Source organism: Grampus griseus (genome assembly GCF_964374135.1).
Source record: "Grampus griseus genome assembly, chromosome: 1".
NCBI classification, from domain to species: domain Eukaryota; kingdom Metazoa; phylum Chordata; class Mammalia; order Artiodactyla; family Delphinidae; genus Grampus; species Grampus griseus.
Window position 1 is genome coordinate 172,977,829 of NC_139017.1, and position 288,358 is coordinate 173,266,186.

The 288,358-nt window shown below is 44.3% G+C and overlaps 2 protein-coding genes across 4 annotated transcripts; both read right to left on the reverse strand.

Annotated features, from left to right (window-relative positions):
• Nucleotides 1–76,318: 76,318 nt before the first annotated feature.
• On the reverse strand, nt 76,319–194,680 carry PRDM2 (PR/SET domain 2). 2 transcript variants are annotated; one of them, XM_082648628.1, is made up of 10 exons: nt 194,610–194,680; nt 180,282–180,355; nt 165,576–165,690; nt 163,811–163,914; nt 151,749–151,901; nt 145,420–145,546; nt 120,818–120,928; nt 111,661–116,029; nt 83,642–83,785; nt 76,319–78,219 (listed from the first exon to the last, which is right to left on the reverse strand). In XM_082648628.1, the coding sequence occupies exons 2-9, from the start codon at nt 180,288–180,290 to the stop codon at nt 83,665–83,667; spliced, it is 5,109 nt and encodes a 1,702-aa protein (XP_082504754.1). In that variant the 5' UTR covers nt 180,291–180,355; nt 194,610–194,680; the 3' UTR covers nt 76,319–78,219; nt 83,642–83,664. The 2 variants fall into 2 exon arrangements, with proteins under 2 accessions (XP_082504754.1, XP_082504753.1); XM_082648627.1 differs by lacking the exons at nt 145,420–145,546; nt 151,749–151,901; nt 163,811–163,914; ... (1 more) ...; nt 180,282–180,355; nt 194,610–194,680 and adding an exon at nt 124,547–124,565.
• A 60,629-nt stretch (nt 194,681–255,309) lies between these two features.
• Nucleotides 255,310–282,333, reverse strand: PDPN (podoplanin). 2 transcript variants are annotated; one of them, XM_082664836.1, is made up of 6 exons: nt 282,056–282,333; nt 263,918–264,051; nt 261,934–262,063; nt 258,257–258,292; nt 257,599–257,710; nt 255,310–257,029 (listed from the first exon to the last, which is right to left on the reverse strand). In XM_082664836.1, exons 1-6 carry the CDS (start codon nt 282,117–282,119, stop codon nt 257,023–257,025), a joined length of 483 nt encoding a protein of 160 aa, XP_082520962.1. In that variant the 5' UTR covers nt 282,120–282,333; the 3' UTR covers nt 255,310–257,022. The 2 variants fall into 2 exon arrangements, with proteins under 2 accessions (XP_082520962.1, XP_082520963.1); XM_082664837.1 differs by having other exon boundaries at nt 257,605–257,710; nt 282,056–282,332.
• Between the last annotated feature and the right edge of the window lie 6,025 nt (nt 282,334–288,358).

The following is a 288,358-nucleotide window of genomic DNA, read 5'->3' on the forward strand; positions in this document are numbered from 1 at the left end:
TCATTACCCAATGTCACTACCCGTGTGTGCACACCTTTGCCCAAAGGGGAATAGAAAATAGGAAAAGTCTGGGGAAATGTAGAAGAAAGTTATTGGGAGACCCAGAAACACAACTGGGGATTGTACATTGTTTCATTCTTGTCCTAAACATTAAATGGGAGACTTCGGAGTGAGAATAGGAAGTACCTTCATGTCTGTAGGGAAGGATGCCACCAAACTAATGGTGAGTATCCCCTATGCTCCCAGTGGGGATGTACAGTGTTCACTGGTGGTCCCGGCCAGCACAGGGCAGAGGGTCAACCCTGGCCTGCCCATCTGTGCAATAACAGCACTGTAACAGCACTGTAAGCTCAGGCCATAAGGGAAGTACAAGCAGGTACCCTAAACCCAGTGTCAGGCAGAACTGGTGACATCTCCCAGGAGAAATGACTTGTAAGGAGAGACCAAACTAGCAATTGTAATACTACATAGACGCTGGGTCAGAACCATACTCTATGGAGAAGTGAAGGTTGAAAAACAACGTTATCAAAACCAAATCACTGGGACTTCCCTGGTGGTGCAGTGGTTAAGAATCCGCCTGCCAATGGAGAGGACACAGGTTCAAGCCCTGGTCCGGGAAGATCCCACATGCCACAGAGCAACTAAGCCCGTGAGCCACAACTACAGAGCCCTTGTGCCACAACTACTGAAGCCTGCACATCTAGAGCCCGTGCTTGGCAACAAGAGAAGCCACTGCAACGAGAAGCCCACGCTCTGCAACAAAGAGTAGCCCCCGCTCGCCGCAATTAGAGAAAGCCCACGCACAGCAACAAAGACCCAATGCAGCCAAAAATAAATAAATAAATAAATCTTTAAAAAAAAAATCACTGATCTTTCCCCTCAACCCTCACCTGCCTTTCTCAAGTCTCTACCATGTCAGACAATAGCCACTCCATTCTACCGGCCACTCAGAGAAGACTCTTAAAGCCAGTACCACCTCTTCTGTTGTTCTCATACCCCTACATTCGATCCATCAGCAAATCCTGTGAGTCCTGTCTCATCTCCCTGTGCTGGAATCCAAGCCACGGTCACACTCACTCTTTCCAAACTGGACTCCCTGCCTCTGCCCTCCAGTCCTTATGGTCCATCACCAACACTATGGCCAGAGGGGCCCCTGAACTTGAATGTCAGGAAAGCTGCTGCTCTGTTCAAAGCCTTCTCATGGCTTCCCATTTCACCCAGAAAACGCCAAATGCCTTCAACAGTCTACAAGGTCCTAAGTGATCTCCAGTCCCCACCCCACCCCAATACCTCTTCTCCTGTTCTCTCCCTCCCTCACTCCTCACTGCCTCCTTGACATTCCTTGAACCATCCAGACATGCCTCTATCTCAGGTCTTTACTCTGGATCACCTTCTCCTAGGTACTCACACCTTTTTCAGTCTTTGCCCTAAGAGCACCTCTACACTGAGACTGTCCCCTACCACCCAATTAACAACTGAACCTGATCCCTTGCACTCCTCGTGCCCCTCCCTGCAATATTTAGCTCCTGCAGGTAAGAAAATTCTTCCAATACAACCACAATAGAATATCTTGCCAGGTTGGGAAATTTCTTAACTACAGAAAAGCATAAAGAACTATCCCAGCCATAGAAAGAAATGAAGCACTGACATGGAACGACATGGATGAACCTTGAAAACATGGTGTTCAATGAAAGAAGCCAGATGCAAAGGACCATATATTATATGATTTCATTCATATGAAATGTCCAGAATATGTAAATATATGGAGACAGAAAGAAGATTAGCAGTTGACTTAGGGCTGGCAGGGGAGGAGGGGTGTGGAATGGGTGTGGGGAGGGGAGAGGGGAGTGATGTCTAGAGTGTACGGGGTTTCTGTGGGGTGATAAAAATGCTCCAAAACTGACTTTGGTGATGGTTGCACAAACCTGTGGATATACTAAAAACCACTGAATTGTACACTTTAAGTGGGTGAATTGTATAGATTTAAATCTCCATAAAGTTGTCTTTTGACAAAAAAGAATACAATATCACCCAGAATTAGTAAATGACCACTTTGCTATATTTGCTTCACAGTTATTTTTTTTAACAAGAGAATATATTATTGAAATTGAAGTCTCCTTCATACCCTCTCCCCAACTTAAATTCTGTTACTTTAAGGAAACTTATTTCTAAAGTTTTTAATTGCAGTTTTAATACAAAATTCCAAAATATTTTCAATCCCACCACCTCTGTTCACTTTGAAATTTTAGCCCCCATTTACGTGGATTTATTTTGAGGGGCCTTTTTCAGTTTCAGCCGGCTTTGGATGGCAGAGAGTAACTGAGATGGTGCATGCAGAGAGCGTGGCAGGGTCTGGGATGCTGTGGACACCAGGAAATTTAGCTACTGCCATTCCAGATGCTTTGTTCTCACTCCTCCAGGCTGTCCACCTGGCTAGCTCACCAACCACACTAGTTAGATCTGAAGTCTTTGAGCAACTACAAGGTGCTCACCAGTGTTCTAAGCACTAGAGAAATAAAATGGTACGGCTTTAAAAACACAACCAAAAGTGAAAGAAAACATTCCAAGGGAGCCCAATTTCTAACCCGAGCTGGGAAGTCCTGGAACGTGGTCCTGTTGCTGACTCTGAGGACGGAGAGCCAGCCCAGGCTGCCAGGTGTCCTTGTGCCAGAGGCCCCAAATGACCCCTGTCAGCCTCCGGGGCTGTGATCTGCTGAGTCACTTCTTCTCAGGGTGACCAGCGACTCTGTGCGTGAAGCTGTAAATCACGGAGAGAAGGTCACCGCAGGCTATGCCGAGTCAGGTTCTCTTCCTCCCCACTCAGGGTCAGATAACAGCAAAACTCAAATCGCAGAGGGCTGAAGCAGCTCCGCCAGGTGGTGCTGAAAGAGTGGCCCCCAATAAACCCTCCTCTTGGAAGCCGGGTGCAGAGTGCTGCCATTCTAAAAGAAACGTGATCCAAGAGGTGTTACCAAGGAATTTCCAGTGACAAACAGAAATAGCAGGTCCTTCTCCTTTGGTTGGTCCAGTCATTCATTCAAAGGCTCATGGATTCCATATATATGTGTTAGCACATGGTATTTATCTTTCTCTTTCTGACTTACTTCACTCTGTATGACAGACTCTAGGTCTATCCACCTCACCACAAATAACTCAATTTCGTTTCTTTTTATGGCTGAGTAATATTCCATGACAAAGTGAGAGAGTGGCATGGACATATATACATTACCAAACGTAAGGTAGATTGCTAGTGGGAAGCAGCCGCACAGCACAGGGAGATCAGCTCAGTGCTTTGTGACCACCTAGAGGGGTAGAATAGGGAGGGTGGAAGGGAGACGCACGAGGGAGGAGATATGAGGGCATATGTACATGTATAACCGATTCACTTTGTTGTAAAGCAGAAACTAACACACCATTGTAAAGCAATTATACTCCAATAAAGATGTAAAAAAAAAAAAAGAGGAGAATGGATAAAGGAATTGGGAGTACGTTCATACAATGGAATACTGCTCAGTAACAAAAAGGAACAGACTGATGATACAACAGCAGGGATGAACGGACGTATCTCAAAACCTGCATGTTGAATGAAGAAGCCAGACACACACACACACACACACACACAAAGGCTCATGGAGTGCCGTGTTAGGACCCAGGAGATCAATAAATGCAGGCTGGCTCTCTGGTGGCTCCAAATCTAATATATACACGTTCCTTCTGTATGCCCAAAGGACCTGAGTGCCAGACCTTGCGTAGAGCACCACGGGGGTAAAAGGAAATGGAAAAAACCTAGTCCCTGGTCTCAAATGGCTCATGAACCAATCAGAGACTCCAATAAAAATACGAACAATTGTTGCGCAAGGCAGGACAGAACTATGAGGAGGGGATTATAAGGTGTGGTTAAAGATAACAGGATATGGTTCCCAGACTTCCGGATTTCACAGAGCAAGAAGGTATGAAAGAACTTGGAGATGTTCATGGATTAGAACAAGAGTCAGCAAGCTGCAGCCTATGGCTAAATCTGGCTCACTGCCTCTTTTTATAAATAAAGTTTTATTGGAACACAGCTACACTCATTCATTTGTATATTATAGATCTATTTTTGCTCTTATTCTACAACAGCAGAATTGAGTAGTTTCAACAGACACTGTCTGTCCCACAAAGCCTATTTACTATCAGAATCTTTACAGAAAAAGTTCACCAAACCACTGCATTAAAAGATTCAATATGGAAAACATATCTATTCTCCTCAAACTGATCATAAATCAATAAAATGCCAATCAAACAACATCAGGGTTTCATTGTGAACATGGATGAACTGATTATAAAATGTATTATGGAATGCACAGGGCCAAGAACAACTACGGCAACTGAACTTTGAGGGAGCTTTTCCAACAGCAGCCATCCTTGGATGACAGAGACCTCAAAGGATAACTGACATGGTGCGTGTAGAGGACTCAGCACGAGTGTGCATGCAGGAGAGTTAGCTTTCACCATTTCAGACGCGTTATTCGCATTCCTGAGCTGTACCTCTTGACCTGTCCACCTGGCTTGCCCATCAAGCTCACTAGTCAGATTCCAAGCAAAGCTGGAGGATTCACACTCTTAGACAGTAAGACTCATATGCCGCAGTAACTAAGATGGAATGGTGTGACAGCAAGAATAGACAAACGGATGAATAAAACAGAATCGAGAGCCCAAAGCAGATCACACATATATGGATACTTGATTCATGGCAAAGAGAGCATTGCCGAGCATGGGGGAAAGGATGATCTTTTCAATAAATTGTACTGGATCAACAGGATACTCATATTGGAAAAGAAGAATCTTGACCCCTAACTCAACTAGACATTCTGCCTCTTCTGGATGCCCTGAAACACCTTGTCTTGGGGGAAAACTGAGATGTTTTTTAAAAAAAAATTACTGAACTACAGTTGATTTACGGCGTTGTGTTATTTCCACTGTACAGCAAAGTGATTCAGTTATAACACACGTATACATTCTTTTTAATATTCTTTTCCATTATGATTTATCACAGGATACAAATATAGTTCCCTGTGCTATACAGTAGGAGCTTGTTGTTTATCCATTCTAAATGTAACAGTTTGCATTTGCTAATCCCAAACTCCCAATCCATCCATCCTTCACCCCCCTCCCCCTTGGCAACCACAAGTCTGTCCTCTATGTCTGTGAGTCTGCTTCTGTTTCATAGATAAGTTTATTTGTGTCATATTTTAGATTCCACATGTAAGTGATATCATATGATATCTGTCTTTCCCTTTCTGACTTAACTTCACTTAGTATGATAATCTCTAGTTGCATCCATTTGCTGCTACAAATGCCATTATTTCATTCTTTTTTATGGTTGGGTAGTATTCCATTGTGTGTGTGTGTATGTATGTGTGTGTGTGTGTGTGTGTGTGTGTGTGTGTATACACCACATCTTCTTTATCCATTCATGGACAGATGACAGTTTTAGGCTGTTTCCATGTCTTGGCTATTGTGAATAGTGCTGTCATGAACATATGAGTGCATGTATCATTTTGAATTAGTGTTTTTTCCAGATCTATGCTCGGGATTGGGATTGCTGGATCATATGTCAACTCTATTTTTAAAAACTTAGGTGCTTAGTGAGTGCCTCTGACAGTTCCAATTATGGAAGTTTCCAGTACCCTCACCTCAGCCCCCCTATGAGTGGGATGGTAAGGGAGAGCTCCAATTCCATTTTAAGCCAACGCTTTCCAGACCTCTCTAAGAACACAACGCCTGGACCCAGCCAGGCTCTCCTTTGGTTTCTCTCTGTAAGGCACAGCCAGTAGGTAAATCTTGGATGGAATGATAGAATTTGTCTTGGACAGGATTTCATTGTCACAGGTGTGGAAACTCTCATCAGCCCTTCAACAATTTGATCATCTGATTTTTTTTTTTCAATGCATGTCTTCATTTCCCCCTTTAGACAAGAGACGATCCTGTGGCTGTTAACACCAGTCTCTTTCTCGGTCTCAGCCCCGCCCTCCAGACCTGAGAGGAGAAGGAGCTCAGCCCTGGCGCTGACCCTGGTCCTAGAAGTTGAAGTGTTGGGAAGATATTAAATGACATGTTTATCCTGTCAAGTCACAGTTTAAAGTAGCCTTTTAAAAGCGTGTGCTCCCATACAAATTGGGCAAACCACCAACTCTGCAGCCACCAAAGCGGCCCCAATAAATGAGAATTTCAATGAGGAACTGCAATGGGCTTCTTAGGCCTGGGAGGAAGAGTGGAATTCTCCTCCGACCTGAGAACTGAAGCACTAGGTGCTCATCAAAATTCAGACTCCATCTGTGTGCACTGGGCAGCGAGGGCCACGCAGAGAGAAGCCTGGCGCTCCAAGACCTCCACTCCAAGGCTGCCTTTGGTTGGCGACAGTGGTCTCTGCGCTACTCCAAGTTCATGGTCCTCTAACACTTTCCATCACGTTTATATATTCCTTGCTGTTGCTACCTTACGGAAATGCCATCACCATTTTACACAAAAAGCTGTGGTTTGGAGAGATTTAAAATAATAACAATGGGGGAGAAATAACTTGTCCGAAGTCACACCATCAATAAATAGCAGAGCACAGCTTGAACTCCGATCTGACACCAAACCCTTGCCTTTAATGTCCATGCTCTTGTGGAATCACCTAGAAAGGTTTCCTAAGGGTCCAAAACCAACCCCGACTCCTGGCAGATAACCATATTCATCCGTCACTTTTTCCCCTTTTGCAGACCAGTGTCACGCTTTGTAAACTTTTTGAGGACATAGCCTTCTACTCAAAATGCTTCTGCCTGGGCCTACAAGGTACTGGATGTCATGGGATGGATTTTTAAATGAGATTTTCAAAGTGGTAGAATTATTACAGCTCTTGGGAAAAGTGATGCTCTCCTTTGATATCAGAAAGTAAGAGAACTCCAACACTTATGAGTCAGCCAGGAAGGATTATAATCCTTTCTCATTATTGCAAAGCCCCCAGACATTGGATGGGAATTTGTGCCCATTTAAAGTGGCTGGACCAGTGTCCACCTTTCCCAACTCACAGGGATGAGGCTGACAACCATCATCGGGGTTTAAATGAGGACTCCATACACCTCAACATTTGAATTGACTCTCATGAAGCCAGCCCTGAAAACAGGACCCAGAGCCGCCTCTGCTCTCCCTTTGACATTCCCATCCCTGCAATTTCCACCCCCTGTTTTTCTCGCAGGGTTTAGCTCAGGCTGAATCTTTCAATAAGGCTGACAGAACTATTTTCCTCCCCTCATAAATGCTTAATTAGTCCCACTACATTTTCAAACCAGGCTTTAATCATACGAGGCCAAGAAAGACATTTTATCCTGAATAAGCCCAAGTACCGAATATTGATTTGTGATTCTCTGAAGAAAGTGTGGGCGGAGTAACAGGTGGGCAATAAAGCAGGGTGCGAGAAGACCATTTAGGGGGAAAGAACCTGACTGAGCTAGCACAGACCTAGGAAGATTCTCCCTCGTTCACAACCTTTCCATCCTCCAAGGCTAGACTAGGCTCTCTCCCTACTCACCTGGAAAGAGAGGGAAAACTACACCCCCCTCCTTATCCTCCTGCCCAGGAAAGCAGCACACAGCCTTTTGCAGATTTACAGACGTTTTTATGGTCAGGCATCCCAGGAGGAAGAGACACCCAAACAAAGAGTCATTACTTGAAATTACTCGCACGTTGCCTAGACTGTAATTTTCCTTGCAGATACATACTTTGTTGTCATCAAGGAACCAGTGCAATTAAATGGTGTGTCAACCAAACTCACGACTCAAGGCAGGATGCTAGGATTCTCGCTCACCGAGTGTTTGCATAAGAAACCTTTACGCCTACACTCCATCCAAGTGCCCATCTTTTCTTCCATAGAGAGATTTCGTAGAAGAAAGCACCTGCTGAATCGGTAGATTTCATCTGTCTACAGATCAGAAGAACCAGAAGTACAAGCTCAAGAAGGCATCCCAAGCAGTGGCCCTGTCCTTTCTCTCTTTGGTCTTGAAAAACAAGTGTTAATTTTATGTTCTGCTCACAGAAGTCCTTAGAGACTCTGTCATTATGCTGTTCGGGGCGAGCATAGGTCCTGCCACGACAGATTTCTGCAAACACAACAAATTCTATGGCTCAACATCCTGGGCTCTGGCCTGTTTCACCACTTGAGAAGTTTATGACTCTCGAAAGTGAAGTGCAGGCCTCACGATTCTTTAGTCAACCAGGAAACAAGATAAGAGCAAAGGTTCTTCTCATGTCATGCTGGGATCCTTTATCAGTGGCAAACCAAGAAACACTGCAAAGGCTCCCCCAGCTGCCTTGTGGCCTCCACATGGCTCCAAGGTTCTATTCCCAAGTGTCAGTGGCCACAAAGGAACTTTTGTTTAAATTGGGGACAACCAGGGTCATACCACCTGACAAACTGGATTTTTAATGAACACTTAGTACCCAGGGGAATGAGCTATTTCAGCGGGAGCTTTCTTAGCCAAAGAGCTACACTTGGGCCTACAGCAATGGGCTTTGTGCAAGAAAGCATGTCCTCCTTTGAAAACCTTCAACTTTCTCATGACCTTTCTCACTACCCTCAAAGGCAACTGGCTGGTCCTTCATGCTAGAGCAGGCAAAAGAGTCTTTCTAGGTCACAAGACAACATGATGATGGGGGCTGTATTTCACTAGCAGGCCAGTTTTCTGAGCTACCCACCTGACAGCCTCCCTGATGGGCCTAAAAATAAACTATGTCTCCATGTAAAACAAAGTCCAGAAATTCTGTTTCAAGCAGAAAAATTGACCAGCTGCTAAAATGTGCCTGGGGCTTTCTTTAATCTAAATTATTCAGTTTCTGCAGGTCAGCTGAGAATAAAAGCTCTTTGCCTGGCCCTCTACTCCTTCTGCTTCCACTACCGCAAATCTGTATTATAAATTTGCTTATGGGTATCAGATCCCAAAGATTCTTCTAGAGAATCAACTCGAGTTGAGGATGAGCACCATTTTTTTTTCTCTATGAACTACACAGTCCTGTAATCTCACCCAGCTTGGGCACTCGAATTGCCATCTAAGTCAAAAAATGTTACCATTGGAGAAGCGACTCCCAGCCCCATTCAGAAACTTCTCACCGGGAGACTGAGCTTCCCCCAGAATCCAACCTGAAGGCTGCCAGACCAACTCAGCCTTGTTTCTGGGAAAACATTATGAAACTGGATGAGGACAGCAAAAACTTGGATTGTTTTGCGAAAGGGCTGCTGGACGAGGAGATACCATCACCGGTTTTGGGGACTGGTTACCTTTAGCATCTCCTCTCAGCGAGGAGGGCCTGGACCTGAGGGCAGCAGGGACACAGGTGATGTCAGCATAGGTCATTCCAGGAACCCCTGACCCCCCCTCCCACCCCCCTGCAACACACACATATAGGCTCCTCGACACACACACCCTTTAGAAGGCTTGCCCCAAATCCTGCCACTGTTCTTGCCATGCCTGGGCCTGGAGCCCTGGGCAGGGGTCTTCTCTGCCAGTGCCTGCCAGTTAAACACTGAACTTAGGCCCTAGACCCCACCCTGCCAAACTCCTGGCACAGCTCCCAGGGGGGTTTCCTCAGGGGTCACTCAATTTCAATGCAGGGAGACATAGACAATTAACCCCTAATACTGGTGGAAGGCACAGACAGTACATCTCCAGTCTGGAGAGGGTGCCCTGTGGCCTATTTCATGATGGAGATGACCTCTCGGGAGGAACTCCAGCTGTAAAAACATTCTTCATCAAGGTTTAGCCACAAACTTAGGATAGGAACACAGCTTCAAGAGAGGTGGGAACAAAAGCCACCCACGCAGGCTATGTCTTCCCTCTGAGTGTATGGAGCCAGAAAGTTCACCATAACTACTCCATTCATTACCTAAGGGGACAGGGTGTTTCACTTTGCAGGTGCCTTCACACAAGCTGGTTAAGTCTTACTTTCCAAAGAGTCACAAGTAGCATGACATACACTTTCGGTAAGTTTGCCCGACTGTCCCTAGGAATGAAGATTTGCATCAGGAGAGAATTTTCAGGCATGATTCAGCTCTCTCCTGTGGGTGAGATACCTTGAGCTGCAGAGGAGGCATACTCTGAAATAATGCTCAGTTCTGGTCCCGCCTGGCTCTGGTTTTGGTGATGCCCAACTGACACAGAGTGAGTTCCCAAGACATTCCAGGGCACATGTCTGGTCCAGTCGCTAAAGCAAAGGGCATAACAAGGAACAGACTCAAGGTCTGTTACTGGCTGTCAGAATGGAGTACGCTAAGACTCAGGTGGGAGCAGAAACTGGGATCAGTTGCACACATATGAAAGCCAAGAGGCAAAGTCCGGACTGGGCCAAAGAGAACCGAAGACTGGGGAGAGGTGGGCCAGGGGAACTCGGGCCATGCTAGCCATTCCAGAGAGCAGCATCCTGTTAGCATGAGCTAAGCCCAGCCTTTTGCCCCACAGGGTTTCAGAAGTGCATCCCTAGCACAAGTGAGCACCTACACCTTAGCATCTTCATCCTCTGGCCCTCTGGGCAACTGCCCACCACAGTGGGTTGTGCATTTCTCTCTCCAGCCTTGAGGTTATTTGGTGTCTTTCTTTTCCAGGGAATACAGTGGACTAGAAAAAAAATGCTACAAAACATTTGGAAATATAATGAGCATCCTTATAAATACAAAGTTGAGGGACTTCCCTGGTGGTCCAGCGGTGGAGAGTCTGCCTTACAACGCAGGGGACGCGGGTTCGATCCTTGGTCAGGAAACCGAGATCCCACGGGCGGCGGGGCGGCTGAGCCCCCACACCACAGCTACTGAGCTCGCATGCCTCAACTAGAGCCCGTGTGCCACAAACTACAGAGCCCACGCGCCCTGGAGCCTGCACGCCACAACTGAAGAAGAGAAAACCCACGTGCCGCAACTAGAGAGAGGCCTGCGCACCGCAAATAAGACCCAACACAGCCAAAAATAAATTAAATAAATAAATCTTTTAAAAAATAAATAAATAAACACAAAGCTGAGCTCTCAAAGTTTGGGAAATCTACTGTGGAAGGCTGGAAATGGACCCCCAGAAGATCTCTGGAATTTGTAAATGTTATTTGGGAAAAAAAGCTCTCTGCAGACCTGTTACAGTTAAGGATCTTGAGATAAGAGAATATTCTGGATTACCCAGGCGGGCCCTAAATGCCACCGCAAGTGTCATTATAAGAGAAAGAGAGAGAGAGAGATCTCACACACAGAAAAGAAGGAGCAATGCACCCATGGGGGCAGATAGTGGAGTGATGTGGCCACAATTTCAAGGAATGTCAGCAGCCACAGGACCCTGGAAGAGACAAGGAACAGATTCTCCCCTAGAATCTGGAGAGAGTGCAGCCCTGTGACACCTTGATTTCAGCCCAGTGATACTGATTTCAGACTCCTGGCTTCCAGAACAGCGAGAGCATAAATTTGTGTTGTTTAAGCCGCCAAGCCTGTAGTAATTTGTCACAGCAGCCACAGGAAACTAATACATCCACAAACCAACAAGGAAATGTAAAACTGAAAACCAGAGTGATAGCATGCACTGGCACTTGGGCTGCTCAGAGGCATCTGCTGCTCTTGTAAAGTGGATGCTAGAGTTGTGCTGGCACATGGGGCAGGTCACACAGGCTCAGGTTATGCTGGGATAGAGGAGTCAGAACTGCAACACACATACATATACTCACAAGCCAGCCTTAGAGGGCTTCACCATCAGGGAATGAGGGGACTTGGATAAAGGTCCTGCACACAAGCAAAGGGAGACAGGGTCTGAGTCCTGGATTGAGACGGCTCAGAACGTGATCTCCTTAATAGCTCATTACCCCAAGCCTGCTCTCAAATGGGTTTGGGTTCAAATTTATACTGCCTGGGCTGGAGGGGATCGAGGAAGTCTCCAGCTCAAAAATTCACATTACCTGTGGTAATGGTATCTCACAGATAAAACCCCAAACGTGAGCTCAAAATCCAAATGTACAAAGTACATGAGGTAGCAAAGGGACCTCTTCTCAATACTCTGTAATGACCAATATGGGAAAAGAATTTTAAAAAGAGTGGATATATGTATATGGATAACTGATTCACTTCGCTGTACAGCAGAAACTAACACATTTTAAATCAACTATAATTCAATAAAAAATTTTTAAAATAAAATATTGTAGTTAAAAACAAATAAAGTACATGAGGTAATAAGCTATTCTGGACATGAGTCAAGAGAAAAACAGAAGAACTATACCCAAGAATGCCAGAAATGGATTATAAAATTCCTTTTCAGAAAAACATGATTTTAAATGGTTAAATTAATTAAATATAAAATCAAGAGCAAGCAAGACAAGAGATTAATTAAAAAAAAAGAAAAGAAAAGAGTACCTGGAAGATTTGAAAACTGCTCAAATAGAACATCTAGAAGTTTAAAAAAAAAAAGACATTAAATGAAACTGATTGCCTCAGTTAGGCTGAAGATTAGACACAGCTAGAAAGAAAATTAATGAACCAGAAGATAATTTTAAGTCATTATTCAGAATACAGCCAAAAGACAAAAATGGAAAATATGAAAAAGAGGTCAGATTGAGAAGTCCAATTCAGGTCTCCAAGGATTTTCTAAGGGGAGTGGGAGTGGGGCATAGAAAGAATGGGAGAGAATCAGTGTTCAAAGAAATAAGTGGCTTAACATTTTCCAGAACTGAGACATCAATCTTCAGATCTGAGAAGCACAAACCCCAAACAGGATGAATAAAATTAGATCCATCCCCAGACATGTTGTAGTAAAACTACATAGCTTCCAGGACTAATATTTTAAAAGCAAATTCACAGAGGGTAGGTCACCTACAGAGAAATGACCCAAAAATCAATAGAGGCTGACAGTAACAGTAGAAGCCAGAAGAATGTCATCCCCAAAATGCTGAGAGAAAAATAAGCCAACCTAGAAATTTATATCCAGCTGATCTCACTCAGTAACACTGGACACAATGAAACTAAAAAATGTGGAGATCCTTCTACAGAGTCCTTTCTGTAGACTGGTCCCAACCATTTCTGACCATCTCAGCTGTCACTGGCCTGGTCTCTAGAATCCAACTCTTCATACCCTGGTGCTCCCCCTTCAATATTCCCAACTTAACTGGCAGTGGAGGTGCTGACCATTGGAGGCTGGGAGGAGGTGTGAGGGTTCTCTTCCTAAGGTACTATTTCCTTTTTTCACCCATCTCCACGCTGTAGACTTCCTCTGTGCTGACAAAGGTGTGTGCTGGCACGCTAGATGTGCCTCTAGCATCCCAGGGCATGTCCCAGCTCTGTCTCCTGCTTGCCCAGCCTCTGCTCCTCTGGCTAGACCAAATCCTAATTCCTGCACGCAGCCCTCTGGAGGCTTCATTTGGAGCTCTGATCAGGTGGTAGACCCCGCCTCGTACCCAAACAGACCTTTCTGTTTTCCCTGGTAGAGTCTGGGTCTCCCACAGCCTTGACGGGTAGCCCACATGTCTCTTATGATCAAAGCCAGGGAGCTCTGACCACTTCCTGAAGTCCTGTCTCCCCTGGGGCTCCTGACCAGGGCTGCAGTCACTGCAGAAATTCAGAGGAACCCACCCACATAAATTCCTTCTTAGATTCACTTCTCACCTACGAATCAAGGCCAAGACACTCCCTCTCCCCAAAATTGGCTCTCTTCCCATGCCTCATCACCCCTCTTCTAGTTCCCTGGACCAGCAGGGATGGAAACAATCTCCTCCCTTCTTCCTTTACCTCTTGTTCTCTAACCAGTCTTCTAACTTGTCCTCACTATGGGTAACTGATAATGACTTCAGGAAGATCAAAGAGAAGATTTCAAGTTTCAGGAAGTCCTGAAATGCAAGTGGAGCCCAGCCTGGGCACTTGGCTGCTTTTGCAGTTTTGTCTTCTTCCTTAGATGGGAACCCGCTGGACTGATCTCCCCACTGGTGTGTGAGGCTGTGTCTCCCTCCTAATGGCACTGACACTAGACCCTGTAGATTAAAATAGAAGTAAATAGCTCTAGAGAGGATAGCTGATACAAAGCACCAATGAAAGCACATTGACCTTTCTGGAAAAAACCAAGACTATATCTGTTTCATCTAGTTTATTCCTTACATCCTTAGAAAAGCTGGTGAGATTGGAATTGGTCAAAGGAGCTGATGTCTAAAAGAAAGATGTGGTTTAAGGCTATAACAAAACCAGAAATGGGTTATCTGCCAAGGTCCAAATGTCACCACTATGAAAGGTGGGGGTGGGAATGGGAAGGTGAGAACCCTAGTACATCACTAATATATTATTTTGACATGTTCGCAGTCTTTTACAGCAGGACTTTTACAGTCTCTCCTACTCCAAACATCACAGCGTCAGTTTTAAGTCTTCAAGTAATCCTTACTGCTTTGAGGTTTTCCAGCATGGAAGCCCTCCTTACTTTTTGCTGTCTGGCAATTCTCACTGTGGCAGGGCTTCACTCACCCACCAGCCACATCAGAGGAGGACCATCACGGAAGACTGTTTTCCTTCAGGTATTTTATACCTAAAGCCACTCCATTTCATTTGGGGAGAGGCAGAGGAATATTGCCTGGTTAAGAGCTTTGCCCTCAACCTTTGTAGAAGGTTTGGGATCGCAGACGAGAAGAATCAACGCGTTAAGTTTTCCAGAAGCTGGAACAAGTAACCACATAGGACCTAATGAGAACATGTCCAAAAATGAGATCGAGTATGAAAGCTAATATGCCCTGGGCAAGAAAGAGCACCTTCACAGTCCCCCTGCTTGGTGGGCTCTTCCCACCTAAGTCACCTTCCAATGAGAAACCCACCAGTCATTTAATCCCAGCGCTTTCTGAAGGGCACACGGAGGGCACAGTGGGGTGTCTAATATATTCTACAAATGGGCCATTTCCCTTCTTACTCAGCTATGCCCACGAACTCACCAAATGTCAGATGCCCCCCTTTTCCTTCTGTACTACCATCAAGAGCAGAGAGCCAGCTCTGTTCCTGACCCCCCGGGCTGCTTGGGAACAGTGCATTAATGGTCTGCCTAAGAGCTTCCATTTCGTGGCGGCTCCCGCCTGCCCACTCTGGACGGGCACAACCTCACATCCAAAATTGGAACGTCTTGGAGCCTCCAGATTACGTTCCTTCTGTTTTTTTCTATTCTCTATCCGTAGCCAAGTCTTCTCCAGGTTCCCACGAGTAAGATGAGGGAGGAGACACCCATAGCTCAAGTAAAGCATATTTATCGAAGTGGAGGCTATCTCATGAACAAGTGGTCTGAAGCCCCTGGGCCTGGGGCACTCCTTGGCCCCAGCAAGACCACATTTGCTGTGCAATGGCATATGGACAAGAACCAGGGTGGGGACCTCAATATACAGCTCTTTTGTTACTCAAGGAAAGGTAGCGGATGGGACAGCAAACAGTAGGCCTACCACTCACGCCGGAAGGAGCCTACAAACTGGAATGAGAGCCCTGTTGACGAGAACAGATGGCTTGAACCAGAGACTGTAAACTGGTGGTCCAGGGTCAGGACAGGACACAGAGTCTGACCCTCCAGAATCCAGAATCATGCATTTGGTAATACACATTCAAGAACTGAGAGGTTTTATAGGAACATCGGGACTCTAGGTTGGAGAATAAGATCTGGTGACATCGGCAGCCCTCCTAGAACTGCTGAGAAGTGGCGCTCAGCTCACCTGACCTGTCTGGCCCCTGTTCCAAACCAAACATTCACTTCTTCCACTGACTGTCTTTTAACCTTGTATGGCTTCCTCCAAGATCAGATGCTCCACATTTCATTTAAGTAACGCTTGAATTTTATTTATTCAGATGGCCCTTATTAAGACTGACCATATAATTTACCATGCAAATGAGGACATGCTTGAGAATGAATGTAGGTGCTGTTAATAATTATAACAGGAAGAAAGACATGAACTGTCCCAGGTACACTGGGCCCATTGAGGACCTTCTGTAAACAAACACTGTTTGGTGATTGGTGGATGGAAGTTCTCATAGATCTGTTGATTCCTGACCTTGGGAGTCAAAGAAAGAACTATCATGGAGTGTGTGTTTTTTATAACTGTAATGACTAGCCAAGGGGGAAAAGTAGCAACTTTTCACTAGTCTGAAAGTCTGACCACAAAGAATGTTTTAATTTAATTTTAAACTTTGTCTCACTAAGCAAGATACAGCAGATGTGCTAACAAGAAATATCAATAATGATAGTGTTGTGAACTGTCTGTGTCCTCCCCAAATTCATATGTTGGTGATGGTATTAGGAGAGGGAGTCTTTGGGAGGTGATGAGGTCATGATGGTGGAGCCATCATGAATGGGATTAGCGCCTTTCTAAGAAGAGACAGGAGAGCCTGTTTCTCTCTCTGCTCTCAGCCATGTGAGGACACAGCAAGAAGACAGCTGTCTGCAAACCAGGAAGAGGACCCTCACCAGACACCACACATGCTGGCACCCTGATCTTGGACTCCTCAGCCTCCAGAACTGTAAGAAAAAAATGTTTTTTTGTTTAAGTCACTCCGTCAACGGCATTTTGTTATAACAGCCTGAGCCAACTAAGACAGGCAGCAGATGTTTATACATTATGCATTCTGTGCCAGGCGCTGTGATAGACACTTCAAACATATCAACTCATCATCAGACCCACACAACCCCATGAAGTAGGTAAACCATTATCTTCATTTTACAGATGAGGAAACCAGGGCACAGAGAGGTTAAGGTACTTGCCTAAGGTCACACAGTTAATAAACAGTAGAACCGGGTTCTGAACCCAAACAATTGAGCTCTTAAGTCTATACTAATAACAAGTCCCTGCTTATTCCAAGGCTGTAAGGATCCAGCTTGCTCCTGTTGCCTTCCCCTCAAACAAGCACCATCGGTGGGAACTTCTGAGGTCAAGGTATGGTCCAGGGATGTCGCTGATAGTACCTACATCCTAAGGAGATCACCAGGATGCTGAGAAAACCGTACCTTTGGACTGAGAATGGAAGATTAGGCAGAGAGGAGACACTGAACAGGACAATGAGCCGCAGGTGCTACCACTTGTCCCCTATGCCCAACAAGTAGACCACTTTCCCTTTAAGAGCCTGGAGTTAAAAGTACTCAGTTTGATCAGCCCAAGGGACTATTGGGATAAATGGTTTTCCCCACTGCCCTTGATTCTGCAAGCTAACTTGAGGGCTATGAAGAATTAGTCTTGAGAAAGAGAATGAACATAACCATAATTTTCTTTTGCCAGATTCCACAAACACCATTCTACTGTGCTAACAGCTTCTCATGGGGATGACAGCCATCTTGTAAAAGGACAAAGGATTTGGTTTAAAACAGACATGTCAACGTCTTACTGATGCAAACACCATCCGAGGTCTGGAGGACTCTAAGACAACCAAGACGACAGTTCCTGACCTCAGGAAGCTGAGAGCCTAATAAGGAAGCCACTGATGAACAGGAATCACAACACAACACATTATGAATAGTACTGTGAAAACACAGAAGACATAGGTCACTCCCACTTTAAGCTACAAACTCCTGGAGGATGGATAGTACCTTCAGTACCTCTAGTTACTGCAGATTCCACATTCGTTCAGCAAACGTTCATTTGCTGGCACAGATGTTCAACAAACATTTCTGGAGATGAATTCCTGGAGGAGATGGGAAATTTGACAGGGTCTGGATGGAGGAACAGGAATAAGTAGACACTTGGAATCCGGATGCCTGAATTCGAATCCTGGATCAACCGCTAACTAGTTAAGAGAAATACTTTCCTTTATGGGCCTTAGTTTCCTCATCTAAAAAATGGGGATGATTTTATTTGCCTTCTGAGGATGTGACAAGGATGTAACATGTCAGCACATAGCATAATGACCATCCCAGAATAAGCACCCAATCAGCGTCAGCTGTGGTTATACTCGATTGCCAGCAGTCACTATGGTAATTCCTTGTCTTGAATGTCAAAACGTACTGTTCCCACTGGAGAAACAGCCAGGCAGGTCCTAGGCGACCACTCCTTGGGGATCTAAAAGGAAACCTTAAAACCGTGTTCCCACTCCCATAGGTGAAAAGATAGGAAACAGAATTCTTTCCTCTTTGCTCAGTCATCTTTATCCGTTTAGCTTTTGCAAAACCACCAACATGTTCGCCTCATAGCAGAGGCAATAAAGCAGTTCTCTCCTCTCTTGCTTATAACTATGGCAAGTAGCTTCCAAATACATGCAAGTTACATATCCATATAGATTCCTCTATTGTTCGAAAGGCAGGAAAGGGGGCTCAGCTGACAGCCTTCAGAAGGAACAAGCTAATAAAGTCAAAAGATGACCAGACCCTGGCTCCAGGTACCGGCCTGACTTCATGAGACAGACAGACAGACATGACTTGCATTTGTTTGAGTTTCTACATGGTAAGGAGCTGAGGACTGATCCATAACTAATGATAAAAATGGAGAACATTGTGAGCAGCGTCTGAGCTGCAACCCAGAGGTAATGCAGAAGAGCAGCTGTCCAGGTGCTCAAGTCTTGTCACCCTCCTGTCCTCTCCTCCCTTCCACCCTCCCCCTAGAGCTGGGCCTGGACGCATGCAGCGTCAGCAGGACATACTGGCCAGAATGACTTTAATCCTTCTGGTCAAGCAAAGTAACCCTGTGGAAATGCTCTCTACCCAAATGGGGCAGGTCGGAAATCAACTAGGATGACACAGGGGCAACTTAGCAAGTCCCAGCAAGAGACGAAGTTGCCAGCAGCCATGGCCTGCCAGCTGGGGTCCCCCAAACAACAGACTGTCAGGCTGAGGGGTGAGTCAAGAGCCCTCGGCAGAGACACGACCAAACACCGGGTCAGAGTGGCACCCTGGTCAAACATGTTGGGGCCCAAGGAGGCTACATGGAGACGAAGAGTACACCAGCCTGAGTCTATACAGCTCATCCCCTCGGAGTTTCTTCCAACATCCTGAGTAAAATGCTAGAAACAGCTGGAAACCAGAGTGATGCAGGATACCGTGAGGGCAACCAGTGGCCTGCCTGGTAATGTGGCCTTAGGCTCTCACCTGAAGAAGGCGAGGTAGGAAGACTAGAGAATGGCAGCGACCAGCAGTCATGCTTTGCATAGACAGGCTACCACCTCACCTTCCATTCTGGGGCCAAAGGAAAGGGGAAGAAATTTGGGTTGGGGGGTTCAAAAGAGAAGAGAATTAATGCCACAGGACTACCCATTCTGAAGTGGGGCAAAGGACCGTGGAGAGGGACAAGGGTGGGCAACAGAATCAAAGCCAATGAAAGAGCTGAAACGTTGCTCTCTCCTCCGAATCCTTGATAAAGACAAGACACATTTCTTTAAAAACCCTTTGCAGAGGCCACAGGATTGCCTTTTTTGGGTACAGGCTTTGGGGTTGGCTGCCTAAGGTTTAAGTCCCACCTCTGCCAACATCTAAACTTCACCCATCAAGTAGGAAACTCACCATCTCCCTGCCAGGTGGCCATGAAAAGGAGGCAGGTGTGATCTTGCCCAGTTCAGGTGCTACAGATCTGGACACACAGTGGGAACTCTCTTCTTCCTCAGACTTTCAGATCTACTCTAAATGCTTCCTGAAGCAACCTCTACTATATGTGTGTATGGTGCAGTGAGGGAGGTTATGAAAAAACCAAGGCACCACGTAGCATCAAAAGTGACAGCAAGGAAGCATGTGTCAGAGCCTCATTCTCTGGCTTGAGCCCTTTTACCTTGTCCCCCACCCCAAATTCTGTCTACCCCGATCCTGTGCTACAGATGTTTGCCTCGAGCAGGGATCAGCACACTTCTTTCTGTAAAGGGTAAGGTAGTAAATATTTTCGGCTTTGCAGGCCACATGGTCTGGGTCAGAGCTACTCAACTCTACTGTAGTAGCACAAAAGTAGCCAGACAAAATGTACATGAATGGACATGGTTGTGTACCAATAAAACTTTATTTACCAAAGCAAGCTGTGGGCCAGATTTGGCCTCAGGGCTGTAGTTTGCCAACCCCTAGTCCAGGGCTTTGGGGTTTATCAGGTTCACACACCAGCAAAACAGCTGAATTGGGATTGAGTGGGAAAGAACGCCATACTCTTTCCACGGCCCCACTGTGGCCTTCACAATCCCATTACTGCTAACTGGGTCAGAGTTCTCGTTGGACCCACCCATGCCCAATCACACCCTTACTGCCAGGGGTCTACCCCTGCTGCCCTAAATTCAATGTGCCCTTTTATGCCCATTTCCCCCACCTCCACCCCACTAAGCATCTTGGACTGTTCCATCTCTCAGGAATCAAGTTCTCCTAAAACATGAGATACTTACAGATACAAAAGATTAATCCAAGTCATCACCCAGAGGGGACCACATGCTGTAGAAGTTAAAGGCACAGGGATGGGCATCAGACCAGGGTTCACCTTCCCCTTTGCTACCTTCCTGCTGCATGAACATGGGCATGCAGGCAACCCCTGAGCATTTCCTTTGCCTATGGAAATTGTTTAGGGGCTTTGAAAATTAAGTAAGAGAGTTTATATAAAATATATAGCAAGGGCTGTTCAGAAATGGAATCATTAAAAAGTCAAATCCTGCATAATTCTCTTTCCTTCAGTATGCTTTACATGTACGACCAACTAGAACATCTTCTCCTTGAGGAAAGGCTGACTTACTCTTTGGATTCTGCGGTTCCAGGCACCGTGCAGAGAAAGCACCTAGTAGGTGCTCAGTGAATACATGTGCCTCTCACTCGGGAACAGACATGATGAACACAGGCTGTGATCCCCTGAAGTCGTGGAATCGTTTTCACATTCATTTAAGATCTCATTTATGATACCAACCGGACTACAAATGCCTGGCTGGAGACATCTCAGTGTTTGCTCTCAATCCCCTTCACCTAACTGAGTGAAGGCTTTTGACGTAGAGGTTAATTATTCCTCTTTTCATTTCTTCAAGGAGAGAGTTCTCCCTTGAGACTGCTGGTCATTACTATTCTGTGTTGCACTGCTCTCCTGACATAAAGGATTTTTTTCAAAAGAGACAGAGGATTTCATGACCTGATTTAGGCTTGGGTACCTCCAAAAGCTTAGATATAAAGCCACAGGGGACAACACTCAGGGCACTTTAGAAATCCAATCTGCCTTCCCACAGTAACTCCAGAGAAGTAGAAAGGTGTGTGAAACTTCAGTCCAGGAAAACCCCGCAAGCCCTCCTCCTTATGCAGAAGTAGAGGCACTTAAGCTATTGTAGGTCAAATATTCCTCGTGTATACGCAGTGGGAGATTCTCAAACTTCTGGACAAACCAGAATCAAATTGTAGGTGGAGAGGGGTGTGATCAGTGCTTTGATCTTCTAGAACCACAGGCAGCTATGCTCTCTGCAAACAGAGATGCCTTGACCGGGCCCTGGAAGGATGCCTGCCCAATGTCCCCCACATCTCCTAGAAACACTAACAAACACTTGACACTAAAACAGTGCTGGCTAGGCACCAGGCACAGTTCTGAGGCTTTCCATGTATTAACATGTTGAATCTTTGCAATGACTCTGTGAGGTAGCGCCTGCTATCCCCATTTTAAAAGATGAGGAAGCTGAGGTACAGAGAAGTTAAGTAACTTGCCTGAGGTCACACAGCTTGTAACAGGTGAAGCTGGGACTCAAATCCAGGCAGTACGTCTCAGAGCCCTCATCCACTTAGTCCATGAGCCTCCACCTTGTGCAAACACATCCCATCCTTAAAAACTGCTCGAGCTTGTTTTCTCCATTGCACTAGGCTCCTCTAAGTTCACAGAATCTAAGGCCTGGATGAAACAGGCAGCCTCAAGTCCAGTTCTCTTGTTTTACAGCTAGAGACAGATTCCCAAGGGAAAGGGGTAGGGTCTTCAATTTCCAAGGTTATGCAAACACCACCTCAAGCCCCCAGACTCCTGAAGGCAGTGCTCTCTCCTCACCACCTTCCAGAGACTCACAGCCAAAATGCACAATTAACACTTTCATACCCAGGAAACCACTGGAGAAACACATGGCTCTTTTCCCAACGACAGGAATGAACCCTGAGAAAGTGGGGAAGCAGGCATCCTGTGTCTTGTGTGACGCCAGCATAATCGGAGATCAAGTCTGTGGGCTCTACCACAGTGACCATTTGCACCCAGCCATTCCCCCAACCTGGTTTTCTTTGTGACCAAATGCACATCGTAGCAAGATGGCTGGCACAGGGTAAGGCTGAAGCCCATGCCAAGTTTTCCACTTCGCATAAAGTGTGAGTTTTTTGGAAGCTCCAAGGCTAGTGAGGAATGCCCACAGCACAGCAAAGGGCTGGGAGACGCTGATCGGGGTGGACCCTTTCATGAGCATCTAAGTTACTCCAATGGTGACTGGAGTGGCACAGCTTAACCCCCACTCTTAGCAGAGAGGCAAGATGACAGAGAGGCAACTACATAGTCTAGGACTGGCTGTTGCCCCCAAAAGATGACCACATCCACCATGTCATCAGATCCCTCCTGACGCCCCTTCCCGCATCCTCTGGGGAACCACAGAGAAAAGGGGTGGCGAGACCAACAGGCGCCCTCACTTACCCAGCCCAGGTGGCACATTCAGTCCTGTGGCACATTCTAGAAACTTAAAAGTGAATGTGCTGGGCAAGCACGTCACTGGTTAGCTGAACCTCACGTTCCAAATCACATCGCGGCAGAGACGAGACAGACAGGCACACAGACACACAGGCCTCTGCCTCTGGGGACCCTGGAGCGCCCCACTTCCCACAGGACACACTTCCTACCTGCTTCCATAAGTTGGCACTGCTGACCGAAGACGTGGGAGAAGGTGACCGGGCCGGTGGCAGAACTGGATGTCGCCAGCGTAGACTCCATGGCTCTCCTGGGGTCTTTGGTGTTGGTCATGGAGCAGCGTCCAGATCCTTCAGAGTGTCTGAACGGGGGATGACGTCACTGGCCCAGGCACTGTAGGTCCGAGGCTACTTGTCGCTTCCAAGAAAATGTCCCCGCCCCCAAAGTTTATAAGGTTCTTCCTCTCACTCCAGGCCCTGCAGTTTTTCTCAAACACTAGTCAAGTGCAAGATGAAACCTTACAGGGTTCCGCAGAGCTTGCACAGCTACAGGAGTTAGGTGCAAAAGCAAAATCTAAGTTTTCTCCCACAGGCGTTGTTTCCTCTTAGCCGGGGTCGGGGTGACTGGGTCACCCGGAGGGGGCCGAGTCCAGGGAGCCGCTCAGCCCGGTGACCGCTGGGGAGAGCTCGGCCCCAGCCGCGTCCCAACGCCCGCTGCTGCAGGAAAAGCGCTGCCGGCTCCGCGGCGGCTCCTGCCGGGAGGGAGGACTAGAGCGAGGCTGCCTCAGGCTCCCCGGGGCGCTGGTCTCGCAGGCCCGCGGCTCCTGCGGCTCCGGCCCCGGTCTCTGTCCTCCGTGAGCTCAAGTGCCGCTGTCCGGGGTCCGCGGGCCCCCGGGCGGCCAGACGCAGGCGGGGAGCGCGCAGGAAGCGGACGCAGCGCGGGCACTCTGCAGCTCTAGACCACCGACGTGCCCGCGGTTCATCCTTCACTCCAGATGGACGCCTTTCCCTTCGGCCTCCCCCTCCTCGCCGGCCTCTGGGGAGGGGAGGGAGACGTGGTTAAAGAGCCTTTTCCGACCTACTGCAGCGGGCCTCCCCCCAGCACACCCCGCCACCCTTTTTCTGGATGCAGAGGGAAGTGCTAACTCAGCCCAGCAGGCACCCGGCTGCTGTAACCTCTTCATGCTCACAGCCCAGGAAGTATCAGACACAGGAGAGGAGAATGCCAGCAATAAAATCCAAAGATCAAGAAGAGAAGGGATGGAAAATGCCCTACATCCCCCATGGCGCTCCGGTGACAAAGAGATGGTCTGGGTGCTTCATCTTTGCCAAACCAGACCTATTCTGTGCATAGAACAACCAGTCCCCTGTTCCAACCCAAAAGGGCAGTTTCTCTGGAAAGGGAGGAAGGGAGAGATAAATACCCTTCCCAGGGTTACAACAGCTGTTTCAGTGGGTGCTGTGCCTTTACTCTGCTATCCCATGTGCTGATCACAAAACTGCCAACTTTAGAGAGAGACGCAGCAGCATCTCCAGCCACCATTTTGGGTACTTTCACTGGGGATCAGGCTGCAACCCGGGCAGGACCCTGGCAGCACCACCTCCTCCAGGAGAGAGAGAATGTGACAGCACAGCAGCAGCAAAGCACCCATGTCTGTTTCCCCAGGAGGACTTTGGTTGAAAAGTCATTTGTCTGTTCTGTATTTAAGACACAGAAGGTAAAGTTCCAATGGACTTGTGGGCCAGAAGGGCTCTCAAACAGGAGGCTTTCCCATCAGAGCTCTTTGCCACCAACGACGTACAGCTCAATGATGTTGGAAGGTTACCTGGAATGGTTAAGGCAAGGCAGAGGAAGCCTTGAAATAAACAGTTAAATGAGCCTACTTTGTGTTTATGGTTTAGGGTAGCTTGAACCATTGAGGATCCCTTTTCTCACACAGAAGAGGTTCTTCTCCAGGTCATGAAGTTAGAAGACATCAGAGCCCATGCTCTCTGACAACTGAGGTCTAAGACAACCAAGGGCTAAGGTCAGAAGACCAGAAAAAGACCAGAAACCACACACAGGATGGGAAATGGATCAGCTTCCCAAGTCTGGCAGCTATGTAAGTTTCAGCGCAGCCCAGCAATGCCCCCACTAGAAAAATATCCAAGCTGAGTTGTGGGGAGGGGAGAGGTGACCGGGAAGAGCACAGAGGATTTTTAGGCCAGTGAAAATTCTCTGTGTCATGCCATAGAGGTGCATACATGTCATTTCACATTTGTCCAAACCCACAGAACGTACACCACCAAGAGTGAACCTTAATGTAAACTATAAACTTTGGGTGATAATGATGTGTCAGTGTAGGTTCATCAGCTGTAACAAATGTACCATTCTGGTGGGGGATGTTGATTATGGGAGGAGGTTGTGCATGTGTGGCGGGAAGGGATATATGGGAAGTCTCTGTACGTTCCTCTTATTGTTGCTGTGAACCTAGAACTGCTCTAAAAAAAACAAAAACAAAAAAAACCCTGTCTTTAAAAAAAGAATCCAAGGTAAAACTTTATACACTTAATTCAACCTGCAGATGCCTCTTGTTTGGAAAACCATGTTTTTGCCCTCCCTTCTCTGTACGCCTACTCCATTCCTTCTCACTGCTACATGGCATTTCGTATCCTAAATCTACACACTTCCTCTGTCTGCTCCCTAACGACCAGGCACCTGAGTTGCCTCCTAAGCCCTGCTACTGTAAACCACACAGTAATGATGCCACCTAATGGTTAGTGGCAATAGGTCATCCAAGTCAGGACACTTTGAGCGTGCATGAATGGAACTACCATTGGTATTTACACCAGAGTAAGTGGCATAAACTGGGAGGGATGGATCTGTGCAAGAACTTCCCTGGCTTACATACCCACGAATGGACTTACTCAAAGATGCATGCGAATTTGATTTCATTCAATGCTGCCAAATACTACTTCAGAATGGCTCTGCCGGTTTACACTCTTTATAGATTCCCACTTCCCTACATCTTTGCCCATAACTGTTGTTCGCAAGAATTAGGAAGATGGGTGATCTAACGGGTATAAAGTTATAGTTCATTGGTTTGATTTGATGCCCTTAATTATTAGTAAGTTGACCACTTTATGAAAAGATTATTAACCAATGAGGTTTCCTCTTCAGGAAATTGCCTATTCATAGCCTTTGCCCATTTTTCTAGTTGTTTTTCTATTTCTGACTTTCTTATTGATTTGCACGACAGGTTCCTTCACTTTGCAAGGTATCTATTTAGACCTTGCCCATATCTTCTCTCAATCAACTGATAACTTTGCTCATGGTGTCTTTTCTTGAAAAGAAATTCTTCATTTTAATGTGGTCAAATCCATTGCTCTTCTGACTTATCATCTGTTTTGAGGGTCTTAAAATATTCTTCCTTACTCCTTGGCTATGAAGTCAGCCTCCTTCATAGTTTTACCTTTTACATTTAGTCCTTGTCTATCTAGGGCCTACTTTTATATTTAGTATAAGGTAGGGTCCAGCTTTCTTTTTTTTCAAGATTGTGAATCAGTTTCCCAAAAACATATTTTCCCACCCCATCCTTTCCCTGCTGTGGCACCACTATCATTATCTATCAAGTTTCCATATACATGAGTCTATTCTTGAGCTCTCTCCTGTTCTATTTATCCCCCCATACTATGCCGTCAATGTTAACATATTAGAGTTACCGGCCAACATTTTACAAAGTCTGGATTTCAAATGTTTCAAGACAGGCTTCCCTGGTGGCACAGTGGTTGAGAGTCCGCCTGCCGATGCAGGGGACACGGGTTCGTGCCCCGGTCCGGGAGGATCCCACATGCCGTGGAGCGGCTGGGCCCGTGAGCCGTGGCCGCTGAGCCTGCGCGTCCGGAGCCTGTGCTCCGCAACAGGAGGAGGCCACGACAGTGAGAGGCCCGCGTGCCACCAAAAAAACAAAACAAAAACAAATGTTTCAAGACAAGTCAGATTTGATGGTGTTGCGCCTGTATGTCTCATGCTGGCAATCAGCTTGAGCAGCCAATCCCCCTTTATATGGGATATATGCCTTCCTGCTGCATAAGCCTGGCTTGCATTCATTGACAATATAAGTCTATTCCTCATAGAGATGTGTTCAGGTATCAAAAACATCTCCAAAGATAAAAGGCAAAAGAAAGCCACACTAGAAAAGACATTAACTGACTTACAGGATTTTTGTTACCTCTGTGCCAATAAAGATGATTTATTCAATATCTCTTTGATACCTGACGCTATGCCAGCCACAGGTAGATGGAATAGGAGTGGGGCATGGAAAGTGGCGGAGGGGAGGGATGAGGAGACAGTGTGAGAAGCAACACAGAGTCTCCATGTATGTGATAAACACAAAGAATAATTAACCAAACAACTCGGAACACATACCACATTGCGAATTATGGATCATGAAAGGTCTTGCCATTACGTATAGGTGAGGGCTAGCACTTTCTGGGGGACCTTTATAGGAGGGAGTATTAGAGCAGGGATCTAAGGAGAGAAGTGGCATTTACAGCAGGAAAAGGAAAAGAATTGGGTTGGGGGAGGGGATTTTGGCACATACAAGTCATTTGGGCAAGACTATTTTATCTTATCTTATTTTATTTTATTTTATTTTTTGCCAAGACTATTTTAAATGCCATGTTATATTGGAAGGGTTTTAAAGTCCACTTAGGGCTCATTAGATTAGGAAAGGTATAAATTTACTCCACTTCAAATCAATGGGCCTATCTATATTTTTAAGATTTCCCCTGGTACCTTTTCAATTCTACATACTAAATTGTCCTCCCTCAGAGGACTCCCCAACTTTGTTCAGACTCATACTCCCAGAGGAGTTAAGAGCCAATTCTCTGACAGATCAGGCTCACCCCATCAGCTGTGATCACGCACAGCTCCCAAAAGGTGCAGAGTACCACACCAACCATTATAGAAAGGGAGGGGCACAGTGAAGGGCAATTTAGGAAAATGTGACACTGAGCTCAGAGCTACTTGTTTTATGATGCTTCTTGTCTCGTAGCAAAATACCACTAAGTAGAAGCTGCTACGTGCCATGAAACGTACCATGAGCTCCATAGACATTCTCATTTAATAACAGATACCAGCATGTCCCCATCCCAGAGGAGGAAACGTGGTCTTAGGGAAATTCAAGTGCTTTGCCCAAGATTACACATCCAGAAAAAATACAGCCATTAATAGGTAATCTACAAGATGAATAATTCTACTGGTTCTCTGCTTTGTAACTAACTACTACCCATTTCATTGAAAAGTTGTGCTGTTAGCTCATATTCCCAAAAGCTTCCATGTTGACTCAAGTTCCCAGCAAGTCACAATAAGTATCTTCCACTTTACAAAGTTTTTAAACTGTTTCATTGGAATATAATCCACATGCCATGTAATTCACACATCTAAAATGTTCAATTCACTGGCTTTAGTATATGCACAAATATGTACAACCATCAACACAGTCAAGATTAGAATATTTTCCTCACCTCAAAAAACCCCAGAAACTTTAGCTATTACTCCCTACACACCTCTTCCCCCCTCAACCTAAGCCTCCACTAATCTTTCTTTCCATCTCTATAAATTTTCCCATTCTGGACATAGGAATGCAATCGGAATATGCAGACTTTTGCGTCTAGCTTCTTTCACTTAACATATTGTTTCTAAGGTTTGTCCAACTTCTAACAAGTATCAGTACTTCATTCCTTTTTATGGCTGAATAATATTCCATCGTATAGATATACCACATTTATTTAACCCTTCATCCACTGAATTACATTTGAGTTGTTTCTACATTTTGGCTTTACAAAAATGCTGCTATAAACATTGTGTACAATTTTTTATATGGGCACTTGCTTTCATTCCTCTTGGATATGTATCTAAGAGTAGAATTGCTGAGTCATATGGTAACTCATGTTTAATCACTTGAGGAATTACCAGACTGTTTTCCAAAGTGGTTGTTAGGTGGCTACACCATTTTACATTCCCACCAACAGTGTATGAGGGTTCTCAGTTCTTCACAAAACCTGTTATACAATCATGTTTTGATGCAGTACTAGGTACTAAGTTATCCTAGTAACCTTAATGGTGGCAAAGGTTAAAATAGTAATTGGCTCAAAAGGGACTTAATTAAATTTCTAAACAGACTCATTCAGAAGGATAATCCTTTCTTTTGCTACAGAAGCCACTGATGAGTAAATCCAGGCCAGAAAGAGATAATATTTTCCCTTTATTCTGTCACAACAGAACTTGTAGAAGTAAATAATGTTTCTCTGGAGTAATACCATCATCACCATCAACCCTAGGTCTTATATTATTTCTATAATTCCATATATACTTTCAAGCACTGAATCAAAAATAACCAGGTATCTATTTTCCTTCCTTCCTTTCTGAATAATTCCATTCAATCCAAAAGATAGGAAGAAGGACTTCCCTGGTGGCGCAGTGGATAAGATTCTGTGCTCCCAACACAGGGGGCCCGGGTTTGATCCCTGGTCGGGAAACTAGATCCCACATGCATGCTGCAACTAAGAGTTTGCATGCCACAACTAAGGAGCCCGCCTGCCACAACTAAGGAACCAGCAAGCCACAACTAAGGAGCCCTGGAGCTGCAACTAAGGAGCCCTGGAGCCACAACAAAGACCCAGTGCAACCAAATAAATAAACACTTTCAAAAGATAGGACAAGACAGAGAGAAAGAAATCCATGCCAAGGTGTGAGTGGTAGAACTCAGTGCTGAGTCAGAACCCAAGCAAGATGAGGGGGCATTTGTAGGGTAAGGAGAGAGAGCAGGAGGGACAGAGGCCAAGTGAGGTGAGGAAGGCATCCACACACAGAGCAGCAGCAGCAACAAAAAACTGGTTACATGTGGGGCGGGGGGGGGCACGGGGGGAGGAGAGAGATTGAGCAAATAAACATATTTAAGATAATGGGAGTCAGATTTCTCACTGTTAGAGAAGAGAGAAAAGCTAGAATCAAATTTACGGTGTCAAATAGGAATTGTAAGTATTGGTGTGAACTCATGATTACAGATATATGTTTTATATATATATGTATAAACAGAAGTTACTCTGGATTTAGATGTGTGTATGTACGTAGTATGTCAGTTTATACGCACTATATTTCCTAATTCTGTCCACTGGGAGGGCCTGGGAGCAGTGACACTCCGTAGAAACCAAGATCTAGGCTCTAAATATCATTCTTCCCTAAAAGGAACCAGAGCTGGTTGATTCCAGGGCTGGGGCAAGGAAAACACAGGAAGAGTTTGACATCCTGTTCAGCCAGAAAGTAAGGAAATACTCAAGGACGGATGGAGACATTCCATAAAGAAATAGGAGTCAGCTTAAAGGGGCGTTCACTGTCCAAATCAAGGACAATTTGAACATAAAAACTGTTCATAATGAAGTTAACCCCACTGAACTGAAACCTATCAGTCCTATGGATAAATGGATGGATGGATAAATAAATACACACATACATGTATACATATATAAATACATGTATAGAGAGATGGTTAAGAGAGAAAGCTCTTCTTTACAGCAAAATACCGACCGATAAATGTATTCAAAATTATGTAATTGGAAAAGTGTCATTTGATAGCCATTCACAGTTACATCCAGGCAAGTAACATCAAAGACTGCTAAAATTAATGGATGAAAAACAGTAGACTTATAGTCTCAAACTATGTCCCCACAACATATTTATTAATTGCAAAGAGAAAAAAGGAGAGACCTTACATTGGGGAAAACTTGATTAAGACACCATCTTAATCAAGTGACCAAAGTTCACATCATTAGTAATAGGATAAATCAAAATCATGTACCATCAAATAGGATGCAACGGACAAACTCAGCATCACTTCTACAATAATACCAACAAAGATGCATTATGTGAATCTAAACATGAGGAAATTAGATAAACCCAGATTGAGGAACATTCTACAAAATAACTGTCCTGTAATTTTCAAAAGCGGCAAGGTCACAAAAGTTAAGGAAAACCTGATGAACTATTCCAGATCAAAAGCAACTAAAGAGGCAGGGCAACCAAATGCAACCTGTGATCCTGAATTGTTCTAATAAAACTTGAGTACAGTCTATGGATTATATGGTAATGATGGATCAATGTTAATTCCTTGAGTGTAATGGTTATACTGTGGTTCGATGGAGAATGTCCTTGATGTGTAGGAAGTGCACCCTAAAATACCTGGGAGTGATGGAGCATCGTGTCTGCAACATACTCCCAAATGGCGTGTGAGGGAAAAGTTCTTTGTACTATTCTTGCAGCTTTTCTGTAGGTTTGAGAAAAATAACCAGACATAACAAAGAAAACACGATCAAAAAGCACGGGAAAGAGATAACAGAGAACCACAGGTAATTCACATAACTCCAGTATTAGATACAGATCATAACAAGTTCGCTTAATACGGACAGAAATGGGGCAAGGTGAAGAATTTTGGCAAAGAAATGGAAACCATAAAAAGGTACCTGGGGCTTCCCTGGTGGCGCAGTGGTTGAGAGTTCGCCTGCCAATGCAGGGGATGCAGGTTTGTGCCCCGGTCCGGGAGGATCCCACATGCCACGGAGCAGCTGGGCCCGTGAGCCATGGCCGCTGGGCCTGCGCGTCCGGAGCCTGTGCTCCGCAACAGGAGAGGCCACAGCAGTGGGGGGCCCGCGTACAGCAAAAAAATAATAATAATAAGGTACCAAATTGAAAAAAGAAGTAACCGAATTGATATTAGAAACAGGTAGAAAGAATCAGTGAGCTGAAAAAACAGAAGAAAGTCAGAATGCTGTATAGAGGCAACAAAAGGATGGGAAAGATAGAGGAAAGAATGAGACATGAGGATTCAGTTGTTAAAACGTCTGACATGGGCTTAACTGTCATCCCAGAAAGAGAGAAAAGAGAAAATGGGAAAGAATTGCTATCAGAAGAAATCATTGATAATATCTGAAAAAACTGACTAAATTAAAATTTAAAAACCTCAAAGAACCCTGAGCAGGATAAATAAAAAGAAAACCACATGTAGGCATGTCACAGGAATGCACTGAAAACCAGTAACAGAGAAAGTCTTAAAAGCAGCTGGAAGTGGGGGTAAGGAGAGAACAGATAACCTTCAAAGATGTGGCAGAGGACAGCATCTGCCTTCAACACAAACTAGGGAAGCCAGGAGCTAATGGCGTGGTACCTCCAAAGTGCCGAAAGAAAATAATGGCCACATGGAATTCTACACCCATGGAAAATATCCTTCAAGAATGAAGGTGACATAAAGACACCTTCAGACTAAAGAAATCTAGGAAAATTTATCACCAGCAGACCTAGTCAAAAAAAAAAAAATACTAAAGGAAATTCCTTCAGGAAAAGGAAAAGTAAGGCAGGAACAAAGAGCAGTGAAAAGGTTAATTGTAGCTAAATCTAAATTACATAAAATTAATATTAACGTGTAATATTAATATACTATCATACAAATTTATCATTATTAATGATTAATAATTTATTGTATATTAATATATAAAAATGCACTATAGGGTTTACAGTATACACTGAAATAAAATACAGAGCAAAAATAGCTTAGAAATTGAGACAGGGTAAATGGAATCAGAAAGTTCTAAGATTCTTGCATTGTCCAGGAAAAAATAGGACTTATTTTCCATTAAAACTTGATAAGTCAAGAATATATGTTGTGATCTCTAGTGTAACCACTGAAAGTATGTATAGTAAAAGAGCAAACAATCAGACTAATAGAGGGAGAAAATGAGCATAAAAATAATCAACCCAAAAGATATCAGGAAAAAAAGGAACTAAAAAGAAGACTGGTGTATTTCTGTTACTATCAGACCAAATAGGCTTAAAGAACAAAAAAGCAGTTCTAACAACCACAAATATCTTTCATAATAATAAAATAAGCAATCCAATATGCCTCAAAACGTAAGGCAAAAAACTGATGAACTGTAAGGAAAAATTTTAAAACCCACAATGAGTGAAAAATAGAAAAACTGAATAAAAAGCAGAAAATACAGAAAAATTGAGCATAATTAACATATTTCCCAATGGACTTATATAGATCATCACGCCCAACAACTGCCAAATATATATTCTTTTAAAAAAAATACGTTAACATCACAAAAATTGTCCCTATGCCAGACTTTATTTCAATTCTCAAAAAAATGTCAAAGGAATAAAAAGAAACTTCCTTTACCTGATAAAGAGTATTAAAAAGCCTATAGAGAGGGATGAATAGTCAGAGCACAGAGGGTTTTCAGGGCAATGAAAATACTCTGTAAGACACTATAATTGTGAAAATATGTCATTATAAAGTTGTCCAAATCCATAGAATGTACAACACCAAGAGTGAACCTTAATGTAAACTATGGACCCTGGGTGATAATGATGTGTCAATGCAGGTTCATCGGTTGTAACAAACGTAAATGTACGGCTTTGGTGCAGGATGTTGATAATGGAGAGACTCTACGTGTAGGGGCCACAGGGCACAACGGAAATCTCTGTAACTTCCTCTCGATTTTTCTGTGAACCTAAAATTGCTCTAAAATATAGTCTATTTTTTAAAAAATCTAACCAGTCTCCTCACAGCCAGGATATGGACAGAAGTAGCCAAATAGAAAAAAAGGACACAAATTCAACTCAAAAAAAAAAGCCCATAGAAAACATTATTCATAATGGTAAAATACTGGTGACCAGGCATGAGCTAAGAATGGCTACTATCATCAATTCTATTCAACATTACACTGGAAGTAAAAAAAAAAGAGATTTGAGGTTTGAAATAGAAAAATAAAATTGTCCCTATTTGCACATGACATGATAGTTGTAGAAAATCCAAACACAAGTCTACAGAAAAATTACTAGAATAAATTCAGCAAGGTTGTTAGATTTAAGGTATATATAAAAGAATAAATTATATTTCTATACATGAAATAAAACAAATTTTTAAAATATAATAGCACTGAAACATATCAAATAACTAGGAATAAAATATAATGAAAAACACTCAAGACAACTCTATAGAAAATTATAAACAATGGAGAGAAAGTAAAGAAACCTAGCAAATGAAGAAATGCGTCCAACTGAGCCATGGATTTAATGATTTGATGTCGTAAAAGCTTCAGTTCTCCCCAAAATGATCTACAGATTTAATCTGATTAAAATGTGAACAGATTCTGTGAAAATTGACAAAATGACTCCAAGATTTAATTGGAATGGCAAAGGGCCAAAATCTCTTGAAGAAGACCACCAAAAATGAGAGGACTTGCTCTACCAGGTTATCCAAATGGATATTAAGCTTCAGTGATTAAGAAAGCATGATATTGGCCCAAGGTGTGTGTGTGTGTGTGATGATATAAGACCAATAGGTGAGAATAAAGGGTCCAAACGGTGATTCACTATGGCAGAGCAGTGGAGATGCTCAATGGTACTCAATCAATTAGAAAACTTTATGGGAAAGAAAAATAATTAAACTTGGCCCTGACCTCACACCATACAAAAAAGTCAGTTTCCAGATGGATGGTAGATTCCAATGTGAAATTAAAACAAAACTTCTTGACCATAATAGAGAGTACCCTTATGACATTGGGGTGCTCAACGACTTCTTAAACAGGACTAGCCATAAAGGAAAAGATGGATAATTAGACACCTATAGCCAAGAGAAGATTCCTACTCTCATTATAGAAAGAACTCCTTCAAATCAATAAGACAAAGAATTCAATTAAAACACAAACAAGAGGGAATTCCCTAGCGGTCCAGTGGTTAGGACTCCGGGCCCGGGTTTGATCCCTGGTCGGGGAATTAAGATCCTGCAAGCTGCACAGTGCAGCCAAAAAACAAACAAACAAACAAAAAACAAAATAGAAAAACAAAATAAGAGACTTCAACAAGCACTTCATTACTTCATTAAAGGGGGTACTTTAAATGGCCAGTATGAAAAGATGCTCATCCCCATTATTCATTGGGAACAGCAAATTAAAACCAAAATGAAACATTAATACATATCCACCGTAATAGCCAAAACTTAAGACTGATGATTCCAAGTGTTGGTAAAGGTACAGAGCAACAGGAACTCTCATACACCATTGGTGGAAGTATGAAGTGGTGCAAACACTTTGGAAAACTGCCGGGCATTATGTTAAACTTGAGCATCCGCCTGCTCTCTGACTCAACAACCCTACTCCTAGGTATACAACTAACAGAATGCATGCCCATATACATCAACATATTACCAGCATGTTCGCAGAAGCGTCCGTTACTCATAACAGCTCCAAACTGCGAACAGCCCCAATTTTCATCAACAGCAGTAGATGATAGATGAGGGTATTCATATAAGGGAATATACACAGGACTGAAAGTGAACAAACGACACGCAACATGGATGATTCTCAAGGCTGAAAGGCAAAGCCAGATATAAAGTACATGAATGACTCCATTTAATTTCATCTTGTGGGACTTCATACGGTTATTGGTCAGGACAGCGGTCAGCTTTAGGGAGGAGGGAGAAGGGGTGATTGGGAGAACCCCAGTGGGACTCTCAACACAGAAGCTCCATCTTAGAATCTGTGCTCTTCGTTATTGTTTTGTTGTTGTCGTTGTCCCACTTCAGTAAAAGTCGCTTTTGAAAGTGTGGCTGGATACACACCAAACTTTAAAAACTCTCACCCTACAGCACTAGGTCACCGGGAGGGACTGTCGTTTTAACTTCAGATTGTCTAGAACTAAGCTGTACAGTTGTAATTTCAAAATTAAACATTGAGTTGAAGCACTAAATTAGCTTTCACCAAGAATTTCTATTCCCCAACCACTGTTACTGGAAAAAGCTTCCCATTGGAGAAGTGAGCTGTTAAATGAAAGGGAACACTGCTTTATCTCAGCAATGTCCTTGTTTCCCCTTGTTCTACTTAAGTTTTTTCCTGAGTACAATACAAATTCCAATATCAGTTCCTAGGAAGTCTTTTTCCTGGTTTTTAGAACAGTACTGGCATGGACAGGCCCTCAAACATCAATGGACGAATGGACAGTCTGAGATTTGATGGATTTTTTTTTTTTTTTTTTTTTTTTTTTTTTTTTTTTGCCAGGGATGGATTTCTCTAAGGAGCTGGTGGGGAGCCCACCATCCAGTCCGGGCTTAGTTTTCTCAGTTCCACATCACTACAGTGATCACGTCATTTATAGTCTAAATGGGGGCACGTGCAGGTGAAAGGGGGTGCTAGTTACAACTATATCGGCAATCAGACATAAACCAGGACCATTTTAGGCAAACAGGGACGTAAGGTTACAAGCTGGCTTGGGACTGAGAATTCACTGGCTAGAGAAACCACAAAACGTAAAGCAAGGCTCCCCTGGGATCGGAGCTGTGCTGTCAGCCTTGTTATTAAAACGGGGTAATTGTGTTCTCTTACTTTCTACATAACGGCTAATGCTATTAGCTCTGAAACAGAAACCTATGCTAAATGCATCTTTTATGAGACAGTTTCTTTTGTGCTCTCCCTGCCTTATTTGCTGGGTGCCAGATACCATTTCTGGGCAAAGGACTGCCTGCGGCACGCCTCGACAACCTCCCTCAGGCCTGCCGAGACCTAACCTTTGTTCTAGTTGCCTCTCTCAGGCTCTTCCAAGTCAATATGCGGGTTGAAATTCTGGACTGTTCAAGGCCAGGAGCCCCCATGGCTTGCTGTAGGAGCTTAAGAAACATTTGTTAAGGGAGTCACATGGCGCAGCGGTCTTTCTGGTCCCTCTTACTTGCCTCCTCCGAACATCCCGCCTCTGCACCTGCTGCTCTCTCTGCCTGAGATGCCCTTGTTCCTTCTTCAATGAGTTAACTCCTTCTGGCCCCAGCTCTCAGTTCCAATAACACGGCCTCATGAAAGACATGTCTGATCCCCCCGAATAGGTCTGGTGTCTCTGTTACACAGAACCTGGTTCTTCTGTGGGGACTCAGCTCTTGATCTGAGATTGGATGGCCTTTGCTTTCTCCAGGGCCTACACTAGGGTGAAGCAAATGAGGTACTCACCTCAGTGCAGAAGTTAAGGTGGCACCAAAAATTCAACAGTCAAGACAAAAATGAAAATTTTTTAAAAAAATCAAAGTAATGCAAAAAAAGCCACCATGAACACGATACCAAAATCTTAAATAAAGGCAAGATCACAAGGCAAAGCTTGTTAAAGTACAGATTGCTGGATCCCATTCCCTGAGTTTCTGATTCAGGAGGTCTGAGGGAGCTGAGAATCTGCACTTCTAACAGGTTGCTACTGATCCAGGGAACACACTTTGAGAACCACTGATTTAGAGTCTATTCACCCTACTTCCCACTTCCACCCTACATCAAGATGCAGAAAAATTCCTTCTGTGCCATGAGCAGAACTGGGCAGAAAGGCAGCCACTGCATTCCAATAAAGATGTTTAAAAAAAAAATATCAGTAAACTTAATAAAACATGTTTTTAATTATAAGAAAAAAAAAGATCAATATTTGACCATCTAACCCTCCTGTGGTTGGCTGAATGACGCCCCCCACAAGGACTCCACGTCCTAATTCCCAAAACCTAGAAGCACATTACCTTATAGGGCATAAAGGATTTTGCAGATGTGATTAAGTTAAGGATCTTGAGGGGAGAAGACTATCATGTATTATCCACGTGGGTCCCCATATAACCACAAGGGTCTTGATAAAAGAAGGCAATATGATGACAGAAGCAGAGGTTGGAGTGATGCACTTTGAACGTGGAGCAAGGGGCCACAAGCCATGGAATACTGGGGCCACTAGAAGCTGAAAAAGGCAAGGCAATGGACCCTCCCCTAGAGCCTCCAGAAGCAATGCAGCCTTGCCGACACCTTGACTTTAGCCCAGTAAAACTATCTGGACTCTTGCCCTCCATAACTGTAAGAGAATAAATATGTGTTGCTCTAAGTCACTAAGTTTGTGGTAATTTGTTACACGAGCCATAGGAAACTAATACACTCCCATCATGTTATAAACAAAACACCTGTGGACACAGTGAAACACACCACTCTGAACTGGGCCACAAGGACAAGGAGGGTTTGACAACCATGGGGAGAGAGACTGGTATCCCCAGAAGGTGTCAGTACTATTTTGTTTCTTTTGTTTTCTTCAAACACCCTGAGCTCTTTCCTACCTCAGGACCACTGTGTATGCTGCTGCTCTGAGCTAGAACATTCGTGTGGGGCTCTAGTTCATGGGCCTACACATCAACATCTCCAACAGCCAGAAAACGGAACAGTACAGTTCTTCCTAGGACCTGCCAATGAGAAGGGAAGCCCATGACACCAGAGGTTAGAGCAGGACAGCTCTACTGAGATCGCTGCCAGCCATTTGGGTAAACTGCAGGTCATAATCACCAACTCAAGAGCCTTGAACAACAAGGGGACTTAAAATCACATTACTAGTCACAACACAGATGTTATGTCCCCCTCCGAAAGTTCGTATGTTGAAGTCCTAACCCCTAGAGCCTTAGAATGTGACCTTATTTGGAAACAGGTTCTTCAAAGAGGTAATTAAGTTTAAGATGAGTTCATTAGGAGAGCCCTAATCCAATATGACTTGTGTCCTTATTAAAAAGGGAAATTGGGGGAATTCCCTGGTGGTCCAGTGGTTAGGACTCAGTGCTTTCATTGCCAAGGGCCCAGGTTCAATCTCTGGTCAGGGAACTAAGACCCCACAAGCCACACAGCATGGTCATTAAAAAAAAAAAAAAAAAAAGGAAATTTGGATACAGATAAGCACACAGAACGCCATGTGAAAATGAAGGCAGAGCAAAGTTTGACTTATAGAAGCATCCTTGCTCCACGTAGAAAGAGTCAACCCTGCTGACACCTTGATCTTGGGTTTCTAGCCTCCAGAACTGTGAGACAATAAATTTCTGTAGTTTAAACCACCTATTTTGTGGTACTTTGTTATGGCAGCCCTAGCAGATCAATACAATAGGCTAACTCCAGGGATGGTTAACTCTGCAGCTCAACAACATCATCTGGAACCCAGGTCTCTTCCTCCATTCTATTCCCTCAGTGAGCCAGCTTTGCCTCATGATCACAAAATGGCTGCTGCAGACATGCATGAGAAGGTCCAGGAGAAGAAGGGCTGTTTCTGTTCATGTATATCATTAAGAGAAAAGAAACCCTTCCTAAAAGCTCCCTAGGGAACTTTCCCTCACATTTCAATGGCCAGATAACATCTCATGGCTAAGATCACCAGTAACAGGAATGGTTTCCTCCATTCAAGATTTCTCCATGGAGCTGGGTAGAAGGTCATCCTTCCCTAAAGAAAGTGGGTAAAGGTTGGACACAGGGTCGACTTATCCATTGAGCAGAGTAAACACAGAGCCTAGAGCCAGCAGTACTTTTAGGGGTCCACAAAAAATACTTTACTTCTCACAATAAGCATGATACATATTTCAACTGTCATTTATATGCATATGATTTTTTTAATTTTATTTTTTTAATTTCGATTTTTATGTATTTTTTGGCTGTATTGGGTCTTTGTTGCTGCACACAGGCTTTCTCTAGTTGTGGTGAGCAGGGGCTACTCTTCGTTGCTGTGCACGGGCTTCTCATTGCCGTGGCTTCTCTTGTTGCGGAGCACAGGTTCTAAGCAAGCGGGCTTCAGTAGTTGTGGCTCATGGGCTCTAGAAAGCAGGCTCAGTAGTTGTGGTGCACGGGCTTAGCTGCTCCGCAGCATGTGGGATCTTCCCGGACCAGGGCTCAAACCCGTGTCCCCTGCATTGGCAGGCGGGTTCTTAACCACTGTGCAACCAGGGAAGTCCTGAACTTAATATTTGTTATATCTGTTATAGAGGGAAGGTCCCTCAAAGGCAAAAGTGCCTAGGACTCACAAAAGTCACAATGCAGCCCTAGGTGGACACCTCTGCCAGCAAAGGAGGTGGGTGAAATGTGTTTGGGTGGGTAACTAGTTGGGTTTGCTACAACTCAACACACAGACGAGAAGACTCATGACCACCAGAAATAGGAGTGCATTCCGGCATGAATGTTTCAAGCAGGAATGGGGTGAGGGGTGATATTAGCTGGGAAGAGTCCTCTCTCATCACCCAACAATTGATACCCCTGCAGAGGGGACAACCACCTCCCCACCTTGTTGGTTTGCAACTTTCTCATTGTGATGGACTGAATTGTGCCCCCCCCCCATTACACATTGAACCCCTAACCCCCTCATGTGACTATATCTGAAGACAGGACCTTCAAGGAGGTATTAAGGTTAAACAATGTCATAAGGGAGGGCCCCTGCTTCGACAGGACTGGTGTCCTTAGGAGAAGAGGAAGAGACACCAGGAGTGCATGTACAGAGGACAGGCCACGAGAGGACACAGCGAGAAAGCAGCCACCTGCAAGCCGGGAGGAAAGGTCTCACCAGGAACCAACCCCGCTATCGTCCTGATCTTGGACTTCTGGCCTCCAAAACTGAGAAAATGAATTTCACCCTTTACGCTCCCCAGTCTACAGTGCTCTGTTATGGCGGCCCAGGCACTGACACGCTCATCTAGTTCAACCCTCTCGTTTTCGAGGGGCTACCATGTCTGAGGGAGCCAGGAACTTGTTGGGCTCTAGCAGAGCTCAGCCTAGGATCCTAGCCAAGCTGGGGTCTATCTGCCTCTTACATGCAGCCAGGGGACACAGTCGCCGTAGGTCGTGGGCACCATGGAACTCATCACCTGCAGGTGTCACCTGGGCTCCTGCCCACGCTGGAGCCTGTGCTGCAGCAGGCCTTGTTTTTATCCCTGCATTTGCTTCCTGAATTAGTACCATGAGGGAGTGGCCAGCTTCCCCGCTCCTCCCCACACCTCCCACGGTCATTAGCATGCAAGAAACAGCCTCATAATGATGGGGGGAGGAACAAACTCATCAGCTTAATCAGAGAAATATAGTTTGCAGGCCAAGTGCTAATTCATCAAAGCACAGCCAGCAGAGACACTGGCTCGGCTTTCATTAGCCCAGTGAACACAATACAGGAGCAATTGAGCGTAAGAGGCAAAGAACGATCATTCTTTCCAAGGAGCCCCTGGGTGACTGTGGCTTTTTCACATGAATAAAGAGGAGCTGATTAATCAAAGATGGTGAATAAAGGCTGCTCGCTACCTGCCGAGACACGGCAAGATCGAAACTGGAGAGTGCCTCTGCCCCTTTCCGAGTTTGGGCCCCCTCTCCCTTCAGGATAGTATGTGACAAGAGCAGGCTTTTAACGAGGCAGCTGCTCGGCCACCTCAGCTTCATCCCTTTTCCTAAATAATTGATACGTGTGGATCGCAGCTGCTATAAATGTCAGGCCACAATTTGTGGCGAACGCCGGCGCAAATCAGTTCAGGCAGCACATGACCAGAGGCCTCCCAGCTGCAGGCAGAGAAGAAGAATAAAAACACTCAAGGCTGCGGCGGCCTTTCTCTTCCTATCAGCTCTCAGCGCAGGAGCCTCAAGATTTTTTTTTTAAGTCCTGCAGACTCCCTGGGAAGGAGGGAATTATGGCCTGAGATTTTCTGTGAGGTACTGTTGACCTCGGGAAGCTGAAGGACTCCAAGAGGATGGGGAGAGCATGGACCCTGATCTTTCAAAGCTCAAGTCCTTGGGGAAAATGACCCATCACTCCTAGGGACCAACAGGGAAGAGCCATTATTTGGTAGAGGAGGTAACTGCCCCTGCCTCTGGGCCTTTGCACCTGCAATTCCCTTAGCTTGTGATGGTTTTCTTCCTCTCACCCTGTTGTTAACTTTACTTGTTATTCTGGTTTCAGCTTAACTGCTTCTTCCTTCGGGAAGTCTTCCCCGGCCTCCAGGACTGGGTTGGGCATTTTCCATTGTGCTCCATGGCACATAGGGACCCTGGTTTCCACTCGCCCAACAGCACTTACAATTTATTCCAATAGCAGAAACTCAGTGCCCTTTAGGAGGTCTCCTCCACCACTGCACACATCCTCTGTGGGCTGTCAATCAGAGTCCTGTCCAATTCCAGCCAAAGTAGTGGACAGAAGACCAAAGACAAGTCAAATTCTCATGCCAAGACAACCTGATATTGATCAAGGTAAGGAAAATGGTGAGAACCAATCTGTCCCAAAGGCATCGACTCTGGAAAAGACTGTCTCTATTTCCTGCTCTTTAGATCCCTGGAGGTGCTGCCCATTCCTGTCCTTTCCAAGCCTGGCTGTTCAGCTTCTTTTTCCAGGCTGTGAACCATCCCATAGCTGCCCAGTGCACTGTCTTTGGCTGAGGGTAGCCAGAGTTGGCTTCTGTTGCTTACAACCAAAAGCCCTGAGGTCCTCTAACATCCCATCCATCCCTCTGTAGCGACTACCTGAGAACAGTGGCTGTCACTCGTCCTCATACCCTCAGAGACTAACACAGGATCTGGTACCTGGCAACTGCTCACCAGGTTGCGTGGAAATTCCTTTTGCTAATCACTGAGTAATGCTGCTTTGATCGGCTGTGTCAAGAGCTGTCAATCTGACACGCAACACGCACTGATGAATCCGCTTAGGGACGCAAGCACTGGGAGACAAACGTGATAGAGCAGAAATACGTCAGGATTCAAGGCACATGGATCTGAATTTGGATGCCAACTCCAGAATTTGTTAGGTATTACTCAAGGGCACAGAGTTCACCTCTTTGTCTTTGCCTCCACAGGACTGTACCTGGCACCTGGGCAGGTGCTCAAGAAATAAGAAGCAGTGACTGAGTATGTCACTACTAAGTCAGTCTCACCTTCAGCATTGTTAGAGGAAGATAATGTCATGTCCCTCTCTAAACTCTTGAGGCTTAAACACTAGGTTAAACATGTAACATGGTCAGTGGTCAGTGTGTATCAATTCCCTCTCCACTCAGAGTGTGTGTCCAACCTTCAGAGTGTGTGTCCAACCTTCTACGTTTTCTGCTGTCCCCACTCCCTCCATCCAAGTTATCTAGTCTAGAGTCTGTAGGGGAGAAGAAACTTCTTCCCTCCACCCTCCAAGGTTCTCCAGATGGGGCCCTGCAAATTAGACTGACAAGAGACAGATTAACAAGAGGAAAACAAATAAAAATTGATTAACGTACACAGCACAGGCACACATGGGAGAAAGCCAGTGATGAGGAACTCAGAGGGGTGGTTAGAACTTGGGGCTTCTATAGCATCTTAACAGTGGACGATACACTTGTCAAGAAGTGACTAGACAAAGGAAACAGGATTTGGGGTGGCAAACTGTGGGGACATAAATATATAGGAGAAAAAATGGAGGATACGGGTTGTTTTAGTAAGGTTTCCTAGGTAGATTCCTCTGGTGCCATCTCTGGACCAAAAAGAGTCAAGAGTTGTCCCAAGTGATTAAGAATTGTAGAAAGGAGAGGGCAGAGGATTTTTCTTATGTCTACTTCTTCTCAACTGCTCATTTTAAGGCTGGATGTCTGGCTCACTGGGGTTCCAGGCTCCAATGACAGCTGTCCAGAACATGGACAGTCCTGAATGGGTCACCAGGACCCATGGGAGAGCAAGTACAGTGTGACTGCAAAGAACATTCCAGAACAAGGCAGATATGCCTTGTAAATATACGCATATATTTAATTCAAATGATCTGGATTTGTATCCAGCTGCCCTTTTCATCTGCTCTCTGAAAACTGTCATCTCCTCCCGCCTCCCAGAAGAGCTTAGGAAGTCGTGTTATCTGGGAGAGCAAACACTACTCTTCATCTAGATCAAGGGTCAGCAACGTTTTGTTTTTGTTTTTTTTTGCAAAGTCCCAGATGGTAAATATTTTAGGCTCTGCACGCCACACAGCCTCTGTCACAGCTACTCATCTCCGACACTGTAGTGTGAAAGCTACAACGGTTGTGACTGTGCTCCAATAAAACTTTTCTTTCATAGGCACTGGAATTTAAATTTTATATAACTGTCAGCTGTCACAAAGTATTCCTCCTCTGATTTTTTTTCAACAATTTAAAAACGGAAAAACGATTCCTAGTTCAGGAGCTGTGGGCTGCATTTGCCCTGCAAGCCAACGTTTGCCGGCCTCATCTAAATGGAGGCTTAGTTGCTCACCTTTGGCATAGAATGGCCATCATTAGCCGCTCACGCCACTTCCCAGCTACAGCACCCTCAGAGCCTGCACCACAGGAAGGAACTTGCAGGGAAAGCAGAGAGGAAGGCTATCCAGAATAAGGGGGACAGTGGCAGTGGTGAAAAGCTGTGGAATTAGACCCAGGACAGAAGTCAGTTACTCCTGCTTGCTAATTTGTCGAGCCCTGGGCAATTCAGTTACATTGTCTAAGCCTTAGCTTTCTCTTACACTAAATGCATATATCGCACCTCATGAGATGGTGAGTGTTATGTGAAATAACCTATTCAAAGCATTTAACACAGCCTGGCGCCCAGCAAGATCTTCATGGAGGCTGGTCCCCCACAGGGAAGGAACGGGACATTCCCACTTTGTCCAAAGCCAATTAGCCTGCAGAATGTCCACACATTTAAAGAATGTATGCACAGAATGTACGTACAGACAGAACAAGTTTGCCGAGCCCTGATAAAGGAGAATTGTGTTTGATCTCCTGGGTAAGAATGACTTCCTAAGCTATTCTAGAAGGTGGGAGGAAACAGGCCAGCTTTCAGAGGGCAGATCAACAGGGCAGCTAGACTGTACTTGGTGTGGGGGGGTGGGGGAGCCTGTTCACCTTCTACTTCAGCAGCAGAAACTCAGCCACGTTTTCCCCTGATGCCCCTTTTCTGTTCATTCTGCTAACTAGTAAGGCCTAGCTCTGCCTCTAAATTACAAACAATACCCTTCAAGTTGCCCTTATCGAGGGTCTTGATCTGCAACCTGCAACCCAGCCCTCTCTGCCACACAGAGCAGCGGGCCTCCAGCCTTTAGGAATAAATTCACCTGAGAGCCAGGAACAATATGGTTGGTTCATCCAGATTATCCTTAAAATGACTATCAGCTTTCCAGAACTCCAGCAGCTACCTACGATGGGCAAGATCCCACTTATAGATACGTTGTGGCAAGTTTCAGAATCACCCATGAAAAGAAAGAGAGTAGAAGGAGTGTAGCAACGGAGGTCCCAATCCCCCCTCTTCCAGGAAGGATCAGCTGCCCCTGCAGTTGCTGGTGGTACTTCAGGCCCTGCAGGTGCTGCAGAGAGGCCCAAGGTCACATCCTTCCAGGGATGACCACCTCCCATGACTGGTGACAGGCATATGAGGACCTGGCCATTCTGGCCCAACGTGGGTCACTCTGATGGCTCATTTCAGCTCCCACGTGTAGGGAAGGAAAATTATTCTTTTTATCATCTACCCATCTTAGGTTCATTGGCTGGGGTCCTGACAATTAGACTAAGAGAATTCAGATTAACAAGAGAAAAACAAACAGAAGTTTAACAATGCATTGATATTTTGCCTATATCAATACGTGGGAGCACTTATACATACAACATCTTAACAAAGGAACGATCCATGTTTAGGGAAGTGAGAAGACGAGGGAAAGGACTTTGAGTGTCTAGAGCAGCAAACTGTGAAGTTCTTTTGTTGTTTTTTTTTTTTGCGGTACGCAGGCTTCTCACAGTTGTGGCCTCTCCTGTTGCGGAGCACAGGCTCCGGACGCGCAGGCTCAGCGGCCATGGCTCACGGGCCCAGCCGCTCCGCGGCATGTGGGATCTTCCCGGACCGGGGCACGAACCCGCGTCCCCCGCATCGGCAGGCGGACCCTCAACCCCTGCGCCACCAGGGAAGCCCAACTGTGAAGTTTTAAAGTTTGTTGTGTAGATTCCTCTGGTGACGTCTCCAGGCTGACAGAAGCTTAGAGTTGTCTCCCGGTGACTAACTTCTGTCCTTCCCAGTGGAGAGGGCAAGCGGGGACAGCTTTCCAAATTTACATCCTGTTTTAGGCAAATAGGGGAGGGCGGAGGGCTTTTCTTATATCTGCTTCTTCTGGACTGTCTTCTCTGCCCAGGCTTCCATGCCACAGAGGCGGACCCCAGAGCACACCCTAACAAACTCCCGGAGTGAGTACTCTGGCTCGAGTCTGCTTCCCAGAGAACCCAGGCGGCGACAGCAGAGCAGTCAGCTCCACGGTCAAACTCCTTGGCCAGACCCAAGGGTCAGGCCACTCGTGGGAAACTCCTTCCAAGCCTCAACCTCTTACCTGGAAAACAGGCTGTGCCTTCCAATGGGGTACGCATAAAATAAACATGCAAGGTCCTTAGCACACCTTCTGGATTCACCCCTGAAAGATGAGACGTCTCATAGACATGCTAGGAGCCAAGCAGGACAAAACCTAAAACAGCTAGGAGGGGATCAGGATGTGCTACCCCCAAATATGTCGCTTTTGTGCAAGGATTGTTTTGAGGTGAAGACAACTGCGAAACATCAGCCGGAAAATACAGTTCTCTAGCCTCCCCCTATTTGCCTCAGCAGGGCTGAAATTCCCTTTGTAAAGGAGTTCCTCTCCCCCTTCTCATACCAGGAAGGGCAGAACCACTTCTTTTTTTTTTTTTTAAGTTTTTATTTTCTTTAGGTAAGAAGTAGATTTACTTGGAGAGGTACACATTCCATAGACAGAATGCAGTCATCTCAAAGGCACTTTTAACAATCTTTTTTTTTTTTTTTCTTTTGGCCACACGGCATCCAGGATCTTAGTTCCCCGACCAGGGATCAAACCCGTGCCCCCTGCAGTGGAAGCACGAAGCACGGAATCTTAATCACTGGCTGGCCAGGGAAGTCCCTCAAAAGGCACCTTTTGAGACAGAACCACTCCTGATCACCAGAGAGGACTCTAGACTCTTATCAGCCCAGAGGTGGCACCAGAGGAATATGCATAACAACTAGTAAAATAACACTTACCTTCCGCTAGTTTCCCACATCTATTTACCTTCCAACAATTTACTACCCTTTTCCTTTGTCTCGTCACTTTTCCGTTGAATGTATCATTTTTTGTTAAAATGATATATAAGCCTCCAGTTCTCAACATCTCTTTGGGGTTTTCAGTGCCACATGCATGTGAAATAAACCTTTTTCTCCTGTTCATCTGTCTTTTATCACCTTAATCTGCAGGGCCCCAGGTACAGAACCTAAGAGGGTAGAGGAAAATGTTTTCTCCTCTCCAACAACAGCATGGAAATATAGGCCACATGGGCCCATAGCAACAAGGCACATGTCGGCTTGCTCATTCTTTTCTACAGTTTGAGGTCTGCTTCTGGTCACAGGACATTGTATATAAAAAGGAAGAAACCCGTCATGACACACAAAGGAGGCTAGATTACACATTTATTTTCCCCAGTGCCTTGCACAAGGCCAGGCACACAGTGGACGCTCAAAAGCCAATGCATATGATATGGATGTAGCATAGTAAATAGCATTTACTTTTACAGATTTAGTGAAGGCACTGCATGCCATTAGGAAGGAAAATAGAAATAGAACCATAGACCCAGAAAAGCATAGACTGGGCTAAAAGAATAGCTATTTGTTCAGTGCTATTGAGGAAGAAAGCTCCTAATAGGGAATCAACTATATAAGCAGCCTGGGGTCAGAATGCAAATGGTTTTGAAAATCTAAGTGGTTTAGAATTCACTCTGTAGGAAATGAGGAGTCACTGGTGGCTTTTAAATAGAGGGGTGGCATGGTTAGAAGTAAGAGTGATGTTTAGGCTTAAGAGAAAAGAGAGAGAAGATGCAATGAGAGCAGGTAATCACAAAATTATTTAGCGGTAGAATAAAGAGAGGAGGGCAGTCTGAATGAGACAAGGCAGAACCTTTTGGAATAATTGTTTTGAACTTGTTATTTTCATTATGATTTTTTAAATTATGAAATAAAGTCCACAAGGGACATTATGAATGTTATCCCCAAAAAAAAAAAAAAAAAAGCCAATGGATGAATAATAAACTGAGGAGACGGGAGGGAGGGGAGGTGATGGCCAAGATCAATGCATGCCGATACTTGAGCCTTTACTCTTTGCCAGCCATTTGTCACAATACATGGGTTACAGCTGGGAGCAAGATGAACTAGGCCCTCGTGGAGCTCATAGTCTAAAAGGGTATATACGGATTAAACAGGCAATCACAAAAGTGTTAGGGGAACCACTGACCGAAAACCGCCTGCCCTGGCCAGGCCCGATAGTAACCACTTGCATGACTTATCTTACAGCAGGAGGTCCTGGTAACGAACACGGAACTAATAAGCTACCACCAACCAGAAGACTTCAGGAAAGGTCAAAAGGAGAGAGGAGACACCAGTCCATATGTCCTATCAACCTCCCAGAATCCTCCTCGCTGGAATCCATTTTGGCTGAGTGACGTGCACGCCACCAGGAAGGACCCTGAGTCAGAGTGACTGGCCAGAGACAACCCAGACACTAACCCCATCACCATAAAACCCGAGACTGCGAGCCACGCGGCAGAGCAGTTCCCCTGGGGTCCCTGACCGTGCTGCTCTCCCCCCGGGTGCCCCTTCCCCATAAAGTCTCTTGCTTTGTCAGCACGTGTTTCTCCTCAGACAGTTCATTTCTGAGTGTTAGACAAGAGCCTTCTCTCGGGCCCTGGAAGGGGTCCCCCTTCCTGCAACAAAAGCATAATAGCAAGGGACAAGTGCCGTACAGAAAAATAAAGGGTATGTTGAGATCAGTACGGGGACCCGATTAGACTAAGGGTCAGAGAAATGCCTAAGTCAGAAAGCAACATACAAGCAAACACCTAACTGATGGGTAGATGAGCCAGTAACGGCGTCGGGGTGGAGAGGGCAGTGAGGGGGAAGAACGGCAGGGCATGTGCTGAGGGAAGGTCATGGCAAGCGTGTTCTAGGAGAGGAAAGCCCACCACTGTGGCTGGAGCACGAGATGACGCTGGGATGGAGGTATCGGCCAGGCCACACAGAGGTTCATGGTCCACATGCTTCGGGGTTTCCTCTTATGCACAATGGGCAGGCATGGGAAGGGCACAGGCCAGGGAGTGTCCTGACTGAAGTCTCAAAGAGATACCCTGTCTGCAGAAGAGACGTTGGGCCACAGCAGGGCAAAAGGGGAAGCAGGAAGAGACGTTTGTAGTCGTTCAGAGGACAGGAGCTTAGACCACGGCAACTGGGAAGGAGAGAGAAAGGCAGGCATGGGTAGGATGCCTTCTACATAGAGATGACATGTGACATGCTACCACACACCGGACACTGTGCAAAGCAGCTGTTACTAAATGCCTGTCATTTCTGTGCCTTCTTTTTCAAGACATCTTCACTTATACGCTTAGCTTGGAATTACAAGGATGAGGTGTTTCCTTCTCTTTAAAGTAGCAGTTTAAACATGACAGATTAAACATGCACTTATATCCGTTCCTTCCCAAAACTCTAATAGAATTATAAATTTACTTATTTATTTTTAAAAGGAATTTTGCCTTTTTTATTTATTTATTTATTTATTTTTGGCTGTGTTGGGTCTTCGTTTCTGTGCGACGGCTTTCTCTAGTTGCGGCGAGCAGGGGCCACTCTTCCATGCCGTGCGCGGGCCTCTCACTATCGCGGCCTCTCCCGTTGCCGAGCACAGGCTCCAGACACGCAGGCTCAGTAATTGTGGCTCACGGGGCTAGCTGCTCCGCGGCATGTGTGATCTTCTCAGACCAGGGCTCGAACCCGTGTCCCCTGCACTGGCAGGCAGATTCTCAACCACTGCGCCACCAGGGAAGCCCTAAAGTAATTTATTTTTAATGTAGAAATCCACAGGGGCAGAGGAGGGACATGATAGAAGATGAAAATGTCAAGATGCTTTAGAAGCAGGAAGAGTGATGTCCAGTGATAACTAACTGTCTTAAGGCAGGGCAAGCTGAAAGTGGAGTGCCTGCAGTACAGGCAGCAGGCAGGAGTGGAAGCCTACAGTCCATGCCACGGAAATCCAGAAAGCCTCAGGTACTGGAGGTACAAGGTGTCTCTGAAGGTAGGGCTGGAAAACAGGAAGGTGGGTTGAAAGTCTGTAGGCTTAGATCGCCCCCAATTCCTTCCTGTTATGCGGCAGAAAGTGGCAAGTACATTCCAGGGAGCAGCTGAACCAGAAAGTCCCTGGTTTCCTGAATGCCAATCTCAGCTAAAGGCAAGAACAAGGGCTGTAATGAAAATAGGGAGATTAAGAAAAAATCTGAACACGACATTTCTCTACTCAGCTCTCAATGCTGGAGCCAGTCTTCGATCACCCTGACACATCCTCTTCCTGGGATTCTGCTTAGGAAACTAATCATCACAAAGGAAAAACCTATAGACGAAAACACTGAAAAGTCCTGGCTGAACCCCCTCCAAAACCCATGTGAAAGCCCAACAAGTAGACAGGCGTCCCCCATGCACGCAGAGCTTCCAGCCAGCTATAAAGCATCACCCAAGACAACTCAGAACCAGCTGATGCCTGAGGGAAGCATCTAGTCCCCAACCATAGTGGGCTATGGAGCGAAAGGCCTGGGTTCTAATCCCAGCCCTGCCTCTTGCCAGCTGTGAGACTCAGACAAATGACTTTAGGTCACTTCACAATAGCTACCTTCTGGGTGAAGGATTAAGTAAGAAAACACTTGTACAACTATTTAGAACAATGACTAATATGAAAGAACTACATAATGTCTAAATAAACTCCAGACAGCAGATCTGCAGAAACAGTGCATTATGCATGACTGCAAAAAAAAAGTAAATTAGAAATAATTTTGTACCCATGAAATGATGGGGTACTTAGGCAAAGGAATAGAAAAAGTGTATAGGGCTTCCCTGGTGGCACAGTGGTTGAGAGCCCGCCTGCCGATGCAGGGGATACGGGTTCGTGCCCCAGTCTGGGAAGATCCCACATGCCACGGAGTGGCTGGGCCCATGAGCCATGGCCGCTGAGCCTGCGCATCCGGAGCCTGCGCTCCGCAATGGGAGAGGCCACAACAGTGAGAGGCCCGTGTACCGCAAAAAAAAGAAAAAGTGTATAGCTCTTAAGAATTTAAAATGACTAAAGAAAAAAAAATATAGAAGGTACTTCCCTGGTGGTTCAGTGGTTAAGAATCCGCCTTCCAATGCAGGGGATGCAGGTTCGATCCCTGGTCAGGAAACTAAGATCCCACGTTCTGCAGGGCAACCAAGCCCCTGTGCCACAATTACTGAGCTCGTACGCTTCGATGGAGAGAGCCCAAGTGCCACAAACTACACAGCCCATGCGCCCTGGAGCCTGAGAGCCACAACTAGAGAAGAGAAAACCCTCAGGCCACAACTAGAGAGAAGCCCACGTGCCACATCAAAAGATCCCATGTGCCGCAATTAAGACACAACACAGCCAAAAAAAAAAAAAAATAGAAGAGCAGCAGTACTAATAAAGTCTCACAAAATATAAAACAAAAGAATTAAGATCAAAATTTTTATAAGAAGAAAACTAGACATTCAATGCAGGTGCTAAACATCGAAACAGAAGTTCTTGAAAGAGAAAAGAAATATTTTTTTAATTAATTTATTTTTTTATACAGCAAGTTCTTATTAGTTATCTATTTTATACATATTAGTGAATATATGTCAATCCCAATCTCCCAATTCATCACACCACCACCCTCACCCCGCTTTCCCCCCTTGGTGTCCATACGTTTGTTCTCTACATCTGTGTCTCTATTTCCACCCTGCAAACCTGTTCATCTCTACCATTTTTCTAGGTTCCACATATATGCGTTAATATACAATATTTGTTTTTCTCTTTCTGACTTACTTCACTCTGTATAACAGTCTCTAGATCCATCCACGTCTCTACAAATGACCCAATTTTGTTCTTTTAAGGGCTGAGTAATATTCCATTGTATATATGTGCCACATCTTCTTTATCCATTTGTCTGTCGATGGGCATTTAGGTTGTTTCCATGTCCTGGCTATTGTAAATAGTGCTGCAATGAACATTGGGGGGCATGTGTCTTTTTGAATTATGGTTTTCTCTGGGTATATGCCCAGTAGTGGGATTGCTGGGTCATATGGTAATTCTTTTTTTAGTTTTTTAAGGAACCTCCATACTGTTCTCCATAGTAGCTGTATCAATTTACATTCCCACCAACAGTGCAAGAGGGTTCCCTTTTCTCCACATCCTCTCCAGCATTTGTTGTTTGTAGATTTTCTGATGAAGCCCATTCTAACTGGGTGAGGTGATACCTCATTGTAGCTTTGATTTGCATTTCTCTAATAATTAGTGATGTTCAGCAGCTTTTCTTGTGCTTCTTGGCCATCTGTATGTCTTCTTTGGAGAAAAGTCTATTTAGGTCTTCTGCCCATTTTTGGATGGGGTTGTTTGTTTTTTTAATATTGAGCTGCATGAGCTGTTTATATATTTTGGAGATTAATCCTTTGTCCATTGATTCCTTTGCAAATATTTTCTCCCATTCTGAGGGTTGTCTTTTTGTCTTGTTTATGGTTTCCTTGGCTGTGCAAAAGCTTTTAAGTTTCATTAGGTCCCATTTGTTTATTTTTGTTTTTTATTTCCATTACTCTAGGAGGTGGATCAAAAAAGATCTTGCAAAGGATGAGGGGAAGATGGCGGAAGAGTAAGACGCGGAGATCACCTTCCTCCCCACAGATACACCAGAAATACATATACACGTGGAACAACTCCTACAGAACACCTACTGAACGCTGGCAGAAGACCTCAGACCTCCCAAAAGGCAAGAAACTCCCCATGTACCTGGGTAGAGCAAAAGGAAAAAAGAAAAAACAGAGACAAAAGAATAGGGATGGGACCTGCACCAGTGGGAGGGAGCTGTGAAGGAAGAAAGGTTTCCACACACTGGGAAGCCCCTTCGTGGGCGGAGACTGCGGGTGGCGGAGTGGGGGAGCTTCGAAGCCGCGGAAGAGAGCACAGGGGTGCGGAGGGCAAAGCGGAGAGATACCCGCACAGAAGATCAGGGCCGACCGGCACTCACCAGCCCGAGAGGCTTGTCTGCTCACCCGCCGGCACGAGCGGGGGCTAGGAGCTGAGGCTTGGGCTTCGGTCGGAGCGCAGGGAGAGGACTAGGGTTGGCGGCGTGAACACAGCCTGCAGGGGGTTAGTGAGCCACGGCTAGACGGGAGGGAGTCCGGGAAAAGATCTGGAGCTGCCGAAGAGACAAGAGACGTTTTCTTCTCTGTTTCCTGGTGCGCTAGGAGAGGGGATCAAGAGCGCCGCTTAAAGGAGCTCCAGAGACGGGCGCGAGCCGCAGCTAAAAGCGCGGACCCCAGAGACGGGCATGAGACGCTAAGGCTGCTGCTGCCGCCACCAAGAAGCCTGTGTGCGAGCACAGGTCACTCCCCACAACACCCTTCTGGGGAGCCTGTGCAGCCCGCCACTGCCAGGGTCCCGTGATCCAGGGACAACTTCCCCGGGAGAAAGCACAACGCGTCTCAGGCTGGTGCAACGTCACGCCGGCCTCTGCCGCCACAGATTCACCCCGAACTCCGTACCCCTCCCTCCTCCCGGCCTGAGTGAGCCAGAGCCCCCGAATCAGCGGCTCCTTTAACCCCGTCCTGTCCGAGCGAAAAACAGACACTCTCAGGAGACCTACATGCAGAGGCGGGGCCAAATCCAAAGCTGAGCCCCCGGGAGCTGTGAGAACAAAGAAGAGAAAGGGAAATCTCTCCCAGCAGCCTCAGAAGCAGCAGATTAAAGCTCCACAATCAACTTGATGTACCTGCATCTGTGGAATACCTGAATAGACAAGGAATGATCCCAAATTGAGGAGGTGGACTTTGAGAGCAAGATTTATGATTTTTTTCCCCTTTTCCTCTTTTTGTGAATGTGTATGTGTATGCTTCTGTGTGAGATTTTGTCTGTATAGCTTTGCTTCCACCATTTGTCCTAAGGTTCGATCCGTCCGTTTTTTTTTCTTAATAATTATTTTTTAATTTAATAACTTTATTATATTTTACTTTATTTTATTTTACTTTATCTTCTTTCTTTCCTTTTTCCTTCCTTCCCTCCTTCCTTCCTTCCTCCCACCGTCCCTCCCTCCCTTTCTTTCTTCTTTCCTTCTTTTCTTTTCTTTCTTCCTTCCTCCCTTCCTTCCTTCCTTCCTCTCTTTCTTTCTTGCTACTTCTACTAATTCTTTCTCTCTAATTTTTCTCCCTTTCATTCTGAGCCGTGTGGATGAAAGGCTCTTGGAGCTGCAGCCAGGAGTCAGTGCTGTGCCTCTGAGGTGGGAGAGCCAACTTCAGGAAACTAGTCAACAAGAGACCTCCCAGCTCCACATAATATCAAACGGCAAAAATCTCTCAGAGATCTCCATCTCAACGCCAGCACCCAGCTTCACTCAATGACCAGCAAGCTACAGTGCTGGACACCCTATGCCAAACAACTAGCAAAACAGGAACACAACCCCACCCATTAGCAGAGAGGCTGCCTAAAATCATAATAAGTCCACAGACACCCCAAAACACACCACCAGACGTGGACCTGCCCACCAGAGAGACAAGATCCAGCCTCATCCACCAGAACACAGGCACTAGTCCCCTCCACCAAGAAGCCTACACAACGCACTGAACCAACCTTAGCCACTGGGGACAGACACCAAAAACAATGGGAACTACGAACCTGCAGCCTGCGAAAAGGAGACCCCAAACACAGTAAGATAAGCAAAATGAGAAGACAGAAAAACACACCGCAGATGAAGGAGCAAGATAAAAACCCACCAGACCTAACAAAAGAAGAGGAAATAGGCAGCCTACCTGAAAAAGAATTCAGAATAATGATAGTAAAGATGATCCAAAATCTTGGAAATAGAATAGACAAAATGCAAGAAACATTTAACAAGGACCTAGAAGAACTAAAGATGAAACAAACAATGATGAACAACACAATAAATGAAATGAAAAATACTCTAGATGGGATCAATAGCAGAATAACTGAGGCAGAGGAATGGATAAGTGACCTGGAAGATAAAATAGTGGAAATAACTACTGCAGAGTAGAATAAAGAAAAAAGAATGAAAAGAACTGAGGACAGTCTCAGAGACCTCTGGGACAACATTAAACAAACCAACATTCGAATTATAGGGGTTCCAGAAGAAGAAGAGAAAAAGAAAGGGACTGAGAAAATATTTGAAGAGATTATAGTTGAAAACTTCCCTAATATGGGAAAGGAAATAGTTAATCAAGTCCAGGAAGCACAGAGAGTCCCATACAGGATAAATCCAAGGAGAAATATGCCAAGACACATATTAATCAAACTGTCAAAAATTAAATACAAAGAAAGCATATTAAAAGCAGCAAGGGAAAAACAACAAATAACACACAAGGGAATCCCCATAAGGTTAACAGCTGATCTTTCAGCAGAAACTCTGCAAGCCAGAAGGGACTGGCAGGACATACTTAAAGTGATGAAGGAGAAAAACCTGCAACCAAGATTACTCTACCCAGCAAGGATCTCATTCAGATTTGATGGAGAAATTAAAACATTTACAGACAAGCAAAAGCTGAGAGAGTTCAGCACCACCAAACCAGCTTTACAACAAATGCTAAAGGAACTTCTCTAGGCAAGAAACACAAGAGAAGGAAAAGACCTACAATAACGAACCCAAAACAATTTAGAAAATGGGAATAGGAACATACATATCGATAATTACCTTAAATGTAAATGGACTGAATGCTCCCACCAAAAGACACAGATTGGCTGAATGGATACAAAAACAAGACCCATATATTTGCTGTCTACAAGAGACCCACTTCAGACCTAGAGACACATACAGACTGAAAGTAAGGGGATGGAAAAAGATATAGCAATTCTCATATCAGACAAAATAGACTTTAAAATAAAGACTATTAGAAGAGACAAAGAAGGACACTACATAATGATCAAGGGATCGATCCAAGAAGAAGATATAACAATTGTAAATATTTATGCACCCAACATAGGAGCACCTCAATACATAAGGCAAATACTAACAACCATAAAAGGGGAAATCGACAGTAACACGTTCATAGTAGGGGACTTTAACACCCCACTATCACCAATGGACAGATCATCCAAAATGAAAATAAGGAAACACAAGCTTTAAATGATACATTAAACAAGATGGACTTAATTGATATTTATAGGACACTCCAACCAAAAACAACAGAATTCACATTTTTCTCAAGTGCTCATGGAACACTCGCCAGGATAGATCATATCTTGGGTCACAAATCAAGCCCTGGTAAATTTAAGAAAATTGAAATTGTTTCAAGTGTCTTTTCCCACCACAACACCATGAGACTAGATATCAATTACAGGAAAAGATCTGTAAAAAATACAAACACATGGAGGCTAAAGAATACACTACTTAATAAGGAAGTGATCACTGAAGAAATCAAAGAGGAAATTAAAAAATACCTAGAAACAGATGACAATGGAGACACGACAACCCAAAACGTATGGGATGCAGCAAAAGCAGTTCTAAGAGGGAAGTTTATAGGAATACAAGCCCACCTTAAGAAACAGGAAACATCTCGAATAAACAACCTAACCTTCCATCTAAAGCAATTAGAGAAAGAAGAACAAAAAAAACCCAAAGTTAGCAGAAGAAAAGAAATCATAAAAATCAGATCAGAAATAAATGAAAAAGAAATGAAGGAAACGAGAGCGAAGATCAATAAAACTAAAAGCTGGTTCTTTGAGAAGATAAACAAAATAGATAAACCATTAGCCAGACTCATCAAGAAAAAAAGGGAGAAGACTCAAATCAATAGAATTAGAAATGAAACAGGAGAAGTAACAACTGACACTGAAGAAATACAAAAGGTCATGAGAGATCACTACAAGCAACTCTATGCCAATAAAATGGACAACCTGGAAGAAATGGACAAATTCTTAGAAATGCACAACCTGCCAAGACTGAATCAGAAAGAAATAGAAAATATGAACAGACCAATCACAAGCACTGAAATTGAGACTGTGATTAAAAATCTTCCAACAAACAAAAGCCCAGGACCAGATGGCTTCACAGGCGAATTCTATCAAACATTTAGAGAAGAGCTAACACCTATCCTTCTCAAACTCTTCCAAAATATAGCAGAGGAGGAACACTCCCAAATTCATTCTACGAGGCCACCATCACCTTGATACCAAAACCAGACAAGGATGTCACAAAGAAAGAAAACTACAGGCCAATATCACTGATCAACATAGATGCAAAAATCCTCAACAAAATACTAGCAAACAGAATCCAACAGCACATTAAAAGGATCATACACCATGATCAAGTGGGGTTTATTCCAGGAATGCAAGGATTCTTCAATATACACAAATCAATCAATGTGATAAACCATATTAACAAATTGAAGGAGAAAAACCGTATGATCATCTCAATAGACGCAGAGAAAGCTTTTGACAAAATTCAACACCCATTTATGATAAAAACCCTGCAGAAAGTAGGCATAGAGGGAACTTTCCTCAACAAAATAAAGGCCATATATGACAAACCCACAGCCAACATCGTCCTCAATGGTGAAAAACTGAAAGCATTTCCACTAAGATCAGGAACAAGACAAGGTTGCCCACTCTCACCACTCTTATTTAACATAGTTTTGGAAGTTTTAGCCACAGCAATCAGAGAAGAAAAGGAAATAAAAGGAATCCAAATCGGAAAAGAAGAAGTAAAGCTGTCACTGTTTGCAGATGACATGATACTATACATAGAGAATCCTAAAGATGCTACCAGAAAACTACTAGAGATAATCAATGAATTTGGTAAAGTTGTAGGATACAAAATTAATGCACAGAAATCTCTGGCATTCCTATACACTAATGATGAAAAATCTGAAAGTGAAATCAAGAAAACACTCCCATTTACCATTGCAACAAAAAGAATAAAATATCTAGGAATAAACCTACCTAAGGAGACAAAAGACCTGTATGCAGAAAATTATAAGACAGTGATGAAAGAAATTAAAGATGATACAAATAGATGGAGAGATATACCATGTTCTTGGATTGGAAGAATCAATATTGTGAAAATGCCTATACTACCCAAAGCAATCTACAGATTCAATGCAATCCCTATCAAACCACCACTGGCATTTTTCACAGAACAAGAACAAAAAGTTTCACAATTTGTACGGAAAAACAAAAGACCCCGAATAGCCAAAGCAATCTTGAGAAAAAAAACCGAACTGGAGGAATCAGGCTCCCTGACTTCAGACTATACTACAAAGCTACAGTAATCAAGACAGTATGGTACTGGCACAAAAACAGAAAGATAGATCAATGGAACAGGATAGAAAGCCCAGAGGTAAACCCACGCACATATGGTCACCTTATCTTTTATAAAGGAGGCAGGAATGTACAGTGGAAAAAGGACAGCCTCTTCAATAAGTGGTGCTAGGAAAAGTGGACAGTTACACGTAGAAGTATGAGATTAGATCACTCCCTAACACCATACACAAAAATAAGCTCAAAATGGATTAAAGACCTAAATGTAAGGCCAGAAACTATCAAACTCTTAGAGGAAAACATAGGCAGAACACTCTATGACATCAATCACAGCAAGATCCTTTTGGACCCACCTCCTAGAGAAATGGAAATAAAAACAAAAATAAACAAATGGGACCTAATGAAACTTCAAAGCTTTTGCACCCAAAGGAAACCATAAACAAAACCAAAAAACAACCCTCAGAATTGGAGAAAATATTTGCGAATAAGGCAACTGACAAAGGATTCATTTCCAAAATTTCCAAGCAGCCCATGCAGCTCAATAACAAACAAACAAACAACCCAATCCAAAAAACAAACAACCCAATCCAAAAAAGACCTAAATTGACATTTCTCCAAAGAAGATATACAGACTGCCAACAAACACATGAAAGAATGCTCAACATCATTAATCATTAGAGAAATGCAAATCAAAACTACAATGAGATATCATCTCACACCAGTCAGAATGGCCATCATCAAAAAATCTAGAAACAATAAATGCCGGAGAGGGTGTGGAGAAAAGGGAACACTCTTGCACTGCTGGTGGGAATGTGAATTGGTACGGCCACTATGGAGAACAGTATGGAGGTTCCTTAAAATCTACAAATAGAACTACCATATGACCCAGCAATCCCGCTACTGGGCATATACCCTGAGAAAACCATAATTCAAAAAGAGTCATATACCAAAATGTTCATTGCAGCTCTATTTACAATAGCCCGGAGATGGAAACAACCTAAGTGCCCATCATCGGACGAATGGATAAAGAAGATGTGGCACATATATACAATGGAATATTACTCAGCCATAAAAAGAAACGAAATTGAGCTATTTGTAGTGAGGTGGATAGACCTAAAATCTGTCATACAGAGTGAAGTAAGTCAGAAAGAGAAAGACAAATACCGTATGCTAACACATATATATGGAATTTAAGAAAAAACAATGTCACGAAGAACCTAGGGTTAAGACAGGAATAAAGACACAGACCTACTAGAGAACGGACTTGAGGATATGGGGAGGGGGAAGGGTGAGCTGTGACAAAGCGAGAGAGAGGCATGGACATATATACACTACCAAACGTAAGGCAGACAGCTAGTGGGAAGCAGCCGCATAGCACAGGGAGATCAGCTCGGTGCTTTGTGACCGCCTGGAGGGGTGGGATAGGGAGGGTGGGAGGGAGGGAGACGCAAGAGGGAAGAGATATGGGAACATATGTATAACTGATTCACTTTGTTATAAAGCAGAAATTAACACACCATTGTAAAGCAATTATACCCCAATAAAGATGTTAAAAAAAGAAAAGATCTTGCTGTGATTTATGTCAAAGAGTGTTCTTCCTATGTTTTCCTCTAAGAGTTTTATAGTGTCTGGTCTTACATTTAGGTCTCTAATCCATTTTGAGTTTATTTTTGTGTATGGTGTTAGGGAGTGTTCTAATTTCATTCTTTCACATGTAGCTGCCCAGTTTTCCCAGCACCACTTATTGAAGAGACTGTCTTTTCTCCACTGTATATCCTTGCTCCTTTGTCATAGATTAGTTAACCATAGGTGCGTGGGTTTATCTCTGGGCTTTCTGTCTTGTTCCATTGATCTATATTTCTGTTTCTGTGCCAGTACCACATTGTCTTGATTACTGCAGCTTTGTAGTATAGTCTGAAGTCAGGGAGTCTGATTCCTCCAGCTCCGTTTTTTTCCCTGAAGACTGCTTTGGCTATTCGGGGTCTTTTGTATCTCCATATAAATTTTAAGATTTTTTGTTCTAGTTCTGTAAAAAATGCAATTGGTAATTTGATAGGGATTGCATTGAATCTGTAGATTGCTTTGGATAGTATAGGCATGTTCACAATATTGATTCTTCCAATCCAAGAACATAGTATATCTCTCCATCTGTTGGTATCAGCTTTAATTTCTTTCATCAATGTCTTACAGTTTTCTGCATACAGGTCTTTTGTCTCCCCAGGTAGGTTTATTCCTAGGTATTTTTTTCTTTTTGTTGCAGTGGTAAATGGGAGTGTTTTCTTAATTTCTCTTTCAGATTTTTCATCATTAGTGTATAGGAATGCTAGAGATTTCTGTGCATTAATTTTGTATCCTGCAACTTTACCGAATTCATTGATTAGCTCTAGTAGTTTTCTGGTGGCATCTTTAGGATTCTCTATGTATAGTATCATGTCATCTGCAAACAATGACATTTTTACTTGTTCTTTTCCAATTTGTATTCCTTGTATTTCTTTTTCTTCTCTGATTGTCATGGCTAGGACTCCAAAACTATGTTGAATAACAGTAGTGAGAGTGGACATCCTTGTCTTGTGTCTGATCTTAGAGGAAACGCTTTCAGTTTTTCACCATTGAGAATGATGTTTGCTGTGGGTTTGTCATATATGGCCTTTAATATGTTGAGGTAGGTTCCCTCTATGTCCACTTTCTAGAGAGTTTTTATCATAAATGGGTGTTGAATTCTGTCAAAAGGTTTTCTGCATCCTTTGAGATGATCATATGGTTTTTATTCTTCAACTTGTTAATATAGTGTATCACATTGATTTATTTGCATATATTGAAGAATCCTTGCATCCCTGGGATGAATCCTTGCATCCCTGGGATAAATCCCACTTGGTCATGGTGTATGATCCTTTTAATGTGTTGTTGGATTCTGTTTGCTAGTATTTTGTTAAGGATTTTTGCATCTATATTCATCAGTGATATTGGTCTGTAATTTTCTATTTTTGTAGTATCTTTCTCTGGTTTTGGTACCAGGGTGATGTTGATCTCATAGAAGGAGTTTTGGAGTGTTCCTTCCTCTGCAATTTTTTGGAAGAGTTTGGAAAGGATGGATGTTAGCTCTTCTCTAAATGTTTGATAGAATTCGCCTGTGAAGCCATCTGGTCCTGGACTTTTGTTTTTTGGAAGATTTTTAAACACAGTTTCAATTTCATTACTTGTGATTGGTCTGTTCATATTTTCTATATCTTCCTGGTTCAGTCTTGGAAGATTATACCTCTCTAAGAATTTGTCCATTTCTTCCAGATTGTCCATTTTATTGGCATAGAGTTGCTTGCAGTAGTCTCTTAGGATGCTTTGTATTTCTGCAGTGTCTGTTGCAACTTCTCCCTCTTCATTTCTAATTTAATTGATTTGAGTCCTCTCCCTCTTTTTCTTGATGAGTCTGGCTAATGGTTTATCAATTTTGTTTATCTTCTCAAAGAACCAGCTTTTAGTTTTATTGATCTTTGCTATTGTTTTCTTTGTTTCTATTTCATTTATTTCTGCTCTGATCTTTATGATTTCCTTCCTTCTGCTAACTTTGGGTTTTGTTTGTTATTCTTTCTATATAGTTCCTTTAGGTGTAAGGTTACATTGTTCACTTGATATTTTTCTTGTTTCTTGAGGTAGGCTTGTATAGCTATAAACTTCCCTCTTAGAACTGCTTTTGCTGCATCCCATAGGTTTTGGATTGTCGTGCTTTCATTGTCTTTTGTCTCTAGGTATTTTTTGATTTCCTCTTTACTTTCTTCAGTGATCTCTTGGTTATTTAGTAACATATTGTTTAGCCTCCATTTATGTTTTTTTCCCTGTAATTGATTTCTAATCTCATAGTGTTGTGGTCAGAAAAGGTCCTTGATATGATTTCAATTTTCTTAAATTTACTGAGGCTTGATTTGTGACCCAAGATGTGATCTATCCTGGAGAATGATCCGTGTGCATTTGAGAAGAAAGTGTCATCTGTTGATTTTGGATGGAATGTCCTATAAATATCAATTAAATCTATCTGGTCTATTGTGTCATTTAAAGCTTGTATTTCCTTATTTATTTTCTGTTTGGATGATCTGTCCATTGGTGTAAGTGAGGTGTTAAAGTCCCCCACTGTTATTTTGTTACTGTCGATTTCCTCTTTTAGAGCTGTTCGCAGTTGCCTTATGCATTGAGGTGCTCCTATGTTGGGTACATATATATTTATAATTGTTATATCTTCTTCTTGGATTGATCCCTTGATCATTATGTAGTGTCCTTCCTTGTCTCTTGTAACATTCTTTATTTTAAAGTCTATTTTATCTGATATGAGTATTGCTACTCCAGCTTTCTTTTGATTTCCATTTACATGGAATATCTTTTTCCATCCCCTCACTTTCAGTCTGTATGTGTCCCTATGTCTGAAATGGGTCTCTTGTAGACAGCATATATATGGGTCTTCTTTTTTTATCCATTCAGCAAGCCTGTGTCTTTTGGTTGGAGCATTTAATCCATTCACGTTTAAGGTAATTATTGATATGTATGTTCCTATGACTACTTTAAGAATTGTTTTGGGGTTTTTTTGTAGGTCCTTTTCTTCTCTTGTGTTTCCCACTTAGAGAACTTCCTTTAGCATTTGTTGTAGAGCTGGTTTGGTGGTGCTGAATTCTCTTAGTTTTTGCTTGTCTGTAAAGCTTTTGGTTTCTCCATTGAATCTGAATGAGATCCTTACTGGGTACAGTATCTTCGTTGTAGCTTCTTCCCTTTCATCACTTTAAGTATATCATGACACTCCCTTCTGGCTTGTAGAGTTTCTGCTGAGAAATCAGCTGTTAATCTTATGGGAATTCCCTTGTATGTTATTTGTCGTTTTTCCCTTGCTGCTTTCAATAATTTTTCTTTGTCTTTAATTTTTGCCAATTTGATTACTATGTGTCTCAGCATGTTTCTCCTTGGGTTTATCCTGTATGGGACTCTCTGCACTTCCTGGACTTTGGTGGCTATTTCTTTTCCCATGTTAGGGAAGTTTTCAACTATAATCGCTTCAAATATTTTCTCAGGTCCTTTCTCTCTCTCTTCTCCTTCTGGGACCCCTATAATGCGAATGTTGTTGTGTTTAATGTTGTCCCAGAGGTCTCTTAGGCTGTCTTCATTTCTTTTCATTCTTTTTTCTTTATTCTGTTCCGTGGCAGTGAATTCCACCATTCTGTCTTCCAGGTCACTTATCCATTCTTCTGCCTCAGTTATTCTGCTATTGATTCCTTCTATTGTAGTTTTCATTTCAGTTATTGTATTGTTCATCTCTGTTTGGTTGTTCTTTAATTCTTCTAGGTCTTTCTTGCATCTTCTCGATCTTTGCCTCCATTCTTTTTCCGAGGTCCTGGATCATCTTCACTATCATTATTCTGAATTCTTTTTCTGGAATGTTGCCTATCTCCACTGCATATTATTGTTTTTCTGGGGTTTTATCTTGTTCCTTCATCTGGTACAAAGCCCTCTGCCTTTTCATCTTGTCTGTCTTTCTGTGAATGTGGTTTTTGTTCCACAGGCTGCAGGATTGTAGTTCTTCTTGCTTCTGCTGTCTGCCCTCTGGTGGATGAGGCTATCTAAGAAGCTTGTGCAAGTTTCCTGATGGGAGGGACTGGTGGTGGGTAGAGCTGACTGTTGGTCTGGTGGGCAGAGCTCAGTAAAACTTTAATCCACTTGTTTGCTGATGGGTGGGGCTGGGTTCCCTCCCTGTTGGTTGTTTGGTCTGAGGCGATCCAACACTGGAGCCTACCTGAAATCTTTGGTGGGGCTAATGGTGGACTCTGGGAGGGCTCACGCCAAGGAGTAGTTCCCAGAACTTCTGCTGCCAGTGCCCTTGTCCTCACGGTGAGACACAGCCACCCCCTGCCTCTGTAGGAGACCCTCCAACACTAGCAGGTAGGCCTGATTCAGTCTCCTATGGGGTCACTGCTCCTTCCCCCTGGTCCCAATGTGCACACTACTTTGTGTGTGCCCTCCAAGAGTGGAGTCTGTTTCCCCCAGTCCTGTCGAGGTCCTGCAATCAAATCCTGCTAGCCTTCAAAGTCTGATTCTCTAGGAATTCCTCCTCCTGTTGCCGGACCCCCAGGTTGGGAAGCCTGACATGGGGCTCTGAACCTTCACTCCAGTGGGTGGACTTCTGTGGTATAAGTGTTCTCCTGTTTGTGAGTCACCCAACCAGCAGTTATGGGATTTGACTTTATTGTAATTGTGCCCCTCTTACCATCTCATTGTGGCTTCTCCTTTGTCTTTGCATGTGGGCTATCTTTTTTGGTGAGTTCCAGTGTCTTCCTGTCGATGATTGTTCAGCAGGTAGTTATGATTCTGGTGTTCTCACAAGAGGGAGTGAGAGCACGTCCTTCTACTCCGCTGTCTTGAACCAATCCCAAGAAATATTTTTATAATTTAAAAAATAATAGGAAAGTTTCAAGCTCCCAACAGAGTACCCAGCAAGTATAACAGACAAAAAAGGGAGCCAGGCCTATTAGCATTGTGAAGTTTCTGAATATTAGAGATAAAGATCTGATAAACTTCTGAAAACAAAAAACAGATATAAAAATCAGAATAGCATCAAGCAACATGATACATGATCAAGCATCAGGTACGTGAAAAGGTGCTCAAATCACTAATCATCAGGGAAATGAATATTGAAACCACAAGGAGATATCACCTCATGCCTGTTAGAATGACTATTACCAAAAAGACAAGAGACAACAAATGCTGGCAAAGATGTGGAGAAACGGGAACCCTTGTGCATTATTGGGAATATAAATTGGTCCAGATGCTATGGAAAATAGTATGGAGGTTCCTCTATAAATTAAAACCAGAACTACCATATGATCCAGCAATTCCACTTCTGGGCATATATCCAAAGGAAATAAAGTTACTATCTTGAAAAGATATCTGCACCCCCAAGTTCATTGCAAAATTATTCACATTAGCCAAAACATGGAAACAACCTAGGTATCCACTGGAGGGTGAATAAAGAAACTGTGGTATACATACACAATGAAATGTATTAGATACACAAATGCAATATATTTAGCCATAAAAAAAGAAGGAAACTCTGTCATTTGTGACAACATGGATGGACCCTGAAGACATTATGCTAAGTGAAACAAGTCAGACAAAGACAGACAAATACTGTATGATGTCACTTATATGTAGAATCTGAAAAAGCCAAACTCACAGATACAGAGAACAGATTGATGGTGCCAGAGGTGGGGGGTGATGGGTGAGCAAAATGGGTGAAGATGGTCAAAAGGTACAAACCTCCAGTTATAAGATAAATAAGTTCTGAGGATGTAATGTACAGCACGGTGACTACAGCTGATAATATTGTATCATATCTGAAAGCTGCTGAGAAAGGAAATCTTAAAAATTCTCATCACAAGAAAAAATTTTTTAGCATTATATGAGGTGATAATGTTAACTAAACTGATTGTGGTAATCATTTTGCAATATATATATTTGCCATATATATATATATATATATATATACACACACACACATACATATATGTGTGTGTGTATATAAAAAATCACATACATAGGGAATTCCCTGGTGCTCCAGTGGTTAGGACTCAGCGCTTTCACTGCTTGGGCCTGGGTTCAATCCCTGATCGAGGAACTAAGATCCTGCAAGCTATGCAGCACAGCCAGAAATAAATAAATAAATAAATATAACACACATATAATCATCATGCTGTACACCTGAAACTAATACAATGTTGTATGTCGATAAAACTGGGAAAAAAATAAACTTCCACACACGTAAAAGAACTGAAATCATATGGAGTGTATTCTCTGACCAAATGGATTCAAACTAGAAATCAGTAACAGGAGATAACAGGAGAATTCCAAGGACCTGGAAACTAAGCAACATATTTCTAAATAACTCATGGGTCAAGGAGGAAGTCTCAAGAGAAATCAAAAATACATTGAACTGAATGAAAATGAAAATACAGCACAGCAAAATTTCTGGGGCACAGCTATCACTGAGAGGGAAATGTATAGCACTAAATGCATACATTAGAAAAGAGGAAATGTCTCAAATCATTAATCTAAGGTCCCAGCTGAAGAAACTAGAAAAAGAAAAGCAAAATAAGCCAAGAGCAAAAGCAGAGGGAAGGAGATACCACAGACCAGAAATCCATGAAACTGAAAAGAGAAAACCGATGCAATGAAGAGCTGGTTCTTTGAAAAGACTGATAAACTTCCAGCAGGACAGACAAAGAAAAAACAGAAACAATAGCAGGAAAGAGATGGGGGATCAAAACGATAACAAGGGACCAGGAACAACTGTAAACCATAAACTTGACAACTTTAGGAAATCATTTCATCTAAAAACACAAATGACAACAAATCACCCAATATGGAATAGATAATTTGAATAACTCTGTAACTATTAAGGAAATTGAATTCATAATGCAAAAACCCCTGAAAAAAGAAATCTCCAGGTCCAGATGGTTTCACTTGAGAATTATACCAAGTACTTAAAGAAGAATGAATACCAACATTACACAAGGAATAAAAAGTATACAGATAAGAAAAGAAGAAATAAAATGCTCTGTACCTGCAGATGACGTGATTGTCTATATAGGAAATCCCAAGGAATCTACCAAAAACTCTTAGAACTAATAGTGAGTTTATCAATCACAAGATACAAGATCTACACACAAATCAATTATATTTCTTATACTTGCAAGGAACACATGAACATTAAAGTTAAAATATACAATACCATATACAATCATTCCAAACAAACATTTAGGGAAAATCTAACAATTCATGTACGCCGCTTTTATGCTGAAAACTACAAACACAGATGCAAGCATTCAAAGAATATCTAAATAAACGGAGAGACATACGTTCATGATTGGAAGATTCGACACAGTAAAAATGTCAATCCTCCCCAGATTGATATACAGGTTTAACACAAGCCCTATTAAAGTTCCAGCAAGACTTTTTGGTAGATATAGACAAGATTATTCTCAAATTCAAAAATTATATGAAAAGGCAAAGAAACTCTAACAGATAAACAATTTGAGGGAACAAAAATAAAGCTGGAGGAATTAGTCTACCTGATTTCAGGACTTACTGTATAGTTACAGTTAATCAAAACGGTAACTTTGCCACAGGAAGGCAGGAAAAAGATAACACATGGATCGATGGGACAGGATGGAGAATCCAGGAATAGGCTCACTCTCACAATATGCCCAACTGATTCTTGGTAAGATGCAAAAGTCATTCAATGGAGGAAATCATAGCCTTTTTTTTTTTTTTCGGTACGCGGGCCTCTCACTGCTGTGGCCTCTCCCGTTGCGGAGCACAGGCTCCGGACGCGCAGGCTCAGCGGCCATGGCTCACGGGCCCAACCGCTCCGCGGCACGTGGGACCTTCCCGGACCGGGGCACGAAGCCGTGTCCCCTGCATCGCCAGGCGGACTCTCAACCACTGCGCCACCAGGGAAGCCCGAAATCATAGCCTTTTTAACAAAGGTGCTGAGGTAAGTGGATATTCAAAGGAGAGGGAGGGGAAGACCCTTGACCTAAGTCTCACACATTATATAAAAATTAATTCAAAATGGATCACCAGCTTAAGTGTAAAACATGAAACTATGAAACTTTTAGTAAAGAAAATATAATAATGTTTTAATAGAGTCAATAATAATGTAACATCTTTGGTGACAGACGGTAACTAGGCTTATTGCGGTGATCAATTTGTAACGTACAGAAATATTGAGTCACCATGTTGTGCGCCAGAAAATAACATAGAGGTGTAGGTCAACTATACTTCAAAAACAAACAAACAAACTCATAGAAAAAGAGATCAGATTGGTGGTTACCAGCGGCAGGGGGTGAGGAGAGGAGGAATTGGGTGAAGGTGGTCCAAAGGTACAGAGTTTCAGTTATTAGATAAATAAGTCGTAGGGATGTAACATACAACATGATTAATATGATGAACACGGCTGTATGTTATGTATGAAAGTCGTTAAGAGAGTAGATCCAAAGAGTTCTCATCACAAGAAAATTTTTTTCCTCTCTCTTTAATTTTGCATCTATATGAGATGACAGATGTTTGCTAAACTTATTGTGGTGATCCCTTCATAATGTATGTAAGTCAAATCATTATGCTGTATACCTTAAACTTATACAGTGTTGTATTTTAATTTATCTCAATAAAACCGGAAGAAAAAATAAAAATTAAGAAAAAGAAAACATAGGAGAAATTCTTGGGGAGCTAGGGCAAAGAGCTGTTAGATTTGACACCAAAGACATGACTCATAAAAGGATAAATTGGTAAATTGGACTTCATCAAAATTAGAAACTTTTACTTTGTGAAAACCCCTGTTAAAGGGACAAAAAGGGGCTTCCCTGGTGGTGCAGTGGTCAAGAATCCGCCTGCCAATGCAGGGGACACAGGTTCGAGCCCTGGTCCAGGAAGATCCCACATGTCGCGGAGCAACTAAACTTGTGTGCCACAACTACTGAGGCTGTGCCCTAGAGCCCATGAGCCACAACTACTGAAGCCCGCACGCCTAGAGCCCGTGCTCCACAACAAGAGAAGCCACCGCAATGAGAAGCCTGCACACTGCAACCAAGAGTAGCCCCGGCTCTCCACAACTAGAGAAAAGCCCGCACGTAGCAACGAAGATCCAAAGCAGCCAAAAATAAATTAATTAAATAAATAAATAAAGGGACAAAAAGACAAGACAAGCTTCAGACTAGAAGAAAATATCTGCAAATACAAATTCAAATTCTAGAATTGAATTCAAATTCTAGAACTACAGTCTAGAATATATAAAGAACCCTCAAAACTCAATAGCAAAACCCAAACAATCCAATTAGAACCTGGGCCAAAGACACGAGCAGACATTTCACCAAAGAGGATATACACATGGTAAATAAGCACACGGAAAGATCTGCATCAAAAGCCATCAGGGAAATACAGATTAAAATCACAATGGCTAAAATAAATAGTGACAACACCAAATACTGTCAAGGAAGCAGGGAAAGTGGATCACTCATACGATGGAAAATGTAAGAGTCCAGCCACTTTGGAAAACAGTTTGCCAATTTCTTCAAAACAAAAGTAAGCCTGCAACTCTACAGTCACACTCCCAAGAATTTATCCCAGAGAAATGAAAACCACATTCACATAAATATCTGTACACAAGAGTTTCTAACAGCATGATTCGTCATAATCCAAAACTAGAAACAACCCAGATGCCTTGCAGTGTGATATATAGTGATACATCCATACCGTGGAACCCTACTCAGCAATAGAAAGGAGCAAAGTATTGAAACACCCAACAACCTGGATGAATCTCCAGAGAATTAGGCTGAGTGAAAAAAGCGAATCCCAAGTGGGTACATACTGTATGACTCCATTTACAGAACATTCTTGAAATGACAAAGATAGAGATGGAGAACAGATTAGTGGTCGTCAGGAGTTAAAGAGGAGGCACGGGGAGGGAGGGAGGTTGCAGTGGACAGAAAAGGGCCACGAGAGGGCTCTCTGTGGTGACGGAAATGCTCTGTGTCTTGACGGTATCCGCGTCAATCTCCGGGCCGTGTAACTGTTATACCGTAATTACCACTGGGGGAAATTGGACAAGGGATACCTGGGATCTTTGTATTATTTTCCTACAACTACACATGAACCTACAATTAACCTCAAAATGAAGTTAAAAGTTTAACTAAAAGTTTAACTCCAAAATACAAGGAAGTCATCATTATGAAAGTCAGCAGTTACTTTTGGAGGGAGAGAGGGCAGCTGGGATTGGGACTGGGTGACTGGCAAAGTTCCATTCCTGTCCTGGATGGTAGTTAGGAGGGAATTGATATAATTCACCAAGCTATACATAGGTTTTGTGTGATTTTTTTTTGGTTCTTTTTGCATCTGTGTTTTGTTTTACGGTAAGTTTAAAAAAATAATAAAAGATAACAGCTGCTCTGTCTGCCTCGTTACTGATCCAGGAGTTAGCAAATTTGGAAGCAGTCGCTAGCCAATCCCCAATCGACACGCAATGGCAACAAGAAATAAGCACTTATCAGCCACTAAGGGCTTGTTTGTTACCACAGCATAAACAGCCCTGACTGATGCATTCATTGTGGGAGAGCGCACAAGTAAAAGCTGCCTGGACTCCAGGACTTAGAAACGGGTTACAGTAAACCTGGCAAGGAACAAGTGATGCACCCTTGGGGAGAGCTGGGCGGGGCTGTTTGATGAGGTTAATAGAGCAAAGCCTCAGATCCTGCATATGCCCTGAGGCCCACACCTACTCTAGACTCAACTGTCTCTTCCACGGGCTACAATCATGTCTACTGTACAGAGGAAACTGAGACACAGAGAGGTTCAGTAAGGTTTCAAGGTCACACAGCAGGTTGGTGGCACAGCCGGTTAGCTAACATTTGTTTACATAAAAATCTGAAGGATTAGGGACTAAAAAAGTCCATTGGTGACTGGGGATTTCTTGGGACTTTCTCTATTTTTCTCAAGTTATTATAATGTACATTTTCTAGTTAAAAAATTAAAACTTCAGGACTTCCCTGGCAGTCCAATGGTTAAGACTCTGCACCTCCACTGTAGGGGGCATGGGTTTGATCCCTGGTTGGGGAACTAAGATCCTGTGCGCTGCTTGGTGCGGCCAAAAAAATAAAATAAAAATTCGTTGTTTAAGGAAACACACAAGCATTGGCGCCACGCCTCAGTGCCGAGGTAGCACACGCAGATTAAGCATTCACTAGCAGCTGGGCACAACCCAGGCCTAAGAAGTCCCAGAGGCATGGATGGCCCACAGTACAGGCTGCCCTTTCCTGGGCCCCAGCATGAGCATTTGTGAGCTCCACGCCCCTGCCTTCCCTCTCTCTGCACCTTAACCCTGCCAGCAGCACCTGAGAGCAGCACTTAGGTAAGATGGAGCTGATGTGGACCACGCAACAGCTGGTTCGGAAGGGCTCACCCAGCCTTGTCTGTGGAGGGGCAGGGGGGCCCACAGCTGTAGGAGCCCTTCCTTCCTTCCTTGCCCAAGAATGATGGCATTTGGCAACATCCTGCCAGCCGATGCCCAAACTGCTCCACTCGCTTGCCCCTCTGTCAAGGCATCTTTTGCATCAGATGGCAAGAAAGGTAAGGTGGCTTTAAACAACAAAAAAAACCTTACACATCAAGCAAAGGTCAGAGTCACAACCCCACGATGCAGGCAGGCGTCAAGAGCCACTTAAACAGTCCTCAGGGCCCCACTTGACATTGGGTGACCTTCGCGTCCAAGGCTCGAGCTGTAATTAAGAGCGGGGGCTGGGCTGAGGGCCACGGCTGGCTGACGAGTGTGCAGTGACCAGCTGGAACCCCTGGCAAGATGTCCCAGAAGAGAAGGGCATCGAGGAGGGCCTTAGCCCGACGAACAGGCTTGCCAGTTTTAGCAAATGTAAATAGAGGACGCTCAGTTCTACATTTTCATTTCAAATCAACAACAAATTTTTTTTTAGTATAAGTATGCCCCCTACTATATTTGGGACACAGTTATACTTTAAAAAGTCACTCCTTATTTATCTGAAATTCAAACTTAACCGGGCATGCTGGATCTTATCTGGCAACCCTACTTCTGAAGCAGTGACATTTAAAAGAAAACACCCCCTCATTTCCCCCTCTGGCCACAGAAGCAGCCCATGGTTGAGAATCGGGCAGAACGTTCCACCCAGCATGGAGGCTGCAGACCAGCATTTTCACACACCTGCATTAGATTCCCAGCTCATCAAGGGCTCCTCTTGATGAGGACACCTTACCCCAGGGATACCTCTCAACGGATCGCACAGTGAATCCTAAAGCCCTGTCTGGGTGTTGGACATCGTGGCCAACAAGAAGATGGACAGATAAGGTTCCTCTGCTCCCGTGGGGCTGACATGCTAGGGAAGCTGAGAAACTACAGCATCATAGGTCGTAGAAAACAGTCAACAAAACCAGGTGACTGAGTAGTCGGCAAAGGAAGCTAAGGAGACAACATTTAGGCTGAGAGCCATGTGGCTATTGGAGGGAAAATCATTGCAGGCAGAAGGATTTGTACATGCAAAGGCCCTGTGGCAGAAGAGAGCAGAAAGACAATTGCTATGGCTAGAATAGAGAGGGCAGGGAGGGAGAGAGTGGGAGCCTGGGGCCAGAGGGGCTTCTGAACCAGAAAAGGGAGTTGGTGCACAAAAAAATCCTTGGAGGGTTTTTAGAGTGACATGATGGGATTCGGAGATGTGCACACAGGACCACAGGCTGCCAGGACAGGGCTAGGAGGAGACAGGTAAGGCGTTTAGGGTACGAAATTTAAGGAGATCGTCATTCTTAGATTTGTGCAAGTGCTGACTCAGTGCCCACCAGCACCCTTCCCCCAGACCCTGCAAGGACCCCAGGAGGCACATGACCGGGAGTGACCGTCCCCTGCTTCACCCTACAGCAAACCTGCCCATTATCTGACCAGCAGCTGGAGTAGAGGGCAGATCAGGAAGAGAAGAGACAAACTTACTTTGCGCTCCATCCATCTGGGACAGGCTGCAGGGTCCATTTCCCACCTGGCTGGGCGCGTCCTGCCCCACCCCCACCAGCGGGGGGTAAATCGGGGCAGACAGGGGCCAGGGCGCCTGCTGGGGCACCGGTTACCGGGAGCTGGGGGGTCAGCGTCTCAGCTGTGCCGTGGGGAGGCAAAGCTTCTGGGGCATTCTGAAGCTCCTAGACCCCGGCCTAATGGACCTCCGCCCCCCAGGACCCAGCGGGTGAGACGGAGCTGGACATCCCACCCAGACCACTGCTTCTCTGCCTTCACCTCACACCAAGGAGGGTGCCAAGCTTCCCTGTTGGAGCAGGGAGCCCAAGAACCTGCCTTCCACACCCTCGACCGAGCAGCTCTGTGGCCTCGGGGCTCCTTTTGACCTTCATCAGCGGTAAGGAGGAGCACCTGGCTCCCCTCGGGGCCTTGGAGCCGCGGCGCGAGAAGGGCTCCCTCTGCTGGCGGCTGTCAGCATCGCAGCCTCGGGGGCGCTCGGGATCCCCCTCGCCGGCTCCCTCCTCTCGGCGCGCGCAGATCTTGGGTTTGGTGGGCAGTGACACCGCAACCTGGTTCCTGGGCCGACCCGCTTCCAGGCCTGCTCGCTCCGCGGCGGGCTGACTCCAGCCCCCGCCAGAGTCTCCATCGCCGTCCCCGCGGGGCTCGGTCAAACCCTCCCTGGGAATTCGAGACAGTTCTCATTCCTCGTGCGGCTGCCACAGGCGGCCGCGGGATTCCGTTTCCTGATCCCCGCCCCCAGCACCGCTCTGCTCACCGGACACAGGTGGCCTGCCAGTTCCAACAGGATCTGCGAAGCTCCTGGAAGGAGTCCATTTCTGGAGCGGCCTCCCCTCTCCCAGCAGTGACCAAGGGCCAGGCGCAGCCTGATGCTCAAAGAAATCACCAGAGATGCTGCTTAATGCGAACTCGAGACCCCAGGGCCGCCCCCTGACTCGGGGGTCCGGCTGAGGCTGGGGATGCTTATTTCCAGTCCCTGCCGTGACCATCGTTCTCAGCATCTGCGGCATTAAACCTGGTGGGACACGCAGAACTTGTTGCCAATGCAGGAGGTCCAGACCCCCTCTCCTCCGGGGATTCTGATTCAGCGGATGTGAGGGTGGAGGCAGAGTCTCTTGTTTAACCATCAGCCAGGTGATCTCGGAGGTGAGTATGTTAAATTACCTTAAGGAGACACAGTGGTAGCTGATTTATACCCATTAGAACACAGGAAGGCAAGTACAGTGATCGTACCCTCGTACAACAAATGAGGAACGAACCAAGCTGAGTTCAGTGACCAGCCCAAGGCCACATGGCCGGTACAGAACAGAGCTGAGATTTAACCCAGGCCTGGGGACCTCTGAGCCTGTGCTTCTAAACCCATACTTCCTATGGCCACGCACTGAGGGTGGAGCGAAAGTCCAACAGCTCATTGCTGTGTTCTCAGGCCTGGGGACTGACCTCTCTAGTGACTTTCCACCTGCAGGTGCCTCGAAGTGCTGGGAGAACAATAGGGCAGCGGTGGAAGGAGCACTGAAGGGCTGGGGTGGGAGACTGGGAAATAGTGAACATTGAGCCCGAAAGGCCTGCGTCCAGTTCCTGACCCACATCTGCCAGCTGTGTGACCCTGGACAAATAGCTTAACGTGTCTGAGCCTCCGTTTCTTCATCTGTGAACTGGCTGTCGAGGTACCATGTGGTTGAGCTGCTGTGACAGGAGAGGGATAGTGCAGGGCATGTGTGGCATGTGGCAGTGCTCAGTAAACGGTGACTGTGGGTGACAGCCCTGCGCTTGGATTCGGAGGCTGGCTCAGGTCCCAGCTGACACTGAACAGGTGTGACCTGGGTCAGTTGCCTGCTCTCAGAGCTCCACCTGGTAGAAGAGACAGTAGACCTGCCCAGTCTACCTCAAGGCTTATTAGAAGAATGAGATGGAATTATGTGTGTGAGGGTATCTGATGGAGCTGAAAAGTGGTCCATTAATGGACACTGTTATTTTAATTCCAGGCTACTTGCAATAACTAAGAAACCTCCATGAATCTTTCTAAAGCCCAATGTGGAGATCAGGTGAGGAGAACTGTCAGCATCAGCAACAGGCCTCCTCCTCCAGGAAGCCCTCCCTAATGCCCCAGGTTGGTGAGGGATCCCACCTCTATGCCGTCAAATCACCCAGGGCTGAGCTCTGTACCAGCCCCTTTCACTTCCTGAAACAGCCTCCTTTCTTCTCTACTTTCCCGCCCCTCCCCCACTACCACTCCCTCCATAGCCAGGCCTGTGGGAAATTCATCTCTGCAGGCCCAGACCAGGGGTCAGCCAAGGTGGAAGAGCCTGATGTTTGGATTTCACCTCACTGGGAGGTTCCACAATGTTTGCTTTCTAGGTAAGTTTTCTCCAGAGAGTGGAAAGTAAGGTGTGAGGGTTACTTTGTGTCAACTTGAGCACAGCATGGCAAGCCTGGATTAAACACTGTTTCTGGGTGTCTGTGAGGGTGTTTCCGGGTGAGATTAACATTAAGTAGGTCACCCTCCACGGTGTAAGTGGGTTTACGCAATCCATTGAGGGCCTGAACAGGACAAAAAGCAGAGGAAGGAGGAATTCACCCTTTTGTCCTGACACTGCCTGCACTGGGATATCTCATCCCCTGCCCTTGGACTGGGATTCACACCATCAGCTTCCCCTGGTTCTCAGGCTTTTGGACTCAGAAAAAATTACACCACCAGCTTTCCTGGGTCTCCTGCTTGCAGATGGCAGATCATGGGACTTCTCAGCCTCCCTAATCTTGTGAGCCAATTCCTATAATTAATTAATATATCTATATCTATATATCTCCTGTTTCTCTAGAGAATTCTAATATGACATCTTATCACGTTTTTAGAGAAAGTGTTTAAGTGAAAAGGCAAAACTTTGTGCTCTTCCTCCTGTCCCTCTGAAATATTTGGATATGGGCAAAGACCACTTGGGGACCTCCTACCATCTACCCACCCCAAACCCAAGAAAATGCTTCTCTCTCACCTTCCATCATAATTCACCTGTCCTCACCCCATCCTCTCAAGGGCCTTTATCTAACTCTGCTAGGATGTGTGATCAGAAGGACGGTTAGCTCTTCAAAAGAATTCATTTGTACTCACACCCACGAAGAGGGCAAAAATTAAATAGACAATGACAAGTGCTGGGGAGAATGTGGAGAAACTGGAATCCTCCGATACTGCTAGTGGGAATGTAAAATAGTGCAGCCACTTTGGAAAATTTTGGCAGTTCCTCAAAAGGTTAGCTATAGATTTACCACGTGACCCACCAATTCCCTCCCAGCAATATACTAAAAAAAAAAAAACTTATATCCACACAAAAACTTTTATAGGAATGTTCATGGCAGCATTCTTTTTAATATCCAAAAAGTGGAAAAAAACCAAAAATCCATCAACTGAAGAATGAATAAAATGTGGCATATGCAGTACAATGGGATATTTGGCCGTAAAAAGGAATGAAGTCCCGATACATGCCACAACCTGGATGAACCTTGAAAACATTATGCAAAGTGAGAGAAGCTAGTCACAAAAGACCACATTTTGTATGATTCTATTTATATGAAATATCCAGAATAGGTCAATCTGCAGGGAGAGAAAGCAGATTTGTGGTTGCCAAGGGCTAAGGGCTTGGGCAGAAATAAGAAGTGACTGCTAATGGGTTTGGAGTTTCTTTTGGGGGTGATTGAAAATGTTCTAAAATTGACTGCTGCGGTGACGGTTGCACAACTCTGTGAATATACTAAAAACCAATGATTTGTACACTTAAATGGGTAAATGGTACGGTATGTGAATTCCATCTCCAATGAAGCTGTTTAAAGCAAAGAATATGTTTGCAATCACAGGAGGCCTTTCTCGTCTCAGCCAAAGGGCTTAACTCACGGGCTGGCGGGTGAGGGAGGGGATGTGAAGGAAGGGTAAGTAAGCTTGCTCACCGGGTGGGGTACTTCCACAGGGGGCTTCCTGGGAACCTTAGGTTTCCCTCATCGCTGGAATGGAGCCGCCAAGGACCCCCAGCCCGCACACACAGAAGTCACCAAAACACAAGACACGAAACACAGGAGCCAAAATGATCACTCCCACGCCTGTTCCTCGCAATCGCGCGTCACACTTTTATTGTTAATTTTCTTTACATGTCCTCTTCTGCAATCCAGACCCACGCTCGGAGACCTTCACTGACCAGCAAACACAGCTTTTTTTTAAAAAAACACCCCCCCCCCCATTTTCATGATTAGAACATTCGTGACAGTTTTCCTCACGGTCTGAGTGCTGGAGGCTGACCAGCACGTTCACACGTGCAAAACATGAATGTTCCCCAGGCCTCACAACGTTTTCCAGAACTCGCCACTGGCTGAAGGTGACTTTCCAAGCTTGGGGTTCGTGGACCTCCCTCGCTGCTGAAAGGAAAAACACCCTCAAGAACTGAGAGGCCGGGGTACGGTTCACGAGTGTCAACACTGAGGGGACAAAAATCGTCTTGTTAGGTTAAGGAACAGCCCCAGATTTTCATGCTTGTGGAGGGTTAATTTTAGGAGTGGGCCAAAGGATTCCAGTTTGTGAGAATTTAAAACCAACCACGGTTTGTAGCTGGGTGGGAAACAGGAAAACTGTGACGTAGGGCAACGATCAGCGTTTTTCTGCCCGTGTGAGGCTCTCGTGAGACCTTCCTCCTGGACGGTTATCAAATCGCACACTGCAGCCAGTCGACCGATTCATTAAATAACACAAGTTATAAAACTTTAAAAATGGGGCATTTACAGTCAGGGACATAAATACATGCTTTTTAAAAGTGTCTACATACATATTTACAGAGTTGCAAGATCAACCATAGTAGCCCTGAAAAAAAGTCCCTTTTTTTTTTTTTTTTTTTTTTGCACGACCACTCTGAGGAGTTCCCTCCTTCCGCTTTGGGTTTGACGTATCACCATCCAAACTGGGGCTGAGAACACAGCGCCAAAGTGGTCTCAGACATCCTTGTCTGAGAGTCTGCCCCAAAGGCACAAAACCCAAGACCCTCACTGAACTGGGTCCAAACTCCTAGCTCAGCTCACCCGTTTCTCCGAGACATGGACTGTTCCATCAGAGATGGAGCCAGGTCCATCGTTCCCTGGCAGGCGATAGACGGCCTCCGGAAATCTCTTTTTCTCCCCCCTAGGCTTTTTAATCCTCCAGCTTACTTTTCATTTCCCAATTTCTGCTTGTTTGTTTCCCTTTTCAGCCAATTGGAGAAGCTCAGACCCTAAGGGTGTTGATGGTCCCACCAAGGGAGGCAAAGAAGAGCACACACGGGAGAGCTCCCCGCACCGCCCTCACAGCATCCTGTCCCCTGCCTCTCCCACGGGAGGAGCCGATCTATAAACGGAGATGAGGACTTTCTCCTGGACGCACAGGGCCTGACTGATGAGAAAGACAAATCTGGAAACGACTCGAGAGCCAGCGGCTCAGATTGCTCAGGCAAAGAAGGAAGTCTTCCAAGTGCAAGGGCCAAGGGGGATGATCACCAAGGCTCCGAAGTGTCTACACACCACGGATTCTCAGAGACACTGGGGGCGAGGGAAGGCAGGGGCGGGGCTGCCTGGAAGGGGAACTTGGCCTCTTCCTGAAGGCCTTCCCCGGACGGGGCTGGAGCTGACCCCTGGGCCAGACCCAAGTCCCCGCCGTGGCAAAAGACAACTGGAGAAGCAAAAAGCAGGATCAAGGAGCTCTTGGAAAATTGCATAGTAGGAGGGGCCCCAACCCAACAGGAAGGCTGAGCTGCAGAACATGGGCCAGGGGCTGCACCCAGGTGTCATCCACGGCGTGCAATCAGCTGCCTTCCTGCCTCCCTGGGGTTCGGGACCCTCATCTGAAGACCACAGGCGCACGCACACGCGCGCGCGCGCACACACACACGCACTCTCTCTCTCTTGCAGGCTCATGGATCTGGAATAGGTCGGTACTCCCTGGAGGCCAGAAGGCCAGTCCCTTTGGCTTCACTGATTCCAGGTCACTTCAGGTGCTGAGGAGAAAAAGAAAAGAAAAATAATAATGACGGCTACATATTCAGGGCCTACCCTGGGCTCTTCAACCATGATCCCTCTACTTCATTTTTCTAGTTAAACTATTTTTGGAAGTATACCACACGTATGGAAGAGTACGGCTTGACGAACTGTTAGTGAACACACCTGTGTAACCAACACCCAGATGGAGAAACAATTCGACCAATTGTCAGCCCCACCCAGGCCCCCTTCTAGGATACCCACCAACCCTCACCGCGCCCCCCTGCCAGGACAACCACTCTGCCAACCTCTATCACCATAGATTGATTTTACCCATTTTTTGACTTAAATAAATGGAACCAATCAATACATATCCTTTTGTGTTTGGCTTCTTCTGCATAACGTGTTTGTGAGATGCACCCATTTCGAGCACGTGGTTGTACTTCTTTCCCTTTCTCTGTTATAGGATTCTAGTGCAGGGTCAGGCCACTTCCATCTGCCTAGTCCCCTGCCCGTGCACAATTGGGTAGTTTCTAGTTTGGGGCCATCATGAGTAATGCCGCCAGAATGTTCTTATGTATGTCTAGAAGACGCATACAGTGCCCACGTGTACGTGTTTATGCCGAGTGGAAGGAAACTCTAGGCAGTAGGGTGTGCATATATAATATAGGAACATGTGGTGCACACGTGTATGCATTTCTGCTGAGTGTACCCCTAGCACTGTAACTGTTGGGCCCTGGGGAATGCATAGGGGCAGCTTCAGTAGACACTGCCAGACAGTTTTCCAAAGTAATTACACTGTCACTTCATTTCATGCTAATACTCAAAATGACCCTTGTGGCAGGTGACACACATCCCCATTTCAAATGGAAGAGACAGAGGCCCAGAGAGGAGAAGTAACTTTTACAAGGTCAGGCTGATGACCAGCAGTAGAGGTGGGACTTGAACCCAGGTCAAGCCCCCTCCAGAGCCTGTGTGTGCTCTCTGTTCCGAGGGAGCGGCTTAGCTCACATGCTTCCAACAAGGAAACCCCAGTCACGGTAGCTGGCACACAGCCAGGCACATGAGTGACTGTTTCATGACATTTGCTGCACTGGGTTGAATATGAGCCTGGAATTGCGCTGGGCCAAGTTCAGGGGCTCAGTTCTCTCACCCAGTGGACCTGGTCATCATTACTATTACTATTCTACTACTACTATCTACTATTATTATTACTACAACTACTACTAATATAATCATTCAGTGAGAACAATAATAATAGCAGAGCTGATCTATGGAAGAGTTATTCAATACTACATACCAGGCACTTTCCTATGTGCTTCTCATGTACACTAAGTCCCCTACATACAAACGAGTGCCATTCCAAGAGCGAGTTCGTAAGTCCAATTTGTTCCTAAGTCCGACAAAGTTAGCCTGGGTACCCAACTAACACAATCGGCTATATAGTACTGTACTGTAATGGGTTGATAATACTCTTCACACAAATAATACATAAAAAACAAACACACACAAAAACTAAAACATTTTTCGTCTCACAGTACAGTACCTTGGAAAGTACAATAGTACAGTGTAACAGCTGGCATTGCAGGGGCTGGCATCAAGTGAACAGGCAAGAGTTACTGATTGGAGGAGGGAGAAGAGGTGGGAGATGGTAGAGCTGAAGGATGGTCAGCAATAGGGGTACTACTGTACTCTATACAGTCTGTACAGTAAAGTTCACAAAAGCACAGCCACTTGCAGAGGATGCACGCACGTGACAATGTACGCCAGACACGTGAACTAACTTATGTGATTGGACATGCGAACGCACGTTCCCATCTTTGAAAGTTCGAAACTTGAAGGTTCACATGTAGGGGACTTACTGCACTAACCTACGCAATCTTGACAATATTCCCGTGAGAGAGGTACAGTCATCCCTCACTATCCACAGGGGGATTGGTTTCAGGACCCTCATGGATACCAAAATCCACAGATGCTCAAGTCCTTTATATAAAATGGTATAGTGTGATATTATTATTATTAACCCACTTTACAGACGGACGAATTGAAACACAGAGAAGTGAAGTACCTGCCAGGATTACTGGAGCCGGGATTCAACTCTAGAAAGTGTGCTCTTAACCACTACACTATGTCAGTTCCAACTCCCCAAGACCTCTTGATGGGGCTGGAAAGAGCTGCTTGCAGCGGAGCAGGGTGCCTTTGAGAGAGGGAGCCTCATGCCCGGTGGAGGCCTGCATGTGCCCCGCCCATCGAAGCAGAAGCAGCAGCAGGAGAAGGACACAGAGACGGGCCAGCGTGGAGCGCTCTGCATTCCCCTGGTTTGGTGTGGCTAGTATATGTGAGTCCCCTGTGGGTCATGGGGTGAGATCCAAAAAAGAAGCCATCTTGCCAGCCCCCCACCTGAGAGGCAGCCCTCCAGGAAGGAGACCCCAGCAGCAGGTGCTGTGGCTGGACCACTGGGACTGGAGCTGAGGGGAGGTCGGCAGAGGCTGAGCCAGAGGGGCGCTCTCCTATCTCGGAGACCCTCCACACACCCCACTCCTGCGACCCTGTGGGAGGGCCAGCACCGGGAAGTCTGCCCCAAGGCCGGCCAGTCTTAGCCAAAGGAACAGTGACAGCCAAGAGGAGGATCATGGCAGCAGCCAGACCAGTGAGAGGTGCCAGTCCCTGCCCTGGACCTCCCCTCCTAGACCCTAGGGCAGAAGTCCGGCTGGCCCCTTAGGATGGGAAAGAGACAGAGGCAAAATAGGATGTGCAATGGGAGTGTCAGGCTGGACGAGGCAACGTGGCACTTTGTTATACCTAAAAGTGAGCAGAGAGCTCTGGGCTTTGCCCGAGACGTCATGAGAGCGCAGAAAAGGGAGGCAGTGGAAGGCAGGTGCTGGAGAAAAGCCAAGCTCCTCTGTGTTGGTCCCCCCCTTGGGTCAGACTGTCCAGTAAGCTGGCCACAGAGCCTCTACCCCGGCAAGGGCAGCAGGATGAACGGCAGTCCTGGGTGCTTTGAGGATGTCATCCTTTCCTCAGAACAAACCCCAGAGCCTGTACAGTGGGCACAGACCACTTAAAATCCATCATCCATCTGGGCATCAGAAAGCTGATCCCAGGGCTGTCACTTGCCCCTCTGTGTCTCAGTTTCCTTCTCTGTAAAGTGAGGGTATCTGCCTACACATCCCTTCCGGTGCTAAAATCCTTTGCCGTGACATCTCAAAACATCATTTTGGAACTGTGTTAAACAGTGCTGTGGACTGAATTGTGTTCCCCACCACAATTGTACTCTAATCCCAAAAATGATAGTGTTTGGAGATGGGGCCTTTGGGAAGTGATTGGGCTTAAATGAGGTCATGTGGGTGGGGCCCTCATGATGGGATTAGTGCCCTTATAAGAAAAGACACCAGAGCCTCCTCACTTTGCCATGTGAGGACACAGCTAGAAGGCAGCATCTGCAAGCCAGAGAGCTCTCACCAGAACCCCACAATGCTGGCACCCCAATCTTGGCCTTCCAGCCTCCAGACCATAAGAAGTAAATGTCTGTTGCTTAAACCCCCCAGTCTGTGGTATTTTACTATGGCAGCCCAAGCAGACTAAGACAAATAGTATAAGGTGTTTAAAAAAAAAAAAGTCATTTTTTGAAATAATAAGTAGCACATACTTATTATACATACAAATTTAAAAATTAGGGAAAAAGTTAAATAAGATTTTAAGGAGCAATTTTCAGTCACTTTGAAAGTAAACTGTTGAGTTCTGAACATTCACTGTTGGTGAGTGAACAGGAGCTGTGAGCTGCAGATACAAATGAAATTGGACCTCTATTCATCCGAGCACCCAGCTTGGGAAGCTGCGCACATTTGAAACTAAGGGAAGAGAATCCATCTAGGGTTGAGCACGGGCCCCAGGGGAGGGCCTGAATCTGCAAGGCACGCTTACGGCTGAGACTGCAGTGGCCGACAGAAACACCCGGGTCTGGGCAGGAATCAGTCCAGCTGCACCCGCCTCTCCCTCAGGCTGCAAAGAACACCTGCTCTGAGCTGGAAGCCACACCCTGCCAGCCCATCATCATGAACGTCCACGCAGCTGCCAAAAGGATGATCCCAGGACACGCACGGGACCCAGAGTGGGGAACTGCACATCCTGGCTCTGCCTGCCGCTCTCCAGAAGACTCTAGCTGAGCCTCCTCTCCGGGGCCCAACCCTTCCAACTGTAAAGTGGGAGGGGGGATGGTCTCCTGGGCCGTCCAGTCCTGAGCACTGCAGCATCCACGCAACGTTGCTCCACTGCGCTCCGGACTTGGGCTCACCTCCCCTTTCAGGAGCTGGTGCCCAGGAGGTGGGCTCAGTGCCAGCTGCGCAGCACAAACTCTCTAGGGAAAGTGGGTTTTATTTCCACTCCCTTCCTGAGTGAACCCCCGGAGAAATAAGGCCAATCCCAGAAACTCCACCTGCTGTGGGAGAGAGGAGTGAGCGAGCTATCAAGGAGAGGAGAGGCGTGAGGGAGGAAGGCACGGCACAAAAGACCCCAGAGCTTCGGAATTCAGCCTATCTTGCCTTAAACAGCCGCGGTCTCATTCCAAGTGACCTTGGCCATGTTAAGCAGGGATCCATCCCCGAATCTGAGTGTGTCCCAGAGCCACGGGGCCACCTGCGAATGCAGATTCTCAGGCCCTGCTCACCAGCATGCTCGTTTAGTGAATTGGAGTGGGATCCTGGGGTCTGTATTTTTAACCGGTGCCCCAATCATGCTTGAGATGCTGGTCTCGGGGACACAACGAAAAAAGACATTCCATGTCACCAGCAGGGAAACCCAAGCCTGCTCAAGGTCACTGGCAAAGCCCGGCCCCCCAAGAGGAAAAGTCCAGCATCCACGAATGAATTCAGGTTTCACCATCAGAAAATCTGGAAGGAGACTTCTAGTCCCACATAAATCCAAGTTTTTATACTTTATGAATTAGTATTACTTCCACTTTCAAATACACTGTGGGAATAGGGACTCCATAGACCTTTTCTGGCCATAAAGCCGCTGAAGGTCTCAATTAAGTGCTGAGTATTATTGTCATTATTATTATTACAATAACGATCGCTAATACTGAGGCTTACCCGGTGCTTATCTGTGCGAAGCACTGTTCTAAGTGCTTTCATACATTTGACACTTGTAATTCTCACAGTCCTATGAAGTAGATACTACTGTCATCCCCATTTTATAGATGGGAAAACTGAGACTCAGAGAGACAGAGTAACTTGCTGAGGTCCCCCAGCCCGTAAGAGGCAGAGGTGGGATTTGAACCAGATGGTCCAGGGTCTACACTCTCAGCCACTATATACCCTCCCTGCAGGAAGGCCCCCTGCCCCACCTAGCACACCCCCTTCTCTCCTGCACAGCCCACCCCCAAATCCAAGCCCTGCCCCTCGGCCCCCAGAGCCACCGGAAGCTGCTCCACCCTCCGCGTACCTGTCAAGGAGCAGGCGAAGCATCTACTCTTTGAAGAGGGATCCCTGGAACTGGGCTGCAGCTGTGGCCTTGACATTCCTACACTGCCTGGTGATGTACGGGGCAGCTGGCGGAGGACATCGAGATGCCAGGCGGAGACTGTAGCTGTGTGGGGAGAGGAATAACACACAGCATCACCAGGAGCCCAGCCCGGTGGGTACCCAGACAGCACCCGGGAGGTCTCGTGCTGGCACCGCCTCTCCAGGCACCTTGAACAACCGGAGTGAGCGCCACCATGCTCTGCCCACCCCCTTCCCTCCACTCGGAGGCGATGGGCCGGCAGAAGCGTCCACAAGCGGGGTTCTGAGACACTGCACCGGGCAGGCCCGCCCTCAGGACCCCCACTGGATGGGCAGGCGAGCCAGGAATGGACACTGCTGTGCAGAGGGCAGCTTCACCGTTTCCCCGCCTGCCTCCCCGGGCACTATGCTCCCCGCAAAAGCATCTGGGGGGGGGGGTTCTGGTACCAAGTTACCACCGTCACCTACAGAAGGAAGAGGAAGTAGGTCCGGCTCCCCTCCAGGCTGGAACTCTGCACCTGGCACCTGTTCCGGCCTCACTGTGCGGAGAACTTTTGTGTCAGGGATCTCAGAGGGGGTATAAACCTGGATCCCTTGACCTGGTTTGGTCCTATTTGCTACTACAGCCCATTAAACTGGATTTCTTTTTCAGGAAAGCATTAATTTTTTTTTAAAGATAGACAATCCAGACCATTATTCCTCCCCTTCCTGCATCCAGCTAAGTCGTACTCACCTTCCAGATCCTAGCTGGAATATCACCTCCTCCAGGAAGACTTCCTTCTCTAACTCCTGGATGAGGTGTCCCTCCTGTGGGCTCCCACAGCCCCCCATGCTTGCCCATCACAGCCCTTGTTATATTGAATCACAATCACAGAATCGTGCATCTGCCTCCCTCAGGAGCTGTGAGATCTCAAGGTCAGGGCCCTTGTCCTGTTCGCTGCTGCAGCCCCGGCTTAGCATCACAAAAATAAATATTTGTTGAATAAGAACAACACATGTGGTGCCCAGCACTGTGCTAAATATTTTATGTATATCAACTATCTTACTCTTCCTACGAGATGGGTTCTCTGTTAGCCCTAATTTACAGACGGGGAAACAGAGGCACAGAGTGGTCAAGTAACTTGTCCCGGGTCCCAAGTCGGCCTCTCTAGATAGAAGAATGGAAGTGAGTGGGCGGGAAGGCAGGAAGGGCGACCCCTTCTGGGAACCTCGCCTGCTCCAGGGAGGGAGAAAGAGCTGGGAATGGGGTCCGTCTCAAAGCTGAAACATCAGGGTTTCAATTAGTGGTTCTCAACCAGGGCGTGGATTTGGCAATATCTGGAGACATTTGGGGTTGTCACATCTGAGGGGAGGGATGCTGCTACCCGGCATCTGGTGGACAGGGCCAGGGATGCTACTAAACATCTTTAAATGCACACAGGACGCCCCCATGACGACTGATCCGCCCAGATGTGAACGGTGCCACAGCTGACAAGGTAGCTCTCACACATACCTACAAGAATAGACGAATGTATAAACAGAACAACAAGGAAGGTGCCAGAGGGAAGATTTCTGTTCTCTCCACAGATGAGATCCCCTCTGAGGTCCTGGCTCTCAGTCATGGCTCCGGACTGCCCCTGCTTGAATTCCTCCCCGACACTGTGCGATCAGTCCCGAGCGAGATTCAAGGCGGAAAACTGAGACCCAAGGCTCGGTGGCAAGCTTGCGCCCCGGATGGACCAGAAGACCCATGAGGTGTGGCCTGCAGGGGGCACCTCAGGGTGAGCACGACGACGACCCCTCGGCCAGCCCACCCAACGCTGGGAGGGGACAGTCAGCTAGCTGCCAGGCTGCCCGGAAACACGGACGACCTGCACACCTTGTCCGGCTGAGGAATAAGGGACAGTCCTGGCACGTGGCAGGTCCCCCTACACTGTCCCCTCTCTGGGGCAACGTCTCCAGCAGGATGTAGCAGCTTTGGGGACGAACGGGCTGGCACCCTCAATTTCCATTTCATTCGTCTCACCATCATCACACATCTATGAAACATTCAAAAACCTAATCAGTCAAACAAAGACAACACCGTGGACCTCCCAGCCCTCTGCAGCTGCCGGGCATCTCCGCTCCCCTCTGCTCCGTTCCACCCTCCAGCTCCTGTGGCCGCACAGTCATCTCTACTCGGGAGCAGGCTTTCTCCCCAGTCTTAGTCGTCCACCTGGGTAGAGTGCTAATGGTCAGGGGCAAGGCCCCCGAAGGCAGGTGCCTCTCGCCACCCCTCACACACTGCCTGGCCCCATGCTGGACAACACAACAGCCGCTGTGATTCCCAAGTGCTGTGCCTGCTGTTATCTCCGGAGTCTACCAGCAGTCCAGGAGGTAGGAGGAACAAGTGATTTTATACCCATTTCACGGATGAGGAAACGGGGGCTCAGATAGATGGAGACTTTCCTGGGGGAGCAGAGCCCAGGTCTTTCAGCTCTATGGGCCACAATTTTGGAGGAGACCCCAAGTCACCACCTGGGTGTTTCCTTTAGGGACTGGGGTGGTGACGCCCAGCAGGACAGTCTCCTTCCTGATTGTGAAACCCTTTCTGTGGTCGGAGGACTTTGAGAGCCCAGCAGCTGTCTGAGGCTGAGAGGTGAGGTGCTAAGAAACCAGATATTCTCCAATCCTCAGCACAGTTACGCTTAACCCACAAGCACCTTGTGGTTCATGGTTCCCACTCACTGGCTGTATGACCTTGGCAAGCCATGGACCCTCTCTGAGCTACAGTTTCACCATCCACAAAACGGGAAGAGCAATTTTATTTCATAGGGTTATTATGACAATCAAGTCCAACATCAACTCGCATGGGGTTTTGACTGTGGCCGCTGTGGGGGTGGGCAGCAGTCATAAGCCCCGAGGAGGCAGCACAGCCGTCGGAGACCTGAGTGCGAGCTCCCATCCTCATACTCACTGGCTGTGTGACCCCGGGAAGGGCCTCCCTGCCTCCCGGCCTCCCAACCTCAGCTTCCTCATCTGTAAAATGGAGACAATCCCTGCAGCCTGCTGATGCAGAGCGGGGCTAGGAAGAGCCCCGGGGGACCAGGATACGGGGGCCCTTTGCCTTCTGAGAAGAATTCGGCACAAGGGGGATATTTCTGGAGGTGTGAGGGCAGGGGTCACCAGCACAGGGGATCCACCAGGGCCCTGCCAGCTCTGTCCGCCTTCCTCCCTCTCTTCTGCCACCCGGTCTGGTCTCCAGCAAGGCCCCCTCCCCACCCCCCCGCTGGCTCCCCTCCCATCTGTTCCCCCTCCCTAAGGTACAGCGGGGTGTGACATGTCCCTGCCGAAACTCAACCCCAGGCTCCTGGTGGGGACCGAGCTCTTCCACACACAGCCCGGCCCCGCCGACCTCCCATCCATCTTGCTCCTTCAGCTCCTGTCTCCCCGGCTCCGCAGGGCTTCCTTCGGCACATGCACGCGGAGCCCTCCTCCCCGTGGCCTCACTAGAGGCCCCGGCTACTCACTAGAGTCCGCTGGGGAGGCCTGGGCTGCTGCCGGACCTGTGACGTCAGAACCTCTGGGGTGGCATCGGGCATCAGCATCTTTAAGCTCCGCAGCGGTTCCAGTGTGGGACCAGGGCTGGGAACCAGTGCTCTGCAGATGCTCCCGGGCCCCGCCCCACTGACCTCTCAGCACACACCCCCGCCCCCTCCACGGGCCGTTCCACGTCATCTACGTGATTGCACGGTGCATGTGAGGCCAAGGAACCGAGCTGGGTCTGCTCGTCACAGCAGCCTTAACACCTCATTTTGAAGGCGTGGACAGCAAACCCCCAAAATGTAATGAATGAAGAGGTGATGATCCTAGATTCCAGACATCCCCGCTGCACAGGCTTCTCAGTCACGGAAATCTGAGCCCGTTCAGTGCGGGGGCCAGAACATGGGCTGAGTGGGGCCCCTTGAGCATCCTTCCTCACAGCCTGGTAAAATGGATAACACTCATGATCCTGAATCCAGGGCATCGAGAAAGGGCTGGACAGTCACTTCTTCACTGTCAGAAACCCTCCAGAGTCTGAAGGCACTGAAAGGCAGGGCTGTTCCATTCCTGACCCTCGAGGGTGTCATTTAGGCTTCCTCGGTCCATTCCTGCAGACCCTGCCCTGAAGGCTCCCCAACATAGTCACGCCCCCCCCCCCCCCCGCTCCAAGTCCTTGCTCAAGGGCCTCCTCCTCAGCAAGCCTCCCTCCCAGCTGCCCTATTTGAAATTGCAAACACCCTACCCTGCAACTCCAGCCTCGAGTCCATTTCTCTGTCTTTCTTGTATTTACTGCACCAACACACTCGGTGTCTACCTGGCTGTTCGTTTTCTGGCTCCACTGGAGGTGTTTTGTCCCACGTCCCCCGCACCTAGACCCGCGGCTGGCACACAGTAGGGAGCCTTTCATTATTTGCTGTATGGATGGCGTGTCCACTACCTGCCAGGTGCTTTGCCAAGGAAGCTTTGGTGAATGACACAGAGGTCGTTACCTTTCACAGTCTGCGTGTGACTCAGCGATGCCTAGAGGGAAAAACTCTCATTTTCAGATGCCGGTGCGAGGCTGAGACTGGGGCCTCTGGGCCTCCAGTTCTTGCTCAGCCCCCAGTGGTTTCTGGTAAAGGAGGCATCCGATACACTGGACTACACACGACAAACAAAACTGAAGCAGCAGGAGGGAAGGCCAGGGTCGGGGAGAAGATGGGGAAAAAGGGGATGTGGGGGAGGTCCCAGTGTGGGGCCCGAGCAGAGAGAGGGATGCAAGGACCTGGCGAGGATCTAACAGGGTTGGTTTGTCTGCGAGGGGTGTCTGCACGAGGTAATGAGTCACAGGGGAAGGAGGTCAGCACCTCAACTGGAGCTCGCCCTCACTGGGCCCTGGGGAGCTGGGGACAAGGTGACGTCACGGATCAGGGCCCACACCTGGCCTCTCATCTCGGGGTCGTCCCGGGGGCAGGGGATGCTGGGGCCAGGGAGATGAAGTAGTGACAACACAAACTAAGGAGTGCCTAAGAAAAATGAGCAAAGGCTGCCGATCACTGAATAGATCATTTAATGACACGAAAAGGCAATTCACAGAGAAACCCAAAGCTGAGGCATATGCAGAGACGCCTGGCCGCCCTGCGACTGTCCAAGAAGAGCAGTTCACACGAGAGGCCGCTTTCACAGGGCAGACGGGGGACAGGTGCCGTACGGGTGTTACCCGCAGGTGAGGGAACGTGAGTGGGATGAGGACACCCCCGGTTCCCCGACACTTGGGCAGGCCGTGCCCACCTGCCCCCACCTCCTGAGAGCATCTTCTCACTTGCCTGGAACGTCAGGGACGTAAGAGTGGGCAGAGGGGAGGGTCGCATCCTTCTGGGCAGCAAGGTGACGTGACCCGATGCGGCCGCTGTGCTGGGCACGGATTGCAGGATAGCAAAGAACGGAAATGGGGAGACCAGTTGGTCAAGCAAGAGATGATGGAGGCGGAGGATGCAGAGGAGTGAGAAGTGGAATCAGGACACATTTTGGAACTGGGTGTCAGGGTCAGGGCAGCACTGAGGCAGTCTAGATGGAGTCCAGGGTGGGATGGTTTGTTTGACCGAGAAGGGGACGATGGCAGGAGAAGACTTTGTGGGGAGAACCGTTTTGAAAAGATTACATTTGAAACGTTCATTACACACCCAAGGGAGAAATCAAGAGGGCGGGTTAAATGAAACTGATGAATTTGGGACGGGTCAGCATTTAGGGGGGCTGGACAGGCTCACCCAGGGGAGGGGAGATGGGGGCGGGTCCAGGGACTGAGGATGGGATGCAGAGGGGCAGGGGGTGATGTGAGAGCGGTGTCCACGGTGACACATATTTCAAGGAAGAGGGAGAATTAACAGTGTCTGACGCTGCCGACACGTTCAGGAAGACAGAGAGAACCAGCCACGGTATTTAGCTGCCTAGAGGCTGCTGGTAACCTTAGTAACAGCAGCTTCCAGGACATGGTGGAGACAAATGCCTGAGAGAAGTGAGTTCAAGAGAGACGGGGAGGAGAGGAACTGCAGCAGGGGCTCAGAGAACCCCACCGAGGAGTTTTTAGGTCAAGGGGAGGGGCTGCCAGCTCCGGGATACACTCTCCAGGGCGCGCGCTCCGGGGTGCCTCCCCACCATGCTCCCTGCCAGGCTGCCTGGGCGCTCTGAGCGGAGACCCTGCCTGTGTCCCCGCCTTCCACCTCTTCCCCTGCATATGAGTCAGGAGGGGCCTCGTGGAATGCAACGCCCAGAGCTGGTTAGGCCACACGGCCGCCGCGGCGTCTTACATAACTCTCCACAAATTCTGAGAGAGCAAATCATTTGAAGTTGGCGTCTGAGGTTCAGGACTTTTGCAGGAGGCAAGGGAGAGGCAAAGGGCGTGTGAGCCGACGTCAAAGGCGAGACAAGCTGAGATGATACTGACGCTCCCTGGAGGTGGGTGAAGCCCCAGGTGGGAGCTCGCGGGAGCCACCTCCTGCTTCCTGGCACCTGCCACTGCCAGGAACGGTCGTCGGCATCCAAGCAGGCTCCACCCTCTGCTCCAGGAAGGCCCCTTGCACTCAAATGGGTCTCCCAGGCTGGGAGTCGGGGGTGGGAGTAGTGACACAGCCCTGGGATGCAGGAGCCCGAACTTCAGCCCTTGAACCACCGATAACGTGCTGTGTGGCCTCTGGAAAATGCCACCACCTCTCTGAGCCAGGGTAGTCTTGCTTGCAAAATGAGGATGTCAAACAAGGAAAAAAAGGTAATAGCGTCATTTACACAGGTGCCTACTGTACACCGGGAGTTACTGCAGGTGCTTCACTCCCGGAAGCAGGACAGTGATGACCTGCATCTCACAGAGGAGGAGACGGAAGCCTAGAGAGGTGAGGAGGCCCATGTCCACACTCTATCAGCCAACAGGGTGCGGCCAAGACCTGAATCCAAGACCACCTGACACCAAAGCCTGGGCCCCCTCCCAGACACAGTCCCTGTAGTGATGGGGATCAAAAAGCTCTTTTCCATATTCCAAAAAGCCTGATGGGGTGGCTGTCTGCCCACAGAAGAGTCACACAAGCCGCCCACGAAGCCAGGAAGCAGTTCTGGGTGGAACTGGGGGTCTGGGGGTCTCACTGGCATCACCTCGAGACATGAGAACAATCCCTGTGCCCGCTCCACTCCTCAGACTTGCCGGTTCTGATTTAGCTGGTTTGGAGTCCAGGCACTGGGAGTTTTAAAAGCCAACTCTGAGAGCAGCCACTGGTCTGGACCCATCTACTCAAAGTGTGGTCCGCGGACCAGCATCGGCAGTCCCTGGGGGCTGGTCAGCAATACACTACTCAGCCCCCACCTGACCTCCCGAGTCACAATCTGCATTTTAACAAGATCCCTGGAGAGGCACCTGTGCACTGAAACCGGGGGAGCGTGGGGCTGGGAGAAACCTTCAGCAGTCAGGTGCAGGCGGCGTGCTATAGGTGGTGGCCTGGTTCTTAAGTCTGGGGCAGGACCCCGTCCGTGCCTAGTGAAGTTTTATAGGGAAAGCCTTGGCAGTGTGCGGGCTGAGAAGAGGGAAATGAATGTGGTCCTTGAGGGATGGGGCAGAGGTTCGAAACCACTGGCCTGGGCAGTCGCCGTGGTCCCTCAGCTAACGCATGAAGGGTCGGCATCGCGGGCCCTCGTAGCTTAGGTGGTTTTTCCATTTAATGTTCCCTTAACCACGTGAGATGGCTTATTGTGCCCTCTTATGGCCGAGGGGACAGTTGCACAGGGAGGTGAAGTAACTCCTTTTAGGTCACAGAGAGCCGTGAATAGAAAGGAAAGAGAGAGAGGAAGAAAGGAAGGCAGGATTCACAGGAATCTGACCCCAGAGCTGAAGTCCGCTCCGCAGATAGTCTGCTCCTCTCATCAGCCCTGAGGGAGGCTGCTGGTTGGCCTCCGTGCATCCAAAAAACCAATCACATACCTTCCTCCTGGGGCTTTAACGCCAGGTTCCTAGGTCTTCATGAGTCCCCCAAACCTGTTTGGCTTGAACTCCAAACACCAAGCATGTGACAGCTCGTGACACAAGCCGGTCAACAGGAAGGCTGGCCTGGCCCGCGATGACCTTGGCCAAAGGAAGTTTCCCAGCAGGGAGATCCCAGCCGGGGCTGCTTCCAGCCCTGCCAGGACAAGCAAGGGGCAGGGGACCCCAGAGGCCAAGCAAGCAGCCCTTCACTCTCAGATGAGGCCAATGAACCAGAGCGAGGTGGTCACCTGCTCAAGGTCACACAGCAAGTTGTTCTTGGGAAGGAGTGGGGCGGGGGGGGGGACATGCCTGGTCGCACTGCTTTTTGGGGGACACTGATGATGGAGAGGAAGGGCAGTGAGGGGCCCCTGTGGACTTGGGCAAAAGCAATCCTGGGAGGCAGTTGCCCTTCTCAGCATGGCCCAGGCGAGGGTACTTCCAGCTCTGTCCCTGCCTCCCACTGGGGACTCGACCCTGGAGAGTACAGGGTGACTCTATTCACTTCTCACCCACCTGCCCACCTGCCACCAGGCCTGGCACCAGGAGGTGCTCAGAGAAGGTTCCCTGAACAATAAGTGGCAAACCAGGAGCCGGGCTCCCAATGAAGCCCAAGCCCAACTGTGCCCGGCTGTGTCTCTCCAAGACCAAATCATCCAAGGCAGCAGCTTCCCGGAAGGTTACTCTCACCACCAAGGCCCCACTCAAACCAGGGTCCTCAACAGACCCTCCCCGCTCCACTTGGTGCAGTGGGTCACGTCTGGAGGACGTCACACCTGCAGGAGAAGTCACACAGCCTGTGAGGTACAAACTGGGGGTGAGGAGTCCTGACTGGAGGGAGGAGTGAGCCCCTCGGGCAGACCCAGCTCTGCCCCTGGCTGTGTCTCTGCCCCTGACTGCCCTTCTCCCCGGGAACCACTTGGTTCTAGCCCAGATGCCGGCCCTTCTCTTTCCCTCCAACTGAGCCGAAACGGTCTGCTTTCTTCAAAAGGAAACTTCTAAGAACGGGGGGGGGGGGGAAGCCAAAAAGAAAACAGAAACAAATACAAGCGTGACAAGACCGATGGATGCAGAGCAAACAGATTCCAACTCGGGACAGAAGGGACTGATGGGTCTCCCACGAAGTCCAGACGGGAAAGCTCTTTTAAATAACAAGATTCTATAAGAACACTAAGATTTAATGATTACGAACACTTCATCTTTTAAAGCTGTCTTAGGCCAAAGAAGTTAAACTCCAGGGACAAACCCTTGCACGGTTTGGAGCTGCTGGGACTGAGAGTCTCAGAAGCCCTATGAGGCATCTGCCCTGATCACAGGATTTCTAAAACTTGATGTCTGGTGCCCCTCCAAGGATGCCAGCGAGAAGAGGTGGCTGCCTTGATGGAAAGCCTTGTGGGAGCTCAGGGGGCTCTGTGCTACCCAAGGCGTCTAGACCAGTCTGTCCTGGGAGGCCTGGGCATGCTGGCTGGCAGGGCATCCCAGACGCAGGGCTGGCACAGCTACACGGAAGACACACTTGCTACGCGCCTGAACCAGATGTGAGTCAGCGGGTGGCAAGGCTGACCAAAGGGCAGGGGCGCCGTGCGCTGTGGGCCTGGAGGCCTCTTCCTCGAGGTGCAGGGGGTTGGATACAGAGGCTGCCCCTGCACCTTCTCCCCATCCCTGCCCCGAGAACCCCAAAGCCCTCACCCCGAATCCCAGCTGACCTCAAACAGGTTGTCAGGTAGTCATGGCTGGGACAGTTCACCCTTTTATTTTTTACAGAGCGGGAGACAGAGGCAGCCTGTAGATGCTAAATGACTTGGACCCGGGTCGCCTGATTCCACCCTGGGCTGCTCGGGCCTCGCCAGGATCTCGCAGTCCTTTAGGTTTGGAAACCGCTCAGTTGCAGGGGCCTCTCAAACAGGCTCCCTCCCTGCAGGGGACAGACACCGCCCAGCCAGACACTCCTGGGAAACCCACCAACTCACAGCCAGGCGGTGGCAGACGTGGAATGAAACCCCTCCTGATTTTCCTTCCTTGTTACCAGCATTTCCCAAGCCAGGTTTGGTGGAAGGTTTGCCCAGATGTTGCACAGGTCGTCCTCATTACCGTGCGCATCACAGCAGCTAGCGTTTCCGTGCTGCCTACATGTGGAGCACAGTGCCCACCGCCTGACATGGAATAACAAATGGAGTCTCCACGAGACCTCTATGAGATGGGTACTGCTGCAGTTGACACATGAGGAACAAAGGCACAGAGAGGTTCGGCAGCTTGTGCAACAACACACAGCTGGCAAGCAGCAGTGGGAGGACGGAAGCCAGAGCCATTTGTTTACTCCAGAGCACGGGCTCATGCAGTGAGACATGTCTCTGCAGGATTTCTGAGAGTTTCATGTGCCCACAGGCAGTGTAAATTCCCAGGAAGAGGACACAGGCTGTCATTTACCCCATGTATCTGATAACAGTGTATTGACCGACTGCTCTGTGCCAGGTACCGTGGGGTACAGCGGCGTGCCGACAGACGTGATCTCTGAAGGCACAATGACAATTCTGCAAGGGGATGGCGTGGGCTGTGCTGAGCCTCAGGGGGGGCCCTTTAAGCACCCAGAAGCTTTTGTTTTTGTAATTTAGTCTTTTTGGACAGAAAAGTTCTAAGATCAGCCATATGAAGCAACGTGTCCTGAATCTGATTTAGCGAGAATGCTCATCAGATTGGGAGCCAGATTTCCAACTCTGTACACATACACGTGGCGTCATGTGCCGACAGGGAGAGGTGTCCTCCGGCCTATTAAGGTGAGTCAGCCTTCCTGTCCACATGCTAAACAAGACCGGGCATTCCCGTGATTATCAGTACACCAAGCACCTGTTATACACCTGACCCCGTGCTAGGCACTGGGGATATAGCAGTGAAGCAAACAGATCTGGTCTCTAGAACACTGGGGCGTGTGTTCTAGAAGGGGAAGGCAGCTACCTGCATAATACATAAATAAATACAAAATTACAAAGTGTGATTAGCAGGAAGGAAGAAAAACAGGCTACCAGAGCTCAGAATAAGGGACTTGCCCGCAGAAACACCGTGTAAACAGTGTGTGTGTGTGTGTGTGTGTGTGTGTGTGTGTGTGTGTGCGCGCGCGCGCGTTCGTGTTCTGTGGAACATATGGAACACATTTTGGGATTGGCTTCACTTTACCATGTTGTCCTTTGCTTTACTTATTTGGGGGTGGGAGGGACGGGAAGGAAAAGAAAGCACAGAACGTGTAACTTACTTTACCCCCAGAAAGAAAAGAGACAGGATTTCTAGAAGGGGTCATTTCTGTCTCTGAAGGCCACTCCTCGGGGATGGAGAAGGCATTGTTACCACCTACCCTCACCCCCAAATCTCTCCCGCCCTCTTTGCTGTGCCTGAGTCTCAAGGCAAGTTATACACAAGGGGATTTGGGGAGTTTGCAAGTGGGAACAGGACTGGGGTAAGAGTTCATCGAGTCTCTGCCTCAGGCCTTTATCTGAACCGTGAACAACAGATCTGGTTACACGGGGTCTCTTACTTGTTCCAGGAAGCTGGTCTGAGAGTTTGGGAACAGCTGAGGAACAGCCTTGCATTTTCATGGGGTCTCCTTGGCTTGCCGCAGATGGTTTTTCAGGTGGAAACAGCCCACCACCTGGAGGAGTGGAAGCAAAGTCGGGGATGATTGTGATGTGTCTACCTGGACAAGTCAAGGGGGCCATTTCCAGCAGCGCTACAGACCCCAAAATGGTGAAGAGGAAAGCTACTTAGAACTGCAAAGCACAGAGTGCCTACTCAAGTCCAGGGGAGGAGCCTTCAGCCCACGAAGGTCTCCTCCATCCCATGTCACAGCTGTGCCATTCACACCTCAGCCCAGGACACTGCCAAGGCTCTTCCAAATCTCTCCAGCCTCTCACACTAGAGCTCCCCCAGCCTCAATTCTTGGGCTGCTTCTCTTCAGCTGCACTCACTCCCTTGGGGAGGCCAACCTCATGGTTTTCAGTATCATGTGTACTCTGAGGACTCCCAAATTTACATTTCCCCCTGGGTCCCTTCCTCTGAAACTCAAACCTGTGTATTCAACTACCCTCCCCATGAGTGTCTAATGGCAGCTCAAGCGTAACACGCCCCCAAACTGAATTCAGCACACACGTACCCCACAAACTGGTTCCATCACCTCATCACTGAATGGCAACTCCATCCATCTGGGCGAGGAGGCAGAAACATGTCATCATCCTCGATTTCTCTCTTTCATCCAGTCCTCAGCAAATCTTGTGGCTCTGCCCTCAAAACACATCCAGAGTTCCGCTGCTGCTCACCAGCCCCACTGCTACGCTCCAGTCCAACCACCATCATTTCTCACCTGGTTTACTGTGCTCACCTCCTAGTCTGTATTTCTATTCTTGGGCCCGTTCAGCCTATTCTTAACACATCAGCCAGAGTGATTCTTTTAAAAGGCAAGTCATACCGTATTACTCCGCCCCTCAAAACCCTGCAATGAATCGCACTCACTCAGGATAAAAGCCAAGTCTTCCCAAGGGCTGCAAGTGCCAATATAAATTGGCCCCTCGTCACCTCCCTGACCTCATCTCCTAGTTCTCTCCCCGGCCTGGCTCCCCTGAGCACACCACGGATGTGTCGACCTCAGGACCTTTGCACTTGCCATTCCCTCTAAGTGTTTTCATCCCCTGTGTCCACAGGGTTGCTTCCCCTCTCCCTTCCCCACCACCCCCATTTCTCTCTCTCTCTCTATATATAGCCCCTTTACAGTCAGGCTACATTTACATGGTAGCCCCCATTTTCACGTTCGTAGTCTCTACTCCCCCTTCCCTGTTTTACTTCTCTCCACAGCATTCACCATCTGACATTCCATATAGCTACTTGCTTGTTCATTGTCAGTCTCCCCCCACTAGGATGTGAGGTCCATGAGGGTGGGGAATCGTGTCGGTTTTGCTCACTTGCTACATCCTCCCGGAACAGTGCCTGGCACGTGACGGCAGGCGCTGGTCCCACGGTGAGTGTACGGATGAATAAATGAAGGAAGGAAGGGTCAAGGTCTACAGTCTTTCTTGACTAAATCACACCCAGAATGCATCATCTAGTTATTGTTTTCCACTTATTGTTTCAAGTGGGGCAAGAACTTAAATTTTTAAGAGCGATGTAAATGCAAAATGCTCCTATGTCTTTATGTGAATTTTTCATTGTTTCTCACCCCCACCTAACTGGACAGCAGTTTTTAAGTAAATTACTGTAAGCCTTTCTACACATTCAACTTGTTCTTCGTAAACAACTCTGTTCACATTTCATCAGTTTGGATATTTAATGAACTCATACACGTACAATAATAAATACTGGCATATTTGTTATTATGTTTATTATAAACATGGTTACGTTAACATTATTATTCAACGTTATTAAAACAGTGTCATAAACAGGTTTGGGAACAAATACAGCTGACTTTTGGCTGCATTTCACTTTACTACAGGGCACCGAAGGGCACGGGTATTCCCTGTGTCACTGGGGGAGTGAGGGGCATCCATGAACATGGCAGGTTGGTTAAACGAAAATCAACTGAGCCTCGACTGTATTTCATTTTATCCACAGTTGGTATTCTAACAACAGTTCAGAAAGATTTCTGGTACCACCCCACCCTCCCAGGCCCCGTCCTCTGCAAAACGCTCTCACGCCAATTACTCCTTAGGCCATGGTGAACACGCGGACTTGATGGTTGGGTGAATGTGTAAATGGGAGACCTCTGTTTCCTTCATCAAATGCTTGCATGTGGCCCTTTGACTCCGTCGGCTGGATCCCATTACGCAGCGGCTCTGACTCATGGGCGCGATGGAGAAACCGCCCAGGTGAGTGAGATGCGCCATGAGTCCAGTTTGGGCAACAGCCTTGTTCGGCACAGCCCAGTCAAGTGCGTGTGGCATCGTGAAATCAATCAGCATTTAGGCTCTAAGGGGGAGGCGTTCCTCATTTTGAGCAAAAATTAAAAAAACACGGAAGGGAAGCCATCCACGGCCATGTATGTGGGAGGCTCTACGAGAGAGGACTCCTTAGTAGATGTCAGGAAGTAAAGCTAGAGACAGAGGATGACCCCTATTTTCAGAGCCAAAAACTGGGGGAAAGGATTTAAAAATGTGAAGGAGTATCTGGATTGTCCTACCTCACGAAATTCAGGATGCTCGGTTATAATCGCAGACAGGCTGTGTGTGCACCGGTGTAGACCGGGCAGGGGGCGGGAGGTGTGGGGATATAATTTCACCAATACCTTTGGTTAACGAGCTGTAGCGCACAATTCCCTTTGACGGGCTTTCACTACACATTCTTAACCTTGAGGACCGTGCCCCCAGGCAGCAACCCTTTAAGACCAATTGTAATTAACTATCCACCAAATAACCGAGTCTTTTCTTTCAACCTGATCTTAATTGATCATTTACTTATCCAAGTGATGCTCTCTATTCAGCTGCTAACAGTTAATTGCTCCCCAAATACACATTTTAAGCCCTAAAGTCGTAAGGTGGGATCAGATGAGAGGTCACTGAAGTGGAGTGGTGGCTTTGGCTCCATTATTCCCAGAGGTTTCTTCCTTTCTTTTTATTCCACAGATACTAAGTACCTACTGTGTGCTAGGTGCTGGGGTAGAGTGAACACACACCAACAGGGCACTGTGCGATAACCAGGCTTGTCCTAGTGAATGACCTAAGGTCATATATTCCCCTCAAAAAGATACACAAAGAGCAACAATGCAAGGCAGGGAACCCTCAAGTCCACCTTGGCTCTGACACTCAGAAGTGACCCTAACTCTTGAGCGACCCTGGCTCATCTGTCACAGCATGGTGATATACAAGCGAAGTGTACTGAGAACTGAAAAAATGTTATGAGTATATGAAAGAGACTGTTAATAAGCAAAGGAAAATAATTTAAAATGAAGACCGGAAGCAAATAAAAATGATGGTATGTGGTGACACCATGTCATTTTTTTTCCCCCTTTATAAGAACCATAAGGGAACTCTGAAGTCTGGGTAAGACTCATTGGAGAAGCTAATAAAAATGAAGATTTCAGAGACCCACTCCCAGAGGTGATGGTTTAGTAGGTCTGAAATTCTTAAGAAGGCTCCCAGGTGGTTTTTTGATGTAGGTGGTCCACTAACATCCTGGGGAGATAATCCAAACTAGGGTCCCTTCACACACCTGGGAACACAGACAGGAAATGTACTTCCTTGGCCTGAAATTAACAATACCTACTGGACCAGCAAACTACTCTCCCCTCTGAGCACCTGCCCAACATGATTCAGGACATCACCTTAATACAACACCTGCTGCTGGCTGGCACCAATGGGCTGTATCTGTAATTTTTTAGTTTTAAGGACATAAGAACGTATCGGAGTCTACATGTCAATTATAGTATCTGACACCAATTTATTTAGGTGCATCCAAAGAGGCTCGTGCGTGAAGGCGAAGTTAACACAGACTTCTCACCAGACTCACTCGTAAAATTCATTCAAAGGAGCCTAAACGTGAATGAAGAAGATACGAGGATAAAACACCTATAAGCTATGCGTTGGCTGCCAGAGAAATTCTAAAAAAGTTCTGGAGGAATACTGTGAACGAAAGGGGAAAATCCAATCCACGAGCAGGTCCAGCAGCCTGGGAGGCAAGTACTGGGATGGAACAAACCTCCAGGCATATCCTTACAGATTTAACCACTTTTGAGCACTTAGCACCAAATAAAATATTCATCCCAAATACAGATTACAGGACAGAGGTATCTGGGAAAGCGAAGCAGGCTATTCTATTTCAGAATTAAGGTGCTTCCCCCGGGCGACAAACCTTTGCTGAGGAAGTAACTGTGTGCATCATCACCCAAACTTTCCTTTTATTCTCTCCACACGTAGAACATTTGCTTTGGGAGCTTAAAGGCAAGCGAGCAGTCTATACATGTGTGTTACACTGAACTCGCCCCTCTCTGCAGTGCACTTTGCTTACAAGGGAGGTCCCCGGGTGTTCTCAGGCCCTAGCGCTTCTTTACTTATGTATCCCATCAATAGGACCCCTCCCTGGCTTCCTAGCTCACAGACGATTATCAGAAGCCTATCAGAAGGCTGCCAGGGAGTACAGACAGTATCCATAAATAATAGATGAAAAAGGAGATGGTGAGAAGTACATCCTTCTCCAAAAATACTTAAGCCACATCTCAAGCTTCTGGATCCTGTATGCCTGAACTCCGAGGGTGTCGCTTCGCCACAACAAAGTATGAACTGACGGTCACCTTGAGCCTTCCAGGAAAGGTGAAATTATGTCCCGTGTACTTTTTAAAAGCAAGGGAAGTAGCAGATACGTTAGACCTCAGACAGCAAACGCCTGTGCAACAGAGCCATTGCCCTTCCCGCGTCCAAGGCGGACCCCGGGCACTCGGCCCGCCCTGTATTCCTGAAGGGGACCCCGCCTGGGAATCCAGCTCACAGCACCCCCAGGCAGCTGCTCCCCTTGCACAAATGGAAACCGACTTGCCAACCATGGCTTGGAAAGACTGTTATGAAAACAGAAAAAAAAAAGAAAAAAGTTCACACCAGGGAACAAGGTTTAATGCTCTGGATGAGTCAGTACCTGGATCTGCTCCCTTCCTAACAAAGCTGGTACGTGAGCACACCGGCCTGGCTGAAACCATTCCTGTGGTCTCCCAAGAACTTACAAACTGGACTCGACCAGGAAGGACCAAGACCTGTGTTCACCTCCAGCATGTTTTGATTCCTTCGGATTAGCTGGTGCTTCCCCGGGCAACTACGTACTAACAGGCCACGTCTCCCCGCTCCTTAAAGGTGGTGAACCAGGCATGAACTCACTCCCAGATCTGTGGGTGAGGGGCAGGAGAGACTCCCAATTCAGAAATGGAGCCAGACTGCTGGACTCATTTCCGGGCTCCCCTTTTCCTAGCTATGACCTCAAGCCAATTCCTTAACCTCTGTGCTGCACTTTCCCCGTATGTAAAACGGGAGAACATAAAAGTATTTTATTTCATAGGGCTGCTGCAATGATTAAATGGGGCAGTATGTGTAAAGCCCTGAAAACTGTGGCTAGTAAGCGCTTTAAAACATCAGTGACCATTCTTATACGATTATTTCAATGAACCGGGGTCCCTTGTTTAAGTGGTCATGGTTTCATAGAGCTAAGGAAGTGTCTTCTTTTGAACCTAGCTTTAAAAATTTGTATCTTGACTCTGAAATTCAAAACCAAGGGAAACAAAGTTATATGGAAAGACGGCAGAATAATCATCATCTCTTTTTCTCGCTGTGATTTGAAAAATGATCTCCTGTTCTATGGCTCATTCTCATCTGATGGGAGAAAGGGAGCGCTACGGTCGGCATATGAACAGCACAGGCCTGGCTGAAACACAGCAAAGGGCCCTGGGGTCACTGGCAGCAACACAGCAAAGGGCCCTGGGGTCACTGGCAGCAGAACCAGGACTTGGGGATGCTTGAGCCCCTCCTCTCTGGGCGGAGGCAAGAGACGATGAAGCAAGGTTCCGGCCACTGTTATCTGTGCGACCACGAAATCTCATACGTGGCAAAAGTCAGCTCTGAGCAGCAGACGTAACTGTCAGTCAGATTCACGCTGCGGCTCAGGAGGACGCCTCTCAATAGTAACAGCAGCACATCCTAGGGCAGGCGTATCTGCAGTCTTCACGACCGTCCTTCCTGGTCAGATAGACTGTTATTGCCATTTACAGAAAGGAAAGCCGTGGCTCGGAAAGGTTAAGTAACTTGCCCAACATTACAAAGCTAATAAGTGGTAGAGCCAGGATTCAAGTATTTTATTCAGCAAGTTATTTACTGAGCGGCTACTACATGGCAGGCACCGTGGGAGATGTTGGAAACGCAGCAGTGAACAAAACAAAGTTCCCGCCCAGGGAGAACTTTCATTCTAGGAGGGGGACATTTAATAAACCTCCCTAACAAGTCGAGAACAGAACGTACGGATGAGTGAAGTCCCTCCAGGAACAGGAGAGCAGAGTGAGGAGATGCAGAGGGACGAACAAGGGCAGTCCTTCCCATCGGATGGTCGGGATGGACAGGTAATCAGCGGCTCCGGGTGTAGGGCCCATCAGTGCCCTTACCTACATCCCAATGCCCGAAATGAAGTCACAGCAAAACCCTGAGGGGTTCCCGGGAGGCCAGGCACCCTCAGGTGCCCCAGGCTCATTCACTTTGCCTGGGCCCAGACGGAGGGCTAAGACCATCCTGGAAGCCTTTGGGAGTGTTTCTAAAATTCTGAAAAAAGCTCTATTCTCCCCAAAGACAGTAACCACCATTCTCTAAAACTAACATAAACCGAGGTTTGTCATTTTCCATGAAGGAATCTTTTTTTTCCTTCTGGGCCTCTGAACACATGAGCAGTTTCTTCTGCAGCCTCTTCCAGAAGTTCCTCAGCGATCACCACCATCCATGCTCTGGCTCTTTCCACCGGGGACGGTTACCACACCCTGTCGGTTTCCTCAGCGGGGCCTCCCCGGCGCTATCACTGTGAGACCCGAGCCCTGGTCACTAGACAGTGGTCACTGATCGTCACCACACCGCCACCACAGGCATCACCTCCTGAGTTCTCACTGGGAATACACGTGCCCTCCTCTAGCCCGACCGCTCACATAACCAGAAGCCTGGGGCCCAGCCAGCAGCGTGCCCCACCCCTCAGTCACAAACGTTCGGAACCCAGGGAATTAAAACTCAGGTGGCTAGGAGTTCAAGGCCAGTGTTTGTTCCCAGTATGCTACCCAACCTCTCTACAGCAGAACCCCGTTGTGGGTGATGACATCAGCACTGATCACCTGGGGGACACGGGAACTACGTCAAACCCAAGGGCACGGTGAATTAGGTTGTTTCACATGGCAGCAAAGAGCATGGCTCTGGAGTCAGATGGCCGGGTTTGGGGTCCCCATTTACAGCTGTGGGACATAATGCAGGTGCCGTGGCCTCTCTCAGACTCGGTCAATTTGTCTGTACATGGGGACAACTGCTCTCCCTCAAGTGGTGGGAGAGCTCCCGAGGAGTTAGTGCCCGATGGGTAGGAACAGCCAGGAGCACCCTCAGCTCCTCCGTGATGGCCAGCTACACCCCAAGGTCCTCTGAACACCCTCGTACACAGGACAGAGTCCATCAGATCTACAGACCAACACCTTCATGATCCAGGCTGATCATTAAAGATGTTTTCTGAATGGCTGACCGACTGAATCACTACAGGAGAATGTCCCTGAATTCACAGGTCCAATAATAGCTTGGAAATAGAAGCCATCTGAAAATGTGCCTCAACTAGAGCTGGGCTGGCAAGGATTGGATGTGATTATAAAAAGCAAGTGAGAAGAGAATGTTACTGCAAGGAAAATCAAATCCATATGAGTTTTAAATAACTTCATTCCAATAGAGAGTATTAAAATGTTGTGTTTTTGGCAAGTATTAAATACTAAAACAAATGCAATTTTAAACTGAAATTCTACTTTAACTTAAAAAATTAAAACTGCCACAATTGTATCCTAAGGCCTAAATCCCCTTCTATTATTAACTTACCTGCGAAACAGATTGTAGGTCTTTTAAAAAATGTTTTCTATTTAAAATTTATATCTAGATTTCATGGTAAGACTCAGCAGTCATCCAAGCAGAACTCCGTATTATGCAGTAGGCTCCTATCTACACACTGATATGGAAATGTTCTCAGCTTAAATACGTTCTGATTCAGGACCTAAACCAATACTTTAAATTCTGCCTGTAGCTTTCTGTCATGACTGAAGTTAACACCCCACTGAGTAACTCGGGGCGCGCCTATCAAGGAATCTTCAAAACCGTCTGTTGTCTGGCTTCCTGCTGTGGATTATAAGCTGGACACGGGAAGGCACACTTAGGCACAAACTTCTTCCATTAAAGGCTTATGTTCTCTGAACCACCCACCTGAATTTCAGCTCGCTCTCTATAAGAGACAGTGGAAAAGGAATCCAGCTGGTCCAAGTGAGGCAGAAAACAGAAGCTCATACAAATCCTATCACCCCAATGGTTCGGCAAGTTTACTCTAGTAAGTGTATCCAAGTCCCTTTTAATGGCTCATGACTGAAGGTAACTTTTGCAACGGCTAATAATTTAACGCAGTGTCACGATGGTTTTTCCAATTCTTATTCTTCATCCAGAAAGTAAATAAAACCTACACGCACCCTCCAGGCTCTAATCCTATACTTTACAAGTAACTTCACTTTTGGCAGAAACCTAACCTTCCATTCTGCACGCAATGGACTATGTGCCAAGGTGGCAGGGCAAGCCCCGACAGACTTTGGTTTTGGCCCAACAGGTCAAGGTTCTTAAGTCACATCTGAGGATACTCCTGGCGACCAACACTTCCAGAATCAAAGCATATTATTATCATGCGCTTGATTTCTATTAAACAGCGTTTTGTTGACTAATCAGACTGGTCTACAAAGCCAGTTGAACCTGAAAGGTCTATGATGGAGGTAGAAGCATGTCCCACAGTTAAAAGAGTGAACTAGACGTGAACGTTCCCAGGCAGCTCCACACTAATCAACAGTCCTGCTGCATCAGGAAGAAGCCTTACAGAGAAGGGATGATTCTACTTGTTCACCAATGCCGGGAAAGCCCTCACTAGAGAAGATATCAAGGCCTGTATCCTACATCGAGAGGAAATGAAGCTTTCAAAAAAGAAACTACAAAAATGATCAATAGGACGGTACAGCTTGGAGGCAGTTCAAATCCCAGCCTTCCACTCGAGAACTGTGTGACCTCTGAACAAAACTCGTTTCCCCCCGGGGTCTGTTTCCCCATCTGTAAATGATACCAGCCTCAGGGGGTTGTCATCAAGTTTGAAAAATGCTTTGCACAGTACCTCGCACACGGAAAGCACCCGAAGGCTATGTCAGGTTCCCCCCAGAGCTTAACAGATAGTTTCAACACCTCTTGGAGAGGAAGCAGCACGAGGGAGGGCAGTGGGAGAACCGAAGGGCCCGGTGTGGCCTGGGCCGGGTGGAGCAGGGGTCCAGGTGGGCCCTTGGGTGGTACCAAACAGGACTCCAGGCATCTGACGGAAGGGATCGGCCAATGAGCAGCTCCACATTTTCCCGACATCACACCCACTCGAACCTCAAGTTTTGTTCCTCTCAACTTTTTTTTTTTTTTTTTGATATTTCAGTCTGTAAAGAATTTCAGTGGTAATTTGGATGTCACCCTTCTCACCAATCTGGATCTTCTTCTTTCTTTTAATCCTACAGCAGGGCGACTGTAAATGTCGAGGCACTTGAGGCGCAAATGAGAACACTCAAGTCCTTCAGCAATTAAGAGCTACACACATTCGTTATGATTTATCCCACATAAATTCTGAAGTTCTTCCGTGTGCGATGACATTACCTGGGGTGGGTGTGGGGATACTTTAGGTGTCCAAAAAATGACAGAGATGGCAAACCGTTTTCCTTAACCATCGGCCTGGTTTTTGGACTTTATACGTGGCCTTTATATCCGAGTTACCCTTTTCCTCACCCCCCCCCGTACTTAAAGGATATAAGCCAATCGATTCAAAGTGAGGCCTGATATCAAATCAAAATCGACAAGAAATCAAATATCGAACGCATTGAGATATAATTTTAGAAGAGTCGCTTTAACGTAAGTATTAAACGTCAGCAGTTATCTAGATATCTGCCCTCAAATATTAAGGTAGAAGCCCCTTCTTGACCACCCAGACTTGGGAGAACTGTGACAGAGTGAGGGAGGTTTTGGATATGAAGTGTTTAAAAAAAAAAAGGCACCACGCAAATATAAGCTTCACAAAGGCTGGGATTCTGGTCCACTGATGTAACCTAATCACCTCAGTAGGTGCTCGATAAATTAATGTGATTTTGTAAAACATTTTGCTAGAAAGTACCTGTAACATCCAAATTAAAACAGCCAGCCTAGAGACACTGACAGATCTTTCAAAGTGTTAGCTGCAGGGACACAAGGCTTTAGTTACGAGCTTTCTAAATTTTTCAAAATGTTTAACTCTGTGAAGAGTAAAGCAACCAAACTGGGGCAGCTCATTCCTGTCGAGAGGGAGCTGACCATCTGCTTGGGGACTCCTCAACTGAGTATGTGGGTGCTGCCACATCCAGGCCCTGCTGTAAGAACGGGGGTGACACAACAGACCTCACCCTGCTCTTTCAGACCCGAGGAAATGTCAGCGTCCGCAGCCTGGGAAGAAGGCTTCCGGCTAGAAGGAAAACTCGGGACCACCTTGTCCACTCCCCACTTTGGGCAGACCAGGAACTAACAACCTTGAGGCAAAATACCTACCCGAGGCTAAGCCAGCGAGGCAGGGACGGAGGAGGAGCCTGTTAGAGCCCTGGAGGGACAGGTGTCCCTGGTTCCCAGAGCAGCGCCCTTTCCAGCTCACAGCGTCCGGCTCCTCCCCGGGTGCTGTGCGTGCCCAGCGCTCAGTTTCTAGAACATTTACACAGCTAACGCTGAGAGCCGCTCCGTACCTCTGCCTCTTCCTCCCATACACCTGCCCACAACCCTTCTGGGGTTTCCTAAGGTAGGAATCCGTAAGCCACAAGTGTGAACACATCTCGCTGAGGGAGGCTGACCGCACCTTCAGCTTCACCACCGTTCCGAGCAGGAAGGACACAGGCGGAGAAAAAAAATGAGGACAAGTGGTCCCACGTAGGACTTTATGAATAAGCTGCTTGTTTCAGCCATTTTTAATCTTTAAAAACACAAACAAACAAACAGCAATTCCATATCAACCTAATACAAATGTTACAACAACTTTGTTTCCTTCTTCAGGGGAGCCACAAATATAAAAACCTCCAGACCAGAGCGAACTGGTCACAAGCACAGAGGAAACTGACACCCCATACAGGAAATTATTTCACTCTTACCAAAGTAAGTTCTCCACGCACTTCTTAGCACCACCGTCCAACTGCATGTCTACTCTCTAGGTGGTATGGAAGCGATGTGAATTCACAAATATTCAATCAATGCCAAACAGAAACAAGTGGGAAGAGGTCGGCCGTGGGGCCCGACAACTGCACTTTAGAGATGCAGCCTGTGAGCACCCCTCCCACACGCACCTTCATTTTCCCCCTTAACTGCTCCCAATGATGTACAAAATACAGTCCTTCCACAGCTTTTAGAAAGTTTTTTATTGGTTACAATGATATAAAATGCATCATTTGAATTCCCCCGTCAGTAAGTGCTTGCTAGCAACAGCATAAGAAAACTTTCTGTACATCTGACAAGCTCAAATGATTTATTTCATGCTGGAAGGGGAAAAATAGCAAACACCACTCTTAACTTGTCTATAATTAACCTCTCTCTCTCTCTCAAGGCTACGTTGGTTAAAATCAACGGACAACCCCTTTTGTATGTCAATTTGTAAATTTTAATGTTTTCATTAGAATAGTCTTTTATATCACTCTGCAACAAGAAACAATAAAATTACTAACAGCAAACTTCAATACAAGAACACTCTCCAGATTAACAACTCAAACAAAATGTAAATCACATATAATACAATTGAAGCGTCCAAAACAATTTAAATAATTTTAAATATTTTATTTTTAAACTGCTACAAATGCTTTATACAATATTTCAACATAAAGTCCCCATAACAGAAATGTAACAAAATGGGAATGATAGTGAAAGGGTTAAAGTGGCACAAATTCACCAAACAAGTATTAAACTACAAATTTTAAGAGGTAGATTACTTTTAAAGTTGAGAACAACAACAACAACAAAAAAAAACAACACGAATAAAACTTAGCCATTGTCCACCAACTCCGTCATTAATTAGAGGGAAGGCATATAATAATGCGTGGAGAAATGACACTTGTATACTCAGAAATAGGCCAATCCGTTGGGCTGTTTAAATCTCTATATTAGAGACTGATGTGTAAAACCTGATAAGTGAATTCATTTACCCTTAGGTGTAGACATACATCTACACAGGCCTGTGATGTATCCTGGGCACTGATAATATTGCTACCGTCTCCGATAATACAACAGTTATAAATTAGTGCCAGATAATAATCTGAGAGGATAATGTCCATCTGGATATATAAACATGACACTGGAAGAGGCATAAAAAAGAGTCCATATCCAATCTGGTTTCCTCTCCATTATGCTGGCAATCGGCTTGTGATAACACAACAACAACAGCAACAACAAAAAGAATCAGGCTAAGAAAGAAGCTAAATGCCTCTGTCTACAATTCATTTAAAGGAAAGGCATCAAGAGCTGGTGTGACCAAAACATTATAAAACGAGTGCATCAGAATCCGTCATCCCTGAAATCTACAACAAACTACCGATAAAACAGAGAACTTGCTTTGCAAGATTAGGTTCAACTCATTCCTTTCTCTGCTCTGTGCCAAAAGCCAGGGCCACGCTCAGGTCTGAGTTACCAGTCCTGTGATGAGGGGCCAGGTCAGCTAGCCTGTCCTATAGCACCCTCCTCTGTGCATCTTAATCGCCTGTGAGCCCAACACGTGTGTTGGGCGCCAGCGAAGAAGCGGATGCCTGACTCTAACCAGGGCAACAAGAAGCCCACTCACTGGCAATCGGCTGTGTGTTGGGGTTTCTGAGTCAGCTTCAACTGGTCTTGCAAGCTTGGTAGATTTCGTACGCTTTGCCGTAGTGCTTATCCTAAGTTGAGCATGCATTATCTTTATTTAGTCAATTAAGGTTTGTTTTGTTTGGGGGGCTTTTCTACAGGAAGTTCCTAGAAAATAAGAAAACTGAAGATAAACGACAACATAACACAACCTTGTATGAACTGACCACGGTAAAGAAAAGGTGGGAAGACCATGGGACGAATGTTAAGACAGCAACAGGATGACTCGGAAGGTGTGTGGGAACGTGGGTGTCCCGCGCAAAAGAGACATGCTGAGAGGGACGCAGACAGTCTCCTTGGAGTGATGTGGCGGAGATGGTATGGGAGAAATCAGCACCATTTTGGTTTTTTTAGCCCATTTCACGGTAAATGGAAAAGCTTGGTCTGGAATTTCGTTCTGCTTCTCCATCACTTATTTACGTGTCCTTAACTGGCTGCAATGGGAACACAGTATTAAACAACAACAACAAGAAAAGCTGCTGGAGAAGCAGCGCTGAAGAATGTAAAAATGCCTTGGGATTTACAAAGAGCAAAGATGGGTAAGAAGGGAGTAGAAAATGTACCTCTTTCCTTATCTTTCTGTCTTACAGTCCGTGGAAGTGAGCCCTCAGCCACCAGCTCTAAATGCAGTCCCACCGACAAGCCACAGGTGGGCTCCAACCCGACCCGCGGAAGGTGAGCCCGACACAGCGTTCGCTGGATTAAGAGCTGTAACAGGAGAATCTAGTCGGTGGTATGTCTCTGCGGCTTTGTCCTAAGAAAAGGATTTGGAGCACACGCCTTTTTCACACCCGGATTGGCACAATGGCTTGTGCTACAGGAAATGACCAAACGGCAAATTCTGCTGAGCTCTCGGTGTAGAATGGAAAACTGACGTCGTTCTCATGGCTGACTGCAAGTGTATACTTGAAAATCTGTGGAATCCTAAACTGGCATTTGAATGTAAAACGTCTGAGTGCCGAGGACTAGCCCTTAATCACAGTTATGATCAAACACACGGGGAAAGGGTGCGCTGCCAGGCCCGGGGTAAGTCCTCGAACATGCAATGGAGCAAGGACAGCGAAATCACTGAAAACCAGAGTGAAAGTGGGTATTTCCAAACCTGTGCTACGAAATCACCCCTGAATAAAATTTACAAATAGAAATATACTGAAAAGGGAAGAAGACTAGTTAGAGCAACTCCTTGCCAGTGCAGTACAACAAACGTGGAAAAGGACGAAGCCTCCACTAAGAGCCCTGGGCTGACACCGATGGACCATCACATCCCCAGGCCTGCGCCTAGGATCCCGGCTTTATACCAAATTCACTACAAGGTACTAAGAACTCTCTGAAGAATCGCCCACTCTTCTGCCCAGATGATCCAAATATGATGCCCCTGAACGCTCATTCTGTAATTCCCAAAAATCTTCCCAAGTTTATGGTCACGGAAGCCTGCTGCTACCATCTACAGTCAGAATAATACCCGTGTCTTCTGAACTGTTCGTTCCTTGTTTCCTTTCAGGCCAAATTTCATTCGAGCAACGTTAACTTTCAAACAAAGCAAAATAATTAAAACTAAGTGGAGCAAAGAATAGAGACACAATTTTATTAGGCACTTCAGTCCTTTGCAGTCTTAAGGGTTCTTCAAAAGCCCTGGATGAACTTCACTCAGAGAGTTTTCCTTTATAGTACGTTAATTTTTTCTTATCAACTTTACCCTTGAACTGTATAAATGGGATCCAGTACAAAATAAGTGATTCTTTCAGATTCTATCGGAAACAAAGGAGAATACACATATACATTCTAAAGCATCAACCACCTGGGAAACGTTTTTTAGTACAGTCCATGAAAATGACGGCATGTTCTGGGTGGTTTAACCTTGAAAAGGACAGTCCAAGAATGTCCTGTTGTTCTGGAACTTCCCGAACAGACTGAGCACAAGGAGGTACACAGTGAAACTGCTACAGGCAGGAAGTCTGGACAGCTGATAAACAGGTGTTTACTTTCACCAGGACTAACTAAGCTCCAAGACGCTGTATACACGTATGTCAGTAAGGTCTACCGTAACTGGTTACTTAGTATTTTTATGAAGTAGCTTTAAAAAAAGTCTGATCCTTTATTCCTACAGTCAATCATTCCAATCAACCCTTGGCTAATGATTCTCGTCTCCATCTTCAGCCATGACTTATGGCGCACCAGCACCGAGAACTCTGCCTCATCGAATGCGCAGTGATAAACAGCATCTCTGAGCCCTCGTGACCTTTCCAAACGGCAGTCACCTCCCAGTTAACTCTGATTCTATTTGCTTAAAACACCAAAGAATTCTGAGACACTGGAAGTTATAGCCAAGAGCCTAGAGTCCTGCAGCTCACTCTGAAAGGACAGGATTTTAAAATACTGTGCAGAAATTCTAGCTGATGATGAATACTTTCACCTGAGATGAACCTGTAGGCATCATTCAGGAAACCACAGGATACCAAGAGTGCACTCCACTCACGTTTGAACTAACTCCGGAAGTCTGAGAAGTCAATGGAGCAAACTTAACTCCTGCCCTATGTTTTCACCGGTCGCCAAGAACGGTTCTTAATATAGGAAGAACACAGGATAAACAGTGGGACCACCTCAGAGCTGAGCTAAGACGGGCTCTGGCATCACGCCGGGGAAACAAAGGCACTGACAAGCGGGGTGACCTGCCCTTCGTCCCCACCCGCACCTGAAAGAACCATGCTCTGGCCCTTCGGCAGGCACTCTCTCCTCCTCCCGCCCGTGGGAATCTGGCTGTTTACCACCCTATGCCTGAGAACAGGAGCAAGTGGGAGGACACATGGCATTTTTAAAAGGAATAGAGTGCTGTGTTTTGATTTATTTTAACCAAGAGGCAAGTTTTTAAAATTAAAACACAATAAAAGCAAGCATGAATGGTAAAAAGCAGTCTCAGCTGCTAGAACTGCACTTAAGTCACAAATATTACACCAGATTGTACTGTGGTTTTAATGAACTCCATGATCCATCTTAACATAAGAAGTAAGCTATGATCAGAAAATAATACCAGTGACACTGGGATACCACCCAAGATATAAAGGAAGTTTGAGAGAATTTCACCTTTTCATAGTAGGGTGCTCTGGGGAGCTTTTCATGGCTTCAAATCCAATTCATAACTGGCCCTATTAGAGAAACTGTACCACTTTGTAGCCAAAGCACTGACCCTCCTGCACACCGGCCTACACCTTAAGCAACAGCTATTTCCTTTAAATGCTTATGTCAAATTCGTGCAGGAAAAGGGAAGAGAAGCCATTGGGCAAGGACAGTGTTTTCTTCCAACTGTCCTCCCCCTCGCTCTGGAGCTCTGAATTCCTCCGGCCCTGGAGCCTCGCTTACCTGAAGTCCTTCAGCTCCTGCTTGCCGCTGCCGTCCTCCCTCCTGTTCTCACTCGGGTCGGCGGCAGCTGCCAGCTGCAGGCTTCGGGTGATCGGCCCCCCACTTCGTTCTCTAGATTTTACACTGAACCTGTCTGTCCGCTTCTTACTGGCCAAGGCCGACTTGCTCTGTAAGACAGCTCTGCTTTTCTGTGCCCTCACATGCAGGCTCCGAGACGTCTTGCCCGAGAGCTGAGCTGCATGATTCCTGGCTGCAGCCTTGGGCTTCTTGCTGTCGCTGTGAGTCATTTTGGCCATTCGTATCGGGCTTAAGTTCCTTAAGGAGGAGCTTGGTTTTTTGGACTTAACCGAAGCTGCAAATTTAACATTCTGCTTGGACCTGAAGGACGAGGAGGGCGGTGGGACCTGTGCAGGGCCCGAGCTGCGAGCTCTGGTCTTGCCCAAAGGCGCCTGCATGCTTTGCATTTTGATCTCTGCGTCCGCTGTCCGTCTGCGGTGGCTGCTGCCGTTGTTCCTGTCACTACTTGCAGGTGATGGGTGTCCTCCTTTCTTGGATGAATGGGAAGCTTTTCTCTTGGAAGGAGAAAGGGGTTTCTTGGGACAGCTGAAAGCGGCGTGCTTGTTCAGGCTCCCGATGTACGTGAACTCTCTGTTGCAGTACGGGCAGATGTGCGAGGACGACTCAGGAGCATTTTTTAGGTCGGCTTTCTGCTTTGCAGACTTGTTTTTCTGAAGGATGGCTTTCTGGACAAGCTGGTTTTTTTTCTTCAACGCATTTAACTTGAGCTTATTTGAGGACATTTTGCTGAGCTCAACGCTAAAGTTCAGTCTTTTGGGCTGTCCCATTCGTCTGAAGGCATTCTTCCCAGAGCTGTCCAAAACCACCACACCGTTTTTGGGCTGCACAGTCTGTTTCAGCGGGACTGGATTTTTCTTCGGGGTATACCTCTTCTTGTCGCTAGCGGAAGCACATGCCAGGATGTGTTTGTGCAGCTCAGGCATGTTGTCCACACCTTTCCCACACTTGGTGCAGCGAATGGCGGTAGTAAACGTCTGTGGGATATTGTGTGTAGTGAAATTTGTGGCCGTCACACCAATGCCTAGGGGGTTGCGGTGATGGTACTGAAATGGAGGTGGTTTAAAGCTTGGGTAATGCTGATTGAGACCCAATCGAACATCTGGATCTTTCGTCTTTATTCCAGAAGCCATTATCTTTATGGTCGTGTAAAGCTCTTCTGAGGAATCGTTCAGCTCCTCTTCTTCTTTAGACGTTTCTAAAGGATCTTCCGGCAAACTCTGCATATGCTCTGCGTGGGCCTTGCTGGGATCTGTGAAGTTCTGGGGCCTCAGGGTGCCGCTTTCAAACTCACGGTGTGTGCACACCGTGTCGGGGTGGAGGTCTCGCTGGTGCTGCTGCAGGTTGCACAAAAACGCAAATTCTTTTTTACAAACCGAACACACAAAGATATTCCCAACTCCATGAAGCAAAAAGCGATGTTCTGACAAATCAGTTTTAGCCTTAAAGAGCTGCACACAAAATTCACATTTGAAGGGCCATTCCTCAGCGTGAATGGATAAATGTTTGGTTAGATCTTTAATGGAAAGGAAAGGTGATTCACAGACGTTGCAGACAAAATTTTTGTTGAATGTCTCCTGAACGATATCCCGCGCAGTGGCAGACTGGGATTCTTCCCTCGCTTTCGGACCTTCATTCTCTAATTCCTCCTGTTTAAAAGATATCATGGGCAGAGAGGCTTCCAGATTATCCCCAGAGGAAACCACAGACGATACTGCTGAGAGAGGAGGTGGCGAAGGAGAAGAGGAGGAGGACGAAGAAGAGAACGAAGGCGAAGCAGATGAGGAGGAAGACGAAGAGAGCGTCGGAGGCCCCGGTGAGGCAGCAGACGTGAGGGGCTCCACGGAAGGAATGGGAGATGGCGAGGGAGACACCGTTGGGGAAAGAATTGGAAGTGGGGACTGTGCGGTGGCGTTCGAGAGTGGAGAGGGACACGGATGAGGGGATGCCCCGGAAGAGGGGGCTGCAAGAGGTACAGTGGGAAGCAGCGGAGGGGGTGGGGTGGCAACAGTTAACACAGGAGGACAGGGCTGGGGGGAAGAGGGATTGGTTGGGGTCAAGAGAGGCGGCAGCTGCCCGGAAGAAAGGGAAGATGTCTGCAGGGCAGGTGACGAAGGAGGAGACTCGCCAGGAGGGGCAGGTAAGCTAGAGTCGGGACCAAGGTCAGGGTCCGGCTGAGGATCTAGGGGTTTACAAGGACTGGGGCTCCTGGTCACGTCTGGAGCATTTTCTACAGGTAAGTCGACGCCATTGTATTCGTTGAGAAGGACCTTCTGTAGCATGCAGGTGGTTGGCTTCTTTTTCTTTGCAGCGCTGCAGGCTGGCTGCACCGAATGGTTTTCTTTGAATTCCTTGCCTTCAGAGTCACTACTAGGCTTTCTATGCACACTGAGATCTAACACAGATTCCCACTGGACCGGAGCCTTGCCTGTACCCTCAGCCTTCTGTTTTACACCACTGGATAAATCCAGTGGCTGCTGGTTGCATACGTTGCTAAAAGTAGAACTAGCTGCCCACTCTTTAGATACTTTATATTCATCAAAGCCTGGAGGGCTCCCAGTTTCTCTCTCATCTCTCCCAGACAAACTCCATGCTGGTGAGTTGCTATGACTTTCTAATTTGGGCTTTTTGGAACTCAGAACTGCCTCAGTCCACATGGCTTTCCCATCGCCCGGCTTCCCAAAGTCTCGAAGGGCAGGACTGTGCTGTGGAGAGCTGGGGGGAGAGCTGGTCCGCCTCTTAAACCTGCTCGAGGTCACAGGGAGCATCGACGCAGGCGTGGACACACAGACAGGACCTAATTTAGGTATTTCAGTGGCTGAAATCCCTGCAGGAGGAGTCAGTTTCTCCTGCGTTTGAAGCAGTTGTTTGAGCTTCGATGACAAATACACATTTTTCTCTTTGTGGAACGGAACGGCCTCTGTGGTTGATATGCTGAGAGGCAGGCTCAAGGAACACGAAGGTGCTACGGCATCAGACTCGGTCTCGGCTTTAATTCTGGGCAACACAGGAGGACTGGCAGTCCTCCGTTTCTTGGACTCACTGTTCGTGCTGCTGGAAGGCTCTTTCGGAAGATCATCTGTTATAGGGACCTGTGTGGTCTTTATATTTTGAGTTATTTCCACTGTAACCGGAGTGAGCAGACAGTTGATACCATACAAGTCTGCCGAACTGGATTCCATCTCAATAACATCACAGTTACTGGTGCTGCAGCTGGTCTGAATTTTACCATCAATGTAGTAATTTAAATTTTCCGAGATATTGCTAGAAATATCCATGATGTACACGTCGTCTGCCTCCCCTTCCTCCTCTGGCTCTGTGCTGGGTACGTAGACACTCTGGGCGGGCGGGGCCTGCTCTGCCGGGGGCTGCTGCTCTTCGAGGAGACCCCCTTTTCGCCGCACACCTTTAGGAATCAGGTGACGCTCGTGGACCCTGCGCTGATGCCGCCTCATGTTGGTGTGAGTTCCAAAAACCTTTTTACAGTATTGGCACGGATGAAGCTCCTTAACTTCTCCGTTCTCTTCTACAACAGAAGAATTTACCGTGTCTTGGGAAGCCTTCTCTGAATTCAAGGTCAGAGAGTCTTGCGCAAGACTGGGAGGCTGCGCGTCATCCTTCGGAGGAGCGCCGTCCCCGGGCGCCCTGCCATCGGCTGGGGCCTCCGGTGGCCGGAGCGTCAGGCTGGGCTTCCGCTTCAGCCCCGCCTCGTGGCGCCGCTCGTGCCGCCGCCTGTTGATCTGCGTGCCGAACGCCTTCCCGCAGTACTTGCACTTGAAGGCGTGGTTTACCGTGGATATGTGGATGTGCATGTGCCGCTCCAGCCCCTGTTTGGTCGTGAACTTCCTCTCGCAGTGCTGACACGGGAACAGAAACGTTTCAAACACGTCACCATTGGCCTCTTCTTTAGCTTTGGGAATTCTGACGGCAGGTGCTACCTCCGGAGAGTCTTCAAGAGCGCCCAGCGGAACAGTCCGTGGCTCTTCTAACAGATCCTCTGGGCTCTCGTCACACCGCATCTCCAGCTCTCCCGCGGCGCTCCCGCCTGGCACGCCAGCTGCCGCCGCCTCCTCCTCGTCCAGCTCCCCCTCCTCCCCCTCCTCCTCCTCTTCCTCCTCCGCGTCGTTCGCATCGCTACGCGCCGCGTCCAGCTCTGCGGCCGGTCCCACCTGGGGGTCCTGGGCAGGGGGCGGGAGGGCGGGCTCCAGAGGCACATCCTGACTCACCACCTCCTGAAGGGCAGCCGTCTGCTCGGCAGCGGACGCGGAAGGCTTCTCGTCTTCGTCTCTGGGGCCTGGAAAGCACAGGGAGGCAGAAGCATGGAAGTCAGGGCACACACCAGCCACTTGTGATCAGTTTCCATTATTCACGTTATTTCTCTTATCCCCTAAATGTGTAAGGGAGGTCGTAACAACACACAGCTCTGCTTTCTCGGTTATAAAGCTGTACTGCATAAAATTCCATTTCACTCATTCAACAAATGTTTACAGAGCACCTGCTCTGTACCAGGCAGCTCCGTGGGCAGTGAGGATACAATGTGAACAATAAATGCCTGAAGGAGCTTAGGTTCTTTTGTGTTTCATCGCATACATATAAACAACATTTTTGTTTACAGAAACTGTAGTGCTTAAAACTGTGTCGGAGGGCTTCCCTGGTGGCGCAGTGGTTGAGAGTCCGCCTGCCGATGCAGGGGACGCGGGTTCGTGCCCCAGTCCGGGAAGATCCCACATGCCGTAGAGTGGCTGGGCCCGTGAGCCATGGCCGCTGAGCCTGCGCGTCCGGAGCCTGTGCTCCACAACGGGAGAGGCCACAACAGTGAGAGGCCCGCGCACCGCAAAAAAAAAAAAAAAACTGTGTTGGAGTAGTTGATACTGAAATTCAAGATACTATGGTCATGAATTCCAATTTTTCATGATTCCGAATGGAAACCAGAATATTACTAAACATATTACCAGGTTAGATTCTCAGTGGTCTGTCTTGAATGCAATGATTCTCCCTCCTCCTGACTAAAACTATATATTGAGAGCTAAAACATTTCCCAAAATCATGCAATCATCATTTTTCATGTAAAAGGAACTTCAGAGCTCACTTCTTCCAAGGCTGATTAAATTATGGAGGACTCAGGAGTACCTCAGAGAAGGAGACAGAAACCTGAAGTCGCTTCTGAGGCTCCGTGCCCAGGAGGAGTCCAGCCCAGCCCAACCTGGGGTTAATGGTGCACAGGTGGACTCGCTAGCAAGGTGACAGGCGAGCAGACACCTAAAGAAAATGAGTCATGCAAATATCTGGGGGACGGAAGCCCTCTGGACAGAGGAAACAGTAAATGCATAAGCTCTGAGTCAAGAGCATGTTAGATGTAGTCAAGGAACGGCCAAGAAGTCGTAGAGGCCGTAGGGCGAGTGGGGGCGGTCCATACGGGGGGAGAAAGGAGAGCAGGAGATGAGATCAGCTCATGCAGAGACTTGTAGGCTGTTGGCCTTTACTCTGAGTAAAACAGGGAGCTATCGGAAAGTTCTAACAGAGAAATATATGATCCACTGAAATACAAGAGAATCACTCCAGGTGCTACGAGGAAGACAGAAAACTGTAGGTGGACAAGGGTGGAGGCAACCCTACTATATGCTCCAGGAGAAGAGATGAGAGTGGCTTGGGGAGGTGGTAGGAAGTCGTCAGACTCTGGATTATTTTGGAGATGAAGCTGACAAGATGTGCTTGTTGACTGACTACGGTGGGTGGTGGTGGAGGAGGAAGGGTCAAGGAGGATTCCACAGCAACTGCCATTACCCTGCTCACTAAACTGTATTAGACGGAGAGAAAAGCAAGTCTGGTCTGTGTGCGTTTGTGTGTGTTGGGGGGAAACTAGAGTTTACTCTGGATGTACTGAAGTTTGAGGTACCTTACTTACAAATATCCAAGTAAAGATATTAAGTAGTTATATATGACTCACGGTCCAAAAGAGGCTAAGACTAGAAATGGCTAAGTCCTCAGACTAGAAATGGCACTTGGAGCACGGGTCTGGACGAGGTCACTTGGGAGAGCGAATGCAGACAGAAGAGGGGGGATGGCTGTGTCCCCCAGATGACTCCAGTACCCAGGGTTCAGAGGAATGGCCAGGGAGGTATCTGGAGAGCCAAGAGAGTGGCGGCCCTTAAACTAAGGAGGGAGTGATCAGCTGTGTCCAGAACTGCTAATGGGCTGGGTAAGATGGGAGTGAGAACTGAACATTCCATTTGCTACGGTGGAGCTGTGGTGATGGTGACAACAACAGTTTTGGCGGAGTAGTGGGGGCAGAGGCCTCAAGGAGTTCAGAAGAGAACAGAAGGAAGGAGAGACAGGGAGACTATAAGCAACTCTCTCAAGTTTAGCTGTAAAGGAAAGCAGAAAAATGGGGGTAGCGGCTAGAAGGAAACACAGGGACAGCCAGGGCCTCTGAGACAGCGGCTGGCACAGAGCGTTTAACGCTGATGGGGATGGCCCACGATGCCGCTTTCTCTACAGGACCACCTAACTCTCTGCTGAACTATACCCCTTTACTGCAGATACCTCAAGAGTTAAGAATGGGTCTGTAGAAGAAGCAGAGCTACTCTGACTTCTCCTGGTTCTATTAACTGGCTCTCCCCCTATTCACTGGACAAGTATTTACTACCCATCAGTACTAGGTGAATAAAGCCACCAAGATCCTTATCCTTATAGAGCTCCACTTTAACAGGAGCGAGGCAAGCAGGCAACATTACTACAATGAATTAATGGTCAAGCTTATGGAAGTACATGGTTAACAAGGTACAGGACAGAAGCACACGGGAGGAACATCCAGCGGCTTGGTTAACTGATCAGGGGAGGCTTCTTAGAGAAAGTACTAAGCAGGCAGAACCTGAAGGACAAGGATAGAAGAGGAAAATCAAGCAGGAGCAATCAAAACATGCAGCACACTGTAAATCAGTGTGGACTTAGCTGGAGGCAACAGGGAGCCATTAAGATATTTTAAAGCAGAAGAGTGCCATTGGGGAGATTTGGCTGCAGTGTGTATCAAGGGGTTGGGGAGAGGCAGAAAACCAATACTGATGCAGTGGCATCAGAAGGGAGAGGTTGGCTACCTACACTGAGAGATGGAAACGGAAAGAAGCAGAAGAGGCAGAAAAAAAAGCGGTCAGATCATGGAGATACGCTACCAGAGTCCTGTAAACAAACTTGGTGACTGCCTGGATACCGGGGACAAGGAAGGGTTTTAAAAGCCAACCTTTTCACACTCTGCACATGCAAGGTATTAATGCAAGCTCAGTGATTCCGTCCTAGTCCTCCTGCTGTTTCCTAGGAATATCGGTCTTCCTTTTTCCCCATCTACCGCTACCATCCACTAGCAATTAAGGTTTCTGCCTCTAAACGGACACCAGCCTTCTTTCCTCCAGACATATTCCTTAAATTGCATGAGGTTTCCTCAAACTGGGAAACCAGTCATTTGATGGTAGTAATGTATTTCAAATTAGGAGCTAACTCCCTTTCCAAATACATTTTCAACAAAGACCCAGCACACTGCTAAAAAAAATCAAAATGAGACAACAGAAATGAAAATAACATCTCTAAGGCTCAAAAATTTCTTTATACAGTTCATTTTTAGCCAAAATCCATGGCTTCTTTTAATGGAAGTATTTTTTCTATGATTGGTAAACAATCCCAGATTTAAAACTGCCCAAAGTAATATGAACCAAAATGTGCACGGCTCTATGAACCAAAGCGTGGCCACACTCGAGGTCTGGTGAGTTTTAAACATAAACAGTGGTTTGGGAAACACAAGGAAGAGTCTGAACTGTTTGCTCAGTAATAGAGACTACTTTCTGAGGACCAAACAGAACGTGCAGGAGAAGCTGACAACCACAAGGTACGGAACCAATCAAATACTGACCAGCTGCACCACAAGCAGGCAAAATATTAAGTATCTTTTTTTCACAGGACCTGATGTTATATCAGGAAAAAATAACTGTCCTGAATTACTGAATGGGAGAGGGGACTGTTGGATTGTTAATTCTGCCACTAATAGTAGTAAGGTTCTTTAGTATTTTTGTCATTGTTCAAACAAACGTCTTAGCAAACCTGCTGTTAGCAGGCAGAACTTTTTTTTATAGGGCTCTGGGAAATAAATTTGTCTATTCTTGCTTCGTAAGATGCCACAGAAAATTACAATCCTTTACGAATGTCATCCCCACAAACAGTGCTAATAAAATGATTATAAAAGGCATTCACAGTATTTTGCTGGGGTTTTTTTTTTTCTGCAAATGTTTTTTGAAAGAGTCACAGCCTGTATTTTGAAAGCTGCCTGTTTGGGTCACTACGAACTCTTGAGCAAGCCCGGTCTGTTGCATGAATTTGCCACATAACAAATTAAGACACACACCGTCCCCCTCACTTCTACTGGCAAGAGTCTCGACATGGTGTCTCAACGGCACCAGGCACAGGGCAATCTGCCTTCCCAAGTAACATTCAATCCCCGTCTCTGGGAATTCTTACATCGTGGAGGGCCTAGAATATGAATTCTCGGAAGGGGCTCTAAAGAAGAAAAATTTGTGGGGAGAAACATGAAGAGATAAAGTAGGAATTTAATTTCTAAGGAAAAAAACAGAAACTTTTCATTCTATATACTTTTCATTCTGATATATAAAATCAAAGGTGCTTGATATGTTTTAGTGAGCTTTTAATTAAAGTAAAAAACGTAAAGAAAAGTATAGCAAGGTGAGATGTCTACAGAGTAAATACACCGATGTGCTCATCCCAACCCAGCGATGGACTAGTATTGGCACCCCAGAGGCCCCTCCTGTCCCTGCCAGTAAATACAATCACACGGTATGTTTCATTTTATTTTAACCAGGGAATAACTTCATTTTTAACAAGGAAGGTCTTCAATGATTTTTTGAAGGGGAGGTGAGACGTGTAAGGTTCAACTTGCCACATTAAATCCAGGCGACCTTTCTGCTGTTTAACCCTTTATGGTTATTGGATGATTCTCAGAGGGCGTTCCAAGGAGATACAAAGTCAAAGTAACTGGTGGCAATGTATACCCGAATCATACGGGTCCAAAACCCAAGCTTACCTTCCACAGAATCTCTCATATTTGCAGAGGTGGAATCTGGCTCACTTGTCTTCAGCTGTATGTCTTCAGTTTTGTTTGCTTTGTTTTTATTTTCTTGGGATTTCTTCTTCCCTGAAACACAATATTTATTTGTTTTGTTCGTTCAGTCTCTCATTATTATCCTGAATTCTTGGGGACAATTACTAATTCAAACACAGCAAACTGTATATTTCTAGGCAATTATCACCCCAGATTCCTGAAGAAAGACAATGAATATGAATACTTTTAAGTTATGTCAAAGACAAGGAACCCAGAAATCCTATATTTTTGAGAATCTCGAGTAACAGTTCCCCTCCTAGCTATAATAGCTATCAAACTAATATGTAAAATACTCTAAAAAAGTTAACAACACTGATGTAACAGGAAAATTAGATAAGAGCACTAATTTCAACGCCACACAAATAATAGGAACTGGCAGAAGTCTAGATATTTGTAAGAAGCACATTAGAGAAAAATAACATGTTATAACTTGGGCCCTTTTAGTTAAGACATTATTCAGACTTGTCAAAGTAAAACAACAGAAGCAGAGATGTTGCTGAATGGCAAGGGATGCTCCCATGCACCACGGCTCAAATATCAAGTGCACAGTAACTCTGGATAATTCACTGTCAGCCCGCATGGCACTCTGAGGGTCCCAGGTCCAGCACAATTCAGCATTTCATTAACAACTCACAGAATGAAGTCAGGAAACACTAACTGCATTCCAAGTGACAACACAGTTCAGAAGATAAGACTGAAATGCAACACATATCTGATAAGCTGGAAAAATGAACTAAAGTCACCGAGATATTCAACATGGAAAAACAATTCTCTGTGGAAGTACTAATACTGAAGGCTTGGAAGCTCAGTCTCTTTGGGATTTAGTCAGAATCTGCGACCTTGTTCCACTTTTTCCATTCTACGTTTCTTACTCCTGGTGGCTGTTGGTTTTCCGTTTCAGATTCAGAGTAAGTCCCTTTCCATCTCCCCAAACCTTCCTTCTCTTTCTGCAACGCTCTCCCCAGCCAGGCCCCAAATAGCTCTCAGAGTTGTCCTTTCTCTTTCAGAACAAGCCTCCTGACACCTTTATCGCCGGTCTAGTAAAACGACAAACTAGAAACCACTCAGAGCTTCTGGAAAACGGTATTCTCCTTAACAGAGAATCACTAGAGAGGAGAATAATTAACTAAAATACAGACAACAGATGAAAATGAGGTCAGAGATACAAAATACCACCACTGCAAAGATCGGGATTAGAAACAGAAACATCAATTACAATACAAAGCAAATATTAACCCTAAAAAAATCCCCAGATTGATAAATACTTGAGATGCAAACAAGAAAAATAAAGTATAGAGTACTTAATAATCAGCCACTTAATTTGTTAGTCTTAAAAAACAAATTCTAAAATACCATTTTAAATCCCTAACTCTTCAGCCTGTTTAAAAAAAAAAAAAAAAGAAGCTGTTTTTCTGCAATTATATAAAACCTTCACTCGAATTCCTGATAACAACACACCAATCCGTTCACTTCTAAAGGCAGCTGAAGTGGAACCCAGGACACAAGCATATACTTCACTGGAACCACACACTCTGGTGGAAACAGAAGCTGAGAGTCTGCCTGGAGATGGCCCATTTGAGTCTCCAGGTGGAAGGGTTATAAACCAATCCCCTCTGCAAGGGGCAAGGACATGAATACACCTTTTCATATTGTAAGAAGTAACCTCCTCTTTCAAGTCTTTCTCCCTTTGTCAACTTAATAGCACTTAGCCTAAATCTAATGATGACAAAGGCTCTTGAAAACTACAGCTGTGTTTTAAGGGAATTGGATTCAACCAGTTTTCTTATCCTCATGATGATATATGCCCTTCCTTGTCTGTGATGCCCCGCCCACATCAGACCGCTGGTAGCAAACAATGCAAATATAAATGATTACCTAGCTATTAACATAATTGCTCTAGCAAGTGCAGTTCACGTCTGATGAGGTTCACAGAAAGGGCTCCTAGTGCCCACAGACGCCTGATTCAAAAGTTATATTCAGACAGTTTTTTTCCTGGATCAAAACCCCCAAATTTTTATATCAGTACCACCTCATGTACCCCAAACAGGACCATCGAATGTGACCCTTTTCTTTTTTTTAACTAACCTCTTACTTTCTACTTTGTACAGGTATGAACTTTCGAAATAAGTAAAACTGGAGGTGTAAACCCTACCTCTTACGCATAAACCTTACTTTTTTTTTAAAGTCACACTGTAAAATATAATAGAAAAACAGATGTCAATTTGTTGTAATACAATCCCTTGCAAAAGCAATTCAAAAAATTTCCTGAAACCTATCAAGTGCTATATGAACCTGGTAGCAGGTTGTACAAAAAAAATAAACTGGCCTATATGTATAAATAGACTATTAAATAAGTAAAATTTCTAGATTTACATAAAGCAAAGCACAACTTGAACAGTACCTTTCATTAATATGTACTAAGAATGAAATCATATAACTAAAAGGTAAAAGTGCTATTTTTAGTTTTATTCCCTGCATAAAAGAATATTAGAACACCTAGCTGATACTGAATGTCAAATGCCTTATTTTTAGACTCTCCAAACCTAAGCAGTGAGAAGCTGCACCACCCTCAGATCCCCCCACCCCCGTGCCACCCCTGGTATCCTCTTTCAACACCAGGACCAGGAAAGCCTGATCTGCGCCCTGGGAAGACACGCCACTTGCGGGACATGTGCATTCTACTCGGAGGACAAACAAGAGTACCCACCACAGGCTGCTACAAGCGTCCCGACCACAGCACGCCTGACATCTGGGGAGATCACTCGCTGCTGTGGGGCTGTCTGAAGCATCAGAGGACGCTCAGAAGCATCACTGACCTCCACCCACTAGATGCCAATAGCATGCCCCTCCTTCTACCTGTGACGAGCAAGTGTCTCCAGACGTGGCCTAAGTCTCACCCGAAAGGAGGGAGGGGCTGTCTCCCTACGTTGAGAACCACGGGGCTAAACCGATACGGGCTCCACAGTCTACATATTTATAAACATGTTTTAAGTATTCGAGTGACACTAGTACGCCAATTCTAAAAACCAAGAAATGGAACAATCAAATTTACCTCCTGAGTGCCTCTGGTGAACGCTGACAGACTTAGTTTACGATGAAAATGAGTCTATCATGAATCTAATCATCACTCATTCATGGAATTGAGATTATGTGATACATAAAGTGATTTTCTCAATCTTTATCAGAATCATCTAATACCTGAGTTACTTCCCATTAGGAGTGTAGACTAGAGATGAAGGGGCTACTGAAATCACCTGTCCTACCTGCCATTTTTTCTGAGAGAAACTGAAGACCAGGGTTCCAAGGGGACTGACCGATCAATCTATGACAGAAGTCTGAACCCGGGTATCCTGACTCACACTTAGGTATGCCGAGTGTCACTCACAAAGCCAAATATTGTAATAACACCCGGTGGCACCTGCTATATTTCCTTAAAATCAATACATTTTCCCCCCGATACTTGGTTTTCGTTCTATATGCAATCAAATTAAAAGAAAACAAAACCAAAAACAACTCATAACCAAAAACAACCTGTAAGGACTTTTACAAAGGGAGGGAGATGTGTTAGTTCCTGTCTGTGAGGCAGGAGGTGCCTGGAGAACTGGTCCGGCAGAGCCGCTGGGAGCCTGGTAAGTACACGTGTGCACTTACCCTCAGGTTCCTGAAGGGTCCTACATAGAGGCTCTGCCAGCTGCGTGCTCCAGATGGTCTAAACAAGAAAGATACAGGAATGAAACACAAGGAAAGTGGAATGCAGACAATGACAAAGAACATAATGAAGGACAGGACAAAACTTCATGTATGTAAGGAAAAGAAATACACACATAAAGATGAAGAAAACTGAATGAAACAGAAGGAAAGGAGCAGTTATCCACTGCAGCAAGGTTCTCCCCCCACCACCCTCTCCCAAATAATAATCTTTGGTTCTTAGTTGGGGATCGGATGTGGTATACTTACTCTCAGGCCTATCCCATGCCCATGTTGTAAAACTGATGCCCTTACCACTTAAGTGCCATTCCGCTAGACGGCCCGAAAGTCCCAATCCATGCCTCTCATTTTACAGACCCCAAGGACCACAGACATGAAGTCATCTGCCGGAGGTCACACAACTGAAGTATCTCTGGAGGAGTCAGAATTAAAACCCAACCACGACGATACCGAAAGTGCTCTACTACATAAAATTAGTTCTTCAGAACAATAATGCATAATATAAACATTCTTTACAAAGCACTTTATATCCATTATTTCACTCGTTTTCAACGGCAAATGAAAGTAAAGTGATATAAAGACTTTCATTACATCTAAAGAAAAGGAATGATCAAGTTGGAATGGAGATTTTTTTCCAGTTCAATTTTATCTTATGCCAGAAGCAAGTTATCAGTCAACAGCACGGAACCCCAATCTGAGCACATATGTTCAATAATATCAATAAAATTGGATTTTCTAGAGAAACAGCTACCATATAGAGAAATCAGACGGCCACAACGACTACATTTTAAAGACAACAAGTGGCATTATGCTGCTGGTGCCTGCAACGCAAGGTGCAAAACCAAAACCGCCTAAAGCATCACATGAATAATTTAAGTTCTGGACTATTTTCTACTCTTCTGATGAGCTAGACAGACACCAGGAAATTCTAAAGAATAATGTTTCAGTTAAAAATGTTCAGGCATCAGAGAGAATGCAAAATTCTAGAAGGCCTGCTCAAGTTACATTAAAAATTCATCACAACAGTGAAGGCTCATGCATTTGGTGATTGAAATGAATTAAATTTAGAACCATATGTAACTCTACGTGCACTGCCTGCCTCCTCACTGGGGAGCTACCCCACTCTGAAGCTTAAAATCAGAATTCAGTATCAGTGCACGGAAGCAGGTCCAGCCCATCTTTGTCTGGGGAGCTTACCGTCTTACTCAGATGCAAAGATGATTCCAAACCAGGCAAGACCCACAATCACACCATGAAAGGTCATCAAGGAAATAGGCTGACCTGAACAGGGACCAACCCTGACCCCCCAGAGGGTGGGTGTGCCTGCTGCCTCCAGTTCCTCACTCACTCAGCCCTTCATCCCTGCAACGGAACTTTCATCCTCTCTTCGCTACCGGAACTCCACTCGGAAGGTTACCTCTGATCTTGTAATCACAAAACCCCTAATTTCTTTATCTGCCCCCAAGTCTCTCTTTGGCATTTGACAGTCTGATCAGTTTGATGGGCTTAACATCTTAAAATCCCTCTCCCGAGCCTTATGACATTACCATCTAGACTGTCCTCCTTCTGTGACCATTCTATGGCAAAAATCTTTCTCTTCTTTCTATCTTGAAATGAGAGGCTCCCACACAGGATATCTGAAGACTGGAGGCATGCTTTCACACGAGGTTGAAGAAAGGCTTCAACAGAGTATTCAGCTAAGCAGAGGATACAGATCTTAGAGATGACAACAGACATGGAATAATGGAATTAATGGGCTGTATTAAAAGGTAAGAGAGAGAAGAACCCTAAGATTTGAAGTAGAAAGAGCCCTGAAGACGGTTTAACCAAACGTCACAAACACACTTCTCTGAGCTTTCTCTCATTTACAAGAACTGCCTAAAATCTCACAGCAAGTTTGTAGTAAAACTGGGACTTTTATTCCCATCCAACTCACCATTCTATCCACCGTGTTCTAACAGCCTTGTTAGTGACACTTTGTGGGTTCCAATTTCACCCTTGAAAAGAATTAACAGTGCCATATGCATTTCAGGCAAGTCTGAGAAATTCATCATGAACGTACAAAGTCATTATGCATCTTTTTCAATATCTGAAAGGCAAGGGAGTGGTTTTCACGACAGCAAGCCCCAAACAAGATGAAAAGCTTAACTGGGGAAAAAGCATAAAGTTCATGTTAAATGACTTCTTTATAGGATTAAAAAAAAAAAACCCACAAACAAACAAGATCTCTAGCAGATCAGGTAGTAAGGAAGGGGAACCAATGGACAACAGCAAAACTGTTAGCTGAAAGAATGGCCAAAATGATGCTGTGTGAGCTCCTTGAGGGTGGTCAGAGTTAGACCTCAGCACTGTTTCACATCTGGCAGTGGTTTAACATTCTGCAGTGGGTGTGATGAGTAGAGGGAAAAGAAGCTGGAAACGGATATACAAAACTAGGTTTTCCACGAAGAGTAACAGGTCATTTCAATAATCTTCATTTTTTTTGTTGTTGTTTTTTTTTGTTTTCGGGCTGTGCCACGTGGCACGTGGGATCTCAGTTCCCCGACCAGGGATCGAACCTGTGCCCCCTGCAGTGGAAGCGCAGAGTCTGAACCACTGGATCACCAGGGGAGTCCTTTCATGTATTCTTTAAAAAAAAAAAAAGAAAAAGATACTGAGTTTACTACCCTGGAAATCATCAGAAGGAAACCTGTGGCAGCAGGCCACACGTGAGAAACTGCAACCAGAAAGGCTTCCCTGTGTAAAGGTCGACAATGTCACCACACACGCAAGAACGTGTTTATCAGATGATCAGAAGTGGCCGTTACAACTGGCCAAGGTGAGACCAGTGGGTAAACAAACCACTTGTGGCCTTAGCCCCATCAGTTCGCTGTGTTTCAAAGAGAGGAATTTAAAGCAATAAGATGCTGCAACAGTTGGTTTTTACGAAAGTGATACGCTATACATTTTCTACAGATTTTTTTCACACAGAAAATAACCTTGAAATGTACCTGGTAGTAAAAAATTCTGTTATGCTGCTTGGGCAAAATTTCAAATCTTTTTCTGTAGTTAAACTCCTCACCAAGAGCTGTCTGCAATCCCGGAGGCAAATTATAAAAATAAAACCTCTCTGGTTTTAAGTTGCTCATAGTATTAAAACAGGACTCTAGGCTTTGCTTCAACAGAAACAATGGAACAAAGTTCTGGATTTTTCAGCGCTGCAGATCACAGTATAAATTCCTGGAATGCTTGCAGCCCGAGTGAGGGATTGGGGGGGGGCGGGGGAGCGGGGCACAGTCTTTGCTGCTGTGGAGGCTCTGGCTCCCTGCCTCTTCCAAATGTCAGGCTGATGGAAGAACAGCGATCACATCTGAAGGGAGCTTTTAATTTCTTTTTTTAAAAAAGGCTTTTAGTGGCTTTGACTGGATAATTCCAAACACTAGAAATGGTTCCCCAAATAAACTTCAGTAAATTCAAATTAAGAAAGCTTCAAATTTCCTTACACTCTTGGGAACCTCAAAAAGTCTTGTGGCATAAACAAAATGTTAGAGACTAATTAAATACCTCTGAAACTTAAACAAGCTGCTAGCCTGTTCTGTTTTACAATCATTTTAATTTCTCAAGTTCTTCTCATGCATTTTCAGTAGTCTTTATTTTACAGGAAAAAAAATGTATCTAAAGTCTGAAAACCTTACATATAAAAAGTGAATTGGCAACTGCAAAGTAAAGAACTTAATTCAAAGTTCAGGTGTCAGTCCCCTGTGGCCAAACAAACCAGGCCTGGGAGCTGTGCAGGGAAGTGGTCTGTTACAAGTGCCTGCGACCCTAAAACACAGGGGACAGCCACACCCTCGAGAATTGGTCAGTTTCAGCAAAAGGAAAGTCTATTTTCTCCTCCCAAAGCCCATGATAAGTTTTACAATGCTATACCCTGATGAATTAATTATAAAACTTAGTTTAAAAATACTTTCAGGAAGTAAAATCTAGATATAAATCTGAGGCAACACAATTGCAACATGTAAAATTCATCCTTTACATTTGTATACAGAAATGCCCACAGGAACAACGGTCAAGCCATAACACCAATTAATAAAATCAGGCTAAAATTTATCCACAGATGTAAACCAAAAGGATCTGCATTAAGATGTTGGCAGGTGGCTCCTGGTGACAAGATTATTGATGAGGGTAGGATACCTGTTTCTCCATCTGTTTGTATTTTCTAATTTTTCTAGATGAACATTTGGTTACATGCTGCAAAAAATAAATGATTTTTTAAAAAGAAATACCTACAAAAGCAAAATTAATGAGACAAGAGAAAATGTTTCTTTTGGCTGAGATTAACGTATGCAATTTTACATCAGTACAGTGTGGAAAAGGCCTCAACTTTCCACTTTGCCTGCACAGCAAAAAGTACTGAAGTGGGGCATCCCTGGTGGCGCAGTGGTTGAGAGTCCGCCTGCCGATGCAGGGGATGCGGGTTCGTGCCTCGGTCCGGGAAGATCCCACATGCCGCAGAGCGGCTGGGCCCGTGAGCCATGGCCGCTGAGCCTGCGCATCCGGAGCCTGTGCTCCGCAATGGTAGAGGCCATAACAGTGAGAGGCCCGCGTACCGCAAAAAAAAAAAAAAAAAAGTATTGAAGTGTTTCTCTTTTCCATCTCCTACCTGTACCCCGCAGCAGTGTCCAGAATGCACTCTCCCCAGGAACACCAAATCCACAACAGAGATACAGTGACATTTGGGGTTTAAAATACATTTGACCCTTGAACAGCCCAGGGGGGTTCAGGACATTGACCCTCTACAAAGCTGAAAATTTCTGTATGACTTGTAGTCAGCCCCTCGTATACGCGGCTCCTCCCTAGCTGGGTTTCTGCATCCTCGGATTCAACCAACCTCAGATCACTGAGTACCGCACTATTCATTACTGAAAACCATCCGCATATAAGGGGAACCCTGTAGTTCAAACCCATGTTGTTCAGGGTCAACTGTATTCATAACAGACATTATTAAATAGCCCTAACTGCTTAAGCATTCACATTACCACTGTGAGCCTTTTGGTATATATCCTTCAATTCTCTTTGCCACGCACCACATTACTTCAAACAAAAAATTGATTTGTCTCCTCCTTTTGAAAAGCCACACACCCCCTATTCTTTTTCTTGTTTCAATGTACTTGGTTACCATACCCATAATTATTTAAGTCAAAAATCTAACTTAAACAATCACCCTGAGTACCTCCCAGGTATAAGCTGAGGGTCAATGTCTTGGCAGTCAACTCTGATCACCATGAGAGTCTTGTTCACTAGCTTTTATTTTGCTTCTCCTAAAATGTAAAAATTTGGCAATGGCATTTGAATATGACACATTTTGGAAGAGGTTTAAGCAATTCATTTATAAACACAAAAGAATTTATAGCTACTACACTACCAAATCACTGGGATCTACCATGAAATGAGACGCTTTTATTCCAGTATAATTTTTAAGATTCTTCATCACTATCGCTAAATGAGCTCATTCCCTTCTGTTCAAGACCTCAACTGTCCTCCAGCCCCTTTCACGCCTGCAGATGCGCCTCTATCAGAGCGTATGAAATGACACCTCTCTGCTCCCATCGGAAAAGAGGCTGGAGCTCTCCAGGGCTTAGGCATGTAGCCGGGGTAGCACAAATTCACCCCTCTGACTAACTCAAAACTGCGGAGGTTGTCTTTCAGATTCAAGAAGCAGAGAAGGAACTAAAATGTACTGTATTCTCTTCACAAAGCAATTATTTCTAAAACCACAAGTTACATATAAATTCAATTCCAGATTTTTTTCTCTTACAGACCTCCACCTAAAAACAAAATCCTACTAGCCTATTTAACAACTCATCTCATCCTCACATGTATTAGCCTTTATCAGACTACTATGAAAATTTACCCCAAGCTCATTATTCTTGCTAGATAAAAAAATTTTCCGCTACGTACTTTGTGAAGTTTCTGGAATAACAGTGAAGTAGAAGTATTCTGATCATTTTCTTGGGTGCTTATTACCTACAAGGCACTTTGTTAAGAGCTATAAGGGAACACATACATATTACTACAAAGATGTCTGCCCCAAAGATATTTTAAATGGAAGTTATATGTCTAACTTTGTGAAAAGCAATCCCCTTTGCAAAAAAGGCCCTACTAATGTCAACAAGAAGCAAATCTTGTTGAAAAAATGTTCCAGAAAATGTGTATTTCATTAAAAATATAAAGAAGGGAATGAAGGAGGGAGGAAGCTGGCAGGAAGGATGGGGATGGCAGAGAGAGAGGGAGGAAGGGGGGAGAGTGGGGGGGGAGAGGGGGAGGGGGGAGAGAGGGAGGGAGAGAGAGAGAGAGAGAGAGAGAGAGAGAGAGAGAGAGAGAGAGAGGGAGGGAGAGAGGGAGGGAGAGAGAGACTGGGGGTGGGGTGATGTAAATAACCATCCAGCCAGGTACAGTGAGGAGGCTCAGGGAATTGCTAGTAACCAAGCTACAAGCTACAGTCCACAGCCACGGGGCTCCAGCTCTGCTAGCAGGCTCCGGCACTGAGATCACAGCCTTTTAGAAACACTAAATCTTACTCGGTGCTCTCCAAGGATTATCCCACAGGGTCCCGAGTTGATGCTGCTTCTCTCTTTCGCCAGTGTAGAGGTAAAATAACGCCCTCAGGCAACAAAGAAGTCCAGGAGGAAGAGCTCGCAAAAGGATGAGGATTTGAAACACAGCTGCCTCCTAGGCCAGTGTCCACGCTGGGAGAAGGGGTCTCACTCTCAATCCAGTCACTCACTTCACCTGCCCCCAAACGTTCCTGTGTCACCAAGGTCACACATCTTCCCTGCAAAGAGCTGACCCCAACTAAAGTGAGACTCGGACTGGGCTCTCCCCGCTCTCCCTCCCTGGTGTTGGGGTGGCATTCTGAATAAAATAGGTCCCCAAACGACAATAGCCCACAAAACGGAAATTCACAGAACTGAAATTATATTGCGCAGCCATGGGCCAAGACATGATTAAGGAGAAGTAATCTTGTTCAGAGCAGAGGGGAACTAACTATGATACATACTGGTGATAACTACCTGATACTGTCCCAGGGAAGGGAACATGAGATAACGTGCACAAAGAACTAACTTTGCACAGTGGCTGACAGACTCGATAAATGGAATCAATTGTGCGGATTACGCACAGTAGATTCTACTAAACAAATTACAGAAATCCCACGCCTACAAGTCTAAATTGTCAGCATATGTTCCTTCTTATGAAGACAATAACATTCTGCTTCCCTAACAAATCCGAATTCATCCATTTCTTTTACTCATTTGTTCTACATCGATTCACAGGATCCCACCCAGATATCATTACAGAAATGTACAAGTCCAATGAGGACAGACGTTTAATTGAGATAAGAGAGAATTATGTCAAACACTCACTAACATCTCTATTAATATATATAAATGCTCTAACAGCGGAAGTTGCGAGTATACGTCAATTTTTAAAGTCTGTAATCCACTGATTTTACAGCTTCTAAAGAACACTCTGTTCTTATTTAAGTTAAGCATACTAGTTCACTTTACTGGTTCCTAATCCTTTCGGGAAGGAATCTTAGACCTCTTTGAAAATCAGGTAGCACCTAAGGCTCCTCTCCCCACACAGTCACGAAGAGCCGTAAACACAACATCTGGGGCTCAAGGATACCTGTGTTACTATGAAGTCAAGTTGTGAGTTCATGTAAATATGCATCTTGACAGGAGTACTCCTGTGTGACCCTGAAAAAGAACCCCGACTCCTCAGACTGCTCAATAAAAATACTGCACAGATAATCAGGACATTTAATAAGTACAATACATAATAAATAAAACTGACATTGTCAACTTAAATAGTAACTTCTCCGAAGAGAATGGCTCTTTCACACTTTAGTTTTGCCCTGAATTCATATCCACAAAGATGTAAAATGTCAAGATTTCCTAATCTGTCATAAACAGCACTGAAATAGCTCCCACACAGTTACCTTCAAGGATGTCTGATAGTTTACTATCTAAGAAAATGTATCCAAAATTCATCCAAAATCTCACCTGCATAAAATTTCGTTGTAACAGTAGAGTCACGAGTGATTTGGATCACATAAAGGTAAGACAGAGAAACAGGAAGACAGTAAGCCCTTCATTTGGGCAGCAAGCAAATAGTGAGACGTTTACTTCTGCCTATGCAATAAATCAAATTCCAAGAGTTCTCTAATCCACCAACCTGTGTGATCACAGGTGTCCTAGTTGGGGTAACTAGTGAAACAAGACAGCTTTTAAGATAGAAGCAGATCTCCAGCAACTGAGGAATTCTCTAGTGTCCCAATGTGTATCTAGTTACAGATCCAAAGAGGCTCTTTACTCTCACCTAATTTGTAATCTATACTTAATTCATTCCATGTTGCCAAAGCAAAATATATGGATTTTTTAAAGAAGATATTGAAACTGTTCATTTCTGTTTTTTTTTTTTAAATCCAGAAGTGCCACGATAGGCCAAAGAACAGGCAGAGTTACCACAGAGCTAATTCTGCCGGTGGCCACCAATTACAATGAAGTGGACCAAGGTCGGTGTGCCACACATGCTCCTGTGAGGCTCTCGCTTAATGTTCAAGGCAACCCTACACTGTAGGTGTTACCCTCATCTCACAGACAGGTAAACTGAAGATCAGAACGTGTAGAGTAATCCACCCAAAGTCACATGCTGGTAGCTGGTGGAGCTAGGATTCAGATCTGGCCTTGTAACTCCAAGGCTCTGTTCTAGCATGCCACAATAAATCCACACATCGTACATCTCCCAGCACTCAAAGGTTTAGCTGGCTCAGCAATTTTTCCCTTCTCTCCTCCCCTCAACATACACACATCAGGCTCGTTTAAACAAGGTATCATTTGCAAAGTACTGATCCAGTTGTATTTAATACAGAAGCAACAGTGAAGCCTGAGCAACATACTTAATGTGCTTTAACACAGAAGGAAGTTGGAGGGGAACATAACAGTCATTTACTATGAAAACAAAGTTTACCAATTCCATGTACTTTCTGACAATTGCCCATGAGATTTAGAAGACTCCACCTCTCTAAAACTGAAAGGGGTCAGAAATAGTGTTAGTTAAGGGTCACTTTTTCTTGAGTCAATACTTTCCACACTCTGATTCAACCATGAATTTAATTTGCTTTAGCATACAGACAGTAATTTATTTTCCAGCCAATTCCTGAATTTATAATTTTGATGGAATCAAAACCACAAATAGATGTTATTAAGCTTAACACTCAAATCTGATCTTGCTATCGAATACTCCTATGATCACACCTAGCAAGGAAGAGATACTTCCTGAATAATATATTTAGCAACTAATAAAACTCCTAAAAGCAAGCAAATCTGCAATCTTAAACCCCTCGTTCAAAAATCCAACCAAGATTGAGACTACTGGTAATTATTCCTTTTTATCTGTCTGGATGACAGTGAGAGGGGAAACTGTAATTTCAACTCCAGTGTTAATCCTACAAAAATTACAATCCATATGTGTAAACCGACAAAGATCAAAACTGCAACTAACGACCACTGTGCTGCCGGCAGCATAAATCTGGTCGAAATGCACATGGGTTTCCACTGATGCCGGCACTAACATCTTCACAGCGAAGGGACCAAGGCAGGAGGTGGAGCGCAGTGACCTCCCATTCCTCACAGGGACCTGAGACTTTCTTTCTGCTTTACTTCACAGGAAAACAGGTTTTGAAAACCTCATAGCTTAAAAACAAAAATACACCCAACAGAACTAGAAAGGCATATTCTATACCTCAAACTGGCAAGAGATGGAAAACTGAACCTAAGAAACCAAATGGTAGAAAAATAACAGAAGGCACAGAAATTTCAGTGTTGCCCATTCTAAACTGTCCCTCAACTTCAAACACCACACATAATTCTGTTTGGGGGTTCTAAACACGGGTGAACAAACCAGTTTGCCCTCATTTTTGTGGCATGTGGTGGCTCAGGAAACCTACAAAAGACTGCACCAAGAGGTAGGATTATAAGTACAAGAGGAAAAGATTGTTTATCACTGTAGCTTTACTAGAAATAAGGGGGAAGATGAATTTTAGTCTAAGTATTATTTACTGCTTTTCTTTTTAACCAAAGCAAAGATAATCCTCTGCAGCTCCACATAACGGGTAACATACAGCTCTTTCATTAAGGGTGAGATTAGGGGTTTTGGTCATTCAGATACTGATTAAACTAATAAGAACATATAAAATTTAAAGTTCTTAAAGTATCAAAATAGCAAGGATTTCAGACGTCATCATCTTATCTTAGAAACTGGTATTTTTATATACACACACATACAATATCATTATTTTATCATTAAAATAAATCTCTTACCTCTGAAGCTATTCAAATATTCTTTGTAATATTAAAGTATATTAAATTTACTATATAACAATTAAAATAACTACACCATCATATAATGAAAACTTCTATCAAAAAATATTTTTAAATTTCAGAGTCATGACCACAAAAATGAGAAGAGGAAATAAATAGCTACAATAAGTGCTTCAGAATGCTGAGGATTTTCTAGTCTCTTACCCATAATCTCTCAGGACTTTTTCTCAATATATGTGCCAAGTTTTAACCTTTTGAACAAAGTTACTTCCCCTTAATTTTTAGAGAAAATTTAAACAGAACAGAAAGAAAAATGCTTAAGAAATTTGAAAAATGAAAGCACAGATTACTAAGCAGCAGTTCCGTCCGGCCTACAGTGTGGGTAAGGGTGTTAAGGACTTACTAAACCTTTAAGGAACAACTGAATAAAGAACTCTCAGTAAAAGTTTCAGGTGGAAAAAGCCATATTACATTTTGTTACAAATCCAAGAAGTTTTAAGTTTTATACATGCACGCATATTCTAAAGACTCTATTGTGGGATAAACACAATTAAGAATCACCCCTGCCCCACATGAGGAGAATTCAGGAGTGCACACAAACAGGTTAGGGCAACTCCTTTCTCATTCTTATTTCCTTTCTTGCTTTTCCTCCAGAATGAGCCAAGATGCTAGAATAGGAACAGCTTTATCAGCAAACAAAACCTCTTAAGAAGCTACTGCTTCAAACAGTTCATGAATTCTTAAAGGAAAAGGTAAAAAATAAAAAGCCACGCCCCCATAAACATTTTGACAAAACAAACAAGATCGCTATCTTTTGTTGGTGTCACATCATGAGAGTGAAGGAAACTAATAAGCATGATTTTACTCAATTCTACCACAAACAAATCAGAATTACACTTAAAATCAGTTTCTAGATTTAATTTTTAGAGTGTATGTTAATTAAAACACGTTCATGATCTATAACATTCAGCTTAACAAAACTTTTAAAGTTATACTTTACTCAGTGGAAGAGTCAGTCATTCTCAACAAAAGAACACTAGTGCAGAAGAGGACACTAAACGTCAGTGGCTTCTTGAAATCATCAATAAAACAAAATGGAAGAATTCCACAATCCTAGACACAATCCCTCTGCCATCCACACTGCTGAGGGAGTTAGGCCAAGGCAATGTCTCACTCGGTTCCTGTGGTTTCCAAACGGATTTCAAAAATAATACACAACTTAAGAGAAATGAAATATTTATAAGAAGCTCAAACCAACAAATATGTCATTAAAAAAAACCAAAACACTTAATAGACAAGGGCTGGAAAGGGATAAAAATTTAATCTGTTATTTTTTTTAAAAGCTGTTTGAGGTGCTCAAAGGAATACAATAAATCTGTTTAATCCATAAACCCCAAAGCAAAAATAACTCAAGGCATTAGTTTTCACCATAACTTAAGCTTTCCAATACCAAAGATTTCACTTAATCACACTGCCTTATTATTTAGGATTAAAGTGGGCAATTCTAAAGTGAGTAGTGAAAATTCATCTTGGCTAATTAGCAAAGCCTTATAAAACACTGCTACTTATTCAGTGTAAGTGTCCTGCTTAGAAACATTATAAACAAAAACTAGATTTAGGCAAGGCGGAGCTGAACAATTTAGTAGCTGGGCGAACCTGGGCAAACCATGGAACCCCTCAAACATCAGTGACCTCATCCACACAGGAGGAAAATGATTCCCTACTTTGCAGGGCTATTGGGAGGATTAGCAATGATGTACACGGAGCACCAAGCACAGCGCTAGGCACAAGACAGACGTGCTAAAGAAACGAGTAACTGCTGTCATTGTCACCATCAACAGAAAGCGGTTCATCACTTGACGACATGATGTGCGTGTAAGTGTCAAATCATGAGATGTGTCCCTATCAAAATACACTGTAATGAATGAATTCAGCCAAGAACTCTTGTAACGTCTGACACTGGTTTAATCTGAGCAGTAATAAAGAAAAACGGTTGCTTTCCACATTTATCTTCTTCACTTTGAGAAACAACAGTAATGTTTTCAAATAACTCCTGCTTCTCCACGTCATTCAACTTCCTAAACTATGTCGACCAAGCTATTAACATTAATAAAAGCAACTGTCCTTGGCGGCACGCAGAGTATGAGCAGATAACATGAATGCCAACAGGAGCACCGTGTGAGCCTGTCTGAAGCTGCAACTCCCAGTTCCCCACACAACCTTTAACGGTTAGGAAATGTCTATTAATTTTTAACCAGCTTGAAGGTATCCTTGGGGTATTTATCCAATTCCTCAGTTCTTCAGAGGCAACTTCAAATGTAAAAGTATATACACTCTCCTCTCTGTAGTTCTACTGTGAACATGGAAGTTCATGTATTGGGTTGGCCAAAAAGTTCCTTCGGTTTTTGAGTAAAAATAAAAGACACATTTTTCATTTTCACCAAGAACTTTATTGAGCAACGTATTCACTGTTCTGTTCCACTACCCTCTGCCATTTTTCAGGCAACTTCATAATTCCAACTTCCCAAAACTTTTTATCTTTTTGAGCAAATAACTGTTCCAGGTGCCTTTTAGAGTTTTCTAGGGAAAAGAAAATTTTTTCCATTAAGAGAATTTTGTAAAGACCAAAATAAATGGAAATCCGAAGGTGCAATGTCTGGTGAATATGACAGAGAAATCAGAACTTCCCAGCCAAGCTTTTTTCTCTGGTCATCAAAAGAAAGACGCATTGCATTATCCTGATGGGAGATTATGCATTTTCTGTTGACTAATTCTGGATGCTTTTTGCCAAGTGCTGCTTTCAGTTGGTCTAACTGGGAGCAGTACTTGCCGGAATTACCCGTTTGGCTTTCCAGAAGGAGCTCATAATACAGAACTCCCTTCCAATCCCACCATATACAAAAACTTCTTTGGATGAAGACTGGCCTTTGGTGCGGTTGGTGGTGGTGCATTTCACTTGCCCCACAATCTCTTCCGTTCCACATTATGGTACAGTATCCACTTTTCACTGCCAGTCACAATTTGTTTTAAAAATGCAACGTTTTCGTTATGTTTTAGTAGGGAATCACACGCAGAAATACAATCAAGAAGGTTTTTTCGCTTAACTTACATGGAACCCGAACATCAAAGTGATTAACATAACCAAGATGGTGCCAATGATTTTCAGCGCTTGATTTGGATATTTTCAGTATGTCGGCTATTTCTCACATGGTATAACATTGATTCTTCTCAATTAATGTTTTGATTTGATCGCTATCAACTTCAACTGGTCTAGTGACCGTGGAGCATCGTCCAACACGAAATCTCCAGCACAAAACTCCACAAACCACCTTTGACACATCTGATCAGTCACAGCACCTTCTCCATACACTGCACGAATCTTTTGGGGTTTTTTTGCATTTAGGCTGCTTTTTTTACCTTTCTTGAAATAATAAAGCATAATACGCCGAAAATGTTGCCGTTTTTCTTCCATCTTCAATATTAAAATGGCTACACAGAAATTCACCAATTTTGGGCTTCCCTGGTGGCGCAGAGGTTGAGAGTCCGCCTGCTGATGCAGGGGACACGGGTTCGTGCCCCGGTCCGGGAAGATCCCACATGCCACGGAGCGGCTGGGCCCGTGAGCCATGGCCACTGAGCCTGCGTGTCCGGCGTCCAGAGCCTGTGCTCCGCAATGGGAGAGGCCACAACAGTGAGAGGCCCGCACGTACGGGGGTGGGGGGGGGGGAATCACCAATTTTGATAAGATTCGTTTTAAATGCATGCTGATAATGACAGCTGTCACAATGCAATCTAACAAAACCGTTTCAAGTGAAGTTAAAGACAACTAAGCACTTACTAGAGCCATCTTACGGCAAAAACCCAACGAACTTTTTGGCCAACCCAATACTGTAACAGCTCTGTAAACAGAAATGTAAAACTGTCTAAGAAAAGGAAAAACTCGATAAGTTTTAAAAACAGTAATGAATTCATAATGTAGAAAAAGAACCCAGTATTTTTATCTAGGCAAAGCACAGCAAATTTTTTTTTTTACTTTCAAATTACAATTGGATTTTTAAAAATCAACAATTTTGAACTCCCTACATTCAAGGTCCTTTTACCTTTTAGGAAACTTAATAACTAACCCTCCTTTTCTGTATGAGGCAAGTCTCACCTTCCAGTTTCCACATGGGCAGGACCAGGGTAACAGCCTTAGAGCACAGCGTATTTCCTCACACACTCCATTATGGTATATATTAAGAATTTTGCAAATTCATCCACTAAAATACAGTTGAAACTCTGCAAAATGCTTTGAAAACCTGTAGTTAATCCATAAATTTCCCTATGAACAAGGTTATATACAGCAAGAATCAAAGGCACAAAAATATCAACCGGGCTTCCCTGGTGGCGCAGTGGTTGAGAGTCCGCCTGCCGATGCAGGGGACACGGCTTCGTGCCCCGGTCCGGGAAGATCCCACGTGCCGCGGAGCGGCTGGGCCCGTGAGCCATGGCCGCTGAGCCTGCGCGTCCGGAGCCTGCGCTCCGCAACGGGAGAGGCCACAGCAGTGAGAGGCCCGTGTACAGAAAAAAAAAAAAAAAAAAATCAACCAACTTATTTACCTAAATTTAGAGCAATTCAGTAGCAGTAGAAGTAGAATTAGAAATCAAAAAAATTCCTAGATTCTTACTGTTGCAAAAACATTAAAGCTGCACTAAGCTTTTAAAAACAGACCAGAAAAACAGCAGGATCAACCAGGCAGGAAACCCTCAGAGACAGGTCACCCAATGTTCAGCAAAGGCATCACTAAACTAGTGGCAGCGAGAGCTCCACTGGGGACCGACTAGGACACTGCTCACTTGGGCCCAAGGCGACAAGCTCACAAGCCATGTAACATCTAACGCTGGGGCCCTATCTCCACAGGATCGTAGCCACCTGCAACTGCCCCAAGCCCTGCTCCAACACTTGCCAACAAGAACTAGGGATGAGCGCCCTGTAAGTGGGCACAGGACCTGCCCACCAGGCACCCAGAAAGCTCAGGGCCCATCTGCAATCATCCTCAGGCACCATGGCTAGGCCTCTGTCATCCAGCCAGGCCTCCACTCTTCAGCTTTGGCCAAGGAACCTCGAAAAGAGCTGTCGGCTACTGGGGAAGGTCAAGACATCAAACTCCACTGAAGCCCACCTGTTCGCTTTTGTTAAATGTATTCTCTAATGTTAACTTTAAATGGAACCAGTGCTATCACTTCTGCTGTTGTCCACCACAGGCAAAAGTAGACAGAAAGCAGAGTATTATGAAGAAGAAAAGGCATGCAAAACCTGGGCTCAAGCTCTGACTCTTGACACTCATTGGCAGACAGAGCTTGGACAAGTTATCCACCCTTGCTACGTGTCCATTTCCTCATCTGGAGCTGGTACAAACCACGCAGAAGCAGAGGCTAAATGGGAATGCCCACGAGACTGCTCAGTACCACTCAGCACTACTCAGGGCTCACTGCTCCGTCTGGCTGCAGCGCCACACAGCCCACAAGGCTCCACGTCTCCATCAGAGCCTCTTGCCGCATCTCTGTTTCTACTTGTTGTCCAGCAATGTCCTGTGACCTCTCATGTCCCCGTGAGTTTCCTTCCCCAAATCTTTCTTTCTTCCCCTCCTCAATGTTCTTCACAGGCATCCTCCCCACTGTGCTCTGCTTTTCGACAACAAAGTAGCATCACCTCCTCTCCCAGAGGGCTCCTGCCAACCCCTTCCCTATTCTAGAGCCTGTACACACATCAACTAGAACACCTAGTAAACCTGACCCACACTGAGCTGCAATAAAACAGACGATAAACTCCTCCCCGGATGTTTTACTCATCTCTCTAATCTCCCCTACCAATCCTGCCAATGAGTGCAGTGCTGGTGGGAAAGGGGCCAGTATGTCCATTTGCACAACTGAGTTTCAAACAGAAAGACTCGTGGGGTTCTAGGTGGCTCTCCCTATACACCACCCCAGCAATAAATAACCAACACTGCTAAAAGAACACCCAATCCGGTCCTTCTTCCTGGAGCTCTCAGCCCCGAGAACTTGACAGGGCCCACCCCTGTGTCAGTCAAGTCACAGCCTCTGAAAGGCTATCCCTGGCTACCCGTCCACAGTCACACCATACGTAACCACCTGCAACACACACACACTTTATTAACATTATAAGATTTGTCTTGTTCATCTGTTGGTTGGTTGTCCCCTCATTCTCCAGAATGTAAATTCCATGAAAGCAGGGACCTGGGTTATGTTAGTTCTCTGCTGTAGCTTCCAACACCTAACATAGTGTCTGACACAGAATATACTTGTTAAATAACAAGGCGAGGGGATGGGTGGTGGATATCTCCAGGTTTTTTATGTGAACAATTTTAATTATGGAAACATGAACTATTTCCTTTTTAAACTGGTTATAATTTAACTGTTCTGTGGTGACTAAAAGTCACCTTAGATAAATACTAAAAACTAGTTGATCTCAGGGACTATTTACAGCTTTTAGAAAAGATTATGTGAACCTGTTAAGGGATCTCACGGCACTGTGCTCTTTATAGCTCGTTACTGTTTTTGTTACAAACTTTGTCTTCTTAACTGTCTGGCTATTAGCTATAAAACTACTTGCTGCTACAAATAACTCTTCTAATTTCCTCCTTCTAATTTGCTATAGACAGGAAAGTCAACAGGTTAGAAGTAGGCCTAAAGTAAGAGAGAAGCAGCCTACGGTGAGGCCCCGCCACGGGAAGGGAGAGGGAGGACCCACTGCTTCCTTAGCGCTAATACAAGTGCTCCATAAATACTGACTGATTAACTGACTCACAAGCTCAGTAGCTCCTCTGCAAGAATCACATAGGTAGCCAACCATCAGCCACATTCTGTCAGTGGCACTTACAGGTACCACGGACCCACATGCTGCACAGAGATGTTCCTTATTATTATCTCTCCTGCTCTTGACAGCAACCCAGTGAGGTTGGGTATACAGCACAAGGACCATTCCATGTATGACACCTACTTTTAAGGATATGGAAACTGCACCCCCATTAAAAGTGACATGATTTGCCCAGCCATACACCTGGTAAAAGCCCGAGAGTCCCACGTTTTTCATTCCTTCCACTAAGCCCATGTGCATCAAGACACTGCTGCTGCTTTAGAGTAAAAAGAACTCTGGGTAAGGTTCTTATGTAGCCAAAAGAGAGCAGGGCAACAACATTCTATTATAGTCTATATTTTAAAAGAACATTTGCCAACAGTCATTTACTGCTAACAAACAAATTCAACAGAAATCAAGACAATAAATACTTCTAAATTTGGCCTTTCTATGTTCAGATCACAATCTTCCCGTGGATTAAATACGAATATTTCAGTGAAATATTGAAAACCCAACACTGAAAACCCTCCCTTCCTCTCCACCTGGAAAGTTTAATCTGTCCCATCCAAGGAACTTCTCACGCTCAATCTCATTACAGGGGCTGCTCAGACATGTAAGAAGTTAGGCTGAATTACAAAGGTGAGAATCCAGAATTCTAGTTCAAAATGCCTAACATATGAACACCTTTGGCCACTGGCAAAACCGCACGCTCCCTGGTCAGAGACAATATGAACTGTGTTCTCACAGCACTGTGTTCTCTTCCTTCATTGCAGGTTTGCATGAGTCTTTGTTTGCCAATCAACAAATTATTTATTGAGGGCCTGTTCCATGCCAACCATCTAGGCCCCGATCAGTAACTTACTGATTTAATGTTTGTCTCCCCCACTAGACTACAGGCGCCAGGAGAAAAGTTACTGCTGCTTTTTTGCTCACCATTGTCCTGTACGACCTAGCAGAGCGCCTGGCACATGGCAGGGGCTTAACAAACATTAGTTCAATGAATGACTGAGAGACAGACAGAGGCAGAGAGACAGAGACAGAGAGGGAGAGAGAAGAGGAGGGGCCACATTGTATGCAAAGGAATCAGGGCTTTCCACTGCCCAGAACACGCCACATGATCCACCAGCGATCTGATGAATTCTGAAAGGCACCACATGCAATGCACAGCTGTAGGCACAGCAGCTGTCATGCAAAGGATCAGAGGCCCAGAACTATGAAGAATTCAGCCCTTTGTTTCTCTCTGCCTGCCTCCTAACCAAAATGAAGTTAGGTCCACTGTCAATCTACCTGTCAGCTGCATGTCTTCAACATCTGGCTTTCAGAAATACTAAGTTAATATTGCTACTGAATGAAATTTATGTTGATTTATTCTCTGACATCACTGCCTGAAAAGGTATTTAAATGTCTGAGGTCACACATAAGACCTAAATAGAACCAAGTTAACATAAAAAGTTCTCCATTTCAGGTCTTTGTAAGCTATAAATTAGCTTTCACAGAGTACTTAATTTAAAAACAAAAAAGGTTTGACTATTTAAACTTTAGATCATAAAGAGCAAACACAGCTCCTTACCAGTAAGCTATTCAAAACAGACTGTTAAGTTCCGAGAGGCAGCCTCACATAAGTATTTTAACTAAAACTTAAGATTCAGTCGGTTATACACAGCTCGGAGTAGTTATAAATAACAGGATAATAAGAAATATGAACTACTTAACTCAATGCAAAAACCCAGCAATATGGGCAGGTATAAAAATGAAGATGTGTAAGTTCATGTACCACTAATAAAACTTATTTTCAGTTTTTTCCCCCACATTCAAATAAAAAAACAAAATTAAGGAATAAATAAAAATCTATGAAATGTTCTAAACATGCACAGCAAAGTATGCTGAACAGAGAAAAGCATTAGGATGAAGTTGCTATTAACCTATTAACCTATGACTATATTTAAATTTACATGAGTTAGTTATGCTTAGTAACAGAGTAAAGATTCGCTGCCCTCCAAACTCCGGCCCCTGCAAATCACAGCTTACCTAGAAAGGCTGGTGACATTAGTTATACACAAAGTGAACACTAAATAAAGGAACAATTTGAATTATGTGAAGAGTTTGCAAACAATTATGCGCTAAGCCTAACAGCAACAGAAATCTCAAACCTCAAAACAGTAAACAACAACAAAAGCAAACAAACAAAAAACACCTGGCAATTTTCTAGACCCTGATCATCTGATTCATGATCAAAGCATTTAATGACCTAAAACTGACGAAATCGAGTTAGATAAACAGCGAACATGTATTCAGTAAAAGGCCTAACAAACTCCCTTGGATGGGTTATTGATTATACCGTAAAATACAAAGAATATGTAATGGAAAAGTCAGAATAGACTTTTTTAACTTCTCGCCTACATTTTTAAATGTTACTTTTACATTTTTCCAAAGTCAAGTTTACATTATGATTTTCTTTACAGTATGACTGCCACAATTCACTTTGCAGTGTTCTAAGTAAAGGCTGGACTCAAGTTCAGATGGCTACAAACATTTATTTAAGACTTAGGGCGGGCAAAAAAAAAAAAAAAAAAAAGGAGATTTATATTAGTAAGAAACTACCATACCCCTCGCCTTGGCATATAGTCAAACAGGGCTCTACGAAAGATTCACTGATTAATATTGAAATTCTTCATTAAAAGAAAAAAAACAAAACAAACAAACAACGTGGAGAATGCCAGCTGGAAATATGATATATCCAACCAAACTATCTTCCTCCCAGAAATTATCCCCTGCCTTCTGTAAGTGTGACTACACTTCACCTTTTGTTTGAAAACATTATTAAACAAAATAAAACTGTTGGAGTTGAGTCAAAAGTAACAGCACACCGTTCAACTTCCATTTTGTTAATGGCCTAATTTCAAAAAGGTCTGCGCTGAAACCTTCGCCAGCCGCGAGTGTTGCAATCGTGTGCAGCGCAGTCTTGAGTGGCGTGGAGTGGCCCAGGGCCCGGCCCAGGGAGGAGTGGGGCGGCCGGATGGCAGGGCCCGGCCCGGGCGTAGCGGCAGTGTACGGCCCGGCCGGCTCTCCCTGCCCCGGGAGGCCAGTGCATCGGCCGCAGCGCGTCCGGCCCTCCCGCACAGTCCGGGCGGATGGACACGAGGCCGCCGAATCTGCGGAGCTGGAAATGTCACTCTCGGAACACATTTTATGACGCGTTGCTGGCGAACAGCACAAAAAACTAAGAATATACCGGGCGTGCAGTGTACGGCTCTGGAGAGACCGACCGCCGCTCCCACCCGCAAGTCCAGAGACCTGCGCTGTGGACAAGGGAAGTGACAACTGGCCTCGGGCCCCCCTCGCGGTGCGCGTCCACTCACTTTTCCGCGCCCGGCTCCTCCACCCCAAGTTAGAAAAGAGCTCGAGCGCGGCGTCCGGCGCCGTGATTCAGCAGCGCCGGGGGGGAGGGGGGGAACTGCACCGGGCGGGGGGGGGGGCGCGGGGGAGGCTTGGCACCGGGTCCGGAAAAGGTCACTGTGAGCTGCGGGTGCTGCCCGAGCCCCGATTCGGCCCGGGCCGGGCAGCCGCGGGGAGCAGGGGCGGCAGCGGGCTCCTACCTTTCCTGCTTTTCGGGGAGCTCCGCTTGCTCCGGGCGCTGGCTCGCTCTTCCTCAATCGCAGCTGCTATCTCGGGGTTGTCTTCCCCATTGTACCAGACCAGGAGCTCCTCGCCCGGCGCGATTGGCTGCGGGGAGAGAAGAGACAGGCGCCGGGCCAATCAGAGCGAAGGTTGTTGGCGGGGCGGGGCGGGGCAGGCGGGCGGCGCTCCCAGCCGGGCCGCCCGAGGCCAGCCCGGCAGGAAGAGCTCCTCCGCCTCGGCGGCCGCGGGCCGGACGACGCGGGAAGGGACCCTCTGCTGGAGGGAGGACCTCACTTCCCGGCCGCCTCCTCCCCGGAGTCCGTCCGGTGGATGTCGGGATCTGATAGGATCGCTTTAAACTTAAAACTGCCATATGTTCCGGAATCTTACTGTTGGAAGCCTCACAACTAACCACGCAGAAGGAAAAATATGCCACGGAACCACAATGTCCACGAAACCTAAGCTGATGAGAAAATTAAAGCATAATTTAAAACACCCTGGCAGTTTGGAAGACGTGATGAAAGCTAATTATCAGAACAGGTTTCAGAGTCCAAGAGCAAGTTAAGCACGATAAGACCTACATGCCGGTGCACATTTATAATGCACCGCTAATTATATCACGGAAATGCTAAAAGAAGAGGCGGTGCTGAGGACCCGAGCGTCCTGTCCTGGCAGTGTATTGTCTCTGCGCTGCTGCCAACCTGCTCCGGTCCTTGGAGAATTCACTGCCTTGCCCTCTGTACTACACCTCGAGTCTACAAGACAACTTTTAAATTTAGAAAGAAATGCCTAAAAATACCTCACGTGTCATGCTCCTAAAACATGAATTCTTAACAGTCATGTACACCACCACCATGCTGATTATACCTAGAGAACAAGATCGTGAAGAAAAAATATACTGAGTGGAAAGATTACACTCCTAAGTAACACTGAAGGAAATGGCTTATTGGTTTCTCTCACAATGACTCATCTGTTCAAAAAGTTCCAAGAGTATGAACACAAGTAAAATTCCACCTAAAACCCAGTGAATAAAATAAAAATCCATGAGTCCATACTGATATGAATGAATGAAGAAATGAATGAATGAACGGACAGGTAAATAAATAAGGAGAGCTCTTCCTATAGTAGATCCCAACTAATCAATGAAAAAGAAATAATGGAATTAGAAAATCACAACTAGACAATCATCACAGATTAATAATTGATTCAGGCAAGAATCACCAATGGATGCTAAAACTAGTAGATTAAAGTTTGAGGAATAACAAAATATTTGCATGGTCTCGAAATATCTCCCCATAAAACATTTATTAATGACAAAGAGAAAAACAGTACCTTTATAAGACAAGTCAACATCATATGCCTCCTGATATGATGCACAGAAAAGAACACAGCATCACTTCTGGAGATGAAGTGAAGCATCACTTCTGCTGAAAATGCATAAATGTAATTCAATCAAGATAAAACTTAAGAGAAGGCCAAACTGTGGGACATTCTACAAAAATTACTGATCAATTCTCTCAAAACTGAAATGTTATAAAAGACAAAGACTGAGGTGCTATACAAACTAAGGAGACTGATGGGACATCACAACTGAATTCAATGGAGTTTTCTTTGCCTAAAAGGACATGATTGGAACTGACAAAATTTGAATAAAGTATAGATTAGCTTATAAAACACTGTGCCAGTGTGAGCTTCTTGATTTTGATCACTGCACTACAGTTATGGAAGAGGATACCCTTGTTTCAGGGGCAGGAGGAATTCCATCTAAGATGTCCATTTAGAAACAACATAGTCACTTCAACGTACCTTCTAGTCTAGATAAAGTCTTTGAAAGTAAATATTATTTTGTTTCATTCTCTGCAGAACTCAATGTTTATATAGTCCAAATTTTAAAATATTCTAAATTCTTTAAGATAAAAGAACAAGCCACTGTTTCCTTTGTTCCTCCAAGGATGGCTAAAACCTGCCATTTTTTAAATCTTTAAACCAATGTATTATTTCCCTTCTTGAATCAGTTACACCTAAAACAAAAAAACTTAATCTAATGTATAAAATCTTAATGAGTTAAAATAGCCATTACAGATGCCTTTTGGCACTCTTATGAGCTAACCTGTTTTTGTTGAAGGAATGAGCTTCTTTATTTAAGTAAACTATTTCTAGCTCCAAATGTATATATAGTATGCTTCTTCTCTATGTTTTTGTTACAAGTCACATATTTATGAAATGGTGTTATCATATAATACTTGAAATGATTAGGGTCCGCAGAGATATGTAAAATCTTAAATAAAACAAAAGTTAAAAAGAACATGGGGCTTCCCTGGTGGCACAGTGGTTGAGAGTCCGTCTGCCAATGCAGAGGACACGGGTTCGTGCCCCGGTCCGGGAAGATCCCACATGCCACGGAGCGGCTGGGCCCGTGAGCCATGGCCGCTGAGCCTGCGCATCCGGAGCCTGTGCTCCGCCACGGGAGAGGCCACAACAGTGAGAGGCCCGCATACCGCAAAAAAAAAAAAAAAAAAAAAAAGAACATGAAAAGGAGTGAGGGAAAATATATTCCCCATTTCTTCCTAAACCAAACAGCATAACCAAAACACTGGCTAGAAGAACCTACTGGACATCTTCGAGATTGATCCCCGACTCAGCCTAAGCATCTACATTCATGCCACTCCAACCTTGTTCAGAGGACTAACTGTACTAGCAACTGGGTGAAGTTAAATATCAGCACAGACTCTCTACTTAGGAGGGTCCGATTTTGTTCTTGCAAAAACCACAAAACACCCCAGTATCTGTTTTTACCTCAAATCTAATATACAATTTCTAAATGGTTGTTAATGAACTGAATAGCTAGATTAAGAGCAACCTGATTTGTTAGCTACTGAACAACCTTCAAAATTGTTAGCAACTGAGATGATCATGACATTATTGAGCTATGTACTTCCCAACTTTCTATTAAAACAGCTACACAAATAACAGGGCTTTATGAAGAAGAGGAAAATAATACATCTTTTAAAATGAACGATTGCTTGCTTCTTCTGTACTGTAGTTTTTTCTTCTGCACTGCTTAGCGCATTTAAGATTTTGTAAGTCAAATTTCAGAAGAAAAGAAAATTTATGTCCTTAAACACAGGAAATACAAACCCACATTTAAAAAAATAAAGTCAAAAGTCCAAACAACCTTTTTTTAAATATATTTTGATATTTAACAAAAAACAACAACAGGAAGACTTTAAACTCTTCCTTTGGGTTCTGACAGGCTTATAGAATGAAGCACACTCTCTTCTCTAAATATCAGTAAATATAAACCTGAAATTTTACCAGACCAATTAGGTACAGGCAAGGGTTGCCACAAATATTCCTGACACTAGGTCAAATTAAGAGGAATACTCCAGAATTATGAGAACACACAAAGCACTCCACGCTTACCCACCTACCATCTATCCCCCAGCATGATCTTTTAAAAGTCACGCGTCAGACAGCTTCAATTCTCAAATGGGTGAACTGAAGACTAAAACTCATATGTTTCCCTACAGGCCAGTAGGCCCCCCGATCTGGCCCCTGCCCACCTTACCAGCCCCATTCACCGCCTCTCCTTGCTCTACCCAAACCAGCCTTTGTTCTATTCCTTTAAAAAAAAAAAAGAAACAAACAAAAAACCCCCCAAAATCTAGCTTATTCCCACTTCAATACCTTTGCTTCCTGAACTGCTCTGCCAGCAGAGATCTTCGAGTGGCTGGCTCCTTCCCATGCCAGTGGGGGAAGGGAAGAGGTGTCCCCATGTCTTGTCTTCCCTGACCTACCAGAGCTACAGCAGCCCTCCCCCTACCTAGACAATCTATCACATTTTATTGTCTTCAGTGCACTTATCACTATCTGAAATTATTTTGTTTACTTGTTCACTTGTTTATTATCTGCCACCTCCCCCATAAAATGGAAGCTCCATGAGACCAGAGACCTTGTCTGTTCTGTTCACTACTATAGGAGAATACCTGGTACATAGTAGACACTCACTATTTGCTGAACTAATAAATAGATGAATGAATGGAGAGCAAGCTAACAATTAACCTTCAGGAATTTAAAACAGTTTTTAATCATATTACAAACAAAACCAGGTGATTACCTAGATTACAGGTGAGAAGGTGATACAGAACATCACATGTAATTTATTTACAAAACCTAACCCACAGAAAACTTAATCTAGAAGAATATAATCACAAGTAAGGAATCTGAAAGGCCTTATGCATACTTGAGCAAACATCAAAGGTCAGGATTGGGGGAGGTCTGCAAAGATCAGAGCTATGTTACTTCCAACAAAGAAAGGTAAAAATAACAGTAGTAGTATAGCTAGTTAACACTTTGAGTACTTAGGTTAGACTAGGAACTCTTCACAGAATCTTACACATATTGGTTTGTTTAATTTTCACAACTGTATTATTAATTTTTACTATTACCTCCATTTTTACAGATGAGAAAACTAAGACAGAGGGTGTAAGTAACTTCTCATGGTCACACATCTCGAAGCCAAAATTTGCTCACAAGGCAGTCTGCTCCAGAGTCCCCAGTCCTAACCATGACACTACACTGCCTTGTCAAAAATAACAGCTATCATTTATGCAGCACTTATTAGGTGCTAGAAATCTACCCACAATCACCCATGATAACCATATGAGGTCGACACTATAATTATCTGTATCTTACAAATAAGGAAACTGAGGCACAGGAAAGTGACTTGCCTAAATTTACACAGCTAGTAAAATCACAATGACTTGCCTTGGGTCACACAGCAAGCCAGGATTTAATCCAGGGGTCTGGCTCCAGAGTTCACTCCCAAACACTATTCTCTCTTGCTTCTCAATGGTTCTCGGCTTTGCTATCAGAGATGAACACATCATAACTTGAGGTCTGATGAAAGAACTGCCAAGTGCCCCAGTATCTCCCTGGGCTTCCTCTGCCCTGGAACCTCATTCCTACTCCCTCAGTTGTCTCATATGCATCCCCTCGCTGGTACTTCATCTCCACCAGAATTCTGCCTCACTGATTCAACCAGATGTAACTCTCACTTTAAATTAATTTGAGAACAGAATGAATTATTGAATCAAATTTTGAATCCAATTTCCAACTCCAGTGTAACAAAATTGTACAGTAATGCCTACCAGAAAATCATGCTATTACAATCCAGCAGGAAGAAGGTTATAGAAGTTTTAAATGAAGAAGTACCACAAAAAAAAATATTTCCTACAGGAATTGAAAGCAAGGACGTGGGTTTATATGAGGTAAAGGGCAATCCAACTGCCTAAAGATGACAGGGAAAAATACAAAGGAAAGTTAAACAGCTGTAAGCTAACTTCCAAAAGTCCTAGTGCTACACACAGGCAAAACTCAGCATGCTACAAAGCTGACCATCATCTTAAATGTTTGTTCATCAAGAGTTTTCACCTACATGGAGATAATTTTTTTCATGGACTGTCCCCCAGTCTATGACATTTTTAATGGAAGTAAGTGAATAAGGAAAAATCTGCCTTACAGCAACTTTGGCAAACATACCTATTCCAAAAAGCAAAAAGCAACAATCATCTATCTTTAGAGCCTCAAGACTCTGCCTGAGAGAACATTTCCCTGCAGGATGAGTGCAGATTTGCCTTCCAGGAGAACATGAAAACGAGGGAGACAGATGTGGGCTTGCTTGTTGCAGGTATAACAACGCTTCCTAATTCTAACTTCCCTGAATGTACTCAGTGACCTCTGACCTCACCACAAACTCTAAAACATGACTTTCCTCTTCTTTACATTACTTGTTGATTTTCCTCAACAATTAATGTCTCCAGATAAAAATTTGGCAGAAGTAAGAAACATGTTCTGTGTAATTTCCATTCTGAATAAAATTTAGGGAAAAGAAAAGCTAATCCAAAGCTACACTATACTGAAGACTAAGAATGTGTTTTCAGTTAACACAGAACCACCAGAGCTATTGAGAGTTTCTTACAGTTAGATAAACTGGCCAGTCAGACAGTGCCCAATGCATCTGTATCTTAAGAGGAGGGAAGCAGCTGCCACATGCTTAACTCATCAGTACCTATAAAGACGCCGTACGTAATTACTCAACACGATCTTCCTGCTTTAGTGCCCTTCCTCACACGAAGCAGTGGCAACTGCATATTTAAACCACAGACCTTTCACTGTTTTGATGAACCACTTTCAAATAGAACCCTTTCAAGGTCTTCAAATTCACTCCCGACGGTCACGACTGAGGACAGCGTTTGCAGAAACGCATGCCGAGTAACTACCGGCAGGCTAATTCTAACACTCTTACCTTTAAAGTTTTATAGTAAATGGCCCTGTTGATTTCCAGTGGAAATAAATTTTGCTCTTCTCCCGAGCAAGCCCAATTCACATAGCGCAGCCAGTTCCCCTTCTCTGGATCGGTGGCATCAATGCACATCCACCCCAAATTTGGGTAATAGACCTTGGGAGGGGGAAAAACACATTTTGTTAAAATAAAATATCATTTAAAGGTTTCCATTTTCAAATTCTAAGACAGTTCTTGCTCATTATACGCAAATACTCTATAAAAGCATTTCACGGAAACAAAATAAATAAGCAACAGAAAAAAGGAAAATAAAGATGAAAACTGAGATCCAAAATTGTATAATCCTCATTAGTTATTTTTCTATTTGGGTGTAATTTTTTTCTCCTAAACTTCAAGTGCTATAAGGAAATGCACTTGATGATCTCCAAATGCTTCGCAAATACGTACACAAAGACAAGTGACAGCTCTACTCCCTTCAGGGTAACAGAGGAAGAGTGAGCCCGCAGCGGTGCTCCACAGCACCCGGATGCCCTGAGCTTTCTGGGCTGCTCTGCAAGTCAGAGTGTGGAGGCCCAGTCCTGCTGGGGCTCACAGCTCAGCAGGTGCCTTTACTGCCTTTACTGCAGGGCTGACAGAAACTTCAGTAAGTGAACATGCGGTGTGAACCTCCACGTGGGTGACAGGGTATGATGCTTTTGCAAACTCCGCTGACCTTAAAACCTTCTCTATCCAGAGCAGGGAATATCGGTGTCCTTCCGAAACAAGACCAAAAACCCGACCCCTCTTTGAGGAGTCAGATCAACTCTACTCTTGAAAGAAGCTTCCCCTGATCATCCTCTCTCAGTGAATTCCTCCTGCCAGATGCTTCCAGCATTCAGTCCTTCATCTTAAAGACAATCTACTGAGCAGCTATTGTTAACTTTCTTTGTATATACATACATCCATTTATCTAGATTTTACTTCCCCAAAATTAGACTGTAAAACACTTGATTAGGCACTGAAATAGAACTGCAGAATCAATTGGTGACAGTCCTGTCAAAAACAAAGCAAAAGGAATGAGTCTTTTACTTTCGCTTTTGGAAGAAAGGAGAGAATCTTGATGCTTCTGTGTTTTCCCTACACATACACAGCCAAGACTCCCGCCACTCATTTCTTCTTTTCTCTCCTGCCCACATTAAACACTGTTGTTTGCGGCAGCTTTCCTGCAGGAACAAAGCCCCCACTCTCGGCTCCTCTGGGCAGGCCTGTGTCTCCCAGCCTGTGACTGCCAGGGCAGTGCCCACCTTCCTAGCCACGAACAACACTTTCTTCCTGCTGCGAGTTAGATATCTGACATACCGCTACATGCTTTCTGTATTATCTCATTTAACCTTATGCATCAGGTTCATTATTATCCCTTTTTGTAACGTGGAAATTAAGGATCAAAGATTAAATACCTTTCCCAAAGTCACTCACTTAATCAGTAGTAAAGATGGGCTTAATCCCAGCTCTGCTTGACCTCTACGTAACAGTGCCTTCCTCGACCACCCTAGCTAAAGCTGTGAATCCTTCGCTTCCCATCAGCACCTCCAGTCATCTCCCCGATTTATTTTTCTTCATGGTACTTGTGCTCTTTTAAAGTGTGGGATCATCTACTTACTTACTTATTTAGTGACTATCTCCCCACACCAGAGTATTAGCTCCATGAGAAGACATTTCAGTCTTTTCATTCACTGCAGTACCTCCAACACCCTGACCAGTAGAGAGTAGGCTCTCAATAAATAACTATGAAATTAATGAAATGATATACGAACGTATAACTGTCATCATTTAATGAGCACCTACTATGTGACAGGTGCCATGCTAGAAAGTGCTTTGTGGTTACTCTATTTAGTCACCACGAAGTGTCAATATTTTCACTAGCCCGTAAGCACCCACAGTGAGTTTATTCAAAAACTGGTTGTTTACTAAAACACCTAACTGCACCATTCTAATAAGAGGTTATCCATGTTACACTTCACTCCTTTTCAAACTCACTGTCACACTCACCCTCAGCCTGTACACATGCGAGCATGCCTGACACGCTCCTCTCCCTTTAAAACAAAGAGAAAGTGCAGCCCCACGTGGTATGTTAGGAAGACACAGAATCACAATACAAAATTTAAACTTTACACACCAAAATAACTTAAGCTACTTTACATTAAAATGTTTAAGAGATATTTTTGCCCTGTTTGCCAGCATGATAAAATAAGGAAAATGGAGTAGTCAGTTGGTCTTTTAACAGTCCATATTAGTTACTTTTTATTAACTTAGGAATAAGAAGTCTTGTTTGGATTTATTACCATAGACAGCAGAGTCCCACTCACTCCCCACGCATATATTGACACAGCTACAGACAAACGCAGAGATGGTGCTGGAAAATCCCACACAGTTAAAGGCAGCTGGAGAGAGGCATCAAGAGTCTATAGGCCAACTGGAGAATAATAATAAGGCTGTGCCGACATTTCCTGGCTCCCAGGTCAATGAAGACCTTTGCAAAGAGCAAGGTGTTCCACTTGAGTGAAGTATTTATGTACAGCTCGTTTTGTTACAAAAGAGCCTAAGGCATCTACTAAGTCATGCTTAAACTAAAATACTTAGTTTTATATAAAAAGATGAACAATTCAATTTTTTTACAACGTGCAAACAAGTAATTCACAAAGGAATACGCATGGCCAAAACCTCACAGAAAAAAAATTAAATTTACCTAATAATCAAAAATAACTCCAAATTAAGTAATGTTTTTACCTGTCAAACTGGTAAAAATTGTTTTTTAAAGGGAAAAAAACCCCCCAAAAAACAGCATTAGAAAGCAGACATTCCCCCAAAACGCTAATCAGAGAATAAACTGGTTTAATTTTTTCTGGATGGAATTAAGAAATACTGACCAAAGAACTTTAAAATGTACACACACTTTAACCAGCATATACACTTGTAGGAATTTATTCTCATGAGATGACTGGGCAATCACACCATGATGTATGTACGAAGATGTTCACAGCAGCGTGGTTTACTACAGACTGTTTCTAATTCATTGCTAAATGGAGACCACCACAGATTAGTTCAGTATGACAATCCAGGCATACAGTGGAATACTAAGCAGACCTTAACAAATACTGTGTGTGAATGACTGACTCACGTGGAAACCTGTATCTTCTGTTATCTTTGTATTCCTTAAGAATTTTTTCAGTAAATACACATTATCTCTATAATTAGGAGAAAACAAAGATAACCAGAAGTTGTGGAAATATCAGTATAAAAGTCATAATACACTGATGACTGAATAAAGCCATTTATATAAAGTATGGCTTAGATGATACCATTTTTGTTTTAAACATATTAATATATGAAGAGAAAAATAATCTGAAACTTAAATACGTGACTATGCTAATAATGGTTTTCTCGGAGAAGTGGGATTTATTCATAATTTTTATTTTCTTCTGCTCACGTGAATTTTCTACCTTTCCTCCACTGATTTAGTATAATCTCTAAGTAAAAAAGGGGAAGAGGGTGGGGAGAATGAATGAAAACCCAAGTCTGAAGGAAGGCAGCTGAATGCCTGCTGAATGCTAGGCTCACACCCCCCATCCTCTTCCCATCATCATCATCACACATACAAAGTTTTTAAAAAATATGTAGCTTTGGGCTTCCCCGGTGGCGCAGTGGTTGAGAGTCTGCCTGCCGATGCAGGGGACACGGGTTCGAGCCATGGTCTGGGAAGATCCCACATGCCGCGGAGCAACTGGGCCCATGAGCCACAACTACTGAGCCTGCACGTCTGGAGCCTGTGCTCCCCAACAAGAGAGGCCGTGACAGTGAGAGGCCCGCGCATCACAATGAAGAGTGGCCCCCGCTTGCCACAACTAGAGAAAGCCCTCGTACAGAAATGAAGACCCAATACAGCCAAAAATAAATATATAAATAAACAAATTTATTTTTAAAAATATATATGTAGCTTTCTCACTTTTATTGAGAGTCAAACCTTGTAATTAGGAACTGGGATGAAAATGTGTTTTCATACAATTCCTACCTCAGTTGGTCAAACTTTGGTTTCCAATCAGAATTAACTTCAGTGACTGACACAAAGAACCTATCTTTTAAAATGTGACAGAATTTTGCTTAATGTAAGTACAAAGTACTAGACTGCACATGTACCATAACACCACGAGGCTCGGGTAGTGGAAAGACAGGGAGAATTAGAATCCCTTCCTTTCGGGCAGAGACAATGCAAAGGCAGGTAAAACTCCCAGCCCAGCTCAAACTCAACAATGATACATAACAAGTCTATTTCCAAATCTTGATAATGACTAAGAAATACTCAGCTGACTTGATCCCAAGGAGAAATACTTCCATATAATCAATAATTTTTCCTCTATAAACAGTCCCTTTTAACAAAGCAAGGGTACCTGATTATGTACTATTATAAAAAAAATTTTACAAGTTAACTTTCAAATGGAAATTCCCTATTTGGAGAGAAAGAATTGAAGGAAGGGAAGCACCTCTATGCCAAGCACTGGGCTAGATGCTCTACGTGTTATTTTATTTAACCTTTACAAGATCCCTATGAAATATTATTAAGTCCCTTTTACACATGAGGACACTAGGGAAAGATGATAATTTTACTAGAACTCTGAAGTCACTGAGAGTCACAGCCAGGATTCAAACCTGGTTCCCGCATTTACTGCTCCATTTCTATTTTTCTCTCTTTCCAACCCCCTCCTCCCATCCTTAACCTCCCCTGGGTCATCCAGGCCTAACCTCCTTTCCGCCCCTACCACTAAACAAAGACTAGGTATTAACTCACTGTCAAACAGAATGTAATTTTCACACCACCCAATTTCAATTCAATTTAATCTAATCATTTCAAAAGCCCTAAAAATAATCTAAATTCACATTTTAGCACACACTCCAATTTAAAAGCACATTCAAAATTATACCCTCATGACAGACAGAGAAAGGTCTGTAAAGAACCAAACTGTTAAACATAGTTATTATTACCTCATGGGTTGGGGGTGAGGGTTTTAACTGATCATTTACTTGTTATAATATACATGCATTAATTCAAATTTGCAAATTAAAAAAAAAATCCTCATTCAATTAACATGAATGTATCATCATTCCAACCCTCAACTGTTTGCCTGAGGTCCTTACCCACTCTCAACTTGCAGTAACCAACCTTCTTTGACAGAAATCACTCCCAGGAATTAAGGCAGAGCACCTCCTCACTCTGAGGTAAGTGTTTTACTCATCCAAACCGGTCCCGCCACAGTTAAGAGTCTACAGAAATAAAGCCTTCCGCTGGCTGTTCTCTGGACTTGCCCCTCCACCTGTATGTAGCCTAGAGCTCTAACACACTGTTGATGGACACAGAAACCTCTCCTGGAGGTCCAAGCTCCATTCCAGTGGCGCTGGTTTGTCATATTGTCTGAGGTCCCTTTTCCTCTCTTTTCTCTGGGGATCTAGCTTGTTGAATTTCCAACATTATGATCATTTTCCACTTTCCCTGTCTGTCCCTGGAAGACAGACAACATCTAATTATATTTCCATGTGTTTAGACTGACAAAAGGAGTAAAGGGGAGACAGGAGGTTCACATCTCCACTAGCCCAACTTGCATGGCATTTACCTCCCAATGCATTTCCATAAGTAAATAACTCAGTGTGCATTCAGAAGTCAATTCCAGGACTTCCCCCCACACAGTACTCTAACTTCTTGGTTCAAATTACAGCCCATACTCTAACATTAGAAGAGAATGAAATTCTAAGCAAAAAATAAAGATCAGTAATCTTTAAATATGCAACCATTTTTTTTAAAAAAGTGTCTTTATCCTCTACATGATCATTCAAGAGTTTCTCTTTGATGTTCAGGTTCAACTAATATTTACTTAGCCAGAGTCATCCATGTCAAGTATTTTCATATATATGATCTCATTTGTAGCCAAACAAATCTATGAGGAGCTTGTTATCCTCATTTAAAAGTAAGGATAAAGGAAAAAAAAAAAAGGATAACCTTTTGGAATAAGCATTTCAAGGAAAACATTTAATAAAAATTATGTCTTTATAAGTTATAAAGAATTGTATTAACACTGCTACCTAGGAAACACTACACCTTCTTGGTCTGTTCACATTCCATTTGTTTTTGAGCTCCAGAATTAGACGCCCAGAGGGCTTGTTAAGGACCATAAGACACCACCCTACAGAAGTAACTTTCCAAGGGCTATAGACAAAAATGGATCTTTGGTATCAACCACTTCACCCTTCAGATTGCTTTAGAAAACCAGGGCTTCTTTTAAGAGGTATTCAAAGGCATCACTGTATCTGAAATATTCTGAAGATTCTAGAATAAGGGAAATAAAAAATCTAATAGGTGGTAGCACATTTTACTACCATAAGCCAACCTATAGGTGATTCTAAAATACAAATTTGAAAACTAAACAGCTGGGCCTCTCAAACCTGCAAAGCCCAGTCCCAGAGCCATCATTACCAAAACCCCACACTGCCTGACCCTTGACCCTCATTTGAAACTACTCTGAGTAAGTTTCATACCTACGACCACATAAATATTTCTGGAAACCCGCACAACAACAGATGCTCAATAAATGTTGACAGGTTCAAAGTAGGCCCCCAATCAACCTCCATAGCATGAATGAAATAACTCATTGTTAAATTAGAAATTCTAACTCTGGATGACAGATGTTTAAAAATTCCATATAACCCTAGAAATCACACAAAAAATGTTGTGTATATATGTGCATTTGTATATTTTCCGGGGAGATTTTCAAAAGGGTCCACAACACAAAAAAGAGTAATAATCTCTAGGTTCTGTTGGTGGGAAGAGCACTGAATAGGCAACCGAGAAATCTGGGCTCTAGACCTAACTCCAAAACCGACCGTTTCAGACATTAAGCAGGTCACCTGCACTCATCTCAGATTTCTCATCTGTGGAAAGATTTAGGGTGTTTCTAGTATTCTTTTATTCCACAAACAAAAATCCCCATGGGGTATTGTCAGTAGTCTATACAATACCACAAATGTTATATGCCAAGCTCAGCGCTCCAGAATTGAGGAAAGTGCCCAGCACGTGGCAAGAGCTTATTCACAAAGAGGGGTTAAATAAGTAAATAAAGTCTCAAAGACAATTTTTTTCTTGCACCATACCAAGCTGCCAATCTAAGCACAAGTTAACTCATTCAAAAAGGTCGCTTAATTCTCTGCACTTCAACGTCCTCACCCTCCTGAAGTTCCTGAAAGAATATGATTGGTATAGCAGTTTCTATGACAATGAAATCTATGGCTAGCCCACTTTTAAGTACCAAGTTCCAAATCTTTGCACTCCTATTAACCACACAGCTTCACAGTAAACCTAAGACCCCAGACATGACCTCACTCCCACTGCTTCTCTTTTTCACACACAGAGACCAGGGCTCAGCAAACTTTCTGTAAAGGGCCAGAAAATATTTTCAGTTTTACAAGCCATATGGTCTCTGTCACAACTGCTCAACTTGGCCACTGCAGGGCAAAAGCAGCCACAGGTAATATGTAAACAAATGAATGTTGAGTTCCAACAAAACTTTATTAATGAACTGAAGTTTAAGTTTCATATAATTTTCATATGTCACAAAACATTTGATCTTTGTTTAAAATTACTTAAAAACGTAAAATCCATTCTTAGCTCTCGGACTGTAAAAAAACAGGTGGCAGGTTGGATTTCCCTAGTGATCTAGGTCTTTTGCTAGCATACTAGGCATGGTTTAGAGGCTGGAAAGGAGCAGTAAGAGCTGAGTGGTACTTTCTGAAAAAAGGTTCTGTAGAATCAGCTGGTTGACTTCTCTAGTCTCATATCTTCTTGCCTCCATTTTTAAATTAGAAATAATTTGAAATTAGAAGAGTTGAGATAGCAAAGATTATGAAATGTACTTGTTAATATCTGATCATAACAATGTGAATGATAAAAAGTTTGTTTTCACTTCTGAAAAAATTAAAGTCTTCTCATTATAGAGAAATAATTTCTCTATCAATTTTAGCTGAAATGCAATTCTACTTCTTCCCTCCATCCACCCGACTCAAAATTTGTTGCCTAAATGAATAACATGCAAATGGAAGCAGTGAACTATCAGTTTTCATCTATAAGAATGGGGGGAAGAAACTATTAAAAACATTAACAGTACTGGTTTTAAAGAGCTAGGAAGGGACTTCCCCGGGAGTCCAGTGGTTAGGACTCCACGCTTCCACTGAAGGGGGCACAGGTTCAATCCCTGGTCGGGGAACTAAAATCCCACATGCCGTCTGGCACGGCCAAAAAACAAAAAAAGAATAGGAAGGAATATTTACTCTTGGTAGCTATGTAAATTAGTACAATCCGTTTGGAGGCCTGTTAGGAAAATTTACCAAAAATTAAAATGTACATAACTTTTGACTTAACAATTACACTTCTAGGAATTTATCTTAAGAAGATAACCAGACAAGTGAACAAAAATGTATATACAGTGAGTTTCATACTTTGAAGAATTGTTTGTTTTTTTTAATTTTATTGAAGTATAGTTGATTTACAATGCTGTGTTTTCTGCTGTACGGCAAAGTGATTCAGTTATACATATCTATGTATTTTTTCATATTCTTTTCTCTTATGGTTTATCACAGGATATTGAATATAGTTCCCTGCGCTTTACAGTAGGACCTTGTTGTTTATCCATCCTATACTAGCATCGGCTAATCCCAAACTCCCAATCCTTCCCTCCCGAAGAATTGTTAATATCGTGAAAAGATTAAAGCTACTTAAATGTCCACTGGTTAAACAGTGGAAGGATACAATGGAATCTAGGTACTATATAAGAAATAATGATGTAGATAAGCATTTGACATGGACACATCCATAACATATTAAGAGAAAAAAGCACGTTACAAAATTGCATACATATACTGTTTGATCTCAACTGTATGAAATGTCTATATATGGTGTTTGTATACGTACCAGTGTGTGTGAGAGAAAAAAAAAACAGGACAGAGAAGCAGAACTAAAAGAATGCACACCATGATGTTCACTGGTGATTTTTACTTCCTTGTTTATAGTTTTCTGTATTGTTTATATTATTTTACAGTTGAGCATGTATTACCTTTATAATTTAAAAAGGACTTATTAGACACCAAAAGTGGACCATAACATAAACCATGGACTCTGGGTGATAATGGTGTGTCGATTGTAACAAATGTCCCACTCTGGTAGAAATGTGGATAGTGAGGAAGTTGTGTGTATAGGGCTCATGGGGGAGATTTCAAAACTCTTTGTACTTTCTGCTCAATTTTCCTATGAACCTTAAACTCTCTAAAAAATAAAGACTAATTTTTTTTAAAAAGGACTTATTAAAACATGCAAACAATTCAAAAGTTCTGTTCATCAGAAGCACTTTTAGCCCCACGGAAGTGAGTGTGAAAGGCTTTTACCAGAAGTGGCTTTAGAATACTGCACACTGCTCACTGCGTGTGTGCGCGTTTTGGTTTTTTTGGTTTTTTTCGGGGGGAGGGGGGTAGTTGAGAGAAGTATTACATGAAGTCCAGCCTTTAGCCTGCCAGCAATTCCCCACCAGGAACTGACCAAAGAGTGCTCTCCTCTTTCCAGAACCTGACTGTTTTGTGCATTCACCCTGAGGATACTCTACTGTTTCTCTCGTTATTTCTGATTTAATAGAATGCTTTCAGTGAAAACTTAGAGGACTTGAGACTGCGTTAGATAATAAAGGGCTCAAGAAAAGCAATTTAACACTTTCTCTCAGATTAGCTTTAAAATGGAGTTTTAGCTGAGGCAAAAGACCAGGCTGCTAAAAGATAAACTGGCCTTAAGGGGCTTTAATGGGAAGAACAAATGCCAAGATGAGATTTTAATGATAAGCCGTTTCTGTTACATTAATTGGGGGCGTTCTGTTGCAACTCTGAAGATAAGACCAAGGTTGGAATAAGTTAATGGGGAAACACTAAATTTTACCTGGATTTTTATTTTCTTCTTTATAAGAAATATGTACATTATAATTTACACTTCCTATACTTTGCCAAATACATACCTCCACATGTGTATGTCATATATATCTACTTTTATTTTAACACAGCAAAAGCCTTAAAGGTTTCTGCACGGACTATATACCTCAGAGTTGAAACTATCTGAATGACAGCCAGATTTTTTTTTTTTTAATTGCAGGGAGGAAAAGCCAGCCTTGATAAGAACTAAATGTTTAAACCTGACTAACAAGAATTGGCAACGTCATAAGGATTCCCAAACTGTGGCAGTATATAAGTAGAAGCATCTTAAATTAACAGTGGGATGCTAACAAGTTTACAGGAAAAATCGAATCTCTAATACATAATGGTTCCACATTATAATTTTCACCAAGCTACTATGAATTCATACTCTGTATGAATTTCAATACAAATGAAGCTTAATTTACAAAAGGCACTATTAATAATGTATACAATATGCCCAACAATATCAAATTGTTATGTCGAGTAAAACAGGTACCATAAACTTAGGTTTACTATTACTGACATTTGTTCAACCTTAGATACACACAGAACTAGAGTAAGCATTTCCTGGTTCCCTGACATATCCTAACTAGGATTAATGCTAACCTGGTAGAGCATATTTGTTGGTTTCACTTGGGAAACTTCTAAAATTACAAATGCTGTTTATTTTGGAAGATAATTTTGTGGTCAAGACAATTTTAAGTGTTCAGGCATTATCTTGAGTAATTTTTTTTTTTGGTTGGGCAGTTTTTCTACAAATACAGCACTCTTTTCACTCAAAAGTTGTGAAATAACACAAAGTAATCACTCCCTTGGTAAATGGTCATTTCCTAAGTCCCCTTGGGTTAACTGTCACTAGATTTATTATAAGGGATTCAAAGAAGCTCTCAAAATTACTTAGAGAAACCGTCAGAATTTTCAAGGCAACAAACACTGTTCGTAGCACTGAGAAAAATAGCAACACACCTCCAACGGACAAATGCCACCGAACTTCTTGATGGAAAGTGTCCGGACATTTCCTAGGCACATCTTATTTTTAGACTTTTATATGTTTACATATGAAACAGATGTGATTCAATCTAAGACAATCTGAAAGAAATGCTTTTCCTTACCATCAAAAAATTTCACTTGCTTTAAAAAGGAGTCACACCATTGAGTTCTACAAGAACATGAGGAGCTTCCCGTGGGCACCTGATCTGAATTAAGTTCAACAGAAATGCTGAATTCACATGCAACTCTCCGGGAAACAATAACAAGATATTTTATCTTTACAGCTTTCTTAATGAGATTATTTTTTATTCTCCCCACTTTTAAATTGAGGGTTTTAGGGCCCGGAGGTTAAGTGCCCTGCCCAAAGTTACAAAGGCGGGATGTGAACCCAGGCAAGCCAATGAAACATTTTTAACTGCCGCACTGCCAGGCAGGAGATGTGGGTTCTGGTTCTGCACTGACAACACTCGCAACACGTGGGCCCCACAAGGAGAAGTTGCTCCCTCTGCTCTGGATGGCTTCCCTGAGTACGGAGTGTGCGAACACTCCCTCTCTTCTAGGACTGTTGTGAGAACGTGAAATGAACAGAATGAAAGCCTTTCTAAAAGTCCAAAGCACTATATAAATATACCATGTGCTAAATATGTCCAACTCTGAATGTTCCAGCAACACAGAGATTAGCTTCTAAAATATGGAGAAGACCCTAACAACGCTGTATTTGCGGCCACCTTGGAGTGTCTTTTATGGTATCTGTCTGCAAGCCTGTAAAGTGGCAGACCAAAGTCCTGGCTGCAAAGTCCTGAACAAGGCAAATAAAAAGTAGATCTGACATTTATTGTTGAGGACAGCCAAGCACTTTCAAAATACAAACGTAAAATCAGTCTGTATCTAAGGAAACACATTTTCTCTCTAACAAAAATATTCTTGATTTTAAAGAACATATTAAGATGATTATTTTAATTTCAGAATGTCAAATTCTAAGACAATAGAATGATATCTTAAAAAATGTACAGAACTCTGATAAACAAAGGACCAGAATTATTTCTTACCTCCCACATGTATACATTATTCTTAACCTGAGATCTTTTTTTCTTATCACCAACAAATGGCCCAAACTTTTTGCCTTTTAAAATTGGCTTAGTGGCCCAGACACCTAGAAAATAAAACCAATATTTTCATAATGTATTGTGGTTATTTTGAAGACTAAAGCATTAAAAGCAATTCGGTTTCACAAAATACTTAAAAGGCTAGACAGCCTAAAAGCAAGACAATGTTAAATTAATCGAGATCACGCAAGATCAAATTAAATCAAGTATTCAATGGGGATATTTATTTTTCTTCTTTATGTTCTTCCGTATTTTCCTAATAGCCTGCAAAGAACCTATACTGTTTTATAAGTAGGACAGATTATTTTATATTCGCTTGTTTTTAATTTTTACATGTAAAACTACCCAGACAGCATAATCACAAACACTTGGAGAAGAGCAAAATCACAACAATTAAAAGAGAAAAAAATATTGGAATGTAGCAAAACTACAAATAAATTTTAAGTTCTTCTTTCTGCTTTTCTACAGATTTCAAGTTGTCCCCAATGAACATAAGTTGCTTTTATAAAGGGTTAGAAACATAGTTTCGAATAAATATTTTTGAAGTTTGTTTGCTCAAAGTGGAAAACGCTCTCCTCTCTGTTTCCTGAAAACTTGAACAACTCACTTTTCAGAGTTTCAGGCAACTCAGATTTATGCTGCTGTGTGGTATTCTCAGGGATACTTCTATTTTCTCCACACTGACCATAAGGCAAACAAACAAGATGCAGAAGCAGTAGGGAAAATGGCAGGAGATGCCCTGGAGTCAAGGGAACCAGCGCCAGGGTGACTCTTACTGTGAACAGGTTCCGTCACCTTCTGGCCTCAGGTACCTCACCTACAGACGGAGGCTGTGGTCTCAGCCAGTCCTGCCCAGCTACGATGAACTAATTCCACTGCCTGTAAGTCTGCTATGAACCCCATTTGTTATCCCAGCTAATAAGTAATTAGTGGAGATATAAAATCAACTACTTTCATGAATAATACAATATAAATGCTCAAATTACTCACTGAATACTTTTCAATGAGAATTAGGAAAAGCATTTATTAAAAATTTATTCATACACATACACACATAAACTGGAATATCAGAAGTACATTTTTAAAAACAGAAAACAGGACAGAAACATGATACATTCCAAGACTGTACTTTGACTAATTTTTATAACTTATTTCCTTAGCCTTCTGTCTAAAGATTAGGACACAAAAACAAGACTAAATACAAAAAAGCTTGGCTGTATTCAACAAGAAATTCCAGCCAGAAGCACTGGAATACACTCATGTCATCATTCACTAAAATATCTACTGAGCGTCAGGTACTGGAGACATAAGCTAAATAAGAAATGAAGGCACTCACAATCAGTGAAAGGCACAGATGTGAAAACAAATACAAAATAATGAAATAAATATAACAGCATAATCACACTCAAATCACAGTGAAATCAGAGGAGGGAGCAATACATCCTATGGGAAGAAGAGCCCCGGGGAGACACGGAGGAAGGGGGCTGCTCAGGCTGAATCACCGAGGATGGTGGATGGGTGAAGGCGTGCTTCTGGTTTAATTTTATAATCTATGTCCACCCTGGATTCTTAACTGGAAAACATAATCTTCTGAGTCAGAGTACAGATGTGTTGCTTTTAGAGTGAGCTCCCTACCTGAGAAGCCCCAGAGGAAGCCTCGCCACAGCCTGCCCTCCCTTCCCTCTCCTTCTCTGACCCCAGTGCTCACCAACCCGAGTCTTGTCAACAGCAGATGGGAAAAGCCTCACTTCCTCTGGAAGGCCTCGAAGCACATGTTCAGGTACCTCGGCCAGGGTCTCGGCGGCTGCCACGGGCTCAGCGTTCTGCAAGTGAAGAAGCAGAAGGATAACAGCAGAAGGAAGAAAACCCAGCTCCTTTCTGATTTTTTTCTGGCCCAATAAGCAAATAAGCAAAAATGTAACTGAAACCCGAAGCTGGCAAGCCAGACCAAGATGATGATGTCAAGCGTTTGAGAAGTGGCTTTGATGGTTGTCTGTGAGTCTCCAAAGGAAACCACTGTAACCTTCAAGCATGTCTGTGTTAATCTATTTTGTTCCAGCCACCTGTGGCCATTTTAAAAACATGTAAATCTCTGGCACCATATTGTTTTAAACTCCCACAGAATCTGGCAGCAAAATACAGCTCAAGCTTACTTTTAAGTCATAGGCTACCATCAGCATTTAAGGACATTAAAAAAATAAAAACCAGCACTCCCTACTTAAACGAACACTGTTGGCACATGCTGTAAAGGCCATGCCAGCCAATCGGACCCCCATCCCATCCATGCTTTCATCCCTCCAGCAACAACCCCTTGACGGGCTTGAGGATTCCCAGCAAGAACACTACAATTTATTCTGGGCCCTCCATGGAAGTGAGATCTTTCCAGGAAACGGTATACTATATGACTGTATACCAAGTAACTAAACAGCAGAGTCCCCACAATATCACAAAGTCTCTAAGAAAGAGAGAATTTAGAAATTACTAAGTATATGCCAAAATTCTTAAGAAATAAGATTACTATTAGATAGATGTATGTCAGGTAACAGAAAGGGGAGATTTGAGCCAACTCATAGAACATGACTGTTAGTCTAAAGATAACTTTCAAATTAAAGGAAAATCAAGTGGCCATTAACTGGCACCACATATACCCTGAAGAACTGATGTGCAGATCGTGACCCCGCCAAGAAGGATGGGTTTTGTAGTCTGAATGTTTTTTATTTCACTGCAGAGGGAAACATTTCTCAAGGACTTTCAAAGAAACCAACATAGGGAAAAAGCAAACTCCAAGCTAAAAAGATTAATTTTCCCAGAACAATGAAGATCTTGTAGTTTTTAAGAACGTTTTGTGCCAAGAAAAGAATATCATCCAAATTTCTGTACTCCTAGCATTTCAGTTTTTAAAAAAACGTATCAATAGGCTGCTTCGAGAGAAATAAATCCCGCCGCAACAAGCATGTCACTAGGAGGGTCTACTGTGCTATTCTGAGTTGAAATGTGCAAAAGTGGGCATCGAGGCACCAGGGTTCATTCCCTGGACAGGGCAAAGGTGACGGTGCATACACTCCAGAAGCACAAATACTTCCATCCTGCTTGATTTATGCCTTGGTCCTGACAGTATCACCAAGCACAAGTTCAATGCCTTCCCAGACATGGGAATATCAAAACTGGCCCAGAAAATGGTCTTATGGTATTTTTCATTAGCTAAAGTGTGAATAAATTTAGCACACAAATTTCTCACTTCTAAATACAGTGCCCTCATTCTAAAAATTTTCACGTATAAACTGGAATTTCGGAAACGTGAATAAATTTTTCCAATGAGGGAAAAGGTGTTAAATTGGTAGTTGCTATCCTAGGCTACATAATAATTATTTTTAACTTGGATAAATTACACAATATTAACAAGTACTAGCCGCAGTGATGAGTCCTATTAGCACATGGCCAGTTAGCACAGTCAGTGGGAATTTTCTTCCCCTTTCTCAGATGGGACCCAGGCGAAGATTTTAAAGGTTTTGACACCACTTAGCCTCCCCAGAAGCTCTGAAAAGACAGTGCGTCAGCCAACTCAAACTGATACTTCCAGGCAGTATTACAATAATATTAATGACTTAACGTGTACCGGGAACTTCCTCAGGCCTCAGTGCAAGGCACTGTGCTAACCCTCTTGTGTGCAAGCTTACTCCAAACAGCCCAAGAGGCAGGCACTGTCAATGCCCCCTCCCAGCTCCCCTCTCCCTCACCACACACACAGAGGAGGAAACTGAGGCTTAGGGAAGTGGTCCAGGCTGCTCAAGGACAGGATTTGAGACTCCGTCTGTCTCTCCCCAGAGCCCGAGCCCGTAACTACTGTGGTATCTGGGTATGTTAAAATTCTGCTGGATCGGGTATGAGGCCCTAATATAAAACATGGTGACTATGGTTGACAGCATGTATTACAGAACTGAAACTTGCTAAGACAGTAGAACTTAAATGTTCTCACCAAAAAAAAGATAAATACGCAAGGTGATGGGTATGTGAATTAACTAGATGGTAGGAATTCTTTCACAACGTATAGGTATCTCAAACCACCACGATGTACACACACTTTAGACATCTTACAATTTTATTTGTCAATTATACCTCAATAAAGCAAAGATTTCAAAAAAGAAAAGATTCTGCTGGAATATAATCTGAGAATCTCTGTCCTAAAACCTCCAAACTTCCCCAGAAATGTCAACAGGAGATGGCACCTAAGGCAGGACTGGTCATTCCCACAGGAAATTTGTAACTTGAGGATAAGTTGAAGATCATGGATATTAAAATTTCTGAGACACCTGTGAATATAAAGGACCTCAGCAGAGGTGCCACAGGAAAAAGAAATAAGGAAAGTCCCCACACATGTATTTACTTGCTTTCAGCAAAACCATTATTTTTAATTTGGGCTCCTTTAGTTAGTAGAGGAAAGCTTTTTTTCCTGTTTATTTCCGTACCCTTGACACTCCAAAGGGACTCAACTGAAACCGGAGGACCTCAGTCCAGACACTGGCCAGCTCCAGGGCCTTCCTCTCACCTCTCCGGCTGTCCCAGAATAAAGGCACATTCCCATTTCAAGGGTTTCTGACACTGACCACTGTGATAAGCACGGGGGAAGTTACGAGGGCTTCTCTACTTTCCCGTTATATAATAGAAAACGTAAGAACTCTTTAATTCCCTACTTAATGAAACAAGTGTCAGTGAACTGATCTGGATTGGTATGTATTAAATTTAACGTATTAAATTTAACATAGTAAGTTTAAGTTAGTAAGTTAGTTATTAACTGTTAATTGACCTCCTTAATTCCATGTCTCCAACTTCCTACCTCAAAGTTAAAGAAAGTCAATATCCCCTCTCTCCCCCAACTAATGGCCACAAGTTGTCCATCATTCAATCACTAACAAACACTTCCCAAGTGCCTGCTCCGGGCTAGCATGTGCGGGTGGTGAAGATACTACGGTTAATACAGCTGACCCAGGCCCCCTTCTCAGGAGGCTCACCAGCAGAGGAACTCGTATTCTGCTTCCTAACACAAGAAACCTTACAGGTATTTGGAATCTCCAGTTTTGACCTTGCTGTGGAGCCTCTTAAAGGTCCTTCTACGCTTTCCTGCAATACTCTTCCTCTGGCCGAGAATGACCTTCCCATGCTGGACAATGGGGAGCTCAGGGAACATGACTCTCACACCTTCCTCTGGGCCAAGCTCTGTGCTAACAAGCACTTTCTGCACATCACCTCACCGAATCCTCACCATAATCAGAGCTAACGCTGATGGAGTATTCAGGATACTAATCAGACACTATTCCAAGCTCTTTCTACAGCACCTCATTTAATCTTTACACTATCATGCTAGTTGTGGGTTCTTTTATAACCCCATTTTACAGAGGAAGCTGAAACCTGCCTATACTCACAGCTAGTAAGTGGCAGAGGTAGGATTCAAACCCAGACAGTCATGCTTCAGGAGCAGGAATCCCAAATACCAAGTCTTAGAGTAGCCCTGTCGAGTAACTTTCCCAAATTACATAAAATAGTGGAGCCCAGGTAAATTCCAGACAGGAATTTAACAGACAGGAGTCCACCTTTTAACTACTAAACCAGTGGGGTCGCGAACTATAATCCGGTGGTGCCTGGGAAGTCCCTTTCGAGGGTCCACAAGGTCAGAGCCATTTTTATAATAATAATAAGACGTTATCTGCCTTTTTCACTCTCAGATGTGTACAGGGGAGTTTTCTGGAGGCTCTGACATGTGCTGATGTCATCATGCCACTGGCTAATGGAATGTGTGATTGTTTAACCTTGTGCTTTAACTTTTCTGAGTCATGAATAAGGGCTGTAGTCTGACTAACATCACTGTACCAAGTGGATTCCATGGTACTGATATCATACTAGATGTTACCATCCCGGGAAGGTGAGCGCAGAGGACCGTACAGGACTCTACTACTTTTGCAATTTCCTGTGTATCTATAATTATTCCACCCCCAAAGTTTTAAAATTTGTTTCAATTTCATGGTAAATATCCAAACACATAATCCACGTAAACAAAAAGCTTGAGAATGGCTGGACTGAGGAAGACCACCCCTGACCTTCCGGTACCTCCCATCTCAGGACTGAGAGGCAGAGAACAGGAGAGTGTGGTGATGCGAGGAGCGACGGAAGAGGCTGGACCCACATATTTGTGCCCCCCTGCTTCCCCCCATGCCAAGCTTCCTGAGCGCAACTGGAGGGGGTGCTCCCCTATAGGCACAAGGGTTTGTTCGGTTTTTTTAAGGTTTCATTGCTAATCACCAAAGGAGAACAAGTAAAACAGACTAGAACAAACTGAGTTAAGTGGCTTCAAAATATTAAAGGCAACAACTTATTGTCGATGCCCGTCAGGGGTCCTGCAAGGATGGACAAGGAGAACAGAGTTTCTACCCTTTGCTTTAAGCCCCAGATGGTGGGACTGCGACCCCATCAAGGCCTGAGGACTCCTAAGGGAGCCAGCATGTGTCGGTGCTCCAGGCCCCTGCCCTACCCAGAGGAAGCCTGTCTCCACTGTCCTACCGGACAAGGGTCCCCATCAGGCCAGCTTCCCACGCTCTCGCCTCTCACTGCATGCTGCACCCTGACGCACTGATGGGTTGGCCTGTTTGATGGCCTCTCCACCAGAGGCAAAGCCGAGGTCCCAGACACACAGGGCAGGTCTGTTTCACTCGCCCTGCCCCCGGAGCCCAGCACAGGATGCGTAGCTCAGAGCAGTGGCTGCAGTGAACAGTCAAATAAACGAGTGTCTGGCAATCAATGTCAAGAGGTCCAGGCGCACAGACGGCTGTAAGTGGATACGGCTCGACTGGTAACGGAGTCCAGGGGAGTGGATGAGATTGGAGAGCAAGAGAAGAGTGAGGACGAGCCCTCAGGACACCACTATCTCAGAGTGAAAGCAGCAGAGGAGGCCTAGAAGAAGACAGCCCAGAGGCAGTGAGGTACCAGAAAGGCCAGGAAAAGGTTCAAGGAAGGGAGAGAGGTCAACAGTCACACGCTGCTGGTGAGGCTTCAAACTCTGCTGTACCTGATCCCTTCCGTCCAGGGCCCACCGCCGCCCTCCTTTAAAGCTGGAACAGCCCAGCAATCCCACCCATCCAACAAACGCCCAGTCTCTGTCCCACGTGCCACCACAGCGCTACCCTAGGAACCCAGGAAAGCAACAAGGAGGGCAGGGCCCACAGCCTAACGTGGGAGACCGGCGGTGTGTTCCCTTGGGGACCACTGAAAGAAGGGTGTGACAGAGCTAAGGAGGGGACTCTGCTTTAGTTAGGGTAGCTGGGGGTGGAGCAAGAGCATCCCAGAGAATGACACAGAGAATGACACTGAGACTTGGACTTGAAAGATGAGAATGAGCCATGTGTGAAGGCCTGAGCCTTCCAAAGAAACATCGGGAGGAGACCAAAGGGCTTGGCAAGTTCAGGAACAAAAAGAGGCCACTGTGGCCAGGTCAGAGTGAGCCAGGGAGAAAGCAGAGGCAGCAGCCACCAGATCCTGCAGAACCTTCACGACCAAGGTACAGAGACCAGACGGCCTTTGGAGAGCGGTGGGGCGCTGCAGGGTTTGGGGCAGGGGAGTGACGAGATGTGAGGAAGTCTTCTGGCTTCTAGTCTATTCCATATTCAACTTCTCCAAACGCTCTGCCTTCTCTATTAGTCAACCTATAAAGCATCTGGTTCAAAACTCTTCTAAAAACATTCTAAATAAAGTCCTGTAGTTCCTCTATTGGTTTTAGTAACTTTCACAGTTCAAGGGAAGCAAAGAAAATGAGGTACCTGAGAGCTTTCTCACCCTGACATACCCGTGCCCCTTGTCCAGAAGGTTCTGATGCAGGGTGGGAATGGAGTGGGGGCTGAGCAGGAAAAGGAGCTTTCTGTGAGTCTGTTACTGGCAAGACTGAGTTGCAACTTCTCAAACCACCTTCATCCAAAGCAGCACACTGTGGACCTACAGCCTTTCAAGTCAGATAGTTTGTTTGCTATACCCACAGATTTAAAAAAAAAAATTCTATTGGAAGAAAACTCCCCATTTTACTCTTCAAAGTTCCTTCCTGGCCCCTACAGACACAACCCTCTGGCTCTTCCTGCCCTCACCAGCCTAGGTCCTCTTACTCCTCTGGGGCTCTCACAACCTACAATGACCCAGACCACTGGTGCTTCTGACCCTCAATTCCTCTGACCAGTCAATATCCTCTACATCCTTCCAGGTCAAGTTCACATCCCAGTTCCTCCATGAAGACATTCCAAACAATGCAGGATTGTCCACTTTTCTGGCTTCCTGTACGGTCAGCTTTATGCTCTATACATATAGTACTTCAAGGCACGTGGAGAACGATACCATGAGGAGAGACAGACTGTTGGTGAGATGATGAACTAGGAGGTTTAGTAAACAAGGAATGTCTCGGTCTTTACTCAAGCAGTAACAGTGATTAGAAGGTATTTACGGGGCAGAATCGCGACTTGGTTACTGGCTGAAGATGGTAATAACGATACTCACAGTGTTCCCTGCGTGCCGGGCACTAGTCTTAGCGCTTTACATTTATTACTCATTTACTCTTGCCCACAATCGCATGGAATGGGCACCGCTATTATCCCTATTTAACAGGTGAGAAACAAATACCAAGAAGGCAAGTGACTTGCCCAAGTTTACACAGCTGGAGGGGAATGTGAGTCACAAGACACCAAAGGTGAGGCAGAGCTAAACAACCCTCGAACCTTCTCTACCAAAGCATTAATATCAGAACAACAAAAAATGTAAGACTTCTGCCACAGTTCCTTCCACAGTTATGTAAGGAAATGCTATTCAAGTTACTAATTTCTTTTTTCAAATTTCAGAAATAATCTAATATTTTCATTCGGAAAGACAATGTCCTGGATTTTATAAAAATTGCTAATTTACCTAGTAAAATACATGATTCAAAATGAGATTTAAGGGCCATCATTATTCAATGCATTAGTTTCCTAAACTATACATTCACTAGTTGAGGTTTAAGTAATAACAACAGATTGGAATCACCTTAATTGGAAGGCTTTTTTAAAAATGTCTTTAGTGTCAAATCTGTATTTATAGTTACCTACAAAAATATAATTCTATATTAATAATATGCTACAACAGCAAAAGTGCTTTTGATTTTTTACACCATATATATTTTTAGGATTAGAAAAAAAGCAGGGGAGATACCTAAAACGAAAGATAGCCATCCCACAGTTTCACCAAATCTTTAGAAATATGATTATAAACAGGTTTATCTAGATGGTCAGATGGTCTCCTATAAAATATTTCCTGTAAAAGGAATAAACCACTAATATGCACAACAAATGGATGACTCTCAAAAACATACGCTGACCAAAAGGAGATAAACACAAAGGAGCACATACTATATGATTCCATTTACCTGAAATTCTAGAATGGGAAAAACCAAACCATAGGGACAGAGAGCAGATCAGTGGTTGCCTGGGGTAGGGGCTCGGGGGAGTAACTGCAGAACAGCAAGAAGGAACTTTTGAGGGTGATGGAAATGTCCTATATCTTGACAGTGATGGTAGTTACATGAGTGTAGACATTTGTCAAAACTCAACACTTCGAATGACTGTATTTCATTACACATAAATTATACCTCAAAGTTGATGTTTAAAGTAAAATAAGTAAATGAATCCTATACCCTCCTCTTTAAATCATGCTAAAATGAGACGTTAATGCTCTGAGAAAATAAAGAACAAAAATACCAATGCCATAGAAAAAAATTTTTTTCAAGATTTTTCTTTAACCCAAGTCAAGCATTACTTTGCTCAAAAGCCTCCAAAGGTGTCCCAGCTCCCTAAGCAAAGTCCACTCTGGTCCTCACAATGACCACAGGTCTGACCCCATCCGCTCTGCTCCAGGCACGTGTGTTCTGGACCCAGCCTGCTCCACTTCCTCCCTACACCCCTCTCTTCACACTCTCAAATAAACAGTCACTGCATTTAATATGCATCAGAACACTGGCACTGGCTGCTATTACATAAGGCTGCATGTACCATCTTACACAGGCAACACATACTAATGTCTTTATTTTTATTTTTTTTAAAGATGCTAAATAGAGTCCCTCTTTTTTTTTTTAATTATTTTATTTCATTTATTTTTGGCTGCATTGGGTCTTTGTTGCTGTGCGTGGGCTTCCTCTAGTTGTGGCGAGCAGGGACTACTCTTCATTGCGGTGCGCGGGCTTCTCATTACAGTGGCTTCTCTTGTTGCGGAGCACAGGCTCTAGGCGCGCAGGCTTCAGTAGTTATGGCACGTGGGCTCAGTAGTTGTGGCTCGCGGGATCTAGAGCACAGGCTCAGTAATTGTGGCACACGGGCTTAGATGCTCCGCGGCATGTGGGATCTTCCTGGACCAGGGCTTGAACCCATGTCCCCTGCATTGGCAGGCGGATTCTTAACCACTGCGCCACCAGGGAAGTCCCTAATATCTTTATTTTTTTAATATGAGAATAAGCAAGCTTTACTGGTATTTCATTTAAATTTATATCAGTAACTCCTTTTATACACTTCATCCAAAGACTGATCATAAATTACTACATCAGTTTTAACCTATTTAATTAAAGCTCCTCGTTTCTTAAATATCGATTTGATCAAAACCAACACTGGGGAGCAACAGCAGTGGGTGACAGGAGAGATCAGATTCAACATCCCTTAATATTAAGAACACAACATTGTATATTCACACTAAGATACATATCCCTGCTACAACAGACTAATACTAATCACCATAGCAGTTGTTGTCACCAGCAAAAGACATCCAAGAATCAGAGAGTATTAAAACACTCAAATTCTTCTTTGTTTAGACTGGCAAACAATACTCTTAGTTACTATTCTGGGGGCAAACAATGGAGGAAAAAAATCAAACAAGCTTCAGTTTCCTAAAATAGCATTAAATTGTATTTGGTTAAGGAATGAGTACAACTGCAACTAACAACAAGCAGATGGGGACACAGAACAAGAAAATCTTATACAGCATCTCCACAAAAGAACAGCAGTCAAATAGTTCTGAAAACACTTTCAAAAGTACCCTCCTTCAAAAAGCTGGCAGGTCTATTAAGCTTCCAACTAAAGAAACTGTCCTCAAATATGGTGTTAATAGTGAACAAACATAGTACTACATTCTTGCCCCTAACAATCCAGTCCCTGCAGCACCGGAAGAACAATATTCTAACAAGTGGAAATTAGATGATGTCTCTGTCCAGTGGCTTCCCATTGCATTTAGAAGAATAAAAGATAAACTTCTTGGGCTTCCCTGGTGGCACAGTGGTTGGGAGCCCGCCTGCTGGTGCAGGGCACACGGGTTCGTGCCCCGGTCCGGGAGGATCCCACATGCCACGGAGCGGCTGGGCCCGTGAGCCATGGCCGCTGGGCCTGCAAGTCCGGAGCCTGTGCTCCGCGGCGGGAGAGGCCACAGCAGTGAGACGCCCGCATACCTCAAAAAAAAAAAAAGATAAACTTCTTCTCATGGTCCTAAAGGCCCTATAAATCTGGCCCTCATCCCTCATACCAACTTCATCCTGTCCAGAGTCCCTGATGCTCGTCACGCTCCAGCCCCTGGCCTGCACTCCGTTCCTTGAACCAGCAAGCTCATTCTCACCTCAGAGCCTTTGCACTCACTGTTTGTTCACTCTGCCTAGAATTTCTTTCCCCAGATCTTCATATATCTGGTTCTTAGTTATGTCTTGAGTCTCTGTTCTGTTATTAATCACTTCTTCAGAACAGCCTTCCCTGACCATGTAATCCAGAGAACCTCTCCACCCATCATTCTTTATCACATTACCTTATTTCACTGTCTTCACAGCACTTTTCACTGTCTGAAATTATCTTGCTTGTCATCCTGCTTTTTAACTGTCTCCCTCTAAAACTCTGTGTTACAAAGCTGAGCCCTTGTCTACCTAGTTCCCTGCAGGCAGAACACACTGGGATGCAGTCTATGCAGGATGCATGAGCGGATGAGAGAACATTCAGAACAGCTACAGTAATGGAATATGGATCTTTCCATTATTCTGAGGGCTTATCACAATTCTCAGGGTTGGATCTGCAGCATCAGTGATTAAAAGCTTCTTCTGTTGTTTTAGTAAGTAAAACTTTAAAACAAGTTTGGAACACTATATTGCTTTGCTACTGATTACTGGCAATACCACAGACCAGTGGTCCCCAACCTTTTTGGCACCAGGGACCAGTTTTGTGGAAGACAATTTTTTCCACGGGGGCGGTGGGGAGAGTGGTTCAGGCGGGAACGTGAGCGATGGGGAGCAGTGGGGAGCAATGGGGAGCGGTGGGGAGCGGTGGGGAGCGGTGGGGAGCAGTGGGGAGCGGTGGGGAGCAGTGGGGAGCGATGCAGAGCGGTGGGGAGAGGTGGGGAGTGATGGGGAGAGGTGGGGAGCGATGCGGAGCGGTGGGGAGTGGTGGGGAGCAGTGGGGAGCCGCAGATGAAGCTTGGCTCACTTGCCCACCACTCACCTCCTGCCGTGCGGCCCAATTCCGGTCTGCCGCCCAGGGGCTGGGGACCCTTGCCATAGATGACTGATCAGTATACAGACATGCTGCAATCATAAAACTACTACACTGATAGAAAGTTTCATATATTAGTAACAATTTGAGTTATATAAAGATTCTTTAAAAGTTAGTAATCAAGACAGCAGTATTAAACCATTAGGGCTTAAACTTACACAATGCTATATGTCAATTACATCTCAATAAAGCAGGAAAAAAAAAATCACTGGGGCTGTACCTAAATATTACAGTTCTCTTCTCCTCCCAAGCACCTGATGGGTTTGCACTGCTTTCCCCACTTGAGTTTTAAGTTCAATGCAACCATGGGAGTAACTCTAGCCAGTTAAGCAGAAGAAGAAGAAACAAGTACTGAGACAAAGCCTCCATCATCCTTGGTTCTTAAGCAACTAAAATAGCAGATCCACACTGGATGTGCAGCAAGAACAAGAAATAAATGGTTGCTGTGTAAGACCCTGAGATTTTGGAGCTGCCCGTCTGTAAGTGCAGCATAACACAGCTTATCCTGACCGGTACAGCAGTATAGCATGGTGACCAAGAACTCCTGGGCTTTGGAATCTGACTGGCCTGAATCAGAATCAGATTCAGATTGAGTCTGAGTGAATCAGAGCTCTATCACTTACTGTTTGAGTGATCACAGGCCTCTGGCCTTAATGTCTTCATCCATAAAATAGTTATGATACCTACTCTCCATAGAGTGGTTGCAAAAGACTGAATTGAAAGAATATATCTGTAATACGCATCGCGGTGCCTGGCGTGTTGGTTAAGCGCTCACTAGGCAGCAAGTGGCATTAAACCCCAGAACACCTACTTTAAGGGACTGTGAGCTTATGTGCATTACGGAACTTTGCTCACCTTGGATGCTCTATAAAGTAAAGCATTCTAAACTCTCTGTCCATGAGACAGCCATTTATAAAGTTCTGGATTCTCCTAGATAAATCTAGGAAAAGATAAGAAGAATAGTGGAACAACTCCAAGTTAATAGGGACGGGTGTGGAATGACAATGAAGCAAGTAAAGGATATCTGTGATTTGAAAGTGGAAAGAAAAGAAAATGGAGAGTGAGGGGAGGAGATACAGTGGCTGCAAAGGCTGGATTCTAAATTAGAAAGAGAAGAGATAGTAAGAAGGGGCTAAGTGCTGCGAACAGACAGAAAGAGAATGAAGGACAAAAAGCATGTGGGTCTGGAGCTCTGTGGAGCCCAGGGCTGAGAGTGGAGGGAGAGCCCGGCTAGCCATACCAGGAACGACTTGAAACATATTGGTAAGACAGCAGTTCAAACTGCTGCTTCAACAGTCAGTGTTTAAAATGCCAGGAGGCTTTGGACTCTGCTGTTTCTCCTAAAGGACTCACTTGTAAACAATATGGTATGCTCACTCCTGGGATCCTTTGGTCCCTAAAACTCAACTGTCAGGCATGTATGAATGAAAGATTCTGTGCTATTGTCTTAGAAACTACACCAATCATAAGAGACAGATCTGACAGCTACAATTCACCAAAGCAATGCTGATCAAGTCCCTAGAGAGAAAAATCTAACCCTAAACTCACCATCAAGATTTTAATTAAAAATCAATCTGGTTCAAGTTAAAACTTTTTTAATATCTGAATTTTTGTGTAGTTGTTTTGAAGCTTTTCAAGCACTTACTGCTCAATTTCACTGGCTGAAAATAAGAATAAATACAAGAGGGAAAAACATGAAGTGTCCTGAAACAATTCTTAATTTTTAAAAATCACTGGGACAATTACTGAAAAACACTCATAGATTGTATGTCATGCTATAGTAATCAGGTCTCAATATCATGGGACTAATACTCCTCAAATAATAAAAATATAACTAATGATGCTGAAAATTTTACTCATAAAAAGCGGACAATTTTTATAATCCAAATAAAAGTTTCACTGCTACCAGAGCATTTAAATGACACCCAAATCAGAAAATGTGCTAGCCACTAGAAACATAAGAGGACACTTCCCCACTGATATTTGGCATTTGGTATCAAAGGCAGTCCTCTGTAGATCTGATATTAAAACTTGTCAAGAGCAAAACCAAATTGTAAGAGAGACAAAAAAAGAAACGGTTATTACCACGACTCTTTTGAATGGCATGTGGACTTTCTTCAAACACAAGTCCTTTTGATACAAATGGAATATTAAAGCGAAAGTGTGAGGCGTCAAACAGGTCTAAATACATTCGAAATGAAATGTTATTAGCTTAGCACGGTTAGCCACCTGAAGTAAGTGGCTGTTGAAGAGTGATGTAACCTAAGTGATGTCAGTATTTAGATTCCACTTTGGAAGCATTCACCATCATTCCATTCCAGAATCGAGACTCTTCTAGCAACAGCTCCGAGGCAGGAGGAAAGCAAGTTCCATGGGGAGACCAGGTCAGCATTAAGACTCAATCTTAAAAAAGGAAAATAAATGAACTCTACGACATATATCCGCACATAACTTTGAAGGACAGTGACTATGAAAAATCCATTCTGTTCTCTTTTCCCTCCCCCATCTCACCATTTCAAAAATAATTTGCCTTCAAAAGCATGTCAGTAAATCTGCAAGCTTTAAAATAATAGCAACCATGTGCCCCATGTGTTTGCCAGATTCGTTTTTTATGATGTATAGTCCTCTGCATTAAAATCAACGCATTTTTGATAAAGAAAGTAATGAAAAGAAATCAAAAGAATCCATTCCAAAAACTTCACACCTCTCAACCCCAACACAGGACTGAATTTATTAAACTTGGTCACTTAATGAAATTGGAGTTGTGAGCTCCAGTTAGACGCACCTGTAAATGGTAAAAAAAGGTGTCCGAAGTTTCAGTTGATTGAGAGTACAAAATGTTTTCAAGCCTGATAGTTTTAAGCTAAACACCAAAAATTACAGACTACACACTTTTAAGTTCTGTCCTTCATATTTTTAAAAAAAGAGTTTTATAAAGATTTCAAAAGAGAATGTTTCTGACATCCATACATTTCTAGAACTGCAAGTGAAATGATATTAAGACCAGAAAATAAGAACCCTACTTTAGAGCATATGAAATCTATATAACTGGTTCTACTTAGCAGAACACCCTTGAGGCTACAGAAATACAGAATTGTTTAATCTCCAGGTAACCCCACACCCTCCTGTAAGGAGAAATACATCTTACATTTCAATATCTGCCCTCTTGTTTTTATTCTAAACGGGTTTTTGTTTTGTTTTTTTGGGGGGTTTTTTTTTGCGGTACACGGGCCTCTCACTGTTGTGGCCTCTCCCGTTGCAGAGCACAGGCTCCGGACGCGCAGGCTCAGCAGCCATGGCTCACGGGCCCAGCCGCTCCGCAGCATGTGGGATCTTCCCGGACCGGGGCACGAACCCGTGTCCCCTGCATCGGCAGGCGGACTCTCAACCACTGTGCCACCAGGGAAGCCCTCTAAACGGGTTTTTCAAGGACAGAAAGCTTAAAGTTTCCCATTCAGTTTTGGTCTCTAAAAATAACTTCCAATTTTCCCTGTGCAACCAATGGGTTATTACAAAATAAAAAGTACTAAAAATGAAAGCTTAATAAGCTTCAAAACAAAAAAATAACACTAGAGTGTGGCAGGGAAGGTAAAAAAAGAAAGTCTGAACTAAGGTCCCTAAGAATGAGTCCTCTACTCAGGGTTCCACAGAAAAGCCAACTCATACCAAAACAATGCACACTCCACGAACAAACACACACTATGAAAATGATGAACTAATGAATGGTATTAAGAAACAGAAAGGAAAATCTGGGAGGAATGAAGGTGTGTGTTACTATCTTTTAAAAATCAAGAACTGGTCTAACATCTAGGTAATGTATTTGTATAAATTCTTATTTTTAAACTCACCTGATTCATTTTCAATTCCTGTTGTGTTCTGAAAAGATACACACAACAAAGAAACTTCTTTGATTACATGAGCCCTAAAAAGAAAAACAGACAATTGTGATATGTACCTGCCTACAAATTGACAGTGATTTAAAACTACACACAGAACTGCAGAGTTTGCTCAAAGGGCTATTCATAAAGCAACTCCGTGCCAGATCAACTTCAATATATGCTGAGAACTTACTTTGCAGATTTATTATCTACAATAAAATAGATGTCTTACTATTCTTTACTGAGGCTTCACTGTACTCTACAATTGAAAGCAGACTCATTAGAATGACATCAAATTTTTGCTTTGGAACGGAATCATCCCTAAGAAGAAATAAATTAGCTTTGTTAACAGAAACACAAAGCAGTGCTGAGTAACTTATTATGCAATGTAAATGTTCTTCTTTCACTTATATCAATACTGTGTTGAATACAAACACAATTAGAAAAACACAATAACGTATAGTTATTGTGTTTTTCAAGTTCCTGAAGTAGAAAGGTGGATTTACTAACATTTCCATGGAGAGTTCTCTTTGAGGAAAAGAATGAAAACTTTGAAGTAAAATGCAAATGTTTTAATAAAAGCTGTTTGGAAAGACCTACACTTATTCCTTTAAAATTTTTCTTCAATTTATTCAGAGTATAGTAACAAGACGACAAAATCATTTCTTGGAAATGCAAATGACATACCTGTCTCTAGATAACAACCTATGAAGATGGTCCTTTCTGCAACGTTCTCTCTTAGGAGCCATTTGATGTCATTCATAATATATGAAAATTATGAGAGTAGCACTTCCACTGTAATATTCTTGTTTTCAGCATGTATACATACACATCATTAAGCATAATTCTATTTCTTCACGAATTTACCTATATTTATGTTTTCTTCCTAGACCCACAAGACTCTGCTCACATTGTAACTTCATGTTCTAACTGCTAATAAACCAAAGAAAGTGTAATTCAGGGACATTATTCGCCCGAGAACATACCTGCCACTGGGCAGATAGCCTGCCCACTATCCTAAAGAATAGTGCTTTGACATTTCACCCCATTTCATTAATATGGATCGTTTTGGGTTTTTTTTTTTTCTTGAGCTCTTTAACCACACTCACCTGGATCACCTTTAACAAAGGAACTATATTTAAGCTAGGGCCTGGTCACCTGAACTAGTTTTTATTCATAACTGGCACAGGGAATGTATTTGATAACTTGGAATTTGTTAGAGAGCTCAGTGCTATACAAATATAAACTTTTATGAAGTAAATACTCAGTGAATACAATTTTAGAAAACTGGTGGTTAACCCATGAAGTCCATTCCTTTAAATTTTAACATTAAGCATCTTTCTCACATATTTTTAACATGTCCTTCCTTAGTATATACATCCTTTATTGAATATAATCCATCCTTTTCTATGAGACTTGAAATCATTATAAAGTTTAAAATGTGTATTTGTCAAACAGTGATGAGATTAGTGGCCCCTGAGGCGTGCACGCCCGACCCTCTCTACCAAATGCCTACTGACAGCCGTACAGTTCCACCAGGAGGACCTTGTGTGACACCTTAGGGCTCCAGAAGTGAATGAAATGGCAGGGGTTTCATCTGCCCTCTCACTAAACTTTCAGAGGTGGATTTACTAACGATGGCCAAGAAGAGTTCGCTTTGAGAAAAAACCTGCAGTAAAATGCAAATGTTTTAATGAAAAAGATCTTTGGAAAGATGCTTTATCATTTCCCTTGGTTTGCCTTTTCCTTCTCACAAGAATCATCAGTATCATTTATGAAGCTTCTTCTAAGACCAGCAGGCACTGTGCTACCGTCAAATAAATCAGCTCTGTTAATGTTCACAAGGTTAGTCTCTCAACTAACGACACAAACTCAAGGAAGTTAAGATAACTCCGCCACAGTATCAGAATGTTGGTTTCTGCTAAGGTTTATTAACCATGTTTCACCAGCTTTTTACTCTTGCCTCACCTTGCACCTACTATGTGCCAAGCTCTGCTTTTGAACAGTGAGCACACGGATCCCTGCCCTCTCAGGAAGGAGACCACAGTAAACAAATAAGCAAGTAAAATGTGTAGTGAGTCAGACAATGAAAGTGCTTCAGAGAAAAACAGAGGCACATGGAGACGAAGGACAGGGAGACAGGGATTTTAAACTGTCTCTATCTCACTGCCTGTGAATCCATCAGTATGGTCAGAGAAGGCCTCACTGAGAAGGGACATCTGCTAAAAGCTGGAAGGAGAAGAGCTGAGAGTCAGGAAGGGATGGGGGAGGAGCATCGTAAGGGAGTAAGACTGTACACAGTAGAGGAGAGGCCTAGTGCAGGAGGTGATGGTACGGAGTGGAGAGGGGTACAGGGGAGGCAGATTTAAGACAGGCTTCGCAAGGTAAGCGCTGTTCACCAGAATGGCTATAGCTTTTCCAACCAGAGATGGAAAGCCACTGGGAGGCTTAAGGTGGCAGAAGTGACCTAGTGTGACTTAGATTTAAAAAGAGACCGTAAGGAGGTAGGGTGACCTCTTAGGAGGCTAATGCCCCAATATAGGCAAGAGATGATAGTGCCTTGGCCCAGGTAGCAGAGGAGATATGAGAAGTCATTGGATCCTGGATCTATTTTTAAAATAGAGTCCTCAGGATTTGCTGCCAGATTCGATACTATGTATGAAACAAAGAGAGGAAGTGAAGGATGACACCAGGGTTTTTATCCTAAGGACATGGAAGAATGGAGCTGCCATTTTCTGAGATGCTGCCTCCTTCTTTCCATCTGCTTGTCATCTGTTTTCCCTCTTTATTTAAAACATCTTCCCTTCCTTTTCCTCCCGTTTTGTAGTTGCTGGCTCACAGGCACAAACCAAACCACTTAGATACTGTGACATCTAAAACTGAATAACTAAAATATGAAAGTACTGGAAACATCTTAGTCTTCCATTTATCTCAATGAATCTTTTTCTTAGTAAAAAAGTTACAATACAATTCAGATATTAATAATCTTCTCTCTGACTTTCTACACTGTCTGTTCCTTCTCGGTCCAAATAGGAATGCACCTATCATTTCTTTCCAGAGACTAGAGGATCGTAACACCTTTGTTTAAGGGTTCACAATTACCCTGTATGCTTAGATCCTCCCATCACTTCTAATCCTAATTGCTAAAAACCACACCCTCATTTTTTTTCTTTCTCCCTCTTTTTTTTTTTTTTTTACATTTTTATTTATTTATTTATTTATTATTGTTATTTTTGCGGTATGCGGGCCTCTCACTGACACGGCCTCTCCCGTTGCGGATCACAGGCTCCTGACGCGCGGCCATGGCTCACGGGCCCGGCCGCTCCGCGGGATGTGGGATCTTCCTGGACCGGGGCACGAACCCGTGTCCTCTGCATCGGCAGATGGACTCTCAATCACTGTGCCACCAGAGAAGACCCTCTTTCTCCCTCTTGACTCACAACACTGTCATATTATATATCTAAAATATTTTACAATAATCAAAAACATTGCAAATCTGACACTGACTTCTCAAATGATATTTTAAATTAGATTTATTAAACTATACTAAAAACAAGGGACGTTACAAGAAAAGAACTGAGATTTTAGCAGTCTCTCTCAACAGAGGACCACTGCATTTTGAGCTGGAGAACTCTTGTGCAGGACTGTCCCTTCCATTAAGGCCACGCAGCACTGCCCTGCGTAATCAATGCCAGCAGTCCCTCCGAGCATTCTGACAACCAAAAATACCTACACACGTCCCCAGATACCCTCCCAGTGGAGAACCTCTGAACTGTAGTAATCACGTCCTAGCTACAATATGATAATATATTTTAGAGCAACTATAGATTCTAAACATTGTCATTGGAATAACTTCCTTAAGATTCCTCCAGGATTGCAAAACCCCTGTGGAAGTGCCTGGCAATTCTACGTACCTTTCACATTCAGTGTTGACTTCAATAGCATTGATTTATATACCCCCTTATCTAACTCAGATATCTCAAGGTCTAAGTTTTATCAAATGTGAGAACTTGAAGTATCAATCCTATCAGTGTAGAAGCAAAGAGAAATCTTTCCACACCTATCACCGAAACTTAATAATTCCATCAAACCTTAAAAAATGCTTAATAATTAAGTGTCTTCAGTTTTCCAATGGTAAATAATGAAAATCTTAAAATCCCCAGGACTTCTCTGACCCTGGATTCTGTCTTAGTTTCTTTTTTGGATTTCTATGCCTGACCAAATCTTCTTTAGTATGTCTACATTTCCCTTCTATTCTACCTGTTGACGCTTTTCAGATAAAGTATATTAGACAGATATACAGATTTAGAGCATGTGAATTTCTATCACCAACTATACTAACAGCATACACTCCTACAAAACTAAGAACTTAACCTTGATTTTACAGATCCAAGGTTTTAATAATATACACGTACTTAACTTTTCAAGATACTGCTTTCAAATTCTAGGGCAAATCTTCGTTACAAATATTTAGCTTAATAATACCATAAAGATGATTTGATTATACATGATCAGTATGAATACAGCAACAATAAAATAATTAGGGTCTTTATTCAAATGCCAGTCCCTTAGAAAGTCAAGACAACCTCAGCAACTGTTAAGCTGCTGTCATCTGACATGGAGGCCAGAGACTAGAAAATCTAGAAATATGCAGGAAACCCCATAGAAATATGCAGTCCCAGGGTCAGACCGGCTCTGCAGCCCCAGCCATACCTCTATCACGCATCCTCTGAGATAAGGCAGATTAAAAAAAAAAGATAGACAACAAACTAACATTAATGCAATACGTCTAACACGTCCATCTGTCGTACCTGTCCTTTGTAGACTTGTGAAACCTACAAAACTATATGAAAAGCCTTTAAAGAAAAAGCAATAGCAGATTCTTTAAGATTAGTTTAAGTCTGGGAGGAAAGGGAAAGAATGAGGAAAATAATCATTTGATTCGCATATTCACCTATAAGTTACTGATCATTACTTTACAATTATTCTTTTGAATCAGTTTAGATCTTTTGGGCTATTTGGAAAATAATCAAATTTGCGACATTCACTTAGGGGTCACTAATATTATAATTATTCTCTTAGATTACAAAAAAATCCCACATTGTAACATCAAGACTCAGAAGAAACTAACTTTTAAGATTCAGGAAGCAACACACAGCTTATGGACAAAGAGTAAAACAGAAATAAGAGAACTAGCATGACTGTATCAAAATGTTTAAAATCATAAATACACTGGAAAATGGACTAGATGCCAAAAAAAAAAAGTTTTAAAAATATCACTTTGTAAAAGGAGTCTTGGAAAGTTTATGACCTACATAAAAAAAGTTATTCTAAAACTCATCACTACATACAGTGGAGCTCTCATGGTAAATGAATAGCATTGTAGCAAGCACAGAGGTGACTGAGCTTTCTGCGGAGGGGATTTACAGTGCTTAACACTCAGCTTTCTCAACCAAAAGATTCTTGCAATCCAGAAACTTCTAGAAAAATAATCAAAATATCTAAATTATGCCAACTTCTCAAATGCAGTTTTTATCAACAAACACAGCTGATGTACTCACTATAAAAAGCTACCATTCGTAATTCCTACCAGAAGAACGGAATCACCAAGTTACAATCTATAAACTCTAGCTATCAATATGAAAACTTTTAGCATCTATTCGTTGGATTAAGCAAAAGCACATAATTCATAAATATTGAACCTGCCTAGCAATTTGCTAAATGAAAAATCATTCATTTTCCTTTTCTGAAATAATATATAAATTTCACAAGAATAATCATGCAGAACATCCGGTTTCACACTTAAGAATATATACCCCCAACCTTCCTCGTAAAAAGCAGACGATATCACCAAATTAAATACGCTAAGGTGGAAAACATCACAACTGGTACGTTTATCATTCTCAGCATAAGGAGTCTGTGTGTTGGTGTGTGTGTGTGTGTGCGTGTAAAGAGACTGAGAATACAGCAAGGATTTGGTAATTCTTTGGTAAATCAGAGAATACGAACTCTTACTGCTTTAAACTGCTCACGTTTCTTACCCTCTAGAATGATTTCCACCCAAGGCAAAAGGCAATGGTATAACAAACCATATGACACAGAGGAATTTCCCCACCTAAAGTGTATATTAAGAGATACAGAGAGAACAGAACGCTCACAAATAAACCAGTGATTTCTCCCATTTCAATAAACTGGTTTCCTCAATGGGCCCAGAATACCACAGGCAAATATCCCTGAGCCTGATTCCCCAAATTCATAGAGCAGTGTCCTGACACCAACCTAAATAAGGAAGCAGAGATTAGAGAATTTACTCCAGGTGAGATAATTCGATATTGTCAACAGTTTCCGCAGAACTGAGGGGAAAACCAGAAGGTCCGCTGTTTTGAATGGCTTCAGAGCCACAGAGCTCCGGTGAGACAACGAGGTTGATTAGAGTTTTTGTTTGAAACATCTAAGTTAAACAACACCACAGTAGAATGTTAAATAAGAGACCAGCAGATAAACTAGGAGAGTACTACAAATACAAAGTTAGATTACGGCACTTTAGGGTTCTTTTCTTCCCTTAGAATATCTCTCCACTTGAAAAAAAAAAAAAGGAAAATTTTCAAAAAACACTGCTCCAAGCATCCACTAATAAAGAGCTAGTTTAGCAATAAATGTATAGCAACTGCTGATTATTCATCATTTACCTGCTGCTGTTATAGATGGCTACTATTATACGCTCTCCCTATTCTTTTGACTAAATGTGTACATCTGTGTCATTATATTATGCTGGACGTTTAATTTATTACATGAAAAATTTCAGGGTTTGTTTAGGGTTTCTAAAATAATTCTACAAATGCTTTCCATTTCTCCATCTTTCCAGCGAGTCCCCGCTGTCTGATGAGAACTGTGCACAGATTCAAGATCATTATTACAACTCCCATCTCTCCCCAGAAAAGGACAGCTGAACCAACTGCTGACTGTATATTCTACAAAACAGCATTAAACTCAAAGAAGTTCCTATGAAATGATACTTCTCTAACATTTCCCCTATGTTAGATGTGTAAAAACTTCCAATTATTATAAAAGGAAAATTAAGTCGATTCTTTCCTAACACTCAAATGCCAAGCTTCCAAATCAAACACAAATTTTCTAAAAGCAAAAGATGCCCCGTGACAGTTCACTTCACAATTCCCAAAATAAAATGAGTTCTCAACTGAGCCCTTTGAGTTATTGTTCTTCCACTGGAGCTGCCAATGCAGATGTTACTTATGTGATTAAACATGTAAAATTGAGAGATTTTCAAGAACGCCCAAAATACTTCTGAATCTCCTTTAAAAGGGAAGAAGGCGTCAGTAACGTGAGGCTCTCGTCCCGGCTCTCAAGTATGCACTTTCTCACTTTCTGAGCATTAATACGGTCACCTTACACGTGGCTGCTCGGAGCTTTTTTGGTTTTTCCTACACAATAAAATACATAGGAAAACTCAGCCTCCACAAACTACACATAAATGACAAGGAGGCTTCTGAAATTCATAAGCGAATAACAGGGCAAAATCACAAGTTACACCACATAAAGTGACAACTGAAACTAGATTTCACTAAGATGGCGGGCTCACAATCACCACGAGATCCTAGAGGTCTTCTCCCAAGAGTTTATTATTATTCTGGTAGGGATTGACTCTTCTACTTTAAATAAAACTGAGGTTTGGAGCCTATCCTCTAAATATGTAACTATTTCTGTTCTCAAGAGCATTTTAAAATAACAGCAACACCTACTGTTTGCAGAGTAATGTCTGTGTACTGCTCTACAGTTTAAGAAGCTCTGTACACACATGAATTTTTATTGTTTAAAGGGAAGTATGTTTCCTCAAAATAAATTATTTGTGATTCTTGTTTCAAGGTAAAGAGGAATGCCCGCCCCCCATGTATGATACAGAGGATGAAAGACAACCCCTTGGTACCATCGGCTATAGTAAGCCAGCCAGTGCCACTCAAGTGAGGGTCTGTGCAGAGCAGTGATAGGCTAGATGGGATAGTTCTAGGGGCGTTTAAGTTCCAGGTTAAAAGTAAACTTGGCCTGTGTGTAACGTTCGTTCCCCAGGTAGTGAGGGAGGAGTTATTATCCACCCAGCCTCCCTCCTGACCCACTCCACAGGCCCTGAGGGTCTTCAGAGAAAGACGGAAGAGGGATTACTTAAAAGCAGAGCCGCACGTATGCAGGCAGGAGGCCAGGGAAAGAGCCTGCTTTCAGGACTGCCCATCAGCAAGGCAGCTTCGGCCACCTGGGGTGGGCAACTTGCCCCAGAGGAGTTTCCGACGGAGAACTGCCACAAACAAAGCAATGCCTAACAGTTTAGGAAGGTTAAATTGACAGGAAAGAGTGAGGAGGCAGGAGAGGAAAGGGCAGCCAGAAAGACTGGGGCCAGGCAAGCCGGTTAAGAATCTGGATGATAAGCGATAAAGGTTTGAAACACAGATGACAGCTGAAAAGAAACAAAAAATATGACTAGCACTGCAGAGGAAGAATGAACAGAATGTGTTTTCTAACTGAACAGGAGGTAAAAAGAGATGGTGAAGATGAGTTCAAAATCTGAAATGTGACTGACAAGAAGAATGTGTACATTTTAAAGACAGGGCAGCCAGGAGTAGGGATGGCATTTAAGTGGAAGGTGGTGAGTTCCATGTTAGAGGCTCTGAGGAGAGGCCAGACATTCAGGGGAAGCTGCATCCATCAAACGGGAAAAAAAGGTCCCACCACAGACTGCCTTCAGGGTGGGGGGACAGAGATTTAAAAGTCTTCAGCCACAAGGGGGTGCCTAGGGACAGAGGAAACTGCCAAGAGAAAAATTATCCAGAGAGAAGAGTAGAAGGTGAAGGACTGGCCTTTGTGCAAAAGGCGTGGAAAAAACTAGGAGAAAAAGTCGCCCCCCTCCACCATGTTCAGTAGGGGGAGGATGGGCCAGGCCAAAAACCTTTAGGACTGAGAGATAACTTGGAAGTGTTTCTCTTGAAAATAACTGCCGCGTTATCCCTCAATACCTATTACATTAAACAGGTGTCTAAGAAAAACGCTATTAATGTTTCTGAAAAACCTAAAGTATCTCAAATTGCTCACATATTCACCTAGCCTTCTTAAAACATCCCAGGAAAAGACAGAAGTAATCACCGTCCACACTTTTCAAACAGGAAGAAGAGAGAGAAGATAACTGTCCTACCCCTACCACGGCCAGAAATAATGAAGTCCCTGTGCTTGATCTGTGAGATAGTTTATTCTGTATATCGAGGTAGCGCTCAAATAAATTACCAGGGAATTGCACTGATACAATATTTATCACCAGAACAAGTGACCTGACCTGCTCAACAACCTCTAACAGAGGTAACAGAGCTTCACAATGAAGAATCTAAATTTATCCCAAGAGTCCTTCTTTTTAAAATTCCTACTTTCAGATGTACTTCAAAATTAGGCCTCTCAGAATTACGGCAAAGTCCCTAAAATAAGACTCACGGAATGGGAAACATTTAGAATCTCATTTTTATACTGATACTCCAATTTATGCCTAACTTACACTGCCTTAGTAAGGTCTTATGAAATGTGCAGAATTCATACTGATATATAAGGGTTGGTGAATCTCACAATTCTCTTCAAACATTGATGGCATCATTTAAATTATTTCAAAATGCCACAGAATTTTCCCACCAGAGTTTAATGAAGTCTTAGTGGAACTACTTATGTGCACATGTAAAATCTGTAAGTTTCGCCAATTTCCAGACAGGCTGCCCACCGTAATCAAACTAACAGTTGCACTTAGCTTTCCATATTTCAGGCAAACTGTGCCAAGAAGTAATTTAGCTCTTCCAAAGCAAAGCCTATCATATGATTTATTGCAAGAGCTACAAAATACGTTTTTCACCAAAATGGCTGGCCAATATATAAGTATTCAGTGAAACCTCCTTTACTGCAGGCTCCAAAGGACTAATAAATGAAAACAGAGTAGATGACGTGAACCAAGACCCTAAGAATAAGGATTATATAGTACTGAGAAAAATATTGTAAGTATAATTCACTCCAAATGAACCAGATTTATTACATACAGTAACTCTAATACATGCTTCAGGGAAGTCAGGGTGGGGGATGAAAGGCATTCTCTTTAAGGAAGAAAATCTAAACGACACATGCATTCATCCCAGTGCATGAATGTGATTGTGTACGTTCAGATACTCTGTAATTCAGAAAACCAGCCCATTACCAAATGTGGTCCAAGAGCACGTCTCTTCTTTTCCGCTTTATTTATCTGTTAAGTGCTAAATTACTCATTATTATTATTATTACTATTACTACTGATTAAAGATTACTTATTCCTCGATAAAATTTCAATCTATACTGTTCTTTTAAATAATTCAAATAAAGATTTGACAACTTATACTTTTTTTCCCCAGGGGAAGTTGCATGTTTGCCATAAAAATCAATAACCTATCTCTAAATTATAAAGTAATAGTTAGTAAGCACTTCAACAGTAAACTTTATTTCTTCAGGACAAATTTATCACTTTCAGTGCATAACCCTGAACCGGTGGTTTAAAAAAAAAAAAAAGATTTTAGAAAAACTAGACTTTTATCATCAGTTTTTAAGGGGTTGCTTCACTAAGTCTCATTTTCTAGGAAAGACCATTGTTTCCGTGTTATTCAGTATAACAGACCACAAGCTTAAATTATTCACCAGGTATCAACTCTATGCAAATTTATTTAAAATTCCTAATAATTTAACCTACACACTGGGAACGCTGATCCTATGTCATGAAAACTCCTCCGTAGTTTCCAGGTTACCTCACATTGCTTTACCTCTTGCCATGAAAGGGACGCCAAAGCAAAATTTCTGAAAGTGACCATTCAACAAAGTCATAAAACCAAACTCAGGAAAGAACTTCCACAGTAGGTCCATTCCCTGGCTTCAGTGGGGACCTGAGGTTAACCATGCGTTGAATAGTATATTCTTCCAGTTCTGTGACTACAGTGATCCCATAAACCGCTTCAATGATTCAACCACCCAGTCTGATGGACTTTCCTTTAATGCCGTGGCTGCGAACTGGGGCGATTTTGCCCCCACAAGGGACGGACATCTGGTAATGCCTGGAGACTCTGTCGACTGTCACACCTGGCGGAGGTGCCACTGGCATCTGGGGCGTAGAGGTTAGGGGTGCTGCCAAACATCCTACAAGGTACAGGTCAGCCCACACAAATTACCCAACCCCAAAGTCAACCATGTTGAGGCCAAGAAACCCTGCTTTAGTGGAACCTAAGTACTGCCTTCAGATGATCTTATCGGCTCTAACTATAAACAACTAACTTCAAAAGTAAAGAGCCAGAACAGGACCCCAGACCTCTCACCAAGTGCCGGGAGGAGTGACAGCATAACTGAGGAGCTCCAGGCAAACGGCACAGCCCTGGACACACGTCAGCAGTATCAGTAGTAGTCTCTGTCGGGTAACATCCCCATCATTTGGAAACTCCCTGGATCTACACGTTGCCACGCAAGCTTGACAATTTTCCCCCACTGTCCACCTACTCCCTTTTCAGCCCCCACTGTGGAGTTTTCTAGTGCAGCCCACAGGCTTTTATTCTTCTGCATGGGGATTAAAAATAGCATGAAAATCAAGTCAGAAGACATGAAACTAGTAAATAACCTAAGGTGCTTTCCATCCCAGAAAGTCCATGATTTAACAGGACTTAAAAGGTTTGTAAATCAGATCTGGAACTTGAAAAGAGATGGGCAGCTTAAAGAAACAGCCCCATGAATAAATAAACATCTAACGTAAAATAATCATCAAAAGAATATTCGTGCAGATATATGTATGTAACTGCACAGACCCGGCTGAAGGAGGAGAATAAAAGGGAGCTGAGGGCTTCTCTGGTGGCGCAGTGGTTGAGAGTCCACCTGCCGATGCAGGGGACACGGGTTCGTGCCCCGGTCCGGGAAGATCCCACATGCCGCAGAGCAGCTGGGCCCGTGAGCCATGGCCACTGAGCCTGCGTGTCCAGAGCCTGTGCTCCGCAACGGGAGAGGCCACAACAAAGAGAGGCCCACGTACCGCAAAAAAAAAAAAGGGAGCTGAAATGGAGTGCTATTTCTTAAAACTGCATTGGCAGGAAGAATGAGTGTTTAGAGGCTAAAAAACAGAATTTACATTCTCACGTATCTTAAAAGATGACAGAACTTTAAAATTCACAATAGAAAAACCTTTTAAACAAATCTTAACGAAAAGAAAATCTCAGGCTATAGAAACCTTACTGATCAATACGGAATTGATAAATAAATTATGGCCAGTGCATATATGACATAGCCATTAAAAATCATATTGAATAAGATTTAGTGGCTTGGATATATGCTCACAATATCGTAAGGGAAGACAAACAGTATATATGATATCAATACTGTAGCAAATGTAAATACATAGAAGTGAATAAATATATACAAGGAAAGAAATACTCTTGCACACCAAGAGAGACAGGGAGGAGAATGAGGTCTGCCAAAATGTTCACAGTGGTTATCTGAGGAGTGGGAAGGGAATGGCTGATTTCTATTCCTTCTTTGTGCTTTTCTCCATTCTCAAATTGTCCTACAGTGAGAATCTTTTGTTACGTTTTGTACTTACAAAACGAATATCAATACATTATTACAAATTTATACCAAATTGTTTCAGGAACTGGCCACAAAATGAGAAAAAACAAATGTGAATATGCCAACTTTTCAATGAAAGAAACCACCTTCAGAATCAACAAAAGCGAACCTCTATTGAGTGTTATGACTACGTGCCTGGCACTTTTCTAACCACTACAAATGTATTAACTTATTTAAACCAAACCAAAAAAGATGTGTAAAAAGAGCCCTGGAACACCAGAACCTGTGAACAAATGTTAGTCCTGCTATGAATTTCCATCTCAGTTTCCATCGCTTGAAATGAGGGAGTTGGACGATCTTTAAAGGTCCTCTCAAGCCTACACTGAGATTCTACATGTAAAAGAATGTGGGCAAATGAGTATAAGTTAGCTTCTGGAGAATGAAGGGGCAGCTGCATGCCATCTCAAAAGCAAGACCCTACTGAAAAGGAACATACGATATGTCTCTCAGTTCCTCCTCCTTAATATTTGAACAGCACATTTCATAACATGTTAAAAAAAAAAAAAACAACCAACGTTTAAAGGCCTACATTTCCCCAATACTTGCACACAACTGATCAAACGGAGATGAAGCCTGGCATCTTAAGAGAATCACTGAAAGGTTCCATTTGTTAAACACTGTGGTTGCTTTTCTGTAGTAAACAAAAACTTTAAGTAACACTTTAATCGCCTTCTGGGTAGGACCATTTTAGAGTCTGATTAGAGGGATTTAAAGACTTAACTGGGATTCACCAAAGGGCGTTCCACCTCTGAAATAGAACCAAAACCCCAAAGCAACGCTGAACGGAAGATGAGGGGCCAGCATGCGTGTCCTCTCTGGGGAAATCACAGCTGCGTAGTTGAGGGAACGTGGGCTTCCCAGGTCGATGTGGGGTTATTCCCGGTTCAGTGGTCCACGTGTGGGTCGGGAGCAACCACGGAGGTGTGGGAAAGACGCTGACCTGTTTGGTCTACTTCGTGTCTCACTTGCCACCATGAAAAAACAGGTTCGTGGGTATCTTTGGTAACAAAATGAGTAAGAAAGAACTGCACGTCTGTTAAAAACAAAAACACCGGTGGGTCTATGATGGGATTACCGAGGGAGAACACTCCCAGGCTTAAACCACACTTTGTGGATTGAGGAAACACAAAGACGCGAGACACAAAAATTCAGAACGCAAGTGTGAGAGACACGTTCGGCTGTAACACAAAAAAGAGAAGCAAGACGACTTGAAATTGGAACGGCCCTGGGACCCGCGGGCGCCCGGGGTCCCGCTGGGGTCGCAGCCGCCCGCCCGGCGCCGCCGCCCCGCAGCCCACACGCGTCCTCCCCGCGGGGCGCGCGGCAAACCAACAGCGACAAAGCGGACCCTACTACTTCCCGGCGCCGGGCCCCAAGGCCGGGCCGAGGTGCTCGTCGCGGGACGAACTGACCCCGGACCGCCACCGGGCTGCCGGCGGGCCGCGCCTCGTTCCGAGGCTCCCGCGGGCGCAGGACACAGGAACCTCGGAAGGGGCGCGCCCGCCGGCCCGCCCGGCCCTGCACGCCCGGGTCCCCGGCGTGTCGCCCCTGCCGCCTCGCTCCTCGCGGGCAGGAACGAGAGTCCCGGCGCCGAGCCCGCCGCCGTCCCGGAAGCCACCCGCCCCGGCCGCCTCTTACCTGCGCCCGCCGCGCCCCGCGCCTCAGAGCGCCGAGTGCCGCCGCCCGAGCCGCCGCCGCCCCTCCGCCGGCCCAGGAGCCCGCGGCCGCGCCTCCGCCATCTTGGCTCCGGTCGGAAGTGACGTCGGTTGGCGCCGGCCGCACGGCCTCCGGGACCCGCGCTGCCCGCGCGGTAGCCTAGGGCCGCGACCCCCGGCTGAGCAGACCCCGACGCGCCGCTGCCGGAGGGCCCAGACCCGGGCTGCACACACCCCGAGGGCCCGGACCCGGGCCGCCCTGGTTCAGAGGCGTGTTCGCCCCGGGGCCCCGACCTCTGTTCTCGCGGGCTCGACGACCTGGGCCGCACGCGCCGCGACGCGCGCCATCCTCACGGGGACCCCGCGGACCCCAGCGGTCAGCGCCGGGGCTCGCCGCCACCAGTCTGTCCGCGCCAAAGGCTTGGGATTCTGCGCGATCGAAAGTTACTGCAAGAACCCACAGCCTTTAATAAAAGGAAGAGGGTGAAGGAAAATGGGTTCATCACTATGTCCCTGTCAAATGAGTAAACACAGACCCCATTTTTCCCTGTTCCCTAAAGGACCAGTCTAGCCTCCCCCCAAAAAGACCCAGCTCCAAGAGGGTGGATGCAGCTGGGTTTATTTGCGCATTCATTACAAACAAGTGTTTCTTGCCTGCTCGCCATGTGTCTAGCACTGTGCTACGTGCTGGGGCTACAGCACAGAACATGACATTGGAACCTTGACCTTGTGGAACTTGTGATTTACAAACGAGGAAGCCAACAGACAGCCTGGGTGACAACGAATGACTGCTCTCATGGAGATGAACGGGGTTGAGTTGGAGATGTCTGTTTCGACATCCAAGGAGCGATGTGTATCAGACATCTAGCAGGCAGTCGGCAAGGAGTCTGAAGTAGGGGAGAGAGGTGCAGGCTGGAGATGAGATAGAAAGTTGGGGGTCTATCGCGTATGGATGGTATTTAAAGACATGATCACTTCAAGATAAAGCCTTGAGAATGAAAGCAGGAAGAATCTAAATGAAATGGGTGACCTTAGACTCTGTGGAAAAGCCCCACCCTAAGGAGGAGACATACTAAAGCGCAGTTACTCTTTGGAAACTTCTGAAGGAGCACACAAATCCGTTTATATAACTAGGGTTTAATTTTAAGAAAACATGATGAGTCAACATGTATTATCATCTTATTGTGGAGGGATGATGCTAACGACCTAGTCAGGTATACTGAACAAATGAAGATAATCTCATCAGATAAATTTTTATCAAGGTCTTAAAAAGTGACAGGGTCAGCGCAGAGCCTAAGAAAAAAATAAAATCAGACCTCAAGAGTTTACTTATTTCTTCCACTGATATTCAAGGGAAAGAGACCCTAGATTTAAGAGATACTTGCATGCATGTCACTAAAAGTGTGTACTCTGCTGTGGATCAGAGCAGACACCAGACTCTTCCATCCCTTACCTAAATCAGTGCCTCCCAACGTGATCCCTGCATCGAAATTACTTGGAGTATCTGAAAAAAAAAAAAAAAAAAAAAGAACGTGAGGGAGACTCGACCGTTCCATCCACAGTCAAAACACCAACGTACAAATCAAAAACCTTTTTTAAAAAGCTATGTGCCATGTGGCATTCAATAGAATGCAAAGGAAAATAAAGGAACATTAAGCTAGAAGTGACACAGTGAACCAGAACATGTACAAGATAGCATCATGCCAAGAGATGGTTGACAGAGTAGTCAGTGGTTGTCCTCCCTGTCACTAATCTAAAATGACTGGGTGTTTTAGTTTTCTGTAGATCTTGCAGCAAATTACCGCAAACTGGGTGACTTAAAACACCAGAAATACTGGGTTGGCCAAAAGGATCGTTCGGGTTTTTCCATAGCATCTTACGTAAAAACCCAAATGAATTTTTTGGCCAACTCAATATATTCTCTCACAGTTCTAGAGGCCAAAAGTCAGAAATCAGTGTCACTGGGCCAAAAATCAAGGCATCAGCAGGACCACACTCCCTCTGGAGGCTCTAGGGGAGAATCTTTACTTGCCTCGTCCAGCTGCTAGTTGGTGCCAGTGTCCCTAGGCTTGTGGCTGCATCAGTCTTCAAGGCCAGCATCTTTAACTCTCTGCTCCATCTTCACATCACCTTCTCCTCTGTGTGTGGTTGGATTTCCCTCTACCCTCCTCTTCTAGAGAAACATGTAATTGCATTTGGGACCCACCCAGGTAATCCAAGATCATCCCCTCATCTCAAGATCCTTCACTTAATCACATCTGCAAAAACCTCTTTCCATAGGGGATTAGGACATGAACATATCTTTAGGGACCATTATTTAGCCTGCTACACTGAGTATATCTTCAGCACTCCTAAATTCCCCCCTTCATCAGCCTTCGTTTATTTTTCATCTACATATGTTTCTTGAACATTTTATATTTTTCAACTTGTGCCACTGCTCAGGATAAATAATTATATGTATTTTGTCGACTTAATCCAAAAAAGATACGAACTATTGATAATACAATGTGATTTCATGAATGTTTATTATCTGATATGCTAAATATTACTCTTTTGTCTCTTTGAAAAGGTGAAAGATATCGCTAAAGGATGAGGGAAGGATTTTGAGACATTTCGTCACATCTCATGGGCCATTTCTGTATTAGGGGTGGAAATATAAAATGCACTCTTTGTCTGGAGCTACAACGGGAATGAAACTCCACTTTACACAGATACATCTAGCACAGGTCCCGGCCAGTTTTGTACCTTGGCATGACATACCATTACAGAGGACAGTCATCACCATTCGTCATCCCGGTACCCAGAAGAGTGTCTGGCATGTAACAAACGCTACATAGATATTTTTAGTGGGAAAAAAGTCTTCTCCCTCCCTCTTCTGATGTGGCTGGATTTGAGCAAGTATGTGTTGACCAAAGGCTATGTGATAAGCACTATCCTCATTGACAGATGAGGAAATGGAGGCCAGGAAAGCTTAGTTAGTAACAGAACCAGGTTTTGAACCTAGACAGTTTAGCTCCCTCGTTAGCTGCGGGCTTAACAAGTAAACTCTACTCCCCACGCCACAACCCCCAACAAGAAAAAGCTTGAGAACTGCTACAGGCAACTCTGCTACTACATGCTCTCAACTAGTTATTCCTCAACCAAGATAACTGGGGTAGGAATTGGGAAGTATTTTTTTTTAATATCTGCATAAAGAGACCATTCTAAATACTCTCCCTGGACTGTCAAGCAAGAACACCAGGGGGAAAGGGATTAAGTGTCTAAGAGCAACTGCATCAGATGAACTCATATCTTGTTCAAATAATACATCACTTACTTTTTAAAAAACACTGAGCCCCCTTTCCTCCTGAATGCAAGTTGTTTTGAACGAGATCCAGAGTCTCTTCTTCCAGTGTCTCCACCTCACCCTTGCCACTCACCATCCCTCTGCCAAGTCCTTTACCCAAGCAAGGAATGACATCTGAGCAAGCGCACCAGCAACTGGAAGATTCGATACTTGGATTCTGGGTTCAGATTAAAGACGAATGAATGAAGTTCAAAGATAGAAACTCTGGGGACTAAAGATACAGCTTATTGCACGATGGACTCTTCTAGCTGCACAGTTTCAGTGCAAAACCTGCAGCCTCCAAATGTGTAGACAAATCTTAGCCGTGGTGAGATTTAAAGGTAAGAAGGGGAGAGGAGGGAGCCTTTATTGCGTGCCAGTCTGCGCGGGTGCTTTCTACTCCATTCTCACTTAAGGCTCATGACAATGACAACAGTGGCTGCTGTTTCATAGGTGAAGACGCTGAAGCGCAGACCGTGGGGGACACAGCTGGTGGAGAGGCAGGGTTCAAGGACTCGTCCAGGGTCAAAGTCCACGATCTGTCTACTGGCCATGCTGCTTCCCAGGCATCAAGGTGCTCTTAGCACTACACTCTCTAGGCACTAGGGAGAACACAGAAGGACAAAAACGCTACCCTGCACCCCAAGAACTTAGGGTCTAGTGGAGCAGCCTGGACTTGCTCACAAAAGCACAGCAGGGCTCAGTGTAAGACTAGAATGGCGTCCTTATGCTCCCCATGTGTTCCGTGAGGGTTTGCGCCCCACACCTTTTTTTTTTTTTCCAATATTACTTCAAGGCAACCTACTGAATGGGAGAAAATACATCTGATAAAGAGTAAATATATAAAGAACTCATATAACTCAATAGCAAAAAAAAAAAAAAAAAAAACCTTATTAAAAAATGGGCAGGGCTTCCCTGGTGGCGCAGTGGTTACGAGTCCGCCTGCCGATGCAGGGGACACAGGTTCGTGCCCCGGTCTGTGAAGATCCCATATGCCGCGGAGCGGCTGCGCCCGTGAGCCATGGCCGCTGAGCCTGCGCGTCCGGAGCCTGTGCTCCGCAACGGGAGAGGCCACAACAGTGAGAGGCCACAACAGTGAGAGGCCTGCATGCCGCAAAAGAAAAAAAAAAAAAAAAATGGGCAGAGGATCTGAATAGACGTTTTTCTAAAGACATACAGATGGCCAACAGGCACAGGAAAAGATGCTCAACATCATTAATCATAAGGTAAATGCAAATCAAAACCACAATGAGACATCACCTCATACCTGTTAGAATGGCTACTATCAAAAAGACAAGAAATAGGGGCTTCCCTGGTGGCGCAGTGGTTGAGAGTCCGCCTGCTGATGCAGGGGACACGGGTTCGTGCCCCGGTCCATTGGGGGGGAAGATCCCACATGCCGCGGAGCGGCTGCGCCCGTGAGCCATGGCCGCTGAGCCTGCGCTTCTGGAGCCTGTGATCCGCAACGGGAGAGGCCACAACAGTGACAGGCCCGCGTTCCGCAAAAAAAAAAGAAAAAAAGACAAGAAATAATAAATATTGACAAGGATGTGGAGGAAAGGGAACTCTTGTGCACTGTTGGTGGGAATGTAAATTGGTGCAGCCACTACGGAGAACCACATGGAGATTTCTAAGAAAAATTAAAAATAGAACTACCATATGATCCAGTAATTCCACTTCTGGATATTTATCTGAGAAAATGAAAACACTAACTCAAAAAGATATATTCACCCCCATGTTCATTGCAGCATTATTTACAATAGCCAAGATAAGAAAGCAACCCAAGTGCCCATCAGTAGATGAATGGATACAGAAGATGCACTGTGTGTATACATATATATATGTACATACATATACATTGTGTGTGTGTGTATATATATATATTTTATATTTTTATATATACACACAATGGAATACTCCTCAGCCATAAAAAAGAATGAAATCTTGCCATTTATGACAGCATGGATGGGCCTTGAGGGCGTTCAGTTCAGTGAAGTAAGTCAGAGAGAGAAAGACAAATACCGTATGATCTCATTTATATGTGGAATCTAAAAAAAGAAAACAACAACAACAAATACAACATGCTCATAGATACAGAGAACAGAGGTGAGGGGTGGGTAAAATGCGTGAAGGGAGTCAAAGGTACAAACTCCCAGTTATAAAATAAGTCATGGGGATGGAATGTCCAGCACGGCAACTATAGTTATAATCCCTTGGTGCATATATGAAAGGTGCTAAGAGAGTAGATCTTAAAAGTTCTCATCACAAGAAAAAACTTTCTGTAACTACGTATGGTGATGGATGTTAACTAGCCTTACTGTAGTGGTCATTTCGTAATACATGCTCATATCAAATCATCTTTTTAGAAGGGAGGGATGTTGGGGAGGCGTGGACAAAAGTGAATGAATAGTATTTTGTACAGTAGTGGTTTGTCTAGTATTCTTTGCTGGATTGGAACAGCAACAAATAAAGAATCATGTAGAAAGAAGGAAAAGAAGAGAAAGAACCAACTCCAAGATGCTAACATTTCTAACCAATTCAAATTCATGACCCCTAAAATAACTGTAATCCATACTCTAAAAATAATTCAGAGCACTGTATCAAGATTTTTCATCACACCTCTTATACCACATATTTAGAACTAAACCCATTAATAAATCTGTTAAAAAGTTCGGAATTTCCTGCACAGATGTCCCTAAGTAGCGGCATTCACTCCTATTTCAGAACCACGAGTGTAACAAGGTCAGAGGCCAGTGTAGTTTTGTTCTAGAGAATACAAAGGGAAGTTTATTAAAGGCTTCATCTTCCTTGAAGGCAGAATTAATTCACTGATACACCACCATGAGAGCATGAATAAAACATATAGGTTGGCAACAAAGACACAAAGTGAAAATATTTTTCAGCAGGAAATAGCAAACAGCCTGAGAAGGAATAGAAGATAAATCAGGTAGAGAAATACGCAGACAGCACTGAGGTGGTAAAGCCCCAGCCTGCATTTGTTTCCCCAGATTGGAAGCTCCTGTGTGTCTCTTTCCAGGACATCTATGGACAGGACCGCCTGTCCTACCTACCCAGACAGAGCTCATTCATCATTGACATGAGTCCCCACGTCTCACCACCCACACCTGTGTTCTGGAAACGCTTTGCTCCCTGTTTTTCTTCACCTTGATTTTCATCTAGAATTCACTCATCACCCCTTCTCTCCTCAGCATTTTGATGAAATCTTCCCTTAGGACTTATATTAGATTCCTAGGGCTGCGTCAACAAAGTACCACAAACTGGATGGTTTAAGACAACAGAAATTTATTCTCATAATTCTGGAGGCTAGAAATCTGAAATCAAAGCGTTAGCAGAGTTGGTTCCTCCAGGAGTCTCTAAGGGAGAATCTGTTCCATGCCTCTCTCCTAGATTCTGGTGGTTGCCTTGGCATTCCTTGCCTTGAGGACACATCCTTCCCAATCTTTCATCTTCACATGGTCATTTTCCCTCTGTCTTTCTGTGTCTTCGTGTGGCCTTCTAGTGAGAATTCTATTCATTGGATTTAAGACCCACCCTAGTCCAGTATGACCTCTTCTTAACTAATTACATCTTCAAAGACAATATTTCCAAATAAGGTCACATTCTGGGGTTCTGGGTGGACATGAATTTTGGGGGGGACACTGTTCAACCCAGTACAGGAGTCGAGCCCACAATGATGGCTTCATCTTTATATGAATCCCTGCGTAATAGCCATCAGCAATTAATCAAATACTCTCTCCCATTGTGGTGGGACTGCATATATATTTTTAAAGTCTCAAACATATTCTACACCCCTTAGAGTGAAAACAGGGTTGTACATGCCTGCATTATCCTAACAGTGGTAGACAACTGCAGATTGATAAACACCTGTGCACTGTTTTGTAATTTAAATGTGACCTGTGTAATAGAAACATATTAGCCTTATTAGCAAGAACATAATAGCAAGAACTCTAGGCCTGCGCTGTGAATTCGCTTCTCTTCCAGTTTAATTGGATTGTTTGCCTCCTCCACGCCTCCCAAACATTTAAACTTCGTTGTCATCACCAGATTCTTTGGCTAACAATAGAAATAATGATACCTTTCCAAAGCTTCCCAAACAGGTTCAGAAGGCATGGCATTCCTTTGTCGCAGAGATTACCATTTAATATAAGGCAGCCTTACACGTGTCGCAGCCAAGACAGCACCTGCCAATACCTGCCAGGGCTGAGACACCTGAGCCCCTACTCAAAACCTACCCATTGTCCAAGTTATGATGAACTTTAACTAATTTTGAAGCAGTGGTTTTGCCCCCAAATGGATGCTTCACAATGTCTGGAGACAAATTGGGTTGTCATAGGTGGACAGGAGATGCTAGTGGCCTCTAGTGGTAGAGGCCAGATAGGCTGCTGAACATTCTACCATACACAGGACAGCCCCTTCCATGACAAAGAACCATTTTGGCCCAAAATGTCAAAATGTTGAGAAACCCTACTGTAGATTATTCTGCATTTTCCAGTCTCACCATTAGACATGTGTCTGCTCAACTGGAATATGGAGCAGGAACTCATTAAGGAAACGGAGTATTTCTCAACTTGTTCTTCCTTACCTCCCCCATCCCAGAAGCCTTTTTAGACATTTTTTTCCTAATGACCCTCCCTTACCATGAAATTTTAATGTCATAGATACACTGCATATCTGTTTGTGTACTCTATGTATAACTGTTGTTTTTACACCCTGGTGAAATAGTATGGCTGTAGTTACTTAAAAGCAAACAAATATTTTAGCAGAGAATAAATTAATCTTTTATGTAAGATTATAAACAGCTTTTAAAAAAAATTGTAGTAAAACATACATAACAAAATTTACCCTCTAAACCATTTTTAAGTGTACGGTTCAGTGGTGTTAAATACATTCATATTGTTGTACAACCGTCACCCCCATCCATCTCCAGAACTCTTTTCATCTCATGAAACTAAAACTCTGATTAAAATATAACTCCCCATTCCTCCCCCAAACCCAGCCCCTGGCAACCCCCATTCTACTTTCTGTTTCTATGAATTTGGCTACTCTAGGGACCTCATATAAGTGGGATCACACAGTATTTGTCTTTTTGTGACCGACTTCTTTCACTTAGCATAGTGTCCTCAAGGTTCACCCACATTGTAGCGAGTGAGAGAATTTCCTTCCTTTTTAAGGCCAAATAATATTCCAGTGTATGTTGAGGCCACATTTTGTTTATCCATTCATCTGTCAATAAATGCTTGAGTTGCTTCTACCTTTTAGTGGAATGTTGCTATGAACACAGGTGTACAAATATCTCTCTATGATCCTGCTTTGGATTCTTTGGGGTGTATACCCAGAAGTGTGATTGCTGAATCATTTGGTAATTCTATTTTTAATTTTTTGAGAATCTGCCAGACTGTTTTCCATAGTGGCTATACCGTTTTACATTCCCGTCAATAGTGCAGAAGGGTTCCAGTTTCTCCACACCCTCATCAATGCATTATTTTCTGTCTCTTTGTTAGTAGCCATCCTAATGGGTGGGAGGTGGTATCTCACTGCGGTTTTGATTTGGATTTCCTTAATGACTGTTGATGTTGAGCATCCTTTCATGTGCTTATTGGCCATTTATATATCTATTCAAGTTCGTTGCTCATTTTTCAATCATGGTTGTTTTTTGTTGTTGAATTGTAAGAGTTTTTTAATACATTGTAGATATAAACCCCTTATCAGATATATGATTTGCAAATATTTTTTCCTATTCTCGGGTTGCCTTTTGAGAATGTGGATTGTGTCCTTTGATGCACAAAAGTTTTTAATTTTGATGCACTGCAATTTATCTATTTTTGCTTTTGTTGCCTGTGCTTTTGGTGTCATATCCAAGAAATCTTTGCCAAATTCAATGTCGTGGAGCTTTCCCCCTAAGTTTTCTTCTATAGTTTTAGCTCTTATGTTTAGGTCTTTGTTCCATTTTCAGTTAATTTTTATATATGATGTAAGTTAAAGATTCAATTTCATTCTTTTGCATGTGTTTATCCAATTTTCCCAGCAAAGAATATTCTTTTGTTTGTTGAAAAGATTATCTTTTTGCTATTGAATGATCTTGGCACCCTTGCTGAAAATCATTTGACTTTATATGCAAGGGTTTATTTCTGGGCTTATAAATGGTTTTTAAATATAAATTTAGCTCAGATATTTCTTCTAAAAATATTTGTTGCAGCCTTTGAAAAATTTTTGGTGTTTTGTTTTTAGAATTTTCTTTTCTTTTTCTTTTTTTTTGCGGTACGCGGGCCTCTCACTGTTGCGGCCTCTCCCGTTGCGGAGCACAGGCCCCGGACGCGCAGGCTCAGCGGCCATGGCTCTCGGGCCCAGCCGCTCCGCGGCACGTGGGATCCTCCCGGACCGGGGCACGAACCCGTGTCCCCTGCATCAGCAGGCGGACTCTCAACCACTGCGCCACCAGGGAAGCCCTTTGTTTAGAATTTATGCTAAGAATATTTAAATGTTTGTGGCTTAGATTTTTGTGTCCCCCAAGAAACTGATTTTTGCCCCTGTTGAGAATGCATGAACTCTAATCAACATCATTCTGATTGAGGGAGAAAAAATTGATTAGTACAAAGGTTGAATCTTGAGCAAAATAGTGTTGTTGTGTCCATAATATATCATTCCCCCAATTATTTTTAATAATGAATGTTGTTCCTGCCAAATGTCTTTCTATTATAAGATCAGGACTACACTTAGCAGAGCCAAAGGGGCAGCTTGCCCAAAATCAACTAGAACCCTCTAACAACAAGAAAAAACTGAACATTCGATTCTTCACACTGTGGTTACTTGAGCTAAAGATATCGACAAACTCAGACTCCATTTGGACTAAAGAGGGACCTTGACTCTTTCTAGACGTATTTCATGGTGCAGTACATAAAGATGGCAATATGGAAAGTTTAATATTAACAATACCTGAGAACAAATGTCAAAAAAAATTACTAGCAAGACTGAAGCCTCTTAATATCCTTTAATGCCAGTCAGGGTTATATCTACTTGCAGAGAGAGAGACCAACGCATGAGAAACCCACACGCCCTGGGCAATGTTTTTGGAACGTTTTCTTCTTCTGATATGATTAAAGGTAGCAATAATCATGCGTATGAATTGCTTCTTATTTACCCAGGTGGCATCACAAATTACAATACCCCAACCACTTTTTATAGCTGACTGTGATGTAATATTACGACTACAGTTACAACGGAGCAAACATATATTTTAGCAGGGAGTAAACCAATCTTTTATGTAGGATTATAAATGGTGCTTCAGTGTAAAACTGGCTCCTGTGTTTCTTTTTAAAATGTTTGTTTCAGACTTTGGAAACTATTTTAGTGTTTTGTTTTTAAGAATTTGTGGTTAAGAATTTTTTAAGAATGTGTATGACCTTCATTACGGTGCCTAATATCTCTGGGCCTGATTTTTACATCTGTAAAATTAAGGAGCTAGACCAAACCCCTAAGAACCCTTCTAGTTCTAAAATCTATTATTCTGATTGTGTTTATATAAATTACTACAGGATAGTTTCATAAGTGAAAGTTTCATAACTGACAAGAGGAGGTATTTGGGGTTAAAAATAGAGTAATTGGGGTATCCCTTACTTTATGAGAGAAACTCTAAAAATTCATTTTATAAACATTTGTTTTTTTAAATTTTTGGCATATTTCAACAATAACAACTATTTAAGTGAAAAATAATATGCACTTCACCTTTTATTACAAGTGACATATGGGTGGAAATGCAAAACAAAGAAAGCCATAATGTTATATAACTTAAAACTTCATGTTGTAGCCTCTTTAAATGTCGCTATGGAACTTGGACATTTGCAGTCAAATAGGGACATTCAGTAACAAAAAACCAAACTCAATACTTTATAACATATATATAGGAATATGTAAAAAAAATTATTATATAAACATACAAATATATGTAATATAAAATTTTTAATATAAAATGGGCAAATATATTTATATAACAGAATGTATAATATATTATGCATATATAAAAGTTACTATTTTGAATCAGAGAAAAAACGACTATCAGTTGTAATCTTTTTTTTTACAATAATCACGTTTATTATTTTTTATTGAGCTTAATTGACACGTAAATTTGTACTAGTTTTAGATGTACAACGTAACATAGTATCTTGTTTAATTTAAAACATTTATTATATATTCTCTCCTTGAATTGGAAGATTACAGAATTAATAGAACAAAAGTTGACTTGAAAATAGCAAGAAAGATTTTTCTCTAAGTCTGTAATGTATATTTTAACAAGTATTTACAATTCTAAAAGCAGAAGTGTAATTATAAGAATGGTATGTACAAGACTAATAAATATTGTAATAGTGTTTTAATCCTTTCTGGCTTCGCTGTTTTTTCTGGTAAGATGTCTGAGCAAAACATATAAAGGAAAAATCATTAATGTATTCATTTGTTTATTCTACTCCACCTCATTCTTAGAATAGTATGGGTGGCTGACATACATGCATACATAAAAATATGTAAAGAAAAAAAGGGGAAGAAAAAAAAAACAAGAGGTTAGTACAACAAATGTTTCTGTACAAGTACCTCAACAACCTCCCTGTGGCCCAAATATACTGAGTGTCCTACGCCTGATTCTTATAACATCGCCAAGCTGGGGCATAACAACAAAGTGTAGCTGAGAGAAAGCAATTCTGCAAAGGGCTAAGATTAAAATAACATATATATATATATATATATATATCTGTAGTGTGTAGTCCAGATGAAGTCTGAAGGCAGTCTGCTGAAGAATTCCTTCTTGCTCATGGAAGCACATCTTTCTGGTCTCTTCATGCCTTCAACTGATTGGATGAGGCCCACCCACATTATGGAGGGCAATCTGTTTTACTCAAATTTTATTGATTTAAATGTTAATGTCATCTAAAACCACCCTCCAAATTGATACATACAATTAATCATCACAAAGATATAGTAATAATGTAAAATGGCATCTGATCATGCCTAATATAATGGAAATCAGCACTGGTATATTTTATTACCAAATACATTTTATTTGTATTATTTTATAATAATATTACATAACAGTACAGTCAGAATTCTTTTTTTTTCTGTAAGTGATTTCTGTATTGGAGGCCATGATTGCAGATAAACTTGGTTTTTCACAGATCTACAATATTTTCCCTTAAAGCGTAGCACTAAATACTCGCTGCTGAATCTTTTGCACTTGGTTGCGCTTTGTTCTTTTTCTGTGCATGTGAACTTCTAAGGGAAGATTATTCCTATGGAAAGGAAAAAAATGTATTGAATCAAAGAAAAGACAAGCTTCATCATGTTTACAGCTCTTTTAGCATTTTCACATGTTTAGCTGCAGATTAACATGTGGGATTCAGACAAGTCTTGATGTGAGGTCTGGGAGAATTTGTTACTGCTTCATACTATACATTATTTATTTTTAATATAAACATCTTTAAAGAACATTATCAACCAGTAGAAAGAAATGTATTTCCCCTAAAGCACTTACAAATTCCTAGAGGAAAATTCATTTTTTTTCCCTCATGCATGCACACACACACAGCATTTATTAGGAAAAATATTATATGAGATGACCTCTAATAGCAAAAATAAGAAAACAGATAAATAGAGCATTAAGTGTAAAATTATTTTTTCTCTTAACCATTTTCTCTGGAAATTCTATAAGAACAGAACCTGATGTACTTTACCCTCAAATTTTTCCTTTCATTTTGCCTTCTTTACCTGTTTTCACCCCACTGTTCGCATTTAGATTAATTGAGCCAGAATTGTGACAAAGTTGCTAACTATATCACTAAGTTGACTAGGTGTGGAGGTGAGGTTTAGTTAGTCCAGATTCATCCATTCACTCAGAGTAGATTCAGTGAGAGCAAGACAGACCCTGGTCCTGTCCCCATGGGATTGGGATTCACAGTCTGTCCTGCCTGAAAGAAGATCACTAACTAACCTTGCAGCTTCATTCCCTCTGACTCACCTCTGCCCCCCAACCCCCAGACTGGTTTTCTTCCCAACTCTTCCTCTCCCAGGAAACCCTTCTCCCGTGTGTCCACGTGTTCACATCCTATTCGGTCTTCACCTGCCTCTTTGTGAGCCATTCCCTGGTCCTTTCTCATCCCACGGTGAAGAGAAATCCCGCCCCTCCCACAACCATCTCTAAACTCTCTGTACTTCCTAGGCCTCATGGTCTTCTTTTATCGCATTTAGACCTTTCTCCCTCGTAATCCTCATTAGTTGCATACACGTCATATCTCTCCCACTAGACTATTAATTATCTCAGGACAGGGTCCAAGGCTACGTTTATACCTGCCCCAACACCTGTCACAGTGTCCTGCATACAATAGATGCTGCGGATGGGATGAATAAATTACCCTCATTTAGTCTGATCTGAAAAGTGAATTTGGGTGCAAACACCTGTTTTAAATCCTTAAATTAGATACTTAAGGATCTAATTAACCATACCTCAATCACATATGGAAGTCTGGATCCATAACCTTGAGCTGAAAGGGTGCAGAACAAGCTTTTCTGGTCCCTGATCCCTGCCTTCTCCGGACCCAACTGACCTTCACGAAGGCAGTAATGAAGAGGTTGTCAGCCCCAACGATTGTCTTCCTTGTGTGCAGAAATCTAGCCCTCTCAACCCCTCCCTCACATCTCAAACTGTCCCCTCCTCTGAGGCTGTGTCTGGCTCCATGCTCTCCCGCCGATCTGCTCCCACCTCCCTGTCCAGCCTTAGCTCCCCCCACACCCGGACATAGTGCGTGAGAATTCGCACGTTTCCTCAAGCCCCTCATGTTCTTGCATTACTACTTTGACACTACTGCTCTTCAGAATTCCCTTCCCTCGCTCACTGCTTTGTAGTGTCCCCAGCCAAGACAAGATTCAGCTTACTGCCTTCCTCTTCTCCTTCTTCTCCCTCCTTTTCCTCTTCTTCCTTCCCTTCCCCTCCTTCCCCTTCTTCTTTTTTAAAAATAACTTTATGTATGTATTTATTTTTGGCTGCGTTCGGTCTTTGTTGCTGTGCGTGGGCTTTCTCTAGTTGCGGTGAGCAGGGGCTACTCTTCATTGCGGTGTGCGGGCTTCTCATTGCAGTGGCTTTTCTTGTTGCGGAGCACGGGCTCTAGGCATGTGGGCTTCCGTAGTTGTGGCACACGGGCTCAGTAGTTGTGGCTCGCGGGCTCTAGAACTCAGGCTCAGTAGTCGTGGCACACGGGCTTAGCTGCTCCGTGGCATGTGGGATCTTCCCGGACCAGGGCTCAAACCCGTGTGCCCTGCATTGGCAGGTGGATTCTTAACCGCTGCAGCCACCAGGGAAGCCCCTTCTCCTTCTCCTCCTTCTCCTTCTCCTTCTTCTTCTTCTTCTTCCTCTTCTTCTTCTTCTTCCTTCTCCTTCTGCTTCTGCTTCTCCTTCTTCTTCTTCTTCTTCATCCTCTTCTTCTTCCTCTCCTCCTCCTCCTCCTCCTTCTCCTTCTTCTTCTTCCTCTTCCTCTTCTTCTTCTTCTTCCTTCTCCTGCTTCTGCTTCTCCTTCTTCTTCTTCTTCCTGCCTTCTTATTGCTTTTCCTGACCTCTAGGTGGAAGCCCTCTTTGGGTCCCCTGGAATGTGTATCTCTTTTAAACTACCCTCATGTTAGCATGCTTCCTCCAGTTACTTGGTATATGTCAGTCTGTCCGCAGGAGGCCATTAGATGCAGGAGGGTAGGGACTGTGACTTACTCACCTCTGTAAAATTGAGAGTTGACTCTGCTACTTGGGGCTGTTTTGGACTCTGCACTTAGCTAGTCCTGAGTTTGACTCCTACCTCTACCACTTACTAGCTGGATGACCTTGGACAGCTGCTAAACTTTTCTAGGCCTCAGTGAATAACAATAATAATACCAAAGGTATAATAATAATAAAAAAACTTACCTCAGCAGCGGGGATGGGGGTCATCATAAAGATAAAGAGAATGCACATGAAGCATTTCTCATGGCATCTGTCACATAGTAGCAAGGTGCTCATTAAACTGAGATACCATTTCTTTCTCCTCTGTATCTGTCACTGTGCCTTACCTGTAGCAGGTACTGAAGCATGTTTGTAGAATGAATAAATGCAAGATGAGATGATGAGTTTAGTGTATTGTGAAAACGACATCTTTGAATATGAACCTGAAGAACGTCCCTCACTCTGGAGCAGAGCAAGAAACCAGACGAGGATGAAGCTGACATGGATCTCGTCAAGGTACTAAAAATAGGTGAAAGTGTTTATTTTAATTCTCTCAGCATTTCAGAGAGAAAACTATTTTAAGGTGAAATTCTTTTTTTAAAAAGTTTTAAGAATCAAAATCTAATTGCTCATTTATTCTCCTTCATATGATTACTTTCTTTTCCATTTAGAAACCAGGCAGGATAATCTCAGGCAACATTAGCAATTTCTGAATACTGATTCAAATAGAACAGAAAGTGTGGTTTTGTTTTTCCAAGGATCAAGTTACATCCAAGACTTCTCATTACAGAAGCTGGTACAGCCCAAGAGGGGAGGGGTAGGCCATGGGCACTTCTAGCAAACCTCTGGGAAGGATGCAGGAAAAAGAGGCTGATGCCGTCCCTGGCAGAGAAACTGACTTTGGCAGAAACTCTTTTCTTAATTAGAGGAAATTGAGGTGAATCCTATCCCCAATTTGGCACTAACGTTGAGAAGAAAGCAGTCACAGTAACATGGATATAGGGTAGAAAGGTGGTCAGTTTTCAGAGAAACCCATGTCACATGATGGTCCTGTGACCTAGAGATGGAGGCGCTGGTTGGGATGCCAGACTCTGTGCCTATAACCTTAGAAAGGTCTAGAAAGCAAGTTGTCCCCACCTTTCACCATGGAACCAGGCACTCTGAACTTACAGCCCAATGACTTAACTTTGAAACCACAGATCCAAAGAGAAACACCAAATAGATTACCACGTGCCACTTAAAACTCATTCCTAGTGTCTTGATTCTAGTTTCTTGTCTGCATTAGGCATTAAATTCCATGATGATCATTGTAGGAAACCTTAAAAATAAGTCAGGATTTTCAGGATCTACGGCACTGTTTATACCAGTTTGGGTTTTTCTTAAAGAAGGATATCACTGCACGTGTGGGTCATATTCACATTTTTAATGATCTTTTGTTATTTATCAAATTTATAAATAACTAGTATTTTTCAGGTTCATCCAGATATTCATTTTTATTGTATGATATTCATGTTTATTATATTCATAAGTTAATATTTTTAATCTTTGCAGTAGATGCATGAAAATATTAGTCTAAAGTTTTAATTTTAGTTTAAAAATCAGTTTTAGCCTGTTTAAATGGCTTTAGTAATTCAGTTTATATTGTGACACATGACTTTTAAAAACTACTTAAATGATCATCCAATTAAAGGGCTGTGCTGATAACTTCAAAATATTCAGAGATCTGTTAGCCATAGTCCCTGCCTTCAAGAAGTTTACTATCTTAAGTGTATATTTAGAATAATAAAAGTAATAATTATAAAGATACATATGTAAAAATAGCAGTGATATTGTTAGGGAATCTTGACCGAAACCTCCCACCTTGGACAAGCACGATAACAGCTTGCCTGAGCTGTCTCACAACAGGAGGTCCAGATAGGGAACATGGTGCTGCCTCTGAACCCCCGGGAGGATTTGGGAGGGGCCAAAAAAGGAGGAGGTGACCAACCTCGCAGACTCCTTCACGCTGGAATCCATCTTGGCAGAGAAATGCAAAGCCGCACCACCAGGGAGGACGCTGGGTCAGACTATGGGCCGAGAAAGATGACTGGCCAGCGACAACCCAGAAACTAACCCCATTACCATGAAACCTGAGACTGCGAGCCACGTGGCAGAGCAGTTCCCCTGGGCTCCCTGACCGTGCTGCTCTCCCCCCGGGTGCCCCTTCCCCACAAAGTCTCTTGCTTTGTCACCGCGTGTTTCTCCTCAGACAGTTCATTTCTGAGTGTTAGACAAAAGCCTTCTCTCGGGCCATGGAAGGGGTCCCCCTTCCTGCAACAATATCTGCAGTGACAGCAGCAAGAAGAGTAATAACTTGTAGCGTTTTTTGAGCATTTATTATGTGTTGTGTATAAACATTATCTTATTTAACCCTCATGGCTGAGAATGGGGGAGAGATACATTCCCCAAAGGAAGATCAGGTTAGTCTGGGGGGATTCAAGATGGGGAGAGATGCCAAAGAAGCAAACCACAAAAAGTACATAGAATAGTTCCTGCTTATAATAGATTTTATTATTTAAAGCTCATTGCAGTTATTCATTCAGATAGCTCTGACATGATGGTTATTTTTGTTTTGTGGATGAAGAAAACTCAAGTATACACAGTGCACTGTTGGAAGGGATGCTCTGGTTCAGAAGACTTATGTCCTGGCTTCACTATTGGCAGTTTTTTTTTTTTTTTTTTTTTTTTTTTTGCGGTACGCTGGCCTCTCACTGTTGTGGCCTCTCCCGTTGCAGAGCACAGGCTCCGGAGGCGCAGGCTCAGCAGCCATGGCTCATGGGCCCAGCCGCTCCGCGGCATGTGGGATCTTCCCTGACCGGGGCACGAACCCCTGTCCCCTGCATCGGCAGGCGGACTCTCAACCACTGCGCCACCAGGGAAGCCCAAGTCTCTTCTTTCTTTCCCCTTTCCTCTTCCTCTCTCTTGCTAGACATGAACAAAAAACCATGTCACCTGAATATTACCTGGCGGTTACTGTGACTATGAGTGAAAACAGCTTGGCCATAATGTTTACATACAAAAGAGAGAAGGACCAAGAGAATGACGAAAGAGGCTGTGTCTGACCTTGCATGTCGGGAACCTGCCCTAACTCGTATCAGCACTGTTCGATAAAAGTATAATGCACGCTACACATATAATTTAAAATTTCTAATAGCTCCTTAAAAAAGAGTAAAAAGAAACATATCGTAACTAGTGCTGACTGCATGAAATATTCAAATAAACACATAAAAATCTTAAAAAGGAAGAACAAAATTAGGTTCCTCTGTCTCAGCTTCAAAACTTGCTACAAAGCTACAACAATCAAGAGTGTGGTACTGGCATAAGGACAGATACGTATCCGTAGACTAGAACTGAGAGCCCAGAAATAAACCCATATAGTTATAGTTAATTGATTTTTGACAAGGGTGCCAGACAAGTCAATAGGGAAAGAATAGTCTTTTCAACAAATGGTGTTGGAACAACTGAATAGTCACAGACAAAAGAGGGAAGTCGAACCCCTACCTCTCTCACCACACACAAAAATCAGCTCAAAACGGATCGGATACCAAATGCAAGAGCTAAAACTGTAAAGGTCTTAGAAGAAAACATAGGAGTAAATCTTCAGGAACCTTGAGTAGATGGTTTCTTAGACGTGACAACAAAAGCAACTAAAGAAACAAAAAAAGATAACTTGGACTAGATCAAATTTTGAAACTTTTGTCCATCAAGACAAAAGACATTGTCAAGAATGTGTAAGGCATCTCAGACGACAAGAGAAAATATTTGCAAATCATATCTGGTAAGTGTCTAGTATCCAGAATATATACTCTTGCAACTCAACAATAAAAAGAAAAATAGCCCAATTTTTCAAAAAGGCAAGAGATTTGATTTTCTCCAAACAAAGCATACAAATGGCCAATAAGTCCTGAAAGGGTGTTCTACCTAATTCGTCATAGGGAAATGCAAATCAAAACCACAGTGAGATACCGCTCATACTCACCAGGATGGCTATCATCAAAAAGGCAGACAAGGGTCATTTGTAGAGATGTGGATGGACCTAGAAAGTGTCATACAGAGCGAAGTAAGTCGGAAAGAGAAAAACAAATATCGTATTTTTTTAAAATTAAAAAATAAATTTATTTTATTTATTTTTGGGGGCTGCATTGGGTCTTTGTTGCTGCGCGGGCTTTCTCTAGTTGCGACAAGCGAGGGCTACTCTTTGTTGTGGCGCGCGGGCTTCTCATTGCAGTGGCTTCTCTTGTTGCGGAGCACGGGCTCTAGATGCTCGGGTTTCAGTAGTTGCAGCATGTGGGCTCAGTAGTTGTGGTGCACGGGCTTAGCTGCTCCGTGGCATGTGAGATCTTCCCAGGCCAGGGATTGAACCCATGTCCTCTGCATTGGCAGGCGGATTCTTAACCACTGCGCCACCAGGGAAGTCTCCAAATATCGTATATTAATGCATATATGTGGAATCTAGAAAAATGGTATAGATGATCTTATTTGCAAAGCAGAAACAGAGACACAGACATAGAGAACAAATGTATGGATGCCAAGGGGGAAAGGGGAGGGGCGGGAGGAATTGGGAGATTGGGATTGACACATATACACTATTGATACTATGTATAAAATAGACAACTAATGAGAACATACTGTGTAGCACAGGGAACTCTACTTAATGCACTGTGGTGACCTAAATGGGAAGGAAATCCAAAAAAGAGGGGATATATGTATATGTATAGCTGACTCATTTTGCTGTACAGTAGAAACTAACACAATATAGTAAAGCAACTATACTCCAATAAGAATTAATTTTAAAAAAAGAGTTAAGAAAAAAAAAAGGCAGGCAATAATAAGTGTTGGCAAGGAGTGATTAGAACAATTGAAACCCTCATATATTGCTTGTGGGACTATAGGATAGCTTTGGAAAACCGTTCGGCAGCTCCTCAAAAAGTCAAACCCAGAGTTACCATAGGAGCTGGCAACTCCACTCTTAGATATATATCCAAGAGAATTGAAAACGTATGTCCACGCAACAATTTGTATGCAAATATTCAATACAGCATTATGTATAATATCCCAAAGTGCAAACAACCCATCAACTGATGAACGAATAAATAAAATGTGCTATGTTCATACAATGGAATACTGTTGAGTCATAAAACAGAATAAAGCACTGATAGATGCTTCAACAAGAATGAATCTTGAAAACAGCATGCTAGGTGAAAGAAGCCAGACACAGAAGACCACATATGTGTGCTTTCATGTCTAATAAATATCCAGAAGAAGTGAATCAAATCCATAACACAGAAAGCAAATTAGTGTTTGCCAGGGCTGGGGGGAGAGAGGAATGGGGAGTGATTGTAAATAAGCATAAGGTTTCTTTTTGGGGTGATGAAAAATTTCTGGAATTCGATAGTGACGATGGTTGTACGACTCTGTAAATATGCTAAAAATCACTGATTGTATACTTTAAAATAGTATGGTATATGGATCATACCTCAACTGTTTCCGTTGCAAAGACAATCAGATCTCTGTCGTTGACTTGCATACTTTCAGCATGGTGTGCAATAAAACGAGCAGGAAGTACTCTGAAATATCCCAGCAGCACACGTTTCCCAGACAACTCAGAAAAGAAAGCTAAGTGGATACATTTCTTTGATCTGAAGACTGTCTTCCGATCTCTGTCAAAATGGCAAGACAATCTAGGTTGCTGTTTCTTTCCTCCCAAAACCAACCTTGGAGAAACTATGAAACACACACACATACACACACACACTCACACACATGGATGTGGCTTCTATAAACTAAGAATAGAAAACAATAACAAACATGTGGAAACTCTAGCCTAAACCTGTCTTGATGTGGCTGCGGGAATATTAGTGATTCTGGCCTGCGTGATGGTAGCTGCAGGGGCACGAAGAGATCAGGATGGAGGAAAGATCTCAAGTTCCGCTCCTGGTTCTTCCCCAAAATGCTCTGAAACAATTATGATCTCCCCCTTCACTACAGAAATCCTAGGTCACTGGTGTCTGAGAGCACCACAAGTCCCTGCTGGGCTGAGGTGTTGATGTATATTATATGTATGCATGAGCAAGATATGTACGCATACACATGTAATATATACAGATATTTATACATCTTGAATTTATTAATTGCACTTTTCAGATTTTTGCTAGGTATAACATGTAGTGAGAGAGAAGAAACCAAAAAACAGAACACGCCATCTTTTTCTGCACATTTTTGCGCACATATGGAAAAAATATTGAAAACGTAGACCATGAATTAGGCCATAAAAGAACCCTCAATAAATTCCAAAGGAATCAGGATCACATACACCATATTGACCATGTTTTTCAGCCATAATGCAATAAAACGAGAATTTAAGAATGCAGGATGACCACAGAAATGCCATATGTCTGGAAAACTATATATTTTCCAACCTCTATAGGTTGTAGAGGAAATGAAAAAGGGAAATTAAGAAATTCTTAGAACTGAATGGTAATGAAAACATTTCTCCATAACCTCGATAATCCAATAAAAACCACTTCTGTTGTGACTGGTTCTGTACTTAAGTTGCACAAGCTGGAACCTCTTACCTGAGGATGAGATTGCACGGTCTTTAACATTGAGTCCATGAGAGATTTGGACTTTTCTTTTTTTTGGCCGTGCCACGTGGCATGAGGCATGTGGGATCTTTAGTTCCCTGACCAGGGATCGAACCCGTGCCCCCAGCAGTGCAAGCGCGAAATTTTAATCACTGGACCACCAGGAAAGTCCTGGGATTTGGATTTTTAAGGAGACTAAACTCTGGTGCACGTGGTTCAGCCATTAAGAGTTTGCTTTTTTTTCCCCTGAAAAATCAATGCTTTTCTACACTCGATGAAGAAATAACTCAATGATGTGTTTTTGGAAATAATCTTAATATCACATCCAAATGCTTAACACAAGAAGAGATGCTTTCCGTGCCAGCAGCAGCCAAAGAGGAGACAGGAATACTCGGCTCCTTGCCAAGCGGAAATGGAATCTTTCAGAACGAGTGTGACACACGCTGGTTGGGGTAACCTGGTAACGAGCCCTGGAAAGAGACTTTCCTGGGAGACCTGCCCATGATTTCTTGTCCTTGTTCTGGCTTGTTCATTACTGTCTGAGAGAGCCACCAAATATTCACTGCCATTCTCAATGACACAAACTGTTAGTGAGGAATTTCTAATTTAGTGTACCAAGTGGACCAGTACTGTTTCTCCCTGCCAGACATTATGCCCCACTTTTGATAACAGCATCCTAAATTTTATATGGAAAATGGCCCTTCCTTGCTCCCAGTCTGGGTCATTCATGCGGCTGTCATTCTAAGTTTGAAGGATCGGGACGAATCCAGGCCTGTCCAGTGGGTCCGGCATTTCCTGGGACAGTGATTGGTTTAGATTTAGGAGGATGGATCTGTAATCAATCCGCCCTTTGGGAGACTTTTGCAAGATTTTTGTTGAAAGAGACACTCTCTGTCCTTTTGGAAACATAGGCAATAAGTCATGTAAGTCTGGAGTAGCTTGGGGTCATCTTTGCTGCCACAGGGACAGAGGGCCTAGAATTAAGGCAACTCAGGAAAAACAAAACCAAAACCAAAAATGGAGCTAAACGCTAAAAAGGGACTTGTTCTTGACTTCTTTTGGGCACCTAGATCCAGCCATGCCTGAAACTGGAAGTGCCTCTGAACTTTCTGATTATGCAAGTCAATAAATTCTGTTTTAATTTTTAATTATTTTTGGCTGCATTGGGTCTTCGTTGCTGCACATGGGCTTTCTCTAGTTGCGGTGAGGGGCGCTACTCTTCGTTGCGGTGTGCGGGCTTCTCATTGCGGTGGCTTCTCTCGTTGCAGAGCACGGGCTCTAGGCACGCGGTCTTCAGTAATTGTGGCACGCTGGCTTCAGTAGTTGTGGCGTGCAGGCTCAGTAGTTGTGACACACAGGCTTAATTGCTCCGCAGCATGTAGGATCTTCCTAGACCAGGGATCAAACCCGTGTCCCCTGCATTGGCAGGCAGATTCTCAACCACTGAGCCACCAGGGAAGTCCAATAAATTCTGTTTTCAGATTAAGCTAATTTGAGATTTATCACTGGCAAGAGAGAGCACCGGCCAATAAAGCAACTAATGAAAAATAAGAAACAAAACCAGTTGGATTTGTAGCCAGACTTTTGGCTCAACCTATACATCATTAACAAACTATGGATACCTTCTTAAAAGAAGGGACAACACTAGCCTGTTCACTGATATAAACAACTGCTATTCCTAATTTTAAAATGTGTTTTATTTGGTTTACCAAGCAGAGAACTATAATAACTTTTAAAATATATTGAATTTTAAAATAAATTTGGAGAGCTGTCTATTCACCAAAAAGCCATTAAACATCCTACAGATGCTGCTAGTTTGAGAAACCTAGGCTGAGGTTTTCCCGCTGTGTCCCCATCCCTCCTTCCACAGTGGATTTACAACATTCCAGTTCTGTTTGGAAGTATGTCTTTTCAACCCCTTTCAAGACGCCTGTTGAAAACAAATTTTAACCAGGAAATGAAGAGACTTTCATTTACGGAAACACATTGGCCCTTTTGTTGGTTTATGGGCTAATTTATTGGTTGTTCTTCAGTGCTGCCATCTTGAAATTGGCAATAAATCACATTTTCTGCTCCTCTGAGAAGGGTGTTATAAAGAAAAGACTACGGGACTTAGGAAAGGGCTGGAGAACATGTGTACTAAAATCTGAGCATCTTCGTATGCATGAGTGATTTTTGACAGTGCAAAACCAGATTACATATCAATAGTTACAAGAAGAGAGCAGAAGTACTTAATGAGAATTTTAAACCTCTTCTTGCTGTCATTCTTATTTGCACTTGAAAAGAGCTGTCAGTCAGGATATTTTCTCTTTCCTTTGGTTACTGGAGAGATGACTTTCTTGAAAAGATCTATATCTCTTTTTTAGGCTACAACATGCTTCACAACTTAAAAGCGCTCATCTTCTTGAAATCATGTGGGCTTCATTTTCCAAGCCTTGAATTAGAGGGTTATTGCCCTGGATAAAAATGTATCCACAGGGAAAGGATTATTTGCAATTCAGAAATGTTAGCCTCGTTCATCTGGTGGCAGCCAAGTAAGTTGGGACCGATATGGTAATCTAATTTATAGTTTTAAAACCATAATTGTTTTGGTTAAAGTAATGTGAAGATGAGTCCTTTTCCTGACAGCTCAGCGGGTCTCCCAAGCTGTGATTGTCAAAATGGTAGAGACTGACAAAAAAAAAAAAAAATCAATTCTATTGCACAGTGAAACCTATTGCTGAGGTTTCTCATTAAAAAGGAAAGAGGAAAGAACAAGTGAAATCCAGGACTCCTGAACACATCCATAAGGTGTGAAAAGCAGCAAAGAATCTAAATCAAACTGAATTTAAAGATTTCTCTTCTAAGAGAAGCCCACACCCAACCTCCCTACCAACCCAGGGTTCAGACATTTAATTGTTGATTAGTAAAACTGCCAAGCTCTTCCTTTGTCTTTGCTTTAACCATGGCCATCAGATGCTTTTTTTCCTATGGGTATTCTCGGTATTTCAATTCTGAATTTAGTTTGCCTTGGCTTTGCCAGCTCCTTTTGGCAGGCGGCAGTTACAGGTGGCTGGGCGCCTGGAGCTCCGTGCTGTCCCTCCTGGCCTTCCTGCCTGGTTTACAGTAAGACTCCCTGGTTAGTTCTCATACTGAATAGCCCTGAACTCTCTGCCTAAGTCACATGTGCTTTGCTCTCTGAGCTCCCTAACATGGCACAGCACTGACAACCTCTGCTCTCAGCCGTCTTGGGAAAGGAAAGTGACAGGACCTGGGGATCCCTGCCTCCCCATCACTCGGGCCAGGGGTGCTCGCATTTCCCACCCAGCCTCCTGTTGGTGTGCACGTTGCAAAGTGATGCCCGACACCTTCAGTCCTGCTCTCCATAGTGGGCATGGAGCAAGGTTCCCTTCAGGCATCATCCACATCGCCTGCCCTCACCCACCCCCTAGTCGTAAGCTAAGGGAACAGTTTGTAACTCTCTCATTTCATGGCTCTTTGAAATAATATGGTCATGTGGTATAGCGGTCTTTGTGAAGTTTCACCCAGTTTTGTGACTTTGGGCTACTTAACCATAGTTCCCACTTGGCAAGATCTTTGTGAGGACCGAGAATAAAGGATACAGGTCTCCAGGGACCTGATGGTACTCAGAACGGAGGGCCAATTTCATGAGCACAGGCTTTTGTTTTGTTCTCTTTTTTTCTATGTACAAGATACTTGCCATAGCTTTTTTTATAATAACAAACTAGGAGAGAAACAAACATATAGCCATAATGAATTGGTGAAGTTACAGCCCAAACATAGTGACTAAGTCATCTTTAACACCATGCTTTGAAGAACATTTAACAATGGAGGAACATGTTTATGTTAGGTTAAAAAAAATTGTTGAAAGACCAATTATTCCATGTGTTTAACAAATTGTGCATATCTTTGTATTTGCGTACTAATAGAAAAATAACTGAAAGTAGTTGTCTTGATTGGCAAGATTTGGAGTAATTTAGGCTTTCTTCTTTCTACTTTTCTCTTTAAAAGTATTTTTTTTTCTTTTTTTTTTTTCTGTACACGGGCCTCTCACTGCTGTGGCCTCTCCCGTTGCGGAGCACAGGCTTCGGACGCGCAGGCTCAGCGGCCATGGCTCACGGGCCCAGCCGCTCCGCGGCATGTGGGATCTTCCCGGACCGGGGCACGAACCCGTGTCCCCTGCATCGGCAGGCGGACTCCCAACCACTGCGCCACCAGGGAAGCCCTAAAAGTATTTTTTAATTAATTTTTATTGGAGTAGAGTTGCTTTACAATGTTGTGTTAGCTTCTACTGCACAGCAAAATGAATCAGCCATACATATACATAGAGCCCCTCCATTTAGGACACCACAGTGCATTAAGTAGAGTTCCCTGTGCTATACAGTATGTTCCTGTCAGTTGTCTATTTTATACATAAGTATCAATCGTGTATATGTGTCAATCCCAATCTTCCAATTCCTCTCACCCCACCCCTTTCCCCTTTGGTATCCATACTGTTTTATTATCTTAAGAGGCAGAAATGACATTGACTTGACTGTTTTTTAAAAACATTTCTACCCCTAAGGCACTTACTGACTGTCGGAGCCCTTTTAACTTGATCCCTCCTAACCTGGAAAGTTCCTTCCTTTCTTTACACGCAGCCCTGTATATGTAGGACGACGTGCCCCCTCGTGGCCAGCCAGAGAGTTGCAGCTAGTTTCCGTTTCTCTCACTCAGGCAATTTTTTTTAGATGCAAAATCACTTGCTAACCTAGTTGCTGGGAGGTGTGTTAGGAGAGGGTTGAGGTCACTGGAGATGAGATTCAGAGGTTACCTTCAAGGAATTAAGGTAACCAACCATCCCGGTTTGCCCGGGACTGAAGGATTTCTTGGGACCCAGACCAAGTGCTAAAATCCAGCCAGTCCTGGACAAACCAGAACACATTGTTACCCATAGGTTTATCCCATTCACTGTTGCTGCATGGAGAGCAGGCCTCTACCAGGGTTAAAATACAGGGCTGGCAGCTTACATGGGAACAAGGACTGATAAAAGTCTGGAGAATGGTGGGATTTCCTGAAAGGGCAGGTATAAGCAGGGCATCAGATCAGAGGCAAGTCGGGGGAAGTTGTTAACATAAGGACGCTAGGTCCTTCAACTGTGTCTAACCAGCAAAGTGCTGGACACTGTGATATGGTTTTGTCTCAGTTCCTCTCAGACTGGTCTTCATCTAGGGAATCCCTGTTCAGATTTATGGACAATGGGATAATTCTTCTGTTTTAGCAAGACTATTTAAAGGAGGTTTCTGTCTCCACCATTGCATATCACAGAGCCAAAATGGGAAACTCGAGTTGCCCTTTTCATCCTCCAGTGCTTTGCCAACTTAAATGTTACAAACGAATCGCAGATTAATATCCCCTAACTAATCGCTGGAAGGTAAGAGAATAATTATGGTTTAGTCATGCAGAGTAGAACAGAAGTAAAGAAAGGCACCACGTGCAACGGAAATTGGAAGGAAAACTAAGAAGGTAGAAACTGCAATCACCTGGCTGGCAATCGGCCAGGACCACACAGCGAACTCCCACCCCTCAGGTGCAGGTGTCTTCACGAGAGAACCAGGGAGAACTTCCAGCCTTTTAAATCACTTTTCAAATTACCCGAGAGCCACCCCTGTTGGTCCTGGGAGGTTGCCTTTGCCAAGACTTGCCCAGTTTAGTCCTCCCCAGTGAATCAAAGCAGATCAGATTGTGGTAATGCTGCACAGAGAAAGCTCTCAGCTTGTTATTATTATTAACAGTGGTTTTCAACTGGGGGTGATTTGGCCCCTGCGGGTACATTTGACAATGTCTGGAGACATTTTGGTTGTCACAACTTGGCGAGTGCTACTGGCATCTAGTGTGTGAGGCCAGGGTTGCTGCTAAACATTCCATGATGACAAGACAGCCCCTCCAACAGGGAAGTATCCAGCCCCAAAGGTCGATGGTGCCAAGGCTCAGGGACACTGGAGATACAGTGGCACGTTCTTCTGGTCTCATTTTTCTCCAACACGGAAGATGAACAACTTTCATATTGCTGCATTGGAATGGTATCCACACTTTTCCAGAAATGTTCAACAAAAGCACAATATAGAGTATAGGGAGCGTGATATGACGAGACTGATCATTTGGAGCAATGGAAAGAAATGAACTAGCTCTGTTATTGTAAATCAGTGCCCTTCTTGGTCAAGGGTTCAAATCCAGGATCATAGGTCTGTGGTCAAATCCAGAAGACTGCTGACTCCATCTAAAAGGAAGGTGGAAATACAGAAATAAAGTACTATGAAAACATGTGTAGCCACAAATCTGTGTTAATTTACACATGGTGGCTTACAGTTCACCTGCTCAGATAGAATTGATTTAGCTTTTAAACATGACCAACAAGGAAATATAGAAGATGAGATTGAAGCATCTAATAATGCCAGAAAGTAAGACAGTGCTCAAATAAATTAAAAACATACAGTGATAGGGATATGCCAAAGGGATACATGAGCCAACTGCAAGATTTCCCAATGGCCAAAGCTGAAAGGAATAATTTGAACAACAAAATAAATAAGGAAGTATTGGATTATAAACCAAATTATAAAATAACTATCTATGAGTCCATGTTAATATAAATACATGGGGAAGAATAAATATTAATAAATCTATTTTGGGTTAGAGGATAAGAATTTTTTTTTAATTTATTTATTTTTGGCTGCGTTGGGTTTTCATTGCTGTGCGCGGGCTTTCTCTAGTTGCGGTGAGCGGGGGCTACTCTTCGTTGCGGTGCGCGGGCTTCTCATTGCGGTGGCTTCTCTTGTTGCGGAGCACGGGCTCTAGGTGCATAGGCTTCAGTAGTTGTGGCTTGCAGGCTTACTTGCTCCGCGGCATGTGGGATCTTCCTGGACCAGGGCTCGAAACCATGTCCCCTGCATTGGCAGGCAGATTCTTAACCACTGCGCCACCAGGGAAGTCCAAGGATAAGAAATATTTTAAAATTAATTTTTTTAAAACTACCTGTTAGAGGGAATTCCCTGGTGGTCCAGTGGTTAGGGCTCTGTACTTTCACTGCCAAGGGCCTGGGTTCAATCCCTGGTCAGGGAACTGAGATCCTGCAAGCCCTGCCACTCGGCAAAAAAAAAAAAAAAAAAAAAAAAAAAGCCTGTTAGAGATGCGTTAACACAAACTCTGGAGTCTGATCACATCCTCTCCTACCTCCACCACTCCTAGCTTTGTTGTCTGTGGCAAACTGCTCATCTTTCTGGAGCCCCCCCCCCACCGCCGCTTTTTTTTTTGCATATGTAAAAGGCAGATAGTAATAGTATTCACCTCACTGTTGTGCAAGGATTAAAGGAGATCATCCCTGTCCATCTCTTCGTCTGGTGCTAGCACAATTTAGGGATTAAACAACTTCACTTTCCCGTCACTCTGCATTATTTGTCAGTTGCCATGTCTTTCTCACCACTAAACTGTGACGTCAGTAAGGGCAGGGTCTGGGCACTTTATCTCTGAAGCACCAGCATTCACCTCATAGTGGTTTTAAACAAGGATGTGCTGAGGATGAACCAATGAGTGAAGGGAGGTGTGAAAGTGATGGGAACTGTGGTCCTACTGACTGCAGACTCGATGAACTGGGAGTCCAGAGCACTGGGGTTGAGGCCAGTAGGGAGGCAGCTGCCAGTGTAGGACTCTAATTGGAGGGAGTGCAGGCTTTGGCTGTGACTGCATTTAGTGATTCTTCTATTTCTGACTCGAGGGAGGCATGCTGGTTGCCAGGCTCTACCTGCCTGACTCTTGGAGATGCAGAGTCTGTGAGCTTCTTCTTTCCACCTGTGAGTAGCAGGTAAGCTGCAGAAGAGCTTACTGTCACAATGGAACTCAACACGAAGGGGGTCTTTAACATCTGAATGTCCCATAAGCAGCAGTCGTTAAAGGAATTTGTTTAGAAGGTATTGCAATATACTTTGAGCCAATTACCTTTCAGAAGCCAAAAGCACACCCATAAGAATTCTATGGTGTGTTTGGATTTTATAAATATATTCATATATACCCACGTATATAATTTCTCAGTATAAACAAATTACACAGTGGGTTTGTACATCTTCTTTTGAAATATGTCTTAGATCCTAGGACCACTATAGAACAAAATGCTTTACCAGTAAACTTTTATTCTTCAATAACAATCTTTTGAATTGTGTTTTAACTCCAACAAAGGTAATTCTTATTCCTGGGATTTTAGTCTGAAAGGAGCCTTCCTTGGATAACAGAGGTATGTTTTCTAGTTCTTTCCTTTATAGCCACAGAAGGTGGGCATTGCATCCAATTTAATCCTGCTTCATGACCTTTATGAATTAATACTGCATGTACTTGGACTTGATAGATTTTCTGGGTGTGTAAACAGTCACAAAAGTAGGCTTCATGACAGTGGCAAAGCAGGCTAGCTACCAATGTCAACTTTGCCATTGAAGTCCTTAATTCTCTGTCTATTTAGACCCAGCAAGACAGTGTCACAGCTGGCTTAGAATGTGATTGGTGAGTCTGTTTGAAATTCCAGATTTTCCATCACAGGGTGTTGGATGTGATAAATGGGCTGGGTTCCAATGGTTAATAACTGCTCTCAAGGACAGCTAGAATATACTTCAGGCTGAGTTAGGATGAGATACCAAGACCCTGTATGTACTCTCAAGCTCCAAGCAGCTGTCCATATTCAAGGGTATTTTTTCCAAATACGAAGGTTTTTCATTGCCTTTCTTAGCCACGCCCACCCTCAGCTTTCCTCCCAGGATTCTGACAACTGTGCTGTGTAGGTTGCTCATCATTTTTTATTAGCTAAACACACCCTTCAGCATTTAAAATAAAGATGTCTGTGTTATTTAGTCAAGAGGATAAAAAGTATGTACTATGGAAGACACCTAAAAAGTGGTTGAGGATTTGAGCTGTAAGATTTCCTTGTGACAAATGTCTCCCTATTTTTCCTGGCAATTAATATCTCCTTTAATTCTTGCCACTAGCTGGTGCTAGGATACCATTTACTAAGCATGCATTTACACCGAATCCGCCCCGATCCTTCACCCTAAGTGGGTTGTTCCTCTTTGTTTGACATCATGCCCTTATGTCATTTCCACTGTCTGCATGTCAGGGTGGAGGAGGCAGGTCTTCCAAGGCTGCCACCCCACAGCTGCGCTTACAAACAGAAGAGATTTCCTTTTGGATGAGACAAACTTTGTCTCTTTTGACACTACAATTTTCTGATCTCATTATCACTTCCAAGACATAAACTTATTTTTATTACTCTCGAATCTTACAAATAATGGTTTTTTTGGTTTTGAAGACAAAGGAAACCTAACAAAAATATTAATCCCCAAATTCATGTGGTTAAAGCCCTCCTTGAAGGAAGCAACAGAGCTAGATATCCGAACCCTTTTTATTTTACAGTTTTACACCGGAACATTTATATATGATGCAATTAGCGTTTATATCAATATATTTTCTTATGAATTCACCACTATACTCTCAATCCCATACCGCAGGGCTCTTCTCTTCCTCTGTTCCGTATTTATATTTTCCCGATTCACCGCATTTTTCTTTTTCATGTCTTACTGTGTTTTCCTGGACTCACTTACAATGTTGCGTAGTAATGATGACAGCAGATATCCTTGTCTTGTCCCTGATAGCAAAGGAAGACCTTTCACCATTTCACTATTAATGCATTTGCTGTAGGTTTTTAATTTGCTACGTTTTGTTGTTAATGCATATTCAATTTTATCAAATGCTGTTTTTGCATTTATTGAACCAATCATATGATATTTCTCTTTACTTTCTGAATGTTGTGAATGCATTAATTAATCTTTTAAAGGATAGACCAATCTGACATTCATACAGACCCATTTTGGTTTTTTACCCATTTTATATAGAATGCTAGATTTTGTTTGATAATATTTTTTAATAGGATTTTTGTCTCCAGGTTCACGAGCAGATTGGCTTATTTTCTTTCTTTCTTGCCTGTCTTCTTTGGTGTAGTGTTGAAGTTATGCTACCCTCACAAAATAAGGTCAGGGAATCCTCTCTTTTCTGTGAAAGAGTGTGTGTGAGATTAGAATAATGTCTTGTATGAATGTTTGGTGAGAGTCACCAGGAAAGCCATCTGAGTCTGGATTTTTTGTTTTGTTTTGTTTTTTTGGTACGCGGGCCTTTCACTGCTGTGACCTCTCCCGTTGCGGAGCACAGGCTCCGGACGCGCAGGCTCAGCGGCCATGGCTCACGGGCCCAGCCGCTCCGCGGCATATGGGATCTTCCCGGACCAGGGCACGAACCCGTGTCCCCTGCATCGGCAGGCGGACTCTCAACCACTGCGCCACCAGGGAAGCCCGAGTCTGGAATTTTTAACGGAGAATTTTTTTTACTCCCAATTCAATGGTTGTAGAAATTGTCAGGTGCTATATTTCTTCTTCTTTTAAAAAAATTTATCGAAGTATAGTTGGCTAACAATATTATAGTTTCAGATGTACAACATAGTGATTCAATATTTTCATACATTACACACCATACAAAATCATTATAAAATATTGACTATATCTGCTGTACATTACATCCTGGTGACTGGTTTATTTTATAACTGGTAGTTTGGTCCTCTTAAATCAATTTTGCTAGGTTATTTTTTTATTAAGAATTTGAATTTGTCCATTTTGTTTAAATATTCAAATTTATTGTCACACAATTATTTATCATATCTTATTTTCTATTTAATGTCTATGCCACTTTTATTTCTTGGTGTTTTTTTTTTTTTTTTTTTGGCTGTGACACGTGGCTTGTGGGATCCCCGACCAGGAATTGAACCTGGCCCTCAGCAGTGAAAAGCGTGGAGTTCTAACCACTGGACTGCCAGGGAATTCCCAGTGTATCCTTTTTTTTTCATTCCCAGTATTGGTTACTTGTGAATTCTTTCTCTGCCTTTTCTTTTTTTTTTCAAATCACAGAGGTTTGTCAATGTTATAATTTTTCAAAGAACTAATTTTTGGTTTTATTGATTCTCTCTCTATATTTGTTTCCAATTGTTTCTGTTCTTTATTATTTCCTTCCTTGTGATTTTTTGTGGGGTTATCTTTCTACCCCACCACTAATGTCTACTGATAAATTAATTGCCATTTTTAAATAGCAATCACTTTACTGGTAATAAATACATTGCTTAACTTTAATTCCATAACTGTTGGTTGAGTAGAGTATAGCATGACTTAGGCCAAGGTTGACATTTTGATTCCTCCTTAGGCTGACAAATTTCCTTCAAGTCCATGGCTGTGGTTCAGCCACCTTACATAGGTCACTGAAAGCATTTGGCAAATGTGTGGTCTTTCACCATTACTGGAAAAACAACACAGAAGTTCATGCCCTACCATCTGTTGATAACTTCTGTTATCTTCAACAGGTGAAGAATAGCAGATTTTATGATAAAAAAGCACAGAAGAAAAGGTTCATCTGTTGGTAAAAATATGCTGACAGTTCCATTTCTGTTTGAGTTTGATGCATATATCACTTTTCAAAATACTTAAGAAATTTTCACAAATTGAGTTTCATGTTATTATACTATCATCATTATAAATTCTTTAAAAATCATTGAGCTAAGTTCAGAAATATCAGTTATTGCATAATTACTCTGAATTACTGTATCTAAAGTGTCAGCTCTGGTATTTGTAAAAGTAACTTAGAGCAATTCCCCCTGTTGGGGATAAAGGACAGAAAGTGTTCTCAGGGGCAATGTTTTGTGACACATGGGAGCCACTGTGTTTGTCAACAGCAAATATTAGATCCTCCTGTCCCCAGCTGTATCTGGTATATAATACTGAAACTGAAAGTGAGGGGAAGCAGATGGTCTTGCCTGCCTGGCAGACAAGAATAGTTTACTCTTCCTGGCTTCCTGTATAACTTTATGCGTTGCACCGGGGTTAAGATAGAAATGTGAGTAGCGCGGTTAGAAAGCTCTGAAATGACGGGGCTGAAAGAAGGTAACAACTCTCTCCCATAATGTTGACTAGTAACTTTTAGAATATTCTGGAATTTTAGCCTATCAGTTTTCAGACAAGGTGCTGAAAATTTGAAAAGGATGTTACCTTACTTTAACAATGAATATCCAATGAACCAGAGCATCTATCATTTCAACTGAGGCAAAAACATAATCAACCATAGATGTTGGGAAAAATTCTGTCACTCACATAGTATGTCAAGATAATTTCCAGATGGATCAAAGATCTAAATTTTATAAATTATGTAAGTGCCAGAAAAGAAGTAAGTAAATTCCCTTGTAGTGTGGGAGTGGAGAAAAACACTATTAATTACAACTTGAAGTCCAGAAGCAATAGAAAAAAAAAGATTGTGAATTCAACTACCCAAAACAACCAAGACCTTCTAAAAGATGAAAATAGTATAAGTAAATCCAAAAGACAAATAATAAACAGGGAAAAGTAGTTGCAGCTTATATCACAGATAAAGAATTTATAGAGAGCACTTCCAAAAGTTGAGAAGAAGGAGAGTGATTTTATTTTCTTTCTTTATTTATTTTTATTTTGGCCATACTGTGTGCCTTTCGGGATCTCATTTCCCTGATCAGGGACTGAACCCGGGCCATGGTAGTGAAAGCACAAAATCCTAACCACTAGACCACCAGGGAAATTCCAGTGATTTTTATTTTAATTGATGAAAGTTACCAACAGTTCATAGCAAATGAAAAGCAAATGGTCTTTAAAGATATGCAAAGATGCTCAGCCTTACTCATAATAGGAGAAATGAGAAAAGTAGACTGAGGTACTATTTCTCACCTATCAAACAGACAAAAATTGAAAACTTTGACACCAAACACCATAGGCAAGGGTGTGGGGGAGATTGTAATTCTCATGCATTCTTGATAGGAATATAAAATAATATGAATCCTATGGGGAAGAATTTGACAATATCTAGAAAAATTCCATATGCATTTATCCCTTGATGCAGAAATCCTATTTCTAGAAATCTATCTCAGTGATACATTTGTAAACACATAAACGAACAAAATGACATATTCATAAATTATTCATTGTAACAGTCTTTATAAACTATTGGAAACAACCTAAATATACATCAACAAGGAAACGGTTAACTAAATTATGAAAAACTCAGACAATGGAGCACAATGTGGCATGAAAAGGATGAGGCATTATCTCAACATACATACTTATATGGGGTGCTATGCATAGGATATATTGGTAAAAGAAAAGAAAATATCACCTGCAAAACAGTGTATATAGTGTATCACCTTTTGAGTGAAGGTGGAGAGGAAATACACACACACACACACACACACACACACACACACACACTCTCATATTTTTAAAAGGAAACACAAGAAGGATAAATCAGTGGGGGAAACATTGGGAAGAAGAGGGAATGAGAGGCAGAAGCAGGAAAGGAAATGAGACTTCTCTGAATATATCTTGCTAGACAACTTTGACTTTGGAATCATGAAATATTTTATAAATTCAAAAAAGAGAATTAAATCAAAAGGAGAGGATGGGGGGGTTGCATTTCCTGAAAATTGAAAACAAATCAAAACTAGTACTAAATTATACATCAACTTGATATCATACCACCAAAGATAAAAGAGCTATTTCAAGTCCCTTTTGGATGCAACATTTGGACTGTACATCGTTAGTGGAAAATATTCTAAGGTCAAAAATAACTGCAAAGAAAATGTAAACTTCATTCAGTAGTCTTCTTGTTAGTAACAATATTGACACTGCAATTTTGAAATTATTATATGCGTATTATATTTTAATGAGTCATTACAGCAATAAAAATTGTTCTTAGGAATCAAGATTTTTAGTATAACAGAAAAGACACACAAATATAAAATTAAAGAAGTTAAGAGAAACACCAATGATGTTAAATTTGAAGTGGAAAATCACTATGAATATTTTAGGCTTTTTCTTTTTGAAAAATATACACTTTCTAAATCAATTAACAGAAGCAATAACAACTCAGTAGCAACGAACACACCATTTCCTGCTAAAACAAACAGGGCTTCGTAGAGAAATGGCTGAGTCCAAACTGGAGGTGGGAAATGTATGAGTTGATCCTGGGGCTTCTTGTGCCAGAAAGCAAGAAAGCCATCAAAGACAAGTCTTAGGGGCATGTCAAAAACCCAACTTGTGAGGTTGCCGTGGCCTCAAGTGGAACAATCTGTGCATCAGAAAGAATAACAACTGGGACTGATCAACACATGACAAATGTATAAGAATCAATGAGTTCATAATGGTAATGAATGAGAAAGAGGAATAGAACTAGCAGCTCAGAAAAATTCATTGGACACCATTGAAACCACTGCTGGTAGCTGGGGCACCAACTCTGTTATGAACCAAATGTTTGTATCCCCCCAAATTCATATGTTAAAACCCTAATCCCTAATGTGAAGGTTTTTAGAGGTGGGGCCTTTGAGAGGAAGTCAGGTTTAGATAAGGTCATGAGGGTGGAGCCCCCATGATGGGATTAGTGTCCTTATAAGAACAGGAAGAGACCAGAGCTGTCTCTCTCTCACTCCATCACATGAGGACACAGCAAGGGGGTGGCCATCTACAAGCCAGGAAGAGGGCCCTCACCAGACACTGAATCTGATGGCGCATTGATCTTGGACTTTGCAGCTTCCAGAACTGTGAAAAACAAGTGTCTGTTATTTAAGCCACCCTAGTCTGTGGTATTTATTATAGCACCCTGAACTAAGACAAACTCCTTACTGTGAGAATCGATAATTAAAGGGAAAGAAGTAAGCATTTATCCTTCTGGTTCTATATGAACTGTATTTCTGGGTTCCTAAATAGTCTTAGTTGATGAGGAAAAGTTCTTCTTCACAGGAGAATTCCAGTTAACACATTTAGAAGGAATAATAGAATTTAAATGGTAGGGGAAAAAAATCGCCATGTTCAACTCTTAACTGTATAATTGGTCCAGAGATTAAACTGATGCAAAATCTAATGGAGAATGATTGACTGGGAAGTTTACAGTGGAGGGATCAGACTGCCATCACCTGAGTCCACTGACCAATCTCAGCATCCCTAAATGTAGGACAGCCAGATTAGATGAGACGCCATAGAAAGTACACCTATAAATAGAATACAATAGAAAGCACCACTGTGAGGTATTCTTGTCAAAGAATCTAATCAAGCCTTTAGACCTAACTTTTAGTTTACAGGAGAAACAAGGGACAAACCAATAAGTTAAAGGACTTCAGAAGAAAGAAATGACACAAATGCAGAATGTGGGACATCCTGTAGAAAAACGGATCCAGTTTCTAAAGCAAGTCAAGTGCATGAAGAGAACAGAGGGAAGGAATGTTCCAGATTAAAAAAGGACTTCAGGGCTTCCCTGGTGGCGCAGTGGTAGAGAATCCGCCTGCCAATGCAGGGGACACGTGTTCGAGCCCTGGTCCAGGAAGATCCCACATGCCGCGGAGCAACTAAGCCCGTGCACCACAACTACTGAGCTTGTGCTCTAGAGCCCGTGAGCCACAACTACTGAGCCTGCATGCTGCAACTACTGAAGCCCGCACACCTAGAGCCCGTGCTCCACAACGAGAGAAGCCACTGCAATGAGAAGCCCGCGCACTGCAACAAAAAGTAGCCCCTGCTCACGGCAGCTAGTGAAAACCCGCCCACAGCAATGAAGACCCAACACAGTCAAAAATAAATAAATAAATTAAAAAAAAAAAAAGGACTTCAGAGCCATAATAATCAAAGGCAATGAGTGGAGAAATTAGAGTATAAATTGACTAATAATTCTTTTTAAGGAATGTTATGTTAGATGACATGATGGCATTGTGGAAAATGGCCTTATATTTTAGAAACATCTACAGAAGTCTTTCAAGGTGAAATGAAATGGTGTTAAGGGTATGTTTTAAATTATCGAAGGGGAGAAAAAAGAGAGGAAGGAAGAAAGGAAGGGAACGAGAGAGGGATAAAGAATGGTTCGAAAAAGAATGTGTGACAAAATCAAAATGTTGAAATTGCTAAATCGGGAGGAATGGGTCTATGGAGGTTAACTACACTGTGCTTTTGTGATGAAAACCTTTATAATAAAATGTAAAAAATAAAACAGCAATCATTGAGGCTCTCTGCCAAAAAGATTTTGGAAGATCAGTATCTCACCTCTGGATGGACCTTCTGGGCAGGAAGGTTCCGGCTCACTGGTACCAACAGTGACCTTTGCAGGCAGGCCCAGGGGAGGTCCATGCAGAGACAGAGGTGAGAGGTGCACCAAAAGGCCACGGGAGCTGCTGCGTCTTCATTACTCAGTAAACAAACGTTTTATTTGGAAACCTCCCTTGCCTTTAACCTAACAGACTGATTCAAACAGTTCATTTAGCAGAAGTGTCTTACAGCTCCCAGACTTGCTTTCGCCACTTAAAATATACTGTGTAAAACCAAGTGACTGGTTTGTTCATTCCCAGAAGGGAGTATTTCTTCAGTGTAGGCACATAAAAGGACCTGTTTTTATGACCTGGGCTCAAAAAAAATTAACATAAGGAAGTAGGGAAACTCTGGGCTGTGCCGGTCGTGAGCTGTGTGAGCTTATCAAGTTCCTTCACGGTAGGTAAGACCTTGTCCAGGTGATTCCCAATCCCCTTGCTTCTTTGAACACACTGCCTTATGAGTAGTGAATGTCCTCACATGGGATGTGCTTGAACAGAACATGAGCTACAGGACAGGACACGGAGCTAGAAGAGAATTCTAGAGTCCCCTCTGACTCTGAGATCCTGTGATTCCCTGACTCACTTGTCAGTTTACCACATATATTGTCCATCAGAATGTCAAATGTATGTTCTAAACCAAAAGACGGCATGGAAGTCTGTGGACAGATGAATTTTAAAATGTTCCAAACTCCTGTTCTGTAGCTGGACGGTCATTTTACCTTCTTAACCAACCAGGTTCGTTTGCCTGATGCACAGCAAGCCAAGTGCTGAGACACTGAGGTTTGCAGCAGAGAAGGGTTTTATTCACGAGGCAGCCAAGCGAGGAGAGGGGAGAACAAATCTCAAATCTACCTCCCTCAGGGCTCGGGGCTCGCAAAACTAATGGGATAAAGATTCAATGGGGAAAGGTGATTGGAAATAAGAAAAGGGTGAGGTAATCGTTGTTCTGCACAGGTGCAGCTGAGCTACAGGCTTCTTCATGGGATGGATGTTCAGAAAATGGGGTGTTAACATGTTCTGAGGGTGGAGTTTTGGGCGAGTCCCGTTGGAAGGTCAGTGGTCCTAACCAGTCTTAACCGGCTCAAGCTCGAACTGGACACACCTGACTCCAAGTTCCTGAAAAACAACTTGGGCAAACATCTTATTGTTTTGGCTACGTGATGCTTGGAGGACATGCAAGAATTTGTTAAAAGAATTAAAACGAGCTGGATAAGTGAAGGCAGGTTACAGTTCATTATTTATTAAGTAAGTTCCAGTTTAAGAGATCTAACTGGTGACTACTCTCAGTTTCAACTCCTATATGGAAGACTTCTAGCAAACACAGTAGCTTGTTTCTGGATCAATGGGTGGATATTCAGTTTTCTAGAGTGGTGATTCTGAGCATACTAGGGTGTGGTCCAAGAATTCCTGAGGGATCCTGGAAGCCCTTTTTGATGGGGGGGGTGGATCCACTTTCCCACTTATCTGTGTGAGTTTCTTCATGTATTTCAACCCCAAACGAACGGAGTGGATTTGGAAGCAGATATGAGAATCCAGCTATCGTCTGTTACATCAGACATCAGGAGACTGGCAAAGATAAAAAACAATGCCACTCTTCTCACAAAATTGTTTTCGTCTTGGAATATATAGATATTTTTCATTAAAAATGTGCTATTTGTGTTACTATGTCATGGTTTTATTACTGTATTTTAAAATGAATAGAAAACATGAAAAAAAAACTTTCTCAGTTTTAGTGTCTGACACAGTGAACATCGGCAGATATATCACATAAACAAAAGCTATTTGGTTCTAAATAATATTTGAATATAAAGAGGTCTGAGATCAGAAAGTTTAAAAGCCACTGTTCTAGGGAAATGACCCCATTTTACTTCTTAATAAGCAGGAAACTAATCCTCGAGAACAGCTCTTTAAGGAAGATATGGATGAAGAATTGGAGTCTCGGAAATGAATCTCCTTGTCCCAGGGCCCCGAGCCCCAGAAGACCTCCTCTGTCTTCTCTGCAGTCAGGATTAGTTCCCACGCCCGTTCTAAATCACTCACTGGCCAGGAGCACAAGCTCCGTGACTGGCCTAGAATAGCTGTTTATGGATAATGGGTGTTGAGGTGTCAACCTCAGATGACCCATTGTCTTTATAGATGACAGGACTGTACAGTGACAATGGCCAGAGAAAAGTGCAGTATCTCATTACGGATCAGACGGTCCTCACTGGCTACAGCAGTGTCCATCCCCTGACATCTGCTCTCGGCGTTTGGAGATGCTCACCAATGAGTGGGGAGCTGGGAGCCAGGGAGACTTGGCATTCTATGGTGCAGCCTCGGCACCCCTCTGCCCCCTTTGACAGCCAAGCTTGGTGTCTGCTGGCAATGTCAGAGTTCTTTTAATACAACCCTAATTGATTTCCCAATGACATTGCCTCAGCATGCAAATCTATAGCTGGAGACTATTCCCACAGCAGCATGGGATGTTGTAATTTTCAAGAGCCACAGTTCACTTGAAGAAATGATCGTTTCCATTTCCTGAACGCACATTCAGAGGCAAGAAAACTGTGCTTGCTTTGAAGAAAAAATTAGCATCCATTGTAGGTTATATTAAATGTCATCTGACAAATTTAGGAAAGTTAATACATGCAAATATTTGTTTGTCTCAGGCTCAATGCAAGGCTGGAGACACTTAGCCTTTATCCTAAAGGAGGCTCTTTGGGATAACGATAGATGGACTGAATTTCATACAAAGCTCAAAAGCAGAGCAATGCTGCCAGGCCACAGATGGCCTCTCCCGACTCCTTAGTGTTATTTCTGGAGGAGCTGTGGGGTTGGTAACTCAGAGCACGCACTGATCTGTGAGCAAAGGCAAATGAGCATCCTTTGGGTACCAGCTTCTACCATTGTCAACCGACAGTCGTCTCATTTTGGGACTTGGCTGATGTCACAAGTGGATACGTTGGGAAGAAAGCACAAAAGACAGATTGGAGGATCAATATAATATCAATTGATCCTAATGGGATCCAAGGGCAGAACCAGGATTCTCAGGCTTCCTATTGATCTTAGGATAAAAACCCAAATCCTTGACATGCTGTGAGCCTGAGCGTGGCCTGGGCCCACCCACTGCCCAGCCTGCTCTGCTTTTCTCTCCTCTTGCTCTCTGCACCCAGCCACGTTGGCCTTTGGATCCTCAAATCTCTCCTTTCTGCCTCCGTGCCCCCCTCCATGCTGTTCCCTCCATTGGAATGCTCCTATCCCCAGTCATTGCCCCCCTAACCCTACTAGTCCTTCAGATCCAACTCAAACATTACTTCCTCAGAAGGCTTCTGTGACCCCTCTCAAGCTGGTTTTCGTGTCCCTGATGTGTATTTTTATCTCCTTCTCCTTCAATGTACTTACCCACCTGCACTGCCTAGTTGCTAGTGGGTTTACCTGATCACTGCCGGTCCCTCCGATCCCAAAGACAGAAATATCCGTCCGGACGGGAGCCAAGTCTGTGCTGTGTCCTGATCCGTGTCCGATACTTATCAGAGTCTTGGCACGTAGCAGGTTCTCAGTAAGTATTGTTTGAATGACTGGGGGTCTGCTCACAGAACTCCTGCCTTATCTCAGAAATCATTGATTATTCTCTTTTCAGGTTGCTTAGAGTGGGAACTGGATCCTCCCTGATCTTTCCCAAGTATTCCACGTGACAGCCAGCAACCGCATTCTCCTCCACCTGCCCTGATGAACTTTTCACCCTGCTTTCTAGCACGTCCCTGACACAGCTTGGGTCTGGCACCCTTTCAAAACACTACTCATCTTTGTGTACCAGAACGCTGCACTTCCAGGATCCCCTTACCCTCTGTGCTGCATTGATATACTAGCCTCCAGGATTCCAAAAATACTCCCTGTATCAGTTATCTGTTGTGGCATGACACACGACTTCAAAGGTTAGCATCTTAAAAGAACATACATTATTTCATAATTTCTATGGACTGGCAATTGGGGAGCTGCTTAGTGGGGAGTTTCTGCCTCTGGGTCTCTCAAGAGGTTTCAGGCAATATGTTGGCGTGGGCTGTGGTCAGCTGCAGCGCTGACTAGAGCTGGACCATCCGTTTCTAAGATGGCTCACTCACATGGCTGACTGGTCAGCGCTGGTTGCTAGGAGGACTTGGTTATCCATCACGTGGCCTTCTCCAGAGGGTCCTTTGAGCAACCTCACATTGCAGCTGACTTCTCCCAGGCAGATGAGCCAAGAGTGGAAACAGGAAGGAAGCCACACGGCCTTTTGTGAACTGGCCTCCTAGTCGCACTCCTCCATTTCCGCAATATTCTATTGGTTGCAAAGGTCAGACCTAGTTAATGTTGGAGAGGTCTACACGGAGTGTAGATATCACAAAGTGAGGATGCTTGGGGGCCACTCCTATAGACTTACTCACTTTAACTGGATCCAGCCTCTGTTTTTGCACATCAAACTCACTGTCCTGTCCTACACCTTCTCATAGCTTCTCATAGCACAGAATAAAACCTATAATCTTATCCAAACTTCTCACCTCCAGGCCCTGTGTGATCCAACCCCTCCCCACCTCTGCATCCTCATTTCCTAACTCCTTTCTCTTTCACTCACTCCACCAGGTACACTGGCCTTCTTCCCTTTCCCCAAAACTCCAAACTTCTTCTAGGACCGTGCGTGGCTCTCTCCCACACTTCGTTTCGTTTCTCTGCTCAGATGTCCACCACTTCCACCTCCCCAGAGGTCTTCCACGACCACAGTGTTTTGGACTAGCACCCCTTCCATCCCTCCACTATCCACCCCTTCCTCTGTTTTGTGTTTCTGAATCGCAGTTGTCACCACCTGAGATTATATTGCAGGTTTGTATTTGCCATTTGTCTCCCCGGCAACAATGTAAGAACCCTGAGGGAGGGACCTTCTCTGAAGTATTCACTCCTCTAGCCCCAGTGCCTGGTACAGCCGCTATTTGTTGAGTGAATGAATGATTGAATGAATACATCTGTAAAAAAAAACAAAAGAGGGCTGGACTTGATTCATTGGTCGACTAGTGCTGGTCTGAGAACTGTTACTGGTTCAGGAGCAGAAAGTTCAGAAGTTGTGAGTAAACACTGAGAAACTTTTACGGCAGTCTGATGGTGCTGCGACATCCAAGCTCATGATCGGGGACTGATCCTGTTGACGTGGGTAGAAAGCCTCTTCTATGGAACAGTCTGGGTGCTGTTGAACCTGCATTGTGAACCACGTGTGGCACAAGATGCAAACTAGATGCCTACAGTTGGACCACTTTAAAATGGACGATATTTTATTTATTTTTTATTGAAGTCTAGTTGATTTATAATTGTGTTATTTCTGTTGTACAGCAAAGTAATTCAGTTATACACATGTATACATTCTTTTTTATATTCTTTTCCATTATGATTTATCACAGGATACGAATATAGTTCCCTGTGCTATACATAAGACCTTGTTATTTATCCATCCTGTATATATAACAGTTTGCATCTGCTAAACCCAAACTCCTAGTTCATCTCTCACCCTTGCACCGTTCCCCTTGGCAACCACAAGTCTGTTCTCTATGTCAGTGAGTCTGTATCTGTATGGTAGATATGTTCATTTGTGTCATATTTTAGATCCCACATATAAGTGATATCATATGGTATTTGTCTTTCTGTGTCTTACTTCACTTAGTATGATAATCTCTAGGTCCATCCATGTTGTTGCATATGGCATTATTTCATTCTTTTTATAGCTGAGTAATATTCTGTTGTATATATGTACCACATCTTCTTTATCCATTCCTCTGTCGATGGACATTTAGACTGCTTCCATGTCGTGGCTGTTGTAAGTAGTGCTGCAATGAACATAGGGGTGCATGTATATTTTCAAATTATAGTTTTGTCTGGATATATGCCCGGGAGTGGGATTGCTGGATCATAAGGCAACTCGATTTTTAGTTTTTTGAGGAACCTCCATACTATTTTCCACAGTAGCTGCACTAGCTTACATTCCCACCAACAGTGTAGGGGGGTTCCATTTTCTTAAAATGAAGGGTATTTTAAAGTTAGTTTGGGGACTTCCCTGGTGGCACAGTGGTTAAGAATCCACCTGCCAATGCAGGGGACACAGGTTCGATCCCTGGTCCAGGAAGATCCCACATGCCACGGAGCAACTGAGCCTGTGCGCCACAACTACTGAGCCTGTGCTCTAGAGCCCACGAGCCACAACTACTGAGCTCACGTGCCACAACTACTGAAGCCCGTGTGCCTAGAGCCCGTGCTCCACAACAAGAGAAGCCACCACAGTGAGAAGCCTGTGCGCCGCAAGGAAGAGTAGCCCCCGCTCACCGCAACTAGGGAAAGCCCGTGAGCAGCAATGAAGACCCAATGCAACCAAAAAATAAATAAGTGAATAAAAAAAAAAAAAGTTAGTCATCTATGATCCAAGTGCTTAAAAAATTCAGATTCCATTTCTTCCACTGAAAAATTATTGAAATGTAATTGTAGCTTTTCAGGATAAATGGCGACTGACGATGGATTGAATATAAATTCTGAAAATAGAGCATCACTTGCTTCATTTTAAATAAAATGAGTACCCTGAGCTTGTATCTTCACATAAAATTGTGTCCTCTGCAGGGATCTGCAATGCATACCCTGACTTTCAAGGTTCGGGTCAAGACTTTATTTTTCTCCTCAAATAAGGAGGTGCTATAACTCTGGTGTAAACGTATTAGCCAGAGATCGCAAAAAACAAAATCCAAGCTTCAGTGCTGAGCCAGAATATATTAGGCGCCATCAGAAGAGATTCTGAGATGCCCCCTGGTCTATGTTATTTGGATGCAAAATTGTGTTTTCTCCAGTTGCTCTTTAAAAGTGAGATAGGGCCATATGTGTGTAATGTTTTAAACATAATTTTGAGTGCTTTTTTTGGAGCCATCTAAGATTCTATTCTTTCCTGTAATCATTGGCTTTTACCGAATTTCTTCCATATATAAGTCAAAACTGGACAGTGTTTATCCTTTTAGAACTCATCATCAGTATGAAACCAGCTGTTTGTGTGGGGACTCGTGCCTGAAGTCCACAAAGCAGTGAACAGATTCTTTATTCATTCTCGGGGCTGCTACCTTGCCTTATGGATGTTCAGTGCTCTGCTTCTTGCTTCTCTCTTCCCAAGTGCTCAGAGCCTTAAGGAATCCTCCAAGTACCGTGGAGGATTGGGTGGTAGTTTGGCTCATACCCTGGGGCTTTAGTTTCCATGGCAAGTCGGCACCCTGAACTTCCTCAGCAAATAAGACTCATTCAAGCTTTACAGAAGGACTGTTGATTGGCCTGGAGGGTTCTGTTGAAGGGAATTAGGATTGAGGAAGAGATGAGAGGCCCTATGTGCTTTTGGAAGGTGGGAGCTACAGTGGGAGGTAGACAAACTCATGTCTCTGCAGGAATTCTGTAAAACTGATTCAGGCACTGGGGTTCAAATCATCTCAACTGCACATCAAATCTCTCAGCCATACCAGCACATCCCAAATCATATACTCTTGCTTATCTAGAGGAAACACTCACTTTACTCCCTGTGATTTCGGTCAATGAGTCTGGGACACAAGTAGATCTGAACCAACTCATTCTGCAGAAATCCCTCCTGAGGATGTGGCATCTTCACAAATACACACTGGCTGATGCACTTCAGCAAGAATTGAGTCCTAAAGCAGAGGATTTTCCCCATTTCCCCTCCTTGTGGGAATAACTGCTAGAGATTCAGCCCATGGGGCCAATGATGATGGGACCAAAGAGACAGAGAAGGAGAATTCATGCAAGCCACAGTCCTAACTTTCCTTTACAGAGTGGCTTGGGGCTTCTGTGGGCTCACAGAAATGTGCTGTGGGGACTCAGAGCCCGGGGGAAGCCATGTCCTCACTGGGGCACAGCTGGGAATGAGACACACAGTTGCTGATCTTTAAGAATTATAGGGGCTAAATGGTAGCTCCTCCCACCACCAATACGTCTGTCCAAATCCCCTGTGCATATCACCTAATATGCCAAATGATGTGATCAAGTTAAGAATCTTGAGAGGAGGAGTTTACCCTGGATTATCCAGGGAGGCCTTAAATGCCATCATATGTATCCTAATAAGAGAGGGAGATAGAGGGAGTTTGGGGACGGACACACAGAGGACAGACACACATAGACGAGGAGGCCATGTGAACATAGAGGCAGAGATCGGAGGGATGCGGTCACAAGCCAAGGAATGCCAACAACCCCAGAAGCTGGAAAAGGTAAGAAACAGACTCTTCCCTAGAACTTCCAGGGGGAAGTACCCCTGCCGAGAGTTGATCTTGGACTTGGAGCCTCCAGATTGAGATGATCTGTTCCATCAGCTCTAGGAAATGAGTACAGGAGTTTACAGCCTGGCAGAGGAAATGGACATCAAGTAACTAATCACACAGATCTTTATTGACGATGGTCAAGGTGAAGGAGTGTGTGTTGATGCCTATGAAAAGGAGACCTGACCTGGTCCGGGGGGTGGTGGGTGCCGGCAAGTCTTCCCAGGGAAGCGACACTGAGACATAGTAGAGCCACAGGCTAAGAGCACAAATCTCAGCCTTGCTGCTGAATGCCGGGTGACTTTACACTGCTCTATGCCTCAGTTTCCCTTCTACGAACCAGAGATAATAATAGCTGCATTGTCATGAGGATGCGTAAAACTCACAGAACACTGCCTGGCACGTGGCAAGGGCTGTATCTGTGTCTGCCACCATTATTTGCCTCTTCAGTTGAATAGGAGTTGCTGGCTTGACAAAGTGGGTGGGTTGAGGTGTGGGGTAGAGTTTCAGGACAAGGAGAGGTAAGATGCGCGAGGCCCAGGTCTTTGTCACACTTGCATGTGCATCTGGGCTTGCCTAGGATTGGAAGAGGTGTGAACATGTACTTGAGAGAGGAGGGGGTGACTGAAAAGAGAAATTTAAACTCCTGTGGCCTTCTAAGTACTCCAGAAGACTTGTTACACAATTGGTTTTCCCAACGCAGATGATTTTTGATAAAAAATGAATTGTGCTCATGTAAACTCACCCTCTGATTATTAGGATCCCTCCCACTTGCTTCCCTTGCTCTTGTGGCTCCAGGTCAGCTGATGAGAATTTTTTTTTAATTTTTTTAATATTTTTTTTGCGGTACGCATGCCTCTCACTGCTGTGGCCTCTCCCGTTGCGGAGCACAGGCTCCGGACGCGCAGGCTCAGCGGCCATGGCTCACGGGCCCAGGACCTCCGCGGCACGTGGGATCTTCCTGGACCGGGGCACGAACCCGTATCCCCTGCATCGGCAGGCGGACTCTCAACCACTGCTCCCCCAGGGAAGCCCCAGAGAATTTTAATACAGGAAAGGACATCCAGTGCATTTAGTCCCAGCCCCAGCTCCTCCTCTGCTTCCTGGCCTGAAACGGAGACCCATGAAGTGGCTGGCGGCGCTTCCCTCTGGTTCCTGTGAAGTGATCCTGGAAGTCTCAAAGGACATTGGGGCCTCCTTTCCAGAAGATCTTTGGTTTCCAGAGCCTCTCTCAAGGTGTCTGATGGATGCATTCAACAGGACGAGATGTTCTGGTTTCGAGAACCCCGGGGATTGGGGTTCTAAATATGTTACCTCTTTACCGAATGCAGCATAAAGAAAACTCACCAGCTCCCCTCGCCCCGTGCTCCTTCCTACTCTGTGCCCAGGACACTCAGTTACCAGGACTGAGATCCCCCAGGCCAGAAGTAATGGGTATGGACCCTCCGGACGCTGGATACTTACACCCGAAAATATATGAAAATACAAAGGGCCCAGCCTGTTAAAATGACCTTAGATTTGATTTGCACAGTGGTTTTAAGTGTTGCTCTCCTCAGCTCAGAGAAATTAACAAGCAAGGAGGTTGAATGGAGATCTTTGTATGTTCACCCAACTGTTTGTTACCGAGAGGGGTCTGTGGGTTTCGTCTGATGCCTAGATCTACAGATGCAGACAAGGAGGCACATAGCTGGTGCGATGTCGGCTTATTTACTGAGGGGGCTCGGGCCATGGCTGGAGGGCGGCAAAGGCTCTGACTCAGACCCTTGTTGCTGCCAGCTGCTCTTGTGGGTGGCCCCCCCGGGCTGCATGTTCCCCATCTCGTTGCTCACTGTGGCTGACCTTTATAGCAACCAGGTTGGTGACCCGGGGTGGGCTGGGATTAGCTGGGAGCAGATTTCAGGGCTTGGGTCACTGAGGACAGCCTGACCTGGGGGAGCAGAGTTTTCCCCCTATAAACAGTCACGCTGTATGTGTGGGGTCCTGGGGGAGAGGGACAGAAGGATTGGGTTAGGGGCTTGCTTGCACGTCGTGCTAAGATGATCGCATTTGGAGAGCCCTCTGGGGATTGGGTTGGGGGCTGTTCAAAGATGGGTCTTATTCCCCACTTGCTTTATGTTAACGCAGCTATGGCAGGTATCCCAGCCCAGGGAGTCGAAGTGCGTTTTCCTAGTGTATCACCTTCTGGTGGCTGCCATACAAGGTACCACAAACAGGGGTGACTTAAAACAATAGAAATTTACTCTTTCACAGCTCTGGAGGCCAGAAGCCCCAAATCGAGGTGTTGCAGGACCACACTGCCTCCAGAGGCTCTCGGGGAGAATCCGTTCTTTTCCCTTCCAGCTTATGGTGCCTGTTGGCGTTCCGAGGCCTGTGGCTGCTTCACTCCAGTCTCTGCCTCCATGGTTACATTGCTTCCTCTTCTGTGTCTTACAAGGACACTTACTGGATTTAGAGTCCAGCTGGGTAATCAGGAGGATCTCATCTCAAGATCCCCAAATTAACTACATCTGCAAAGACCCTTCTACCAAATAAGGTCACATTCACAGGTTCTAGGGACTTGGACACAGAGATATCTTTTGGGGAGCCACCATTGAACCCATCCACCTAGACAGGTTCTCATCCTAACGCCCTTAGTCCCTTAAAGAAGGTTAGAGAGCACGATATGGGAAAACAATTCTACTCGCTCTCTATCCTACAGGATGAAGTTTTCCAGAAGAGAATTAAACTTCCCATTGAGCTGCAGGAGAAGGCTCCGTTCCGCCATGTTTATGTTGTGGGCTGGCTGGCAGGCCCTGGGTGCATTGACAGGCGGTTCCCACCACCCCTCAACCCATAACCCCCCTCACTTCTGTGATTTGGTTTTGCTCTTCTTCTCGGGAAGACCCTCCCCCGGACCCTCTGCTTAGGCAATTCCGCCCGTTCTTCAGGCTCAGCTCAAATATCCCTTCATTCACATGTGAGCACCCGTGGTACTTCTTTGTCTACAGCAGTGATCTCCAGAGTTGGGGTGGGGGGCATACGATGATCATTTGGGATACAAGAGGAAGATTGGAGAACTCTTCTTTTTATTCAGTCTATGTCTTCAAAAAACAAAGAAATGAAGCCTTTCTAATATCCAAGCTGGCTGAGGTCCATGCGTATGCAATTTAGAAACATGTATTGGGTCGCACAAAGGTATCGGACTCTTTTTTTTTTTTTTTTTTTTTTGCGGTACATGGGCCTCTCACAGTTGTGGCCTCTCCCGTTGCAGAGCACAGGCTCCGGACGCGCGGGCTCAGCGGCCATGGCTCACGGGCCCAGCCGCTCCGCGGCATGTGGGATCTTCCCGCACCGGGACACGAACCCGTGTCCCCTGCATCGGCAGGCGGACTCTCAACCACTGTGCCACCAAGGAAGCCCTCGGACTCTTTTTATCCTACAAAAATGGCAGTTTCATGTGGTTCAACCTAATACTACGCTGGGAGTGGGTGCTCACGGTTTTTACTGCTAGGGATCAAAAAGTTTTGGTCAGATGATCAAACCAGCACTGTTTTACCCTGTTATTGCTTCCCCAACTCACATCCTAAGCCCTGGAGGTGGGAAATGAAGGCTTTAATGGCTCTAGTCTCCCTCGAGCACCTAAACTTGACCCCAAGTCAGTACAGCCAGTACAATGCAGAAGCTTGGTAAGTTTGCATTTTGCTCCCGGCATGCCTCTTGGAATCTTGGGAAGTATGAGAATCACACTCTGGGGCACTGGGCTGTGAGGTGTGGAATTTGAACCCAAACCTAGGAAAGTGACCTCTCCTCCCCAGAACCTCCCTCTCCCCACTCTCCCACTACTATCCCCCATCTCCTTCTGTCAGGTCCTCCCCTGGAGGATGGGATCATGCCAAAGGCACCCAAAGCTCTCTCTACCTGTCTTACATCCGAGCTCTGGGTGGCCCTGTGTGTGGGGTGTGGGCGATGAGCAGGGCCATCGGTCTGTGTGCTACTGCCATGGCTTTATGACTGCTGAATTCACAATAGCAATGACTTGACCTTCCTCAACAGGAGAGGTAGCCACATGAGTTGGGCCGCAACAAAGAGTAAGACTTCATGATGCCATATCCCAGGTCTGTGACATAGACAAGAAGGTGCACGGAGGGAGCAGGTGGTGCTTCCGTAGCGTGATTTCAGGCACCCTGCAGGGTCTCCCTTCAAAAAATCTCTTACTACCTGTCCCAGTCCCTGATTTCCGCCATCGGTGATATTCCTTTGATTCCTGGATTTTTTAAAACAATTTATTTCTCTAGATGAGACATAAAAATTCATCTGAGTGAGCTACAGATATAATAATACCTTATACTGGGGCCCAGTGGCATATAGTGAAAGAGCCATGGATTTGGAACTGCAGTTCCTTCACCCACTATGGGGTGGCCTTGGGTAATTCAGCCATTCCAACTTTTGGCTTGCTCATCTAAAAAAGGGCAACAGTAATACCCACATTTCAGAGTTGTTGTAAGGATTAGATGTACGCATGTAAGAGGATCTAGCATGTTCTTGGATGTGATGGTTGCCAAATAAACAGCAACTCCTATGGCTGTTGTATACTGCTGTTGTATACTGCTGTTGTATATGGCTGTTGTATATGGCTGTTGTATATGGCTGTTGTATATTTTAAAATTATAAAACACTTTCACACGCACCTTCTATGTGCCTCAGATGCAGTGTTATGAGCTGGGCTGGACTGTGTTATCATTTTAAATGTTTAACTTGCAGTAAACCGCAAGTCAGGTTTTCCCATCCTTGACCTTGAACATGGTTCTTTCTACTCTGTTTTTTTTTTCCTTTTAGGTGGATCCAATGGGGGCGAGACTAGGAGCCCGGGGGAGAGGAGTGGACAAAGGGGAGGGAGGTGAGCAGACACCAGAGAAGTTCTTAACTTTGTCACGACCGTCTCTGATACCGTGTTGCCGTGTGTCCGCTGTCTGACAGCAACCTGTAAATGCCATCGCTATTTGTAAGTTGGAGATCTATGAAAGCAGTGTGCTCCTCAGGCCCCAGAGAGTTTCTCCTTTAGCCACAGACCCAAAGGACTATTTTTATTGGCACACTTGATGAGCTATTAGAATAATTTCATCTCACTGTTGACATCTATGGCAGTGCCTGACTCACAGGAGGCACTGAATGAACGTTTGTTGAATGCTCACTCAGTAGACATTGGGATTTTATTTTCACTGAAACGTTTCTGACCACTCAAGGGAAGTGTTGAGTGAGGAAGCCATTTCAGGGTTAGTCACCATGAAGGGCAGCGAGGTTAGTGCAGCTGGGTCTACCTTTGTATTTCACTCATCCTGTAAGGGTTGGCTTTGCCTATTGTTCTAGGTCGCATTTCTTTCACCATGGATTCCTCCAACGTGAGTACAAAATTGGAATGACAGTATGGGAAGGTCTAGTAACATCTGTCCCAAAGGAAGCACGGTGACTGCCAAACCATTGTTTGGAAGGATCAAGGGAGTGGCTCAAGGTCAGAGTGGAAGAGGTGTGTGTCGCTTTCCATCTGGGATGGGCCAGACGGGCAGTGGGGGGCTGCTCTCACAGATGGGTTACTCAGCGGGTGTATTAGCTTCCTAGAGAAGCTGTAAAAAATTACCACAAACTGGGTGGCTTGAAATGACCGAAATTTATTTTCTCACATTTCCAGAGGTCACAAGTCTGAAATCAAGGCATCTGCAGGTGAATCTCACTCTGGAGGCCCTTGGGGAGCCTTCTGGCTTCCTCCAGCTTCTGGTGGTCCCGAGCATTCCTTGGCTTGTGGCCGCATCACTCTGATCTCGGCCGCCATCTTCCTATGGCCTCTCCCCTGTGCTTCACCTCTTCTGTCTATGTCTCCTCTTCTTATAAGAACACTTGTGGGCTTCCCTGGTGGTTTATTGGTTAAGAATCCGCCTGCCAATGCAGGGGCCATGGGATCGAGCCCTGGTCTGGGAAGATCCCACATGCTTCGGAGCAACTAAGCCTGTGTGCCACACCTACAGAGCCTGTGCTCTAGAGCTCACGAGCCACAATTACTGAGACCACTAGCCACAACTACTGAAGCCCGCACGCCTAGAGCCCATGCTTCACAACAAGAGACGCCATCGCAATGAGAAGCCCGCGCACTGCAACGAAGAGTAGCCCCCGCTCGCTGCAACTAGAGAAAGCTCGTGTGCAGCAACGAAGACACAATGCAGCCAAAAATAAAATAAATAAATTTATTAAAAAAAAAAAGAACACTTGTTGTTGGATTGAGGACCCACCTGCTTAATCCGGGATGAGCTCATCTTGAGATAGAGCCTTAACTTAATTACATCTGCAAAGACCCTTTTTCCAGGTAAGGTCACCTTCACAGGGACTGAGGGTCAGGACTTGGGCATATCTTTACTGGGGGCCACAGTTCAACCCATTACAGGTGAGGTTGGCTCCACTTACTTTCTGAAAATGATACTGATAAAATGATGTGTGGAGAAATTCCCAATCAACGTCAAGAATTCCTTATTTTTTGTTTAAAAGAGGAAAATGTTGAATTTAATTTTGTGTGCCTAGCAATTATTTTTCACTTCAGAGACGGTGCCTATTATGAAATCTTTCCATTTTTGACATCTTCACCAGAACTATTTTGGACTCTGGGTCACTAGAAGGATTTTTCTCAGAAGCCAATTTCATATTTTTAAATTCTTTTTCTTCTGCATGTTAGAACATCTCTTCCAACTTCTGATATATCACTTTGTACTTTAAAAAAATGCTGACTTTGAAATTCACTGTTGTATTTTTATTAGAAATAACTAGCTCCAAAAATGTTTTCATGAAATGTAGCTGACATCTCTATCATTTTGAAAATAAATAATAAATGAATTTTCTTCCAGTATTTTCATATTGGAAAAAGATCAGAAGGTCATTTGAAGGAAAATAGATGGGTAGAGACAAAGCACCATTGTAAAGTTACTGGCCGTTTAAATCCAATTAATTTAGACCTTCTTTCTATGAGTATCACACTTGTAAGATAGACAAGAAGTAATTCCTAGTCAAGGCTGGATATTTAAATATCCAAAAAAATAATTCATTTTTACTTTTATTTTTTCTAGGGGACAAAATTCTGCTCTCTAGAAAAATGGAAGTTCTTTTATTATGACCCCATTTGTCAGAACATTGTTTGCAACTCCGAAATTTAGAAACATCCTAAATATCTATCCACAGGAAAAACATAAGTACATGGTGGTATAGTCATAATCTTACCCTCTCCACCAGCTACATAGATGCGTTAGGGTATCAGCAAGGATAAATCTCACAAAAATAATGTGGATGGAGAAAGAAAGTTGCAGAGAAGGAGTCTATGCAAATAAAAGTTAAAAACATTTACAACGATGCTATATCTTGATTATGGTTATGTACATATAAAATAAGAATAGTAGAAAAATATACATGTTTCCCAGTGAAATGCACCCAACATGGGAGAATGATCCCTCTGGGAAGAGAAGAAGGAAGAAACTGATGTCAGGAGGGTACCCAAGGGATGATGTGTGCGAGTCTTTATTTCTCAAAAAAAAGTTATGTAGTAAATATGAGACAATGTTAGGGCTTGCTGGAGCTGAGTGGTAGGTATACAGGGTTTTGTTATTACTCTCTGTATTTTTCTGTATGTTTAAAATATTTCATAATTTAAAGAAATAAGGGCTTTCCTGGTAGCGCAGTGGTTGAGAGTCCGCCTGCCACTGCAGGGGACATGCCTGGGTTCGTGCCCCGGTCCGGGAAGATCCCACATGCCGCGGAGCAGCTGGGCCCCGTGAGCCATGGCCACTGAGCCTGTGCGTCCGGAGCCTGTGCTCCGCAACAGGAGAGGCCACAACAGTGAGAGGCCCGCGTACCGCAAAAAATAATAATAATAATAAAATAAGTTCCCAATTTTCCACTGGCTGAAGAAACTGTGTTTTCAAAATGAGCTACTGTTGAGCTGATAGGGAGACACTGCTTTTAAAAGATGACATGTGGACTAAACAAAGGAGGGCCGGAGACACCAGCTCCCTGCTGATGCTTCAGGCATATTGTAACCCTGTAATTTTAGGCAACTGTTTGAACCTCAGTTTTTCCATCTATAAAATGGGAATAATCTCTGTCTTGCCTACTTCACAGGGATGTTGGGAGAGTAAATGAGGCTCTGATAATAGAAGTAAGAAGTGGTCTTTGGAACAACTGCCGCTAACGATTGATCAGCATCTGTGTTTTCAGACAGGCCCTAAACACTCATTATATCCTTTAAGGCTGATAACAACTCTAGGAGGTAGGTATTATTTTCCACATAAAAAATAGTAAAGCTCAGAAACGTATGGTTTTCCCATACTCTTCCTTCCAGAACCAACCCTTGCCAACAAGGAACAGGCAATGGCTTGGGGGTGGGGGCACCTACAGTGGTCGGTGACCCATGTGGCCTGGCACAGGACGTTCTGACCAACCAGGACAACGGTGAATAGCCAGGCTAAGCAGATTCCCTTGGACATCAGCGGTCTTGGAAGTAGAGAGTGAATGAGTCCATGAGTGGCAGAAACCAAAGCTGAGAGAACACACAGAGAGAAGATGCTGAAGGAGGGGGTGGGTGTGTTTGGGGGGACAGCACTGGCCCATGTGTCGTTTGAGTTGTGAGTTAGTGGAAGTTGTAAACAAGCAGAAGCCAGGAAGCAGAGAATAGATGCTCAGAGCAGAAAATGAGTTTGTTGGTTGGTAGTGGCAGGGAAAATGAGGGGTTGAATCCCCCTAACAGTGGACATCAAAAAACACCCATGTGGTTGTACCAGTCAAGGCCCCAGCAGGAAACATATGTCACCCTCAAAAGAAGGACGGAGAAGAGTTGGATAAAGGGGTAATTTACCAAGGGCAACATAGTTAAGGAAACACACAAGGGGCATTAAGACACCCGGGGCTAGCAACCATGGGAGGCCCTTTACACTCACAGTCCTGAATAGGCAAGAGCAGGGATTGGTTACCGGAACCTGGCCGGAACTGTAGCTCCATCCAACAGGAGCTGTGGCTTTTGATAGAGAAACGCAACCACCAGAAACCCATTAGTCTGGCAGGGAAGGAGCCAGAAGGATAAATACCCCAACCTGTCTCTTCTATTGCCCCCAAATCACCTCCCAGTGCCTCTAATTGGCCAAAGCCAACCAAAACCCAGAGGACAAGGGAATTTGGTCCCTTCAGGTCAGTCTCCCTGGTCACAGAGCCAGGTGAGAATAGACTCAGAGGGACAAATGAAAACTGTCCAGCGCAGTGATGGAGGTGTCAAGATAATCCAGAAGCCAGCACTGTTGAGAACACTCTCACTTCCCTGTGGTCGAGCTTTGTCACTGCTTGGGGGTTGCCATGGGATTTGTCGCCCTTGTTTTCACAAGTAGCCACAGAATACATAGCATTGAGTGGGGACACCTGGGTACGTCTCTGTTCCTTGCAATCGAAAGAGCCTGAAGACATAAAAATGTTAAGTCATTTCCTCCATAGTGGAAGTGGCAGAGCCTGGAACCAAAGCCACAGTCATCTGGATCTAGAACCATGCTCTTTCCACTCTACCACCCTAGCTGTACAAATGATATAGGTCCCATGATAAAGTGTAGAAGCCCTGAATATCGAATTATTTTGTGGGAAGCCGTTGGAACGGTTTTAGAATGTGGTGGTTCAATGTGCAAAATGATGTATTGGGAAGATACCACTCATGGAATATAGATCAGATTGCATCAGGGAGATGTTTAACTTTGTAGGAATGATAAGGTTCTGCTCGAGGATCTGAACCAGAAGGGTGGTGGTATATACGTAAAGGGTGAAAGAATTGCTCACTTGCTATGTCCTAGGCACTGCTCCAGGGGCTGAAGATGTAGCAGGGAACCCAACAGACTCCTGCCCTCCTGGAGCTTCTGCTCGTTGAAGCCGTGAGAGTAGATGAGCTCTCCGAGGGAGGAGTGAAAAGTGAGCCTTAGGTATGCCTGCGAGGAAAAGGGTGAAACAAAAACAAGAAAAAGAGCCGGTGGAGCAGCAAGCAGAGGGGCCAGGAGGGACAACTGGTTTGATAGCATGGCAGGCAAACCAAGAGAAAGAAGGGGGTCCACAGGGCTGACCACGGCTGCTCATTGCCAAGGACAAGACCAAGAAGAGGCCACTGACATTGACAAATGGGGGATCATTTGGAAGCTGGGTCAGAGCCAGTCAATGGGGTGGGTGGAAACTAGATCGTGGGAGGTCATCATAATTGTTGGGACTTACAACAGAAGTGCCCTGTAGGGAGGAGAGTTGGATGTCTTCATCGCAGTGGTAAGTTGATGTGGGTATCATTCTCTAAGGATCTGGTCCTCAGATTCATAATTCTGAAATCCTAAGTGCATAAGAATCGAGGTGGTTCTGGGGCTTAACTCATACCAATCAAACTTATAAAAACTGATTTATAACCCCACATGCCAGGTTGGTCATTTTCAACGAGTGAGATTCTTTTCCAGTGTTGGGAATGTTTGTGTCCCTTATCAAGGGCACCCCCATCCCAGCATTAAGCTACTTGGAGAGCTGAACTATTAATCAGAGGCTGTTAGATGGTATAAATGAGAACAAAAGGAAATAGCTCACCCAGAGGTGTACGTCATCCAAGCGATGGTGGAAGACTCCTCTGGTGATCTCTCTGCCTATTCCTGTCCTCTTAATCTTGGAGTCCACCAATGCTCTCATCTTGGACTTGTCTTTTTCTATTTATGCTCTTGGTGATCTCATCAGTATCATTGTCATTAAGTACTGACAGCTCCCAAATTATGTCTCCAGCCACATCTCTCGCTTAAGCTCCGCTCGTACACCGAGGTGCCTGCTTGAGATACCTCCACTTGGATCTCTAAACAGGCGTCTCAAATTCTACATGCTCAACACAGAACTGCTCTTCTCTCCCAAACCTTCAGCATCCACAGCCTTCCCTGGTGAGGTGATGGCAGCTCCAGTTTCCAATTGCTCGGGTCAAAATCCTTGGAGTCGTCTGACTTGTCTGTTTTTCTCAGATCCCATGTCCAGTCCATCAGATAATTCTGCTGACTTTCTTCAAAATATAACCAGAACCAGACCACCTCATGACACCTCCACTGCTACCATCTTGGTTTGAGCCACCATCATCTCTTGCTTGGATGATCACACTGGCTTTTTATCTGGCCAGTTCCCAACCGCAAGCAAGAGTGATTGTTTTGAAATATAATTCAGATGATGCCACTCCTCTGCTCGGAAACTTCCAAAGGCTCCCATTTAGATGGACCCCCCACCTCTCTGGCCTCATCTCCTACCATTCTCCCCACCCTCACTCTTCTCCAGCCTCCTGAGCTTCCCTGCATTCCCTACCACATGCCAAACATGCTCCTTGGGCCTTTGATGTTCCCTTTGCCTGGAATGTTCCCCCCAGACGCCCTCCCCTCTTTGAGAGCTTTGCTCAAATCTCAGAGATGCCTTCCCTCCCAGCCCGATGCAATGCTGCGGTCCCTCCGCCCTGCATCTCCTCTTCCCTTCCCCTTCTGGTTTTCTCCATTGCTTCTGCCACCCTCTCATTTTCCACGTGCTCTTTGATTTACCTATTTATTTTGGGTATAGTCTGTCTACCACACTAGAGTGAAAGCTCCACGCAGGCAGGGATTTTTGTCGATTTTGCTCACTATGTATCCCCAGTACCCAGAACAGGGACTGACAATAAATGTTTGTTGAATGAATGAATGAACAAACAGATTCTTCCTGGCTCACGAGGGTATATCTCTGCAGCAGCCCCAAACACCTTGTCAGCCTGTGAGTGTCTTTTGTCCCCGGGTCTTGCTGGACAAGATCCGCAGGCTCAGCCTCCTGCCCAGGTGCTGTGTGGAAGGCGGGACGGGGAGTAGAAGGAAGGCTCGAGCTTTCCCTTCGCTCAGAACATTCTTTGCCTTCCTGAGGTTACCCACAGGGTGCTGTTAAGTGGTTTAGGCTGTTCAAGCACTTACTTCAGGTAACCTCTCTGGTAGCACCCAGAGGCTCCCCGTCACTTCAGAAACATCCCTCTTGTGACTGGTACGGGATCGTTTTCTCAAACATGAGCATCCGTGGGGAGTTCGAGGCAGTGGAAAGAAGCGGGTAGGAAAGAAAACATGGGAGGAGCAAGGTCTCGGGAAAATGCACGGGACTCTGTGTTGCGGCCCCGAGCCCTTGGATGCAGAAAGAGAACCCTGGGTGCTTTGCGTCCGTGTCTGATAAAATGACCCCTGAGAGAGAGTGAAAAGTGCCGAGGATTAATGTTCGGTGAATCCGGGCTGGGACTTTGCCTGCCCCAGGCGGATCCGTGTGTGCTGGGCCCCTGGGCCAAAATCTCACACTCTTCACACCAGCAGGACAGTCTTTATTATTCTACTCCAAGATTTCACATTTACTCTGCATTACTGTCCATGAGCTGTGGTTAGATACTGTGTATTTATTGAATGAAAAGCCCCAGGATCTACTGCACATGCTAACTTGGCTTTAAGCTTCAGGAGGAGCAAAGAGAAATGCAGTCTTTCAGGGAACGCCAAGTTCTCTGACGCTCACGGGCGGATAACTGTTGCTCCGAGTGTATGTGCTAATATCCAGCTGTATCTCAGGGAAATTCTTCTCCTACTTCCACTGGACTTTAAATTAGCAAACAAAGTTTAAATTAGCAGACAATGTCAGGATATGCATTATGCCCCATGAAAGCATTTAGCACGAGCAGCCCTGAACACTAAGTCAATATGAATTAAAATAAAGATGGAGAGAGTAAGGGATTAAGTTGCTTGTTCTTTCCGTGCTCATTAAAGGCAGCACATGAAGCAGAACTAAGTCCTGGTTTTTGATTAGTTCTCCCAGGTTGAAAGAAAAAACAATAGGCATTAAAAAGAGGCTTTAACATGGCATAAACAGTTAACTTCGGCACTGCCTTGTCCCCAGGCATTTCTTTTTTTCTTTTTCTTTTTTTTTTTTTTTTTTGCAGTACGCGGGCCTCTCCCGTTGCGGAGCACAGGCTCCGGACGCGCAGGCTCAGCGGCCATGGCTCACGGGCCCAGCCGCTCCGCGGCATGTGGGATCCTCCCGGACCAGGGCACAAACTCGTGTCCCCTGCATCGGCAGGCGGACTCTCAACCACTGCACCACCAGGGAAGCCCCCGCCCCCCAGGCATTTCTGATGGAAGAGAGGATGGAGGTTTTTCCTTAAAGTTCCAGTGCCCTTGGCAGCCCCATTAGTTCCTAGTCATCTCCTGCGGGCAGTGTGTAAGGGAATATAAATTTACACTTGATGTAGCCAAGGGCCCAGTTCCTTTGAGGGTCTGGGGGACGAGGTGGATATGGTTAGTTTTCTGCTAGAAAAAGGGATGCTTTCAAGTCCTCTCATGGAAGTTTCCATGAAGAAACTGTAGTCCAAATAATTCGACTCCTCTGAGGTACTACAGCTGTAAAGCATCCGAATTCTGCTCTTTTTCATTGTGTCACCACTTAGAAACAGGCACCCGGGATTCCTGACATCTGGCAAATTCAACAACCCTGACTTAACAGAAACTGAGTATTTATTATGAGGAAGGCATGATGTGAGCGGCTCTCTTGCTTTTAGCATCCAACCTTTATGAGTGGGGGTAGGGCTGGCAGGGAGAGTCACAGGGTATGGCGCTGGAATCCATATAGGGCAGTGTAGGTGGCGGTGGGAGCAGATGGCCTGACAGAGGGGCAGAGGCAGAGGGCCTGGCCACTGCCGTCTCCAGATCCTGTGGAGTATTTGCAGCTGAGGGCCAAGGAGCAGTGAGATGTCCCAGGAACAGAAATTCTGGAGCAACGTGCATCCCAGGCCATAGGTAGTTGGAAAACCCTCACAGGGGTTACTACTTCTTTTTCTTGTGTGGTCAAGCCCTAACCACATGAGGTCAGGTTCCCAGGTAGGACTGGCAGGGGCAAGGTATACCTGCTCCCTTACATGGCTCCTGTCCCCAGGGCAGAGAAATCAGAAGTCAGGCAAAACCGTGTTAACCCTTTGTGGGGTTTTTTTTGGGTTTTTTTGCGGTACGCAGGTCTCTCACTGTTGTGGCCTCTCCTGTTGCGGAGCACAGGCTCCGGACGCGCAGGCTCAGTGGCCATGGCTCACGGGCCCAGCCGCTCCGCGGCATGTGGGATCTTCCCGGACCGGGGCACAAAGCCGTGTCCCCTGCATCGGCAGGCGGACTCTCAACCACTGAGCCACCAGGGAAGCCCTGTGTTAACCCTTTGTGACCAGAGAGAACAAAAGTAGTGCCAAGGTGCCACTTCTCCTCCGATTCCTCCACTTGACCTTAACCTCCCCACTTTGGCAGAGCTCTGGGTGAAATGTATAGTTACATTTCTTTCCCATGGGTGTACTTCCTATACCCATTTATAATTCACTCCCAATCTAGCCAAGAGGCGAATGTTTATATAACATGTCATTTTATATGGAGATGTTCTCAGGGGTGATCCAGACTTGATCAGGATTCCCAGTCAAAGGTCTGACTCATCGTTATATGCAATCATCTGTTTTATTTCAAAACATGTCGACACTGCATTGAGCACCAACACAGATGTGACCAAGAAACCCACAGTCCTGTCCCAGCAGGTGATGGGTCCAGTGTATGACTTGGGGTTGACTATTATCTTTCACAGTGAGAGAAAAAAAGAGAGGATAGGAAAGATGAAACGAACATTATTCCCAACTCCTGTTCAGGAATCTGAGTGATGATACAGGGGATATTTAAGAGATTTCGTAAAGTTCTTCCAAAGACCCTTCTCCCCATCAGTTGATGTTCAAATATGGAACCTGGGCTGGTGGACCAGCTGGACTTGAGCGACACTAGAGCACACCGTTTAAAATTACATCCACACATTCCTGCAAAAGACAGAGGAACAGGCCATGCCAAAGTAGACTGATAGTTTTACTTTTTCCTGTTTTATGAACCCGTACGAGTTTAGAGGCTATCAGAACTGTACAACCACAAATGTGATACAGTGTCTGCTCAGTACAAACATTTTTTGTGTAGGAGCAAGAATTCAGTTCACCTACAGGGAGAAATGTCCTGAGTTGGATGGTGCCAAGACAGAACTGTCCATCGTGACCCCACAGAAGTATGTGGGATCTCATGAAGACCAGAAATATCTTTCATTGTAAAATAGAGTCTCTAAATCCAGCTGCTTTTTAAAAATCAGTATTCCCATATCTTTCTTCCGAGGCAGAAAGTAAATGTTAGGAAACTGGCAGGTTCTCTTTCTCAAAGGCACACACAGGGGTTGGGGATCACTGTGGATCTTGGTTCCTGGAACACCTGAGCCTCTGGCACCACTGGGCCTTCAGCAGCCTCCTCAGCACCCAGGGCTGAGATCCGCATATTCCAGAGCAAAGTAGCCAATCTGGAGGACTTGTGTCATGGGGAAGAGAGAAGGTCACCCCTTTAGCTCTGGATCCCCATCATCTGAGGGGAGCGGAAGGGGACAGGTAGAAGCAAACCTTTGTTTCATAAAGTCATCATTGCAGCAGGCAGCCGAGCACACTGCGACCCTGTCGGTGCCCTTGTTGTGAGACACAACATGCCTTCCCCGAAGTACAGACTTCTGTTTATGATCTAAAATAGATACCTTTGCAATGATTTACCCAGACCAGTGAAAGGCGGTTGCTCTTTACATATTAAGCAAGTTTAGATTTTCTACTTGATTATTCACACCAAATCGGGCTTTAAAAACAGACCCGATTAGACTGGAATGCATACGTTTCAACAGATCAGAAACTGCAAAATGCTTATGCCACTTTCTGACATAGCTTTACACCCAAGGACGTCGTTGGTATAAATATTTCCAAATTCCTTTGCGTTTTAACAACAAGAGAGAACAATCAGAACAAAGACATGATTTCAGTTTCTAACATCGATTGAATTATATTGTCTACCTTAGTTACACATCAGATGACATAGCTTTGCTCCGTTTTCTATGCATTTTAAATCATCTTATACAAAATTTATATTAAAACAATTTTTTTTTCAAAAGACAAACGCTTAGAGAAGCAAGTCTTATGAATACTCTTTCCTTCCATTACTTTTGGCAAGTGGAGGAATCACCGTGGATTTTGAGTGGAGTGGGGAAGCATTTCCACAGGTCATCTTCTCCACACGGTCAGGCATGAGGGGGAAGTCGGAAACTCTCTTTTTAAAAACATACTGGCAGGAGGGCACAATTCTTAAGCTCTTTAGGGCCTGTGAAAACAAAGAGAAAGGTGACGGTCACTTCTTTTACTGGCACTGTGACTGGTAATCCCGTAAGTCATTGTTCCTATTGTCCTTTGTCTACGTCTTCCAGTTCTGGATTAGGGGGCTCTTCTCTCCCTGCTCATCCCTCCTCCAGGCCTGGTCCTCACACCCAGGGTCAGATTCCCGGGCATTTCCAGACACATCACTCTGCAACTGTATTGCTAATTGTATCCCTCGACCCCCCAGTTGTATGGCATTTATCCTTCCCCACCCAATCATATTATCTTCCCAACAGATGGGTTTTCGTTCAAGTTCACTTAGTTGGAAAATTAAGACAAGAGGTCAAATCTGGTGAGATCTCAATGGAAGTCAACTAAAGAGCCATCTCTGGTACTTTCCTGGAAATTTATGAGGCCCCAGGTAGACACACGTTCTTCTGGGGAAGCTTCAGACGTAGTGCTTACGGAGGTTGGTGGCTTCTGAACACGACCTTTATTTGGAGGTTTCTATTAGTTCAAAGGTTGGAAATGGCTGCCCTCATTTACCTATCACACGGGCCTAAGAAATTTACTTACGAGTACCTTCCTGACATTTTCCGAACAAACACAGTGATGATTCCACCAATGAATCCAATGGCTAGTAAGACCCCAACTATGATTCCAGTCAGGGTCATTGTTGACAAGCCACCTGATTGAGAAGAAAAAGAAAGCATAAGCCCCAGACAAACAATACCCAGCAATAAGCAATGCCACTGGCCCACTGTAGATAACAAATGATGTTCTATGTTGTTTCTCCTGTATTCAGTGGGAGTTGACTTAGGAAGGGAGAAATGTTGGGTTATTCTAATCTCATATTATGAATGGAAAGTTTCCTGGGTCTCAAGATCTCTCAAGCATACCACTCCTACTAGGTGGCTTCACTGTTAATTACTGGGTAGCGTTCGTGTACACACAGCTACTAAATTAGCCCCTATTTTCATTCTTAGGAATGATAAATTGTGATATGACACCGTTTTCCATAGCTGTCATTAAGTGAATAGACTCATTTGCAGTTTGCTTATTTTCAAATACAGGCTTTTCTCTCTTAAAAGAGGTTTGAAACCTATTCTCAGAAGGCTCGTATTCTGCTCCCATTGACTAGAATCCGGGAAAGAATGTAATTCATCACAAAGATTAAGTTCAAAGAGACCTTTTTTAAAACATAAGAATATTTTGGTACCAAAATCGAACCCACCTTTCTTAACTGTTGGTTTTTCTCCATCTGTTTTCCCTATAAAGAGAGAGATGTAATGATATAGAATTATTAGGATTTAGTAACTATAATTTAACAATTGGCAGAAGATGAACAAAACACAAGCAAAGAGGATAATTTCTTAAGTAAATTGGATCAGGGGAGTTTTAAGCAAGCTCTGACGTGATCTTGTTTCAAAACTATTATTATTGAATTTACGAATGCTTCTTCACACCTATGGGTCTGTAGTTCTTTTGTGGAGGTTACTTTTTTTCTCACCCACTGTAGAGAACAGTGTCAAGGAAACGGACCCATAGAGATCTTAAATAAATAGTCAAAGATTTCAGAAGTTAGGGTAACAAAAGAATCTAAGCCCCTTGATTCTTGGTCCAATGTCAAGACCATATGGAAAACTCACCCATTGTGATGAGGTCTATTTTGAAGAAACATCATTCTGAGAGCAAAATGTTTTGGAAGTTGTGGTCAAGACTGTGATTTGCCTCATGATATCAATTTCCTAGCAAAATCCAGATCTTACAGGGCACATGATTTTAATGAGAATATACCCTTTGTATTTATGGCACTATTATTGTAGGATTTCTATCTGCAGCTAAACTTAATCCAATAGTTACAATGTGAATATTCTCATTTACCAAGGATGTGAAGTTGTTTAATTATGAATACCTTCCTGCAACTAATAAAACTGTGAGTTTCTTTCAGGTAATTTTACACAATTTCTATTAAAAAATAAAGGCCTTTTGTTTTGTTTCTCCCATCAACTTCTTTGTATACTGAGTCCTTCACTCCTCTGGGTGGTAGGTGTTTATGAAGAAGTCAAGAGGCCTTGATATAATGAGACAATGGAGAGAAGTGATGCAATCAGGCCCTTCCCTAGAAACTTAGTTCACAATTTGCAAAATACCACAGATATCCAATAGCTTTCCTAATCAAAGGTGACACCAGCCAACCATCAGCTATACAATGCTTTCTTTTTCTAACGGTTGAGTTGGAAAGAAGTCATCCACTCTGTACCAAATCCATCTTCAAAAAGAAGACATCTTTTCAAGATGGCCCCAGGGTATGGGTCCTTGAACCCAGCTCTCCCTGCATGAGCTGAACTCACAGCTCTACAGCACTTACGTGGAGCTCAAGCTGATCGCGCCAACCCAGTTGGGAGACTGGGAGATGGCTGGTTTTGAAGCCTGCCCAGGACAAAGGTGTCATCCAATCAACTCCCTAAATGTTATACCTGGCTGCCAACTACCAGTAGAGACAGGTCATGTCTTTTGCTTATCATGTCTTAACATGCTGCATACTGGGCTCATAACATAACATAACATTATCACCATCAATGACATCATTTGTCAGAAAATACATTACCGAAAATAAAGTTTGTGGAAGATTCATTACTAAATTAGAGTTTACTAGTCTTGTACTCCTTAGCTCCCTCCCAGTTATACTGACTGTGATCGTGCAAGTGTGTCATACATACGAACATCATCAGCCTTGGGCGTTTCATGGGAAAGACATCTGCTGCCCTAATAAGATGACCTCTTAAAAAACCAATTGTTTATAATTACATTGTAACTCACATGTGAACATTTCTTGGAACACTGATACATGCAGTGGGAATGTGCTATAATCACAGTTTTTGTGAAAGGGTGGGGTAGGGGACAGGACAAGAGAGCAACCGTATTTTCCAGTTAATCGAGAATTTTTATTTTTAAGGAATAGGAGAAATCTCCTGATATGCTATAAAAACTAGTCAACTTGTAATGCTCCATTTTCTGCTGCTCATTAGCTGTGAACTCTTGTTACAAATGATCAATGCTTCTCCAAAATTTTGAAATGCTTTCCAATGACCAATTATCAATATATGGACGATTCTTTCCTCGCTTAGCCCTATTTGGTTCTCTCTGGTGTTTAATGTTAACCATTTCTTTAGCATCTTGGAGTAACCGTAGGCTTTATTTTCAAAGCATGTTATAAAACTTTTTTTATCTTTGTGGTAAAATACACAACATAAACTTTACTATCTTCACCATTTTTCAGCGTACTGTTTGATGGTATTAAATACATTCACACTGTTGTGCAAACATCACCACCATCCATCTCCAGAACTCCTTTTCTTTTTCTTTTCTTTCTTTTTTTTTTTTTTTTTGCGGTACGCTGGCCTCTCACTGTTGTGGCCTCTCCCGTTGCGGAGCAACAGGCTCCAGACGCGCAGGCTCAGCGGCCGTGGCTCACGGGCGCAGCCGCTCCGCGGCACGTGGGATCTTCCCAGACCGGGACACGAACCCGTGTCCCCTGCATCGGCAGGCGGACTCTCAACCACTGCGCCACCAGGGAAGCCCCAGAACTCCTTTTCATCTTGCAAAACTGACACTGTACCGATTCCCCACTCCCTCCTCCCCCACAGCCCTGGCAACAACCATTCTACTTTCTGTCTCTATGATTTTGACTACTCTATGTGTCTCATCTAAGTGGAATCACACAGTGTTTGTCTTTTGGTGACTGGCTTATTCCATTTAGCCCTCGAGGTTCATCCATGTTGTAGCATGTGTGAGAATTTTCTTCCTTTTAAAGGCTGAATAATACTCCATTGTATGTATATGACACACTTTTGTTTATCCAGTCATCTGTCCATGGATAATGGGGCTGCTTCCATGTTTTAGCTACCGTGTCTACTGCTGCTGTGAACATGGGTGTACAAATATAACGCATTCAAAAAATCTTCAGAAGTGCTACAGAGTTTTTAAAACCAGATTGGCGATTGGGTCTGGAAATGCATATTAAACAGTAAGGAATAACTTTCTAGGTGTTCAGCTGTGCAACTGGTTTCGGGAACCACGGCTTTAGGGAAGGTCCTTATGTTTGCTTTCATTTAAAGATGAAAACACCTAACTATATAAAATGATTATAGAAAATTGCTTGAGTTAGCAAGCTTTCATTGCAGTTATTAGAGGATTAGTTTCTTTTCTTTTCCACTCCTATCTACTACAAAATAAGGTATAGTTTAAAAATATCCCAAACAACTGAATTTCTCTTAAGAAAGTTCTGGAAATAGGAGGCTCTTTCCCTCCTGCTAAGTTGTAATGGCAATGATCTTTCCTCATGCTCATTAGTGATGGTCTAAACCTCATAATAATGACAAAGACTCAAAGTTGCCCTAAAGAGTTTCACCTCATGGGGTCCCATTCACTTTGCTGCAGGTACCAACTGAGAATCACAAGCACAACCCCAAATCCCGGTAAGACTGGTTTAGAGTAGATTCTTGCTTCTTTGTGTACAGACATGACTCAGTGTAAGGTGGTAACCGTTAGCATAGAATCTACTAAGATTTACATAGGTTGGCTTACGTTTTACGCTTTTGAGTGTCAACACAAAGCTCTTAGTGTGGCATGATATCAGGTGAGGGTCAGCAACATGACACCCATAGCTATCTAACTTGCCCCTGTGGAGGCATTATCACTAGTTGTCATATAAGGTTAGAAAGCTGTGGTCAGCAAACCAATAAATAAAAATTCTGAAATTCGTATTTCACAGAAAGCTTGGTTCAAACTTAGGGCTTGCATTCCAATATGTGCCCCGTTGATTATTATATTCGTTCCTGGATTTTCCGGAATACACTGATTATGCAAAAGAAGCTCAACCCCTACTGGGGTGTCTGGTTTTCTTACCCGGGGCTGGACGAGTTGCCACATTCGGGGTTGTGGTGCTCTGGCTTTGTCCTTGGGAGTGGGCTGTGCTTTCCGCAGTTGGCCGGTCCTCTTTGTGATCCTCTGTTATGCTCTTGGCTCTTGTCGGCATCTATTGGAGATGTAAATGAGGCAAAACAGAAATAAAACCTAATGCTTTATACTCTGCCTTATAACAGAAATGGATTTAAGGTGGCATAAATGTATAAGCTATATGATGACCTGAATTTAAAGTGGAAACAAGAAAACAAACATAAAGAAACAACAAGAATGGGGATAGGAGTAAAATCCTGAAGTAAATGCCAAATGTTTAGCACGCTGACTTCCTAAGGTCTAAACTCTTCAGAAAACACTGGGGCACGAGGCATTAATTCTTTCTCTTCCTTGAACTTGAATGGCACTTCTCCCCTGTAACATTTATTTGGCACATACGATGTTGTATTATTTTTAATGCCCTTCCTTCCCCAATTAGAGTGATAGTTAGCCTTTACTAAGAGCTTACTATTTGCCAGGCCCTCTAAATACCTTCTCATATACACCACAAAAACCCCTAAGTAAATTCTATTATTAGCCCTATAGTATGAATCAGGCTTAGAGAGATCGGATAATATGCCCAAGCTCACAGAGCTAACAAGCAACAGAACAAGACTTGGAAATGGTTCTGCTGACTCCAAAGTTCATGCCACGGTAGCATTCGACAAATATGCTGGAGAGCACAGGCAACAAAAACAAACATAGATCAACGGGACTACATCAAACTTAAAATTTTGTGCATCAAAGGACACAACCAACCAGAGGGAAAAGGCAACCTATGGAATGGGAGAAAATATTTGCAAATCATATACTTTAATATCTGATTAAAGTATATAGAACTCCTACAACTCAATGACAAAAAAATCAAATAACTTGACTTAAAAAAATGGGCAAAAGGACTTGACTTCCAGTCTTTTTTTTTTTTTTTGGCTGTGCCGCACAGCATGCAGGATCTAAGTTCCCTGACCAGGGATCAAACCCATGCCTCCTGCAGTGGAAACACAGACTCCTAACCACTGGACCACCAGGGAGTTCCCTGGGCAAAAGGACTTGAGTAGACAAATCTCCAAATATGATACGCAAGGGCCAAAGAACATACAAAAGATGCTTAATATCACTAATCATCAGAGAAAAGCAAATCAAAACCACAATGAGATTATTGCCTCACACCTGTTAGGATGGCTACTATCAAAAGAACAGAAAATAACACGTTGGCAAGGATGTGGAGAAACTGGAACCACTGTGCACTGTTGGTAGAACGGTTGCAATCACTACGGAAAATAGAATGGAGGTCCTTAGAAAAATTAAAAATAGAACTATCATATGATCCAGCAATCCCACTTCTGGGTGTACACCCAAAAGAATTAAAAGCAGGGTCTGGAAGAGAGATTTGCACAGCCATGTTCATAGCAGCACTATTCACAATAGCCAAGAGTTAGAAGCAATCCAAACAGATGAAGAAAATGTGGTACATACAATGGAATATTATTCAACCTCAAAAGGAAAAAAATTCTTACACATGCTACCATATGGATGAACACTGGGGACATTATGTTCAAGCATGCTGAAATAAGTCAGTCACAAAATATCATTGCGTGTGATCACATACATATAATAAGTAACCTTGCATGTGATCACATACATATAATAAATATCCCTGCATGTGATCACATACATATAATAAATAAACTTGCATGTGATCACATACATATAAGTAACCTTGCATGTGATCACATACACATAATAAATATCCCTGCATGTGATCACATACATATAATAAATAAACTTGCATGTGATCACATACATATAAGTAACCTTGCATGTGATCACATACACATAATAAATATCCCTGCATGTGATCACATACATGTAATAAATATCCCTGCATGTGATCACATACATATAATAAATATCCCTGCATGTGCTCACTCACCAGAGCTGTCAAGCCAGCAGACTTATGGGGCTCTCCACTGGCACTTGGGGTCATCACGTAATCTTCCATACCCAGGGCCGTCTTGCTATTTTCCACACCTGTAGTTATGTCATCTTCTGGCCGGACCGTGCTGGCTGAAAAGGAAAGACTGAGTCAGACCTCAACGTGGAAATCATGTGGGTAGACCTAACTGGCCAGCTTCAGTCAGATTATTTTCTTTTCATTTCTTTTGGGTATTTTTTCTTTTTAGGGGGCTTGTCATTCTGGCTTAACACAAACCATTCTACATACATACAACTGCCTGGTTATCTCCATTGTAAAAGAAAGGAAGATGGGCATATAAAAAGGTGAAGCAGGCAGCCCCTCCCTGGTATCCCACTGAGGTATGCTGGATGGGGAGTGTACACTTTGCCTTTTCAATAATGAACCTGATTCTTCCTGGTGCCATTTCATACAATGAATTAATGCATTTGGGTCAATAGAATATCGTTTAGACCTAGAAGAATAACATGGAAAGATTTCTAAAAATGCTAATTAGCAGGCTCTAACCCACCTACTGAATCAGAATGTCCAAAAGCAGGGCCTCCTTCTTTTTAAAATCAATCTCACTGTCCATTTAGTTTTGAGATTGCTGTCTGCTTAATGATTAGAATCACTGCCTCTGACCACAGACCTCAAAGACGACACAGAGTTCAACCTCTTCCTTTACGGTTGGGGTTATCGCCTGCAGGGGAGATCAGTAATGTACTTAAGGATGCCGAGATAACCAATAGAACCTTCTAGTGCACCCAGAGCTGTACTAAAGAGAGACCTCACAGCCCCTGATTCTGGCTTTTCTGCATTAGCACTAGATGAATGACCCTGTGTGCCGATGAGAAAGGTTTCCAGAGGAGGAGGGGATGGGTGGGGTGAGATTGCAGGTTGAATTCCAGGACTCGGGAGAGAACTAGAAGTGGCCTCTTCACCCTCTACCGCAATGATCGGAGCTAATCCTGACCTAGTAGGAGCACCATCTCAACTCATCAAATAACCCTTTTCACAAGTTAAAGCAAATCTGACTCATTGGTCATGGGTTCCCTCTCCAGACTCGAGTGGCTCTGGAAGAAATTCCATGACTAACTGCAGTTGCAAAATAAGTGAGCACACAGCCCAGGAGCAAGAGCGACGGGGTGCTTGGGGACTTATGTGCTTAACTGAAGGGCAGATGTTCATATCTAGACAGTGCCTAAGTGAGCAATCTGGCCCTTGCCTTAAGATTCCTTATTCTTCCCATGCTTAGATGGCTCACCCAAAGTCACAGCTAATAAATATCTGATCACAGCTTTTTTGCTATGCAGAGAGGAAGGAAACCTCTAGAGTAAATTCTCTTGTTCCGTGAGCCTTCTTTTTGCACTGAGGGTCCTAATCCAGTGTTGCCAATCGACGTTCTGGATGAGGCTCCCGAGCATATGCATTTATTTTTCATCTGGGGTGGGGGGAAAAGCTTTCACTAGTTAGCAATAACTGAATACCTCAGTGCCTGCAAAGGGGTCGCCTCCCTTTTTGGCTGGTTGCTGGGGGCTCCTGCTAAGGATTTATGACCATGATCTCAGCAAATGTTGAATGTATTTTTTTTTTGTTTTGGCTCCGTTGGGTCTTCTTTGCTGCGCTCGGGTTTTCTCTAGCAGTGGGGGTTGGTGGCTTCTCTTGTTGTGGAGCACGAGCTCTAGGTGCGCGGGCTGCAGTAGCTGTGGCACGCGGGCTCAGTAGTTGTGGCGCATGGGCTTCAGTAGTGTGGCTCGCAGGCTCAGTAGTTGTGGCTCACGGGCTCAGTAGTTGTGGCTCATGGGCTCAGTAGTTGTGGCGTACGGGTTTAGTTGCTCCGCGGCATGTGGGATCTTCCTGGACCAGGGCTCGAACCCGTGTCCCACGTATTGGCAGGCGGATTCTTAACCACTGCGCCACCAGGGAAGTCCCAAATGTTGACTGTAGTTATCAAGCTCAAGGGGGAATATCCCTTTGCTAGGCAAGCAGTCTTTATTAAAAAACTAAGCATCCTATTTTCTTTTCTTCCACTCCTGGTTTGAACTCAGTTAACAGACCATCCACTTAAAAAATGTTTTCTGGAGTGTTCAGCAAAATCACTTACTATATGGCATCCTCTAACTTTAAAAAGCAAAATAAAACCACCCTTGCTTTAAACAAATTAAGTACTGAATGAAGTTAGTTTGAATTCTTTCATAGAATGTTCAGTTCATTGAAAGCGTAACTTGATAAAAATTCCTTCTTGTTCTTTTCTACTCTTGGCCCACAGACCCAAGGACTAAAATTGCTCTGAATAGACAAAGGACATTTTATGAATGACACTCATGATTAAGAGGCATTTCTTTTGTCTCACTGCCCTGGAGTTCTTTTTGCTCCATGGGAAAGTTGATCTTTAACAAGAGATGCTCAATTCTCCCTCTCATTATTTCAGCTGAAGGCTTTCCTGGGTGAAGGGTTCCTACGAGCCCAGCTGCTGAGTTTCCAGCCAGCATTTGACATCCTTTTCTCTTGAATGGTGAAATTCAAATCATGTATTGATGCCTTTGCTCCCCAATCCTTTTTTTCTTCCTAAGACACGTGTGTGCACAGGCAACACGCACAACTGTTTATATAAGTGCAGCGATGAACCTACAATAACAGAGTCTGTTCTGGAGCGGTGTTCCCTTATGCTCACATGAACACCTTTTTCCTGCCACACCCAGCCTCCTCCAGCCTGCTGGTCAGAACCAATGGAAGTTTCCAAATACAGCTGTAAGGCATCCATTTGCTTTGGAATTTGTGTGTATGTGTTATTCTTTAAAAAGGTACTACCTCTAAGAAGATGATGTGATAATTTGATTTGATCTTAAGGTTTCTAAGTTTGAGAACAAATGAGCACTGAAGAGATGCTTATTGGGATAAAAGTGTTAATTATGAATAATTTTTATCTTAGCATTAAAGTCTAATAGCTCCGGAGAAATTATTCTAGTTTCCATACATTTATGGGATGGCATTTCTTTTAAAATATTTTAGAATTTGGATGGAATATTAAATCACACTCTTACTGTGATTGCCTTGCAACAGTCCCAAATTCTTGATTAAAAGCCTTTGTGTAAGTGTTTTCAGTTTTGTGGTTTTATTTACACTTCTCTGATTTGTGCTGGTGAGTTGTTCCATCTGTTTGCTGGCCGATAGGAGTGTCTTCTCTTGTGACCATTTTTCTCTTATGGTATTCACCTTTTTTTAATAATTTTTAAGTGCTCTTTATGCCTTAAGAATGTATTCTTTGGAATAGATGCTACAATCTTTTTTTTTTTTTTTTTTTTTTTTACTAATTGGCATGTCTCTCTGTGAGTGGCAAGGTCCCTCACTAGTCTAACTTATTAAGCTTGTTTTGTCCCTCTGATGTCACACTTACCAACCCTTCCTCAAGATTATGTAAATTTCATCTATATTTTCCTTAAGGTTCTTTCTGTTTGTCTTGTGTTCATCTCAAAGTGTGATGTAAAATGGGAGTATAAATGTGATTTTCCCCCAAGGGTTAAACTGTCATTGCAATAATTCCTCTTTTCCTCTCTGCTTCAAAACTAGCTCTCATTGAGACAAATGGTTTCTTCCAAATACTGTGTCAGGGTATTGGGAGAAACCTTTAGCACAAGGACCAGCCTAAACGACCTGGGCACTGCCATCTGCCCCCATGCCCCCTGCATTCCGCCCTCTGTCTGCAGACTCTTTCCAGAACTGATTCCTAAAGCTGTGTTCCCCTCGCCACCATCTCCCTCTTCCTCTTCACATCAGCTGACCGCCACTGAGCTATTCTGTGCCAGGGATGTAGTTAGAATAAAACAGGGTGCAGAGAGCAAGCACAAGGAGAGGGTGCCACACTCGAACAGAAGTGCACTGAGGTCTTTCTGAGTCATAGGTTCTGCTGAGGGCAGGAGGTACAGCATTACAACACACCCTCTCTCCCATTTGTTCAGCAATGCAGGGTTTACGTGACGTCTTCGGGCTGACTTTATATCACAGGGTGGGTTGCATTGGGCATTTTTGTCCTCATTGATCAGATGAGGAAGGTGAGGTTGACAGAGGCCCTCCTTGACCAAACCTTAGTGAGGCTCCTCTGAGCCCGCTTCTCAATGAGACCATGGCCTTGGGCTTCCGTGTCCATCACTGCAGAGTCCAGTTTCAGCAAGAACCCAGCTAAGTTCAGGTTAGAGACAATCTCTCGACCCCTCGATATGTGATCAAGTTCCCCATCTCCCACCTTTGATGTCTAAGTCCCTGGACTGCCTTTAGCAAGAATCCTGTTAGGCCAGTTTAGCAAGAAGCCCCCTACCCTTGAGGTCTCTTCTTCATAATTTTCTATCCACTGCCCCTCACTCTGCTCCTTGGCCACAAATCCCCAGCTGTCCTTACTGTATTTGAAGTTGAGCCCCATCTCTCTCCCCTACGGCAATAGTCTTGAATAAAGTTTTGCAGCTGCTTGAACGAGTGCCAGAAAAACTTTCTTTAACAAGGTCAGAAGTTAAACGATTTGCCAAGTCGGCCTGGTCAGTGATGGATGCAAAGCCAAGTGTTTTCCCTGCTCATTGGCCACCAAGACGCTTTGGTGACTCTATGGCAGCTGTTGCCTGGAAAATGCCCACCCGTCCTGGGTTCTGTCATCCTTCCTCTTCACCCCCACCCTCATCCTCCCTTAAATTATAATCCTGTAAAGAAGACGTGGCACATATATACAATGGAATATTACTCAGCCATAAAAAGGAACGAAATTGGGTCATTTGCAGTGAGGTGGACGGACCTAGAGTCTGTCATACAGAGTGAAGTAAGTCAGGAAGAGAAAAACAAATACCGTATGCTAACACATATATATGGAATCTAAAAAAAAAAAAAAGGTTCTGAAGAACCTAGGGGCAGGACAGGAATAAAGACGCAGACGTAAAGAATGGACTTGAGGACACAGGGAGGGGGAAGGGTAAGCTGGGACGAAGTGAGAGAGTGGCATGGACATGTATACACTACCAAACGTAAAATAGATAGCTAGTGGGAAGCAGCTGCATAGCACAGGGAGATCAGCTCGGTGCTTTGTGACTACCTAGAGGGGTGGGATAGGGAGGGTGGGAGGGAGACGCAAGAGGGAGGGGATATGGGGATAATGTATGCATATAGCTGATTCACTTTGTTATAAAGCAGAAACTAACACACCATTGTAAAGCAATTATACTCCAATAAAGATGTTAAAAGAAGATTAACATAAGATTACATTAACAATGAAAAATGTAAATTATGCACCCAAATAAATTGAATGACAGTATCCAATGTCTTCATAAAAAAAAAAATTATAATCCTGGTTGTCGGAAGCAGTTGCTTCCTTGGGCATCTCACCTCCTCTTATGAAATCCCATCCGTTAGAATCCCCCAATCAAGTTATTTAGTGACTACAACCTGTATTTCCTCAAATGAGTCCCCTTCTCGGACTAGGCACCCAGAAGTGGCAGGTTAGAAGTCAGGTGTGAACTGCCTTACAAAGGCTGTATTGCTCAGAGCAGAGGTTCTCTTGCTTCTACAAACAAAGGCAGCAGCAACGATGGAGACTGGAGCTTTCCCGAGGTTCACCTCTATCTCCTTGAATATTTACTGCACACCTACTATATGCTGGGCCCCATTCTGGGCACTGGAGACAGAGGCGTGAACCAGGTGAGGTCTCCACTCTCGTGGATTTGGGTACCGTTGTGGTGGAGTACGGGTGCTCACAACAAGCAGACAAAGAGAAAATCTCAAGATAGAGCTCCTGCACCCCGCCCCCCCCTTCAGATCCCTGCTCACAGGGTACTTTCTCGGTAGGCCTTCCTGACCACCCATGGAGATCAGAAGCCCCCTCCCCACACACTAATATTAGTGAATATTTGTATATTCACTGATCGACTGTCCCACTAGAACATAAGCTCAGTAAAGGCTGTTTCACCTCAACGTCCCCATTGCCTACGATACTGGCACAGGGGAGGCACTCAGTACGTATTTGTTGAATGACTGAGTGATCTCCAGGTAGGTGAAGAGCTGGTCTAACTAACCCTGAAGCCCAGAATGAGCTTGGAGCACCACACACTCCAGAAACAGGGTGATCAGTGTGGCTGGATGGTAAGAAAATGAGACCCGGGAGGTGTGGAGGGCCAGTCTGGTGGAACTCTGTAAGGAAGGGGTCTTGATTTCAACTGGAGTAGAAAGGAAGCCAGGAGATGATCTGAGTGGGGGCAGGACATAACCCCAGTCCCAGGAACCACTCTTAGTGCCATGGAATGGTTGTGGGTGTCGGGTATGGTGCTGGCGTCAGACGGAAGCTGAAAGATCACTTAGACTGTTGTCCAGGCAGAAGTGGGTGGTGTTTGCACCGGGACAGAGCAGTGGGAAGGGAAAGAACTGGACAGGTAATGGCTGGAAAGCATCTTAAGTCATTACCCCAACAATCAGAAATAAATATGAAACCTCAGCGGCGAGACTTCATTGTACCATTTGCTGCAGCTCTGTGGATAACAACATTTATTTTATTTTTTTTAAGTCTTTTATTGAATTTGCTACAATTTTGCTTTTTTTCTGTGGTACGCGGGCCTCTCACTGTTGTGGCCTTTCCTGTTGTGGAGCACAGGCTCCGGACGCGCAGGCTCAGCGGCCATGGCTCACGGGCCCAGCCGCTCCGCGGCATGTGGGATCTTCCTGGACCGGGGCACGAACCCGTGTCCCCTGCATCGGCAGGCGGACTCCCAACCACTGCGCCATGGGAAGCCCTTGCTTCTATTTTATGGGTTTAGGGGTTTGTTTTGGTTTTTTGGCCGTGAGGCATGCAGGATCTTTGCTCCCCGACCAGGGATCGAACCCTCACCCCCTGCATTAGAAAGCACAGTCCTAACCATTGGACCACCAGGGAAGTCCTGATAACCACATTTAGAGTATGAATCGGTGAACTGAAAAGAGAAGGATGTTCCCATATGATGCTGAGTCCTTTACTGGATTTCACCTTGTTTTATCAGGACAGCCACAGAAGTCTCCTACATAAGTTTAGGTAAAGAGCCTCTGCCCCATTTCCATCTCCACATAAGGAAGAAGTTCCCTGTGGTCCTCTTTCTGCTGACCTGAAGCTTCAGAATCCAACAGCTGGAGATTAAAGTGGGAAAGTTGATTTTAAAAGAAGTCAAGCTGAGTTACCCCCAGGGTTTCAAAGAAAACGGGTGGTGTTAGCCAGTAGATTAAGGCACCTTTCATGCTGTCTGGATTTTCCAGCATCTTGAGCTGCTCTAGCATCTAAATGCACAAATAACCCTTTGAAGATGGATGACTGCATGGCCTTGGAATGATTTTTGTGGCCGTCCAGAAGTAGAATGCTCTTTTTCTTTTCTTGCAACATCCTAGGAAGTTCTGAATTTTCCCTGTAGGAGAAACTGTAAGATAACTGACAAACAAATAATCCCAATTAAATTTGGGAGAATGTAATGCTTTTAGAGGGAGGTCAAAACATCTACTTAGAAAACAAAACCAAAAATGCCTGCTTCTGTTTCTTTGCCCAGACACTGGCTTTTAGACATTATTTTTTTCCATGTCTCAAAACTGTGCTCAGAAGCCTGAAAATAAACACACCCCAAACTGCAGAGGGGTGTCAACCTCCAACGTTTTCCAACATTCTGCAGACCACCCACTGTGATCACCGAGATAGTCAGATCTTTGTACAGCCTTTCATCTCCATTCAAGACATCCCCAATTTAGCTGTTTGATGGTACTCCTTTCGTGGGTTTCTGCAGCCGGAAGAAAGGTGTTCGGGCTTTGCTTTTATTTACCACATCTTTCGAGTGACCCCTCTGGTTCCATAGGCTGGCCCACATCCTCACTTGTACAGAAGCCTTTCTGTGGAATATCGAAAGCCATTGGCCGACCCAGACCCTCAACTCCTGGCAGACCCCGGGTTGTGGTCAGTACAATCACTGATGTGGCCTGTGGGCTTCCCCACCTACATCCACCCCTTCCAAGGATCCTGGTAAATTGCTTACTGGATCACAGTTTGGCCGTGGAGAATCTAGGCAACTCCTAGAAGTCTGGCCACACCACTCAGTACCCCACAGGAACACATGTGCTCTTAATTTTCCTCCAGGCAGTACAGTACAGCCTCCAGCCCACAGAGTCCCATATTCCCCACGCCTGGCACCATGGTTAAGTATTTAGCAGATGTTTGCTGAGTGACTGACTGAATGAGTACACTTACAGCCAAGTAGGAGATTTCTTTTGAGTCCTCCCTTTCCTTACAATATTCCTACCACCGTCCACCCTGCTTCACCCAAGAATTGTTAAATGTCTTCCCCTGATGAAAGAGACAGCAGAGCTGAAAACAGGACACTTCCCCTATGAGGATGGACTTTGCTGCTCTGCCGTTTGATTTTTAATGAGCAGCAGCCTGTCCACTCATTGCATCCGGTCCTGTCAGTCCCTGCAGGATGAGGCCGAGACTGCCCGCTGTCGGCATCGGGGATGTGTGCCTCTCCCAGAAAAAATCAAGAGAAACGTGTCAAGCCTGCAGAGATCAGACAAGTGTCACTAGTTCCTCTAGAGAAATCAGAAGAAATGCTACCCATTAAGACTTGGAGCAGCGAACATCCCCTGGCTTCAGAGAAGGGGAGGTTATGCTCAATGCCCCGAGGGGCATTTTTCTTTGACCCCTCTGGGTCACCTCCCAAAGCTGGAGGCAGCGTTCTGAAACTCTCTGCTGCTGAACATGGCAATAAAGAAAGGAGAGGGGCCAGAGATGGCTGGGGACTCCTGTTTCATTTCAGAAGCAAGGACTCACACCACTCACTGACAGGTGGAAGGCGCAGGACACGCAGTCCATAAGACAGGTCTCCCAACCACATCCATTCTCTTCCCTTCGATGGGGGAAAAGGAATTGGGACCTAGTGTGTACCCTTCACAAATCTTCGCCATCAATCTCCACGACGATCCACGCGGTAGGTATTTTAATAATGGCGACTATTTTATAGGAGAATGTGCACAACATTTGTGCCAAGCGCTCTCTTTTGATCTTCACAAAAGCCTTGCAGACTGACATCATCCTCATTTTGTAAATGAGGATGGTGGAGCTGAGAGTAATCTACCCATGTAGCCAGCAAGGGGTGATGCAGGGCTTACACATCAAGATCTGTCAGACTCCAAAGAAATCCCCAGCTCTAACCACTCCGTTACACAGCCTTTATGTGTATTGGTTACTTTTCCACAGCTCCCACTCATTCTCCTCCCCCACTCATCTCCATCACTGCCCACCCAAACCCTACGTACCTTTCACGGCCCAGGGAAAACACCTCTTTCTTCAGAGCCCACTCGCACCCTCCCGAGGTGCCAGGAGAAAGTAATCTCCTCTAAATTAGTGTAGGGCTTGATAACACCGCATTCACGACTTTCTCCCTACTAAGCATTTATCAATTTATCAAACTTCTTGAGGGCAGCGTTCCTTTCTGCTGTAAGTCTATGGCCCAGCCGCTAGCAGTCTCTGATAACTGAATGAATGAATATTTACACTTTTCAGGACTCAGGAGAATGAATCAACTTACCCACTCACCCCAAACTCAAAGAGGGCTCAGGACCCGTCAAATGCCAAAACTCGAGGCTGTTGGTTACAACCTCAACGAAGATTACTCAACCTGGGGAGAGGTTTCTCTCTTGACCAAGAGCGGAATGTTCTCAGTAAAAAGAGGAAATGAGTTCACAGTTTTGTGGACTGGAAACAACACCTCTGTAATAACTTTTCTGGAACCTGGCAGGGGCCGCAGTCCTGCATCAAGAGGCCACCTCCTAGGGTGGACCGCTTAGTACCTGAATAACCAAACAACTAAAGCGGGCTTTAGAAGCGCTGGCCTGGAGCACAGCATCTCAATGGGATGATCGGGTGTTTGGGAAACACTCACCATCTGCTCGGAAACTGAGCTTGTGATTCACGCAGGGCTGTCAGCTGAGCAGGCCCTGATTTTGCAACAGTGAAAAGAGAAGCCCCTTCGGCTCTGACCTCACCCTCCACCCATGCACAGACATCCTCCACAGACAGTCCAGCTGTGAGCCCAGGAGGATGGGGCCCTACAGGAATGTACAGTATGTAGCTGTGTTTCCACTATCTGTCCTTGGCCTTGAGCCTAAGCCTGTTTCTTCTGAGCCTCCTTGCCATCCTTCTCCCTTGTTCCCATGAACGGGGAATTCAGGCAGCAAACTTTGTGTCCAGGGCTTATTTCTGATGCCATTTTAGTTGCGATCTCCCCAGGTACCCATCACATACATCAGATTGCATGTCTTACTTATACCTCAAACTCACTGCATCTATAAGACAATGCATAACCTCCTGTTCCTTCTCATCACATTGGTTCCTAATCTCTCATCCCTCCAATCTGATTTCTATCACCTGCCTTCTTGTCATTCCTGCCAAACGGATTGGGCCACTGTGTTTCTTCCCTCTTCCTCCTGCCAGATGTTTACCACGTACCAACCATATGTCTTTTTTTTTTTTTTTTTGCGGTACGCGGGCCTCTCACTGTTGTGGCCTTTCCTGTTGTGGAGCACAGGCTCCGGACGCGCAGGCTCAGCGGCCATGGCTTACGGGCCCAGCCGCTCTGTGGCATGTGGGATCTTCCCGGACCAGGGCACGAACCCGTGTCCCCTGCATTGGCAGGCGGACTCTCAACCACTGAGCCACCAGGGAAGCCCCCCATATGTTCTTTTAAGCACTGAATAAGACGGGTCCTGCTCTCTTCTCTAAAGAGCAAGAGATGTACACAAATAATTAAAATACAGTGATAAGAATAGCCAAAGTGATCTTGGAAAAGAACAAAGAGAAGGATTCACACTTCCCAATTTCAGAACTTACTACAAAACTACAGTAATCAAAACCATGTGGTACCAGCATAAGGAGAGATGTATATAGATCAATGCAATAGAACTGAGAGTCCAGAAATAAACCCACACTTTTATGGGCAATTGATTTTGACAAGGGTACCAAGATAATTCAGTGGAGAGAACTGTCTTTTCAACAAAATGGTGCTGAGACCACTAGATATCTTCATGCAAAAGAATGGCGTTGGACCTCTATTTCACACCATGATTAATTCATTAAAAATTAATTTCAAATGATCAATGATGTCAGCGTAAGAGTTAAAACTATACAGCTGTTGGAAGAAAACATAAGAGTAAATATTTGTGACCTTGGATTAGGCAACGGCTTCCTAGACAAGACACCAACAGTACAGGCAACAAAAGAAAAAAACAGATAAATCGGACATCCTCAAAATTTTTAAAAAATTGTGCTTCAGTGGATGCTATCAAGAGATTGAAAAGCCAGCTCACAGAATGGGAGGAATATTTGCAATTCGTACGTCTGATAAAGGTCTAGTATCCAGGATACACACAGAATTCAACAATAAAAAATGACAACCCAATTTTAAAATGAGCAAAAGAGACAAATAGATATTTCTCCGAAGAAGATACATAAATGGCCTTTAAACACATGAAAAGAAGTGCAATGTCATTGGTCATTAGGGGAATGCAAATCAAAATTATAATGAGATACCACTCCACACACACCAGGATGGCTACTATTTAAAAAAAAACCACTCAACCAAATGGAAAATAACAAGTGTTGGCAAGGATGTGGAGAAATTGGAACCTTTCTGCGTTGTTGGAGGAATGTAAAATGGTGCAGCTGCTTTGGAAAACACTTTGGCAGTTCCTCAAAAAGTTAAACATAGAGTTACCATAAGACCTGGCAATTCTACTCCTAGGGACATACTTGAGAGAAATGAAAACATATGTCCACACAAAGACTTGTACATGAATGTTCATAGCGGCATTATTCAGAGTAGCCCCAAAATGGAAACAACCCAAATGTCCATCAATGGGTGAATGGCTAAACAAAATGCAGTATAGCCATATCATAGAATATTACTCTGCCATAAAAAGGAATAAAATTCGGACTTGCGCTACAACGTGGATGAACCTCGAAAACACCATGCTAAGTGAAAGCCAGACACAAGAGACCACATATTGTATGATGACATTTATATGAAATACCTAAAATGGCAAACCCATAAAGACAGAAGGCAGATTAGTGGTTGCTAGGGGGTGAGGGAGGGGGACATGGGAGCAGCTGTTAATGGTGTGGGGCTTTGGAGGAGGGGGTGATGAAAATATTCTAATAGTGACAGTGGCGATAGTGGTACAACTCTCTGAATATACTAAAACCATTGGATTGTTTAACGTAGAGGGGTAATTTTATGCCATGAGAATTACATATCAATAAAACATTTTAAAGCAGTGATGAGTGGTATAAGAGGTGAATAAGAAGACATCAGAAAATGTGGAAAGAATAAGAAGAAATCTGGAGATACTGAGCTACAAGTCCTGCTGGCTCTTATTCCCCCAAATCTGGTCTCATTCCCCCTTCTTCTGTAACCACGCTTAGCCTCTTTATCTCCTGACTCTCCCCCTCCCCCAAGACTAGTCCCATAAACTAGATTCAATCCCATATGGTGTCCTTATCATTAAGTTTTCTTCTGGCAATCACTATTCATGGCCCGATCTGCTCCCATTTGCCTATTGCCTACAGAAAAAGGTCTACCTCCCACTCAACACGGACTCAGCCTTCTCCCTGATTTCCAGCCCTCCCCAACTCATGACTCCATGACACCCACGACTCCAGACAGCCTTCATGGCTTTTCCCAGCCCTGGGTGCCTGCCCACACCTCTTCCCACACAAACTCCAGGTTGTTCTAATTTCCACACATTTTTCCAAGCAGTCTTTCTTGCCAGGATTGCCCTTCCCTGCCACCCTGCCCAACCAACTCCATCATTTTTCACAGCCAAGATCAAGTCCCATCTTCCCCACGAGGGTTTTTCCAGCTCCTGAAGCCCACAAGAATCTCATCTCCAGACTAGCAGCAGGTAATGTTGTGTGCCACGCAGCACATGACTTTTGTGTTGCCTTGTCTGTATACACCACACACACATCTGCCTTGCCTCTCTGTGTGAGCTGCAGCCCCACTGTATGATTCCGTTCTAACTCTTAAAGTTCCTAATAATATGTGTGCTCTATAAATGTTTAAGGGAACAGGGGTTATGTCCTTTAGTTAGGTACCCCAACGTCAGTCTAGTTCTTCAATCTGAATTATGTATCCAACAAATAACAAGTGGACTTACTGCTGTAAAAGTTACTTGAAATCAACCTGCTGACATCTCTGAGTGTCCTTGGCGGCCACAAGCCTAAGCATAGCTGGCTGTTGTGCTGAATGTTTAGGGGTGTGGGCTCTGGGGTTGAGCTGCCTGAAGTGAAGTCTCACCATTGCTATTTTCTAGCTCTGTGTCTGTGTGTAAGTGACTGAAGCTCTCTGAGCCTCTTTACCCATCTGTAAAATACAAATAGTTCCTACCTTGTAGGTCTGTTGCGTGGATTAAATGCAATAGGGCTTGGAAGGTGCTTGACACTAAGCACTCAGTAACTGTTAGCTGTTATTATACAGTTACTGCTACGAATACCACCCATGCAGAATCTAGTTCCTTTCGTTTTACAGATTCAGAAATTTAATCTTATTATAGGGTGATCTAGCTCAGATGAAACTGTTTCACCCTAGCCAAGCTCATAAGAGGGCAGGAAGTCAAAAAGCTTATTTAGAATGGGAAATAGTTTCCCAATGCCTTCTACCCATACTTGCTATTCAAGGCGTGCCCTTCTCAAGAGTGAAATACCTGTCTGGTGCAGATAGAACAAAGTCTGGGGTGAAGCAATTGGGTGGAATACATTTCCAGACTGTGAAAGAACGGGGATCCCTAATTCACAGGAGCCCTACAGCCACCAGATAAGACATCTTGCATACCAGCTGTTAGCATGGATAACGTTTGCCTGGCCTGACTCACAAAGAAGTTAGTAAGTAAATATTTGTTAAATAAATGCATTCCTTGGGTAAGGCAGGTTTCACGTCATCTAGTCCTTATTCCTTTCCCCTCCCTGTCTAGATTCTAGGCAAACAGACTCCCTTCTCCTCTGGGCAGGATACCATTCACTGGATCACAGCTTTGCTTGTATTAACTGAGTTTTACTCACCCAGATGGAGACAGCGTGATGAATTACAGGAAATACTTCGTTCTCATCAGTAATATGTTGACGCATCTTCTAGTGGCCCTTCCCTACTTCCCACCTATATTCCATATAACTGTCATTCCCCTGCCTGCTACAAATGTAACAATGACAACGATTACCTCCCCCGCTGCGGGGGAGGGACCTCAGTGACCTCTCTCTACTGCCTGGAGCCCTGGAAGCCCTGACCCTCTGGACAGAGGTCGAGAGCACACCTTCCTCCGGAAAGTAGGTTTGTTGTTTTGGGGGTGTTTTTTCTCCCTGCATAAAATTTAGTGTTGCCCTGACAATTTCAGTTTGCAGCTCCTCAGACAACTAGGTGAATGAGATGGGCAGGTCTGCAAATTTTCCCTCTGAACTTAGCTCGATTCCCCTCAAAGAATTAAACCCATCTCCTCTGAGCAATTCCCGAGGCAAAGACACTCGGCCAGACGAAAAGGCGGGAGAGCCCAACCATCCCTACCTGTTGAAGCTCGAGGGAATGCTTGCCACGGACCAGCCGCCATGAGCAGGCTGGTTGGTGGGCACTGGGGTGAGACAGAGGAAAGGAAACAGCCACCTCATTTTCCTGCCTTGGAGAAAGTTGGCAGAATTCCAGTTGTTCCCTAACCCGGCTCCATCTCAGAGCCCTCAGATAAAATGCCTGATCACTTTCCTTTCCCAAAAAGTTTTAAGACATCAGTAGGGAAAGATTCAGAACTCCAATCAAAAGGTGCTTTTATCTCCTGCCCACCCCACGGGAATCCTAAGACTTATCTCAGTAACCCACCCGTTCCCCCCAATCATTTGATTCTCTTCCAGCAAAACACTCTCACTGGATATTTCTTTGGAATATCCAAGGAATGGCAGGTTCCTTGGAGAGCCTTACAGGATCTGATTTAGCTTTTCTCAAGTGAGTTTCAAAAGGGTACTGCCAAGTATGTGAGCCTTTTCTCTCTCTACATCCTCCCCTGTAATATTTCCACAAGTGGCAACCTGGCATGCCTGCTCTTAGAAGCCAGAAATATGACAAATATTCAGATAAGCCCGTGGAATTTAAAGCACACGTTTGTCATTTTGCTGGTGAGGACTGAAGTGCATGCTTTTCGCTAGGTGCGCCTCCCCCGAAAGTGCTTAGAGTTCAAATCCAGCACTTCAGGAGATGATGAATTACTATTTGGGGAATGACCTAATGAATCCTATTTTAAGGTACTGTGACATCTTCATGTTTAAAGGAGTATTATGGTAAGTATTAAATGTAAAGAACTTTTTATACCTTAAAAATTTTTGTTTTCACGTTTAAGGAGTTTAAAGCAAGGTTAACCTTTAATTTCAAGTTCAACCTTCTCCTTTTTTTTCAGTGTGTAATGTAGCAAAAAGAAGCTTGAGGTTTGGAGTTAGGCCCATTTTTTGAATCCCAGTTCTGGCATATTCTGAAGATAATAATGTATAATTCAAGGCCTTGTGATGATTAAATGAGGGAACTGTGACATTCCTAGCACATGGTGGGGGATGGGAAAGGGAGAGAGGTGGTGTCCTTCCTACTTGGCCACACCATCCAGTCACTCCAAGGTTTGGGGTCTCTGTAATTCTCGGTATAGAGTTACTCACTCGCCCCTCATTATGGAGGCCAGAGGAACGAGAAGGGGCTGTGTACCTCTGCTCAGCCTGGGTTCCTCCCTATTTGCCGTGTCCCAACTTAGCCTTCTTATGCTTGGATACTTTTTAAAAATGTGCTTTTCTATATTAAATGTTATCTGGGATCTCATACGCCAGAGGAATGGATAGCCTCCCTCACGAAGGCTCTAACAGACCTGAGATGCTTTAAGTGCAACAAAAACTCTTAGCAACTCGTGAAGGTTTCCGAGCATCCGAAACTGGCAAGAGTTTTAGGGAAATTTGTTCACCGCATGATTAATCCTGAGCGGACTGGTCCCGGAAAAGCACATGTGGGTTTTCAGCAAGCAGCAGCCCTCAGAATTTCACAAAACAAACGACCTCATGAAGAGGCCCGTGTACGTGTTTTGGATGAAAGTTCAGAGTGAGGGTAGGGCCTGACAAAGGAGGAAAATGCCAGATGTGTGGACAGCAGAGCTCCTTTGAATCCACTAACATCCCAAGAGACAACACGTGGGACCAGATTATACAACTGAACCAGATTATAACACTAGATGAGGGAAGCCCAGTGGGGAGTAGACTTCTATGACAAGGATAATAAAATTCATCACCATAATTACCCCCAGCCCAGCTCCCCAACAAGAGCCCACAATGGCTCAGCTCAAAGAAGTTATTCATCCATATTCAAGTTGCCTCACTCATTATGCTCAGACAAAACCTCCTTCTGGGCCTCAAATCCTCGCCAGCAACCCAGCAACTCTGCATTGACACACAGCCCCCGGGGAGGGGTCCGGGGACGCTTCTGTCTTTAGCAATCGAGTTGCTAGTACTAGGGGTGGCTGGTTTTTTTCAGACAAGGTTTACCACTTCTTTTTAGGAGTACCTTTGATATTCGGGACTGTCTTTAAGATAATTACGGCTAACCCTTCCCTGGGAGAAAACAGAGGATGCCGCCCAGCGGCCGTCTTTCCTGGGCAGAGCTGGGATGCAGCTCAGTTTGGGGGCCTCCCACACCTGGCCCCGCTGAGCACAAAATGTTGTCATTTGCACACTGTCTTGCCAAAAAGGAAATGTAACTGAAACGCAGAGCCATGTATATCGCCCTGGAGAGAGAAGTTCCAAAGATAGGACTGCCACGAATAGCTCCCAGCCCTGCAAAGAGAGCAGCTCAGTTTCCCCGAAGCAGACGGGCCCGGCAGAGAGTAACAGACCGTATATCACTTCCCTAGGGCTGGGTATAATTGTCTTTGTGTGGCGTCCTCCCTCAAACCCCTCCCTTCAAGCAGGATTCTTCTGGCACCAGGCTTACCTCCATCCTCAATTTGGAAAATGAAAAAGAGTTTCATTTCCTCAACCTCCAACTCCAAAGATCACAAGTTAGCTTACAACGCCTTGGGCCACTATTCAGTGAGCAACTACCGTGGTACCAGATATTGTTTGGCCCTCGGGATCAAGGCGAAGACATAGCTGTGTCCACGGGAGCTTATACTCTACTGTGGAAATGGATTAAAAATAAAAACCCAAGAAAAAGTAAACACTGACCAATGTGCATGGATGCCAGAAACACAGCACACTGAGCCAGGAAGAGGCAAGATGAGAAGAAGATGTAAGAGAAAGAGGAAAAGGGGAGGAGATGATGGCAGGCAGAGCTCCCATCAACAGATCCAGCGGAGTGAAGGTCTAGGGAGTCACCAACACTCAGTCATTGGCGCTCTTGGCCAAGTTTGACACATGGCCCCGAAGGAACTTAAACCTAAATGTTCAAGATAGGCCTCCACGCACTCAGGACCCTCCCCTTCAGTCCTTTCGACACACACTATCCTCTCTACAGAGGATAACGGAGGCCTCTTCCAATGGGTTTCCGCTGGTAGGGTCCTGGGTGTGTCCAGCGTACCCTCCTACAGGGTATAAGACCTGACAGCCCCCCAGAGGGAGACAGTCGCAGCACAGGGGAATTCCACCCCCAGCCCCAGTCCCTCCCGATTCCTTGGGGTCAGTTTCTTCTGAGGCCACGGGCGGTCCTCCGATACACAGCCCTGTAGGAAAGCCCAGCGCCGCCAGTGGAAGGCTCCTGGCGGCTACCCTTCCACTCTATCTCTCAGGAGCCGTCAGGGGGTGGGCCGCCACCGAGGGAGACCCCCTCTGCTCCACACCTGCTGCCTGTGGATTCGGGATCTCCTCCTGGCACCCCGCTCAGCTCTTCCTCTGCGACCTGGCACCAGCAAAGCCGCTGTCTCTCGTTCTCCCGGGTCCTCCGGACTCGTGCGCACACATACACGGCCAACTCCCCTCTGCTCTCCCGGGCAACCTCAAATACCAGGCCCGGGCATTCCCGCAAGTCCCAGCTCGCTCGTCCCCACCAGCAGCTGCAGGGAGCCCCGCCTGCTGGGTCTTACCATCTGCCAGGACCCAGAGCGATGCGCGTCCCAAAACGAAGAACAGAACTGGCACCTTCCACATTTTCTTAGTTGACTTGTTCTTTGCGGGGCCGAGCAGCTCGTTTCTGTGCTGGGGGAAGATTATGAAACAGCCAGAGGTCCTCGCTTGATGGAGCGAGAGACTGGGGGCTGGAAAATGCGGGGAGCAGAAGTCCCAGCGCGGGAGGGGTCCCCGAGTTCCTTCGCCCGCAGCGTCAGCCGAAGGATCAAACTTTGCAGTTGGGAACTTTCGGATCAGAGTCGGCATTTATCTCTCCCGACGAGGGCGAGGGCGGGGACAGCCCGCGCGGTAAGGTGGTCCCAGTTCGGGGCTCCCTAGGACCGCCCCCTGCCTCTGTTTGGCCAGCACGAAAACGATGACCTCAGGCCAGGTTTAAAGTTACAGGGCCGCGGCTGCGGGGCGCTGCCGGCACGCGCGGAGGGCCCGAGCCCGGCAACATAGGCTTTTATTCTGTTCCCCGATAGGAGGGAAAGGGGGCGAGGCAATAAGCGATTTTTTGGTAATTTTTAAACATCATTAGTCTCTTTTTTAAGAGTAAGGCACAAGATTAGGTTTTTCTTCTTAGAAGTAAACTGTTCCTTGTGTAGCCAGTCATTTTAGAACCAAGCAAGGGATTGTTCTTGTAAATATTGAATTTGATGGCTTTAAAAAAAAAAAGTGGCCGTCCTCCTCTGGGTGAGCCAGAGGCGGTTCGCGCTGGTAAATTGCGCCCTTGTTCAGGGGCCGCGAGCGGGCGGGCTCCCGGGGGGCTGCCGAAGAGAGCTGGCTGGGAGCTTCGCAGCCCCGGTGGCTTCGGCAGGTTTGGAAAAAATGCTGAGCGCGAGATCCGCCTCTTCCTACTTTGGATACAGCGCTGCGGTGCTGGGGCCCAGGACAGACCTGCGCAGTCGGTGGGGCGCAGCAGCCCAAGGATGTCAAAGGGACCCACCTGGTCACCAACCTGTGTCCACTTCCAGCTGGGGCTCGTCCCCTTTAATCCTGGACCTTGGCCCCCAAGTCCCCACTTTACTGGTTTAAGCAATCTTGCCCTGATCTCAGGTCCGGGATGTTAGCAACAGGAAGAGAATTTACGTTTTGATTTTATTTCCTTTTGAACTCTTGGAATTAATTTTTTTTTTTTTCTTTTAAGGGGAGGAGTTGGAGAGGTGGCCCACTCCCAGATGCCACAAATTCCATTCAGCAAAAAGAACCAGCAGACAATGCCCCAAAGCTCCATCCTGAGGTGAAAACTGGTTGTTTTCAGATCCTAAACCCCAGATTCCAAATTTACTTTGTAATAAGAATCACATGGGGAGATTGCTTAAAACCTCCGAGTCCTGTGTTCCACCCTCTCCTCATTAATTAGACCCTTGGGGAATCCATATTTTAAGGCGGGAGCCACAGGGATATCTAGTGAACAGAGCCCCCTGGCAGCCCTTCTCAAACAGCGTGACCCTGTGAGTCACCGTTAAAATGCTGTGAAGCTTCCGGGGGAGATTCTGCATGTCTCACCATCTCCCAGGTGAAGTCTTGTCCTGGGGCTACAGGATAGGAGCTGACACCTGAAATAAGGAGAAGAAGGGACTCTGGAGAGTCAAGGGGTCGGAAACATAAAGAGAAAACTGGAGATAGAGAGGGTAAGCTGAACTAACTCCCCCATCACGTTAATGCGTTTTATTGGTATGACTGCATTACCAGTAACGTTTGTTGAGAGACTGGATGGTGCCTGTATTGTCTATCCTGCAAAATGGAGAATAGATGCAAATCCACTCCAAAGTAAAAAAAAGGTAGACAGACTTCACTTGGGAACAGAGATGAAATGCAGCCTCGGTGGGAGAACAGGTTAAGTGCGGCTCATTTAGAGGGTGCTTGGGACTGGGTTATGATTGAAGGTGCCAACTAAAAATTGGCACCTGCCATCTGCCCCTACAAGGAGTAAGTTACAAACTGCTGTGGCCGCTGACCTTCAACGCTCCCTGAAAGGAGTTGGGAGATCAGGAATGAGGCACTCTGTGCTCTGGGGAAAACTGGTGGGACAGGCATTCAGATAGTCAGATGTTTCCAGGAGATTTTATGAGCCAAAGTCTTGCATCTCCTCATATCTAGAAAAGCACTATAATGATTAACGGTGACATCTTCTCCTTGTGACTAGCAGCCAACCTCTGCCAAAATGTGTGCTTGCCTGCACCCACCCCACTTCACTAAAATCATACATGACGCTGACGTCTCGCCCTACCTCTTTGGGTTTTTTTAAAAATTTATTTATTTTAATTTATTTATTTTTGCCTGCGTTGGGTCTTCGTTGCTGTGTGCGGGCTCTTCTCTAGTTGTGGCGAGCAGGGGCTACTCTTTGTTGTGGTGCGTGGGCTTCTCATTGCGGTGGCTTCTCTTGTTGCGGAGCACGGGCTCTAGGTGCGCGGGCTTCAGTAGTTGTAGCTCACGGGCTCTAGAGCGCAGGCTCAGTAGTTGTGGTGCACAGGCTTAGTTGCTCCACGGCATGTGGGATCTTCCCAGACCAGGGCTCAAACCCGTGTTCCCTGCATTGGCAGGCGGATTCTTAATCACTGAGCCACCAAGGAAATCCTCCCCTACCTCTTTGGAGCAGTTTGTCAGAGCTGTCTGAAATGCTGTCCCCTGGACTAGAGTCCTCATTTTGCCCCAAATAAAACGTAACTCACAATTCTCACGTTATGCACCTTTTTTCCAGTTGGCAAAGGAGAAGCACCTCTACCCACCCTGGCCCCTGCCCTCCAGGGATGTGTTTAGATTCTACAAGGTTGGTCACCTGACCTGCTGGTAGAGGAGTTGGATCTTGTTGGAGGCCATCCTGGGTCTGGGGACAGGGACCGGGCCTGGGAGTCTGTGGACAGGGCCAGGTACTGTTGGTCTAACTGGAGAGTTTGTCTGGGCCTAGTGGGGGACCTTCCTCAACAGCTGCCACGGCAGAGGAGAGAGAGGGGACGCTGCTCCTGGGTCAGAGGATGGAGCCACTGTGCACCTGGATGACTCAGGGTCAGGCTAAAGAAACTGCGGTGAAGCACAGGGGATTTGGAAGTCTGAGACCAGCCCAGCTGAGGGAAGAAGGAAGCAAGGATGATACATGCCAGGAGGTTCCTACATTCTTGTGAAACAGCTTGAGTGTGAAAGCGGTGACTGGTCAGGTAACAGTGACATTTACCCGGGAACTTCGGGACTTTCAGCATTATCTCATGTAATCCTCAGGACATTGGGTTAAGAACACGGCTAATACCCATCTTACATCCAAGGAAACAGGTTTTCAAAGCAGTATGGTTTCCCAAGGGGCTTCCAAAGCAAGTGTGCATCCGATTTGCCTGGTTAAGATTAAGATGCTGAGAGCTGGGCCCCACTCCAGAGTTTCTGATTCATAGGTTGGGGCGGCGCCTGAGAATTTGCATTTTTAACAAGTGCTCAGGGATGCCGCTGCTGCTGGACCTGGGGCGTCACTTTGAGATCCACTGATTTAGAGACCACACAGGTGGTCTGGGTCACCTAGAACAACGGGTGGAGCCACAGTCCCTCTGTTGCAGGACATGAGCCTGTCGGATAACGCTGGGTCCGCTTAAGGATCTGGAAGGAGAGGTCTGTAAGTTACTTTTAAGAAGCAGGAGCCTCCCTCCACACCCCAAGCTGAGGGTGGGAGACCAAGCTGCAGAAGCAGTAGGAGCAGAGCCAGAGCCCTCAGCCTGGGAGCCCCCACCCCGAGGGATGGTGCAGGATGAGTGTTAGAATCTCTCCTGTGTCCTGTGTTCTCTGAGGCCCCTGCACAGTCCCAGGGCAGCAGACAGAACTTCCAGGCTGCCTGGGAAGACTCCTCAACAACTTCTCTTGCTCCTCAACCCACACTGCTCTGGAGCTGAGATATCACTGATATTAAAGGCACCTCTGTGACTCAGGGGTAAATGGTATACTTAGGTGAGTGACCTGGGCCCCAAATGTATCTAGAGCAGGAATGGGATGAGGCTGAGGGTAGGGATGGCGGGTAGGGAGTAGTGCTGGGGCTGAAGGAACCACAGCAGCTTGCTTTGCTGGAAAGAGCCTCAGTGTTTAGGAATCACAGTTCAGCTCCATGGTGGCCTTCAGCCAACATGATCCTCAGTTTCTGCTTCTTTGAAATGGGTGTGTTATTCCCACTTCGGAGGGTTCTACGCACAGCACGGAGTATAACTGCTATGGTTACTGTGATGGTCGTTTCTGCCAGGCCCTACCTGGTTCTCAGCCTCTCGAGTCCTCCAATGGCCACCTGTGCCCACCTGAACCCTCAGCGAGTCCTAGCCTCGAGGGCAGAGGTTCTTGACATGGACTCAGTGGAACTGGTTCCTTTTGGCCTAAGGAAACCCAGCTAAATAAGGACTCGGCATCAACTCATCCCTTGCTAGTCCAACCCTCGCCTTGGGCCTGATTCCTGACAGCCCCCTGGATCCCTGTCTGGCTCCCTGGGCCCAAGACTCCCTCAGGGAAACCCGATTATCTCCCAGTTCCACCTAGGAACTAATGTTCTGCATCAGGACCCCATCTGGAGTCTGGCTCCTGCCATTCCACTAGTAGGCTGCTGGCTTGACTTTCTGACCCATTGGGCTACCTCTATTTGCCAAAGCACCCCATCTCTCTCCAGGAGTCACCCCAATGCTGACTGCCCCTCCTATTGTCAGTCACACTACTGCATGCCCTAGTCCAATGGGCAGCACAGAATTTTGCTCGCAGACTCCCTAAAGGAATTTTGAAAAACTAGGTACCAATTATTTTTCATCATAGAGTTAAATAAGTATATTTTTAATGGGAGGTAGTACATATTAAATGCTTCATGAAAAAAACTAAGATGAAGACTGACTGTAATTGGAAAAAATATTTCATGTTGCGATTTGATAACACAATGATCATGAAAAATTATATAAAATTTTTATCTATGAATTTTTAACCATACATCTTGACATTTTTTGATAAAAGACCTGGAAAACTTTCCAGCTACACTTCAAAGAGTCAGCGTCACTCACAAATTTTTTAAATGTTGTGCATGTGTTAAGTTTTTATTATAAAAAATATGCATTCGTTAAAGGAAACGGGAAAAACAGGAAAATAGAAAAATTATCATATGCTCAGATTTCCTTGTATGTTTGTTTGCAACTTTTTCTTTTGACATAATTCAAATTTACAGAAAAACTGCAATAGTCCAAGAACTCCCGTATACCCTTGACCCAGGTTCATGAATTTGCTTGTATTTTGCCCCATTTGCTTCACTGTTATCTCTGTTTTACAGACATTTTACAAACATTTGCATATTGGTTTCATTATCAATGTCCTCTAGCCCTAAATGCTTGGGTGTGAATTTCCTAAAGACAAAGACGTTCTATTTCTTGGCCACAGTTGGATTAGCAAATTCACAAAATTTAATATTAAAAGGGGACTATAGGGCTTCCCTGGTGGCGCAGTCGTTGAGAGTCCGCCTGCCGATGCAGGGGACGCGGGTTCGTGCCCCGGTCCGAGAGGATCCCACATGCCGCGGAGCGGCTGCACCCGTGAGCCATGGCTGCTGAGCCTGCGCGTCCGGAGCTTGTGCTCCGCAACGGGAGAGGCCACAACAGTGAGAGGCCCGCGTACCACACACACAAAAAAAGGGTACTGTGGTCTAATCCACAGCCCGTATTCAAATTTTAACAATTGTACCATTAATGCCCTTTATAGATTTGCTTTTTTTCAGAATCTAATCCATGACTTCACATCCCTCTTGGCTGCCATGTCTCCAGAAGGTCTCAGAACTCTGCTTCGGCCTCTCTTTACCTTTCCTGAGCTTGATGCTTTTTGAAGGTAACAGGCTTGCTACTTCGTAGGCTGTCCTTTAGTTTGGCTTTGTCTGATCTGTCCTCATGATTAGGTTCAGGTGTGCATTTTTGGCTGGATGACCACAGAAGGATGTTGCGTTTTCTCAGTGTGTCACCTGAGCAGGCCCCGATGTCATTTCCCAACGTCAACACATGAACGTTAACTAATCCCTTGTTAACACCTCCTGATCCTGAGTTCAGAACACCCCAGCGTAGGCCAAGTTCTGCTCTTAACAGCAGGTATGCAAAACAGGGAAAGACAGTGCGTCTTGGTACCCTGGGGCTAAAGAGAATTTTTCACCCCAGAAAAATGGTCCATAATAAAATTCAGGATGAAGGAGGAGCTGCTTCTCTTTTATAAGTGGCCAAAGAGTTATCATGAAGGTTTCACTTTCTTCCAGCAGTTTTAGAGGAAAACCTACAAAGCTTGAGAATTTGAGAAAC

Coding starts and splice junctions, on each gene's coding strand:
- PDPN (XM_082664836.1), bottom strand. CDS start 282,119: ATGTGGAAGGTGCCAGTTCTGTTCTTCGTTTTGGGACGCGCATCGCTC. Junction 262,064..263,917: donor CTGCTGGCTTGACAGCTCTG/GTGAGTGAGCAC, acceptor CATCTCCAATAG/ATGCCGACAAGAGCCAAGAG. Junction 258,293..261,933: donor GGCAACTCGTCCAGCCCCGG/GTAAGAAAACCA, acceptor CTCTCTTTATAG/GGAAAACAGATGGAGAAAAA.
- PRDM2 (XM_082648628.1), bottom strand. Junction 151,902..163,810: donor ATAATGTATACATGTGGGAG/GTAAGAAATAAT, acceptor CCCCCTCCCAAG/GTCTATTACCCAAATTTGGG. Junction 116,030..120,817: donor TATGAGAGATTCTGTGGAAG/GTAAGCTTGGGT, acceptor TGTGCTTTCCAG/GCCCCAGAGACGAAGACGAG.